Source organism: Phyllobates terribilis, unplaced genomic scaffold, assembly GCF_046119375.1.
Source record: "Phyllobates terribilis strain yellow unplaced genomic scaffold, ASM4611937v1 Scaffold_11__3_contigs__length_659146591, whole genome shotgun sequence".
In the NCBI taxonomy this organism is placed as follows: Eukaryota; Metazoa; Chordata; class Amphibia; order Anura; family Dendrobatidae; genus Phyllobates; species Phyllobates terribilis.
Genome location: NW_027362771.1, coordinates 540527550 through 540807391, shown reverse-complemented (window position 1 = coordinate 540807391; position 279842 = coordinate 540527550). Strand labels below are relative to the sequence as shown.

Below are 279842 nucleotides of genomic sequence, written 5' to 3'. Positions count from 1 at the left end.
ACAGCACTGGCCCAGGGGGCGCGTCAACTTTGGCGTAGTCGGCAGGATAACGTGCCCGCAACAACCGGGTACTGCGTGCCTGAAGAAAAGTTCACCGTTACCTTAAAAAGAAGTCTCCCGCCGGTTCCGGAGGGTCCCCGCCATCGGGCCCTATCACAGGTCGTTTCCCGCCGGTTGTCCGCCATTTGCAGCTTTTTCCCGCCATCAATGGAGTTTCCCGCCACTGGGAGACGATTCCCGCCATTTCCAAAGATTTCCCGCCTTGGAAGAGCGGACGCCATTATGGGCGTGCCAGAGGGTGGCAAGAGGCCACCTCCCATCGTGGGCCAGGTCGAAGAATGGCGCCAAAAGCGGAAACCGCGCCCACCAACAGAGACTGTGATGCTGGAAGTGTCCATCAGCGTGAGAGAACTGCCCCTGGAACTGACAATCACTAAGTTGCCCCGGGACCACCCTCAATGTGGGCGGAGACAGAACAAGAGAACAAAGATGGGTGCAGCCTGGAGGAGTCTGGAGAGAGCGCACCCGGAGACAAGACGTCTGGAAGAGAGTCCAGAGAAAGCCTACCCGGAGATGGAGGGAGAGTCAGGCAGCACCGACCCAGTGGTCAGGAGCCTGTTGCAGGTCGCCACTCCAGAAGGCCTGCTGGAGATCCTAACACAGCTCCCCCGAGACCGGGAGTGTGCACAGACCGCGCTGGAGGGCCTCGCACGGAGGATGGCCCGGGTGCAGCGAGAGACGTTGGCGGAGTGGAGCCGAGAGATGGCCCAGCAGACCGGAACCCGTCAGCGGAGCACGCCGCCCGAGACGAGGAGACAGACCGCCTCTGAGGATGGCGCAGGAGGAATGAAGGCAGGAGACGGCGCCGAGAAGGGAGCTGAACGGACGGAGGCAGGTAAAGGGGACGTCTCTACCCCGAGCCGGGAAACCGCGTGCCTGCCCCAGCTCCCCGTCGCAGAGCCCGAAGTTCCCCCTGCCGTGCCCGTCGCTGCATCGTCACCGCCGCAGACTAGGCCTCAACCGGAAACCGCGGCCGCGACCCCTGTGACGTCACACGCCTCGACCTCGAGCGTGGCCAAGCAGGAAATACCACCGGCCTGGTCGCAAGGCCTAGTACCCCCGGGCGCCGCTATTCCAACAGCGCCCCCTACCTCTGCGGAGCCACCGGCCTGGTCGCAGGGCCGAGTAACTACGGGCGCCGCCGTTCTTACGGTGCCCTTTGCCTTTAGGGTGCCCCAAGCCCGGTCACAAGGCCTGGTCGACCCGGGCGCCACTACCATCAACGCGCCCTCAACATCTAGAGTGCCGCACCTGGGTGAAAATCTATTTGCCCAGCATACGTGCCCGGATGGGCAGCCCTTTATATGGCCACCGGAGTTTCACCATCCCCGACTCCGGAAAGAGAGACCCCTAGACGAGCCCCTGATTCCGGCTCCGAAGCCTGTAAAGAGGACCTCACCCCCGCTGGAGGAGGCACAGTTCGAGTGGGACCCCACCGGAGAAGACCTCATGGGGTTCACTCAGGAGACTCGGGCGGCCGCAGCAGAGCGTGCAGAGTGCTGCCGGCAGCAGCTCGAGGTCTTCGAGAGGGAGCGGAGAGAGAGGCGGGTCCGGGAACAGCAAATGCAGATAAGGAGCGCGGAGCAGAAGAGCCGGACCAGGAGGAAACCCCGTGCAGCTCATGGTCCCCGTGCCACCGGGACTGTGATAAAATTCAACATGCAGCACGGATGGGGCTTTATCAGAGACCATCAGACCCCCGGCGACGTCTTTGTAACTCGCAGAGACGTAGAAAGCCATCTGCTGGAGGGACACAGAGGTCGTGACCTGTATGTAGGGGACGAGGTCACCTTCACCCGGCACAAGTGTGCCAAAGGACCCTACGCCCTCCATGTGCATCGCCTGACGGAGGAGGAGCTGCGGTGTGAGGAGGAGCAAGAGGACCCGGACGGGTCTGAAGAATCTAAAGAAGGAGCAGGAGGACGCCGTCGTTAAAGTACGGTAAAGAGACTGTACATAGTTACCCGTCAGGGTATAAGAACTGTTCTAATTAAAATATAGTCCCCGTTGGGACCAGCCAATTGAACTGAAACCCGTGTGTCCCTATTCCCACTGACCGAGGACTGAGAGCGGTCATTCCTCCCTAATACCTGGCCGAGGACTGAGAGCGGCCATATTCCCCTTGTATATAGTTGCGCTTCCTAAAGCGCCCCCTACCGGTTTTATAGGGAACTGTTTTATTCCAAGAGAGACTGTCGCACTTTACCCGGTCACAAGTTGCACAGTGACCGGAGGAACCAGAAACAAGAATGTTATTTATATGAAAAGTTTATTGCTGATATATATATATATGATGTTTTCTATGTTTATGTTTATGAAAAAAAATTGTATGTTTTGGATGTTTATATTTTACAGCCCGAGGACGTGCTGTGATTTACCAGGGGGGAATGTAGCACCCTGAGGATTCGGCTGCTACAGGGGTATTGCACCTCAACCCAGAGGTGTGATATTCCACTCCCGGGTAAGGATGGAGTGTGGAACTGAGCTAGTAGGCTGCATGCACTACACACATCCCATTTCCGGGGAACAGACCGATGGTACTCCCACTAGAGAAATGTGCAGGTACGACAGTGTCTGTTCCTGGCTGGAGTGGGAGGGGGGTGGAACATCCCAGTAGTGTAGGGGCAGATAGGGGGAGCAGCCTGGGTAAAGTTAGGAGCTCATTGGGTGCTGGTCACCTGAGCTCACACATAGAGGGAGTATTTAAGGTGGGAACCATCTTAGATCAGGGTCAGTCTGTGAGACGTCAGTCAGTCAGTTGTCAGTCTGTGAGACGTCAGTCTGTCAGAGTGTAACCTGAGAAGCAGAGCAGAGGAGAAGAGAGAGAGACCCAGAGGCGCAGAGGGGACCCCAAGAGCCCATAAGAGAGCTAATAGGGTGAAGGGTCGGCAACAGGGTACCGGATCCCAAGCTGGCAGAGGCTACAGCACACCTTAGCCAGGAACCGGAGGTCGTGGGCAGGATCTGCCACGATCACCCACTAAATCCACCCGGAAGGCAGACCAAGAATAGGGTCAGGGAGCCCAGAGGAGGCTTGACCAACAAGAGGCCCGAGGGAGCCGGACTTAGGTGGATCCCTGGTGGGAACGGCCAGAAGAAGGGAGAGACAGAAAGGAGCTCAGGACCACACTCCGGAGTTGCCTGGGAGTTGACCGAGTCCAGGACCTGGTGGACGCAGCACGGCTTGGGTGGTCATTGCTGTACACAGTGACCCGAGCAACACCAGTAAGTAAAACCCTGGAACTGCAGTTTATGTCTCTGAGTCTCCTTGCTGCACCTTCACAACCACCATCCTCCACGGCTGACCCCCTGAGGCTATACCCCTCCCGTTGGGGGTTATACTACCTAAGCTGCACACACATCACCAGCCTCAGTGGACCCTGCTGCAGCGGCGGCCTTTTGACCGCAAATCAACGGGTGGCGTAGTCGACACAAAGAACTCTAATAACATCTGTAGGACTGCCACACACTGAGTTTGACACCCTGGGCACGGACCAGGTCACAGCCACTCGGAGACTACAACCCCCATCTGATCCGGCTCCGGGTATCCCTAACAGCACTGGCCCAGGGGGCGCGTCACATGTAATGTTTAGCATAATCAAATTCCTATGCATCTGATATTAGCCTTTTGGGGACTAAAGTTGATGTCCCTCTTATAGCCTAGATAGGTAGCTAACTGCACAAAGTTTTCTATTTACAGTCAGTAATGACATATCACTAGGCTATTTGGCCTATAATAAGCGCTAAGCAGGGCTGAAGCAGCTGAAGCTGTGGCTTCTACATGTTGCTCAAGCGATCAGTGAGATCAGACCCCTAGTGATATACCATCAATGTCAGAGAGGTCCTGGTTCTAAATGTAATGCACCAATGACCTTCCACGCATTGATTTATTAGTGTGTATAGAGAATTATATACATACAGTAACATATGTTGTTCTTGCTCAGGGGTCCACATCTGTCTGTGTTCATTCCTGAATCATGTAAAATGTATTCTTCTTTGTGCACATTAGATGTCTGTATGGATCTGATTTTTAGATGCTAACATCTTGATTAATAAAGGTTTCTGTATTCTCTTCTACATCATTTATTATTTCTGGCTATTTATACAGCGATAACATATGCAGTACCAGTGTTAGGGTGAACACTTTGGTATGTTCACTAGTTGCCTGCTCCTGGCCTAATGGATATGATCAAGTGCATGCAAGAAAGAATAACATCAGACACACACACAGTCAGATGTAAGCTCTCCTTGATCAGCTATGGCACAGCTCCAAGTGTCTTTATTCAACCCGAACATAGACTTATATAAACTGTATATAGGGGCTCAGTTAGCCCTAGAATGTGAGTAACCAGATGTATTCATTGGTTAGTCCATAGGCAGATCCATGAGGTCATCAGGGAGCATGGTCCATGAGGTCATCAGGGGGCGTGATCCATGAGGTCATCAGGGGGCGTGATCCATGAGGTCATCAGGGGCGTGATCCATGAGGTCATCAGGGGCGTGATCCATGAGGTCATCAGGGGCGTGATCCATGAGGTCATCAGGGGCGTGATCCATGAGGTCATCAGGGGCGTGATCCATGAGGTCATCAGGGGGGCGTTGGTCCATGAGGTCATCAGGGGGCGTTTCTCCAAGCGATGTGTCGCTCTGTGGTTGGTTAGTCCTTCTATAGAATGCAGCTTCCTCCCAGAACAGAGCATGGTGTGATGAAACAGGAAATGACAGCCATCTTTTGATCTAAACAACCTTATGTAAGGTGAAATAATACACTTTATGGGTCTTTTCTCTCAATCTCCTATGTCTTGAGGTTAATTAAGTATTTGATCCTATGGCTCTTCTCAACACCAGGATTATCATCTCTCACAGCAGCCACCACTAGGGAATGATGAATTTATAAAACTGTTATTGAATCCAATGGAAGCTGTAAAAATCTCTATACATTGAGCTCCTTCTAGTAGTTTTTGTAGAAAAAAATATGTAACTATTAGATGAAGCAATAGGAGCTCTGTAGGGCCCGCTCTGACTGTCGGCTCTATACCAGTTGCATGGTCCATGTCTACGTTAGGTACGCTGCTATAATCCAAGTGCTGAACTGTTGTAATACTGCAATGTGCATTTTATAAAAATGTAGCCCCTAAGCTGAAATCTCTGGGACTGTGGCTGCAGGACAGTCTTGTATGTTTTTATTCCTATATGTGTACTGTATATTACACTGACAGCTCACCAATTTTCTAAATAAATATATTTCTAAAGGTACTATTGACATGAAATTCCTCACAAGATGTTGCTAACACCCTATCTAATCCACTCAGGCATAAAAATCAAACCATTGATGTCTATAAATTAAGTCATGTGCAATAATGAGAAATGACACAGGGAAAAAGTATTGAACATATGAAGAAAGAGAGGTGCAAAAAGCCATGGAAAGTCATGACTCCAGATGAAATCTATCAGTACTTAGAAAGCAACCATGCCACTGAGTGGCAAATAATATCAGCTGGTTCAAGTGATGGCTTATAAAAAGGTGTCTCATTACCAAGGTGTCATACAAGAAACATCTCATGATGGGTAAAACCAGTGAGCTGTCTCAAGACCTTCACAATCTTATTGTTGCAAAACATACTGATGGCATTGGTTACATAAGAATTTGTAAACTACTAAAGGTTCCACTTAGCACTGTTGGGGCCATAATCCACAAGTGGAAAGAACATAATTTCACCATAAACCGGCCATGAACAGGTTCTCCCAGCAAGATGTGAGACGGAGGAGTGACAAGAATTATCAGAATAGTTGTCTAAGAGCCAAGGACCCTCTGTGGAGAGCTACAGAAAGACCTGAAATCAGCAGGTACAATTGTTTCAAAGAAAACTACAAGTAATGCACTCAAATTCCATGGCCTGTATGCACGCTCACCACGCAAGACTCCATGCTGAATAAAAAAGCATGTTCAAGTGCGTTTAAAGTTTGCTCACCAACATTTAGAAAAGCCTGTTTTATACTGGGAGAATATAATCTGGTTAGATGAGACCAAAATTTAACTCTTTGGATGCTACGAGGGTCAGTCAATAAGTAATGCCTCCTATTTTTTTTTCTCCTTTTAATTGGAAAGAAATTCAAATGCAATTACATAGGTTGAAAACCACAACATTAACTATTAATTTGTCACTTTTCAATATAATCTCCATCCATCTCCACAGTCTTGGTCCACCGTTTAACAAGGGCATGTATTCCAGCATGGTAAAAAGCATTCTTGGGACCCACCGTGCACAAACGTTTCTGTATTCCAGTTGTCCAATAATTTTCATCACACTGCCTTTACTGAGGCAGATAATGCCACACAATTCATCTGCAGTCACCCGGCGGTCACGACGAATGATGTCAACGACTCGCTGAATGTTGCTTGGAGTCACTGCGGTTACTGGCCTGCCACTCCGCATTTTGTCAGCCAAGGGTGATGGCCCTTCAGCTGTGTTACAGTGACGAACCCATCGTCTAACAGTACTGACATTCACTGTTGCATCACCTTACACATTTTTCAGTCTCTCATGAATTCGAATGGGAGTTTCACCTTCTGCATGCAAGAACTCAATCACAGAACGTTGTCTAATACGAACATCGATGTCAGCCATTTTGCAAATGGATACAGTCCTGCCACCTGTTGGTGCAGGAAGTTGCAATTGCTGTGGATTGGAGAAGAAGGTTTGAGGAATTGTGCTAAATTCGAATATTTAACATAACTACCTTATTTAAGGAGAAAAAAAAATAGGAGGCATTACTTATTGACTGACCCTCGTATAATACACGCCATGTTTGTAGGCCAAAAAGCACTACACATCACCACAGAAACACCATACCAACAGTTAAGTTTGGAGGTGGGAACATCATGGAGTAGGGCTGTTTATCAGCATATGGCACTGGAAAACTGCATATGATTGATTGAAGAATAAATGGACAAATATACCGAAATATTCTTGATAAAAATATGCTGCCATCTACCAGGATGATGAAGATGAAAGGAGGGTGGACATTTCAGCAAGATAATGATCCTAAACCTACAGCTAAGGAAACTCTCAATTGGTTTCAGAGAAACAAAATAAAGTTGCTAGAGTTGCCGAGCCAATCACCTGACCTGAATCCAATAAAAAAGTTATGGAAGGAACTAAAGCTAAGAGTTCATAGGAGCCCACGGGACCTTCAGGATTTGAATAGTGTTTGTGTGGAAGAGTGGGCCAAAATCACACCTGAGCAATGCATGCGACTAGTTTCTCCATACAGGAGGAGTCTTAAAGATGTCAACACCAACAAATACTTTTCTACAAAGTATTAAATAAATTTCAGGAAGGGTGTTCTTTTTTTTCCCTGTCATTTCTCATTATAACACATAACTTAATTTATGGACATTAGAGATGAGCAAGCACTAAAATGATCGGGTGCTCATTGCTCGAACCGAGCAATTCCTAATACTCGAATGGTCATTATGGTTACGAGTATAATGGGAGTCAATGGGAAAGCTGAGCCTTTCCAGCAGACTCTACAAAGAAGTCTACGGGGCAATGAAAATGTTCCAATAGATGGTAAAAGTACTGAACAGAAGGCGAACAGAATGGGGAAGACTCTTTAAAGCATCTCTGACTCCCAGATAGCTGCTGAAAACAATGGTATCACACTTTTACTCCACTTTAAGAAGTGACAATAAAACATTCCAAACCGACAAGAAATTGCATTTTACATGAATAAAAATGTTAAGAATAATTTTTTCTTGTATAATGACTTGCATATAAGACCAAATTTAAAAAGGATTTAAAAAAAGTATAATTTAACCCCATAACGCTTGTTATGCACACGCCCGGACTGACTGGCGTGTGCGGGAGAAGTGGTTCCACTGGACCATGAACCGGAGAGTGCCTGGAGGGGCGTGACTAAGTATCTGGCCGATCCGACCAAGATGGCACGACGGCATACGACGCCAGTGCACCAGGGAGAAACCGGGCAGAGGGACCAGGTGCTACTCCAGGTCAAACTCCGGACACGGGGGTTGACCCACTCAGGGATTACTGGAACAGGCAGGTTAGGCTGGCACAGACTGGTGGATATAAGCGAACACGGCAGGTATGCAGACGGGTGGATACAGGCGAATATGCAGGCAGGGAGGTACTGGCCGAAAGGACGGGCTGGAGCACAGAGAGGGCAAGACACAGTACAGACTGGGTCACAGAAACAGAACCGCAGATGCGGTAGCCAAACACAGCAGAGAGGGAACGCCCGAAGCGGTGGGCAAGAGCAGAGCAGGACGGGACTGCCGGAGCAGCGAGCACAAGCAGAGCAGGACAGGACTGCCGGAGCAGCGAGCAGATGCAGAGCAGGACGGGGCTGCCGGAGCAGCGAGCAGAAGCAGAGCATGACAGGACTGCCGGAGCAGCGAGCAGATGCAGAGCAGAAACCGCAGGAGCGGCAAGCAAGGCAAGAGCAGAGTGGAAACCGCAAGAGCGGTAAACAAGGCAGGAGCAGAGCGAAAACCGCAGAGCGGCTAAGAAGGCCGCAGCAGAGCGGAAACCGCAGAGCGGCAAACAAGGCAGGAGCAGAGCGGAAACCGCAGAGCGGTAAACAAGGCAGGAGCAGAGCGGAAACCGCAGAGCGGTAAACAAGGCAGGAGCAGAGCGGAAACCGCAGAGCGGTAAACAAGGCAGGAGCAGAGCGGAAACCGCAGAGCGGTAAACAAGGCAGGAGCAGAGCGGAAATCGCAGGAGCGGCAAGCAAGGCAAGAGCAGAGCAGAAACCGCAAGAGCGGCAAGCTAAGCAGGAGCAGAGCGGAAACCGCAGAGCGGCTAAGAAGGCAGGAGCAGAGCGGAAACCGCAGAGCGGCAAACAAGGCAGGAGCAGAGCGGAAACCGCAGAGCGGCGAACAAGGCAGGAGCAGAGCAGAAACCGCAGAGCAGCAGACAAGGCAGGAGCAGAGCGGAAACCGCAGAGCGGCAGACAAGGCAGGGGGATAGGACTCTGTTCACAAAGAACAGACGGAGAAGGAAAGGCAGAACCAGAAGCACACACAGTACTTACAAAGAAGTAGCGAGCGTACACTAAATTCACCACAGAGGTACAGAGACGATGAGAAGGAATTTAGGAGCAAGTTCAGACTCTGCAGAAAACAGACAAAGAGGGAAAAGGGAGAAAAGGCAAAAGTAGAAACGAGGCACAGACAACTAGGAACCGAGGAACGGGAACAAATGCAGCAAGGCTGGGACACAAACAGGACTCTGTTCAGACGGGAACAGATACCGCAAGGCACAGACAACTGAAAACAGAGAAACGGGAACAAATACAGCAAGGCTGGGACACAAACAGGACTCTGTTCAGACGGGAACAGATACCGCAAGGCACAGACAACTGGAAACAGAGAACCGGGAACAAATACAGCAAGGCTGGGACACAAACAGGACTCTGTTCAGACGGGAACAGATACCGCAAGGCACAGACAGGCAGATCTAGGAATACAGCCCCTAGAAGGCGAAAGAACAGGCTAGAAGCGTGTTCACAAGAACAGACCACAGTTCAGACACAGAACTGGAGAACAGGCAGGAAAACAGGATAGGACCTGGCACGTCAGAGACAAAAAACCCAATGACAGGACACAATGCTCAGGCGCCATCTTGAGGAAGAAGGTAGTATAAATACCCAAAGATGGACAGCAATAGGCTGAAGGTGCAACAGGGGCGTGTCCGCAGCAGGTACAAGAAACAGGAAGTTCAGCGGGCGTCGCCCTATGCAGCCAAAACAGACAAACAGACAGCAAGGAGGGAAGCCAGAGAGACATTCTGGACTGGAGATCAAGTGCGCGCTCTTGCACAGTGGGAGATGGACCACCATGCAAGGACGCCGCCAGGTATGTTACAACGCTCAATGACGGACACTGCACGGGTGTAAATTACCGCTCCTTGCCATGCAGTGTCCATCATATATTTGAACTGGCACAGAGAGTAAACACGCTGTGCCAGTTCAGTGCCGACAGCTGTCTGTGACAGCTGAGCGGCACAAGAAGGGGTGTGGGGACCCATTCCATCGGTCCCTGCACCCAGATTTGCTGTGATCGGTCAGTCAATCTGAGTGACCGATCACAGTATGATGGAGCAGTAGATGCTGAAATTTCAGCGTCTGCTGCTCTATCAGTGCCGGAGGTCAGCGCTGCTAGTGGCTGAGCTCCGGCACTAAGCAGCCAGGAGCAGTGTCATTGCCGTCCCTGGCTGTTAACTCCCTGAACGCTGCGGTCAAGTGCGATCGCAGCATTCAGGGGCAGGCAGCGGGCTGGGAGCTCCCTCTGTCTTCAGGTCGGCACCCCCATGACATCATCGCGGGGCCCGACCGTTGCCATGGTGACCTGGGGTCATCATGACGACCTCCAGGTCACCAAGCTACGGAAAGCTCCTGAGACCAATGCACAGCATGGTCTCAGGAGCTTTCACTATAGGTATAATGTATTGCAATGCTAGTGCATTGCAATACATTATACCTATGAAAAAGTGAAAAAAGTGAAAGTCCCATAGTGGAACTAAGTTAAAAAGTTTAACAAAAAATAAAAAAAATTACACTAATAAATACGGATTTTTAGGTAAAAAAAAATAAAAATTTGGTATCACCGCATCCGGAACGACCCGATCTATAAACGTGTCACACTAGTTAACCCTTTCAGTGAACAGCGTAAAAAATAAAAAATAAAAAAAAAAAAAAAAGAGAAAATATGACTTTTCTTCATACAGCTGGAAAAAAGTGGAATAAAATGCGATCAAAAAGATGAATGAAAATAAAAATGGTACCACTGAAAATGTCATCTTGTCCCGCAAAAATCAAGCCGCCATACAGCTCCATCAGCCGAAAAATTAAAAAGTTACAGCACTCAGAATAAAGCGATGCAAAGATAATTATTTTTTCTATAAAAGTTTTGTTATGTAACAGCGCAAAAACATAAAAAAATTACATAAAGGTGGTACTGCTGTAAACGTACTGACCCGAATAATAAAGCAGCATAATCAATTTTACCACACAAGTAACAACAACAAAAAATCCTCAATTGTTGGTTTTTGTTCATTCTGCCTTCCAAAAATCAGAATAGAAAGCGATCAAAAAATGTAATTTGCCCGAAAATGGTACCAATAAAAACGTCAACTCGTCCCGCAAAAAACAAGCCATCACATGACTGTCGGCCGAAATATGGAAAAATTATAGCTCGCTAAATATGGAGATGCAAACATTACTTTCTGCAAAAAAAGCGTCTTTTAGTGAGCGACAGCTCTCAATCATAAAAACCCACTATAAATCTGGTATCGCTGTAATCGCACCGACCCGAAGAATAAAGTCATCTAATCACTTTTATACTGCACGAGGAACGGCATAAGAAATAAATAAAACCAATTTTTCACTCGCTGCTGATTTGTTCATTCTGCCTCCCAAAGATCACAGTAAGGCTCGGCGCACAATTATCCTGCGCTCTGCGCTGAACGCTTACACCGGGGTTTCCGTGTAAATCTCTGAAATAAGTGATTCAGACGGAAACCCCTGACAGAAGATTCCCTGTAATGAGGCAGATGGAGGCACTGTGGACGCCGTCTGACCTATGATTCGGCAGTGTCCATCTTTTTAGGTGTAAATAAAAGCGCGGTCAGCCACAGTTTTGTGCACCTCTGAAAAGAAGGATAACGCTGAACTGAGGCCATACGGAATCGAGAGTAACTCTGCAGCCTCGTCTCATTATAGTGAATGGATCCCTCAGGGGTTTCATCTGAATCACATCATTCAGAGATTTAGATGGAAACCCCAAAGTAAGTGCTCATTGTAGAGCGTCGGATAAACGTGATCTAAAATGTTATGTAAAATGTTCCCAATAAAAGCTTCACATAAAAGCCCCACTCAGGTCTGTCCTGTGTTAATGGAAATATAGGGGTCTTCCACGTTACTGGTAGTACAAAGGCTCTGGAAAAGCTAAATGGCTCCTCGCCCCCCAAAAGAAATACAACAAATTCCGCGCTCCCAAATCCAAAGCCCCCCCTCCCTTCTGAGCACCGCAGTGTGTCTAAACCACATTTAGTGTCCACATGTTTGGCAGGGGTATAATTTCCAGAATGGGGTCACTTGAGGGGGGATTCGGATCTTCTAACATTTAGGGGCTCTGTATATGGAGTCCGCAAACTATTCTAGGAAAATCTGCGTTCCAGGAGGCAAATAGCGCTCCGTGTGTCGCGGTATGGCTAAGCAGTACTGTACAGTCACATATGAGGTATTGCCACATTCAGCAGAAATTATGGGACAAATTTTGGTGCCATTTTTATCCATTATCCCAGTGTGAAAATGTAAAATCTGGGGCTAAAACAAACTTTTTGTGGAAAAATGTAATTATTTTTTCCTCACTGCCCAATGGAATAAAGTTCTGTGACAAACCCTTGGTGTCAGTATGATCACTGCACCCTTAGATGAGTTCATTGAGAGGTGTAGTTTGTAAAATGGGGTCATTTATGGGGGAATCTGCTGTTCTGGCACATCAGGGGATCTCCTAGTGGGTCATGGCACCCTCAAACCATAACAGTAAAATCTGTACTATAACATGGTGCTCCTTCCTTGCTGACCTTTGCACTGTGCCTCAAAAGTAGTTGCCAATTATATGTAGGGTATTGGCGTACTCAGGAGAAATTGCACAACAAAATGTGAGGTCAATTTTCTCCTGTTACTCTTGAGAAAATAAAAAAATTGGGGCTAAAAGAAAATTTTTGTGATTTTTTTTATTTTCACGGCTCTATGTTATAAACTTGGGGGTTCAAAGTGCTTACCACACATCTAGATAAGTTCAATGAGGGGTCTAGTTTCCAAAATGGGGTCACTTGTGGGTTGTTTCCACTGTTTAGGCACAACACTGGCTCTCTAAATGCGACATGGCGTTCGCTGATTATTCCAGCAAATTTTGAATTCCCTTCCGAACCCTGCCGTGCGGCAAAACAGTGGTTTTCCGCCACATATAAGGTATCGTCTTGCTCAGGAGAAATTTCACAACAACTTTTGGGGTCCATTTTCTCTTGTTACCCTTGTGAAAATAAAAAATTTGGGGCGAAAAAGATTTTTTGCTGATTTTTTTTTCCACGTCTCTGTTATAAACTTTTGTGAAGCACCTGGGGGTTCAAACTGCTCATAACATATCTAGATAAGTTCATTGAGGGGTCTAGTTTCAAAAATGGGGTCGCTTCTGGGGGGTTTCTGCTGTTTAGGCACATCAGAGGCTTCCCAAACGCAACATGGCATCCGCTAATTATTCCAGGAAATTTTGAATTCAAAAAGTCAAATGGCGCTCCTTCCCTTCCGAACCCTGCCGTGCACCCAAACAGTGGTTTTCTGCCACATACAGTACAGACCAAAAGTTTGGACACACCTTCTCATTTAAAGATTTTTCTGTATTTTCATGACTATGAAAATTGTACATTCACACTGAAGGCATCAAAACTATGAATTAACACATGTGGAATTATATACTTTACAAAAAAAGTGTGAAACAACTTAAAATATGTCTTATATTCTAGGTTCTTCAAAGTAGCCACCTTTTGCTTTGATGACTGCTTTGTACACTCTTGGCATTCTCTTGATGAGCTTCAAGAGGTAGTCACCGGAAATGGTTTTCACTTCACAGGTGTGCCCTGTCAGGTTTAATAAGTGGGATTTCTTGCCTTATAAATGGGTTTGGGACCATCAGTTGCGTTGTGCAGAAGTCAGGTGGATACACAGCTGATAGTCCTACTGAATAGACTGTTAGAATTTGTATTATGGCAAGAAAAAAGCAGCTAAGTAAAGAAAAACGAGTGGCCATCATTACTTTAAGAAATGAAGGTCAGTCAGTCCGAAAAATTGGGAAAACTTTGAAAGTGTCTCCAAGTGCAGTTGCAAAAACCATCAAGCGCTACAAAAAACTGGCTCACATGAGGACCGCCCCAGCAAAGGAAGACCAAGATTCACCTCTGCTTCTGAGGATAAGTTTATCCGAGTCACCAGCCTCAGAAATCACAGGTTAACAGCAGCTCAGATTAGAGACCAGGTCAATGCCACACAGAGCTCTAGCAGCAGACACATCTCTTCAACAACTGTTAAGAGGAGACTTTGTGCAGCAGGCCTTCATGGTAAAATAGCTGCTAGGAAACCACTGCTAAGGACAGGCAACCTGCAGAAGAGACTTGTTTGGGCTAAAGAACACAAGGAATGGACATTAGACAAGTGGAAATCTGTGCTTTGGTCTGATGAGTCCAAATTTGAGATCTTTGGTTCCAACCACTGTGTCTTTGTGCGATGCAGAAAAGGTGAACGGATGGACTCTACATGCCTGGTTCCCACCATGAAGCATGGAGGAGGAGGTGTGATGGTGCTTTGCTGGTGACACTGTTGGGGATTTATTCAAAATTGAAGGCATACTGAACCAGCATGTCTACCACAGCATCTTGCAGCGGCATGCTATTCCATCCGGTGTGCGTTTAGTTGGACCATCATTTTTTTTTTAACAGGACAATGACCCCAAACACACCTCCAGGCTGTGTAAGGGCTATTTGACCAAGAAGGAGAGTGATGAGGTGCTATGCCAGATGACCTGGCCTCCACAGTCACCAGATCTGAACCCAATCGAGATGGTTTGGGGTGAGCTGGACCGCAGAGTGAAGGCAAAAGGGCCAACAAGTGCTAAGCATCTCTGGGATCTCCTTTAAGATTGTTGGAAGACCATTTCCGATGACTACCTCTTGAAGCTCATCAAGAGAATGCCAAGAGTGTGCAAAACAGTCATCAAAGCAAAAGGTGGCTACTTTGAAGAACCTAGAATATAAGACATATTTTCAGTTGTTTCATACTTTTTTGTTAAGTATATAATTCCACATGTGTTAGTTCATAGTTTTGATGCCTTCAGTGTGAATGTACAATTTTCAAAGTCATGAAAATACAGAAAAATCTTTAAATGAGAAGGTGTGTCCAAACTTTTGGTCTGTACTGTATAGGGTATCGGCGTGCTCCAGAGAAATTACACAACAACTGTTGGGGTCAATTTTCTCCTGTTACCCTTGTGAAAATAAAAAATTTGGGGCTAAAAATAATTTTTGTGGTTTTTTTCACATCTTTATGTTATAAACTTCTGTGAAGCATCTGGTGGTTCAAAGTGCTCATCACACATCTAGATATGTTCATTGAGGGGTCTAGTTTCCAAAATGGGGTCACTTGTGGGGGGTTTCTGCTGTTTAGGTACATCAGGGGCTCCCCAAACGCAACATGGCATCCGCTAATTATTTCAGGAAATTTTGAATTCAATTAGTCAAATGGCGCTCCTTCCCTTCAGAACCCTGTCATGCGCCCAAACAGTGGTTTTCCGCCACATATTTGGTATAAGCATGCTCATGAGAAATTGCACAATACATTTTGGAGTCCATTTTTATCTGTTACCCTTGTGAAAATAAAAAAAAATTGATCTAAATTTAATTTTTTTTGAAAAAAAGTTAAATGTAATTTTTATACTTCCTCATTGCTTCAGTTCCTGTGAAGAACCTGAAGGGTTCTAAGCTCCTTGAGGGGTGAAATCTTTGGAATGGTGTCACTTTTGGGTATTTTCTGTCATATAGACACAAAAAAGTCACTTCAAATGTGATGTGGTTTTGTAAATTTTATGGAAAAATGAGAAATCGCGGGTCAACTTTTAACCCTTATAACTTCCTAACAAAAAAAAAATTTGGTTCCAAAATTGTGCTGATGTAAAGTAGACATGTGGGAAATGTTATTTATTAACTATTTTGTGTGACATATCTCTCTGATTTAAGGGCATAATAATTCAAAGTTTGAAAATTGCAAAATTTTAAACATTTTAGCCAAATTTCTGTTTATTTTACAAATAAATGCAAGTCATATCAAATAAATTTTACCACTATCATGAAGTACAATATGTCATGAAAATAAAGGCTCAGAATCAGTGGGATCCATTGATGCGTTCCAGAGGTATTACCTCATAAAGTGACACTGGTCAGAATTGAAAAAATTGGCCCGGTCATTAACCTACAAAGTGGCTCGGTCCTTAAGGGGTTAAGTAAACCAAAATTGTTTTTTATTAAAAAATAGGAAATTTCAGTTTCATTTATGAAGAAAGCAAAAAGTGCCAAAAATTAGGGACTCAGATACACCCTGTATTAAACGTAAAAGAGGCCCTCATACACATTCTGTTCAAATTATCATGTAGTAGTAATCCTAGACTCATAAAGGCTATGCACCTTTGAGGGTTATATACCAACGAAATATACTCCAGACCATGGAATATTTTATGGATGAGCAATATAATACCGATTGATTTTGAACAAGGTTTTTGAGGCTTATATAGCAACAAAATCTACCCAAGGAGATTTAATACCCTATGGATGAGCAATATAATACCGATAAATTTTGAACAAGTTTTTTGAGGGTTATATAGCAAGGAAATGTACTTCAGACCACGGAATAGTCCATTGGTGAACAATATAATACCGATAACATTTTTACAAATTTTTTGGTGCTTATATACCACCGAAATCTACCCAAGAATATGTAAAAGTCCATGGATGAGCAATGTAATACCGATAAATTTTTTAACATGTTTTCTGAAGCTTATATACCACCGAAATGTAGCCAAGAAGATGTAATACCCTATGGATAAGCAATACCGATAAATTTTGGACAAATTTTTTGAGGCGTATATAGCAACGAAATCTACCCAAGAAGATGTAATACCCTATGGGTGAGCAATATAATACTGATAAATTTTGAACAAGTTTTTTGTGTGTTACATACCACAAAAATGTAATCCAGATCACGGAATAGTCTATAAATGAGCAATATAATAAGTATAAAGTTTTCAACAAATTTATTGAGGGTTAGATACCACCGAAATGTACTCCAGACAACGGAATAGTCTATACGTGAGCAATATAATAAGGATAAAGTTTAGAACATTTTTCTTAGGGTTATATACTACCAAAATGTACTCCAGACCATGGAATAGTCTATTCATTAGCAAAATAATAACAATATTATTTTGGCCAAGTTTTTTGAGGGTTATATACCAACTAAATGTATTCCAGACAATGGAATAGTCTATACATGAGCAATTCAATAAGGATAAAGTTTTCAGCAAGATTTTTTAGGGTTATATAGCACCGAAATGTACTCCAGACTAGTCTATACACGAGCAATATAAAAAGGGTAAAGTTTTCAACAAGTTTTTTGAGGGTTGTACACCAACAAAATGTACCAAAAAACATGTTAAATTGTACGGCTGAGAAATGCAACCCAAAAAAATTAGTAAATAGTTTTTTGTAGTATTATATTTCAAAAATTTTTACCCCTGAACACAGAATAATGTTTGGTTGAGAAATGTAAAGAAACAAAATTTTTAAACGCTTTTGGCGAGTGCACGTAATATGGATGAGCGATCTAATCCAGAAATATTTTTCAAAACTTTTTGTAATGCAGAATGTAATGCAGAAAAAAAACATTAAACCGCATGACTAAGTGATTGAATCCATAAAAAAATTTGCAACATTAATATTTTGAAAGTGTATTTTATCTACATATACACTCAAAAAGGATTTGCAGAAAGTGCAAAGCCAGTTAAAAATGATAAGGAAGGTCATTTATAGACCCCTCAAAAACAACAACTGTCAGGCCTCATTGCAATATTTTTAACGTTTACTTGCTGTACTCCTACACTCATAAAGGCTTTGACAAAGTACAAAGCCAGTCAAAAATTGTAAGGGTAAGGAGGGTAATATAGTAATCCTCTTCAGGTGTCCGCTTCTTCTCCTTCCTCCTGAGGCTGGGGTGACTGCCTCCACCTGCTTCCTGGAGCCAGATTCCCAGGTGCCTGGGCTGTAAGCTACTTCGATTGAGGTAGTGCCGGAGCCCTCGACATATAGAAATGGGCAACAGCCCCCTGCACCATTGGCTGCTCATGCATAGGAGGTGGGGTACCCCAAAGACAATACAATCTCTCGGGGTTGGTGGTAGTACTGTCTTGAGCCACATCAAGGAACCTCTCCCAGGCACTCCTCATTCCTCAACAATGGTTCATCTTGCTCCTTTCTTCTGGGATCACACCCACTGCATATCAGCGATGTTGCTCCTCCATTTTGAGGAATGTGACCCTGGTTTCAGCCATCAGCTCTTGCAGCCTTCGAGGCAAGTGTTACATCTCTACTGCCTGCTGGTTGAATGAGATGTGATGACGGGCCCCAAACTCTTCAATGGACTCCTTTCTCCGCTGACGGTTATACAGTTAGGTCCATATATATTTGGACAGAGACAACATTTTTCTAATTTTGGTTCTAGACATTACCACAATGAATTTTAAACAAAACAATTCAGATGCAGTTCAAGTTCAGACTTTCAGCTTTCATTTGAGGGTATCCACATTAAAATTGGATGAAGGGTTTAGGAGTTTCAGCTCTTTAACATGTGCCACCCTGTTTTTAAAGGGACCAAAAGTAATTGGACAGATTAAATAATTGTAAATAAAATGATCCAAATGTTAAGGAGCTGAAACTCCTAAACCCTTCATCCAATTTTAATGTGGATACCCTCAAATGAAAGCTGAAAGTCTGAATTTCAACTGCATCTGAATTGTTTTGTTTAAAATTCATTGTGGTAATGTCTAGAACCAACTTAGAAAAATGCCGTCTCTGTCCAAATATATATGGACCTAACTGTAAGTAACTACCACCCCCTGGGATTCCAACTTTCGGTAACTTACAGCTAGTGGGCCCGACAACATTTGTCCAGATCTGGTCCCGGCTCTTCCAATCAGCCTAATACCTGCACTCCTCTCACCAGTTCCTGGATCCTGGTTCACCCATCTGCAGTGCGCAAGAACCCCATCGGTAAAGGATGCGGCCTGGGTTCAGGCCTTGGTGGGTAAGGGATATCGGATGGATCAGGATCACCGTCTCCTGCCACCTCTGCTGTTGCGCCTGCTTCCTCTGGTTGTAAGATTCCTACGCTCATTCCCTCTGGAGTCTCACGTGCTTCTTCCATCTTTGTCACCCACTAAGAATGTAACACTGTGTGGCTGAGAAATGGAACCCTAGAAATGTTTAAACAGCTTTTGATCAGTTTTACAGATCACAGAAATTTTCACAGACCAGGGTACACTGTGTGGCTGAGAAATGGAACCCTAGAAAAATTTGAACAGCTTTTGATCAGTTTTATAGATCACAGAAATTTTCACAGACCAGGGTACACTGTGTGGCTGAGAAATGGAACCCTAGAAAAATTTGAACTGCTTTTGAACAGTTTTATAGATCACAGAAATTTTCACAGAATTCAAGCACCACCCAATGCTCGACGAGTAACAAGCATATCCGAGCACCGTGATACTTGAGTGATAACCGTTTGCTCATCCCTAATGGACAATTATGGTTTGATTTATTTTCTTGTGTGGATTGAATAGGTTGTTACCGATATTTGCTGAGAATTTCATGTTAATAACACCTTTCGAAATGTATTTATTTAGAAAATTGGTGACATGTTCAATATTTATTTCACTCACTCTATATGCAGCATGAAAATATATATAGTTATATGGACAAAAATGTGTAAACAAACACAAATTCTTCAACCATGAGATAAAAGCTAAAGAACTAAAATAAATGACATTATGTAAGCTTAGTGCACGTCTTGTCTTCTGCTAAAATCTGGTTTGAATAATAAACTTTGTTCTCCAAGTTGCAAGTGACCTGAGGATGGTCCAATGCCAGGAAAGAGATTCTTTCCTCCTCAGAAGACCCTGTCTAACTCCTCCCTTTTGGCTTTGAAAGCTTGACCTTGCACTGTTTGTGCTGATCCAGCACATACATAGTCCTCTTCCTGCTGCAACCAATGGACTTACTGACATACACAGAACATAAAGGGAGCCCATTGCACACAGCGGGCAGAATGCGGCACATTTACCAGGCTGGAACTGTACTTTGCATGCACAAGATTTTCGTGTCTGTCCAAGAATTTATCAGGAGAGTGATGGTTATTTTATATTAGTACTTTTATTCTGACTTTATAACTTCTGCGAGTGTGGGACACTTGAGACACCATTGCTATGCATGTCTGTGTGTACCAGTACTCACACGAAGGACATCGTCAGATAGCTTAACTCGACCTTAGAGGCATTTATAAAGGTTTCAGAAGTTTTATTCTCAAGCTGGACTCTTGTATTATGCACAATTGTAGTAGGTAAAAAGACAATTCTGAAGCAGAGATTTACAGATATGAACTTCAGCTGGATGACAAACAATGAAACAGGAGGAAAAAGGGAGGAAATACTTACAACAGAGCTGGGCTACAGTGAGAGAGGCATTAGTGAGGTCCGGTCAAAGACAGCAGGGCACATTTCAGCATAGAACTCTGTTGTGCACTGCTTCTATTGTGCTCCATGCACGAGTACCCCTTTAAAAATCTAATTTTGCTTGTTACTAACGTGATACAGCACGCCACATCTCAGCTTGCCATTTTGTGGCGGTGAAATTCAGCTGTATGCAGAGCTCGTGCAGAGTAAAAAAATCTATTTTTTTCTGTTATAAATGTGATACAGCACGCCATATCTCAGCTTGTCATTTTGTGGTGGTGAAATTCAACTGTATGCAGAGCTCGTACAAAGTAAAAATAATCTATTTTTTTTCTGTTACGAACATGAAACAGCAAGCTATATCTCAGCTTGTCATTTTGTAGCGGTGAAATTCAGCTGTATGCAGAGCTTGTGCAGAGTAAAAAAAATCTATTTTTTTTGTTACTAACGTGATGCAGCACGCCATATCTCAGTTTGTCATTTTGTGGCGGTGAAATTCAGCTGTATGCAGAGCTCGATCAGAGTAAAAAAATCTATTACTCAACACTATTACTAACGTGATGCAGCAGGCCAGATCTCAGTTTGAAATTGTTTGGAGCATATATTCTATATTATAGAGGCCTCATCCACAATAAAAAAAAAATTCTTCTGTTACTAGCGTGACACAGCAGGGGAGATTTCAGTTTGAAATTGTGTGGAGAATATTACTCTATGTTACACAGGCCTCTTACTAACGTCATACAGAAGGCCAGATATCAGTTTGAAATTGTTGGGAGCATATATTCTATTGCATACAGGCCTCACCCACAGTAAAGTAAATTATTTCTTCTATTAGTAACGTCATGCAGCAGGCCAGATGTCAGTTTGAAATTGTTTGGAGCATGTATTCTATTTTGTACAGGCCACGTGCACAGTAAAAAAAATTAGTTCTTTTGTTAGTAAAGTGATACAGCAGCCCAGATGTCAGTCTGAAATTGATTGGAGCATATATTCTATTGTATACAGGCCTCATCCACAGTAAAAAAAAAAGTTATTCTGATAGTAAAGTGATGAAACAGGCCAGGTGTCAAATTGAAATTTTAGGTGCTGATATATGACAAAATCAAAATTGTTTTTCTTTCTATCGTGCTACCTAAAGATGGCTACATTTCATCTTTTAATTCTTTGATGCTGATATTGTTCTCCGTACAGGAGTACACATGATAAAATCAAAATAGGTTTTCTTACTATCGTGCTAGCTAAAGCAGGCTACATTTCATCTTTTAATTCTTTGGTGCTGATATTGTTCTACATACAGGGGTACACATGATAAAATAGAAATTGATTTTCTTACTATCGTGCTACCTAAAGCAAGCTACATTTCATCTTTTAATTCTTTGGTGCTGATATTGTTCTCCATACAGGGGTACACATGATAACACTTAAATTGGTTTTCTTACTATCGTGCTAGCTAAAGCAGGCTACATTTCATCTTTTAATTCTTTGGTGCTGATATTGTTCTCCATATAGGAGTACACATGATAAAATTGAAATTGATTTTCTTACTACCGTGCTACCTATAGCAGGCTACATTTCATTTTTTAATTCTTTGGTGTTGATAATGTTCTCCATACATGGGTACACATGATAAAATCTAACTTTGTTATCTAACTACCTTGATACATAGAGCAGACCACATTTCAGCTTGTAATTTTATGGTGTTGAGATTCTGCTGTATACAGGCCTGGTCCACAGTAAAAAAAAATCTAATTTCTTCTGTTACTAACATGATACAGCAGGCCATATCACCTCTTGTAATTTTTTGGTGATGATATTGTTCTCCATCCAGGGGTTCACATTACTTAATCTCAATATTTGCTTGTACTACAGTGCTACAGTTATATGAAAAAGTTTGGGCACCCCTATTAATCTTAAGCTTAATGTTTTATAAAAATTGGTGTTTTTGCAACAGCTATTTCAGTTTGATATATGTAATAACTGTTGGACACAGTAATGTTTCTGCCTTGAAATGAGGTTTATTGTACTAACAGAAAATGTGCAATCTGCATTCAAACAAAATTTGACAGGTGCATAAGTATGGGCACCTCACCAGAAAAGTGACATTAATATTTAGTAGATCCTCCTTTTGCAAAAATAACAGCCTCTAGTCGCTTCCTGTAGCTTTTAATGATTTCCTGGATCCTGGATGAAAGTATTTTTGACCATTCCTCTTTACAAAACAATTTCAGTTCAGTTAAGTTTGATGGTCGCCGAGCATGGACAGCCCTCTTCAAATGATCCCACAGATGTTCAATGATATTCAGGTCTGGGGACTGGGATGACCATTCCAGAACATTGTAATTGTTCCTCTGCATGAATGCCTGAGTAGATTTGGAGCGGTGTTTTGGATCATTGTCTTGCTGAAAGATCCATCCCCTGCGTAACTTCAACTTTGTCACTGATTCTTGAACATTATTATCAAGAATCTGCTGATACTGAGTGGAATCCATGCGTCCCTCAACTTTAACAAGATTCCCGGTGCCGGCTTTGGCCACACAGCCCCAAAGCATGATGGAACCTCCACCAAATTTTACTGTGGGTAGCAAGTGTTTTTCTTGGAATGCTGTGTTTTTTTTTGCCGCCATGCATAATGCCTTTTTGTATGACCAAACAACTCAATCTTGGTTTCATCAGTTCACAGGACCTTCTTCCAAAAAGAAATTGGCTTCTCCAAATGTGCTTTTGCATACCTCAGCCGACTCTGTTTGTGGCGTGCTTGCAGAAACGGCTTCTTTCGCATCACTCTCCCATACAGCTTCTCCTTGTGCAAAGTGCGTTGTATAGTTGACCGATGCACAGTGACACCATCTGCAGCAAGTTGATGCTGCAGTTCTCTGGAGGTGGTCTGAGGATTGTCCTTGACTGATCTCACCATTCTTCTTCTCTGCCTTTCTGATGTTTTTCTTGGCCTGCCACTTCTGGCCTTAACAAGAACTGTCCCTGTGTTCTTCCATTTCCTTACTATGTTCCTCACAGTGGAAACTGACAGGTTAAATCTCTGAGACAGCTTTTTGTATCCTTCCCCTGAACAACTATGTTGAATAATCTTTGTTTTAGATCATTTGACAGTTGTTTTGAGGAGCCCATGATGCCACTCTTCAGAGGAGATTCAAACAGGAGAACAACTTGCAAGTGGCCACTTTAAGTAGCTTTTCTCATGATTGCATACACCTGGCTATGAAGTTCAAAGCTCAATGAGGTTACAAAACCAAAAAAGGGCTTTAGTAAGTCAGTAAAAAGTAGGTAGGAGTATTTAAAACAAGAAAATGATAAGGGTGCCTATACTTATGCACCTGTCAAATTTTGTTTGAATGCAGATTGCACATTTTCTGTTAGTACAATAAACATCATTTCAAGGCAGAAACATTACTGTGTCCAACAGTTATTACATATATCAAACTGAAATAGCTGTTGCAAAAACACCAATTTTTAGAAAACATTAAGCTTAAGATTAATAGGGGTGCCCAAACTTTTTCATATAACTGTACACAAACTAGGCCACATTTGAGCTTTTAATTCTTTGGTGCTGATATTCTTCTCCATACAGGGGTTGACATGATAAAATATAAATTTGTTCTGTTACTACCGTGCTACAAAAAGTAGAACACATCTGAGGTTGTAATTCTTTTGAGCTGAGATTCTGCTGTATCCAATGCTCATCCACAGTAAAAAATCTATTTTTTTTCTGTTACTACCGTGCTACATAAAGCAGGTCACATTTTATCTTTTAATTATTTTGTGCTATTATAGTGTTCCAGCCAGGAGTCCACATTTCACAATATAAATTCTTAGTGCTAATAGTGTGGTCCTGAAACCATGCCACATTTAAGCATTGGACAGGGCTTGAAGCAATATTTCTTGCTTAAAGTTTGATCAGTAACTAGTGGATGAGTGACAGGTGTAGGCCTGGTGTTCTGAGAGCTCTGCTAAATTTAGGCAACACAAATGAAGGAGACCCAACTTGGAGACCAAACATTTCCAAAAATTATGGGCAGATACCACTAAAGTGGCATAAATTTCTATTTATTTATTTTTTTACTCACTTACATAGCGCCAATAAATCCACAGCACTGTATAGACATTTACAGACATTAGTGGCACTGTCCCTAATGGGTCTCACAATCTAAATTTACTATCACTATGTCTTTGGAGTGTGGGAAGAAAAATGAGTACCAGGAGGAAAGCCTCACAAACACAGGGAGAACATACAAACTCCAGCTGTTTAGTAGTTTAGTTCTTCAACCCCTGTTGTCTATTAGTTTAGTTGTTCATGTTCTGGTGTGTATTTGTTTCGTTCTCCAACCCTAGCTGTTTAGTAGTTTAGTTCTCCAACCCCAGTTGTCTATTAGTTAGTTTCTCCAAGTTATGGTGTGTATTTGTTTCATTCTCCAACCCTAGGTGTTTAGTAGTCTAGTTCTCCAACCCCTGTTGTCTAGTAGTTTAGTTTTCCATTTTCTGGTGGGTAGTGGTTTAGTTCTCCATCCCCAAGCGCCCTGCAAGCCTTGGGTTTCCAAGACTTGTGAAGCAGCCCATTGTCGGCGAGATGTAATGCCCCTGGCCATACTTGCTTGTCCAGGTGTCAGTGGTGAAATGCACCCTGTCAGACATACATTTTTTCAAGGAACGGGTGATGTTGTCTGCGACATGCTGTTGTAGCACAGGCACTAGTGATGGGCGAGAACTAAAATGCTCGGGTGCTCAATGCTTGGGTTGAGCACATTGGAATACTCAGGTGCTCGACCCGAGCAACGAGCCCAGGGTAAGTCTATGGGAAACTCGAGCATTTTTCAGGCGGCTCCCCCTCGGCGGTCTGCAGAGGGCCTAAAAATTGCCCAAATCGATGGGAACAGTGCTCAAATGACATGGGAACAGCATGGGGAAGACCCCTGGAAGCATTTCTAACTCCCAGGTCACTTTTGTCAACATCGTTGTCAGAGGTATTACGCCACTTTTACGGACTCACAATAAAACATACAAAAACAAAACCAAAATGGATTTTCCTGGGAAATATGTTAAGGAACATCCTTTCCAGGTTAATGACTCGTATATAAAGCTAAATAAATAACCAAAATAAAATACTCCTCCACACCTTGGGTTATGTTCAAACTTAAAATTTTTGATGTGTTTTTGCACCTTTGCATTGCTTTCAACCGTGACAGACGCATTCACCAGGAAATGTCATTTTAACATTTTACAACCTTATCTGGCCATGTGGTGTGTTAGATATCATTAGATACATCGTGCTTCATTTATGAAGGAGGTACTCTGAAAGTCACAAAGCCTATTTTTATAGGGCCATCAGGCGGCCTTTACTATTCTTAAAGGGCCAGCAGTTGGCCCTCATTATTCTTAGAGAGCCATCAGCCGGCTATGTTTTATTGTTCCCATTACTAAAGAGTGGGTCTCCTATACTATTATTGCGTATGCAGTGAGTGGCAGGTCTGCCCAAAATTTGGACGCACCCCAATACCCCTTTGAAGAGACGAAGAGGAGGGCCTCCTGAAAACAATGTTCCCATTATTAGGAAGTAGGTCTCCCATTGTGTTTGCCTATGCAGTGAATGCAAGGGTTGCCAAAAATTTGGAGGCACTCCAATGCCCCTTGAAAGAGACATGGAGGTCAGAGGGCCTACTGAAAACATTGTTCCCATTATTAGGAAGTGGGTCTCCCATTACGTTTGCCTATGCAGTGAATGCAAGGGCTACCAAAAATTGGGAGGCACTCCAATGCCCCTTGGAAGAGACGTGGAGGAGGGCCTCCTGAAAAAAATGTTCTCATTACTAGAAAGTGGGTCTCCCATTGTGTTTGCCTATGCAGTGAATGCAAGGGCTACCAAAAATTGGGAGGCACTCCAATGCCCCTTGGAAGAGACGTGGAGGAGGGCCTCATAAAAAATTTTCCCATTAGAAAGGAGCGGGTCTCCTATACTTGTAATGCCCATGCACTAAGTGTATGGGCTGACAAACATTTACCCCTGGGGGGTATACATGAACATACTGTATAATTATTTTTTTTTACAGGCATCATAAATACCCTTTAAAAAAATTATGTGGGTGTTGCATCATGGACCACGGTCACCCTGGTGATATGGTGGTGGAAGATGAGGATGAGGAGGAGGAGGACAAGAGCAAATAGCCAAAATCAGGAAGCGTATACCCATGTGTGGGTGTGAAGAGGTGCATGGGAATACACCTCCCAAAAAAAGACACTGGATTTGAGTTTATGTTACGCTGCTATCATTCGGTGGTGTTGAGAAGTCTGGCCCAGTCCAGCCCTTGTTCATTTTTATAAGAGTCAGCCTGTCAGCATTTTCAGTTGACAGGCGGATGCACTTATCAGTTCTAATTCCACCAACGGCACTAAAAACCCGCTCTGATAAAACACTGGTGGCATGGCAGGCCAGGGCCTCCAAGTCTTAGAGAGACAGTTCATTCCACGTATCCAGCTTGGATACCCAATAATTATTAGGCACAGAGGAATCACGGAGGATGTTGGTACGGTTGGCAAGGTACTCCCCTCAGCATCTTCCCAAACTTTGCACTCCTTGTGAGAGTACCCCGTGTCTCAGGGCCTGAGCGATGGGAGGGGCTGAGAAAATTCTCCCAGAACTTGGACAGTGTTCCCCTGCCTCTGCTGGATTGAAGTTGTGTCTCTCTCGCCTGTACTCCTTGGTTGTCCAACGAACTATGACCTCTGCCGCCAGCGTTTTCAGATGGGAATTTTTTTAATAGTTCCGCAACAAGGGCCTTCTGGTACAGCCCCATTTTTGTAGACCTGTAGGAATAAGAGATATAAAGCTCTCCTTGTAGCGTGGGTCTAGAAGTGTCACCAACCAGTAATGACTGTCACCCAAAATTTTGAGAACGCGAGGATCATGGGAAAGGCAGCGTAACATAAACTCAGCCATGCGTACCAGACTGCTAACAGGCAAGACTTCCGTGTCCTCACCAAGAGGATGACTGACCAAGCTCTCCTTCTCCTCCTCTCTGTCCTCAGGCCATCCACGCTGAACAGACGGTATGACAGTTGTGCAGGTAGTACTGTCTATAGCGCATGAAACTAGCTCCTGTTCTTCCTCCTCCTCCTCCTTTTCCTCATTGTCACCCAATCGACGTTGGGATGAGATGAGGCTGGGCTGTGTGTAATAATCACCCTGTATGGTTCCTTGCTCCATCTCATCGTGCTCCGCATGCAATGCATCCTCTTTGATTGCAAGCAGAGAGCATTTCAGAAGACAGAGAAGCAGGATAGTGACGCTAATTATGGCGTCATCGCCGCTCACCATCTTGGTGGAGTCCTCAATGTTTTGGAGGATGGTACATATGTCTGACATCCATGTCCACTCCTGAGGTCTTATGTGTGGAGTCTGAACTGAATACCGATGGCCTTGTTGATGCTTGTACTCAACAACTGCCCTCTTCTGCTCACAAATCCTTCCCAACATCTGCAGTGTAGCGTTCCAACGCGTGGGGACATCACACACCAGTATGTGAGCCGGAACATGCAAACGCTGCTGAAACACGGAAAGGGCGGCGGAAGCTGTAGGTGACTTTCCAAAATGGGCACACAGGCGGCGTACTTTAACAAGCAGATTCAGCAGCTCCGGGTAGGATTTGAGAAACCGCTGAACCACGAGGTTAAGCACATGGGCCAGGCATGGTACGTGTGTGAGCTCGTCTCACCTCAGAGCCACCACCAAGACCATGCCAGGCTGTAGGTTTAGCGGTGAGAGATAGGCCTGCTCTTTCAGAGCTGTCCACAACTCTTCAGCATTGTGCCGTTTGTCACCTAAGCATATTAGCTTCAGCACAGCCTGTTGCCGCTTGGCCGAGGCAGTGCAGCAGTGCTTCCAGCTTGTGACTGATGTGGTCATTTCGGAGATGGAGGCTGAAGAGGAGGAGGAGGCTGAGGAGAATGAGGAGCAGGAGCTGTAGACTGTGGGGGCAACACTGATTGACCTAGGGCCCGCGATCCTTGGCGTTGGGAAGACGTGTTCTGTCCCAAGGTCCGACTGGGTCCCAGCTTCCACTATATTAACCCAGTGTGCCGTCAGCGAGATGTACAGTCCCTGCCCACAAGCACTTGTCTACATATCCGTGGTTAGGTGGACTTTCCCGGTAACTGCATTGTTGAGGGCACGGCTAATGTTTTGGGACACGTGCTTGCGTAATGCAAATGGAACCGGGAGAAATAGTGGCGACTGGGGACAGAGTACCTAGGGATGGCCTCCGCCATCATGTTGCGGAATGCTTCCGTCTCCATGAGCCTAAAAGGCAACATTTCGAGCGCAAGCAGTCGTGAAATGTGGGAATTTATTAGTGTGGCCTGTGGGGCGTTGGCTGCGTATTTGCGCTTGCGTTTCAAGGACTGGGGTATGGACAACTGAACGCTGCACTGGGACAAGGACGTGCTTCCTGATGCTGCTACTTGAGAGTGTGCAACTTCCTTTGTGTTGGTGTTACGGGGAATGGTTGCCTGCCTTCTGTCTGCGGCCACCACACTGCTTCTTCCTGCCTATTGGGATGCTCTGTCTCCCTCCTCCTGCCAGGTTGGGTCAGTTACTATATCATTCACCACCTCGTCTTCCACTTCCGCACCTTGGTCCACCTCCACCATCGCCTTCATGTGACCGTGGCTGCTCAAATATTTGGGCATTGCTACACGAGATCTCCTCTTGCCCCACTTCAAGTGGATCGGGCGAGTGGCCCAAATCTATAAATGGAAAAGTGAACAGCTCTTCGGAGTGTCCAAGTGTGGGATCAGTTGTCTCCGGGCACTCGGCATGGTGGGAGGAAGGAAGATCAGGGTGAGGAATATGTAGTCCAGACTCACGGCTACTGAGACTTGACCATGTGGAAGACAGGGTGGTGGTGGTGGTGGCAAAGTGACTGGAAGCATTATCCACTATCCAACCAACAACCTTTTGACACTGCTCTGGTTCAATAGTGGTGTGCTGCGGTTCCCTAGGAATTGGGACAGGAAGGTTGGAGAGAAGATGTGGGTGTTTGTTGTGGCACAATTTCAGCTTGCCCACGGCCTCGGCCTCTGCATGCACCATCACCATCACGTCCAGTTCCCCGTCCCTTGCCACGCGCCTTGCCCATTTTAAATGGAGGACAATATCTTCCACGCTCACTACAAATGGCTGAATTTGGAGCAAAGTTATATGTAATCCGTATGATGGAGAAACCACAGTTTTAAATAGCTGGCCTGTAGTTAACTATTTTGAAAAGCAAACTGGTATCAATTGCTTCACTGCCACACTGAAACTAATTTTTAATGGAGGCCAGAAATGGCAGTATTTTCTGAAAAAGTATATGTGATCTGTGTGACGGAGAAAACACAGTTTTCAATACCTGGCCTGTAGGTAACTATTTTGAACAGCAAGCTGGTGTCAATTGCTTCACTGACACACTGAAACAAATTTTTAATGGATGCCAGAAATGTCAGTATTTTCATTATATGTGATCCATGTGATGGACAAACCACAGTTTTAAATAGCTGGACTTTTAGCGCCGTAATATGTAAAGGACCTGGCTGTATTCTGCAGTGCCAACAAATAATGAGGATTAAGATCCAAAAAAAAAATATTCCTGGCCCCTGAGACCTGGGCCTATTTCTAGAAATATCTAAAAGCAGCAGCAGACAAAACTGGAATGGAGCCTCTTGTGCTATGTGCACTGCAGTCTGCTATATACCCTGCCTGCCTATATACACTGCCTGCCTGATATCTCTGCAGATGGATTAGTCCTCAGAAGGACTGTATGTTGAGATGGATATGTGTCTCTAATATAGTTTGGTACACCTACACTAACTAGAAACAAGCAAATCTCTCCCTAGCTCAGCAGCACCTCTCCCTACACTGTGTGATTCCGGAGTGACTGTGACGAGCATGGTGGCGCCAGGTCTGACATAGACCTGATGACGCTGTGCGGCCAGCCATTCACTGTAATGCCACAACCAACATGGCTATGGCATTACAGTGAGTGGCAGGCAATCCTTGCATGTTCATTGGCTCTGTAAAGAGCGCCAAACATGTAGGGAGGAGACCCGAGCTCCCGCCGAGCAACCCCGGAAATACTCGGCGAGCACCAAGCATCTCGAGCAGCGAGATGCTCGGGCGATCACTGAGCAGTAGCGAGCATGCTCGCTTATCACTAACAGGCACATCTTTCTTAGAGAAGTAATGGCGACAGGGTGACAGCCATCAGCTTTTGGAAACCGTCTGTATCCACCAGGCAGAAAAGCAGCATTTCCGTGGCCAACAGATTGAAGATGATGAAGTTCAAGCTCTTTGCTTTGGCATGTGTAGGAGGAATCAATCTTTTACGTGACTACAACTGTGGGATTGAGGACTGGCTGCTGTGCTGAGAGAGGGTGGAGTAGGGTGATCACGACAAGCTGCAGGACTGTGAGAGAGGTGCCGATGGAGATGCTATGGTGGATTGAGAAAAATGGGGTGTGCTCTGTGTCTGAGATCAGTCAAAAACAGCAGGGATGTCCACCAGTGGTTGGCGAGGCATGCTAGTCTCCATTTTAGCACAGTGAGATTCCCAGATTAAAGCATGTTGATCGCGCATGTGCCAGTTCATTAATGTAGTAGTCAAATTATTGCATTTTTTTGACTCTACTCTGTCGTTTTTCACAAAGTTGGCAGATAACGTGATTTGTGTCATTTTTTGCGGTCTCAAAAAAGACCCAGGGTAGGCAACTAAAGTCCCCTAAACACTGCTGGCCACTGCCAGAGTTGGGGCTGAGGATGCAGTGCTTGTCATGATTCCATAACTCAGTTTCTGTGGGGGAAGCCGCAACGTAACCTCCTCATTTTCTCTCTCTTCAACCTCCTCTGCTGAGCTACTCAGCTGCATGCCTCTGGGTTGACAAGAAATGGGATCTACAACCTCATCATCATCCTCTCTTTTCCCCCACTTCTTGCTCTGAGAGTCACCCTCTTCCTCTTCCTGCCCTGAAAGCACAGTACAGTCTGCATGTGCTTTAAGTATCTGAGTCTTATCAGGATCACCGCCACCCCTAGGGGTTAACGTCTGGTGAAGAAGGTTTGGATTGACAATGTAAGGCAGAGCTTTAGCTTAAAGTCCTCACAGCCCCTCTTCATAACTACTCAACTCTCCTCCTCCAAAATCCAGCTTCTCCACCATCACAGAAGATCAACTTTCCTGTTTACTCTCCAAATCACATCTCACCACTAGTGATGAGCGAGCATGCTCGCCACTGCTCGGTACTCGCCCAAGCAGCTCAGTACTCGAGATACTCTGAGCTTGCCGAGTACTTTCGAGATGCTCGGGCAGGAGCTCAGGTCCCCGTCCTGCATGTTTGGCGCTATTTAGAGCACCAATCATACAGGGATTGTCTGCCACTCACTGTAATGTTACAGCCATGGTGGTTGTGGCATTACAGTGATTGCCCAAATCGATGGGACTAGTGCTCACAGTGAAACATGAAAAGCCGGCAATTCAGCAGCAGCATACACCGATACCTGTCACTTTAGAACAGAAAGAATAGAGCATCACACATAGATGAGATAGATATAAACATGTCAGTCACATATATAAGTACAGTGACAGTGTTGGTTACTGTACTTGTTATTTAGTGTTAAAATAAAGGATTTAGTAAAAAAAAAAAAAAATAATAGTGTTTTCATGCATGCGTCTCTTTACAAAAGCCGGCCGGCAATTCTTCAGCGGCATACATCGGTACCGGACAATTTAGAACAGAAAGAATAGAGCATCACACATAAATTAGATAGATAGAAACATGTCAGTCACATATATGAGAAGTGGAGTGACAGTGTTGGTTACTGTACTTGTCATTTGGTGTTAAAATAAAGGATTTATTAAAAAAAAAATTGGCGTAGGGTTCCCGTAATTTTAGTCTCTAGCGGAGGTTAAGCAGATGGCTGGGGCAGATGTTTGAAGCCTGGGAAGGGGGTAATACCCACGGAGCTTCACAGGGTACTAATATCAGCCCCCAGCTGAATATCTAGCCTTTACCAGCTATTAAAATGGGGGACCCCCCCAAAAAATTGACGTGGGGTCCCCCCTATTTTATTAGCTAGCAAAGGCTAGGCAGACAGCTGGGGGCTGATATTAATAGCCCAGGAAGGGTGCCATGAATATTGGCCCCCTCCCAGGCTAGAAACACCAGCCGTCAGCCGCCCCAGAAATGGCGCATCCATAGGATGCGCCAATTCTGGCACTTAGCCTCGCTCTTCCCACTACCCTGTAGCGGTGGCAGTGGGGTAATAGGGCTGGGGTTGATGTCAGCTTATAATGCCAGCTGACATCAAGCCCAGGTTAGTAATGGAGAGGCGTCTTTAAGACACCCCCATTACTAAACCCATAGTCAAAGTTAAAAAAAAACACAAACACCCAGAATAAAGTCCTTTAATTAAAATAAACACACAATTCTTTAATGTTCTAAATTAAACCATACTTACCATCATGCCCATTCCAGCTGAAACCAATGTCTTCTGCAATAAAAGTAAAATAATAAACCAACCTCATCCTTACCTTTCCATGGTTCCCAGGACGGCTCCAGCTCTGCTACATTCACATGACAGGCTGGATAGCAGCCGAAAGCTGCCATCCAGCTTGCCATGCCGCAGACACTGAGAAGCGCAGGCATGCTTGCGCTCCTCAGTGTCTGGCTGTGATGGCATCCAGATGAGCCGAGTTCATGTCCAATGAAATCAGCTCACCTCACGCACGTCACTGACAGCGTGGGAGAATTCTCCTGTGCATGCGGTGAGCGTGAGAGAATTCTCCTGCGCTCAGCCTGTCATGTGAATATAGCAGAGCTGAAGCTGTCCTGGGAACCATGGAAAGGTAAGGATAAGGTTGCTTTATTATTTTACTTTTATTGCAGAAGACATTGGCTTCAGCTCGAATGGGCATGATGGTAAGTATGGTTTAATTTAGAACATTAAAAAATTGTGTGTTTATTTCAATTAAAGAACTTTATTCTGGGTGTTTGTGGTTTTTTTTAACTTTGACTATGGGGTTAGTAATGGGGGTGTCTTATAGACGCCTCTCCATTACTAACCTGGGCTTGATGTCAGCTGGCATTACAAGCGGACATCAACCCCAGCCCTATTACCCCACTGCCACTGCTACAGGGCAGTGGGAAGAGCGTGGCTAAGTGCCAGAATTGGCGCATCCTATGGATGCGCCATTTCTGGGGCGGCTGACGGCTGGTGTTTCTAGCCTGGGAGGGGGCCAATATTCATGGTACCCTTCCTGGGCTATTAATATCAGCCCCCAGCTGTCTGCCTAGCCTTTGCTAGCTATTAAAATAGGGGGGACCCCACGTCATTTTTTTGGGGGGTCTCCCATTTTAATAGCTAGTAAAGGCTAGGTATTCAGCTGGGGGCTGATATTAGTAGCCTGGGAAGCTCCGTGGGTATTACCCCCTTCCCAGGCTTCAAAGATCTGCCCCAGCTGTCTGCTTAACCTCCGCTAGAGACTAAAATTACGGGGAACCCCACGCCAATTTTTTTTTTAATAAATCCTTTATTTTAACACTAAATGACAAGTACAGTAATCAATACTATCACTGTACTTATTATATATGTGACTGACATGTTTCTATCTATCTAATCTATGTGTGATGCTCTATTCTTTCTGTTCTAAATTTGTTTGGTACCGGTGTATGCTACTGATGAATTGCGAGCCGGCTTTTTTAAAGAGACAAAAACACTATTATTTTTTTTTAATAAATCCTGTATTTTAACACTAAATGGCAAGTACAGTAACCAACACTGTCACTCTACTTATTATATATGTGACTGACATCTTTCTATCTATCTAATCTATATGTGATGCTCTAGTCTTTCTGTTCTAAATTGTCGGGTACCGGTGTATGCCGCTGATGAATTGCCGGCCGGCTTTTTTAAAGAGACGGGTGCATGAAAATCGGAGGGCACTAGTGTGTTCCAATAGCCCTGCTATGTTTTTCATGCACCCTCCTATATACTCTGCCTGCCTGTCTGCCTATATATTCTGCCTGCCTGATGTTTAATTGAGCACCGTTCCCATCGATTTGGGCAATTTTTGACTTTCTGCAGACCGCCGGGGGGGACCGCCACAAAAATGCTCGAGTTTCCCATAGACTTACATTGGGCTCGTTGCTCAGGTCGAGCACCCGAGTATTCCAATGTGCTCGACCCAAGCATTTTAGTGCTCGCTCATCACTACTCACCACCTGTGAACTTGACCCAATATAGTCCCATCTCATTCCAAACCTTGCCACAGTCTTCATCCCAAGCTTAACCCACCTCTTCAACCAGTCACTAACAATTAGTGTATTCCCCTTATGATTCAAACATACCTCGATCACACCCATCTTCAAAAAGCCCTCCCTTGACCCATCCTTTGTGTCTAGCTCTTGCCCCATCTCACTTCTCCCCTATGCCTTCAAACTACTGGAACAACACGTCCATTTTGAACTGTCCTCCTACCTCTCCTCCTGCTCCCTCTACAACCACTTACAATCTGGCTTCCGACCGCACCATTCTACTGAAACTGCCCTGACTAAAGTCACCAACGACCTACTAACCGCCAAATACAAGCAACACTAGTTTGCCCTCCTTCTCCTGAACCTGACATCTGCCTTTGACACAGTGGACCATTCCCTTATACTACAAACTTTCTGATCTCTTGGCATTACAGACTTGGCCCTTTGTTTGTTGGATCTCATCATACCTAATAGACCGGCATTCATTGTCTCCTACTCACACACCACAAACTCATCTCGCCCCCCTATTTGTTGGTGTCCCCCAATGTTCAGTTCTAGGACCCCTGCTCTTCTCCATCTACACCTTCGGCCTGGGACAGCTCATAGAGTCTCATGGCTTTCAGTATCACCTCTATGCTGATGACACTCAGATCTACCTCTCTGGACCTGATATCACCTCTTTATTAACCAGAATCCCACAATGTATGCCCGCTATTTCATCTTTCTTGTCTGCTAGATTTCTAAAACTTAACTTGGATAAAACCGAATTCATCATTTTTCCACCAACTCCTTCATCACCCCAACGGACCTATCCATCAAAATCAATGGCTGCTTACTTTCCCCAGTCCCGCAAGCTTGACTCTGATCTCTCTTTCAAATGTCAGAACCAAGCCCTTTCCACTTTCTGCCGACTCCAACACCAAAATATCTTCGAATCCGCAGAGTCCAAGTTGAAGACCCACCTCTTCCAACAAGCGTACAACCTGCAGTAACCCTCACTTTATTATACTGCTGCACGACCAGCTGTACCCTCACCTACTGAATCCTCACCCATCCCTTGTAGATTGTTTGGAAGCCCTCACTGGCATGGTCCTCTCTTCTCCTGACCCCTTTTCACATGTAAAGCACCATGGAATAAATGGTGCTATTATAATAAATAATAATAATAATTATACTACTTATACTGTGGGTCAATTGATGCCACTTTCCTGGTGTATACTCCTAATTTGATCTGTTTTGGCAGCTTTTGTGACCCTATGAAGGTGTTGTGTATGCGCTTGGTGTTGCCTCCCATTGAATCCAATGGGGTTCAGTATGTTCGGCAAATTATTCGGCGAACATCGGCAAATTTGCCGAACTGGAACGAACCGAACATTGAAAGGTTCTCTCATCTATACTAACCAGCACTATTTTATGGAATTGTTACTTTATGTCTTACTTTGTGCTGGCAAAGGCTGTATTTAAAGAGGACCTATCGCCTTAAACATACTAAGGTATAAGTAGACTGTAGCAATAAATAAACATGAAATAAATTACTTTTGGAAGAATAATGACTATTATTATGTGAATTGTGTTATGAGAAGATCAGTTTATGGGAGCCACCATCTTGGAATTGGCAGCTCAGTGTGCTGTGTTCTAATGAGACAGGCCCCCGGATTCCAGGCTGATTGCTAGGCAGCGCCTCTGGTCAGCAGCTGTTTAGCAACCCTAACCGCTCATTTACCAAACTGTACCGTTATAGAAACATGAAAAGTGTATATAAGGCTGTGTGCCCACGATGCGTTTTTTAAGCGTTTCCACAGCGGCAAAAACTCTGCAGAAACGCTTAAAAAATGCATGGTAGAAGGCCTGCCATGTCCCCCAATGATAATCCGCATGTGCTGTGCACACGCTGCGGAAATTTCCGCTGGGGATTATCATTGAGGAAAAAAACGCAGCACTACCAATTATTTTGCGGAAGCGCTGTGTTTTCGCCACAATTGACTTGCAATGGAACGCATGGAATCCGCATCACTGGATCTGTACATGCGGATTACATGCGTTTCAATGTGCGGATGCTACCCGGGTCTGGAGGAGAAGAGACTCTCCTCTGGACCCGGGTACCATAGAACCTGTAAAAAAAAGAATAAAATAAAAAATAAATATTATATTTACCTTCTGATGGCCCCCGGTGCGCTCGTCCTCCCTTGCCGGCAGCTCGCGGTGGACTAAAGGACCTGCGCTGACGGCAGGTCCTTCAGTGCAGTGTACCGCAAGCTGCCGGCAAGCCAGGACGGAGCGAAGCAAGACTGTGGGGGCGATCGGAAGGTAAGTATAGATTTATTTTTTGACATTCTTTACGGTCACACTAGATAAATCCATGCCGTTTGCATGGATTTATATAGTGTGACCAAGTTGTCAAGCACTTTACAAGTGATGCTAAAATCGCATGGAAAGCGCTTGTCAACCCGCATGTGGAAATGCAAGTGAAGAACGCTTCATATCCGCATGTGCCTGTCAGGAAAAACGCATGCAAAATCCGCATGTACAATCCGCATGTACAATCCACATGCGTTTTTTCTGCCAGGGAGATGCAGAAACGCTCAGGAAAAAAATCCGGAGTATTTCTGCATCGTGGGCACATAGCCTAAAGGAGCTTTCTATCTATACTGTATATACTGCACTGTGTGTACATCCATAAAAAAGACTACAGAGTAAACACAGCAAGTGTGACTGTGTGGAAATGATTTCCATTGGAGTGCTGTCTCCATTCTATTTTTTCTATACTTGGAGGCATTTGGCTGGTTGTAGGGGGAAATATTGAATCCATAACTGTAGGGCAGTCTGACCATTAGTTAGATGCCTCTGACTGAGGTGCCCTGCTTAAGAGGTTAATAGTTGTAAATTCTCATGTCCCCTCCTCCTGTTCTTTACTGTCCAATGATCCCCTTTTCCAGTCCTCCCATTCCTGTTCCCTATAAATCTTCCTGCCTGTTATCTTCCGATTTCTCCTCACAGCGTGGGATGCGGAGACTGGTAATAATACTGTGCTGGTATTTTTCCAATATATACAATACATACATATATATATATATATATATATATATATATATTGTGTGTGTGTATGTATATATATCGTCATGTCCCCTTTGCAGAAAACACCCCCAAAGTATAATGTTTCCCCCACTATGCTTCATGGTTGGGACAATGTTCTTAGGGTTGTACTCAGAGACCACTGCAAAATTTTCATTTTCTCTGATTTTTCTCTTTATAGGTATATTTTTGAGTAAAATGCACATTGTTGTTTGTCTATAAACTACTGACAACGTCTCCGAAATTCAAAGCTAAAAATTGCATTTATTTGCAGCAAATGATAAAGCGTCAAAATACTAAAAAAGAAACAGTGCTTTCAGACCTCAAATTATGATTTAACTCAGGAAGAGTTCAGAAATCAATATTTGGTGGACTAACTATGATTTTTAATCACAGCTTTCATGCATCTTAGCATGCTTTCCACCAGTTTTCCCATGCTTTCCAATAGAAAACTGTTCAGTGGTCTCTGAATTTTTGCCAGAGCTGTATCTACACAAATATATACATACATATATACACACACACATATATGTATATATATATATATATAAATACACACACACATATATTATATACAAGTGCATCTCACTAAATTAGAATATCACCAAAAAGTTAATTGATGATTAACAATGATTTTTGTGTTTTCATTGGCTGTAAGCCATAATCATCAACATTAACAGAAATAAACACTTGAAATAGATCACTCTGTAATGACTCTATATAATATGAGTTTCACTTTCTGTATTGAAGAACTGAAATAAATTAACTTTTTGATGGTATTATAATTTTGTGAGAAGCACCTGTATATACACACATTGCGTTTACATACAGTTCTCACACACACTATACACTCATGCATGCACTCTCCACATATATGCAAACATTTGAGACATGTTTATACACACAATTACACATACACTGGTTATATACAGAAACTGGAAATAAATAAACCCCCTCTTGTCTGGCACAGGCTTCTTTCAGTGGGTAGTTTGTTTCCCACATTTCTCCCCTCTCAGCCCTGCTTGCTGTCACACAGTGGGGGAGGGGCACAATCACTACCTTGGAGGCTGCAGGAATCTTCAGAAGATCTGAACTTCAGTGCTGGACAATGTGTGGGGGGAATAGGCAGCCCACAGCAAGAACATCACGCAAGGCTTTACCACAGAAAAGGGAGGCGAAAGGAGGAAACTAAGGGCAGCGCTCCAGCTCACTGCCTGGTGAATTATGGAGGGAATTACAGGACCTGGGCAGACACACAGCTGATTGTGCTGCCCCAGCAGATACAGAGCAGGATCGCTGGGGTACTGGTGACTCACTAGCAGGATAGTTACCAATGTATATAGCAGCACAGCGATCCTGCTCTGCATCTTACCCATAGCTGAGCAGCTCTAGTATTAGTTATGTAAAGGACATATTGATACTCATGCTAGAGCAACTCCATTTTGTCTGCTCTGCTTGCTTTAAAATCATGTTATTATCACTCCTTGCATAACATACATTCTTTCCTTCTTTTCTTCTGTTCACATGCATCTTTCCCACAAACTTTTTTCACAAGAACATTTTGTATTTTGTCAGACACTCCGCTCCTGTTATCTAACTAGTTTAGGCCAGGATTGACCTTGTAAAATTTCCATAGTGCTTCGAACTAACAATGATAATATGACCATATATGTGTTTCCGTAATAATTGTACTAACATTGGTTCAAGCCTGTAGTACGGCAGTAGATGATTGGACATTAATAAACTCAAAACAATATAAAATGCTAAGCAAAATAAACGGGATCAGAGATTCTTTGAATCCTCCCAATACAGAACATTGTTTCCATTTGGTTTTCTGTGGATTGCAATCAACATAATAATTTGACACTCACTTGGTCAACCGTGAAGGGTTATTGCACTCCCTTAACAGTTACAGTGCGTAGACTAGACGGTCGACTGCTGCTCAAATTCCCTTGGTTTTATGCATCATGAGAGAGTGACATCAGCAGAGCAGAGGAACTTGGGGATTCCCCTGGAGCTGACTTCGAAGTCAGCTCAGTTAAAGGGAAACCTGTCACGTCCTTTATTAAACTGCCCCCAGTGTCTTGTTAATGATGCACAATGCATCACTAACTTACTTGTCTTAAGCAAAATGTCAGAGTATTTAGCGCACAAATCACTTTTTGCACTTTGATGAGTGCCTCACATACCTCTGGATTAAGTCACAGGGGTGGGCAGCTCTAACTTTTCAGTCATGGTGTTTTGAAATTCTCCCCGCCCATCTCATTAGCATTCCCTCCAGTCAGCTCCCTACGTCACCACAATAGCCCAGGAGATCTCGCGCTTGTGCAATGAAGCTCAGCTTTCCGGGCATGCGTACTGAATCTGCATGCACATCCCAGCTTCATATCCTATGGGCGCATGCTCCGGAGCCGCTGAACGTCAGCGTGGTGAGCGGGAAGACAGGCGCGCATCGCGTGCGCGCTCACAAAATGTCATGTGGCCACTGACTCTCAGCCTTTCCGGAGCATGTGCACATAGAATATGAAGCTAGGACGTACACTCAGATTCAGTGCGCATGCCCGGAAAGCTGAGCGTCATTGCGCAAGCGCTGATTCTCCCAGGCTATTGCGGTGACGTAGGGAACAGTGACTGGAAGGAATGCTAATGGGATGGGTGGGGAGAATTTCAAAACCGTGACTAAAAACTTAGATCTGCCCTCCCCTATGACTGAATCCTGAGTTATGTGGGGCACTCATCAAAGTGTAAAAAGTGATTTGTGCACTAAATACTCTGACATTTTGCTTGAGACAAACATGCATTGTGCATTATTAACATGACACTGGGAGCAGTTTAATAGCCATAAAGGACGTGACAGGTTCCCTTTAAATGAAAGGCTCATTTTCTTCCACTTGGTATATACCTTGTTTATAATTTTTTGTCAAATTATTGATATTTTTACTTGTGCTTTTAAATTAAATACTAAAAAAGTTAGAGATAGGTTCACTTGAATTTTTTCTGGTGATGTGGTTTATGAGGATTGCACTAAACCAGCCGGACTTTAAATAGAAACGGTTCCTGTGTCTACCTCTTTACGAAGCCGAGTGAGTCGACCTACCACATCGGGTAGAGTTCAAGACTAGGTAAACTCTAAAAGAGGAAGTTAGGTATCAAGCAGAACTTGGTGGAAAGAAGAAGTGTATTTTCTATGTAAGAAAAAGATAAACTGCTGATGTAAAGGCCACTCTGAAGCTAAACTTAGTTTTTTCAGAAATGACATAACTACTTATAGTAAATTGAAAAGAAAGTAATTATATACAGACCAAAGTGGCTTACAGATTTATGGACATATTTTTTAGTAATCCCTATCCTACTCCTGGTGGTCTAGAGTGGTTTAGCGGGCAGTACCTAGTGTCACTGGCGAACTAGGAAGATAGAGTGGTTTATTATGACGGCCATTATTCATGGTGGCTATGGGTTAATATCCTTGGAGCACAATATTTGCCATTATAGAATTATATAGTATATTATTACATTGGGAAGCAAAGAGACTATTTACTATACCGATGATGTAAAATTAGTTTTACAAATAAATTATTTCCTCAGGTCTATTGTACAGTTTTTGAAATTAATAAATCAATTCTGTCTGCGATGTGATCTGTGACTAAAACTAAGTGACTGCAGAAGACCGTATCATAATTGGAACACACTCGGATCGCAAAACATCAGATTTCACAAGGACCAAAGTTATTCTATGGAGCCGTGCACATGTCCGATTTTTTCCCTTGGACAGTATCTATCCGAGGAAAAAATCGCAGCACGCCTAAGTTTGATCCAATATTCGGATTGCACTCTGGCATGCAAGTCAATGAGTCTGTGGATAACCATCAGACTGCACTCGGATGACATCTGAGTACAGTCTGATTTCCATGGACTGACACATTAGAGAAGATGGAGAAATTATTTTCTCCATCTTTTCCTCATCCGAGAGAATCGGATCACATTATGCTGACATTCTGATCAAACTCCGATTTTGATGAATTGGGCCCCATGTTGTAAACTTCAACATGTAAACTTTAAATTGTGTAATACTTGGTATGAAGGGAGCACAATTAAAATAATTGAGAAATGAACTGCTGCACATCTGGCTAAAATTGGTAAAAATAATAAATCCTATTCAGGAAAAGCCAAGAACTTTGTAGAAGTGGTGGGGACATGAAAAACTAAATTTTTTTTGTGGTGAAAAGAGATAACTAAACATTTAAAGGGAACCTGACAGGTCCCCCATCCTCTCCAACCCTCCAGGATTAGACTATTTGTTGTTAAACACCCAACCTAACAAGCCCTCTATAGTGTTTGACATTTAGACCCATGTTCAAAAAAAGGGTTTATAAACTGTCTATTTCATATGCTAATTAGGCCTTTGACTAATGGATGGGGCGTTGTTTCCTCCAGACTAGTCATCCCTCTCGGCATGTTATCACACCCCTGTGATAAATCTCTGAAATATCTGATTCAGAGAGAACCCCTGGTGGAAGATTCCCTATAATGAGGCAGATGGAGACATTGTGAATGACATCTAGCCTATGAGCCAGTGGTGTGTGTCTTTTTAGGTGTGCATAAAAGCGTGGTCAACCAGTTTTGTGCACCTCTGAAAAGAAGGACACCTCAAAATGTTATGTAAAATGTTCCCAATAAAGGCTTCAACTCAAGCCACAAAAAAAGCAAGTCCCCACTCAGGTCCATCATCTGTCAATGGAAATACAGGGGGCTTCCAAATTACTGATAGTACAAATGCTCTGGAAGAGCGCTATGGCTCCTCGCCCCTCAAAAGAAATCCAGTGAAATCTGCACTCCCAAATCCAAATGCCCCCCTCTCTTCTGAACCCCACAGTGTGTCTAAACCACAATAAGCATTCACATGTTTGGCATTCCTGTAGCGATGAGAGCACAAGTTGGGCATAATTTACTGGCCACTACAATGTACTGGGCACTACACCTGGCAGATTTGCAATTTTCACTGTGCAATTTCCACTGCTGCTTATTTCATCCATGGAGTCAAAATTACCACTACACCTGTACTTAAATTCCCAGAGGGGTATAATTTCCAAAATGGGGTCACTTGAGGGGGATTCTGCTCTTCTGGAACTTAAAGGCTCTGTATATGGAGTCTGCAAACTATTCTACGATAATTTGTTCTCCAAGAGTCAAATAGCGCTCCATCCCTCTCAGGTCTGACCATGAGGCTAAGCAGTACTGTACAGCCACATATGCGGTACTATTGCCAGGTTCAGCAGAAATTGTGTAACAAATTTTGGTGTCCTTTTTTACCCATTTCACTGTGTGAAAATGTAAAATTTTGGGCTAATACAAGATTTTTGTGGTAAAAATGTAATTATTTTTCTTCTCTACCCAATTGTATAAAATTCTGTGACACACTTGCGGTGTCAATATGATCACCGCACCCTTAAATTAATTAATTGAGAGGTGTAGTTTGTAAAATGGGGTAACTTATGGGGGGGGAGTCTGCTGTTCTGGCACCTCAGGGGCTCTTCCAGTGGGTCATAACACCAGCAAACCACAACAGTAAACAGTTTTTAATATGTGAGTTTTTAATTATTATTATTCTCATTCTTTCCTTTTTTCTCCTTTTTTCCTTCATCAGTTTTGAAGTGGGACAATACTTAACGTTTGGGGTCATTCACACCATCGGATGAACTGGATGGACCATGCCTATTTTAAACTATGCCACATGTTTATTTATGACATCGTATCTCTATCTTTCATATATTGCTGTTAAACATTACCATATTGTATTGTTATGTATATTGTCCTGCCTTCCCCTTCTCCCTCCCCTCTATCTCTTTTTTCTTGCCACTGTGCTGCCTTGCGACCTATGATGCGGTGTGCATGCGCGTTGGGTTGCGTGGTTTCTGGTCCGTGCTTAGCTGTCTTTATTCCCGGCCGCGCACTTCCGGGTTGCGCGATTCCATGGTTCCGGATATGCGCCGCCGGGTGACGGCTGTTGCCCGCACTATGAGATCTCGGGACCCGGCGCATGCGCCGTAGAGCACCAGTCGCTCGGCAACCTCCCGATCACGTGACTGACATTCCGGTCACGTGATCGTTAGGGGAGGCATTTAAAAAGGTCCTTTTACTCAATCAATCCCATGCCTTTTGAGAAAGCCTGCAGCTTCAGCGGCGAAACGTGCATCGGGGCTCCCTCCTGGCCAGGTGACGATCCAATTTTCACCCCTCTACGTTTCCCTGTGATATTAGCCAGTAAGCGGAACCTCTGGTGATCTCTATGATGTGGTAATTACACACACTAGTGAGTAATATAAATACCAGCGGTCCACCGGTCGTGCTAAATATCTACTAGGGTCCATACTTTGTGTTTGTTTCTAGGGGTGTGATGGCCTGTTTGCACGTTATATTTCACTCTGTATTGTGATAGATAATATATACTATATGACTTTGTTGACTAGATTTTAATCATGTATTAAATAAAAATTTGTTTTATGCCATTTATACTCTATGTCTCTCCTGTCATAAATATATAGCTGAGTAGGCATGTGGGTGACAGGCACGATGTATTGATGGGTTGCCTGTCAACCTGTTCTGAAAGATGAAGGCCGTTCTTTGTTTGCTAACAGTAAAATCTGCACTATAATATAGCGCGTCTTTCCTTCTGAGCTTTCCACTGTGCCTGGAAAGTATTTCCAGATTAAATAGGGTATTGGTGCAGTCAGGAGAAATTGAACAGCAAACTGTGAGGTCAATTTTTTCCTATTAACAGTTATAAAAGTTAAAAACTTGGGACTAAAACAACATTTTAGTGTTAAAAATGAAATAATTTTTTCTTTACCGCCCAATGGTATAAAATTCTGTGAGGCACATGAGGTGTCAAAAAGCTCACTGCACCCCTAGATGAATTCATTGGGGGTGTAGTTTGTAAAGTGGGGTCACTTATGGGGGTTCTGCTTTTCTGACACCTCAGGGGCTCTGCCAATGTGACATGGCACCCACAAAACATTCCAGCAAAATTTGAACTCTAATATGGTGCTCCTTCCCTTCTGAGCTTTGCACTGTGCCTCAAAAGTAGTTTTAGACCACATATGGAGTATTGACGTATTCAGGAGAAATTGCGTAACAAATTTTACTGTTCATTTTCTCCTATTATATTAAAAATTTGGGGCCAAAGCAGTAGTTTTCTACCACATATTGGGTATCGACATACTCAGGAGAAATTGCATAATATATTTTATGGTACATTTTATTTTGTTACCCTTGTGAAAATTAAACATTTGGGGCACAACCAACATTTTTGTGGGAAAAATGTTTTTTCCTTCGTTTTTACAGCTCAACATTATAAAATTCTGTGGAGCACCTGTGGGTTCAAGGTGCTCACTACATCTTTAGATAAGTTCCTTGAGGGGTGTAGTTTCCAAAATGGAGTCATTTGTGGGGGTTTGCAATCATAACATGTTGCCAATTTTACACTCCAAAAGTCGAATGGTGCTCCTTTCCTTCCGAACCCTGCCGTATGCTCAAACAGTAGTTTTCCACCATATATGGGGTATCAGTGTACTCAGGAGAAATTGCACAACAAATTGTATGGTCCATTTCTTCCTGTTATCCTTGTGACAATTAAAACATTTTTGTGGGTAAAATTAAAATGTTGATTTTTTCCTTCCACATTGCTTTAATTCCTGTGAAGCACTTAAAGGATTAAAACATTTCTTGAATGTAGTTTTGAAAACATCAAGGGGTGCAGTTTTTAAAATAATGTCACTTTTGGGTATTTTCTGTAACATAGGCCCTCAAACTCACTTGAAATATGCTGCGCTCCCTAAAAAAGTTGGTTTTGGAATTTTTTTTGGGGGGGGATGAGAAATTACTGATAAACTTTTAACCCTTCTACCATCCTAACAAAAAAAAATGATATTTCAAATATGATGCTGGTGTAAAACAGACATGTGGTAAATGTCATTCATTATCTATTTTGTATGATATTCATCTGGTTTAAAAGCATAAAAACTTTAAGTTTGAAAATTGCAAAATTTCACATTTTCTGTGAAATTTTCAATATTTTCATAAATAAACGCAAGTCATGTTGACTAAAATTTACCACTAATATGAAGTACAACATGTCATGAAGAAACAGTCTCAGAATTACTGGGATATGCATTTGAGAGTTAATATCTCATAAAGTGCCACTGGTCAGAATTGTTAAATTTGGCCTGGTCAGGAAGGAGAAAATAGACTTGGGGGGTGAAAGGATTAAAGTTTTTACACCACTTTTGTGGCTTCAAAGCTTTGTTGAATCGGCCCCTATAATTCTGTATATTAGATGTGAAATGGGACTTTTATCTATTGTAGGGATAACACTTTTTGGCAGCTCTTGATGTAGGAATATGCCGCAGGTTCTCAGTCAACTAAGAAGATTTATTTACGTTCATAAAGCTTCAACGAAAACAATCGGCATTTCTCCCGCAAAACAATATAACATAAAGTAAACAGGTACATTTCTCGATATCGCTGGCCCCCTCAGTGGCACATATCTCCCATCCAGGACTTGTCCTGCTGCAACCTTACACTATATTATAAAGAAAACTCCAGTGGTCACATCAACGTGATTCCCAGTAACCTCTCTTTTTTACCACCATTATTAGTACATGGCTTCAGTGATTAAATGGCCTTGATTGGAGAAATCATAGACTGAGCACGAGTTCTATACCCACACTATTACTATGATCACTCTGTGGGCACTGATCAGTCACTGATTTTTAACTTTTGACTAGTATATATTTAAAATGTATCTGAGAGCTTCTAAATCCCAATGCAAAATTTTAGATCTCTGACAAGGGGACCCCTCTACCATGAGTCATGCGTAATTCTCATGCACCAAAAATGCTTATAGGCTCCCCTGAAGCAGCAGGGCCTGGATGCGACTGCTACTTCTGTACCTCTTAAAATGTTGCGCGATCTTCTGGTTAATTGTAGCAAAAACTAAACTACAACAGTTCTACTTTTCAAGTTAATTCTATATAATGTAATTTCAAATTTTAAAGCTTTGTTAATTCTATGTAATAATTTTAGGAAGTTTGATAAGTGTTAGAAGGCAGCAGACCACTGATAGAAACTCCCTTCCTTTTTCTTTGTGGTCTCCCATCATATTAGGTAATAAATATGTATATATATATATATAACATGCTGAGGTTCCTAGTGACACTTAGTACTGACCAGAACGGAGAATAACACAGCAGAGAACTACATATCTTATAATTTAGCTCTGAAAAGAACTGAAATGAAAAAAGTTCAGGATCAAACAAGAACCAAAGGTAAATTATACTGAGCTTGCACTAATATTATATATGAAAATGTCCTAAATTTAGTAGAAGTGTTCACTATAGGAAATAGAACTCTCATTTATGTGAAAACCTCATTAACCTATCTATACCCAATAAGCAAACTTAATTTTTGCTTTCCATGATTTCAAGTTGTGTAAATGTCTTTACTCTGACTTAAATCTGTTATCATCACTTCACTGCTTATGTATTTATGTATAAAGGGTGTATTCTGTTTTGTATTGTATTTCAGAGCAGCATTCGTAATTCTGCTAGTTGGAAACAATAGATAATATTGTATAATACAGGTTATCACACATGATCAGTACAAGCAATATATTTTATGTACAGAATAAAGTTACTCAAGTTCAAAGATTCTACAGTATATGTAAACCGTTTAATGATTTACATAGGTGACAGAAGGCTTCTTTTCTAAAATCGTATTTTTTTTAATCTTGCTCGTCTGAAGATAAGATCTGAAATGGTTTTCAGAGTTTCTGAATTGGGATAAAATAATAACAGATCCCCCTGTAAATGCCAGTTTTATTTGAGTTATTCCTGGATACAATCTCTTCAAACACTTTCACTTTTTTATTCTAAATGTACTAATCTATGATTCCCTGACTCGGCTTTTGATTTCTTTTTAAATACATATTAACATAGTGGATAAATTACTAGGTACTAGACAATGCACACCTGAGACTCCCTACAAAACACATTACCTATTTGTCAGGCCAAAATCTGACATTGGGATTAGAGATGAGCAGATCTTTTGAAATTCGAGGATTTTTTTCCCCAAAATTTCGATTTGTGATTAATAAATTTGCACAAATCTCGAAACTAGATTGCTCGGATAATACACATGGGGAGATGAAAGAGAGAGAGAGAACCACGCTGATCATAAGAGCTTGCATTCTACAGAAGAGAGAGAGAGGACACCGCTGACCATAGAGTTTACACTCTATAGGACGGAGAGAGGAGCCTGTTGAGCATAAGATCTTACACTCTACAGAAGAGAGGACCCCACTGACCATAAGATCTTATACTCTACAGGCGAGAGGGAGGACCTCACTGACCATAAGAGCTTATACTCTAGAGGAGAAAGAGAGGACCCCGCTGACCATAAGAGCTTACACTCTACAGAAGAGAGAGGACCCAAATGTCCATATGAGTTTACATTCTATGGGAGAGAGATAGGATTCTGCTGACCATAAGACCTTACACTCTACAGAAGAGAGGAACCCACTGACCTTAAGAGCGTACACTCTACAGGAGAGAGGAATCCACTGACCATAAGAACGTACACTCTACAAGAGAGAGGAATCCACTGACCATAAGATCGTACACTCTACAGGGGAGAGGAATCCAGTGATCATAAGAGCTTACACTCTACAGGAGAGAAGGAGGACCACACTGACCATAAGAGCTTACACTCTATAGAAGAGAGAGAGGGGATCCCACTGTCCGTATGAGTTTACATTCTATAGGAGATATGACCCTGCTGACAATAAGACCTTACACTCTACAGGAGAGAGAGGAACCCACTGACCATAAGAGTGTACACTCTACAGGAGAGAGACTTACTAGTGATTCTGGAGATGGAAAACGACTCTGCCGTACCAGCTGAGATCCACTGTGTACTGCTGATCTGTGATGGCCCAGGTACTGACCACCACTGTACAAGGTATGATAATCCATAAGATGTCATAGCTACAGGGCATTATGGGGAGACTCACGCAGTCACATAAAATGAAATTAGCTTGCTACCTGATGTTTCAGCAGTGTGGGAAATGGTGCTGGGCAGATTTTTTTGCGAACCACAAATTGAATGTCAGTGTTCAAATTTGTGTGAGACCGCAAATTTCAGGAAATTTGACTCAAACTCAATCCCCTGCAGATCGATCCGCTCATCTCTAATTGGTTTACAGCCCATATACCTGGCATGATGACCAACAGAGCCATGTAAGTATAATGAATAGTGGAAATAAATATAAATGTATTATTTATTTATTAGCTCTAAAGTGATCTCAAATAGTATCCAATAAAGAACAGGTGCAAAACACAGGTGCAGATAACAATATAAAACTAATGTGGTATCAAAAGAAGTCAGCAGTAATACTGTGCAGTAAAGTGCCATGTGCATTGTCACCTGGGTTAATGAGCTCATAGAGAAAACATTGCGTCGGAAAAAGTTTCGCCACAGGAGGTGGCTTCCTCAAGGGTCATTTCACACCCATTCGAACACTGTTCCCAATTCCTTGCAACCTCTCCTTTTGCCTCATTGTAGTTGTTCACTTGCCCTCATTAGATTTCTTGATTTGTCTGATTATAAAACATGCTAGCGTAGGTTGGCAATAAAAACAAGTGTATTAAAATCATTTTCATTATAAATATTATTAAATATAAATGTAAAATAATATTGATTAAAGTATTAACCCCCAAAAATGAGAATTATTTTTTCGTTTTACCTAGAAAGGCGCTTTTGCCCTGTTTACGATAATCAGTGCATACAGCATGGCAAAGGAAACGAAACTGCATATCAGGACCATTTTACTTGTCTTGCAATTTTTTATTATATTTCGGACAGAAAAGGGGAATTCAGCAGATGTATTACCTAATTACAGTAAAAAAAGAGGAATTGAATTGAAAATGTAATAATGCCCATGCTGACTTCACAACATATTACACTACAGTCCCGGAAATAAGTTTTGAGACGCACAAATTTTGGTTCTCACCATTTTGCTCCTTCAGTGTTTTTAGATCTTTTAGTTGGATGTTTCTATGTTTACTGACGTACAATTATCAGCATTTCATAAGTTTTACCCTTTTATTGACAATAGCATCAAGTTTATATAAAGACTCAATATTTAAAGAGCTGATCCTTATATCACTAGACTTCTGCCCTTCGCCCCGGCAGCTGGATATCAGCTTAGAGGCCAAATCCTGACTGATGATCCATTCTAGTCTAATCAGTCCTTAAAAGTTATCACAATTTCTGTGTTTTTATTTGTCCATCTGCTTACTGAAGATTTATCACAGGCAGGGGCTTACATAAAAATCATGGAGCCCCATAGCAAAAGTTCTAATTGGGCCCCCCAACCACCTAAAAAAAAATAATATTCAGCAGGGTCACAGATGAGCATATCTAACAATTTTGTGTCCCTTTTTCTCTTACAAAGTAAGTTTCCTCCTATGAAGCCCCTAGATTCTCCTTTCATTGCCCCCATAAAGTATGATGCCAACAAAAGTGTACCCTCGACACAGTATGATACCCCTACAGTGAATTCCTCCACAGTACCTTCCAAACATATAGTATGATGACCCTATGGTACCCTCTTAAATCTCTCAGCAAAGTATGATGCCCTAACTGTGACCCCACACGGCACTCCATACAGTAAAATGGCCCCCACACACCTGCACACAGTTTGATGGCCCCTACACAACCCTCAACACTGTATTATGGCCCCCACAAGCCCTCCAAACAGTATAATGGCCCCCACACAGCTCTCCAGAAAAATAACCTATAACACACTAGTCACATTGTCTTCTTCAGGGGGTCAGGACTCCTTGTCCACCCTCTTAGATGACAGCCAAATATTTCACATTTTGACTTATTAATTGAGGTGAGTGTATTGTTCTGTAGAGGATTGAATTACAGTTGAATTTCCTGAAATCCACAGTTTTATGCACATTCAAACAATCTGCAATTAGATTTGTGAGAGTAGGCAAAAATAAGCACCTCATGCCATTTTACACATGCTGCACACTCAGTGAGTGGGATAATGGTGTTTAGCGTGCCAGCATGGGCTTCCCCATAATTCCCTGCAGCAATCCAATCACATAGTGTAGCACTGCCAATCAATGGGGCTATCACAGGTAATATAAAACATAGGGACAGGCCAATTAATGCCATTTTATGTCTGTAGGAGTGCTCAGTGCACACAGGAAATGGAAAGAAAAAGGCCTTGTGTTTGTGGTGTACTACTTTAGTGCTGACGTACCAGATTGAAAATGGGAAATAGAAATCCAATATTCAAGAGATTTACAGTGAGTTGATGTAGTAGCAATCAATGTGTGACTCTGAATTATACATCTACATAGCTCCCAACATCCTGGATTGAGTTTTCTCCGACGTTGTCATCGCTCTGTAGCTCCTCCTCCTCGGGGGTGGGGCCAGAATCTCTCTGCACCAATCACGTTGTAATATAGTGTGAATGAGATTATGCTTCATTTATATAATATTGTGATATGGTAATGTATAATGTATAGAGTGCGATAAGTACTGTTAATATAATGTACATAGTGTGCAGCATTATAGTGTAAGAAAAGTGATATAATGCATAGGTTAAGTCTTAGGGCCTAAGATAGTGACTGTGGGGTAGGACAGACTTTGGTAAAAATTATAAGTAGAATGTGTTTCGACAGGAAGTAAATGTAACGCATAGTGTGTAGTATAAGGAGATCTGTCAGCTACAGACTGTAGGGACAGACATAGTTAAAGTTTGAGACTAGCCCACTGTGGGAGTGGGTAGCACCAGTAAAAAGGGACAGTTTCCTAGTAGATAGTTGGATAGGGAAGTAACCAAGGTAAAATTCAAGTGTAGTGGCCTTCTAGTATCAGCAAGAATCTATCGTTCGAGGCAGTGGGAGGCCTTGCTGGAATCCCTTGCTGACATTCCTGCAATGTCCGAAGCTCAAAGCACGATACAGGTACTACTAAGAGTGCCTTATCCTCTGGCGCACAGGGAATGGTGGATGCGGAACCATATGAAGGGAAGGTAACGAATCCTGGGTGTATTGTGAAACTGGATGAGAATTCCCTGGGGCTGACAGAAACAGTAAATGTAGGGATAGTTCAGAAAACGGAACGGAAAGTGATTCTGAAAACGTACTGTATTATAGAAACAAGAAATAAGAAGTGTTGCACCCAATACTGTGTGTTACAATCTGATGAACTTGAACTGCCCAGTAAACTTTTGTTTGTTAAAACAAAATGAGTATCCCTTGATCTATGTGCAGCGGCTCCTGAAGATGGAGGCCTTTGGCCTACAAGCAGAGTGTGATAAACCCCTTACCTGAAAGCACATTAGGCTGGGTCACAATTTTCCTGTAAAATGCCAGGGTGTTATGTAGCAGCAGTTTGCCCATTTCTACCGCCCTTAGTCACGTTACACACTTATACAAATTAACTAAACCATTCCCTTCTTATCTGGTCTCCAAGAGACTCAAACTCAAAACCCCCATGCTCACAGGCATCAGCTTAATCTATGAGCAGCAGCCCACAATGGTAAACATAGGAAAATTTGGTAATCATGAGCTGTATTGCAGGCAATGAACCCAGAAGCAGATTATACAGGTGCATAGAGATACATCTGCACATAGAAGTGTATCTCTATGTACCTGTATTCTAGAGGAGAAGAAAAAGTCAGATTTTTTTTGCCTATAAAACTATTAAAAATAATGAAAAACAATTACAAAAATGTAATTTTCTCTTTTTTTGTAAGTCTCCCCATGACTCAAACCCACTATCTACAACAAAGCAGGCAGAAGCTAAAGCCCTGAGCCACAGGCTCCACTGACATCAGTTGGAGAATTTTGTGTCCTTGATTTGTTTTGCAGGCTGTGAACACAGAAGCAGATGATACTGGTACATAGAGATACATCTGTGTATCAGTGTATTTCAATGTCCCTGTATTCTAGAGGAATAAAAGAGTTTTTTTTCTTCCTATAAAATTACTAAAGAATAGTGAAAAACAATTACAAAATTTAAATTTTTACTATGCTTTTCAAAAAAATAATAAACATCACAAATAACACACATATTAGGTGTCCATGTAATTATAGCGACTGGCACAACACAACGATCATATTATTTATGGTGATAGGAAAATGGCATAAAAAATGGCGTGATTGATAATTTTTCTCTATTAAACCCATAAAAAATGTAATGCAGAGGCCGTGTTCACACGTAATATAAATGCTGCGTTTATTTCTGCACATTCTTTTCAGCTGTCTGCACCACACGACGCAATAATAATTTTCTTTTTTTATTGCATGTTTGCTGTGTTTCTTTTATGCGTTTTCCTCCATATTTGTTGTGTTTTTGGTGCATATGTGAATCCGTGTTTTTAATACTACTGAAAAGCATTGATCCTGGGCTTAAAAATGCAACAACATTTTTTTTCCTAGCATTTTTTTCAGGCTCCACATAGAAGCCTATAGAGGAAAAAAAGCACCAAAACTGCACAGTTCGGCAGCATCTTTAGATGCACCAAGGACAGAGTTTTCATAAAATCACATCTACTGAACTGTCCAATCAAAGTGGATGTGATTTCATGAAAGCTGCTCCCCCTGTGCATCTAAAGACGCTGCTGAACTGCGCAGTTTTGGTGCTTTTTTTCTCTATATACTTCTATGTGGAGCCTAAAAAATGCAAGCAAAAAACTGCAGTTACTTTTTTAAGTGTAGAATCAAAGCCTTTCTGTACTACACTGTGTGCAGAATTATTAGGCAAATGAGTATTTTGATCACATGATACTTTTTATACATGTTGTCCTACTCCAAGCTGCATAGGCTTGAGAGCCAACTACCAATTAAGTAAATCTGGTGATGTGCTTCTCTGTAATGAGGAGGGGTGTTGACTAATGACATCAACACCCTATATAAGGTGTGCTTAATTATTAGGCAACTTCCTTTCCTTTGGCAAAATGGGTCAGAAGAGAGATTTGACGGGCTCTGAAAAGTCCAAAATTGTGAGATGTCTTGCAGAGTGATGCAGCAGTCTTGAAATTTCCAAACTTTTGAAGCGTGATCACCGAACAATCAAGCGTTTCATGGCAAATAACCAACAGGGTCGCAAGAAGCATGTTGGCCAAAAAAGGCGCAAAATAACTGCCCATGAATTGAGGAAAATCAAGCGTGAAGCTGCCAAGATGCCATTCGCCACCAGTTTTGCCATATTTCACAGCTGCAACGTTACTGGAGTATCAAAAAGCACAAGGTGTGCGATACTCAGGGACATGGCCAAGGTAAGGAAGGCTGAAAAACTACCACCTTTGAACAAGAAACATAAGATAAAACATCAAGAATGGGCCAAGAAATATCTTAAGACTGATTTTTCAAAGGTTTTATGGACTGATGAAATGAGAGTGACTCTTGATGGGCCAGATGGATGGGCCAGAGGCGGGATCAGTAAAGGGCAGAGAGCTCCACTCCGACTCAGACGCCAGTAAGGTGGAGGTGGGGCACTGGTAGGGGCTGGTATCATCAAAGATGAACTTGTGGGACCTTTTCGGGTTGAGGATGGAGTGAAGCTCAACTCCCAGACCTACTGCCAGTTTCTGGAAGACAACTTCTTCAAGCAGTGATACAGGAAGAAGTCGGTATCGTTCAAGAAAAACATGATTTTCATGCAGGACAATGCTCCATCACATGCATCCAACTACTCCACAGCATGGCTGGCCAGTAAAGGTCTAAAAGAAGAAAAAATAATGACATGGCCGCCTTGTTCACCTGATCTGAACCCCATAGAGAACCTGTGGTCCATCATAAAATGTGAGATATACAGGGAGGGAAAACAGTACACCTCTTGGAACAGTGTCTGGGAGGGTGTGGTGGCTGCTGCACGCAATGTTGATCGAAAACAGATCAAGCAACTGACAGAATCTATGGATGGAAGGCTGTTGAGTGTCATCATAAAGGAAGGTAGCTATACTGATCACTAATTTTTTTGTTTTTTGTTTTTGCATGTCAGAAATGTTTATTTCTAAATTTTGTGCACTGATATTGGTTTACCTGGTGAAAATAAACAAGTGAGATGGGATTATATTTGTTTTTTATTAAGTTGCCTAATAATTCTGCACAGTAATAGTTACCTGCACAAACAGATATCCTCCTAAGATAGCCAAATCGAAAAAAAAAACCACTCCAACTTCCAAAAATATTAATCTTGGATATTTGTGAGTCTTTTGGGTTGGGTTTTGGGTTGATTGAGAACATAGTTGTTGATCAATAATAAAAATAATCCTCTAAAATACAACTTGCCTAATAATTCTGCACACAGTGTATAAAAACCACATTAAAAATGCTGCTGCACATCTGCACTAAAAACCACATCAAATAAGGGGTAAAGGCATAAAAAATGCAACAAGAATGCAATAATCAGAGAAGATTGTTTTTGCATAGTTTGGTGCAGACACCTGCAAAAAACAAAAGACACAGTATTTACGCTATGTGTGAATAAGGCCTTACAGTCACAAAAATGCCAGATGTCATATAGTGAAGCTACATAAAAATGAGAAAGTTATGGTGGCTACGACTGTGAATGAATGAACAAAAAATAAATCCATAGGTCCTAACTAAAGATGAGCATGACGCCCAGATGGCGTTGCGCCAGCCATAGCTAATCAAAAGCTACACCGGGGATGCTGAAAGATAAGAGATTCATGGGCATACCACCGAGCCGTTAGGTAGAACTGATCTGGACACTGCAACAGAGTCCTGTAAATCAATCCGCTCATCTTTATTCCCAACTGTTCCTAATACAGCGTACAGTCCCATCTTTGGATCTATGCCCTGAAGTCAGGCGTCTGCTGAATTTCCCTTACTGCCACTGCCCCACTGACATCTCCTCCTACCAGGGTAGAAAGAAATGGTAAATAGGTGTGGATTGAGGTGTGGCCAGAGCTGTGGCCAAATTTGCACACTACTCGGGCCGCTGATTTGTCCCTCTTTCCGTTCTTCAAAAGTTGGAAGTTATGCATCTGTGATATAACAACAGCACTTTAATAATGACAACAGTCAGTATTAAACCTCTCATTGCAGATTATGCAACTAAATCCAAATTCTGAATTCAAGGCTTGTTTTTGTTTGCAAATGAAAGTGTGATCCCTGTGTAATGGGATGCTCCATTTTTTGAAAGATAAATCACCATAATTCTGAAAATTAAACACAAGTGTGCATATTGATTAAAATATTTTTTTAGGTCCTCTTCATTGCTTCAATATTCTAATTATCACCATTTACAGCACTCTCATGCTGAATTTCCCTCTAAATTTAGTCCATCCACCATGTTATAGAATTATTTACTAACATCTGTTTTTATCCTGTCTCTCCTTATGGTATATTTCAACCTCACCAATGAAGTCCTTTTAACTTAAAAGTATTGTTTCATTGTCACCCTTATGGTTCTCATCACATCTTCTGCTCCCTGCTGCTTGAACTAAAATTCCTTGGTTTCTCACGCTGAGCTGGGAATTATGACTCTGATGAAGCCCAGGAGGTTTCTGCGCAGACTTGCGAAAGGTCACTGTGTCATAAAGTCATGATGTCCGTCATGACCTTGCATGTGTGTAAGGGGGTAGAAGAAGAAATCGCTGAGTCTAGGAAAGGTAATGTGAGGAGTAATGAGTATTAATGTTTTCTTATGGTTGTGTTTTATATAAAGATTTAGAATTTATCCATATGGCCGGTTTGTGTCTCGGTTCTCCTGGAGGTTTTACCTCAAGGTCGACACAAACCGGCCATAAGGATAAATTGCAGATCATTATATAAAACACAAACTTAAGAAAACATTAATACTCATGACTGCTCACTGTAACATTCCATGACTCGGCATCTTCTTCTACCCCCTTACATGTGCATTAAATGTTCCGGCTTAGTGTGAAAGGCCCAGGCATTTCAGTGCTACCGGCGGGGATCAGAAGATGCAACCAGGACCAGATCGGGTGATGATGAGGAGTGGAATGACCAGAGAGGTGAGTGATAAGGTAAGTATAAGGATTTTTTTTAACTTATTGATGGCCCTCTATGGTTTAGAAAAATGGCAGCCAGCAGCCACCATTTTGCTGAATCCATGTGGAAGCAAATTACTAAATATTCGACATTCTGGGTGTTAGGTGTTGGCCGTTTGCAGGATCTGAAATGGGTTCAGAACCATCAGTGGATTTTGTGTTATCCCATTCCGGTCCAGTCAGGGCTGATGCTGCTCAGCATCGTCATCGGTCCCAACGCCTAGCTGGTGCACAAGATGTACAGGCTGTCTCTTGGGTCTTTGTTCCTAGCAACATGAAGCGTAGGTTGCGGAGGGAAACAGGGCTGCTACAGCCTAAGTCCAGGATTCACTGCACTGAGCATGCCCGTGACATGGCGGACCGTGATTGGTGGTGTGGGAGTCAGCTGATCTGGTGACCTGGCACCCCCTGATTGGTCGCGGGTGACGTCACCAATAATGCAGCGGTGGGCAGGGCTTAATCTTTAAATAGCCCGCCCACAAACATGGCGGCGCGCTCTGATCATTGAGCTATGTTGGTGTTATTGTGTGGACGCTTGGTCGTTTGGGCTCCACGTGTGCTTTAGCTTCTGTCAGGCAGGTTTAGCGGGGGATAGGCAGCCTTAGATGGAGGGAGGCAGGTAGCTTCATCTGGCAGTCTGGCTCCGACAAAGAGGTTGCCATACACCCCGAGCAGTCTGCAGATGCCGTATTCCCGGCACCGGCTGTAAGCCACGTGGAGTGATACTCCTCAGTCCGGTAGCACGCAGGCTGGGAGCACGTACACGCCGGCGTGAATCACACACGCATCCTAGCGCTTGCTGCGTAGTCCCTGTGCAGTAAACAGGGCTATGGATACATTATTTGTCGCACATCTCTCGTGCAGTTAACGGAGCTAGTGCAAATCCCTATTCCCGTTCTGGTGTGCAGTAACACGGAAGGGATTGTTATTTCTGTTGGTTTTACCTTCTTACCCGGAAGGTGTTCGGCCGCAGTCCTCCAGGCTGCATCGTGGACCCCGGGTTCGGTTGCTTTCCATTATTTAAAAAAGTTGTTTGCAACCATCCCCTTAACACTGGGAATGTGGATTTTTGAAAAAATTTAGTGGAATTCAATTCCACTCAAATTTATTCGCTCATCCCTAATTGTCACCAGTCTATGGTTTAGAAATGTCATATTAAGAGAGGTGGATTTGGAATACCAAACTTACATAGCTATTACACAACCAACATCATAAAATCAAGCAAGATATTAATTTTCAATGGAGATAATGCTAGTTGGATAGCAATTGAAAAAGCTTTTAACAATAATAAACCTTTTTATTCACTTGTACTGGCACATTTAATTGGTTCTTCATTTTCTCTACCAAAACCTTTTGTTCTCAAACTCATAATAACAAAGTAGAAACAACTCCTTATAGTAGCTAGGAAAAATCAAACTCTTTCTATTTTATGTAATATACTGTCATGGGTGTGTGAGAGGTGACAGACAGTCATCCTGCAGTGGTTTGCAGGAGATCTCCACGTTTGGCAATGCAGACAGCTGCCTAGATAGGAGGCTGCCTTTAGGACCCAGCAACTACCTCCCTCTGGCCTGGATGTATATATACCTGATCTCTCCAGGTGGACGTCGCCGGTTATACTCATTTCTACTTTTGGGGGGTCTGCAATACCAAGACAGGTTATTACACTTGGGGTTATTTACTGTGGAAAAAAGAAGACTTAGGGGTGATCTTATTACTATGTACAAGTATATGAGGGGACAGTAAAGACCTTTCTACTGATCTTTTTACTCTGAGGCCTGAGACGGGGACAAGGGGGCATCTTCTACGTCTGGAGGAAAGAAGGTTTAATCATAATCAGAGACGGGGATTCTTTACTGTAAGAGCAGTGAGACTATGGAACTCTCTGCCGCATGATGTTGTAATGAGTGATTCACTATTAAAATTTAAGAAGGGCATAGATGCCTTTCTTGAAAAGTATAATATTACAGGTTATAAATACTAGATTCCTTGATAGGGCGTTGATCCAGGGAACTAGTCTGATTGTCGTATGGAGTCGGGAAGGAATTTTTTTCCCCAATGTGGAGCTTAGTGTTTGCCACATGGGGTATTTTTGCCTTCCTCTGGATCAACAAGTTAGGCTATGGGTTGAACTAGATGGACTTAGTCTTCCTTCAACCTTAAAAACTATGTTACTATGTTACTTGGAACTTGGCTGAAGCAGCATCACGTCCCTGCTGGAGTCTTGAGGCCATGTGCCCTGTTGGAGTATCTTCTAAAGCTAAGTTGTTATTCCCCTGTGTTGTCCTCCCCTTTTGTCTTTAGAGTGCTAGCGGAGGTTGACTAGTGCTCATCTCCTTCCACCCCCAGATATAGCCTTACGCCAGGGATAGTGGGGCGAGGAACGTGATCGGCAACAGCTGCGGAGGCTGTATAGGGACATTAGGGGGAGACAGGGTGACGCTAGTCCAGATTAGGAGGTAACCTCTTCCACCTTTCCCTAGTGTCTGGGCTCCCTTTCCCTTTCCGCTCTGTGTTGCACTCACACCTGGCGTGACTCTCTATGTTGCACTCACACCTGGCGTGACATATACCCTTGGATGTATTGACATTCATTCTTCCAAGAACAAACATATCAAATATGAAGAAATATGGTATTATCAACCTTATGGATATTCCTAAATAAATCTTTGTTATCTTTTCAACAGTTCCAAATTAAGTACAATTTACCATCTAGAGAACTCGATACCTAGTTAAACACTAATCATTATTTCTCAACTAAGAAAGATTTTCTATTAAAACTACTATTGAATATTGTAAAATTATAAATAACCCATCTAATGCTTTGATTTCAAAAACAAATAATATTTATTTAACTTTCAATGAAGATATCCATATTAATAAAGGATCCAACATCTCCTCTTGGGAATGGAAATTACAAATTAAAAGAGACAACCAATTAAAGGCCCTAAGCAGGCCTGGACAAGCCCACAGGAGAATAGGAGAATCCTCCGGTGGGCCACTCCCTCTTATATGAGCAGTACTTGCCACAATATACTTGAATCACTATGTACAGACAAAGGAAGCATCTTATTCATTTACCAATCTACCCAGTTCATTATTATATAAATTTGTAATTGTGAATAATGTCATGTTTGCATGTAGTTGAAAAGGGGGGCCCTGGAGTCGGTTACTGGTGGGCCCTTGGCACCCCACTCCGACACTGGCCCTAAGTATCACTTATTCAAACTCCTCCTGTGCTACACTCCAAGAAGAATTTTACAAAGTTCTTTCTAGATGGTACTTTACGCCCCAAAGACTGAATAAAGCTTTTCCCTCCCAAACCCCATTTTGTTGGAGAAACATATTCATGCGGGAATATTGGCAGTACTGGCAATATTTTTGAGAGTTGCCCTCAACTGAAAAACCTTTGTATATATGATCAAAATCTCCTCTCCAAAATTACCAACCAAAATTTTTCCCTCACTTCACAATTAATCCTACTTTCATTAGGATTGGAAAACTTGCCAAACAAATGTATATACAGTATATTATTTGTCACACATTATTGACTACTAAACATTTATTGGCAATAAAGTGGAAACAGCCAACAGTTCCTGCAATCCAAAAAATAGAAATAATATTACCGCACAACTTTTGTAATACACTTTTGTTCTGAGAGAATTTTTTTAACCCCTTCATGACCTTACAATTTTCCGTTTATTCTCCCCTTCTTCATAGAGACATAACTTTTTTATTTTTCCATCAAGAGGGCTTGTTTTTGCAGGACAAGTTGTATTTTTGAATGACACCATTCATTCTACCATGTAATGTACTGGAAAGTGGAAAAAAAATTCCAAGTGTGAATATGCAAAAAAAAGTACAATTCCACAATTGAGTTTTTTATTTTTTATTTATTATGTTCAATATATAGTAAAACTGGCTGGGAAGTATGATTCTCCAAGTCAAAATGAATATGTATATACCAAATATGTATAGCTTTATTTTTATTTAAGTGATGAAAAAAATGTGGAAATTTATAATAAAAATATTTTGCTTGTGTCGCCATTTTTTGAGACCAGTAACATTTTCATCTTTTGTGGGGCTGTTTAAGGGTTTTATTTTCTTCACTCTGAGCTGATGTTTTTACTGATACCAATTTGGGGTAGATACGATGTTTTCATTGCCTCTTATTGCATTTTATTGCAATGTTGCGGCGGCCAAAAAAAATCTGCAATTCTGGTGTTTTGATCTTTTTTCTTTTTACAACGTTTATCAGTTGGATTAATTTATTATATATTTTGATAGATCGGACTTTCATGAAGGCAGCCAGCGATACCAAATATGTTAATTTTTTTTTTTGTTTTATTTTCAATGGGGCAAAAAAGGGGGTGATTTGAACTTCTGTATATTTTTTGTTCATATTTTTCCAAACTTTTTACTGTATTTAATAGTCACCTTAGGGACAGCAATGTATAGAGAAAATCACGATCTCCAATGAACGCTAGCCGGCATTCACAGGAGGATCATAATGATAGGCACGAGGGTCATTAGCAGACCCACGGCTGTCATAAAAACCTATTGGCGCCAATGGGAGTAGGGAATTATGTGCACCCCTGCCGGCATGTGTTAAAGGCCTCTGTCATAGCACCCCTCCACCCTCGGCTATTAAAGACAATTGATGGCTGATTAAATCAGTCATCATGTGCGGGGAAAGATGCGGGCTCGCCATGCGAGCCTGCATTGAAGGCAGAAATACGAGTTTTGAAGTAGAAGTATGTCAAAAGTCATGAAATGGGGAAAAATTACTGCTTAAATGGTGGTCTTTATGTATGTATGTTTATAATGTGCATTCAAACACACCTTATGTTATAACTCTTTTATTCATAACCATCTTGATCCAATTTAAATACAACTGCTACCCCTTAATCCTTTTCCCCTTTTTCTTTTTTGTTTCCGGGTTTCCCCTAATTTTTCCTTATTCTTTACGGTTAAACCATAATAAATTTCAAATAAAAAAATTCTACCGACCAAGGTAAATATATATAAATCAGCAGGGTAGAGATCCTAAAACATAACTTTTAATAAGAAATTCTAAAAAGCTTCCTGGCTAATTGACATCAACACCAAAACATCAACTCTGCTGATTTATATTTCCTGTTTTACCCTCTTAGTATAGATATTGTTTAAAATGTTGATAAAAACAATTTAAACAAGAAATGTGACATTACAGTCTTTCTTATTATTATTAGCTATAGTGAGAGAAAAAAACAGGAAGCTGGGACCACAAAGAAAGTTTTATCTGGTTATGTAGCAATGTTTGAAGGGAGGTGATGTGTGAGCAATATATTTTAAGATTCTGAGCTAGAAGACAACTTATTTCTCACTGCTGCACAACCTACCATTTCTCATGCCCATGTAAAGAAAAATAGAGTGGTATTGATATATGTAATCCCACCAGCAGAAAAAGTTCACCCTACATGTATAGAGAACATGTACGCGTACACTTTGAATTTCATCATAACCTTTGTAGTCATCATTTTACATGTGATAAGTGATGATCAAGCACTAAAATGCTCAAGTGCTTGGTACTCGAATCGAGCAGGTCTTATGTTCGGACAGGCTCGACTCGAGTAACGAATCTAATGGAAGCCAATGGGAAACTCGAGCATTTTTCTGGCAAACTCTAACAGGGGGGCTGGAGACATGAAAATTGCAGAAATGGATGGAAACAGTGCTCAGATGGAAAGGGTACAGTATGGGGAAGACACCTGGACTAGTGATGAGCGAGCACTAAAATGCTCGAGTACTCGTTGCTCGGGTCGAGCAAATTGGAATACTCAGGTGCTCGACCCGAGCAACGAGCCCAATGTAAGTCTATGGGAAACTCGAGCATTTTGTAGGCTGCTCCCTCCGGTGGTCTGCAGAGGGCCAAAAAATTGCCCAACTTGATGGGAACAGTGCTCAAATGACATGAGAACAGCATGGGGAAGACCCCTGGAAGTATTTCTGACTCCCAGGTCACTGCTGTCAACAACATTGTCAGAGTATTAAGCCACTTTTACGAACTCACAATTAAACATACAAAAATGAAACCAAAATGGATTTTCCTGGGAAATATGTTAAGGAACATCCTTTCCAGGGTAATGACTTGTATATAAGGTAAAATAAATAACCAAAAACAAAAATACTCCTCCACACCTTGGGCTATGTTCACACGTAGCGTTTTTGCACTTTTTCATTGCTTTCAACCAAGACAAACACATTCACTGGGAAATGTCATTTAACATTTTACAATCTTATTTGGCCATGTGGTGTGTGACAAATCATCAGACACATGCATACAGTGCTGAAAAGACATGAAACAGCATGGGGAAGACCTCTGGAAGCATCTCTGACTCCCAGGTCACTGCCTAAAAGTGTGCCCATCACAAGTGATTCTTGGCGCATGCGAAGATGCCTCCCGCCATGCACCTCTCGTTGCAGACTTGCAACAATCACCGTCCACGTCCTAGTCCCAATGCAGCGTTCAGTTGTCCCTACCCCATTCTTTGGAATGCAAACGCCAGTATGCACCCAAAAACCCACCCACCCACAGGCTGCAATATTATACGCCAAATTTTTGACAGCTGCTTGCACTAGAAATGTGGCCTTTTAGGCTTGCGGAGGCGGAAGCTGTCCACAATCTTATGGCGGGGGTGACAGGGTATTCATACTCCGCCCCCAGCCGCCACTATTTGTCCCGGTGTCGTCTCCGCGTTCCAAAAGCACGGGTCCCACAACATTACCCGTGCCCTCCCCAGTGAACTTACTGAGAAGGACCACCTACCTACAAACACGTGGACAAGTGAATGTGGCCAGGGATGGTATGGAGCCAGTCCACAGCTTTTTTTGCTGAGAGTTGTATTTCACCACAGCCATATTCTTTAGCTTGGTGAAAGGACTTGGGAAACCATATCTACTCCAGCTCTCATTTCTTCCAGGAAGTCCTCTAAAGCTGCTTTCGCTTGAAATATGGCCTTTTAGGCTCATGGAGGCAGAAGCTTTTCATAATCTCATGCCGGCGGCGGCCGGGTGTCCATACTCGGTCCCCAGCCGCCACTATTTCTCCTGGTATCGTCTCCGCCTTCCACAACATTACCCGTGCCCTCCCCAGTGCACTTACTGGGAAGGACCGCCTAACCACAAACACGTGGTCACGTGAATGTGGCCAGGGACGGTACGGAGCCAGTCCACAGCTTTTTTTGCTGAGTTGTATTTCACCACAACCATATTCTTTAGCTTGGTGAAAGGACTTGGGAAACCATATCTACTCCATCTGTCATTTCTCCCAGGAAGTCCTCTAAAGCAGCTTTCACTTGAAATGTGGCCTTTTAGTCTCGTGGAGGTGAAAGCTTTTCACAACTTCATGCCGACGGTGGCAGGGTGTCCATACTCAATCCCCAGCCGCCACTATTTCTCCCGGTATTGTCTCTGCCTTCCACAAGCACGGGTCCCACAACATTACCCGAGCCCTCCCCAGTGCACTTACTGGGAAGGGCCGCCTAACCACAGACACGTGGACAGGTGAATGTGGCCAGGGACAGTACGGAGCCAGTCCACAGATTTTTTTGCTGAGTTGTATTTCACCACCGCCATAATCTGTAGCTTGGTGAAAGGCCTTGGGAAATCATATCTACCCAGCTGTCCTTTCTCCCAGGAAGTCCTCTAAAGCTGCTTTTACTTGTGGCCTTTTAGGTTTGTGGAGGGGGAAGCTTTTCACAACTTCATGCCTCGTGTTCATACACAGTCCCCACTATTTCTCCCGGTGTTGTCTCCGCCTTCTACAAGCGCGAGTCCGTGAACATTACTGCTGGTACTTTTCTGTGGGAATCTGCTTGCCTCCTACCAGCCTGGAATATTTCCAGTAAACTATGCTACGACGCCATGGTATTAGCACTGCCCCCAGTACCAGTAGCGAAGCCATCCCCAATTTCCTTCTCAGGAATTTTATTTGGTAGACTGAATGGCTGCCCAAATACATTAGTTTCTCACAAAGGAGCTGAAGATAGAGTGGCAGTGGGTGCAAGTTTCTCCAGCCTGTTAGATATCAGAGAACGGCAGCACATTGGATCAGTGGTTAGCACTGAAGCCTTGCAGAGCTGGGATCCTGGGTTCAAATCCCAGCAAGGATAACATCTGCAAGGTTTTTGTATGTTCTCCCTGTGTTTGCGTGGGTTTCCACCTCAGTAAAAAAAAAGCAGCCATAAAGTGTACGGGAACCTTCCTACACACTTTTCTTGGCAGGAATGCTTCTCAGCAGGGTTGGACGGTCCCACCAGAGAATCCTCTGGTGTGCCCTGGGTTCTACATCAGGAGAGTTCATGATAACGAGTGGGTCTCCTATACTGTTATTGCGTATGCAGTGACTGCAAGGGCAGCCAAAAATTCAGACGCAACCCAATACCCCTTTGAAGAGACATAGAGGAGTGACTCAGTAAAAATAATGTTCCCATTATAAAGGAGCGGGTCTCCTATAGTGGTAATGCCCATGCTGTGACTGCAAGGGCTACCAAAATTTGGGAAAAACCCCACTAAGAATTTAAAGACACATAGAACAGGGCCACAGTAACGAGTACGACATGTTCCCATTAGAAAGGAGAGAGTCTGCTATACAGTTATAGGGTATGCAGTGAGTCCAACAGCTGACCAAATTTAGGAAAAACCCCACTAAGAATTTAAAGACACATAGAGCAGGCCCACAGTAATAAGTACGGCATGATTCCATTAGAAAGGAGCGGGCGTGATATACAGTTATAGGGTATGCAGTGAGTCCAACGGCTGACCAAATTTAGGAAAAACCCCACTAATTTAAAGACACATAGAGCAGGGCCACAGTAATGAGTACGACATGTTCCCATTAGAAAGGAGCGTGTGTGCTATACAGTTATAGGGTATGCAGTGAGTCCAACGGCTGACCAAATTTAGGAAAAACCCCACTAAGAATTTAAAGACACATAGAGCAGGGTCACAGTAACGAGTGCGACATGTTCCCATTAGAAAGGAGAGAGTGTGCTATATAGTTATAGGGTATGCAGTGAGTCCAACGGCTGACCAAATTTAAGAAAAACCCCACTAAGAATTTAAAGACACATAGAGCAGGGCCACAGTAATGACAAATTCTCACTAGAAAGGAGAGGGTCTCCCATAGTGTTGGCCTATGCAGTGAATGAAAGGGCTGCCAAAAATTGGGAGGCACTCCAATGCCCCATGGAAGAGACGTACAGGGCCTCATGAAAAAATGTTCCTATTATTAGAAAGTGGGTCACCCATAGTGTTGGCCTATGCAGTGAATGCAAGGGCTGCCAAAAATTGGGAGGCACTGCAATGTCCCTTGGAAGAGACTTAGAGGGCCTCATAAAAAAATGTTCCCATTAGAAAGGAGCAGGTCTCCTATACTTGTAATGCCTATTCACTAAGTGTATGGGCTGACAAACATTTACCCCTGGGGGGTATACATGAACATACTGTATAAAATAATTTTTTACGGGCATCATAAACATCCATTAAAAAAATTATGTGGGTGTTGCATCACGGACCACGGTCACCCTGGTGATATGGTGGTGGAGGATGAAGATGAGGAGAAGGAGGAGGACAAGAGCAAATAGCCAAAATCAAGAAGCGTATACCCATGTGTGGGTGTGAAAAGGTGCATGGGAATACACCTCCCACGAGACACGAGATTTGAGTTTATGTTACGCTGCTATCATTCGATGGTGTTGAGAAGTCTGGCACAATCCAGCCCTTGTTCATTTTTATAAGAGTCAGCCTGTCAGCATTTTCAGTTGACAAGCGGATGCGCTTATCCGTTAGAATTCCACCAGCGGCACTAAAAACCCGCTCTAATAAAACGCTGGTGGCAGGGCAGGCCAGGACCTCCAAGGCATAGAGAGTCAGTTCATTCCATGTATCCACCTTGGATACCCAATAATTATAAGGCACAGAGGAATCACGGAGGATGTTGGTACGGTCGGCAAGGTACTCCCTCAGCATCTTCTCAAACTTTGCACTCCTTGTGAGAGTACCCCACGCCTCAGGGCTTGTGCGATGGGAGGGGCTGAGAAAATTCTCCCAGAATTTTGACAATGTTCCCCTGCCTCTGCTGGATTGGAGTTGTGTCTCTCTCGCCTGTAGTCCTTGGTTGTCCAACGAACTATGACCTCTGCCGCCAGCTTTTTCAGATGGGAATTTTTTTAATAGTTCCGCAACAAGGGCCTTCTGGTACTGCCCCATTTTTGTAGACCTGTCCGCCTCAGGAATAAGAGATATAAAGTTCTCCTTGTAGCGTGGGTCTAGAAGTGTCACCAACCAGTAATGACTGTCACCCAAAATTTTGAGAACGCGAGGGTCATGGGAAAGGCAGCGTAACTCAGCCATGCGTGCCAGACTGCTAACAGGCAAGACTTCTGTGTCCTCACCAAGAGCACAAGTGACCATGCTCTCCTCCTCCTCCTCTCTGTCCTCAGGCCATCCACGCTGAACAGATGGTATGACAGTTGTGCAGGTAGTACCGTCTATAGCGCATGAAACTAGATCCTGTTCTTCCTCCTCCTCCTCTTCCTCATTGTCACCGAATCCACGTTGGGATAAGATGAGGCTGGGCTGTGTGTTATCACCCTGTATGGTTCCTTGCTCCATCTCATCATGCTCTGCCTGCAATGCATCCTCTTTGATCGTGAGCAGAGAGCGTTTCAGAAGACAGAGAAGCGGGAAGGTGACGCTAATTATGGTGTCATCGCAGGTCACCATGTTGATGGAGTCCTCAAAGTTTTGGAGAATGGTACATATGTCTGACATCCATGTCCACTCCTGAAGTCTTATGTGTGGAGTCTGAACTGAATAACGACGGCCTTGTGATGCTGGTACTCAGCAACTGCCCTCTTCTGCTCACAAATCCTTCCCAACATCTGCAGTGTAGAGTTCCAACGCGTGGGGACATCACACACCAGTCTGTGAGCCGGAAGCTGCAAACGCTGCTGAAGAACAACCAGGGCGCGTGGAAGCTGTAGCTGACTTTCTAAAATGGGCACACAGGCGGCGTACTTTGACAAGCAAATCTGGCAGCTCCAAGTAGGATTTGAGAAATCGCTGAACCACGAGGTTAAGCACATTAGCCAGGCATGGTATGTGTGTGAGCTGGCCTCGCCTCAGAGTCACCACCAGGTTCCGGCCATTGTCACACACGACCATGCCGGGCTGTAGGCTCAGCAGTGTGAGCCACAGATCTGCCTGCTCTTTCAGAGCTGTCCACAACTCTTCCGCTTTGTGCAGTTTGTCACCTTAGCATATTAGCTTCAACACAGCCTGTTGCCGCTTGCCTGAGGCAGTGCTGCAGTGCTTCCAGCTTATGACTTGATGTGGTCATTTCAGAGATGGAGGAAGTGGCTGAGGAGGATGAGGTGCAGGAGCTGTAGACCATGGGGAAAACCCTGATTGACCTAGGGCCTGCGATCCTTGGTATTGGGAGCACGTGTTCCGTCCCAAGGTCCAACTGGGTCCCGGCTTCCACTATGTTAACCCTGTGTGCTGTCAGCGAGATGTACCATCCCTGCCCATAAGCACTTGACCACGTGTCCGTGGTTAGGTGGGCACGGCTAATCTTTTGGGACACGTGCTTGTGTAATGCGGGGATGGCACATCGGGAGAAATAGTGACCGCTGGGGACCGAGTACCAATGAACGGTCGCCGCCATCAGGTTGCGGAATGCTTCCGTCTCCACGAGCCTAAAAGGCAACATTTCTAGTGCGGGAATTTAGTAATGTGGCCTGTGGGGCGTTGGCTGCGTATTTGCGCTTGCATTCCAAGGACTGGGGTATGGACAACTGAACTGTAACATACCTGGTGGCAGGCTTGCATGGTGCACCATCTCTCACTATGCAAGATCGCAAACTTGATCTTCAGTCCAGTCTGCTAGCCTGGCTTCTATTCATGCTGTCTGTTTGTCTCTGTTCTGACAGCTTAGGGCGGCGGCCCGGTTACTTCCTGTTTTTTTGTAGCTGCTGTGGGCACACCCCTAATGCGTCCTCAGCCTATTGCTGTCTGTCACTGGATATTTAAACCAGCTCCACCTTGAAGCTGGTGCCTGAGCAACTCTTACCTTCAGAGGGCTCCTTGCCTCTGATGTGCCAGGTCCCGTCCCGTTCTTGCCTGTCCGCCAACCTGGGGGCTGTATTACCAGGCCTGTCTGAACTATCTCCTAGCCTGTTTGTCCGCCTCTCTGGGGGCCGTATACCCAGACTCGTTCCTGTATCTTGTTGCAGTGTCAGTTCCTGTCTGAACACTCTCCTAGCCTGTTTGTCCGCCTCTCTGGGGGCCGTATACCCAGACTCGCGCCTGTATCTTGTTGCAGTGTCAGTTCCTGTCTGAACACTATCCTAGCCTGTTTGTCTCTGTGTCCATACCTTCCCTTTTCCTGCAGTCTCTGAACCTGCACCTAGCTCCTACTCGTTGTCTCTGTACTTCTGTTGTGAGTTTAGAGTCCACTCGCTACTTCACTGTAAGTACCTTGTGTGTATCCGGTTCTGCTTTTCCCTTCCAGTCTGTTCAGTGTGAACAGAGCCCTGTCCTCTCTGCTTTGCCTTGTTCACCGCTCCGGCGGATCCTTCCTGCTCTACCTTGCTCACCGCTCCGGTGGTTCCTGCCTGCTCTGCCTTGCTCACCGCTCCGGCGGTTCCTGCCTGCTCTGCCTTGCTCACAGCTCTGGCAGTTCCTGCCTGCTCTGCCTTGCTCACTGCTCCAGCGGTTCCTGCCTGCTCTGCCTTGCTCACCGCTCTGGCGGTTCCTGCCTGCTCTGCCTTGCTCACCGCTCTGGCGTTTCCTGCCTACTCTGCCTTGCTCACCGCTCTGGCGGTTCCTGCCTGCTCTGCCTTGCTCACCGCTCCGGCGGTTCCTGCCTGCTCTGCCTTGTTCACTGCTCCGGCGGTTCCTGCCTGCTCTGCCTTGCTCACCGCTCCGGCAGTTCCTGCCTGCTCTGCCTTGCTCACCACTCCGGCGGTTCCTCTCTGCTGGACCCTATCCAGCCTGTGCTCCAACCTGCTAGTACCTCCCCGTCTGCTCACCAGCCATGCCTGCCAGTATCCCCTCCTGTCTGCACTCCAGCCGTGCCTGCCTATACCCACCTGTCTGTGTGCCAGCCTAACCTGCCTGTTCCTGTATTCCCCGGTGTGGGTCAACAGCCGTGTCCGGGGTCTGACCTGGAGTAGCACCTGGTCCCTCTGCTCTGTTCCTCCCTGGTGCGCGGCGTCGTTAGCCGTCGTTCGACCTTGGTCGGATCGGGTTGATACTTAGTTACGCCCCTCCAGGCACTCTCCGGTTCATGGCACAGTGGAATCACTAAATCACGCACACACCAGTCAGCCCGGGCATGTGCATAACATGAACGTTGTGCTGGGACAAGGACGTGAACGTGCTTCCTGATGCTGCTACTTGAGAGTGTGCAATGACACGTGCAGGGCAGGAGGCATCTTCGCATGCACCATGGACAGGGGATTGGCTTGCATGCACAACAGCGGAAGAAGCAGTGGTGCCACCCGCAGACACTGTTCCTGGACCCTCGGGTTTGACCCACAAAGTCGGGTGCTTTGCTGCCATGAGCCTGATCATGCTGATGGTGGTCAGGCTGGTAGTTTTGCCACCTCTGCTGATGCTGGCCTGGCAGGTGGTGCAAATGGCCTTTTTGGGGTTATAGGCAGAGTCTTTAAAGAACAACCAGACTCGAGAAGACCCAACAGTTGTACTGGCAACTTCCTTCATGTTGGTGTTACGGGGAACGGTTGCCTCCCTTCTTTCTGCGGCCACCACACTGCTTCTTCCTGCCTGTTGATGTGCTCTGCCTCCCTCCCCCTGTGTGCTGCTCTCCTCGCTCTGCATGTCTTCCTGCCAGGTTGGGTCAGTTACTATATCATCCACCACCTCGTCTTCCACTTCTGCACTCTGCTCCTCCTCTGGAAGCATGACTGGACTGGAAGCATTATCTGCTAACCAACCAATAACCTTTTCACACTGCTCTGTGTTCAATAGTGGTGTTCTGCGGTCCTCTATTAATTGGGACAGGAAGGTCGGGCTAGAAGATGTGGGTGTTTGTTGTGGCACAATTTCAGCTTGCCCACGGCCTTGGCCTCTGCATGCACCATCACCATCACGTCCAGTTCCCCGTCCTTTGCCACATGCCTTGCCCATTTTAAATGGAGGACAATATCTTCCACGCTCACTACAAATAACTGAATTTGGAGCAAACTTATATGTGATCCGTGTGACGGAGAAACCACAGTTTTAAATACCTGGCCTGTAGGTAACTATTTTGCACAGCAAACTGGTGTCAATTGTTTCACTGACACACTGAAAATTTTATTTAATGGAGCCAGAAATGGCAGTATTTTCTGAAAATGTATATGTGATCCGTGTGACGGAGAAAACACAGTTTTAAATAGCTGGCCTCTAGATAACTATTTTGAACAGCAAACTGGTGTCAATTCCTTCACTAACACACTGAAATTTTTTTTTAATGGAGGCGAGAAATGGCAGTATTTTCTGAAAACGTATATGTGATCCGTGTGACTGAGAAAGCACAGTTTTAAATAGCTGGCCTGCAGGTAACTATTTTGAAAAGCAAACTGGTGTCAATTGCTTTACTGACACACTGAAACTAATTTTTAATGGAGGCCAGAAATGGCAGTTTTTACAGCGCAATTAAATGTGATCCATGTGACGCACAAACCACAGTTTTAAATACCTGGATTTTTAGCGCTGTAATATGGAAAGGACCTGGCTGTATTCTGAATTGCTAACAAGCAAATGGCGCAAAACAACGGTGTTCTCTGGATTGCTTTTTAAGCAAATAATGAGGATTAAGATCCAAAAAAAATTATTCCTGGCCCCTGAGACCTGAGCCTGTTTCTAGAATTATCTAACAGCAGCAGACAAAACAGGAATGGAGCCTCTTGTGCTATGTGCACTGCAGTCTACTATATACTCTGCCTGCTTGCCTGCCTATATACACTGCCTGCCTGATATCTCTGCAGATGGATTAGTCCTCAGAAGGACTGTTTGTTGAGATGGATATGTGTCTCTAATATAGTTTGGAACACTAACTAGAAACAAGCAAATCTCTCCCTAGCTCAGCAGCACCTCTCCCTGCACTGTGTGATTCCGCAGTGACTGTGACGAGCGCGGCAGCGCCCGGTCTGATATAGACCTAATGATGCTGTGTGGCCAGCCAATTACTGTAATGCCACAACCAACATGGCTATGGCATTACAGTGTGTGGCAGGCAATCCCGGCATGTTCATTGGCTCTGTAAAGAGCGCCAAACATGCAGGGAGGAGACCCGAGCTCCCTCCGAGCAACCCAGAAATACTCGCCGAGCAGTGAGATGCTCGGGCGAGCACCGATCAGTAGCGAGCATGCTCACTCATCACTAGCCTGGACGCATCTCTGACTCCCAGGTCGTTGCTGTGAACATTGTTGTCAGAGTATTACTCCACTTTTACGGACTGACAATAAAGCATACAAAAACGAAGAAAAAATGGATTTTGCAGGAAAAAATGTTAGTAAACATTCTTCCCTGTATAATGACTTGTATACAATGCAAAAAAAAGAGAAAAAAAAGTTTCTGCCACCTTTTAATAGCCAGGCCATCTCTCTCACCGTATTTTGCCGTCGCCTATGACATAGCAGAAGGAGAAATAAAACTACAGCCTCCAGTAGTCACTGGTAAATGTAATTTTAACATTTTACTACCTTATCTGGGCATGTGGTGTGTGTGACATAGTCAGACACATCCTGTTTAGTTTATGAAGGAGGGACTGTGAAACTCACAAACCCTATGCAGATGTGTCACCCTGGCCTGGATGCCACAAGTGTAATTAAAGCTGTGTCTGAGAGCAAGGGGGAGGTTCTCTAGTCAGGGGAACATTAGCATGCAATGCCTCCTGTCTCAGGCCAGTAGGGGGAGCTGGCTGCCCCTATAAAAGCTGGTACTGAGGGCAGGGTTAGAGAAAACTTGATGGCCTGTCTCAGCACTGAGACTTGTCCCAGAGCAGAGCAGGGACAGACAGTTGCACTGCACCTAAGAGGAAGTGTGGCAGGAGGCGAGCCACAAGCCAGAGACAAGAGGCGAAGAGAGCCTGTCTTGGCAGATCACGGACTTAATTTACCAGACTTTGGTGTCTGAGGCTGGAAGGATTCCACATCCCCCAGCAGATAACCAGTCCGCAGGGGACTGTATATTCCTTGGCCTAAAAAGCCTGGAGGCCCTGCCACAACAGAAGGGACCAGCAGAGCCGTACAAGGCTGGGAGCAGAAAGGAACCCACGTCGCAGGCCATACAGGCGAGAATACACGGAAAGCTCGGAAACGTGGGCTGTTACCCTATAACGAGGAGATAGCCAGAAGGAGCACAGAAAGCACGGTAGGCCTACACCCTCACCCTGACCAGGGCCAATTTCCCCGTTGCTCTCAGACATCCAGGTCCCCTCCTAGCTGGGACTGTTTATGGGTCAGTTTACCTGTTTCAGTAAAGACCCTGGACTGCAACCTATTGTCTGTGTGCTCCTTCGCGCCTCCAGCACTAGCGGTACTGGGACTCTCACCACCATCACTCCCACCATCCACTACACTGCCCTGGGGCCGCACTCTTCCCGTGGGGAGTCACACCATCCCAGCTGCACACATCATCAGCCCCAGCGGTCTGCCTTGCAACGGCGGTTCCTAATGACCGCAAATCCACGGGTGGCGTAGTCGGACATAATCAACAACACATAACGGACTACCACTGGCCTGACCACCCTGAGCCACGGAACCGGGTTGCCACTACTACTCCCATCGTTCCCCTACTGCCCGGATCCGAGCGCCCCACGGCCCAGGGGGCGAGTCACAGACAATGCAAGAACTGCCAAAAATTAGAAGGAAGAAGACCTCCGATACATTCTGTATTAGACATAAAGGAGGGCCTCATACACATTCTGTTAAAATTGTTAGATAGTGGGACTCTTAGACTCATAAAGCCTATACACTGAGTGCAAGGGCTGACAAAAATTAGAAGGAGAGACTATGTGAGTGCTGACTGATGACCTTCTAAAGTCTTTGAGTGAGGGCCGGCTGATAACTCTTGTAGTGTTTGGTACTCACTCAGCCTCGTTAGAGATAGACACAGGATACTGATTCTTTAAAAACGTCCAAGACAGGTTTATTATGCTTGCATAAACTGCACTTTTAGAAGTAAACAAAAGACAGCCTTGTCTGGCACAGTGTAACAAAACAGAAAATAAACAGTTCATGCAATATGGCAGGCTCGCCCGCTCACAGTCAGTGCCTTTTAGCACAAACACTCTGGAGGTCTCCACACCTCCAGCCACAGACACTGAATGAGACACTCGGTCTCCATTTTATACACATGCCTGAGGTGAGGATATGTGAGAATCCAATCCCACCCGTCTCTTATGACTGCTCATAAAAACCGTCGCTGATAGGCCTAATTAACCCTCTCAGCACTATGTGTGCTGGAGCATGCTTTCCCAGCTTTACATCACTGAAGCTGCCAAACACAGCGATACATATCTCCCCTCAAGGACATGTCCGGCAGCCATCTTACACCCTTTAAAGAAAATGAGTTAGGGCTGGCTGATGACCCTCTAAAGATTTTGCGTGAGGACCGCCTGATGACCTCCTAAAGATTTTGAATGAGGGTTGGCTGATGACCCACAAAAGATTTTGCGTGAGGACCAGCTGATGACCCTGTTCATATGGTGGAGGAGGAAGACAAGAAAAAGAAGAAACCATGAACCATATACCCTTTTTTGGGTGGGAAGGGGTACATGGGAATACACGAGAAAAAAAATTAACATTTGAATTGGCTTAATGTTCCGCTGCCATCAACCGGTGGGGTTGAGAAGTCTGGGCCAATCCAGGCCTTGTTTATTTGATAAGAGACAGCCTGTCAGCATTTTCAGTTGACAGGCGCATAATCAGTTATTATGCCACCGGCAGCACTAAAAACCCGCTCTGACAAAATGCTAGCGGCAGGGCAGGCCAGTACCTCCAAGGCATAGAGGGACAGTTAGTGCCATGTATCCAGCTTGGATACCCAATAGTTGTATGGCACAGAATAATCATGCAGGATGCTGTTATGGTCGGCTCGGTACTCTTCACCATCTTCTAAAACTTTTTCCCCCTTGCCAGACTAGCCCGCGCATCAGGGCCTTGGCGCTGGGAGGGTCGAATGAAACTGTCCCAGACATTTGATAGTGTTCCCCTGCCTCTGTTGGACCTGGATTGTGTCTCCCTCCTCTCTCCTCCTTGGTTGCACAATGAACTACTAGCCCTCTCCACCACAGGAAGAAGAGATGGAAAGTTCTCCTTGTAGCGTGGGTCGAGGAGGATGAACAACCAGTAATCACTGTTTGCTAAAAGCCGTACAACACGAGGGTCACGGGAAAGGCAGCAGAAAATAAAATCAGCCATGTGTACCAGACTCCCAACAGGCAAGATTTCCCTCTCCCCACCAGGAGGATGACTCTACATCTCCTCCTCCTTCCTCTCCTCCTCCTCCACTTCAGCCCATCCATGCTGAACAGGCAATCATGGCACAGGAGCTTAAGTGATAGCTGAGCTCCTGCTGTCACAGTCAGGGGCAGACTATTTAACCCCCAAAATGCCACAGTCAATAGTGATCACAGCATTTAGGAGGCTAAGAGAGTGAGAGGGTTCCCTCGCAATGTAATCGTGGGCTGCCGATGGTAGGCATTGCAACCCGAGGTCAAATGACAACCTCCAGGTATGCCATCAACGGAGTCCTGTTAGACCATGCATGGTCAAAAAGACGTTCTGTCTGTGTAATGCATTGCAGTGCTGGTACATTGCAATGCATTAAGTTAAAGTCCCATAGAGGGACTAAGCAAAGAAGTTAAAAAAAATTATAAAAAATTGTAAAAATATAAAAAAAAATCACAAAATAATGAACAAGAAAATTTAAAAAATATTATACCAATAAATATGTATTGTAAGATGGCCGCAGGTCCTTGAGGGGAGATATGTATCATCGAGGTTGGTGGCTTTGGAGATGTAAACCCACATATAGTGCTGAGAGGGTTAATATGGCGTACCAGGGCCAGGTTTTACTAGCAGTCATAAGAGATGGGAGGGAATGGTTGCGTGCACATTCCCGACCCCAGGGGCGTTGCTTTGTAAATAAAATGGAGACCAAGTGTCACATCAGGGTCTGTGGCTGGAGGTGTGGAGACCTCCTGTGTGTTTTGCTGAAGGACACTAACCTGAGCGGGCGAACCCACCATATTGTATGAACTGTTTATTTTCTGTTTTCACTCTTTGCCGGAAAAGGCTGTGTTTTTGTTTGCTTATGCTGAACGGTTTATGACGTCTGAATGAATCATAAATCCCCAATGGCAGAGAGAACAGAGGACAGAGCATCCAACAATATGGAGCCAAAGTCAGGTCCTGCCCTAAGTAGTAGTTTGATAGAAATTACCAAGTTTATTTCCTTTTTCTTTTAATACAGTCCTGCTCATCGTTATTTGCACCCTTGAAGTTTAAGTACATAATGTGGAATATCTCCTGAAAAAAATCAATCAAGTGAAACAGTTTTTTTGTATAGAGCACTCATATTAAATACAAAAGAGCAAATGATAAACAATAATTAAAAGAAAAAACAATGGAAGGAAAAAATATAAAAACCTAAAGCTTGCTGTGACACTGGTATTGGCACCCTTTACATTAATTTAGTATGGAAACACATTTTGACTCGCCTGTGGTAAATCACAAGAGATTCACCTGTGAGTAATTGTCGGTGCCCATTTTACATGAATTACCCAATGAATGATGACTTCAGTGTTTTAAAAAGCCACATGGTAGGACCTTTTCCTTTTTCATAATGATGAAGACAAAGGAGCTGTCTGAGGACACCAGAACTGCTATTATTAGCAAACACAAGACTTCCAAAGAGTATAACGCCATCTCCAAAGACTTTGGTATCCCAGTTTCAACATTGTGCAATGTTATTAAGAAGTTTGCCAAACATGGAACAGTCAAGACGGGAGAAAGAGGAAAGTTGACAAGAAATTTTTTCGAAGGTTGGTGTGAATGATGGAAAAAACACCATGTCAAACATCCAAAGACCTGAAGGCCAACATGGAACAGTTTGGGCTCATGGTTTCAACAAGTGCCTTACGCCGCACACTAAACTAAGCAGAGCTTTATGGGCAAAGGCCAAGGAAGAAACCACTGCTGAAGAAAAGACATAAAAAGGAATGACTGATCTTTGCCAAAGAGTACCTCGACAAACCACAATTGTTCTGGAAAAATGTACTGTGCACAGATGAAACAATGCAAAGCAACAGTTTGTTTCCAGACAGAGCAATGAAGCTCATAAGTAAAAGAACACCTTACCAACAGTTAGGCGTGGTGGAGGATCCATAATGCTGTGGGGTTGCTATGCTGTGTCTGGTACAGGAGGCCTTGACTGTATTACAGGAATCATGAAATCAGAGAATTTTCAAGACATTTTAGAGCGAAATGCCTTAGCCAGTGTAATAAAACTGGGTTTAAGATTAAGGGTCTTCCAGCAAGACAATGACCCAAAGCACACATTCAAAAGTATGCAAGAATCTTTAAAAATGAAAATATGGACTATTTTAAAATGGCCAGCAATGAATCCTGATCTCAATCCCATTGAAAATCTTTGATGTGAGCTGAAATCTGCCTTTAGGAAAAAGAACCCCGCAAACATTCAAGAGCTTGAACAAACTGCAAAGGAAGAGTGGGAGAAAATTCCAGCTGAGAAGTGCAAGAAGCTTATAGATGGCTACAAGAAGCATTTGGAGGCTGTCAGCAATGCCAAAGGGTGTGCAACCAAGTGTTAATTAGCAGTGCCTTTATTGCTGCAAATGCTGTTTATACTGTTTTTTCTTTAAAATTCTTTGAAAAAATAAGTCCTCACTCAAGTTCATCATCTCTCAACGGAAACCTATGGGACTTTCACATTACTGGTAGAACTAGGGCTCTGGAAAAGCGCTATAGCTTTTTGTCCCTCAAAAAGAAATTCAGCAAAATTTGCACTCCCAAATCCAAATGCCCCACAGTGTGTCTAAACCACATTTAGCATCCACATGTTTGCCATTTCTGTAATGATGAGAGCTCACTTCATTTACAGGGTGTGTGTCTCCAAAAACACAAGCTGGACACAATGTACTGTGTATTTGCAATTTTCAGTCAGCAACATACATTGCTACTTGTTTCTGGAAAACACACATGGAGTCAAAATCATCACTACACCTGTAGATAAATTCCCAGAGAAGTGTAATTTCCAAAATGGGGACCCTTGAGGGGGGATTCTGCTCTTCTGGCACTTAGGTGCTCTGTATATCGATGCCACAAACTATTCTACAAAAAAATTGTTCTCCAAGAGTCAAATAACACTCTATCCGTCCAAAGTCTCGCTGTATGGCTAATCAGTACTGTATAGCCACATATGGGGTAAGGTCACGTTCAGCTGAAATTGTTTGACAAATTTTGGTGCAATTTTTACCCATTTTTCTATGTGAAAAATTAAAATCTGGGGCTAAAATAAAATTTTAGTTCTAAAAATGTAATTATTTTTCTTCACTGCCCAATGGTATAAAATTCTGCTGTGACACACCTGTGGTGTCAATGTGATCACCGTACCCTAATTTAATTCATTGAGAGGTGTAGTTTGTAAAATAGGGTTACTTATAAGGGGGTCTGCTGTTCTGGCATCTCAGGGGCTCTACCAATGTGACATGGCACCTGCAAACCACAACAGCAAAATCTGCATTATAATATGTTGCTACTTCCCTTTGGAGCTTTCCACTGTGCCTGAAAAGCAGTTTCCAATTACATGTAGTATCTTGGCGCATCCAGGAAATTGCACAGCAATCCATTTTTTTCTATTAGCCCTTACAAAAAATTAAAAACTTGGGGCTAAAACAACATTTTAGTGGTAAAAATGTATTTATTTTTTCACCACCTAATGGTATAAAATTCTTTGAGTCACATGTGGTTGTGGTGTCAACATACTCACTGCACACCTAGATGAATTCATTGAGGGGTGTAGTTTGTAAAGTGGGGTCTGCTTTTCTAGCCTGAGAGGGGCTCTGTCAATGTGACATGGCATCCTCAAACCATTCCAGCAAAATTGGCAGTCCAATATGGCTCTCCTTCCCTTCTGAGCTTTGCACTGTACCTCAAAATGAGTTTTCGATCACATATGAGGTTTTGGCATACTCAGGAGGAATCACGTAACAAACTAGACTTTTCATTTTCTACTATTACCCTTTTGAAAATAAAATCTTGGGGTCAAAGCAATCTTTTTTGTGGAAAAAATTGTAATTTTGCATTTACTCAGAAATGTTATACAATTCTGTGAATCACCTGAGCGTTAAAAATGCTCACTGCATCCCTAGATGTATTCCTTGAGAGGTTTAGTTTCTAAAATGGGCTAACGTGAGGGTTTCTACTGTTTTGACATGTTAGGGCTAGTGTTGAGTGAATTTGTTCGGCATTTCAAATTCGGGTTCGTGTTCGGGGTTCCGGCTTGTTTGCGCAAAAAAATCGTCTCTGCTCACGAACATCCCTGATTTTCCATGCTCTTACGTGATAACATCTGCGTGACATGAACTCGAATTTGAAATGCCGAACAAATTCGCTCAACACTAGTTAGGGGCTCTTCAAATGTAACATGGCGAGCCATGTCGTTTGCACACGCAGTAGTTTTCTACCACATCTGAGGTATTGGTGTACCAGGGAGAAACTGCACATCAAATTGTATGGTCCAGTTTCTCCTGTTACCCCTGTGAAAATGAAAAATTGGGGGCTCAAACAACATTTTTTGTGGGAAAAATTTATTTCTTTCATTTTCACGACTCAATGTTATAAAATGCTGTGAAGCACCTGTGGGTTCTCACCAAATCTATAGATAAGTTTGTTGAGGGGTTTAGTTTCCAAAATGGGGTCACTTGTGGGGGGTTTCCACTGTTTAGGCACATCAGGAGCTCTGCAAATACGACATGGTGTCCGCAATCTATTCCAGGCAATTCTGCGATCCAAAATTAAAATGGTGCTCCTTCCCTTCCGAGCTCTGCCATGTACCCAAACAGTAGTTTTCCACCACTCATATAGGGTATCGGCGTACTCAGGAGAAATTGCACAATAAATTGTATGGTCCATTTTCTCCTGTCACCCTTGTGAAAATGAAAAACTTGAAGCTAAAGCAACATTTTTAAGGAAAAAAATAAAATTTTAATTTTTTCCTTCCACAGTGGTTTAATTTTAGTAAAGCTCCTAAAGGGTTAAAATAAACTTATTGAATGTGGTTTTGAGCACTTTGAGGGGTGTAGATGTTAAAATACTGTAACTTTTGGATATTTTCTGTCACATAGGTCCCTCAAAGTCACTTCAAATGTGATGTGGTCCCTACAAAAATTGGTTTTGTAAATTTGGTTGAAAAAATGAGAAATTGCTGATCAACCTTTAACCCTTCTAACTTCCTATAAAAAAATATGTTTCAAAAATGATGCTGACATGATGTATACATGTAGTAAATGTTATTTATTAACTATTTCATGTGGTATAACTACCTGGTGTAAGGGCATAAAAATTCAAAGTTTGAAAGTTGTAAAATGTTCAATATTTTCATAAATAAACGCAAATCATGTCAACCTAAATTTACCACTAACATGAAGTACAAAGTGTCATGAAAGAACAGTCTCAGAATCACTGGGATATATAGAAGTTTTCCAGCGTTATTAACTCATAAAGTGACACTGGTCAGAATTGTAAAATTTGGCCTGGTCAGGAAGATGAAAACAGGCTGGGGGTGAAGGGGTTAATGGTTGGTTATTGTTTTGTTTTTGTTTTTTTTTAATTGAAATAATGATTCCAGATATTTGTGTATTACTATAAATTTTTCTTGTGGATAGAAGATTTTGCCTCTCATGAACATTAGATTTGAGTGTGAGCAAGACAAAAGCAAAGCATAAAAAATACTTAAGGTGCTTTCCCATTGCATTTAGGCCACCTTCGGGGCATATGTCCGAATCTCCCTCAAAATGGAGTTTGGACTTATGCATCGATGGGGCCATAGACTGTAATGGTGCCAGCAGAGCGAAGGTCCGCTCTGACGTTCATCATAATCAGGAGTGTAGGTGTTAGGAGGGCGGTTGCAGACAACTTAATTTTAATGGAACGCAACCGACCCCGGGGTCCGTGATGCAGCCTGGAGGACTGCTGCCGAACACTTTCCGGGTGGAAAGGTAAGCGGCAACTTAGATGTTAAACCCTTCCGTGCTTCTTCACACAGGAACGGGTAAAGCAGTATGCTCTATCTCCGTTAACTGCACGGAGGGAGAGCGACCGGCGATGCACCTATCAACAATCTTAGCCCTTCGTGTTAATGCACACGGAAAGGGTAAGACGGTTCGCACAATCTCCAAGAACCGCAGGGAGACGTGCGACCGTGGGAGAAGCAGTAGCCCTGTCTTTGATACAGGCGCTACGCTATGGGGAATGGCGCTAAAGCGGTTCACACAATCTCCAAGAACCGCAGGGAGACGTGTGACCGGACTAGGAGCAGTAGCCCTGTCTGCAATACAGGCGCTACGCTAAGGAGAAGATGCTAGTGTGCGGGAGTGATTTCCGCCAGGTACTCGAGCACTCAGCCGGCGTGCTACCGGACTGAGCCGACCCGCTCAATATGGCTCTTAGAGGAGCTCTGGAGATATGAGTGCACAACCAAACAACTAGCTCAAATGATCTGAGCGCGTCGCCATCTTTGTGGGCGGGCCTTTTAAAGACTAAGCCCTACCCACTGACGCGCCATTGGTGACGTTACCCGTGGATTAATCAGGTGGTGCCAGGTCACCGAGTCAGGTGGGTGCCAACCCACCAATCATGATCCGCCAGGTCACGGATATGCTCAGTGTGGCAAATCCTGGACTTAGATTCCACAAGCCCTGTCTCCCTCTGCAACCCAGGCTTAACATTGCTAGGCACAACTACCTGGGAGACAAACAGTGCTCGTGGACCAGCTAGGCATTGGGGCTGACGGCAATGCTGAGCAGCATCAGCCCCAGCTGGACTGAAATGGGAGACCACATAAGGTCCTGGACCCATTTCAAATCCAGCACCAGACCGACGCCTAACAGTAGGCCTATTGGAGGCAGACGTAGTAGACTTGTGTGCACCTCCAGTAGGCGTACACTTCCGAAAATGATGCACTTTAGAATGCATGTTCGCTCTTCCGCCAACATTACAGTCTATGCTCCGGTCGGCGCATATTTCCGTACTCCGTTTTGCGGGGGTTCAGACATATGCCCCAACAGGACCACCGAGCGTGTCCCTAAACTGTAATGGTGCCGGCAGAGTGAAGGTCCACTCTGACGTGCATCATAATCAGGAGTGTATGCCTAATGGATGCAGAAAGCTACTGTATATGTAGTAGATTTTGTTTGAGTTTTCACCTCCTCTAGGTGTACACTCCCAAAAATGATGCACATCAGGGCATAAGTTCGCTCTGCCGCCACCATACGTCCGTATTCTCCCCCAAACGGGATTCAGACTTATGCGACGACGGAGCCATAGACTATAAGTCTATGGCTCCGTCGTCGCAAAAGTCTGAATCCCGTTTGGGGGGGAATATGGACGTATACCCAGATGGGGCCACCAAGCGTGTCCCTAAATGCAATGTGAAAGCACCCATTTATGCATTAAGACATACCCCAAAGAGGAACAGAGCAATGTTCAATGTCGTTATCTCACTGTCTGCAGAGAAACAAAAGACACAAATATAAGCAGACAGTAGCAATGGGCTTTCTGTCTTGCAAAAACATTACCCTAGGTGAATAGCCCTTTAGGGCTTTTTTTTCTTTTTATCTTTGATGTTAACTTTCTTTCTCTTTCTCCACTTCCATGAAATTGCTTAGCAAATGATTATGAGGACAATGTGTACGGGAATGTGGATGAAGCAAATCTGGCAAGACCCATAGAAATGGATGAAACGTCCATGGGTAAAGTATATTTCTTTACATGAATACAACCATTTTGTATTGCTGTGATAAATTTCATATGAAGCAACTAGTGTTGAGCGAGCATGCTCACTACTCGGGATGTTCGGCGAGCACCGAGCATTTCCGGGTTACTCGAGCGGGAGATCGGGTCTCCGCCCTGCATGTTTGGCGCTCTTTACAGAGCCAATGAACATGCAGGGATTGCCAGCCAGTCACTGTAATGCTGCAGCCATGTTGTTTGTGGGCATTACAGTGATTGGCTGGCCGCACAGTGGCACCTCGAGTATTTAAAACCGGGCGCCGCCATCTTGGACACCGTCGCTCCGGATCAGACGGTGTAGGGAGAGTGCTGCTGAGCTAGGGAGAGATTTAAACTGCGAAATAGGTAGTGTAGGGTCTCTAAAGCCTGCAAAATCAAACAAACAGTCCTTCTCAGGACTAATATCCATCCCAGATATCAGGCAGGCAGGCTGTATAGGAGATGCAGTGGTTATACCAACAAACACTGCATTACAGTCCTGTGTGCTGCTTTTCAAAATGCTAGACTTAGCCCCAGGTCTCAGGAGGTAGGAAAAATCCTTTTTTGTTCATCTAAATCCTCTTTTTTTTTTTCCTCAGTCAGACTGTAAAAATACCTGTCTTATTAACCTTTTGGTATTTCCCCCCCAAAAAAAAAATTGAGTGTGTCTGTGAGTGTTCAGAAACAAATATATCTGTTTAAAAGAGTCTGGTTTCGGCCAGATAACTAGAACTGTGGTTTTGCAGTTCCACGGTTCAAATCTGGGTGTAATCCACCTTTTTGCATAAAAAAAAACAGTTTGAGTATCTCGCTGACTGTTCAGACAGAAATATATTTGTTTAAAAGATTCTGGTGTAGGCCAGAGAAATAGAATTGTGGTTTTCCTCTTCCACGGTTCAAATTTGGGTGTAATCCACCTTTTTGCATAAAAAAAAACAGTTTGAGTGTCTCGCTGACTGTTCAGACACAAATATATCTGTTTAAAAGATTCTGGTGTAGGCCAGAGAACTAGAACTGTGGTTTTCCTCTTCCACGGTTCAAATCTTGGTGTAATCCACCATTTTGCATAAAAAAAACATTTTGAGTGTCTCGCTGACTGTTCACACACAAATATATCTGTTTAAAAGATTCTGGTGTAGGCCAGGTAAATAGAACTGTGGTTTTCCTCTTCCACAATTCAAATCTGGGTGTAATCCACCTTTTTGCATAAAAAAAACAGTTTGAGTGTCTTACTGACTGTTCAGACACAAATATATCTGTTTATAAGATTCTGGTGTAGGCCAGAGAACTAGAACTGTGGTTTTCCTCTTCCACGGTTCAAATCTCCTTTTTATTACCCTTTTGCCATTGATAGTGCGAGTGTAAGCTATTTTACTTCATTTACAATGGGCAAGGCGCGTGGCAAGGGACGTGGAACTGGACGTTCTGGTAATGGTGCGTGCAGAGGACGGGGCCATGGCCAAGGTGAAAATGTGCCACAACCAACAGTCACATCTTCTTGCCCCCAGTTCTTGACCGAATTATTAGGGAAGCACACAACAACAGCACTATTGCGAACTGATCAGTGTGAACAGGTTATTAATTGGATAGCAGATAACACTTCCAGTCACCAGGGCACCACCACCTCCGGTCTGTCTTCCACGCGGTCAAGTGTTAGTAGCCGTGAGTCTCGACCGCATACTCCTCCTCACCCTGATGCTCCTTCCTCCCACCATGCCGAGTGTCGTCAGACAGCAACTGATCCCACAGTTGGACACTCTGAAGAGCTGTTCACTGGTCCATTACAATATTTGTGCCCATCGCCTGCTCCGCTTGAAGTGGTAGAAGAGGAGATCCCATGCGGCGATGGCCAAATATTTGAACAGCCACGGTCACAGGAAGGTGACGCTGGCAATTTGTCACAAGAGGTGGACGATGACCAGACACAATTGCCACAAAGTGAAGAGGAGGACCGTGGTGCAGAAGTGCAAGAGGAGGAGGTGGTGGATGATCTAGTAACTGACCCAACGTGGCAGGAGGACACGCAGAGAGAGGCTAGCAGCACACAGGGTGAGGGAGGCAGAGAACCCCAACAGGCAGGAAGAAGCAGTGTGGTGGCCGCAGACAGAAGGCGGGCAACCGTTCCCCGTAACATCAACACGAGGGACACTGCCAGTACAACTGGAAGGTCTTCCAGAGTCTGGAATTTTTTTAAAGACTCTGCTGATAACCCCAAAAAGGCCATTTGTACCACCTGCCAGGCCAGCATCAGCAGGGGTGACAAAACTTCCAGCTTGACCACCACTCGCATGATCAGGCACATGTCAGCAAAGCACCCGACTTTGTGGGGCGAACCCCAGGGTCCACGACCAGTGTCAGCGGGTGTCACCACTGCTTCTTCCGCTGTTGTGCGTGTAAGAGAACCCCCTGTTGTGCGTGCAAGGCAATCCCCTGTCCATACTGCATGCAAAGATGCCCCCTCCTCTCAGTCTTCACTTGTTATGGCAGTTTCTCAAGAAACAGCATCAACGTCCACGTCCACGTCCACGTCCCACCGCAGCGTTCAATTGTCCATATCCCAGACCTTTGAACGAAAGCGCAAATTCACAGCCAACGCCCCACAGGCCACAGTCCTAAATTCGTACATTTCACGACTGCTTGCGTTGGAAATGCTGCCTTTAAGGCTGGTGGACACAGAATCCTTCCGCAACTTTATGGCGGTGGACGTCCCTCGGTACTTGGTCCCCAGCCGACACTATTTTGCCCGGTGTGCCACCCCCGCACTACACAAGCACGTGTCCCAAAACATCTACCGTGCCCTCAACAACGCAGTTACTGGGAGAGTCCACCTGACAACGGACACGTGGACAAGTGATTGTGGCCAGGGACGGTACATCTCCCTGACGTCACACTGGGTAAACATAGTGGAAGCCGGGACTCAGTCGGACCTTGGGACAGAACACATCCTCCCCACACCGAGGATTTCGGGCCCTATTTCAGTCAGAGTTGCCCCCACAGTGTACAGCTCCTGCGCATCATCCTCCTCCTCCTGTTCAGCCTCCATCTCAGATATCACCACATCAGTTACAAGCTGGAAGCACTGCAGTACTGCCTCAGCCAAGCGGCAACAGGCTGTGCTGAAACTCATAAGCTTAGGTGATAAACCTCACACTGCTTGTGAGTTGTGGACAGATGTGAAAGAGCAGGCAGATCTGTGGCTGAGACCGCTGAACCTACATCCTGGCATGGTCGTGTGTGACAATGGCCGTAACCTGGTGGCGGCTCTAAGGCGAGGCGAGATCACACACGTACCATGCCTGGCTCATGTGCTTAACCTCGTGGTTCAGCGGTTTCTTAAATCGTACCCCGAGTTGCCAGATCTGCTCGTCAAAGTATGCCGCCTGTCAGCTAATTTTCAGAAGTCGGCTACAGCTTCCGCCGCCCTTGCTGTGTTGCAGCAGCGTTTGCAGCTTCCAGCACAACGACTGGTGTGTGATGTCCCCACACGTTGGAACTCTACCGTCCACATATTGCAAAGGATTTGTGAGCGGAAGAGAGCAGTTATGTAATACCAGCTGCAACAAGGCCATCGATATTCAGGTTAGACTCCACACATAAGACCTCAGGAGTGGACCTGGATGTCTGACATATGTACCATCCTGACAAACTTTGAGGAGTCCACCATGATGGTGAGTGGCGATGACGCCATCATTAGCGTCAGCATCCCACTTGTCTGTCTTTTGCAACGCTGGTATCATGCGCTGTATACGGTAGTACCTGTTCAACTGTCATATCATCGGTTCAGCGTAGGTGGCCTGAGGACAGGGGGGGGGGGGGAGGAGAGCATGGTCAGTTGTCATCTTGGTGAGGACACGGAAGTCTTGCCCGTTACCAGTCTGGCACGCATGGCTAACTTTATTTTACGCTGCCTTAACCGTGACCCTCGCGTTGTCAAAATGTTGAGTGACAGTCGTTACTGGTTGGTGACACTTTTAGACCCCCGCTACAAGGAGAACTTTCACTCTCTTATTCCTGAGGTGGAGAGGTCTACAAAAATGGGGCAGTACCAGAAGGCCCTCGCTGCAGAACTGTTTAAAAAATTCCCATCTGAACACGCTAGCGGCAGAGGTCACAGTTCATTGACCAACCAAGGTGTACAGGTGAGAGAGATGCAACTCCAATCCAGCAGAGACAGGGGAACACTGTCAAGGTTCTGGGACAGTTTTCTGAGACCCGCCCAGCTTACAGGCCCTGAGGCGCAGGGTACTCTCACAAGGAGTGGAAAGTTTCAAAACATGGTGAGAGAGTACCTTGCCGACCGTACAAGCGTCCTCCATGATTCCTCTGTGCCTTTTAATTATTGGGTATCCAAGCTGGACACTTGGAATGAACTCGCTCTGTACGCCTTGGAGGTCCTGGCCTGCCCTGCCGCTACCGTGTTATCGGAGCGTGTTTTTAGTGCCGCTGGGGGAATTATAACTGATAAGCTCACTCGCCTGTCGACTGACAATACTGACAAGCTGACCCTTATCAAAATGAACAAGGGCTGGATTGGGCCAGACTTCTCATCACCACCAAATGACAGCAGAGTAACATAAAGTCAAATCCACTGAGTTATTTCAGGAGGTGTATTCACATGCACCGCTACACATGGGTATATGCTTCCTCATTTTGGCTGTTTTTTGCTCTTCTCCTTATCCTCAGCCTCCACCACCACTACACCACCAGGGTGACCGTGGTCTGTGTTGCCAACATTGCAAGTTCCTCCGTCCTAACTTTTGGCAGCTTTTGCTTGGAAGGCATAGGCAAAGACTATGGGAGACCCACTCCCCAATAATGGGAATAATGTTTTAATATGCTGTACTGAATGGCTCTTGTAAGGGGCATTGCAAGTTCCTCCGTCCTAATTTTTGGCAGCTTTAGCTTGGAAGGCATAAGCAAAGACTATGGGAGACCCACTCCCCAATAATGGGAATAATGTTTTCAATATGCTGTACTGCATGGCTCTTGTAAGGGGCATTAAAATCGTCTTGTAAAGCTACTGTGACCTCCTCGTCTCTTCCAAGGGTCATTGATATTCTCTTTTTATTCCATTGCGACCTCCACCACTTTTCCAAGGGGCATTGATATTGTCTTTTTATTCCACTGGGACCTCCACATCTCTTCCAAGGGGCATTAAAACCGTCTTGTTAAACCACTCTGAACTCCACGTCTCTTCCAAGGGACATTAAAACCGTCTTGTTAAGCTACTGTGACATCCACGTCTCTTCCAAGGGGCATTAAAACCGTTTTGTTAAACCACTCTGAACTCCATGTCTCTTCCAAGGGGCATTAAAACCATCTTGTTAAGCTACTGTGACCTCCACGTCTCTTCCAAGGGGCATTAAAACTGTCTTGTTAAGCTGCTGTGACCTACACGTCTCTTCCAAGGGGCATTAAAACCGTCTTGTTAAAACACTCTGAACTCCACGTCTCTTCCAAGGGGCATTAAAAGCGTCTTGCTAAGCTACTGTGATCTCCACGTCTCTTCCAAGGGGCATTGATATTGTCTTTTTATTCCACTGGGACCTCCATGTCTCTTCCAAGGGGCATTAAAACCGTCTTGTTAAACCACTCTGAATTCAACGTCTCTTCCAAGGGGCATTAAAACCGTTTTGTTAAGCTACTGTGACCTTCACGTCTCTTCCAAGGGGCATTACAACCATCTTGTTAAATCACTCTGAATTCCATGTCTCTTCCAAGGGGCATTAAAATCGTCTTGTTAAGCTACTGTGACCTTCACGTCTCTTCCAAGGGGCATTGATATTGTCTTTTTACTCCACTGTGACCTCCACCACTCTTCCAAGGGGCATTGATATTGTCTTTTTATTCCGCTGCGACCTCCACCACTCTTCCAAGGGGCATTGATATTGTCTTTTTATTCCACTGCAACCTCCACCAATCTTCCAAGGTTCATTGATATTGTCTTTTTATTCCACTGGGACCTCCACGTCTTTTCCAAGGGGCATTAAAACCATCTTGTTAAGCTACTGTGACCTCCACGTCTCTTCCAAGGGTCATTGATATTGTCTTTTTATTCCACTGGGACCTCCACCACTCTTCCAAGGGGCATTGATATTGTCTTTTTATTCCACTTGGACCTCCACGTCTCTTCCAAGGGGCATTAAAACCGTCTTGTCAAACCACTCTGAACTCCACGTCTCTTCCAAGGGGCATTAAAATCGTCTTGTCAAACCACTCTGAACTCCACGTCTCTTCCAAGGGGCATTAAAATCGTCTTGTTAAGCTACTGTGACCTCCACGTCTCTTCCAATGGTCATTGATATTCTCTTTTTATTCCACTGTAACCTCCACCACATTTCCAAGGGGCATTGATATTGTCTTTTTATTCCACTGGGACCTCCACCACTCTTCCAAGGGTCATTGATAGTCTTTATATTCCACTGGGACCTCCAAGTCTCTTCCAAGGGACATTAAAACTGTCTTGTTAAACCACTCTGAACTCCACGTCTCTTCCAAGGGGCATTAAAACCGTCTTATTAAGCTACTGTGACCTCCACATCTCTTCCAGGGGGCATTAAAACCATCTTATTAAACCACTCTGAACTCCACAGCTCTTCCAAGGGGCATTGAAATGTTGTTTTTAATTACCTCTAACCTCCACGACTCTTTCAACGGGCATTGCATTTCCTCCTAATTTTAGTCAGCTTTTGCTTTTCAATGCATAGGCGGACATTAAGGGAGACCTACTCCCCAATAATGGGTAAAAGGTTTTTAGTACACTGTAATCCACGTCTGTTTCAAGGGGCATTGCAGTTCCTCATAATTTTTGGAAAGCCTTCCATTCACTGCTTAGGCCAACAGTGTACAGGAGATCCAGTTGCTATAAATGGAAAAAATGGTTTAGTTAAGGCCCTCTGACCTCCATGTCACTTCCAAGGGGCATTGGAGTGCCTCGAAATTTTTGGTAGGCATTGCACTCACTGTATGCCCTATAACTGTGTAGCCAAACAGCTCCTTTTGGTACAGAAACATATCCTACAAGACATGTGTGGTTGACTGGCCTGATATTGATGTGAATGGTCCCTGTTCCTCCTGCTCTTTCTCCTTTGCCACCACCTCATCCATCATTCATCACCTGAAGCTTTGTTTTAACGGGAGTCATAGAACTGGGATAGTATCAGGAAAACATCCAGCAATCCTCGGAGGAGGTAAGATATGCACCAAAGGCCTAGCCGCTACTACATACATGGGCTTGCATTCCAAGGAACAGAAAGCTAAGGAGATGGATGGCCTCATGATCATGAATAATTTACTCGCTGTGTTGGAGGCCGATTACTGCTGCTGTCTACCTTCTGAACTTTGTGTTGAAGCCTGATTGACCCAGGCCCCGCAATCCTCTATGTCTGGAGGACGTGTTGCATCCCAGTGTCCAACTGTGTCCAACTGTGTCCCGGCTTCCACAATATTAACCTAGTGTGAAGGCATCAGTGAGATGGACCATCCCTGGCCACATTCACTTGTCCACGTGTTTGTGGTTAGGCTGTCCTTCCCAGTAAATGCACTGGGGAGGGCACAGGTAATGTTTTGGTATGCGCGCTTGTGTATAAGGTGCACCGGGGACCGTTTATGGACACCCGGCCGCCCGTAGGCGGCTGGGGACCGTGTGTGGGCACCCGGCCGAGGGGCGGCTGGGGACCGATTATGGACACCCGGCCGCCCCCTGGAGGCTGGAGACCAAGCGTGGACACCCGGCCGCCGGGCGGCTGGGGACTGAGTATGGATACCAGGCAGCCGACGCAGCCATGACGTGGTGGCCAGATTCTGCCTCCACATGCCTAAAAGGTCCAATTTCAAGTGCAAGCAAGCTATCAGTATGGTATTGCAGCCTGGGGGTGGGTGGTTGACTGCATATTTGCGCTTGCATTGCAAGGAATGGGGGAGGTACAATTGAACACTGCCCTGGGACAAGGACTTGCACGGGGATAGTTGCAAGTCTGCATCTTCTGATGCGGCAAGGACCACTTCTGATGGGCACACTTTTAGGCAGTAACCTGGGTGTCAGAGATGCTTCCAGGGGTCTTCCCCATGCTGTTCCCATGTCTTTTCAGCACTGTATGCATGTGTCACACAGCACATGGCCAGATAAGGTTGTACGATGTTAAAATGACATTTCCCGGTGAATGCATTTGTCACGGTTGAAAGCAATACAAAAGTGCAAAAATGCATAAAAAATGCTACTTGTGAACATAATCCAAGGTGTGGAGGAGTATTTTTGTTTTTTTATTATTTATTTTACCTTATACACAAGTCTTTATCCTGGAAAGGAAGTTCCTTAACATATTTCACAGGAAAACCGTTTGTTTCGTTTTTGAACGTTTTATTGTGAGCCAGTAAAAGTGGCTTAATACCTCTGACCACGTTGTTGACAGCAGTGACCTGGGGGTCAGAAAGGCTTCCTGGGGCGATGCCCATGCTGTCCCCATGTCATTTGAGCACTGTCACTATCGTTTTGGGCACTTTTAGGCTTTCTACAGACTGCCGGGGGTGCCGCGCCAAAAATGCTCGGGTCTCCCATAGACTAACATTGGGCTCGTTGCTCAGGTCGAGCACCCGAGTATCACGGTGAGCTCAGCCTGAGCTTCGAGCACCCGAGCATTTTAGTGCTTGATCAACACTAGAAGCGACTAATAATAAAAAATCTCCTATTGTTTTGTGCATGCAGACTGATGTATTACTATGTTTACAAACTACAAACCTTGAGTTGTCTGATTCTAAAGTCAAGATATATCTTCTTTGTAACTTAGAGGAGGAGTAATCCTGCACATGATCTCTTACCTGAACTCTTGTACTTTACCTCCTATGGAGTGAATGACCAAATACTTTGCATTAGTGTTCAAACTTCTGTTTTAAAATGAATTCCAACAATTCTAGACTCATACTGGTGGCTACCGTGGTGACTGTCAGGTTTCCGTTCACAACCCGATATTTTAACCGCAAGAATATCACAAGTAATTTTTCTCTTGACCATGTTTAGAGATTCTCACCTCGTTCACTATAGCAATACTGCAAGATTTTCATTTACATTAACAAGATTAAAAAACACGTAACATCAGAAAATAACCTATTGTTTAAAAGGAACCTGTAAGATAAGCTTACAAGTAAGCAAAGCAGCAGCACTCGACGTCAATCAGCAGTTGCAAAAGCAGAGTAGTTCTCATTTACATGTGTAACTGTGTAGTCAATACTGGCACATACTTTATTCCTTTGAAGCACCAACATTCTTTACAGTTCGAGCAGTCAGACTGTGGAAGGTCCTACCGCAAGGGTAGCAATGGCAGATACTATGACAGCATTTAAAAAAGAATTAAAAAATTACACTAGGCACTTCCACTAGGAAAATATTTAAGAAATGTAAAAAAAAAGGCTTGTGAATCGCCCTCTATCACTCCATTTTGTTGAAAACCATAAAGGAGATATAGGGGGGAAAAAAACTTCTTTGGTTTGAAACTAATACTGCACTATTGACGGAGAGGAAATTGTATTAAAAAGATGTCTAGAGTGGAAAGTAAGTGGATTTTAAAAACTTACTATGCCCCACAGGTCTCAACCAAGAAATAGAATGATTTGCTTTTTAAACATGAAATATCCAATATTCTATATAAATAAAAATGTAAATATTCGTTTGTTCAAAATCTTAAATCTCCAAAAGTTCTTCACCGATTGCTTTGAAATATTGACACAACGTTGCATTCGAATACACGCATGTTTTTATATACCTACTATGTTTTTATGTACCAGCTGTTGGACGTAAAAGCTACAGCGAGAGGGGGGTGTTACGAGATCAGTCCCAGGCTGACTCTCCCCGGCCGCCCGGCATTCTCCACCCCTTAGTGACATCTCACTCATAAACCCTACTCTCTCTCCTTCATTCGCCCCAGCCGCTGCCTGTGCTCTGCTCCTTTGTGTCCCCTGTGGGGGTTGGGGGGGGGGAATGACGAGACCGTCTGTTTGAGGCCGAAAGATGCTGCTGCTTATCACCACGGCCGCCTCTGCTCTCTGGCACCGCTGCTGCGGCTTCTTCTTCTCCAGCAGGTCAGTATTATGTCCACTGCGCAACAACAAGCAGGGGAGGGAGGGAAGGAGAGAGGGAGGCTGCATGGAGAGGTGCAGGCCGCTGCCTCCGCTGTGGGCGCTGAGCTGGGCCTGAGCCTCGCAGAAGTGGGCGGATAGCGAGCGACTGCAAATCCCATTGCACCACCGGCGGAAGCGGTGCTGTGATCCGGCCGGTATTAGCCCGGGACATGTCAAGCAGATCATCCCCTCCTCCTGCCACCTGCCTTCATCTCTGCGTCCCCTTCTGTCACATTCCCTCTGTACTAGGGAATTGCATAACTAGCAATCCCTGACATGACCGGCTCCATTGTGACACCTGACAGCAAGTACCAACCTCTTTAGTGACCTGTGCAAAGTACAGACCTGCAGGGGTCACAGGGTACAGGCTGCCACCATGCCTGCCTGATGGGCACAACTATCAACAGTGCCAGCATTGCCCTATCTGATATATATATCTATATAATGCAATTCCCAATTCGATTGGTGTTTGCAATCACCATCAACAAAGCTGAGGGCCAATCTTTTGAATTGTGCGGTTTAAATCTAGACATGGATTGATTCTCACATGGACAATTATACTCGTATGTTGCGTATTCTACAGTCAGCAAACCAGACAATATCTATATCTACACAGACAATGGAACAACAAAAAATATTGTAGACCCACAGGCATTGTGAAATTAAATATTTTAGAAAGGTGCGCTTTCTCTTTTTTTTTTTTTCCATTTAACCAGACTGAGCCACAGCAACGCATGGCCAGGTATAGCTAGTATTCAATAATATTCACCTAAAAGGATTAAGCATTCATTATCACTTATTATTATTATTATTATTATTATTATTATTATTATTATTCCCTAATAGTAAAAGTATGAGGGATTCATACAGTATGTAATATAATGGGGAGCAGTGTATTCAGAATTATTGATCTACTGATATGTTTTTTTATTACTAGATTGATATATAACTGCATTAACTTAAAGGGGTTTTCCCACTAACAAAGTGCACTTTAATCAATAGATCTTGGAATAATAATAATTTCCACAATTGTATGTGTTTAAATAAAATGTTCCTGTGCTGAGATAATCTTATAAATGTGCCCCTGCTGTGTACTGTGTAATGGCTGTGTCTGACCGTGCAGGAACATGGTCTGGTCATACCACATCTCCTGGGCAGGGGAGGAAGCAAAAGAGTATACAGACAGGACAGCAGGGGATCACAGCTGATTCTTTCTGTGAGGTAAAACATTTCCCTGCCTGTTTAAAAACTTGTTTTACATAACAATAAGAATCATTTGTGATCCCCTGCTGTCCTGTCTGTATACTCTTTTGCATCCTCCTCTGCCCAGGAGCTGTGGTATGATCAGACCATGTTCCTGCACGGTCAGACACATCCACTACACAGTACACAGCAGGGGCACATTTCTGAGTTTATCTTGGGAGAGAAACATCTTTATTTAATGTATTCAATTGTGGAAGTTATTTTTATTCTAAGATCTATTGATTAAAATGTACTTTATTCTTGGGACAACCCCTTTAATTTTTAGTCTTAAACCAAGGATTTTAAATTAAATTATTAATAAAGTATTTTAACTGGAAATGGAAAACATTATCGTCCATCAAATGCACAGTGCAGACATCACAATGTCCGTGTGAGTAATGAAGAGCATAAGAGCATCTGCGCATGTGCAGGGACGAATATTTAGAGTAAAAACTATTCATGTTTTGTATCCGCGTAATCGTACTGACCTGGAGAATCATATTGCCAGGTCAATTTTACCATATAGTGAATATAGTAAATGAAAAAACTAAAAAACAATTGTGGAATTGCACCTTTTTTGCAGTTTCAACGCACTTGAAATTTCTTTCCAGCTTTTCAGTTCATCACTTGATAAAATGAATGGTGTCAATCAAAAGTGCAACTCATCCCGCAAAAAAGCAATCCCTCATACGGCTATATAGACAGGAAAAATAAAAAAAGTTATGGCTCTTGGAAGAAGGGGAGGAAAAAGCGAAACTTGCAAAAACAGAAAATAACCCTGTCATGAAGGCGTTAAAGCAGCAGTTGTCCACTCTCCATCTCCCATAATATTGACTAGTGTTTATATTATAGTTGATTGTATTGTATTTTAGGCATGGATTTTGAGTACCTATAGCATTTAAATAAGGGCTAGATGCTTATCTCACAACAAATGGCATTGTGGGTTGTAAATAATCTAGCGATAGAGAATACATAGTTGGTGGAGAAAGGTTGAACTTGATGCTTTTTTTCAACTTATGGCACTACAGCATGTAACTAGATTCATGCTACCAAAACAACTGAATGGCTGCATGACTGACACATTCAGTGCGGCCCCTGTCCTGCTTCCCTCCGTTCCAGTTGATTGACAGGTTTCTCCCTATGTACAGTACAGACCAAAAGTTTGGACACCTTCTCATTTAAAGATTTTTCTGTATTTTCAACACTATGAAAATTGTACATTCACACTGAAGGCATCAAAACTATGAATTAACACATGTGGAATTATATACTTAACAAAAAAGTGTGAAACAACTGAAAATATGTCTTATATTCTAGGTTCTTCAAAGTAGCCACCTTTTGCTTTGATGACTGCTTTGCACACTCTTGGCATTCTCTTGATGAGCTTCAAGAGGTAGTCACCGGAAATGGTTTTCACTTCACAGGTGTGCCCTGTCAGGTTTAATAAGTGGGATTTCTTGCCTTATAAATGGGGTTGGGACCATCAGTTGTGTTGTGCAGAAGTCAGGTGGATACACAGCTGATAGTCCTACTGAATAGACTGTTAGAATTTGTATTATGGCAAGAAAAAAGCAGCTAAGTAAAGAAAAACGAGTGGCCATCATTACTTTAAGAAATGAAGGTCAGTTAGTCCGAAATATTGGGAAAACTTTGAAAGTGTCCCCAAGTGCAGTTGCAAAAACCATCAAGCGCTACAAAGAAACTGGCTCACATGAGGACCGCCCCAGGAAAGGAAGACCAAGAGTCACCTCTGCTTCTGAGGATAAGTTTATTCGAGTCACCAGCCTCAGAAATTGCAGGTTAACAGCAGCTTAGATTAGAGACCAGGTCAATGCCACACAGAGTTCTAGCAGCAGACACATCTCTAAAACAACTGTTAAGAGGAGACTTTGTGCAGCAGGCCTTCATGGTAAAATAGCTGCTAGGAAACCACTGCTAAGGACAGGCAACTAGTAGAAGAGACTTGTTTGGGCTAAAGAACACAAGGAATGGACATTAGACCAGTGGAAATCTGTGCTTTGGTCTGATGAGTCCAAATTTGAGATCTTTGGTTCCAACCACCGTGTCTTTGTGCGACGCAGAAAAGGTGAACGGATGGACTCTACATGCCAGGTTCCCTCCGTGAAGCATGGAGGAGGAGGTGTGATGGTGTGGGGATGCTTTGCTGGTGACACTATTGGGGATTTATTCAAAATTGAAGGCATACTGAACCAGCATGGCTACCACAGCATCTTGCAGCGGCATGCTATTCCATCCGGTTTGCGTTTAGTTGGCCCATCATTTATTTTTCAACAGGACAATGACCCCAAACACACCTAAAGGCTGTGTAAGGGCTATTTGACCAAGAAGGAGAATGATGGGGTGCTACGCCAGATGACCTGGCCTCCACAGTCACCAGACCTGAACCCAATCGAGATGGTTTGGGGTGAGCTGGACCGCAGAGTGAAGGCAAAAGGGCCAACAAGTGCTAAGCATCTCTGGGAACTCCTTCAAGATTGTTGGAAGACCATTTCCGGTGACTACCTCTTGAAGCTCATCAAGAGAATGCCAAGAGTGTGCAAAGCAATCATCAAAGCAAAAGGTGGCTACTTTGAAGAACCTAGAATATAAGACATATTTTCAGTTGTTTCACACTTTTTTAAGTATATAATTCCACATGTGTTAATTCATAGTTTTGATGCCTTCAGTGTGAATGTACAATTTTCATAGTTATGAAAATACAGAAAAATCTTTAAATGAGAAGGTGTGTCCAAACTTTTGGTCTGTACTGTACACACAAGGGAGAGATCCGCCAATCAACTGTAGCAGAGCAGGGAGAAGCCGGCCAGGGAATGCATCGGACTAGTCTGGTCTCTCTATTGTCCTTGGCTTTTCAAACTATGTTTTCTCTGGAGTGCGGCCGTAGTCTGATTCAGCCTGCCCATAGTTCAGGCAGCATATTTTTAGATTTTTTATTTTGTGCATGGAGGTTTGCATTGGGACTGAGTACTCAAAGCGGCAAAAAAGTTATTTCAATAAAGTCTGTTAAACTTTCATTTTGATTCTTTTTTCTGGATCTGTAAAAAGTGATATTTCACTAATAAATGAATGTCTTTAATTTCTAGACAACTGTAACATAGATGATGTGTACATGAATGTGAGTGAACTTAAAACGGAAGCAAAATCACATAAATCTGTGGCGATGAATAAAACACCAAAAAACAAAAGTAAGTTCTATTAAATGTTTCTTATGAATCAGGAAGAAACTTTGTGTGTCTGGACAGCAAAGCCGCATGCAAAAATTCTGAAAAAAGCAAGTATAAAACCCACTTGCCACTCCCGTCTTTCTCCCAAAGGTGCTCAATGAAATACTCAGATGTAGACCAGGCATATAGCTAGGTAAAGATTAGTAGTGCTTTGTCATTATACAAAAAGTCACTGAAAATTTCAAATAGTAAATTTTTAGACTTTTGTCATTTTCACATCGGTCCCAACAACATATGCCAAAGAGGGCAAAGCATGAGCAGGACAGACATGGCGAAACCCGTCTGACGAATTCTTCAAAAGTTACGCCACCCTAGTGACATAACATGCCAGAAAAGTGTGCCTGTCCCCGACTGGGGTAACATTTCAAGTATGGCACATGGGGGCATAGGGCTCAGAGATAAGATGAGCCTAAATTATTAAGTGCAGCTCTCAATAAATTAGACAATCCTACTCCTGCACGCATCTTCTTTAAGACTTGCTCACATGAACTGGACCCTTAGTGTCTTTATGATAGCACAGAGCTCTCTGATGGGCAGAAGCATAGTAAAAAATAATATATTGGCTGCTTCTAGTCCAGTAGGCAGAGCTTACTACACACTGTTTTAGTCTAAGCTCCCCCTATTGGTGGCTGTATACATCCAGCATGTCATATTTTCACTAAACTACTGTCATAGCTCGGTTTGGGGATTCAGTCTGGTGACCTGTTGCTGCGTGGTTGTTTCCTCTGTCTGCTGAGCTATGGCCCTTTCTTCCCTGTCCAAATGCTGATGCTTTCTATTGTCTTTATTTTCCTTTCTTGGTTTCCTCATCTCCAGATGTTTCTCATTTACCCGTTCATGGTTTGCCCTATAATATTCTGGGTGGAGTTATATATGTTCACCATTCACCACACTTCCTTGCTGGCTATACTTCTTGGTGGGTGTGTGTTCAGGAGTTCCAGCCCTTCAGCAAAGGGGTTTACTTTGCTTGATGTGCTCCAGTTGCCGCTTGCAGTGAGTCTGTTTGCTTTTCCTCCCACCACCTTTTCACTTTTACCACTGCTAGGTTTCTTGGAGGTTATACTTGCTCCTTTTATTTTTGGTTCTCCTTAACTTTCCCTCTCTAACCTATGTGAATGTGTCTTAGTTTCTCACCCTGGGTTTTCGTATCTCACTTCACACTTTCCTTTCCCCTTTTTGGCAGTGTGTTGCAGCCAGTGGTGTACTGCTATGGGGCCCGTGAGATAGGGGGGCCAGATGCAACAGCCAGCACTGCCCTTGCCATTACACTTTCAACTGTATCGGCATTGTGGATGCTGACATAGTTGAAAGCAATGATGGGGGAGAGAAATTGCCTGCTCCCTCCCCCATCATTCTCCCTTGGTGTCCGAGATCTGACATCTCAGTGCAACGGGCGCGATGACGTCACTACATAGCGCCCATTGTGCAGATATGTGTAGCCCTTCAGACCACACGCTGAAGAAACCGGAGCAGCAGAGGGCCGAGGGGAGGTTAGAAATCATTATTAATTTTTTAAACAATGAGTACATTGCGTGGCGCATTAAACTATATGGAGGTGTATTGTACTATATAAAGTGAAATGGGGGCGCATTATAACATATGAAGTGCAATGGGGGCGCATTATACTATATGGAGACGCACTATACTGTATGAATTGCAATGGGGCGCATTATACTATATGAAGGCAATGGGGGTGCATTATACTATATGAAGTGCAATGGGAGCACATTATACTATATGGAGGACTATGGGGGTGCATTATACTATATGGTGAGCATTGGGGGCGCATTATACTATATGGAGGCACATTATACTATATGGAGGACTCTGGCGGGTGCTTGATTCTATATAGGGGGCAATGGGGGCACATTAAACTATATGAACGGTGTGGTAAAGCAACTTGCTCAGCTCTCACAGAGGAAGACACAGGAAACACGTCTCAGGTTAACTTCCTGCAGGTTTATTAAATGGCATAAACCCAGTCAGGGTTCCACAAAAATAAACAAGTCCTCTCCGGGATAATGGGAAAACAAAAAAGGAAAGTATAGCACAGTTCATAGGTGAGCGGGTTTCGCCCGCTCTCGATATAACAAACAGTCCAGCAAAGTCCTTCTTTGGAGCTCTCTGGCTTCCACTCACAGACTTCCTCCTCCAGACCAGACCAGAGAAAAAAAAGTGACTGAGTATTTAACTTCTCCCAGCGACACCCTTCAGGTGGAGATATGGTGAGTAGGCGTCCCGTCCGTCTCTCACCTACTCACAAAAAAACAGCCCCAAGATGGCTGTTTAACCTCTTCAGCACCTAACATGCTAAGGAAACTTCTAGATTTAAGTCACTGAGGCTCGTAGCCATAGTGAAACATATTTCCCCTCACTTACTTCACCAGTGACTCTGTCACACAACTGCAATGGGGCGCATTATACTATATGGAGAACTATGGCGGGTGCATTATTCTATATGGAGGGTAATGGGGGTACATAATACTATATGGAGGGCAATGGGGTGCATTATACTACATGGTGGGCAATGGCGGCACATTTTACAATATGAAGGGAAATGGGAGCGCATTATACTATATGGAGGACTATGGGGGGTGCATTATACTACACGGAGGACAATGTGAGGGCCATTATAATATTTTGTGGGCTACGTGGGGGCCATTAAACTATATGGAGAATAGGGGCGGGCTTGGCTGCATGGCAGAGGGGCAAATGCCCCCCAGGCCGGTCCTTCAGCAAAGGTTTTGGGCCGCCCGGCCATCAGCCACCGCCTTAATACTGCCGCGGCCACTCTCATCTGCACGCACCCTCCTCTGCACGCGGGGCCATGTATACAGTACGGAGCACCATGCGGGCCATGTATACAGTACGGAGCACTATGCGGGGCCATGGAGAATGGAGTTTTGGAGAATCATACTGTAATGCGGTCACCATACTTTGTTGGGGGGATTGAGGGAGAGGGGTACAGTAGGGTCATCATACTGTGAATGTGGAGGAATTCAATGTGGAGGTATTATACTGTGTTTAGGGTGCTTTTGTTTGCATCATACATTATTATCTGTTTCATTCAAGGATTTTTATCCTCTGTTAAATTACATATTTAAATTAGGCCATTGGGCCATGTGCTTTTTACTGCTTTTACATAACATCTATAATATGCTTACCTTGTAATGTCTTCACATTCTGTTCCATCCAGATATGTCCAGATCCCAGAATTCCAAGCGGCGGAAGTTCGTCGACCGCCATATTGGGACACCCAAGTGATGGGTGTCTCAATATGGAAACCGCTGGTGGTACCAGCCTCTTGCGTGGTACCACCAGCGGAACACCGTCGCGAACACGCTGTACACGCCGCACACGCCGCCGGGATCAGCCGAATGATTCACTGACCGCCGCCATCTCTGTACAGGAGGAGCACATGCACAGTTTTAATGTGACCGCCGCTATCGGCCTGCACAAAGTTGGCGGCAGTCTGATCTACTGCACGGGGAGACAGCTCAAATGAGAGAACACATGAGGGAAGAAGACAGCACAGGGGTGGAGAGAGAGAGCGGACAAGGGGGAGACCACATGGGGTACACAGGTCAAAGAAGAGATCACATGAGAGGAGAAGACAGCAGATGGGGGAGAAAGAAAGCGCACAGGGGGGAGAGAGACAGAGCAAAGGGGGGAGACAGCTGAAACGGGACAGCACATGAGGGGAGAACACAGCACAGGAAGGAGAGAGACAGCAGACAAGGGGGATAGCACATAGGGTAGACAGGTCAAAAAAGAGAGCACAGACGGGAGAAGTCAGCACAAGGGAGAAAGAGAGAGTGGATAGGTGGGTGAGCACATGGGGGGGAGAGATTCTCAACCCTGCAAAACCTGCCCCCATTGTGACATTACCGCCCTCCTGATACAATAGCATCGGGCCTCCATCTAGTATTATGTTATTCTACTATAATTTTTAAATTATTTGTTATATTTGATAAAGAAAAACTTCCTCAATTGTAGACATATTTTTTAATAAATATCAAGGTTGGCCCGCGACTTTGTCCAAGCTTTGAACTTTGACCCTCTGTGTATTTGAATTTGACATCCTTGGCTTTAAAGGGAACATGGCATGTACTATCTACACTACTCCCATTGCTTTTTTAGTGATGCAATGTGCTTAGTGCTTAGTGTTGCAATGTGCATCACTAACAAGCTTTTTTTATTAAAATTGGTGGTAGTATAATGATTTTATAACATTATATATACTTTTTCCTACCAGCTCGTATTCAGTCATAGGGGTGTGATCCTGCTATTCAGTCAGGGGCGTACGCAACATACAGTCACTGCTGGCGTCGCCCAAGTATTCGAGTATTGCTCCCGGCAAGCGCTATTATTGCATGCGCATTTCTACATGTCCGGCGCTGGTCCCACGTGTGCGCAGTGAGGCTGTGCCGCTGCTCATGAGCCACTGCTGTATGCTTGCCCCCTAGGCCAAAATTTGCCAGCCAGCCCTTGATGGAAAACTATATAGGGGGGCCATTATACTATTTGAAGGGCTATGTGGGGCCCATTATACTATGTGAGGGCCATTATAATATTTCAAGGACTTTGTGGAGGCCATCATACTATTAGGAGGGCTATGTGGGGGCCATTATACTGTTCGCAGGGCTTTTTTGGGGGCCATTATACTGTTTGGAGGGCTAGTGGGACCATTATACTGTATGTAAACAATTATACAGTGTGAAGGTTTGTGTATCATACTGTGTGGATGGCTGTGTGGGGGCCATTATGCTGTTTGGAGGGTTGTGTGGGGGCAATTATGCCATTTGCAGGGATGTGTGGGGAAAATTTTGCCATTTGGAGAGTTGTGTGGTGGTCATTATGCTGTTTGGAGGGCTATGTGGGGGCCATTATACTGTTTGCAGGGCTAGTGGGACCATCATACAGTGTGGGAGGTTGTGTTGGGGCCGTAATACTGTGTGAAGGGTTGTGTTGGGACCATTATGCAGTATAGAGGGCTGTGTTGGGGGTCACAGTTGGGCATCATACTGTGTTGGTATCACCATACGTTGCAGGGGTTACAGTAGGGTCATCATACTGTGTGTGAAGGGTACTGTTTAGGAATTCATTGTGGGGGTACCATACTGTGTTTGGGGGGCACTTTTGTTGGCATCATAATTTATGGGGGCACTTAGAGGGGCTTCAGTAGTAGGAAAATTACTTTGTGAGATATGCACTTCTGTGACCCCGACGAATATTAATTTTTTTACGGGGGCCCAATTAGAACTATTGTTATAGAGTCCCATGATTTGTATGTATACCCCACGTTGCAGCTTCCACTCTGGTACCCCGTGTCCCCAACTGTGCCTGCATTTCTTCCAACTACAGGCATTGGCCCATTTTTTGTCTACCACTTCCTCATAAGTGGTAACACTAAACAGAAGTTGTAGTGGGAAGTCACAGGATCACCATAGGCAATGCATTGTTAAGGAACCTAAAGTAGAAGTAAAGGATGAAAAACTTATGGAGCATTACGTGGGTCAGGGAGACACATTTAGGCTAAATGCACACAATGCAGAAATGCTCCGGATTTTTTCTGCATCTCCCTGGCAGGAAAAACTCATGCGGATTTTACATGTGTTTTTCCTGCCAGGTAGAAGCGTTTGTCAAGCGTTTTTGCGTGCATTTCCGCATGCGGGTTATTAAGCGCTTTTCCAAGCGATTTTAGCATCACTTGGAAAAGTGTTTGATAACTTGGTCACACTATATAAATCCATGCTACCGGCATGGATTTATATAGTGTGACTAAGTTATGATGCTGCAAATGCAGCATCCCTAGTAAAAAAAAGAATAAAATGGTGAAAAATAAAAAAAATTATACTCACCTTCTGATGGCCCTCGGTCTCCTTATCCGGTGCCTTCGGCGGCTCGCGGTGGTGTAAAAGGACCTTCCATGGCGTCATTTAGTCATATGACAGGTCACGCGACCGCTGACGTCGGCGGTCGCGTGACCTGTCATATGACTAAATGACGCCATGGAAGGTCCTTTTACACCACCACGAGCCGCCGAAGACACCGGACGCACCGTACAGGAGATCGGGCGCCATCGGAAGGTGAGTATAATTTTTTTAAATTTTAATTCTTTTTTAACTACAGGTACTATGGTACCTGGGTCTGCAGGAGAGTCTCCTCTTCTCCAGACCCGGGTACCATCCGCGCATTGAATCGCTTAATATCCGCATGTGCACATGTAGTCATGCGGATATTATGCGATTCAATGCAAGTCAATGGCGGCAATTACGCCGCGTTTCCGCAAAATGAATGGACATGCTGCGGATTTTTCCGCAATGATAATCCGCAGAAGAAAATTTCCGCAGCATGTGCACAGCACATGCGGGTTATCATTGGGGACCATGGGACACGTATTACCAAGCGTTTTTTAAGTGTTTTTGCTGGGGAAATTCCGCGGCAAAAACGCTTGAAAAATGCATAGTGGGCACACAGCCTTAGGTTTTTACTATGAAACTAAATCTTCTGTAGCAGTTACTAAAAAAAGGAAAAAAAATTATTTTCAAGTTAAATCTTCTCGTTAGTAAAAAACGGGAAAAAAAATGTCTTGTCTCTGACTCTTGCCCTCGATGTTTCTCCCTCAAGTTTTACATTGCAGATCATCTTTCTCAGACTGGCTGCTGACTGTAAGCGCAAGCCCATCACTGGCTCAGCAGGAAGTCAATGCAGCATAGGATGATTTTTAAACTACAAGAAACTAAATAAAGAGTTATCATCAGTACGAGCTGTGCCTAAGGGCTCATTCAGGCTTCAGTGATTTTTCACGTATGCAAAAACACAGTCTGTGTTTTTTATCTGAGTTTTATCAGTTTTGGTCAGTGTGTCAGTCTTTACCATCAGAGTTTCAACAGTTTTTCCCGGATGAGAGAAAAATTGTATGGAGGTTTTCCAACCTTTTCCTACCAAACAGTACGTGAAACTTCGGTAATAAAAGTCTATGGGCCCGCGATTTTTTCACGGACCCATAGACTTGTATTGCTGATTTTGTTCTGACACTCAGATCAAAATTGGACATGTCTCTGTGATTTTGTGAGGACCACTCAGTCCGCAAAAAAACAAGGACATATGAACAGCTCAATAGACTATATTATGTACGAGCTCGATCTCTGAAATCTACACATAGAACTCGCATGTGAAAAACTGATGTCTGAATGAGCACTTAGGAAAAGCCCAACTGTACTACGTTTCTACATAATGATTGTATAGCTTTGAGTGTATTATTTTTTATTATTAACTTACTATTGTGCTGATGCTCTTTTGTTCCTTTTTCAGCAGTATCAACAAGCAACACAAAATTACGCGTCATTCTAACAGCGCTGATCATTCTTATTATCATGTTCCTGATACTGAGTGTCATCACAGGTCTTCTCATAAAATACTGTAAGTATCGATAATACAACTTTAATGCAGTTTTAGTTCAACAGTAAGCCATTATCTAGTTCTGCTTGGGGGATATTAAACCCTGCCTACAGGGATCCGCTTCAAATCAAGAATTTAAAAATCATGGCTCTGTGCTGCTTATTAGCTTCATTAACCACAGTCCTTTACTCTCTCCCTGCTGAAGTCAGGCTAAAGGCAGGTGCAGTTGGTAATTATAGGATTATGTACTATTTGTTGGTACCCCCAAAATCAAACTAAATTTGGTTATTTTGAATTTGGGTTTAAACTTCCAGTTTTTCTAATAGATTGCGGACGACCAAAAATCCTCTCATCCAAGAGATTTGGGCCGATTATACTAATCAAACTCTGATCAGTTTGATCATAGTGTGATCTGATTCTTTTGGATGAGGAGAAGATGGAGAACATTTTTTTTCTCCATTCTGTGAGGCCAAGGAAATCAGACTGCACTCAGATGTCATCATAGAGCAGTCCAATGTTCCCTATGGACTCATTGACTTGCATGGCTGAGTGCGATCTGAATATTAGATCAAACTCGGGCATGCAGCAATTTTTTTCCTCAGACAGACTCTGGCTGAGTAAAAAGTTGGATATGCGCACGGCCCCATAGAATAACATTGGTGCTAGTACGATCTGATGTTTTATGGTATCAAACTACCTAGCCTAAGGGTTTGTGCACATGAACAATTTTCTTGTACGAGTGCTAATCATGATTTTCACGGATATCACTTATACCTATGATATTCTATGGGGCTTTTGTAGGGGATGCTTAGGTGCCATAGTAGAAAGAATATGTTCCAGATAATAAGATTTACACTGCAATGCATAGCTAAAATCCATAAGGAGTTTGTGCATATGTAGGCTCTTCATGAAGGGAATTAGACTATTAATGGTAATTTGCAGGTTTAGAAACAACTTAAGATGGAATACATTTGTCTTTCTAAGCATTCACTCTATCAATAAAAAGGATTGACTTAGACTAACATTTTTTTTTACTTTTTGATGGCAAATGCTCCTCTCTGAAGACTCTCAAAAATTTAGGGCTGGTTTCACACCTTTAAATTTCACGATTCATTTATGGAATGCAATTTCCAGATTGGCCTCTGATCTCCTTGCCTGAACTAGCATAACATATATGTTTGGGTCAGGAGACCTGTTGTTAATCTGGGCATTCCCATCAATCCTCTGAGCATGAAACATGGAAGTGTAGAAGCAGCTACCATCAAAAAGTTGACATAAATGTGGATCTTTTAAAAATTATACATAGGTAGTTGAGTTACAACCAGTATGTAACTCATCTGTCCCAGCTCCAGCGTCAGGGTTTGCTCCCTTCTCCTATGGCCAGCTCCCTATGCACGAATCCACACTGGGTTTCTCTTGTAACCCTGAAAACACCTCTGACATCACCACCAAAGGCCTTCTAAAGCTGTCTCAAGCACATGCCAGCTGTTTGAGTATTGAGTAAGCTTAGTTCTCTGTTACTATGTGTTTGTCAAGAGCTAACTTTTCTTCCAATTGGCTCAGATTCAGCCAAGTGTCTAATTATCTCCTTGTTACTCTTGACTTCTATACAACGTCCAATGTTTACTTCCAAGCTCAGTCCAGCATCTACAGGTGTTGTTCACACTTATAAATTGTTATCAAGGCACCACATCTATACTGCAAGGTCCTATTTGTACAAAAACCTTTTTGCAATTAATAGCTTTAACTTACAAACTTGTCTTTGTACACACCCACAATTCTGTCACAAAAATGTACCTGATAATGAACTCATCTCCCTCCATTCTTGTGCTGTTCACACCTATTACACTGTTATTCCTGAGATTAACTGTATCCATGCTGTAAGATACCAGATTGCATGTACAGCTACTGTTCCTATGTGTTTGCCATTTTGTATACCCTGCTGTCCTGTTACTGGCGGATCCAAATACCATTTGACCAGACCCACTCCGCTGCGCCATCAGATCACCCTGACCTACAACTTAGGGAATCAACCTCACCAGGTGAGCCCCTAACCGAATACTCAGACCATGGATTTCAAGGGTGTTGCGGCATCAACTCTGTTGCCACTGGATACAGAGGACTTATCTGGACAGGTTATGCAACTTGTTGTGAACCACTGGGAGGTTGACCAGGCTGTATGTAAACTCTCAGCTTGTATGGATACACTGCATCAAATTCCTACAGTTACACCTTTGGCTCCTCAACACCACAGTCAACCTGTTATCCTTGATATTCTACTTGGGGAACATGTCCACATTTGCCGATTCCCACCCATTTTGATAAACCAACCAAATAGTTGCCTGGGCTTTGTGAATCAATGCACCATACATTTTAAACTTTGCATCCGAAAACATTTTTCTGATCAGAAGAAAGTGGCATATATTTTTCTTTGCTGTCTGTAGGTGCCTTGGCCTTTACCGCACCATTATGGGAATGAGACGATCCTATGATGTATTCTCTACCTTCCTTCTGTCTGCCTTCCGTAGAATGTTTGAAGAACTAAGTTGTGTCCATTCAGTCGCCAACACTATTCTCTGGGTTAGGCAAGGAACTAACTCTATGGGACGTTGTACCATCCAGTTCCGAACCCTGTCATCTGAATTGGCCTGGAAAAATGATGTTCTCCATGCAATTTTCTGCTAGTCTCTCTAGCATGATAAAGATGAACTTCTATGTAAAGCTTTGCCATTTTACCTTGTCTATCTTGTTTTTCTTACCATCTGAGTGGACTTACATTTTAAAGAGAGGTCAAGGCAAGCTCAAGATTCGAAAGTCTTGCACTTTTTGTCATCGGAATGATCTTAGTCCCTGACAATGGGGATTTGTCTATGTTGTGGTGAAAAGGATTATTACTCAATTAATTGTTTTAAATGCAAGACCACATACAAGGAAACGTCAAACCCTAGAGGGAGAATGGATCGTCGTGGGGTTAACAATATCCTTGACTAAACATAAACTTGTTGCACCCATGTCTATTAATTCAGTTCCTCAATTTTTTTGACCTCTCATTACCTAGAAGACTGAACATTCCTTTCATTCTGTTGCGGATGCCTCTGTAACTGATCTCGGCGATCAGCTCCACAATTCCTGGTGGTTGTATCCAATTTTTTTTTAGTTTTGTTACTTTTTATTGTATCAGTGCTATTAGGACTTCTTTGACTAAGGCTACATGCTCCATTTATTGACTGGTCATTTGACCAGATTGCCCAGTGGTTATCAGCTTGTTTTCAAAAATGCCTCAAGGCTCTTCCTCAACCACGTTCTCTAAAGCTCTACTGTGCCTCCATTTTCTCCAACTTCGCTGCTCCTTACCAGGAGTATGCAGGCATATTTTTCAAGCAGAAGTTTTAAATACTACCTCCACATCAGCCATTTGACTGCGCCATACTTCTTCTTCCGGGTACTGAACCACCTATTGGGAGAGTGAAACTAAGTCTAAAACTGAAGCGATGTCCAATTATACTGTTCTACAGCCAAATTAGTTCAGAGAAGAAACAGTTGAACTCAACTAATTTTGTGGTGCTGAAAACAAATATGATGCTTCAATTTGCTAATTGTCTCTAGTTTTCAAGATCCAGAGGATTTCTTATCTTAGGGTCTTAGCATATTGGCATGTTTCTATATGTTTTTCAGAAATACCTCATTCTTGCAATTTTTAAAGCAGATAGTTTTTGCTACATGAGGAGAAGTCACTTTTGCGTCAAAAAGTTGAAACTTGACTACCATGATAAGGAAAGTCTACAACCTGTTTTTTGGCTGCAAATTAGGAGATCAGGACAAGACTTGGGCTTTACACATATGCTGCAATAGATGTGCATCACATTTTACCCAGTGGTTGCATGGGAAGAGGCAATCTATGCCTTTTGCAGTCCCAATGATCTGAAGGGAGCCAACCGATCACACTACCAATTGCTATTTCTGCTTCGTGCCCCCCATTAGGAAAGAAATTTCAAGGACAAAGAAGTGGACTTTACAGTATCCAAACATTCCATCTGCAATACGCACAGTACCACATACAGAAGAACTGCTGGTACGAAGAGCACCAGAATAATTTTCAGTTGAGTCAACAGAGGAAGAATAGGGCGCTTGGTGTCATGAAGCATCTTCCTCTCACGACCCAGGCTCTGTCAACAACCTCAACTGAACCACACCTTATAACACAAAATGATCTGAATGATCTTGTTAGAGATTTGGATTGCCCAAGAGTGAGGCTGAACTTTTAGGTTCCAGACTACAGCATTGAAATCTCCTAGAGAGCGATGTTCGGATTTCTTTGTTCTGCAACTGTGAAAACGATCTTGTCCAATACTACTTCATGGACAGTGATCTTGTGACATGCAACAACATCAAGAATTTAATGGAAGGTTTGAATATAAGTCATAATCCAGAGGAATGGATTCGTAAACTTCTTCAAGATGAGGAGTTTCTTCTCCATTTGTTGCAGGGCAAGGAAAAGGCTGCATGAGTAGCGATTTTTTGGGAAACTCAAGAGTAGATAACTTTGAAGAGTTGGTGGAAAATCTCCTCAAAACATATAAGGATCTCGGCTGTAGCATGTCCTTAAAGATTTATTTCTTACATTCACATCTAGACTTTTTTCACTAAATTGTCAAGACAGATCCTTCATCTTCAATCTAATTGTGGACAATAAGAAAGTTTTATTGAATCTTTTCTACTTGATAATCTGGCAGGGATATGGGCTCAAAGAGTTGCTGGGTTCCCAAAAAGAAAAATATTTATGCTCCAATCCTACTCAATAGATTTCATGGCAAGCATCGTTTTTCCTTCTTTTAACCCAGCGCCGGCACCAGAGAATCCTGGTGCTAGAAGACGTGTGCGCATTTTTCTGGAGTTTTCTAAAGCTAAGCGATTTTCCCTTGTTTGTCCCACCTTGTTGTCTGTAGTGGTCAGTGGGGATCGACTAGCGCTCATCTCCTCCCTTCCCTAGCCAGGGCCCAATGCCAGGGAAAGACAGGGCAACGTTCGCGTGCGGCAATTGGTGAAGAACCAATATAGGGACTTTAGTGGAGACAGGGTGAGATTAGATCTACCTATGAGATCTCCACTCTCCCCTTTCCCTAAAGTCTGGGCTCCCTTTCCCTCTTCCCTTTGTGTTGCACTAAGTCTTTCCCACACCTTGCGTGACAAAAGAAAGACGAGAGGGCAATATTGAGGCACACACATATATGACACAAATGTAAATAATCTTTATTTAAAATCATCACAAAAAATATAACATTAAAAACATTTTAAAACACCTGAAAAATGGCACCCGTATTAAAAAATGGAGCCACCCCCTCTTTCACATGAAATAAAAAAGCAATAAATACTATTGATGAGTGAGTATGTTCTGTTAACCCTTTCGGCGAGTATGCTCAGTGTGCGCATGATTTGCGACTGTTTGACAGTTTTAATACATGTGAGGAATGCCTAAGAAACATACATTCCTCACATGTATTAAAGCTGTCAAACAGTCGCAAATCATGTGCATGTAGTGACTGAAACATAACACCCGAGCATGCTGAAGATACTCGGAAAATACCTGAGCATGCTTGTAAATCTCGAGTAACGAGCATGCGAACTCATCACTAATAAATACATTATAGATCATTAGATCAAAATGATTCAAAGGCAAATAATATGTTGTATTCAGCTGAAATAATAAATAGAGTCAACCACAAAAGCTAGAAAAGAGTTGTTCAATACAATATAATATTAAGTAAGCCTTCTGCTGTAATATGATACATATAGAATGATGATTCAACGATGAAACTAGGAAAAGCAATGGTAGCTCCTCCAAATATCAAAACTTCAGGGATATATACAGTATAATAATGAGAGACTGTTGGTTTGACAAAACGGTCAAGAAGATGAAAAGCCACATATAAAATGAAGCTAGAACCTGATAAAGTTTTGATTCACCCTAGGACAGTGGGCCTGATTCCCGCATAGAGATCCTGAGGTAGCTGCGGTGTTGAGCAGCAATACGCGTGGGGTTCATAATTCTTCTCTTATGCCGCAGCATTTACTTTAAAAAGCATGCCAGGGATGATGTGACTAGGAAGACTAGTCTGAGGTAGGTCTACAATGGCTTATTCCCACCCCACACCCTTTGATTGAAAGTTCTCTCCTTATGGACAGATAGAGAAAGACCTGTCAGTCTAATGAAAAGGAGTGGAGAGAAGCTGCTTGACACTGTCCTCTTGACTAGTCACGAGGGTCATATTGTCCCCAGGTTCTAAAAGCTTGTTTTCTCTGAAACGCCATAGCAGTTCAAAGAAAAACAATCACGGCTGTGATAACGCAACCAGACTGATTCATGAATCAGATTAATCAAATATTCCCTTTAACTAGCAATACTTTACTACATTCAGTCTTAGATTTCAAGAATGATATGGAGAAGCAGAATAATTTGATGACTAATGTGGCTGATCTCAACAATACCATGGGTAAGTGTACCTCTATGATTTATTCTATTAAAAAGTATTCATACCCCATGAACATTTCCTCATTTTTTCACATTACACCAACAAACTTAAATGTATTTTATTGGGATTTTATGTGATACTCCAATATAAGATAACAAGTATTTATGAAGTGTAAAGGAAATTATACAAGGTTTTCAAATTATTCTAAACATATAAATCTGAAAATTATGATGTGCATTTGTATTCAGCCCCCTGCAGTCTTATATGTCTAAATAAAATCCTGAATGACCAATTGCCTCCAGAAGTCACATAATTAGTAAAATGATTCCACCTGTGTGTAATTTATTCTGAGGATAACTAAAGCTGTTCCATGAAAGCCTCAGAGGTTTATTAGAGAACTTTAGGGATCAAACAGCATCATGAAAAGCAAGGAACACACCAGACAGGTTAGGGATAAATTGTGAAGAAGAGTAAAGAAGGGTTAGGTTATAAAAAATAGCCCAAGCTCTGAACATCTCACGGAACACTGTTCAGTTCATCATCCAAAAATGGAAAGAGTATGGCACAACTGCAAGTCTATCAAGACATGGCCATCCACCTGAACTGACTACCCAAGCAAGGAGAGCATAAATTAGAGAACAAGCCAAGAGGTCCATGGTAACTCTGGAGGAGCAGCACAGATGCACTGCTCAGGTGGGAGAATTTGTTCACTGGATAACTATAAGACCACGGCGCCACTATCAGCATTTGGTCAGTATTTTTTCTCAGGAGTGGGAGCCAAAACCAGGTGAGGAACAATCAGAGAAAAGTTGTAATAGAAACAATTGCACCAATTCTGCATTTATCACCCGCTCCTGGTTTTGTCTCCCACTGCTGAAAAAAAATACTGACCAAATACTGATAGTGGGGCCATGGCCTTAGTCATATACTCCACAAATCTGGCCTATGTTGAAGAGAGGCAAGAAGAAAGCCATTTTTGAGCAAGCCATGAGAAGCAAGCAATAAGAACTCCGATTTGCAGTTTGCAAAAAGCCATGTAGGGGACACAGGAATAAGGTGCTTTAATCAGATGAGACCAAAGTAGAACTTTTTGGGCTAACTGCCAAATGCTATGTGTGGTGGAAAACTACCACTGCACATCAGCCTGAAAACACCATCCCCACCGTGAAACATGGTGATGGCAGTATCATGCTGTGGGGAGGCTTTTCTTCAGCATTTACAGGGAAGCTGGTCAGAGTTGATGGGAAGATGAATGCAGCTAAATACAGAGCATTCCTGGAAGAAAACCTGTTGGAGGCTGCACAAGACTTGAGACTGGGGCATAGGTTCACCTCCCATCAGGAAACCGACCACAAACATACTGACTGAGCTACAATGGAATGGTTAATACCAAAGCATATTCATGTGTGTGAATGGCCCAGTCACAGTCCAGACCTAAATCCCATTGAGAATCTGTGGCAAGACTTGAAAATTTCTGTTCACAGAAGCCTCCATCCAATTTCATTGAGCTAGGGCTAAGTTGCAAAGAAAAATGGGCAACAATGTCACCTCTAGAAGTGCAAAACTGGTAGAGATAGACCCCAAAAGACTAGCAGCAGTAATTGCAGTGAAAGGTGGTCCTACAATTTTCAGATTTATATTTTTTAAATAATTAGACAACATATATCATTTCCTTTACACTTCACAAATAGTTGCTACTTTGTGCTGATATATCACATCAAATCACAATAAAACACATTTAAGCTTGTGGGCATAACGTGAAAAAAGGTATAAATACTATTTCAAGGCTCCGTATAGGCAAAGTAAGTACCCAGAGTTTAAACATTATTTTGCATTTTTGTTTAATTCTACAATTCAAAATTCTGCCCTGAGTAACAATTTAACTTCCTTACATAGCGCCATCATATTCCACAGCGCTTTATAAACATTATTATTGTCCCCATTGAGGCTCACAATCAAAATTCCCTATCAGTATGTCTTCAGAGTGTGGGAGGAAACCGGGAGACCGGAGTACCTGGAGGAAACCAACCACAAACATACAAACACCATGCAGATGTTAACGTCTTCATAAAAAACATGGAATAATAATAAAGGATTGGTTTGTGTTGCCATGTTCTAAGCCCTATAACTTTTCTATTTTTCTGTCAATGGATTTGTAACAATAAAAAGAAAATGCTGAACACTAAAAAGGTACCGTATATGAAAAATATAAGCAGAAAATTTTGATCTTAAAAGAACTTAAAGGGAATCTGTCACCACATTTGACCTATCGAAACTATTAATATGGGCATACAGATTATAGAATGCTAAAAATAGTCCAACTTGTATGTTTCATATCAGATGCCTTGATGCTGATAAATTATCTTTAAACACTTTATGTAAATGATCTCTTCCAGACTATGGAGAGGAGGCTGGAATGCAAAAGTTTGGGCACCCCTAGTCAAAATTACTGTTATTGTGAACAGTTAAACAAGTTGAAGATTAAAGGATCTCTATTTTTTACATTTTAAAAATTACAAAAAAGAAAATGGGCCGATGCAAAAGTTTGGGCACCCCGCATGGTTAGTTCCTAGCAGCACTCCCTTTTGAAAGTATCACAGCTTCTAAACGCTTTTTGTAGCCAGACAAGAGTCTTTCAATTCTTGTTTGAGGTGTGGTAGAACGACTCGCTCGGCCACTTCCGGAAGTAGACTCAGGAACCCGGGTTTTCTTTCCAGGCTTTATTTATAGCATAAAGCTCTGCGCTCAAGCAAATCAACACATCCTTATTTGACAAAACAACAAAACAAAAAGATAAATTTGTAGTGCAGTCCATATATGTGTGTGCGGGTCGCCCACACAGGTTATAGTCCAGCCTTCAGCTCCCTCCTGAGCTATAGCTGTCCAGTCTGGAGACCTCGCCTCTCCAAACACAACACACAGAAAAAAAACAGGGCTGAACATTTAAACGTTGCTCAGACACACCCGGAGGTGGAGGTATGGGGAATAAAGTCCCTCCTATCACTGTCATTCCCCTAAAACCACGCCATTTAAGTGAGTTAACCCTCCAGCATATAACATGCTGACAGAAAGTCCATTGGTTTCAGTTCACACAGGCTAAATTCTTCCAGTTCTGTGAGATTCCAGGGTCGTGTTGTATTGACTGCTATTTTGAGATCTAGCCATAGATTTTCAATGATGTTCAGGTCAGGGGACTGTGAGGGCCATTTTAAAACCTTCAGCTTGCATCTTTTGTGGTACTCTATTGTGGATTTTGACGTGTGTTTAGGATCATTATCCATTTGTAGAAGCTATCCTCTTTTCAACTTAAGCTTTTTTACAGAAGGTGTTATGTTTGCATCAAGAATTTGTTGAAATTTCATTGAATCCATTCTTCCCTCTACCTGTGAAATGTTCTCCGTGACATTGGCTGCAACACAACCCCAAAGCTTGATTGATTCACCCCCATAGTTCATGGTTGGCGAGATGTTCTTTTCCTGAAATTCTGTGCTTTTTTCTCCACATATACTTTTGATCATTGTGGCCAAAGAGTTCTATTTTAACCTCATCAGTCCACAGGACTTGTTTCCAAAATGCACCAGGCTTGTTTGCATGTTCTTTTGCATACTTCTGATGCTGAATTTTATGGTGAGGATGCAGGAGAGGTTTTCTTCTGCCGACTCTTCCATGAAGGCCATATTTGTGTAGGTGTCGCTAAAAAATGTACCACAAGTCCAGAGTCTGCTAAATCTTTCTGAAGGTCTTTTGCAGTCAAGCAGGGGGTACTGATTTGCCTCTCTAGCAATCCTACGAGCAGCACTCACTGAAATTTTTCTTGGTCTTCCAGACCTCATCTTGACTTCCACTGTTCCTGTTATCTGTCATTCTTAATTACATTTCGAACTGAGGAAAGGGCAACTTGAAAACGCTTTGCTATCATCTTATAGCCTTCTCCTGCCCTGTGGGCCTCAGCCATTTTCATTTTCAGAGTGCTGTGCAGCTGCTTAGAAGAACCCATGGCTGCTGTTTTTGACATAAGGTTAGAGGAGGCTGGGTTTTTATACAGCTGGGACATTTGCATTACCTGGCCTTTATCAACGATGATAGTGAACAAGCCATAACCCTAAAAGGCTAATTAAGGTCTGAAAACTTGATCAAAGCTATCTGAGTACACAAATCTCCAAGGGTGCCAAAACTTCTGCATCGGCCCATTTTCCTTTTTTGTTTTTGTCAGTTTTAAAATGTAAAAAATGACTATATATACAGTACAGACCAAAAGTTTGGATACACCTTCTCATTTAAAGATTTTTCTGTATTTTCATGACTTTGAAAATTGTACATTCACACTGAAGGCATCAAAACTATGAATTAACACATGTGGAATTATATACTTAACAAAAAAGTGTGAAACAACTGAAAATATGTCTTATATTCTTGGTTTTTCAAAGTAGCCACCTTTTGCTTTGATGACTGCTTTGCACACTCTTGGCATTCTGTTGATGAGCTTCAAGAGGTAGTCACCGGAAATGGTTTTCACTTCACAGGTGTGCCCTGTCAGGTTTAATAAGTGGGATTTCTTGCCTTATAAATGGGGTTCGGACCATCAGTTGTGTTGTGCAGAAGAGAAGTCTGGTGGATACACAGCTGATAGTCCTACTGAATAGACTGTTAGAATTTGTATTATGGCAAGAAAAAAGCAGCTAAGTAAAGAAAAACGAGTGGCCATCATTACTTTAAGAAATGAAGGTCAGTCAGTCCGAAAAATTGGGCAAACTTTGAAAGTGTCCCCAAGTGCAGTTGCAAAAACCATCAAGCGCTACAAAGAAACTGGCTCACATGAGGACCGCCCCAGGAAAGGAAGACCAAGAGTCACCTCTGCTTCTGAGGATAAGTTTATCCGAGTCACCAGCCTCAGAAATCACAGGTTAACAGCAGCTCAGATTTGAGACCAGGTCAATGTCACACAGAGTTCTAGCAGCAGACACATCTCTACAACAACTGTTAAAAGGAGACTTTGTGCAGCAGGCCTTCATGGTAAAATAGCTGCTAGGAAACCACTGCTAAGGACAGGCAACAAGCAGAAGAGACTTGTTTGGGCTAAAGAACACAAGGAATGGACATTAGACCAGTGGAAATCTGTGCTTTGGTCTGATGAGTCCAAAGTTGAGATCTTTGGTTCTAACCACCATGTTTTTGTGCGTCGCAGAAAAGGTGAACGGATGGACTCTACATGCCTGGTTCCCACCGTGAAGCATGGAGGAGGAGGTGTGATGGTGTGGGGGTGCTTTTCTGGTGACACTGTTGGGGATTTATTCAAAATTGAAGGCATACTGAACCAGCATGGCTACCACAGCATCTTGCAGCGGCATGCTATTCCATCCGGTTTGCGTTTAGTTGGACCATCATTTATTTTTCAACAGGACAATGACCCCAAACACACCTCCAGGCTGTGTAAGGGCTATTTGACCAAGAAGGTGATTGATGGGGTGCTACCTGGCCTCCACAGTCACCAGACCTGAACTCAATCGAGATGGTTTAGGGTGAGCTGGACCGCAGAGTGAGGGCAAAAGGGCCAACAAGTGCTAAGCATCTCTGGGAACTCCTTCAAGATTGTTGGAAGACCATTTCCGGTGACTACCTCTTGAAGCTCATCAAGAGAATGCCAAGAGTGTGCAAAGCAGTCATCAAAGCAAAAGGTGGCTACTTTGAAGAACCTAGAATATAAGACATATTTTCAGTTGTTACACACTTTTTTGTTAAGTATATAATTCCACATGTGTTAATTCATAGTTTTGATGCCTTCAGTGTGAATGTACAATTTTCAAAGTCATGAAAATACAGAAAAATCTTTAAATGAGAAGGTGTGTCCAAACCTTTGGTCTGTCATGTATATATATATATATATATATATACAGGACAGAAATGTGTCATAGAAGGGGATTCTTTACGGTCAGAGCCGTGAGACTCTGGAACTCTCTGGGAGAGGAAGTGGTGATGTCCAACTCACTTAATGAGTTCAAGAGAGGCCTGGACGCCTTTCTTGAGAACAATAAAATTACATCTTATGCTTAGTTAATTAATCCAGGGATTTAATCTGACTGCCAGATTGGTGTCGGGAAGTGAATTTTTCCTCAATGATGTAAATTGGCCTATACCGCATGTTTTTTTGTTTTTTTTGCCTTCCCCTGGATCAACGCTGCGGAATAGCTGCAGTGCACAAGAAATAGGCTGAACTGGATGGACGCTTGTCTTTTTTCGGCCTTATAAACTATGTAACTATGTAACTATGTAACTATCTTTAACTTTAGCCCTTTTAGACATCACTTGATCTGCAACTTGCTTAACTTTTACAATAACAATAATTTTGACCAGGGGTGCCCAAACTTTTACATGCCACTGTAGGGAGCGTTACCAGTGTGATGGCTACCAGTCTGATGTGCAATGGCCGCTCTCTGCTCTCCTGATCTCACTGCAGAGCTGTGTGTGATCATACCTGACACATCTGTAGTTTCCTCTCAGCTTCCGCTTCAATCTCACAGGCAGACAGGGCTGTAATATTGTTGCAGTACAGCACAGCTGAGAGAGAAGCAAAACATGTGTTTGCAAGATGACAAATTTAATTTCCCCTGTTCTGTGTTAGTTACTTGCCTCACACTGATAACTCCCTCTTCATGTAAATTAATTTCTGGAGGCAGTGTTATCTTTCAGGCAGTGTCCTCCCCACAGCCTGGAAAATATCATTTACATAAAGTAATAAACGATGATTTATCCACAACAAGGCATCTGATATGAGGCATAAAGGTATGACTTTTTTTCAGCAGTCTATAACCTGTATGCCCATATTAATAGTTTAGGTCAAATGTGGTGACAAATTCCCTTTAAAGAGATGGTCTGAAACTAATGTAGATTTTAATACTAAATCTCTATCTATTTAGTGTAATAATCTATTCGCTTTTCCACTATATGTTAATTGAAAAGTCCCTCCCGTTCCCTCTCTGCACTATATAACTGCTTTATTAACTTTTTTTTTTTACTTCTGGTTTGATGACATTTCATTTAAGAATCCCTAGCACATGCTGGGATACTTAAATAGGACATCATCTGGGGGCAGAGGCTGTGGTCACTGCTACAGCCTCTCTTACCCTGAAACGAAGCGTCACCAATAATGTCTGTTTTTGGGGTGGGTTTGGTCTTTGCTTTCCTTGTTGGCCGCATTCTCTTTTCCACAATGTGTACTGACAGTGCGCTCTCTTGCCAGCTGGTCACTTCTCATCAGAGCTGGAGATGGAGTGCACTGTCACTGTGTATTGAAAATAAATATTGCATATTGAGCAGGGATCTAAAAAAAAAGTGATTTGATTATTACATTAATGTTGATTTTAATCCTATATGTCTATATTTTTAGCTTCAGACCACCCCTTTAAGGAAAACTTGTAGAGAATCACTTTAACCACTTTAGGATATTTTGAGCATTTAGGACATAGGGTAGCAGTGTTTAGTATATGTTAGTTTAACAGCTATGACTTGTTTCATTTATATGGGCCAATTATATGATGCTTGCTCACATCCAAAACTGATGCATTGATCTAATATGACTAAGCAAAAATGAAAAAAAAAATGAACACGAGGTTCTTAGTTAACATTATGTTCATAATATACACCAACAGAGGGAGTGACCCAGGCGCCCCACAGCACCCGTGCTGCAAGGAAAATCCCCTATAGCCCCAGATCGCATCACCCAAAGGGTACAGCACCACAACAACAATGGCTGCCAAACAGTACTAACACTAAGTGAAAGGGACTAAGAAACTCAACATCCACATGGTCTCAAACAAAAAACTGAAAATATGCAGAACCCCTCTTGGTGTCTCCTGCTAATGTAAATAAAACTAAGCCAAATAGGAGGAGTGCTAGTACTAAGTTCCACAAAAACAATGAGGGGACTGGCTACACGATGCAACATAGCCGCAGAAAAAAACAAAAAACCCATATGAGAAATATAAATTGACTAAAGGATTAATAAAACTACTTACGTCAACCTTGGAGTGTTGGACCAATCATCATCTGAAGCAGCAACGCGGCCATCTACAAATGCCTGTCCTCTATGCCAAGAATGGAATGGCAGCAAAATTTCAGAAACGGTAAAAAGCAAAAGCGCTTATCTTTACAAGCACCGACAATATTCATCCATGAAAATGGGAATAACCTTTTAAGGAAAAGGTTAAGCTTAACGAAAACTAAGCTAGATATGTCAATTGGTTGACTATTTTGATTACTCCAAATTATATAACCATATAAATAAGTGCAAACTGGAGCTGAAGCTGTGTACTCATTCTGTTTTATGTTGCAGTGGAATTACAAGACTTATTCAAGGCCAACGTAAGCCTCATTAACAAGACGCTGGGTAAGTTGCACACTAAGACTTCATTCACACATCCGTGCTTTACATACATGTTCTACCCATTTATTTTTCATGAATAGAACACATATAGTCTATCAATTATAGTCTTTGGGGCTACAGTTATATGAAAAAGTTTGGGCACCCCTATTAATCTTAAGCTTAATGTTTTATAAAAATTGGTGTTTTTGCAACAGCTATTTAAGTTTGATATATGTAATAACTGTTGGACACAGTAATGTTTCTGCCTTGAAATGAGGTTTATTGTACTAACAGAACATGTGCAATCTGCATTCAAACAAAATTTGACAGGTGCATAAGTATGGGTACCCTTAACATTTTCTTGTTTTAAATACTCCTACCTACTTTTTACAGACTTACTAAAGCACTTTTTTTGGTTTTGTAACCTCATTGAGCTTTGAACTTCATAGCCAGGTGTATGCAATCATGAGAAAAGCTACTTAAAGTGGCCACTTGCAAGTTGTTCTCCTGTTTGAATCTCCTCTGAAGAGTGGCATCATGGGCTCCTCAAAACAACTGTCAAATGATCTGAAAACAAAGATTATTCAACATAGTTGTTCAGGGAAAGGATACAAAAAGCTGTCTCAGCGATTTAACCTGTCAGTTTCCACTGTGAGGAACATAGTAAGGAAATGGAAGAACACAGGAACAGTTCTTGTTAAGGCCAGAAGTGGCAGGCCAAGAAAAACATCAGAAAGGCAGAGAAGAAGAATGGTGAGATCAGTCAAGGACAATCCTCAGACCACCTCCAGAGAGCTGCAGCATCAACTTGCTGCAGATGGTGTCACTGTGCATCGGTCAACTATACAACGCACTTTACACAAGGAGAAGCTGTATGGGAGAGTGATGCGAAAGAAGCCGTTTCTGCAAGCACGTCACAAATAGAGTCGGCTGAGGTATGCAAAAGCACATTTGGAGAAGCCAATTTCTTTTTGGAAGAAGGTCCTGTGGACTGATGAAACCAAGATTGAGTTGTTTGGTCATACAAAAAGGCATTATGCATGGCGGCAAAAAAACACAGCATTCCAAGAAAAACACTTGCTACCCACAGTAAAATTTGGTGGAGGTTCCATCATGCTTTGGGGCTGTGTGGCCAATGCCGGCACCGGGAATCTTGTTAAAGTTGAGGGATGCATGGATTCCACTCAGTGTCAGCACTTGAAATGTGGCCTTTTGGGCTCGTGGAGGCAGCAGCTGTCCACAATCTTATGGCTGTGGCTAGCAGGTATCCATACTCGGTCTCCAGCCGCCACTATTTGTCCTGGTGTTGTCTCCGTCTTCCACAAGAACGGGTCCTAAAACATTACCCGTGCCCTCCCCAGTGAACTTACTTGGAAGGACCGCCTAACCACAAACACGTGGACAGGTGAATGTGGCCAGGGACAGTAGGGAGCCAGTCCACAGCTTTTTTTGCTGAGAGTTGTATTTCACCACAGCCATATTCTTTAGCTTGGTGAAAAGACTTGGGAAACCATATCTACTCCAGCTGTCATTTTTCCCAGGAAGTCCTCTAAAGCTGCTTACACCTGAAATGTGGCCTTTTAGGCTCCTGGAGGCAGAAGCTTTTCTCAACCTAATGCCGGCGGAGGCTGGGTGTCCATGCTCTGTCCCCAGCCTCCACTGTTTCTCCCGGTATCGTCTCCGCCTTCCACAAGCACGGGTCCCACAACATTACCCGTGCCCTCCCCAGTGCACTCGCTGGGAAGGATCGCCTAACCACAAACACGTGGACAGGTGAATGTGGCCATGGACGGTACGGAGCCAGTACACAGCTTTTTTTGATGAGAGTTGTATTTCACCACAGCCATATTCTTTAGCTTGGTGAAAGGACTTGGTATTATGATATGCTACAAGCACTAAGGAAAGACAGGAGATCTGTCCCTACAATAGAACTAAGCTAGATCCCTATGATGTAACGGGGAACCTGATCCTGCGATCAGACCCGCTAAAGTCCTCAGCTAGTCTGAACGAAGACCTATAGATGGGAGGGAGGGATCCCTACAAGAACTAGGGACTGGGAGAAAGATGGACACCTCCTAGCAGAAATTGTAGCAGTAAAAAGACAAACACACAACAAAGAACATAAAGGTCAAAAGACCTAGCTAAACTGTCTGAGAAAGGTTACAAAGCACCTGGCTAGCTTAAGAGTAGAAATTACAATGAAGTCCAGCATGGCCAGAAGGGCGGAGCAGGATTAAATAGGCAAAAAGGTCATGTGACCAGCAAAATAGAAAAAACCTAACAGGAGAGTTCTAACAGTACCCCCTCTTCTAAGAGGATCCTCCGGATCCCTTAGGCCCAAGCTTATCAGGAAACCTCCTGTGAAACGCTCTGACAAGTCTGGAAGCAGAAACATCATCCGTCCTCACCCATGAGTTATCCTTGGGAACGAAACCCTTCCAAGCGACGAGATACTGCAAACTCCCCCTATACCGTCTAGAATTAAGGATGCAGGAAATTTCATATTCCCCATCCTCCACCACCGGAGGAACAGTGGCAGTGGCGTCTCTATCTGATACATCAGCTTTTTTCAATAGAGAAACATGAAACACCGGATTAATCTTCCAGGAGGTAGGAACCTCCAACCTAACAGCAGATTGGTTAACTACCTGAAGCACCTTAAAGGGCCCTACAAACTTGGGACCCAATTTTTTAGAAGGAATCCTCAACCGCAGATTCTTAGAGGACAACCAAACCATGTCACCAACCGTAAACAAAACCTCTTGACGTTTCCTGTCAAAGTACCTCTTAGATTTTTTGTTAGCCTCCTTAAGATTACCACGCACATCCGTCCAAACTCTCTCCAAATCACCGGAAAAACTCTCCTCCTCAGGCACAGCTGATACCAATTTGGAGAATGACCCAAAAGACGGATGTCTCCCAGAACAACAAAAAAAGGCGAACACCCAGCAGAAGAGGATGTATGGTTGTTAAGAGCAAATTCAGCAAGCGGCAGAAACTCAGACCACCCCTCTTGATTGTCTGCCACAAAACAACGCAAGAACTGCTCAACATCCTGATTCTTCCTTTCTGTCTGGCCATTAGACTCAGGATGATATCCAGATGAAAACGACAAATGAACTCCCAACCTGTCACAAAAGGCACGCCAAAAACGAGCCACGAACTGAGGTCCCCTATCTGAAGCAATGTCAGTAGAAACACCATGGAGTCTGACAATTTCCTTGACAAAGGCCTTAGCGAGTGTCTTAGCGCAGGGCAGTTTGATGAAGGGATCCAAGTGACACATCTTGCTAAAACGGTCCACGACCACCCAGATGACCGTGAAACCCTCAGAGGAGGGAAGGTCAGTAATAAAGTCCATAGCCAGATGTGTCCAAGGTGCACTAGGAACCGCCAGAGGGCAAAGCAACCCCGCAGCAGGAGTATGAGAAGACTTAAATCTAGCACACACAGTACATTGACGCACCCACTTAATGACTTCCTTCTGCCATCCAGGCCACCAAAAACTGCGACCCACAAGTCTCTTGGTCTCAGAAATTCCTGGATGACCTGCCAACCGAGACTCATGACACTCAACAAACAAATCTCTCCTAAAGGTCCTAGGCACAAACAACCTCCCATGGGGAGTGTTAGATGGGGCATTCTCCTGTGCTTTTAGAATCTCATCTTCCAAAACGGAGTCCAATGCAGCAATCACAACACCTTCTTGTAAAATGCTCTCCTCCTCCTCAGCACCGACCATGGGAGAAAAGCTGCGAGACAACGCATCAGCTTTAACATTCTTGGTACCCGGGATGTAAGTAAAATTAAACCGCGAAAAAAAAAAGTGCCCACCTAGCCTGACGGGCATTCAAGCGCTTGGCAGCATCAAGATAGATCAGATTTTTATGATCAGTGAAAACCTGAATGGGAAATTCAGCACCTTCCAAGAGATGACGCCAGTGTTCAAATGCGAGTTTAATAGCCAGCAATTCCCGATTACCAATATCGTAATTAAGTTCAGTTTCAGAAAATTTTTTTGAAAAAAAGGCACAGGGATGTACTCCATCCTTGTTTTCCTGAGACAACACCGCACCGACCCCCACAGAAGAAGCATCAACCTCAACCAAAAATGGCTTAGTCACATCAGGCTGCATAAGGATGGGGGCAGAGCTGAACCTCTCCTTTAGAAACACAAACGCTTCAATGGCCTCAGTAGTCCACTGAACTGTATTAGCACCTTTCCTGGTGAGATCGGTCAGTGGTTTAACAATAATAGAAAATTTTTTAATGAATTTTCTGTAATAATTGGCGAAACCCAAAAACCTCTGTATTGATTTCAAACCAATAGGCCAAGGCCATTCCTGCACAGCTTGAACTTTCACCGGGTCCATCTCAAAGCCCTCGCTGGAGATAATGTAGCCCAAAAAACTAATTCTCTGTACAGCGAACTCACATTTCTCTAGCTTAGCAAAAAGCGAATTGTCAATTAATAACTGTAATACCTCACGTACGCTCCGCCAATGAGACTCCAGATCAGGAGAATAAATCAAAATGTCATCCAAATACACAACCACATTTTTGCCGATCAAAGGTCTAAGGATGTCATTAATAAGATTCTGAAAAAATGCTGGTGCATTGGTAAGACCAAAAGGCATAACCAGATTCTCAAAATGACCCACAGGAGTGTTAAAAGCAGTCTTCCATTCATCACCCTCCTTCATGCGCAACAAATTGTATGCCCCCCAGAGATCAATTTTAGAGAACCACTTGGCCCCCACTAACTGGTTAAACAAATCAGGAATCAATGGCAGTGGGTAGGGATTACGTACAGTAATTTTATTAGTCTTGCGAAATTCCAGACAAGGACGTAAACCGCCGTCCTTTTTTTTTACAAAAAAAAAATCCAGCAGCCACAGGTGACTTAGAGGGTCTGATTTGACCGGCGGCCAAACTCATCTGTATGTATTCCTCCAAAGCCTTTCTCTCAGGAATAGTAAGATTAAATAAACGACTTTTAGGAAGAGTCGCTCCAGGGACAAATTCAATGGTACAATCATAGTCTCTATTGGGAGGCAAAATTTGCGACTCCTCCTCAGAAAAAACTTTCCAAAAATCCTGAATAGGTACAGGTAATTCCCCTTTATCCACAGCAGCAATGCGCCCGTTACAACACTTGTCATAACACTTAGGGCTCCATGACTTAATTTCATTAGTAGACCAATCCAGTACAGGATTGTGCAATTTTAACCAGGGTAACCCCAAAATTACTGGAGAAGGCAAATTATTTAATACTACCAAATCCAAATTTTGTTGGTGAATACCATTAATAGTGAGGGGAAATTCATAAACCTTTTGAGTAACACATTTCAAGGGAGAGCCATCGACAGAAACCACGGCAATAGGGGATGACAAAGGTTTGGGTTTTAATTTAAGTTTTTCCAAGAATCCCCCATCAATCACATTCAGAGTAGAACCACAATCCACAAATACCCGAAATTCAATTAATTCTTCCTGAGCAGCAGTAGTAGCAGAAATAAATACTCCCTTAGTGTTTAAACAGGCTATATGGGCGTAACTGACCTTTTTTTTTTTTTTTCTTTGTTCATACGAAGCACACAGTTCTTAATGAAATGGTCAGATTTTCCGCAATAAAAGCACAAACCTTCAGAAAACCTGCGGTCTTTTTCCTGAGAGCAGGGTGACATCGACCCAATCTCCATCGGCTCTCCAATGTCAGTACAGACCCTCTCAAGACTAGGAGCTGACATGGCACAGGATTTACTCTCATTAACCCTTGCACGCAGTCTCCTGTCCACCCGTATAGCTAATTGCATTGCCTCCTGCAAGTTTCCAGGTGTAGGATAAGCAATAAGCAGATCCTTAACCCTTTCACCTAGCCCAGCAAGAAACAAACTTTTCAGAGCTGAATCGTTCCACCCCACCTGAGCAGACCACCGACGGAAGTGAGTACAATAATTTTCCACATTACCTGATCCCTGTCTCAAAAGTCTCTATTCCGTCTCAGCTGATGAGACACGATCAGGATCATCATACAACAACCCCAAAGCAGAAAAAAAACTATCCACTGATCTAAAGCACGGATCACTAGGTTGGAGAGAAAAGGCCCATCCCTGAGGTTCTTTGCGCAAAAGTGACATTATGAACCCTATGCGCTGTGATTCATCACCAGAGGATCTGGGTCTCAAACGAAAATACAATAAACAAGAATTTTTAAAGGAAAAAAAATCTTGTTGTTCACCAAAAAATAAATCAAGCAATCGAACCTTTGGCTCCACAAAATGCGCTCCAGAACAGCTACTCACGTGTTGTTGGAGCTCGGCCACCTCCAGAGAGAGTCCCTGCAGGCGTTGAGCCAAATCCTGAACCGACACCATGATGGAAACTGGAGGTCTTTCCTTAGAGATATTTTTGGGCTGGACTTACTGTTATGATAGGCTACAAGCACTAAGGAAAGACAGGAGATCTGTCCCTACAATAGAACTAAGCTAGATCCCTACGATGTAATGGGGAACCTGATCCTGCGATCAGACCCGCTAAAGTCCTCAGCTAGTCTGAACGAAGACCTATAGATGTGAAGGAGGGATCCCTACAAGAACTAGGGACTGGGAGAAAGATGGACACCTCCTAGCAGAAATTGTAGCAGTAAAAAGACAAACACACAACAAAGAACATAAAGGTCAAAAGATCTAGCTAAACTGACTGAGAAAGGTTACAAAGCACCTGGCTAGCTTAAGAGTAGAAATTACAATGAAGTCCAGCATGGCCAGAAGGGCGGAGCAGGATTAAATAGGTAAAAAGGTCATGTGACCAGCAAAATAGAAAAAACCTAACAGGAGAGTTCTAACACTTGGGAAACCATATCTACTCCAGCTGTCATTTTTCCCAGGAAGTCCTCTAAAGCTGCTTACACCTGAAATGTGGCCTTTTAGGCTCGTGGAGGCGGAAGCTTTTCTCAACCTAATGCCGGCGGAGGCTGGGTGTCCATACTTTGTCCCCAGCCTCCACTATTTCTCCCGGTATCGTCTCCGCCTTCCACAAGCACGGGTCCCACAAAATTACCCGTGCCCTCCCCAGTGCACTCGCTGGGAAGGATCGCCTAACCACAAACACGTGGACAGGTGAATGTGGCCAGGGACGGTACGGAGCCAGTACACAGTTTTTTTTGCTGAGAGTTGTATTTCACCACAGATATATTCTTTAGCTTGGTGAAAGGACTTGGGAAATCATATCTACTCCAGCTGTCAATTCTCCCAGGAAGTCCTCTAAATCTGCTTTCACTTGAAATGTGGCCTTTTAGGCTCGTGGAGGCGGAAGCTTTTCGCAACCTCATGCCGACGGCGGACGGGTGTCTATACTCGGTCCCCAGCTGCCACTATTTCTCCAGGTATCGTCTCCGCCTTTCACAAGCATGGGTCTCACAACATTACCCGTGCCCTCCCCAGTGCACTTACTGGGAAGGACTGCCTACCACAAACACATGGACAGGTGAATGTGGCCAGGGACGGTACGGAGCCAGTCCACAGCTTTTTTTGCTGAGAGTTGTATTTCAGCACAGCCATATTCTTTAGCTCGGTGAAAGGACAGGCATAGAGGGAAACCGTATCTACTCTATGTGTCATTTCTCCCAGGAAGTCCTCTAATGCAGCTTGTTGCAGAAGCAATGGCAGCCCGTCCAACATCAGCTCGCACTTGTCGGTAGTGCTTCGACACACAAACATCTTTCTTTGCGCCTTTAATTTCATGACTACAGAGTTGGGCAATGGCCTGATCTGCAATGCGGTTTGAGAAATAACATGCATAAGCACGTCCAATGCACTTTAAAAAAGCAGCCATAGAGTGCCCGGGAACCTTCCCACACACTTTTCTTAGCCAGGGCTGCTTCTCGGCAGGGTTGGACGGGCCCACCAGAGAACCGGAGACTCCTCCGGTGGGCCCTGGCTTCTCCTTCAGGAGAGTTCATAGTGCCGAGGTGAGGCCATGATGATGATAGAGGCCACCATCTGCTTAGTTTTCTGTTACTTGGAATGCAAGAGCAAGTATGCAGCCAGCCACCCACCGACAGGCCGCAATACTAAACTGCCAGATTTCTGGGCAGCAGCTTGCACTTGAAATGTGGCTTTTCAGGCTCATGGAGGCGGAAGCTTTTCACAACCTCATGCCGGCAGTGGCCGGGTGTCCATACTCGGTTCCCAGCCGCCACTATTTCTCCCGGTATCGTCTCCGCCTTCTACAAGCGCAGGTCTCTGAACATTACTGCTAGTACTTTTCTGTGGCAATCTGCTTGCCTCCTACCAGCCTGGATTATTTCCAGTAAACTATGGTACGGCGCCACAGTATTAGCACTGCCCTCAGTACCAGTAGCGAAGCCATCCCCAATTTCCTTCTCAGGAATTTTATTTGGTAGACTGAGTGGCTGCCCAAATACATTAGTTTCTCACAAAGGAGCTGAAGATAGAGTGGCAGTAGATGCAAGTTTCTCCAGCCTGTTAGATATCAGAGGGTGAACGGCAGCACATTGGATCTGTGGTTACTGAAGCCTTGCAGCGCTGGGATCCTGGGTTCAAATCCCAGCAAGGACAACATCTGCAAGGATTTTGTATGTTCTCCTCGTGTTTGCGTGGGTTTCCACCTCAGTAAAAAAGCAGCCATAGAGTGTCAGGGAACCTTCCCACACACTTTTCTTATCCAGGACTGCTTCTCGCTCTCGCCAGGGTTGGAAGGTCCCACCAGAGAATCCTGTGGTGTGCCCTGGCTTCTACTTCAGGAAAGTTCATGATAGAGCTAACTTTGCAGCTGCTATGGGGCTCTTGAGAGGAGGAGAAAGGTGAGCCCTCAGAATCAAATCCTCTGGCGGGCCCAATGTTTTTCAATCTGAAACAGCTTCTCAGTGGGAGTTGTATTTCACCACAGCCATATTCTTTAGCTTGGTGAAAGGATTGGCATAGAGGGAAACCGTATCTACTCCGTCTGTCATTTCTCCATCACCAGGTTCCGCCCATTGTCACACACGACCATGCCTGGCTGTATGTTCAGCGGTGAGAGCCACAGATCAGGCTGCTGTGTTACAGCTTTCAACAACTCTGCAGCGCTGTGCAGTTTGTCAATTAAGCATGTTATCTTCAGCACAGCCTGTTGCCGTTTTGCCAAGGCAGTGCTGCAGTGCTTTCAGCTTGTGACTGATGTGGTCATTTCAGAGATGGAGGAGGAGGTGCAGGCAGGAGCTGAACAATGTGATTACATTGAGGTTACATTGGCGACTCTGTTTTTTATACTAAAGAAAAACCCTATTTTTTTTTTTACGTTATTTTTTAAGATAAATGCATTCAACGGGAAATGTAATTTTGAAGCCAGCATTCGGCCCTCGCTATTGTTAGAGAGCCATCAGCCCGCTATGCATTGTTGTTCCCATTATTAACGAGTGGGTCTCCTATACTGTTATTGTGTATGCAGTGACTGCAAGGGCTGCCAAAAATTCGGATGCAACCCAATACCCCTTTGAAGAGACACAGAGGAGGGTCTTAGTAAAAAAAATGTTCCCATTAGAAAGGAGCGGTAATGGTAATGCCCATGCTGTGACTGCAAGGGCTGCCAAAATTTGGAAAAAACCCCACTAACAATTTAAAGACACATAGAGCAGAGCCACAGTAATGAGTACGAGATGTTTCCATTAGAAAGGAGCAGGTGTGCTATACAGTTATAGGGTACGCAGTGAGTCCAATGGCTGACCAAATTTAGGAAAAACCCCACTAAGAATTTAAAGACACATAGAGCATGGCCACAGTAACGACAAATTCCCATTAGAAAGAAGAGGGTCTCCCATAGTGTTGGCCTATGCAGTGAATGCAAGGGCTGCCAAAAATTGGGAGGCACTCCAATGCCCCTTGGAAGAGACGTAGAGGGCCTCATGAAAATTTTTTACCAAAACTAGGAAGTGGGTCTCCCACAGTGTTGGCCTATGCAGTGAATGCAAGGGCTGCCAAAAATTGGGAGGCACTCTAATTCCCCTTGAAAGAGACTTAGAGGGCCTCATAAAAAATGTTCTCATTAGAAAAATTTTTTTTACGGGCATCATAAACACCCTTTAAAAAATTATGTGGGTGTTGCATCACGGACCACGGTCACCCTAGTGATATGGTGGTGGAGGATAAGGATGAGGAGAAGAACGAGGACAATAGCAAATAGCCAAAATCAGGAAGCATATACCCATGTTTCGGTGTGTAAAGGTGCATGTCAATACACCTCCCAAAAAAGACACTAGATTTGAGTCTATGTTACGTTGCTGTCATTCGGTGGTGTTGAGAAGTCTGGCTCAATCCAGCCCTTGATCATTTTTATAAGAGTCAGCCTGTCAGCATTTTCAGTTGACATGCGGATGCGCTTATCAGTTATAATTCCACCAGCGGCACTAAAAACCCTTTTTGATAAAACGCTAGCGGCAGGGTAGGTCAGGACCTCCAAGGCATAGAGAGCCAGTTCATTCCACGTATCCACCTTGGATACCCAATAATTATGAGGCACAGAGGAATCCCGGAGTACGTTGGTACAGTTGGCAAGGAACTCCCTCAGCATCTTCCCAAACTTTGCACTCCTTGTGAGAGTACCCCGCGCCTCAGGGCCTGTGCGATGTGAGTGGCTGAGAAAATTCTCCCAGAATTTTGACAGTGTTCCCCTGCCTCTACTGGATTGGCGTTGTCTCTCTCGTCTGTACTCCATGGTTGTCCAACGAATTGTGACCTCTGCTGCCAGCGTTTTCAGATGGGAATTTTTTAATAGTTCCGCAACAAGGGCCTTCTGGTTCTGCCCCATTTTTGTAGACCTGTCCACCTCAGGAATAAGAGATATAAAGTTCTCCTTGTAGTGTGGGTCTAGAAGTGTCATCAACCAGTAATGACTGTCACCCAAAATTTTGAGAACGCGAGGGTCATGGGAAAGGCAGCGTAACATAAACTCAGCCATGTGTGCCAGAGTACTAGCAGGCAAGACTTCCGTGTCCTCACCAAAGGATGACTGACCATTCTCTCCTCCTCCTCTCTGTCCTCAGGCCATCCACACTGAACAGACGGTATGACAGTTGTGCAGGTAGTACCGCCTATAGCTCCTGTTCTTCCTCCTCCTCTTCCTCATTGTCACCCAATCCACGTTGTGATGAGATGAGGCTGGGTTGTGTGTAATTACCCTATATGGTTCCTTGCTCCATCTCATCGTGCTCTGCCTGCAATGCATCCTCTTTAATTGTGAACAGAGAGCGTTTCAGAAGACAGAGAAGTGGGATGGTGACGCTACTTATGGCATCATCTCCGCTTACCAACTTGGTGGAGTCCTCAAAGTTTTGGAGGATGGTTCATATGTCTGACATCCATGTCCACTCCTGAGGTCTTATGTGTGGAGTCTGAACTGAATACCGATGGCATTATTGATGCTGGTACTCAACAACAGCCTTCTTCTGTGTAACATACCTGGCGGCGTCCTTGCATAGTGGTCCATCTCCCACTGTGCAAGAGCGCGCACTTGATCTCCAGTCCAGTCTGCTAGCCTGGCTTCAATCCATGCTGTCTGCTTGCCTCTGTTTCTGCTGCTTAAGGGCAGCGCCCGATCACTTCCTGCTTCTTGTAGCTGCTGCTGGCACACCCCTTGTGTGTCCTTAGCCTATTGCTGTCTGTCACCTGGTATTTAACCCAGCTCCTTCCTGGAATCCTTGCCTGAGCATTGTGTTCTGTCAGTTGGCATCTAGTCACTGATGTGCCAGGTCCTGTCTATGTTTCCTGCCTTGCGGTATCAGTTCCCATGTCTGAACTGTGTCCTGTCTGAACTATCTTCTAACCTGTTGTCTTCTGCCTATCCTGGAGGCTGTATTTCCAGGCCAGTGTGTACACGCTCCTAGCCTGTTCTTTCCGCCTTCTAGGGGCCGCATACCTAGAACCGCTCCTGTATCTTGCTGCTGTGTCTGTTCTTGTCTGAATACTCTCCTAGCCTGTTACCTGTTTTTCTCTATGCCCGTACCATCCCTTTTCCTGCAGAATCTGATCCTGTACCTAACTCCTACTCGTTGTCCCTGTACTCCCGTTTGTGAGTTTAGAGTCCACTCGCTACTTCATTGCAAGTATCTTGTGTGTACCTGGTTCTGCCTCTCCCTTCCAGTCTGTTCCGTGTGAACAGAGCCCTGTCCCCTCTGCTCTGCCTTGCTCACCGCTCCGGCGGTTCTTGCCTGCTCTGCCTTGCTCACCGCTCCTGTGGTTTCCGCTCTGCCTTGCTCACCGCTCCTGCGGTTTCCGCTCTGCTCTGCCTTCCTCGCTGCTCCGGCAGTCTCGCTCTGCTCTGACCCTTTGCTTGCTGCTCCGGCAGTCTCGCTCTGCTCTGACCCTTTGCTCGCTGCTCCAGCAGTCTTGCTCTGCTCTGACCCTTTGCTCGCTGCTCCGGCAGTCTTGCTCTGCTCTGACCCTTTGCTCGCTGCTCCGGCAGTCTCGCTCTGCTCTGACCCTTTGCTCGCTGCTCCGGCAGTCTTGCTCTGTTCTGACCCTTTGCTCGCTGCTTCGGCAGTCTCGTCCTGCTCCTCTCGCTCACCGCTCCAGGCGGCCTTGTCCTGCTCTTCTCTCGCTCACCGCTCCAGGCGGTCTCGTCTTGTTCTGCTCTTGCTCGCCGCTCTGGGTGGCCTCACTCTGCTGTTTGTCCACCGCATCTGCGGTTCTGTTCCTGAGTCCCAGTCTGTACTGGGTCCTATCCACTCGGTGCTCCAACCTGTCGTACCTGCCAGTACCTTCCTGCCTGCATACCAGTCGTGCTTACCAGCATCCGCCAGTCTGCATACCAGCCGTGTCTGCCTATACCCAGCAGTCTGTGTGCCAGCCTAACCTGCCTGTTCCTGTATTCCCCTGTGTGGGTCAACAGCCGTGTCCGGAGTCTGTCCTGGAGTAGCACCTGGTCCCTCTGCTCGGTTCCTCCTTGGTGCATTGGCGTCGTATGCCATCGTGCGACCCTGGTCGGATCGGGTGGATACTTAGTTACGCCCCTCCAGGCATTCACTCTCCGGCACGGTCCAGTGGAATCACTACATATACACGCACACGCCACTCAGCCCGGGCGTGTGCATTACATTCTGCTCACAAATCCTTCGCAACATCTGCAGTGTAGAGTTCCAACGCGTGGGGATATCACACACCAGTCTGTGAGCCGGAAGCTGCAAACGCTGCTGAAACATGGCAAGGGCAGCAGAAGCTGTAGGTGACTTTTTAAAATGGGCACACAGGCGGCGTACTTTAATAAGCAAATCTGGCAGCTTTGGGTAGGATTTGAGAAACCACTGAACCACAAGGTTAAGCACATGGGCCAGGAATGTTATGTGTGTGAGCTCGCCTCGCCTCAGAGCCGCCACCTTGTTTCGGCCATTGTCACACATGACCATGCCTTGCTGTAGGTTCAGCGGTGTGAGCCACAGATCTGCCTGCTCTTTCAGAGCTGTCCACAACTCTTCAGCATTGTGGGGTTTGTCACCTAAGCATATTAGCTTCAGCACAGCCTGTTGCAGCTTGGTCGAGGCAGTGCTTCAGTGCTTCCAGCTTGTGACTGATGTGGTCATTTTGGAGATGGAGGCTGAAGAGGAGGAGGAGGCTGAGGAGGATGAGGTGCAGGAGCTGTACACTGTAGGGGCAACCATGATTGACCTAGGGCCCGCAATCCTTGGCATCGGGAGGATGTGTTCCATCCCAAAGTAAGACTGGATCCTGGCTTCCACTATGCTAACCCAGTGTGCCGTCAGCGAGATGTACCATCCCTGCCCACAAGCACTTGTCCATGTGTCCGTGGTTAGGTGGACTTTCCCGGTAACTGCGTTGTTGAGGGCACGGCTAATGTTTTGGGACACGTGCTTGTGTAATGCGGGGATGGCACACCAGGAGAAATAGTGACTGCTGGGGACTGAGTACCGATGGACGGCCGCCGATATCAGGTTGCGGAATGCTTCCGTCTCCATGAGCCTAAAAGGCAACATTTCAAGCGCAAGCCGTTGCGAAATGTAAGAATTTAGTAGTGTGGCCTGTGGGGTGTTGGCTGCGTATTTGCGTTTGCGTTCCAAGGACTGGGGTATGGACAACTGAACGCTGCACTGGGACAAGGATGTGCTTCCTGATGCAGCTCCTTGAGAGTGTGCAACAACAGGTGCAGGGCAGGAGGCATCTTCGCATGCACCATGGACAGGGGATTAGCTTGGATGCACAACAGTGGAAAAAGCAGTGGTGCCACCCGCAGACACTGTTCCTGGACCCTCGAGTTCAGCCCACAAAGTCGGATGCTTTGCTGCCATGTGTCTGATCATGCTGGTGGTGGTCAGGCTGGTAGTTTTGCCACCCCTGCTGATGCTGGCCTAGCAGATGGTGCAAATAGCCTTTTTGGGGTTATCGGCAGAGTCTTTAAAAAACAACCAGACTCGGAAAGACCTAACAGTTGTACTGGAAACTTACTTCGTGTTGGTGTTACGGGGAATAGTTGCCTGCCTTCTGTCTGAGGCCACCACACTGCTTCTTCCTGCCTGTTGGGGTGCTCTGCTTCCCTCCCCCTTTGTGCTGCTGTCCTCGCTCTGCATGTCCTCCTGCCAGGTTGGGTCAGTTACTATATCATCCACCACCACGTCTTCCACTTCCGCACCCTGGTCCTCCTCCTGACTTTCTGGCAATTGTGTCTCATCATCGTCCACCTCTTGTGACACTTTCCCACCATCGCCTTCGTGTGACCGTGGCTGCTCAAATATTTGGGCATGGCTACATGCGCTCTCCTCTTGTCCAGCTTCAAGTGGACGAGACGAGAGGCCCGAATTTATAAATGGAAAAATGAACAGCTCTTCGGAGTGTCCAAGTGTGGGATCAGTTGTCTCCGGGCACTCTGCATGGTGAGAGGAAGGAGGATCAGGGTGAGGAATATGTGTTCCAGACTCACGGCTACTGAGACTTGACTGTGTGGAAGACAGGGTGGTGGTGGCAAAGTGACTGGAAGCATTATCCGCTATCCAACCAACAACCTTTTCACGCTGCTCTGTGTTCAATAGTGGTGTTCTGCGGTCCCTTATTAATTGGGACAGGAAGGTCGGCCTAGAAGATGTGGGTGTTTGTTGTGGCACAATTTCAGTTTGCCTACAGCCTCGGCCTCTGCATGCACCATCACCATCACATCACCATCAAGTCCAGTTCCCTGTCCTTTGCCACGTGCCTTGCACATTTTAAACGGAGGACAATATCTTCCACACTCACTACAAATGGCTGAATTTGGAGCGAAGTTATATGTGTTCCGTGTGACGGAGAAACCACAGTTTTAAATACCTGGCCTGTAGGTACCTATTTTGAACAGCAAACCGGTGTCAAAAACTTCGCTGACACACTGAAAATTTTTTTAATGGAGGCCAGAAATGGCAGTATTTTCTGAAAACGTATATGTGATCCGTGTGACGGAGAAACCACAGTTTTAAATACTTGGCCTGTAGGTAACTATTTTGAACAGCAAACCGGTGTCAAAAACTTTGCTGACACACTGAAATTTTTTTTTAATAGAGGCCAGAAATGGCAGTATTTTCTTAAAACGTATATGTGATCCGTGTGACGAAGAAACCACAGTTTTAAATACCTGGCCTGTAGGTAACTATTTTGAACATCAAACTGTGTCAAAAACTTTGCTGACACACCGAATAAAATTTTTAATGGAGGCCAGAAATGGCCGTATTTTCTGAAAACGTATATGTGATTCGTGTGATGGACAAACCACAGTTTTAAATAGCTGGATTTTTATCGCTGTAATATGGAAAGGATCTGGCTGTATTCAGCACTGCCAACAAGCAAATGGCGCAGAAAAACGGTGTTCTCTGGATTGTTTTTTAAGCAAATAATGAGGAATAAGATCCAAAAGAAAATTATTCCTGGTCCCTGAGACCTGGGCCTATGTTTAGAAATGTCTAACAGCAGCTGCAGACAGAATTGGAATGGAGACTCTTGTGCTATATGCACTGCAGTCTGCTATATACACTGCATCCCTGCCTATATGCACTGGCTGCCTGATATCTCTGCAGATGGATTAGTCCTCAGAAGGACTGTTTGTTGAGATGGATATGTGTAATATGCTTCTGTTCTACCTACACTACGTAATAAATAAGCATATCTCTCCCTAGCTCAGCAGCACCTCTCCCTACACTGTCTGACTGCAAAGTACACTGACGAGCACAGCGCGCCAGGTCTGATATAGACCTGCTGACGCTGTGCGACCAGTCAATCACTGTAATGCCACAACCAACATGGTTGCGGCATTACAGTGAGTGGCAGGCAATCCCTGCATGTTTATTGGCTCTGTAAAGAGCGCCAAACATGCAGGGAGGGGACCCGAGCATGCGCCTGAGCATCTCGCAAGTACTTGGCGAGTACCGAGTACTTGCGAGTATGCTCGTTCAGCACTAGTCATCAGTGACGCCTGTTTTGGGGGTGGGGCTCATCTTTGCTTTCCTTGCTGGCTGCATTTTCTTCTCTCCAATGTGCACTGAGAGTGCGCTCTCTTGCCAGCTGGTCACTTCTCATCAGAGCCGGAGATGGAGTGCACTGTCACTGTGAATTGAAAAGAAATATCGCACATTGAGCAGCGATCTTGTACTGAGCATACGTCAGAATTGACAACCAAAGCATGCTCAGTAAAGCAGGGACTAGCCCAGCCCCTGAAATGGACGTCATCGATAACGCTTCATTTCAGGGTGGTGAAGCAGCTGTGGCAGGGACTGCAGTCTTTTCTCCCTGATGACGTCTCGTTTGAGTATCCCAGCATGCACTGGGGATTCTCAAGTCAAACATCATCTAAAGGGTAGTTAAAAAAAATAAATGAAAATGCAGTTAGAGAAAGTAGAGAGGGAACTGTAGGGACTTTTTAAGTAAAGTATATAAAAAAAAGTGATTTTATTATTACATTAATGTTGATTTTAATCCTATATGTCTATCTTTTTAGTTTCAGACCACCCCTTTAAGGAAAACCAGTGGAGAATCACTTTAACCACTTTAGGATATTTTGTGCATTAAGGACATAGGGTAGCAGTGTTTAGTGTATGTTAGTTTAACAGCTATGACTTTTTTCATTTATATGGGCCAATTATATGATACTTGCTCACATCAAAAAACTGATGCATTGATCTAATACAGCTAAGAAAAAAATGAAAAAAAATGAACATGAGGTTCTTAGTTAACATTATGTTCATAATATATGAAGCCCACTGCAACATCACAGCGAGCCTCTTAGTGGGTCCCTAACTTTAGAGGTGAAGTGCTGAGTGGCAACCACTGCTGAATTGATGCTGCACCAACATAGGGAGTGACCCAGGCGCCCCACAGCACCCATGCTGCAAGGAAAATCTCCTATGGCCCCAGGTAACATCACCCAAAGGGTACAGCACCACAACAACAATGGCCGCCACACAGTACCAACTCTAAGTGAAAGGGACTAAGAAACTTACCTTCCACATGGTCTTGAACAAAAAACTGAAAATATGCAGAACCCCTCTTGGTGTCTCCTGCTAATCTAAAAACATCTAAGCCAAATTATAGGAGTGCTAGTACCAAGTAACACAAAAACATTGAGGGGACTGGCTACGCGTTGCAACATAGAAAAAAACAAAAAAAAACATATGAGAAATATAAATTGACCAAAGGATTAATAAAACTACTTACGTCAACCTTGGAGTGTTGGACCAATCATCTTATGCAGCAACGCGGTCATCTCCAAATGCCTGTCCTCTATGCCAAGAATGAATGGCAGCAAAATTTCATAAACAGTAAAAAGCAAAAGCGCTTATCTTTACAAGCACTGTCCGACAATATTCATCCATAAAAATAGGAATAACCCTTTAAGGAAAAAGGAAAAGGAGCGCCCACCGGTTAAGCGTAGCGAAAACTAAGCTAGATATGTCAATTGGTTGACTATTTTGATTACTCCAAATTATATAACCATATAAATAAGTGCAAACTGGAGCTGAAGCTCTGTACTCACTCTGCTTTATGTTGCAGTGGAATTGCAAGACTTATTCAAGGCCAACGTAATGCTGATTAACAAGACGCATGGTAAGTTGCACCCTAAGGCCTCATTCACACGTCCGTCACATACAGTACAGATCAAAAGTTTGGACACACCTTCTCATTTAAAGATTTTTCTGTATTTTCATGACTTTGAAAATTGTACATTCACACTGAAGGCATCAAAACTATGAATTAACACATGTGGAATTATATACTTAGCAAAAAAGTGTGAAATAGCTGAAAATATGTCTTATATTCTAGGTTCTTCAAAGTAGCCACCTTTTGCTTTGATGACTGCTTTGCACACTCTTGGCATTCTCTTGATGAGCTTCAAGAGGTAGTCACCGGAAATGGTCTTCACTTCACAGGTGTGCCCTGTCAGGTTTAATAAGTAGGATTTCTTGCCTTATAAATGGGGTTGGGACCATCAGTTGTGTTGTGCAGAAGTCTGGTGGATACACAGCTGATAGTCCTACTGAATAGACTGTTAGAATTTGTATTATGGCAAGAAAAAAGCAGCTAAGTAAAGAAAAACGAGTGGCCATCATTACTTTAAGAAATGAAGGTCAGTCAGTCCGAAAAATGGGGCAAACTTTGAATGTGTCCCCAAGTGCAGTTGCAAAAACCATCAAGCGCTACAAAGAAACTGGCTCACATGAGGATCGCCCCAGGAAAGGAAGACCAAGAGTCACCTCTGCTTCTGAGGATAAGTTTATCTGAGTCACCAGCCTCAGAAATCGCAGGTTAACAGCAGCTCAGATTAGAGACCAGGTCAATGCCACACAGAGTTCTAGCAGCAGACACATCTCTACAACAACTGTTAAGAGGAGACTTTGTGCAGCAGGCCTTCATGGTAAAATAGCTGCTAGGAAACCACTGCTAAGGGACAGGCAACAAGCAGAAAAGACTTGTTTGGGCTAAAGAACACAAGGAATGGACATTAGACCAGTGGAAATCTGTGTTTTGGTCTGATGAGTCCAAATTTGAGATCTTTGGTTCCAACCACCGTGTCTTTGTGCGACGCAGAAGAGGTGAACGGATGGATTCTACATGCCTGGTTCCCACCGTGAAGCATAGAGGTGGAGGTGTGATGGTGGGGGGCGCTTTGCTGGTGACACTGTTGGGGATTTATTCAAAATTGAAGGCATACTGAACCAGCATGGCTACCACAGCATCTTGCAGCGACATGCTATTCCATCCGGTTTGCTTTTAGTTGCACCATCATTTATTTTTCAACAGGACAATGACCCCAAACACACCTCCAGGCTGTGTAAGGGCTATTTGACCAAGAAGGAGAGTGATGGGGTGCTACGCCAGATGACCTGGCCTCCACAGTCACCAGACCTGAACCCAATCGAGATGGTTTGGGGTGAGCTGGACCGCAGAGTGAAGGCAAAAAGGCCAACAAGTGCTAAACATCTCTGGGAGCTCCTTCAAGATTGTTGGAAGACCATTTCCGGTGACTACCTCTTGAAGCTCATCAAGAGAATGCCAAGAGTGTGCAAAGCAGTCATCAAAGCAAAAGGTGGCTACTTTGAAGAACCTAGAATATAAGACATATTTTCAGTTGTTTCACACTTTTTTGTTAAGTATATAATTCCACATGTGTTAATTCATAGTTTTGATGCCTTCAGTGTGAATGTACAATTTTCATAGTCATGAAAATACAGAAAAATCTTTAAATGAGAAGGTGTGTCCAAACTTTTGGTCTGTACTGTACATGTTCTACCCGTTTATTTTTCATGAATAGAACATATATTATAGTCTATGGGGCTATCTTCACATGTCCGTGTTTTTTTTTTCATAGACCGTGTGTTCATTTTTCTCTTTTAGCACGGATGACAAGGGCCAATATAAGTCTAAGGGTCCGACAAACTATCTGTGTGCCATCCATGTGCTGTTCATTTTTAACAATGCAAGGTGTAGGAGAAGCTTTTTAATTTATTTCTTTATCCATCTGTGAAAAACCCTGATGACACACTGATGGTAAAAACGGACTCACTGATGACACACTGATGGAAAACACTGACAACACTCTGAAAGAGTTTGCGCCCAGTGTCATCTGAGTGTGAACCAATTGTCTTGCATAAGAGAATCACAGCAAAGGTGTGAAGAAGATGGAGAGCATAAATTCTCCATCTTCTCCATTGTCTCTGTGAGTGTACATCAGACTGCACTCGGATGTCATCTCATTGCACTCCAAAGTTTCACGCGCACCCATAGACTTGTACGGGTGCGCAAGATCTAAATATCAGAACTACTCACAGAATCCTGTGATTATTTTTTCATGTCAAATCTGCATGAGAAAATAATCACTGATCATAACTGCCCCATAGTATAACATTGTTCCATGCCATGTTATACGCCAGTGTGGGCAAGCCCTAACAATGTCTATTGCTGGCTACAGAATGAGGTAACGAGGTCGAAAACATTATCTTCATTTTATCAGATAGGTCGGAGACATGATTTTGTGGCACCTACTATTTTATAGATATGACAGGTTCTTATCCTGCTCTTGTTAGTGTAGCTAGGGTCGGACTGGGGTGTCAGGGGTCTACAGGAAGAATTGACTCTAGGGGCCCACACTGCAACTATATGGAAATAGGTGTTTTTTTAGTTATAGTAAAGGATCAACTGTAAAATACAGGCGGCTCCTGCTCATTTACTGTGCACACACTATGACTGTAATGTACTATTAGTAGTTTGCATTAAAGGGATTCTTTGGGGAAAACAAGTTTTCATAAATTTTTGGGATCCTCAGGATTGGAGAAATCTTATTGATCAGTGGAGTCCTACCATGGGAACGACACCGATCGAAAGAGTGGGGAACTTTTATCACTCACAGGGCACTTTTGTCCCTATTTTAAAATGGAGCAGCAGGTTGGATGTCTGACTGCCACTCCATTCATCTCCTCTAGGGCAGCCACAAAAAAGTCAAGTGCACTTATTGGGTTGACAGCCAGTAAATGGATCAGTGGTCGAGTCTAACATGCCGCTCCAGTCTACTAGGGATAAAAGTTCCCCATTTTTTCGATCTGTGCGGGTCCCAATCACATGCCCAGATAAGGTAAAAATGTTAAAATTGCATTTACCGGTATCTACCAGTGGGTGGTGTAGCTCTATCCCCCTTCTACTATGTCATCTACTGTAGTCATAGGCGACGGCGAAATACGGTGTGAGATGACCCAACTATTAAGGCTATGTGCGCATGTTCAGGATTTGATTTCAGAAATTTCTGCAACGTTTCTGCATCTCTTAGCAGGAAAAATGCTGCAGAACAAAATCACATTTTGCCATGTTTTTTGATGCGTTTTTTAATGTGATTTTGTACATCAATCAATGCTTTTTGGAGCTAAATATAGATTTGTAAAAAATAAACGTGTGACATCGCTTTAACATTTGGATTACTGTCAGACCTGTGGTGAGTATATTGGTTAATTTAAATGATTAAAGAATGTGTCTGTTGCATTTCAAATAAAGTGTTTTACTCTGTGTGTGTGATTCTTTAACTATTTACTTTAATTAGGCTTGGTAATGAAAGGGTCTGATTGACACCTTGTCATCACTAAACAAAAGGGCTAAGTGTCAACTAAACCAATCTCATTAGCATTCCCACTCATGTAATTTCTGGGGCAGCTGAGAGCTGCAATTTTTAGCCTAGGAAGGTGCCATTAGGCAAACATGTTCCCTAACTATTAATAACAGCTCACGGCTGTTTGTTTAGCCGCTACATCCCCACGATCAGCAACCAGCAGCGCTTTGGATGTAGCATATTTTAGCTGCATCCAAAACGCTGTGTTCTAATGCCGCACTTTTCTTGTCAATACATACAGATCTGACGCGCCCCCTGGGCCATATTCTTTAGGGGGAATATCCGGAGCCGGATCAGATGGGAGTTGTAGTCTTCCGAGTGGCTGTGACCCGGTCCGTGCCCAGGGTGTCAAACTCAGTTGTATGTGGCAGTCCTACAGATGTTAATAAGTTCTTAATGTCGACTTCGCCACCCGTTGTATTGCGGTCACTACGGCCGCCGCTGCAGCAAGGTCCGCTGAGGCTGATGGTGTAGGTGCAGCTTTGGTGATATAACCCCCAACGGGTGGGGTATAGCCTCAGGGGGATCAGGTGCAGAGGATGGGGGTTGTGGTGATGCAGTGTAGACGGCAATCAGAGACAGAGTCGGGTTATGCAGTTTAGGATGTTTACTCACTGCTGATGTTCCGGTCACTCCAGCTTCGAGTGACTTCCCGAGCCGTGCTGCGTCCACCAGGTTCTGGATCCAGCCAACCCCCAAATAAGTCCGGAGCGTGACCCTGAGCTCTCCTTCTGTCCTTTCTCTGGCCGTCCCCACTATTGATCCACCCAGGTCCAGCTCCCTCGGGCCTTCTGTTGGGAGACCCTTGGCCTTGGGTTCCCTGACCCTCCTCGTGGTATGCCTTCGTGGTGGATGTGGTGGGTGGCCGTGGCAGACGCTGCCCACGGCCTCCGGTCTCTGGCTGGGGTGTGTTTTTGCCCCCACCAGCTTGGGTTCCGGTACCCTGATGCCGACTCTTCACCCGGGGATTTAATTTGGGTTCTTAGAGTCCTCTCTTCTGTTTCCCCCTCTGGGTCTCTCTTTCTCCTCTCTCACTCTGGGTCTCTCTTCTCCTCTGCTCGCTGACTTTCTCTCTGCAACTGACCCTGTTCTTAGTTGGTGCCCACCTTATATATCCCTCTATGTGTGAGCTCAGGTGACCAGCACCCAATGAGCTCCTATCTTTACCCAGGCTGCTCCCCCTATCTGCCCCTACACTACTTGGGATGTACCACCCCCCTCCCACTCCAGCCAGGAACAGACTCGGTCGTACCTGCACATTTCTAAGTGGGAGTACCGTCGGTCTGCTCCTCGGAAATGGGATGTGTGTAGTGCATGCAGCCTACCGAGCTCAGTTCCACACTCCATCCTTACCCGGGAGTGGAATATCACACCTCTGGGTTGAGGTGCAATACCCCTGTAGCAGCCGAATCCTCAGGGTGCTACATTCCCCCCTGGTAAATCACAGCACGTCCTCGGGCTGTAAGACATAACACCAAAAACATACAAATTTTTGCATAAACATATAAAACATATAAAAACATTATATATATATAAAACATTATAAAACATTCTCGTCGCCTCTGGCTCCTCCTCCGGTCACTGTGCAACGTGTGACCGGGTAAAGTGCGACAGTCTCTCTGGAAAACTGGTTTTCCTATAAAACCGGTAGGGGGCGCTTTAGAACGCGCAACTATATACAGGGATTATGGCCGCTCTCAGTCCTCGGCCAGGTATTAGGGAAGGAATGACCGTTCTCAGTCCTTGGTCAGTGGGATTAAGGGAAAACGGGTGAACAGTTCACATCAGCTGGTCCCAACGGGGACTATATTAGCAACAACAGTTTCAGTTTCAGTTTACTGTGCCCCGACGGGCAACTATATACAGCTTCTGCTTCGCTGTCCTTAACGACGTCTTCCTCCTGCTCTTTCTTTGGGGATCTTAGCTTCAGACCCGTCCGGGTCCTCTTGCTCTTCCTCCTCACATCGCAGCTCCTCCTCTGTCAGGCGATGCACATGGAGGGCGTAAGGACCTTTGGCACACTTGTGCCGGGTGAAGGTGACCTCGTCCCCGATGTAAAGGTCACGACCTCTGTGTCCCTCCGGTAGGTGGGACTCAACGTCTCTCCTGGTCACAAAGACGTCGCCTAGGGTGTGGTGGTCTCGGATGAAGCCCCACCCATGCTGCAGGTTAAACTTTATCACAGTCCCGGTGGTGCGGGGACTATGCGCTGCACGGGGGTCTCTCCTGGCCCGGCTCTTCTGCTCCGCGCTCCTTACTTGAGCTTGCTGTTCCCGGACCCGCCTCTCTCTCCGCTCCCTCTCGAAGTCCTCGAGCTGTTGGCGGCAGCACTCAGCACGCTCCGCTGCAGCTGCCCGAGTCTCTTGAGTGAATCCCATAAGATCTTCTCCGGTGGGGTCCCACTCAAACTGCGCTTCCGCTAGCGGGGGCGAGATCCTTATCACGGGCTTCGGAGCCGGAATCAGGGGTGCACACATGACCCCAACCCTCCTCTGGTGCTCCAGTCCATAATATTCCTGGGGCCAGATGAAAGGCTGCCCGTCCGGCCACGTGTGCTGGGCAAACAAGTCCTCTCCCAGACGCGGCACTCTTGGTCTTATGGGCGCGGTGGTGGTGGCGCCCGGGTTGCCCGGGCCTTGCGGCCAGGCCTGGGGTATCTGGAAGGTAAAGGGCACCGTAAGGACGGCGGCGCCCTGGGCTACTTGGCCCTGCGACCAGGCCGGGGGCTCCGCGGAGGTAGGGGGCGCTGTTGGTATTGCGGCGCCCGGGGGTACTAGGCCTTGCGACCAGGCTGGTGGTACTTCCTGCTTGGTCACGCTCGGGGTCGAGGCGTGTGACGTCACAGGGGTCGCGGCTCCCGTTTGAGGCCTAGTCTGCGGCGGTGACGTTGCAGCGACGGGCACGGCAGGATAGACTTCGGGCTCTGCGACGGGGAGCTGGGGCAGGTACGCGGTTTCCCGGTCTGGGGTATAGACGTCCCCTTTACCTGCCTCCACTCGTTCGGCTCCCTTCTCGGCGCCGTCTCCGGCCTTCAGTCCTCCCGCGCCATCCTCAGAGGCGGTCTGTCTCCTCGTCTTGGGTGGCGTGCTCCGCTGACAGGTCTCGGTCTGCTGGGCCATCTCACGGCTCCACTCCGCCAACGTCTCTCGCTGTACCCGGGCCATCCTCCGTGCGAGGCCCTCCAGGGCAGTCTGTGCACACTCCCGGTCTCGGGGGAGCTGTGCAAGGACCTCCACTAGGCCTAGTGGGGTCGTGGTTTCCAGCAGGCTCCTGACCAACGGGTCGGTGCTGCTCTGCTCTTCTTCCAGCAGGCTCCTGGCCAGCGGGCCGGTGCTGCTCTGCTTTCTCGCCATCTCCGGGCAAGCTCCTCCGATACTCTTCTCCAGGCTTCTTGCCTCCGGGTGCGCTCGCTCCAGACTGCTCCAGGCGGCACCCATCTTTTTTCTCTCCTTTCGTCTCCTCCCCCTTCGAGGGCGGTCCCGGGGCCACTTGGTGACTGTCAGCTCCAGGGGCAGTTCTTTCACGCTGACAGACACCTCTAGCATCACAGTCTCTGTTGGTGGGGGCGGTTTCCACTTTTGGCGCCATTTTCGGTCCTGGCCCACGATGGGAGGTGGCCTCTCGCCACCCTCTGGCACGCCCATAATGGCGTCCGCTCTTCCAAGGCGGGAAACCTTTGGACATGGCGGGAATCGCTTCCCAGTGGCGGGAAACTCTGCAGATGGCGGGAAAAAGCTGTTAATGGCGGACAACCGGCTGGAATCGACTGGTGATGGGGTCCGATGGCGGGGACCCTCCGGAACCGGCAGGAGACTTCGTTCTGAGGTAAACTTGCACTTTTCTTCAGGCACGCAGTACCCGGGTGTTGCGGGCACGTAATCCTGCCGACTACGCCAAAGTTGACGTGCCCCCTGGGCCATATTCTTTAGGGGGAATATCCGGAGCCGGATCAGATGGGAGTTGTAGTCTTCCGAGTGGCTGTGACCCGGTCCGTGCCCAGGGTGTCAAACTCAGTTGTATGTGGCAGTCCTACAGATGTTAATAAGTTCTTAATGTCGACTACGCCACCCGTTGTATTGCGGTCACTACGGCCGCCGCTGCAGCAGGGTCCGCTGAGGCTGATGGTGTAGGTGCAGCTTTGGTGATATAACCCCCAACGGGTGGGGTATAGCCTCAGGGGGATCAGGTGCAGAGGATGGGGGTTGTGGTGATGCAGTGTAGACGGCAATCAGAGACAGAGTCGGGTTATGCAGTTTAGGATGTTTACTCACTGCTGATGTTCCGGTCACTCCAGCTTCGAGTGACCTCCCGAGCCGTGCTGCGTCCACCAGGTTCTGGATCCAGCCAACCCCCAAATAAGTCCGGAGCGTGACCCTGAGCTCTCCTTCTGTCCTTTCTCTGGCCGTCCCCACTATTGATCCACCCAGGTCCAGCTCCCTCGGGCCTTCTGTTGGGAGACCCTTGGCCTTGGGTTCCCTGACCCTCCTCGTGGTATGCCTTCGTGGTGGATGTGGTGGGTGGCCGTGGCAGACGCTGCCCACGGCCTCCGGTCTCTGGCTGGGGTGTGTTTTTGCCCCCACCAGCTTGGGTTCCGGTACCCTGATGCCGACTCTTCACCCGGGGATTTAATTTGGGTTCTTAGAGTCCTCTCTTCTGTTTCCCCCTCTGGGTCTCTCTTTCTCCTCTCTCACTCTGGGTCTCTCTTCTCCTCTGCTCGCTGACTTTCTCTCTGCAACTGACCCTGTTCTTAGTTGGTGCCCACCTTATATATCCCTCTATGTGTGAGCTCAGGTGACCAGCACCCAATGAGCTCCTATCTTTACCCAGGCTGCTCCCCCTATCTGCCCCTACACTACTTGGGATGTACCACCCCCCTCCCACTCCAGCCAGGAACAGACTCGGTCGTACCTGCACATTTCTAAGTGGGAGTACCGTCGGTCTGCTCCTCGGAAATGGGATGTGTGTAGTGCATGCAGCCTACCGAGCTCAGTTCCACACTCCATCCTTACCCGGGAGTGGAATATCACACCTCTGGGTTGAGGTGCAATACCCCTGTAGCAGCCGAATCCTCAGGGTGCTACAGATCCACCACATATAATGACACTTCAATCGGTCAAAATCTGTTGCAGACTGGCATCTGCACTACAGAAATTGACATGCTGCGGGTGAGTTTGGGTACATGCCCACAATCAGGAGCCACTGTAGGTTTGAAGCTGCGTGTTTATACAATGTTGAACCCACGGCAATCAGGGTCACTTCTACAGCAGCCACATCAATCACTGATGTGACTGCTGTAGAAAATAGCACAGTATAATCACTCCTGTCAGTGTACATTGCTGTGCTGGCTGAGTTCACTCGAGTTCATCAGCTGGAGATCAGCTGATCAGCCCAGGTGACCTCATTTACTGTATCAGTGTTGGTGGGAAAATTTTTGAGAATATTCCCACGCAGCACCGATGCCGTAAAGTGAGGACCCGGAGCTCCCAGCTGATTTTCAGCTGATGAACGCATGTGACCTCATCCAGCAGTGCAGCAATGTACACTGCCGGGAGTGAGCGCGCTCCCGTCAGTGTGCCACCAGAAGCCAGGTGATCGCTCTCGCTGTTACCATGTTATGAAGGGAGAAGTAGTCTTTTTCCTCCGGCCCGGGTACCATTCTTAGGCTAGGTGCTCACGATGCAGAAATGCTCAGGATTTCTCTTGAGCGTTTCTGGATCTCCCTGGCAGAAAAAACGCATGCGGATTGTACATGCGGATTGTACATGCTTATTGTACATGCGTTTTTCCTGCCAGGGACAAGCGGAAGTGAAGCGTTCTTCACATGCATTTCCGCATGTGGGTTGACAAGCACTTTCCAAGCGATTTTAGCATCACTTGGAAAGTGCTTGACAACTTGGTCACACTATATAAATCCATGCAACCGGCATGGATTTATATACTGTGACCTTAAAGAATGGTAAAAAATAAAAAAATAAATCTATACTTACCTTCTGATGGCCCCCCAGTCTTGCTTCGCTCCGTCCTGGCTTGCCAGCAGCTCGCGGTACACTGAAGGTCCTGCCGTCACATGACTAAATGACGTCAGCGCAGGTCCTTCAGTCCACCGCGAGCTGCCGGCAAGCGAAGACAAGGAGACCGGGGGCCATCAGAAGGTAAATATAATATTTATTTTTTATTTTATTCTTTTTTTTACAGGCTCTATGGTACCCTGGTCCGGAGGAGAGTCTCCTGTCCTCCACACCTGGGTACCATCCGCACATTGAAACGCTTGGATTTCGCATGTACAGATTCAGTGATGTGGATTCCATGCGTTCCAATGCAAGTCAATGGCGGCGAAAACGCAGCGCTTCCGCAAAATAATTGTTAGTGCTGCGTTTTTTTCCGCAATGATAACTCGCAGCGGAAATTTCCACAGCATGTGCACAGCACATGCGGATTATCATTGGGGAATATGGCAGGCCTTCTACCATGCATTTTTTAAGCGTTTCTGCAGCGCTTTTGCTGCTGCGGAAACGCTTAAAAAACGCATCGTGGGCACATAGCCTTAGTGCGTTTTTGCGCTACAGATATGCTACAGAGAATGGACATGCTGCAGATTTTTTTGGTGCATTTCTGCGCGGAAAAAACACTTTGAAAACGCATGAAAAACGCATAGTGTGCACATAGCTTAAGGCTATGTTCACATGTTGCGTTTTTGCTGCATTGTTTTGCAGAATTTTTTCATGAGTTTTATGCAAATTAAAAGCTACTTTTTACAGTACGAGCAAAAGCTATGAGATTTCAGAAATCTCATGCACACTATTGCTTTTTTTTCCCTGACTGAAATGGAAAACTGCTGCGTTTTTTAAAGAAGCAGCATGTCAATTCTTTCAGGTTTTTTTGCAGCGTGTTTTCACTACGGAAAACAATGAGAAAGTGCAAAAACGCTGCAGCGACGTGGGAATCAGAGATGAGTTTAGGTCTCTTCGACCATTGCTGTTCCCATTCCATTTGAGTGCTGTTTCCATTGATTTGAACAATTTTACTGCCCCCGTGCTCATGTTAGGGTCTGCTGGAAAAATGCTTGAGTTTCCCATTGACTACCTTTATACTCAATACTCAAATTGAACCTGTCCAACCAGCTCAATTCGAGTACTGAGCACTCAAGCATTTTAGTGTTAGCTCATCACTAATAAATACCACCACTCCGTGACCAGACCACATATTACCACCACATACTGACCGAATAATAGAACATACATGGGTCAAATACCACCATATCATGACCAGACCATATATTACACCCACATAGTGAATGAATAACACCACATACAAGGAACAAATACCACCACATCATGACCAGACCACATATTACAACCACATAGTGACCGAATAATATCACATACAAGGAACAAATACCGCTACACCATGACTGGATCACATATTTCCACTACATAGTGACTGAATAATACAATACTTATATTTAATAAAAAACACAATACTAAATAGACTAATATTACCACTGGTGACATTATGCACAGGAGCTCTCTAAATAGTATACAGTGTAAGTGTACAGGTAATACAGTGACTTACCAGTGATATCTCTAGTTGAAATAATTCAGCTTTGTATATACAGTTTAGCTTAATATTTGTTGAAAAATCTACTTTTTATTATTCAAATGAGGACACCTTGGTGTGGCCAATTCTTTGGTTCACCCCTAAGCCCTTTTATATATTTGCATATGAAAGCCAGTCCCTTGAATTGATTGATAGCGCTCACTTAGTTAGAGCAGTGGCTGTCTAAAACCACTTTGTGTTCTGCGCTTACAATAAGAATTGACATTGGAGGAGCACAGCAGAACACTCCAAATGTCAGCGCAGGTGTGCATAATGTTGCTGTTGGTGCAGGGGCGGACACAGACTGTAGTGGGACTGTAGTGGGCCCCTGTGCAAGAATTTTTTAGGGCCCCCCCCTCCCCCCCCCCCCCCCGTGCATCTCTCATCCCCCCGTGCATCTCTGATTCCCCCCACTCCTAGTTAATTAATTGTATTTTAAAAAAATAAAACTTGTTATATACTGTACTTATCCCCAGGGCCGGCTCCAGGTTTTTGTGGGCCCTGGGCGACAGAGTTTCAGTGGGCCCCTTTAACACATACCATGATTCATGATGCACAGATACCACAGAGAAATATATATATAGTACAAGGCCAAGGATTTCACTTCTTACATTACATGAGCAATATCTATTGTAAATTTTACAATAGCTCAGAAACCGGCGAATCCTCACAGCGCACAGTGCAGACCGGACAGTATAGTCCTCCATACAGTATTATGGGCACCATATAATGCTCCATACAGGATACTGACCCCCTTATAATGCTCCATACAGAATACTGGTCCCCATATAATGCTCCATACAGGATACTGGTCCCCATATAATGCCCAATACAGGATACTGGTCCCCATATAACGCTCCATACAGGATACTGGTCCCCATATAACACTGCATGCAGAATACTGGCCCCCATATAAAGCTCCATACAGAATACTGTCCCCCATATAACGCTCCATACAGAATACTGACCCCCATATAACGCTTCATACAGAATATTGGCCCCCATATAACGCTCCATGCAGGCTGTTCCCCCCTTATAATGCCCCATTACACGAGCGATATCTATTGTAAATTTTACAATAGCTCAGAAACCGGCGAATCCTCACAGCGCACAGTGCAGACCGGACAGTATAGTCCTCCATACAGTATTATGGGCACCATATAATGCTCCATACAGGATACTGACCCCCTTATAATGCTCCATACAGGATACTGGTCCCCATATAATGCTCCATACAGGATACTGGTCCCCATATAATGCCCAATACAGGATACTGGTCCCCATATAACGCTCCATACAGGATACTGGTCCCCATATAACACTGCATGCAGAATACTGGCCCCCATATAAAGCTCCATACAGAATACTGTCCCCCATATAACGCTCCATACAGAATACTGACCCCCATATAACGCTTCATACAGAATATTGGCCCCCATATAACGCTCCATGCAGGCTGTTCCCCCCTTATAATGCCCCATTACACGAGCGATATCTATTGTAAATTTTACAATAGCTCAGAAACCGGCGAATCCTCACAGCGCACAGTGCAGACCGGACAGTATAGTCCTCCATACAGTATTATGGGCACCATATAATGCTCCATACAGGATACTGACCCCCTTATAATGCTCCATACAGGATACTGGTCCCCATATAATGCTCCATACAGGATACTGGTCCCCATATAATGCCCAATACAGGATACTGGTCCCCATATAACGCTCCATACAGGATACTGGTCCCCATATAACACTGCATGCAGAATACTGGCCCCCATATAAAGCTCCATACAGAATACTGTCCCCCATATAACGCTCCATACAGAATACTGACCCCCATATAACGCTTCATACAGAATATTGGCCCCCATATAACGCTCCATGCAGGCTGTTCCCCCCTTATAATGCCCCATTACACGAGCGATATCTATTGTAAATTCTACAATAGCTCAGAAACCGGCAAATCCTCACAGCCCACAGTGCAGACCGGACAGTATAGTCCTCCATACAGTATTATGGGCACCATATAATGCTCCATACAGGAAACTGACCCCCTTATAATGCTCCATACAGGATACTGGTCCCCATATAATGCTCCATACAGGATACTGGTCCCCATATAATGCTCCATACAGGATACTGTCCCCCATATAACGCTCCAAACAGAATACTGACCCCCATATAACACTCCATACAGAATATTCCCCCCCATGTAACGCTCCATGCAGGCTGTTTCCCCCTTATAATGCCCCATGCAGGATGACACCCCCCTTTTAATGCCCTATGCAGGATGTCACCTCTACCCCCCATAAAATGCCCCATGCAGGATGTCACCTCTCCCCTGCATACAATGCCCCTTGCAGGATGTCTCTTCCCCCCTTTTCAATGCCCCATGCAGTATGTCAGACCACCCCCCCCCTTATAATGCCCCATGCAAGAGGTCACCCCCCCTCCTTATAATGCCCCATGCAGTATGTCACACACTCACCCTCCTTATAATGCCCCATGCAGGATGTCAATTCCCTGCTCCCTTATAATGCCCCATGCAGGATGTCACGCCCCCCTCCCTTATAATGCCCCATGCAGGATGTCACTTCCCCCCTTCCCCTCTTATAATGCCCCATGCAGGATGTCACTTCCCCCCTTCCCCTCTTATAATGCCCCATGCAGGATGTCACCCCCCACCCCCATATAATGCCCTCATGCAGGATGTCAATTCCCCCCTCCCCCATATAATGCCCCATGCAGGATGTCAATTCCCCCCTCCCCCTCTTATAATGCCCCATGCAGGATGCCACACCCCCTCCCTTATAATGCCCCATGCAGAACGTCACTTCCCCCTTTCCCCTCTTATAATACCCCATGCAGGATGTCACACCCCCTCCCTTATAATGCCCCATGCAGTATGTCACACACCCCCATATAATGCCCCATGCAGGATGTCACGCCCCCCTCCCTTATAATGCCCCATGCAGGATGTCACGCCCCCCTCCCTTATAATGCCCCATGCAGGATGTCACACACACCCCATATAATGCCCCATGCAGAACGTCACTTCTCCCTTTCCCCTCTTATAATGCCCCATGCAGGATGTCACCTCCCCTCCCTTATAATGCCCCATGCAGGATGTCACGCCCCCCTCCCTTATAATGCCCCATGCAGGATGTCATGCCCCCTCCCTTATAATGCCCCATGCAGGATGTCACCTCTCCCCCCATATAATGCCCCATGCAGGTGTCACCCCCCCCATATAATGCCCCATGCAGGATGTCACACCCCCCCCATATAATGCCCCATGCAGGATGTCACACCCACTGTCCCCCCACCATATAATGCCCCATGCCCCCATACATAAAAAAAAAAATTCAAATACTCACCTCACTTCTCACCTGATGCTGATCCGGACTCCAGCATCGCCCGCGTCTTCGCGCTGTGACAGCTCAGGAGAGATCGCGCGCGGTGTAAACATATCACCGCGCCCTCTGACATGAGACGTCACAGTCAGAGGACGCGGAAGACGCTGCGGAGGCACGGGGAGGGGTAAGTATTGTACCGGCGCCGTCACATGACCGGAGATGTCCCTGCGCTCAGCATGGGGCCGCGGGCCCATGCTGAGGGCAGGGACATCTCCGGTCATGTGACGACGGGGGGTCATGTGACGGCGGGAGGTCCTGTGGGGGGGCCCCATGAGGAGACGCACAAGAGGGGGGCCCCAACTGGGCTCCGAGGGGGCCCCCGACCGGCCGGGCCCCATGCTGGAGTCAGGGCAGTCATGCCCTGATGGCGGCCCTGCTGGAGGCGGGAGGGGCCCCCTCTCCCTCGGGGGCCCCAGTTCAATGAACCAGCTGCATTGGCGGTAGGTCCGCCCCTGTGTTGGTGCATACTGACAGTGAATTCCTGAATGCCTGTAGCCACCACTTGAAGTGCTGGAAGAGTAGCAAGCAAATTGCTTCAGTGAGGAGGAGATTGGCTTGTGATGTGCGCATGCTCTCTGCTCATTCAACACCCCTCCTATTCACTGAAGCTATTCAAGCGGCAGCCAAAACCAGACAAGAACCAGTGGTCAGAACTAGTCTGCCCCATTGTGTGCAACCACACTTTTCAGTTGGAGCACTCTGCGCTCTCAACCATTGTCATGATGGAAGAGCAGACTTGCCAGCTGATTTTAGACAGCACTCCCTTTTACCAACGGAGTGCTCTCTATAAATATAAAAAATGGCTTTAATGTGCAAATAGGAGGGCGTAACGGTGTGCCAAAGCACAGGCCATGCCAAGTGTGCACCGAAGTGCCCTCATTTTCACATTAAATAAAAGGATTTTTTTTTGCAAAAAGAAGCACTCCGGTTATTTTTTCCCCTTAAACCTGTGTAAATGTTAGTGTAGTGTAATGTCTGTGTGATAATATACTCACCAATCACCGTCTTCTCCTGCACCCAGCGCCGCTCCACACCTCTTGAGTTATCAGGTGGTGGCGTTTCAGACTCTCAGGATCACACTGCACTGTATGTGTGACCTAGAAGTGTATTTTACAATGTAAGTCAGTAGAGAGTCAGAACGAGACTCCATTTGCGCACATTTTAAAAGAGACTTTTGACTCACACATAGAGTGCAGCGTGACCCTGAGAGTCTGAAACGCCATCAGGTGACCCAGAAGAGGAGCAGCGCTGGATACATGAGAAGATAGCGATCAGTGAGTATATTACTACACTAACACTCCACTAAAATATAAACAGGATTAGTGAAAAAAGTTATGGAAGTGCTTCTGTAAGTTAACGGTTGTTCTGTCCACATGAAAGTGAGGCCACATCCTGTCTAAACAGGTTATTGTGTGACTGCCCATCAGCTTCATATAGCAGATCAGTGATCATTTAAAAGTTGTAACTAGCCAATGTAAAAAGTACCTTAGATCTAAGTACCTGACTCCATGATGACTGCACATTCACAGCTTGTCTCTGCAGACTTCCATCTTCTTTTGTCTTCTGCCCCGTATTCTGACATGGTTCCCTTAAAAAACATTGTCATTATAATGTCCCTGAATAAAAATAACCACTTATGCTGTGCCTTATATAAGCCCTATGCTGTGCCCCTGAAAAAAAGAATTGCTCCTCACTGTGTTCCCTACAAAAAATATTACCCACACTGTTTCTCTTACGGTACATGGCCTCCTCCACACAGTTCTCTACTATAAAATATTCCAAACACACTGACCCGCTTACATACTATGTCCACCACACTGTCCGCCCTTGTGTACTGTGACTACCACACTGCCCTTGTACCTGTACTGTGACCGTCACACCGTCCCCTTATAAATTAAAAAGTCACACTGTCCTCCCCTGTAAATTATACAAACCACCCTTTTCTCAATTATGTACTATGATCTCCACACTCCACACTGTCCCCACAACAAGCTGTCCCCTCTTTACAATGTCCCACTCATGCTGCCGTCACTCCATACTGGGCCCTCCAAACTGTGTCGTTCCATACTGTGACCTCACACTACCCTCTCTATACTGAACCCCTTCCAAACTGAGTCCCTCATGCTACCCCTTCTCCATAATGAGCTCCCCACGCTGCCTCCTTTTCATAATGAGGCCCCCATGCTGCCCCACTTTTCACACTGAGACCACCATGATGCCCCACTCTTCATATTGAGACCATCACACTGCCTCACTCCTAATGCTGAGACCTCCCCACTGTTCCACTGTTCATATTGAGTCCCCTCTGCTGCCCGTCCATACTGAGCCCCTGAATGCTGCACTCTCTCCATACTGAGCCTCCCACATTGTCCTCCCACCATACTAAGTCCTTACACTGTCCCCCCTCTATTTTGTCCCTTGTACTTACCCTCACCCTGTAAGCCACCTTGACCCCTCAGCAATACCCCCTCTAATACCCAGTTTACAGTAATAGCCCCCTTATTCCCAGTTTATAATAACAGGCTCCCTAAACCCCAGTTTATAGTAACAGCACTCCCTAACCCCCAGTCTATAGTAACAGGCCCCTAACACCCAGTCTATAGTAATAGCCCCCCTTGAATCTACTCTATAGTAATAGCACCGTAACACCCAGTGTACAGTAATAGGCTCCCTAATCTCCAGTCTATAGTAATAGCCCCCTAAAAAACAGTCTATATGTAATTGCCCCCTAACCCCCAGTTGACAGTAATAGCCATCCTAATTCCAAGTCTATAGTAATAGCACCCCTGAAAACCAACCTATAGTAATAGCCCCACCACCCTTCCTAACCCCCTGTCTATAGTAATAGGGCCCCTAACTCCCAGTCTATAGTATTAGCCCCCCTGAATCTTCGGATCTATGAGCGCTTACCTGCTGCCGGCTCGTGTATCTGTCCTCATCCCAGCTTCAGTGTCTGTCATCCTCTGAGATGCACAGCTGACGCCTGTGTGGCGCCTGTGTCTATAGTTCCACAAAATGCCTGCATGTGTAATAGAATTATCTGTATTGTCAGTTATGGTGATGGTAAGTTCTCTGCAGTTATCATTGCATCCACACATTGTTACCCGATCCCTTACTGGAGGATTGTGCACTTCTGCCTAAATCAGGAAGTTGTGCAGAATCCCTCATAAAGGGGAGGAGGTGCTTCAGTAGTTGTAGTGTGAGGAAGATGTAGCATCATGGAGTGCCCTGTGAAAGGGAGAGGAGTGTGCTCTCTGCAAGGGCAAGCTGCACAAGGACGGGTTTCAGTCCCGAGCGCACAGAGACTTCAAGAGTCCGTGCTAAACGGAAAGACTGCACAGTCTTTATGACTGGCAGAAAAGTGCATTTTGCTAGGGGCTCAGCAGTGCATAGAATCAGGAACTCTGCTGCAAGAGAAAGTAGGTGTTTTCCACAGGATTCAAGCTGCCTGCTCACTGGAAGGGATCACGGATCCAGTAACTGTTTACCTTGGACCCCTGGGGATCCAAGGAATCATTTACCAGAGGTATGATTAGCACCCTCACAGCAGAGAATCTGAACCCTCACCATGCAGGTCTGACCAAAACCCTGTATGTGAATGGTATGGAAGCTTCTGGAACTGTTTGCAAAACTTCAGCAAAAGGTACAAACTAGTCATTACCGTGTTGAAAGTTGATTATTTTCCGCTGCACCATTCCTGCTCCAACTACCCTGGGAGCCAGCCCTGGTTGGGAAAGGGTAATCATCTGACACTGCTCATCACAACCTAACTCCCAGAGGCCCTCATCAGTGACCAGCCATACCAGGCAGAACATCCCAACTGGTGTCACAAAGCTTTTTATTATTTTATTCTTAACCCCCACAATTGACAAAGAATGTTGCGCGTCCCTGGTCGGACCAGACCAGCACTCGGACCACCATGCACCAGTACCGTGACTGCAGCGGCTCGGCCGGGGCGGCACACCTGCGGTGTGGTGAGACGACCTCTTCGCGGTGCAGGTATGTCAGCAGCATTTGGACGCCGCAGCATATTGGATTGGCTCTCTTCTAACTCTGGAAGTGTTGGAGTTAGTGACGCGCCCCCTGGGCCGAGTGTGCACGTGTGGGCAGAGGGGCTGCTGGTATGGATTCTTCTGCCTCCTGGGCCGGCTGCTCTTCTGACACTACCTGTTCTTCTGTAGGCCCTTGAGGGGCTGGCTGGAGAAAGGTGAGGACGGGTACCACGACTGCGTTGTTGATTTGAGTCCAGGACTGGGGAAAGTCTCCGAGTACGGTACTGATCATTTCTTCCCTTTCCTCTGCGGGTTGAGGGCTCTCTTGATCTTCGTCAGGGCTTTGCAGCTGCTCGGGACACTTTTTCAGGTGGTCTCTGGAGACAATGGCTGTGGTCTCTCCTCCATCCTTACTGATTACACAGACTTTTGGGTTATCATGACTTGAAGGCAGTACTGTGTACGGGTCCTTCTCCCACTGGTCGTCCAACTTGTGGAGCTGCCTCTTTCTCTTCAAGACCTGCTCTCCAGGTACCAGGGGAACAGCGGGAGCATACTGGTTATAAGTCTTCTCTTGTCTTTCTCTTGCTTGAGACAGACTTCGCTCGACGCTCTCCTGTACTTTCCGATACTGCTGCTGCCGTTCTGTATCCCAGTCTGCCTCTGGCGAGGTGTCCTCAGGTGTCAGGACTCCCATATCCAGGTCAATAGGCAGCTTACCAGGTCTTGCTCTCATTAGGTAAGCCGGGGTACAGTTGGTGGAACCTACAGGGATGTGATTATATAAGTCCACCAGATCAGGCAGTTTTTCAGGCCAGAGACTGCGTTCTTCCAGGTGCAACGTTTTTAGCAAGTCTATCACCACCTGGTTCATTTTCTCACATAGTCCGTTGGTCTGAGGGTGATAGGGTGTTGTTCTTATCTTCCTGCAGCCATACAGATTGCAGAACTCTTGGAAGACCTCCGCTTCGAAGGCTGGCCCTTGGTCAGTCAACACTTGCTCCGGATACCCGTGTGGACGGCAGAAGTGCTGCTGGAAGGCTCTAGCTGCTGTTTGAGCCATTAAGTCCTTGACAGGGACCACCACCAGGAACCAGGAGTAGTGATCTACGATTGTGAGGGCGTAGATGTACCCAGATTTGCTTGGAGCCAGGCTGTCTGGTGATGATGGGCTGCAGGGGAGTCTTCTGGCTGGCGCGGTCCTTCATTCTTAGGTTGCACGGGCCACAGTCTCTACACCACCTCTCGATGGCTCCTCTCATGCCTACCCAGTAGAACCATCCACGCAACAGGAACTCCAGCTTCTTCCATCCGAAGTGTCCCGCTCCGTCATGGTATGCCTCCAGAACCATAGCCGCGTCTCGTCTTGGGACCACTACCTGCCAGGTCAGCTCATGTGTTCTAGAGTTGACCATTCTCCGGCACAGCTTCTCCTTGTAAAGAAACAGTCTACTTTTCTCCTTCCACAGTTGCTTGGTCTCCTCCGGAGCATCTGGGTCAAGACGGCCATCAGCCTGTGTCAGCATTTCCTTCACCAGACGGACTGCGGGATCACTGTCTTGTGTCTCCGCCCAGCTGTAGTGGGGTAAGGGATTGAACGTGGCAGAGTGCCTGTCCCTTACACGGTGGGAATACAGGGTAATCCCATGACGGTGGAACGCAGGGAGTTCGACCTCTTCCAGTTCTTCTGGATCTTCCCCTACGTCCGGTAAGTTTGGCATTCTGGACAGGGCATCCTCATTGGCATTTGAGCGTCCCGCCCGGTATTTGATGGTGAATTCATAGTTGGACAGGTGGGCCATCCATCTCTGCTCCAGGGCGCCAAGCCTTGCAGTGTTCAGGTGTGTCAACGGGTTGTTATCCGTGTACACGGTGAACTTGGAAGAGGCAAGGTAATGCTTGAAACGTTCGGTCACTGCCCACACCACTGCCAGGAACTCTAGCTTGAATGAGCTATAATTCTCAGGGTTTCTCTCTGTGGGCCGTAGTTTTCGGCTGGCGTAAGCGATTACCCGTTCTTTCCCCTGCTGGATCTGGGACAGTACGGCTCCTAGCCCGATGTTGCTCGCGTCCGTGTGGAGGATAAAGGGCTGGCCGTAGTCAGGGTACGCCAGGATTTCATCCCCCGTGAGGGCCATCTTCAGCTGGCGGAAGGACTCTTCTTCCAGCTTTTCCCACCTGAAGGGCAGCTTCTGGTTTTGGCCTTCCTGGATTGACCTATCAGGAGGTCCTGCATAGGAGCTGCCATTTTGGTGAAACCGGGAATGAATCTTCGGTAGTAGCCTACCAACCCGAGAAACTGCCGCACTTCCTTTATGCTGGAGGGTCTTGGCCAGTCTTTAATCCCGGTGATCTTATCGGGGTCAGGAGCCACTCTGTCAGCACTCACCACGTGTCCCAGATACTGCACCTTTGGTTTCAGCAGGTGACACTTGGAGGGTTTCACCTTTAGGCCGTAGCTTGCCAGGGCGTCAAACACTTCTGCCAGGTGTTTCAAATGGTCCTCGTAGGTTTTGGAATAAACGATGACATCGTCCAGGTATAACAGGACCATCTCGAAATTCCGGTGTCCCAGACAGCATTCCATCAACCGTTGGAAGGTTCCTGGTGCATTGCAGAGCCCGAACGGCATACAGTTGAATTCACTGAGACCCATCGGGGTGGTGAATGCAGTCTTCTCCTTGTCTGCCTCTGCTACAGGAACCTGCCAGTACCCGCTAGTAAGATCCAAAGTGGAGAAGAAGTTAGCAGATTTTAATGCAGCTAAAGATTCTTCTATTCTAGGTAACGGGTACGCATCTTTGTGTGTGATACGGTTGACCTTTCAGTAGTCTACACACATTCTCATGGTGCTGTCCTTCTTTTTCACTAGAACTAGTGGAGCAGCCCAGGGGCTACACCTGTCCCTGATTACCCCAGCCTCCTTCATGTCCCGCAACATCCCCTTTGCGCCGCCTCTTGATGATAGGTAATAGCAGGGCGCCGGTGGGTTACAGCGCTACCCGGTGCCGGTTCTCGGAGCACCCGGATGGCCCTGTCCTTGAACTTTGCAAAGTCTAAACCAGGGTTCTGCAAGGCCATTACACGCAACTGGGTTCGGTGGGCGTTGGATAGTAGACCCTCAATGAATTGCTCAGTTAACAGTTCATCTGCATTCCGCACACTGTCAGGGTCTGCCTGTTTAATGGCTCCCAGGGCCTCTTGCAAACTCAAAGCATAGTCTCTTATACTGTCTTGGGTCCGCTGCTTGCACCCATAAAATCTCATTTTGATCTCGGCTGAGGTGCGGGTATCAAAAGTGTCCTTCAGACGGGCCAAGATCTCCTTTACGGTCTCCTTTTCCCGGACTGACCAGGACTTTACTTCACGCTGGGCTGCGCCGGTTAGCTGGCCTATCAATATGCTCACTTTCTGGCCCTCCGTCAGGGGGTATACCTTAAATAGGCTGTACAGTCTCTCTTTAAAGTCGCTTAGGGTATGCGACTCCCCTGAGTATTGGGGCAGCCAGGCCGCTCCGGGGATGTAAGGCATTGTAAATGGCATTACTGCGGCAGTGGCCGCGCTGGTGGTAGAGGGTCCCTCCGTGTCCGTCATCTTCCTCCCCCCTAGTTAAGTGTGGCCTACCTTCTGGCGATCCCCTTCTGTAGGCCGCGGCTCCGCTGGTGCTGCTCCGGACGAGGACCTTGCGTCACGTCCTGGTGACGTCAGCGTCGCTCTCTCTCCCTTCCAGGACCTTGCGCAGCGTCGGTGCGTGGGGCGGAGCTTCGGGTCTCACGCGCTTTCGGCGTCCACGCCCCTCTTCTTCCCGCGCGGCGTCCCGAAGATGGCGTCCGATGGCGGGAAAACGACTGCGGATGGCGGGAAAACAGCTGCGGATGGCGGGAAACTTCTGAAGATGGCGGGAAACGGCTCCGGATGGTGGGAATCTTCACCACGGCAGGTATGACAGTCTTTTGAAGGCACACAGAACCCGGTGGTTGCGGGCACAAAATCCTTCCGACTACGCCAAAGTTTACACGCCCCCTGGGCCGAGTGTACACGTGTGTGGGTTACCCGGAGCCGGGTCTCTTGGGGTTGTAGTCTCCGTGGCGGAGACCCGGTCCCGTGGCTCAGGGTGGTCAAACCAGTGGCAGTCTTTATAGGGTTTTTGTGGTTTAATGTCCGACTACGCCACCCGTGGATTGCGGTCAGGGTGTACCGCCGCTGCGAGGCAGTCCGCTGAGGCTGGTGTGGTGTGCGCAGCTAAAGATGGAATAACTCCCCATGGGAAGAGTATGGCCTCGGGGCAGGGAATGTGGATGATGGGAGTGATGGTGCACGGGCGTCCCAGTACTAGTAGTGCTGTATGCGGTGAGAAAGCAGGAACGACTCAGAGTCTTTGCAGTGCAGTTCAGGGTCTTTACTGATGATATTAAGGCAGACCCTCCCGGGAGTACTGGCTAGCATAAGGGACCTGGTCAGTCTGCGAGCAAGCAGGAGTTCCCCTGGCCAGGTGGAGTTGTAGGCCTCCCCGTCTATCTGCACTCTTCCTGGCTACCTTGCTGTAAGCGAGTGGAAGTAGCCCACGTCCCTGAGTATACCGTGTGGTGCTCACCCGTATGGCTGGTGACTTGGGGCCTTCTGATAGCCTCCGCTCCTCGATGGCGGTGCTGGTCCCTTCCTTGTGACTGAGCCTCCGGGCTTCTAAGGCCAGAGGACCTGGAATCCCCTGCCGGCTGGTTTCTGCTGCTGGACTTAGAGGTTCCCACAGCCTCGGACTCCGTTGTCCGGTAGTAGTCTCTTCAGCCAGGACGAGCAATATATCTGCTTCCAGTCCCTGGCACTCAGCTCCTGCTCCTACAGAGCTCCTGCTGTTTCTTGCCCTGTGTCTGGAACTTCACTCCAGGCTCTGTCTGACTAACCCCACCCCAGACCCAGTTTATAAGGGCAGATTCCCCCCCTCCCAGGTCTGGGCAGAAGGTGTTGCATGCTTAAGGGACCAGGAAACCTCCCACTTGCTCTCAGATGTAATATTTCTATTACTGTGGTAACCAGACCCCTGGGGTGCCACACTAGTACTTACGGGGTTAATCAGCTCTGTGTCCAAGGTTTATTTTTATTCACGTCTTAAAGACACAAATGAAATTGAAAGTAGGTGTATGGTCCTCCCTCCTCTGGGAAGACAACATATTTATTACTTTGTCTAATGGATGAGGGATAAAAAAAATTCCTCCCTCTTTTTTGAGCCACCCCCCCCCCCCCTTCACCGTAGCCTGCCACCACTACGCACCGGACCTAGTGGCAAATACGGGCCTGGCTATAAAAGTGTCATTTTTATTATTAACTAGAAAGGTGTGAATATTTTTATAATTATTTATATTATTATTTATATAATATTATTACTTCCTAACTGTTTGTATCTAACTCCTCTATATTCCCATCCCATAGAGAATATCTGCAAGTCTTGCCCTCTTGGCTGGTATACGATTAGTTCTGCTTGTTATTATGTCTCTGGACATCAAGTATCCTGGGATTTGGCTCGTGAAGAATGCGACAAAATGTCCTCTGTCCTTCTAATGATAAAGGACAAGACTGAATCGGTAAGAGCTAGATACAGGCAAAGGCGGATTATAATGAGGCCCTCATTATAATATGTGCGGCGCCGCGGCACATACCGGCAGTCAGAGGCGGGGGGCCCCCGGACCGCTCCCCTAGCAGCGGCGCGCGGTCGCTGCTTCTTCTTCGGCCGGGCCAGCACTGCACCTGTTAACTTCCCTGTGTGCTGGCCCGGCCGCGTCACAGCTAGGAGACACGGCCCTGTGCACGGCTGTGTCTGCTAGTGTGACGTCACGCAGTGCGCGCCCTGCACTGCTACTTATCACCGGAGAGGAGGTGGACGACGGGAGTCGGGGGATGGTGAGTGAGTGAGTGTGTGTGTGAGTGTGTGTGTGCAGATATCATTGTGTGATGTCTGTTTATATGTATTTTGTGTTTCAAATGTGTTTATGCACAGTACAGACCAAAAGTTTGGACACACCTTCTCATTTAAAGATTTTTCTGTATTTTCATGACTATGAAAATTGTACATTCACACTGAAGGCACCAAAACTATGAATTAACACATGTGGAATTATATACTTAACAAAAAAGTGTGAAACAACTGAAAGTATGTCTTATATTCTAGGTTCTTCAAAGTAGCCACCTTTTGCTTTGATGACTGCTTTGCACACTCTTGGCATTCTCTTGATGAGCTTCAAGAGGTAGTCACCGGATATGGTTTTCACTTCACAGGTGTGCCCTGTCAGGTTTAATAAGTGGGATTTCTTGCCTTATAAATGGGGTTTGGACCATCAGTTGTGTTGTGCAGAAGTCAGGTGGATACACAGCTGATAGTCCTACTGAATAGACTGTTAGAATTTGTATTATGGCAAGAAAAAAAGCAGCTAAGTAAAGAAAAACGAGTGGCCATCATTACTTTAAGAAATGAAGGTCAGTCAGTCCAAAAAATTGGGCAAACTTTGAAAGTGTCCCCAAGTGCAGTTGCAAAAACCATCAAGCGCTACAAAGAAACTGGCTCACATGAGGACCGCTCCAGGAAAGGGAAGACCAAGAGTCACCTCTGCTTCTGAGGATAAGTTTATCCGAGTCACCAGCCTCAGAAATCGCAGGTTAACAGCAGCTCAGATTAGAGACCAGGTCAATGCCACACAGAGTTCTAGCAGCAGACACATCTCTTCAACAACTGTTAAGAGGAGACTTTGTGCAGCAGGCTAGGAAACCACTGCTAAGGACAGGCAACAAGCAGAAGAGACTTGTTTGGGCTAAAGAACACAAGGAATGGACATTAGACCAGTGGAATTCTGTGCTTTGGTCTGATGAGTCCAAATTTGAGATCTTTGGTTCTAACCACTGTGTCTTTGTGCGACGCAGAAAAGGTGAACGGATGGACTCTACATGCCTGGTTCCCACCTTGAAGCATGGAGGAGGAGGTGTGATGGTGTGGGGGTGCTTTGCTGGTGACACTGTTGGGGATTTATTCAAAATTGAAGGCATACTGAACCAGCATGGCTACCACAGCATCTTGCAGCGGCATGCTATTCCACCCGGTTTGCGTTTAGTTGGACCATCATTTATTTTTCAACAGCACAATGACCCCAAACACACCTCCAGGCTGTGTAAGGGCTATTTGACCAAGAAGGAGAGTGATGGGGTGCTACGCCAGATGACCTGGCCTCCACAGTCACCAGACCTAAACCCAATCGAGATGGTTTGGGGTGAGCTGGACCGCAGAGTGAAGGCTAAAGGGTCAACAAGTGCTAAGCATCTCTGGGAACTCCTTCAAGATTGTTGGAAGACTATTTCCGGTGACTACCTCTTGAAGCTAATCAAGAGAATGCCAAGAGTGTGCAAAGCAGTCATCAAACCAAAAGGTGGCTACTTTGAAGAACCTAGAATATAAGACATATTTTCAGTTGCTTTGTAAGGTGCCCCAACGAGGTAGTCGTGGGCGAGCTGTAGCCCCCTCTCGCTATGGCACCCTACAGACAATACGTGTCCTCCCTCTGAAGTGTGGCTGTGTATGTAGTGCTCTTCACTTACTTCAAGCCATCCGATCGCGGCTGTCTCCAGGCAATTTTCTTCTGGGACCAGGGCAGCAATAATTTCAGAGGACACGAGGTTCTTAACCAGAACTTGGACTTTACTTGGGGAAGAGGAATATATACAATATTTACAGTCAGATATAATGGATAAGGCCCGACAGGCAATCATCTCTCTCACAGGCGCTGTTAACTGCTTCAGCCCTGGTTCCCTCTTTAAGCGGAGCATCTCTGTGGCTATAATCCCTGGCCCAAGAGACTCCTCTGTATTGACAGTGACCTGGATCCGATATCTCTCCCCACGTCTTAGCCTGGAGTCCTATTTAGCTTCCTCTGCTTCCTGCAGACTAGAAGTGCCCCGTGTCCTCACTACGCTTTCATGAGTTTCTCCGGCGGGCTGACAGGACTCGTGCTTTTGTGTGGGGAGACTTGCACACTGGGATCCCACTGTCTGAGGGTACGGAGCTCCCGTCTACCCTAGCAGCCACTATAATCAGGCTGTCTGAACAACTTGCGGTCTCAACTCGTACTGAAGAATCACTTCCTGATTCTGGAAACTAAACAGAGACTTTCCTAATATGCCCACCCTCAGTGAGCTGTCATCACAAAACTTTAACAAATCACTGTCTATAACTTTGCTGGCAGACTCAACCTGACATCTGCACCCAGAACAGTGGCATCTTGCGGCTGTTTTCAGGTACTACAGCCCAGAAGGAATTATACCAGGAACAAGCTTTATATCTCTCTAGGCTTGATAAGGGCACTAAGTTCCTCCTCTACTCTACTAACTGGACCACTAAAGCTAACCCCCTTAGCTTGGTCTACCACAGAGAGGGAGGTCTGACCTCAGGGACACTTCCTTTAACTATCTCAGTACCAAGGGAAGGCTACGCCCTTCCCCACTATTACAGCTTCACACTTTTTTTGTTAAGTATATAATTCCACATGTGTCAATTCATAGTTTTGATGCCTTCAGTGTGAATGTACAATTTTCATAGTCATGAAAATACAGAAAAATCTTTAAATGAGAAGGTGTGTCCAAACTTTTGGTCTGTACTGTACAGTATGTATATGTTTGTGTGTGTGTGCGTGACTGCGTGCGGCCTCCTGCTGTCTCTGGGGGGGCGCCGTGCGGCCTCCCGCTGTATCTGGGGGGTGCCGTGCGGCCTCCCTCTGTGTATAGATGGCGCCATGCGGCCCCCTGCTGTGTATAGATGGCGCCGTGCTGCCTCCTGCTGTGTATAGATGGCTACGTGCGGCCTCCTGCTGTGTATAGAAGGCTACGTGCGGCCTCCCGCTGTGTATAGATGGCATTGTGCAGCCTCCTGCTGTGTATAGATGGCTACGTGCGCCCCCCTGCTTTGTATAGATGGCACCGTACGGCCTCCTGCTGTGTATACATAGCTACGTGCGGCCTCCCGCTGTGTATAGATGGCACCGTGCGGCCTCCCGCTGTGTATAGATGGCGCCGTGCGGCCTCCTGCTGTGTATAGATGGCACCGTGCGGCCCCCTGCTCTGTATAGATGGCCTACTGCGGCCTACCGATGTGTATAGATGACTACGTCGGGCCTCCCGCTGTGTATAGATGGCTACGTGCGGCCTCCTGCTGTGTATAGATGGCTACGTGTGGCCTCCTGCTGTGTATAGATGGCACTGTGCGGCCTCCTGCTGTGTATAGATGGCTATGTGTGGCCTCCCGCTGTGTATAGATGGCTACATGCAGCCTCCTGCTGTGTATGGGAGAATTGTGGCAGCTCACATTGTGTGTAGGGTCTCATACTGTATATAGGGGATGTCAGCATACTTAATTGTGCTCAATATTAAGTCATACAATTAATGTAAAAAAATGATTATAATTAATATATTAATATTGAGCCAAATTAATTTCACGTGAACTATCACATGATCTATAACAGGGGATCATGTGACATGTCACGTGATACATCAGGTGTGTGTGTGTGGGAGGGGGCCCACGCCTTCTAAACTGCCCAGGGCCCTTGCTACTCTTAATCCACCCCTGGATATAGGTAATGGATCTGTCTATCTTTCTATCTATCTATTTTTCTATCTATCTACAGTTAGGTCCAGAAATATTTGGACAGTGACTGAATTTCTGTGATTTGCGCTCTGCAGGCCACGATTTTGGATTTGAAATTAAACAACTGAAATGCATTTGTAGTGTAGATGACGCGCCCCCTGGGCCTGTGCTGTGCAGGGGGATACCCGGAGCCGGATCGCTGGGGGTGGTAGTCCTCCGTGGCGGTGACCCGGTCCGTGCCCAGGGTGGTCAAACCAGTGGCAGTCTGAGTGTAGTAACAATATCCGACTACGCCACCCGTGGATTGCGGTCAGTGGGGACCGCCGCTGCGCTGCCGACCGCTGAGGCTGATGTTGTTTGCGCAGCCGAGTATGGGATAACTCCCCACGGGAGAAGTATTGCCTCAGGGCATCTAAGGTGGATGATGGGAGTGATGGTGTGAGCGTACCAGTAGTAATGGTGCTGGTGCGGCAAGGAATCACAGAGACGTGTGGTGCAGTTCAGGGTTTTTACTGATGGTATAAAGCAGACCCTCCCGGGAGTACTGGTTATCAGTAGGGGCCTGGTCAGTCTGTGAGAAAGCAGGATCTCCCCTGGCCAGGTGGAGTTGTAGGCCTCCCCAACTATCTGCACTCTTTCCTGGCTACCTTGCTCTATGCGGGTAGAAGTAGCCCACGTCCCTGAGTATACCGTGTGGTGCTCACCTGTATGGCCGGTGACTTGGGGCCTTCTGTTAGCCTTCGCTTCACGATGGCGGTGCTGGTCCCTTGCTTGTGACCGTGCCTTCGGGTTTCTAAGGCCAGAGGACATGGAATCCCCTGCCGGTTGGATTCTGCTGCTGGACCTGGATGTCCCCACAGCCTCGGACTTCGTGTCCGGGTTAGTGTCTTCAGTCAAGGCGAGCTTTCTAGCTTCCAGCCTCTGGCACTCGCTCCTGCTCCTACAGAGCTCCTAGTTCTTCCTTTCCCTGTGTCTGGAACTACACTCCAGGCTCTGACTAACTTAATCCCGCCCCAGACCCAGTTTATAAGGGCAGATTCCTCCCCTCCCAGGTCTGGGTGGGCTGTGTTGCATGCTTAGGGCTCCTGACCAGAGAAACCTCCCACTTGCTCTCAGACATAATATCTCTATTACTGTGGCAACCAGACCCCTGGGGTGTCACATCCCCCCCTAGTAAATTTTAGTACTCCGGGACTAAACACATTTTTTTTTTTTTTTTTAAAGAAACATAAATGCAGGGTATAACAATAATACAATAGAATATTTACAAGAAGCTTTAGTTCTTTAAAGGTCACGGCGTGTCCGCAACCGGGTGTCCATATCACCCAAGGTGAAGCTTTAAGCGAAGTAGGGGACCTGTCCAAAGCAAACCCCTTGCATTGTCCTTGGGCGTGGCTGCAAGGCTGGAGCTAGCTACTTTGGGCCGCAAGTAGGCCACGCCAGACAGGTTTTCTCTTCCGCGGCCGTCTTCACAAGAGGCACCAAGGTGCAACTATCTACAAGAATGTTCCGGTTATCCAGTGTACATAACCTGTTAGTCCATAAAAATCTTCAGGGTAACTGAGAAACATAATTAGTAACAGGCAACAAACATAAACCATAAACATTTAAACAGATAAATTCACAGTGCATTAGTTTAGATTTTCCAGCGAGCGGGCATCTGACCTCTAGTGACTCTAGTGGACCTACGGAGCTCACTAACTGGTCCTGCACTACAGGGTGTAGGAGGTGTTATGGGCAAGCTGGGCAGCTGTCTGCGCACTCTTTGGCTCACTAGGGGCACGGCAGGCTCACTACTAGCAGAGGGTTGATCCTCCTGTGCTGATGGTGTGGACTCTTCTGCCTCCTGGGCCGGCTGCTCTTCCAGCTCTACCTGGTCTTCTGTAGGCACTTGAGGGGCTGGCTGGAGAAAGGTGAGGACGGGCACCACGATAGCGTTGTTTACTTGTGTCCAGGACCGGGGAAAGTCTCCGAGTACGGTGGTGATCATTTCCTCCTTTTCCTCTACGAGTTGAGGGTCTTCCTGATCTTCATCCGTGCTTTGCAACTTCTCGGGGCACTTTTTCAGGTGGTCTGTGGAGACAGTGGTTGTGGTCTCTCCTCCATCCTTGCTGATGATGTACACCTTTGGATTATTGTGGCTTGAGGGCAGTATGGTGCACGGGTCCTTTTCCCACTGGTCGTCCAACTTATGGAGCCGCCTTTTTCTTTTCAAGACCTGCTCTCCAGGTACCAAGGGAACAGCGGGAGCATGTTGGTTATAAGTCCTCTCCTGCCTTTCTCTTGATTGACAGAGACTTCGCTCGACGCTCTCCTGTACTTTCCGGTACTGCTGCTGCCATTCTGTATCCCAGTCTGTCTCTGGTGAGGTGTCCTCAGGTATCAGGACTCCCATATCCAGGTCAACAGGCAGCTTGCCAGGTCTTGCTCGCATTAGGTAAGCCGGGGTACAGTTGGTGGAACCTACCGGGATGTGGTTATACAGGTCCACCAGATCGGGCAGTTTCTCAGGCAACAGACTACGTTCTTCCAGGGGCAATGTTTTTAGCAGATGTATCACCACCTGGTTCATCTTCTCGCAGAGTCCATTGGTTTGGGGGTGATAGGGCGTTGTTCTTATCTTCTTGCAGCCATACAGGTTGCAGAACTCCTGGAAGACCTCTGCTTCGAAGGCTGGTCCATCAGCACTTGGTCCGGGTACCCGTGCGGGCGGCAGAAGTGCAGCTGGAAGGCTCTGGCTGCTGTCTGAGTCGTCAGGTCTTTGACAGGGACCACCACCAGGAACCGGGAGTAGTGATCCACGATGGTTAGGGCGTAGACATACCCGCTTCTGCTTGGAGCCAGTTTAACATGGTCCAGAGCGACCAGTTCCACCGGCTGCCTGGTGATGATGGGCTGCAGGGGAGTCCTCTGGCTGGCACGGTCCCTTCTTCTTAGATTGCACGGGCCACAGTCTCTACACCACCTCTCAATGGCTCCTCTCATGCCTATCCAGTAGAACCGTTCACGCAGCAGGAACTCCAGCTTCTTCCATTCGAAGTGCCCTGCCCCATTGTGGTAGGCCTCCAGCACCATAGCCGCGTCCCGTCTCGGTACCACCACCTGCCAGATCAGTTCATGTGTCCGGGAATTGACCATTCTGTGGCACAACTTCTCCTTGTAGAGGAACAGTCTGCTCTTCTCCGTCCACAGTTGCTTGGTCTCTTCCGGAGCGTCTGGGTCCAGGCGGGCGTCAGCCTGGGTCAGCATCTCCTTCACCAGACGGACTGCGGGGTCACTGTCTTGCGTCTCCGCCCAGTTGGGTAAGGGGTTGAACGTAGCGAATCGCTGGCCCCTTACACGGTGGGAATACTGGGTAATCCCATGACGGTGAAATGCAGGGAGTTCGATCTCTTCCAATTCTTCTGGATCCTCACCTTCGTCCGGTAGGTTTGGCATCCTGGACAGGGCGCCCACATTGGTATTGGAGCGTCCTACCCGGTATTTGATCGTGAACTCAAAATTGGACAGGCGGGCCATCCATCTCTGCTCCAGGGCACCCAGTCTTGCAGTGTCAAGGTGTGTCAACGGGTTGTTGTCCGTGTACACGGTGAACCTGGAAGAGGCAAGGTAATGCTTAAAACGTTCGGCTACTGCCCACACCACTGCCAGGAACTCGAGCTTGAACGAGCTGTAATTCTCAGGGTTTCTTTCCGTGGGTCGCAGTTTTCGGCTGGCGTAAGCAATTACCCGTTCTCTCCCCTGCTGGATCTGGGACAGTACGGCTCCTAGCCCGATGTTGCTTGCGTCCGTGTAGAGGATAAAGGGCTGGCTGTAATCAGGGTACGCCAGGATTTCATCCCCCGTGAGGGCCATCTTCAGCTGGCGGAAGGACTCCTCTTCCAGCTTTTCCCATTTGAAGGGTGGCTTCTGGTTTTTGGCCTTCCTGGACTGGCCTATCAGGAGGTCCTGCATAGGAGCTGCCTTCTTGGTAAAACCGGGAATGAATCTTCGGTAGTAGCCTACCAACCCGAGGAACTGCCGCACTTCCTTTATGCTGGATGGTCTTGGCCAGTCCTTAATCACGGTGATCTTGTCAGGGTCGGGGGCTACTCCGTCAGCACTCACCACGTGTCCCAGGTACTGTACCTTTGGCTTCAGTAGATGACACTTTGAGGGTTTTACCTTTAGGCCATAGTTCGCCAGGGCTTCAAACACTTCTGCCAGGTGTTCCAGATGGTCCTCATAGGTCTTGGAATAGACTGTCTCGAAGTTCCGGTGTCCCAGACAGCATTCCATCAACCGTTGGAAGGTTCCTGGTGCGTTGCAGAGCCCGAACGGCATACAGTTAAATTCGCTGAGTCCCATCGGGGTGGTGAATGCGGTTTTCTCCCGGTCCGCCTCTGCTACAGGAACCTGCCAGTACCCGCTAGTGAGATCCAAAGTAGAGAAGAAGTTAGCAGATTTTAATGCAGCTAAGTACTCTTCTATCCTTGGTAACGGGTACGCATCTTTGTGTGTGATACGGTTGACCTTCCTGTAGTCTACACACATTCTCATGGTGTTGTCTTTCTTTTTAACTAAGACTAGTGGAGCTGCCCAGGGGCTACAGCTGTCCCTTATTACCCCAGCCTCCTTCATGTCTTTTAGCATCCCCTTGGCGTGTTGATAGTGTGCAGGGGGTACGGGTCGGTATCTCTCCTTTATGGGGGGATGGTCTCCCGTGGGGATGTGATGTTCTACCCCCTTAACTCGCCCAAAGTCTAGCGGGTGTTTACTAAACACTCTCTCGTACTCTTGAACCACCCGATAGACTCCCTGTTTTTGGTGTGAGGGAGTGGAGTCAGTACCCAAATGCAGTTGCTGACACCAGTCCTCCATTGGTTTCTTAGAGCCGTTACCTTCCTCTGGTTGAGATGGAGGCAAGGGTTCCACGGCCTGTACAGAATTCTGGTTTATGGTGAACAATTTGGCTAGCGTGGCATACCGGGGCAGGTATACTTCTCTCTCCCCGATATTGATGATGCGGACGGGCACCCTCCCATGGCGTACATCGACCACCCCCCGTGCTGTCAAAATGGTGGGCCTACTGTCTGAGTAGACGGGTTCTACCATTGCTTGGTAGTCTCTACCTCTTAGACCAATAGCTGCCCGGCACGAAATCATCATCTCACTTTTTGGGGGCAAGGCAATAGGGAACGGGTCACACATTCTCACGCTACCTATCTCACCACCAGATAGTTCCACTTGTTGCCGCTTCAACAGTGCCCGGATCTCTTTTTGGAGCACACGTTGCTGGCTGGAACTGGTGTTCTTGGCAACCTGCTGCAAAATAAGAATCACCTCTGCAAGACAGTTTTCAATTACGTTAGTACCTAGGGTGATTTTTGGGTGACTCTCGCGACGGTCAATGTCCACAATGATAAGTCCTTGTGCCGTCAGTTCAACTTTACCGACCTTGATGGTCATTTCCTTAAATCCTATCTGTGGCACGGGCTGACCATTGCTGGCGATAATGCTCAGGTCGTCATCTGGGTAGCGGGTTATGTCCGAGTCATTCCAGTACCGCTTGAAGAGCACGTACGGGATGGTGGTGACCTGTGACCCGGTGTCTAGTGTCAGTTTGATGGGCCTGATGATCTTATGCCTGGGGGTTGGCCCTCTACCCCAGGTTGTGCCCGTTTAAATGACAGTACCTTGCCATATGTCCGGGTTGATTGCAGTGGCGGCAGATGGGTCGTCCGTCCTCGTTGTATCTGTTGCTGGGTCTTCCTCTGGCCGGTGGGGTCCTCCTCAGTCGGCGCCACGGGGCGTTCTCCGGTCCAGATGCCAGCTGGATCTTTTCTGGAGAAGAGACCTGTAAAGACTACACAGTTCTTGTTAGCGCGGCAACACTCTTAGTCAGGTCTTGGACCTGGTGGTGCAGGTCTGTTGCCGGGTCATTGTTCAAAGCCTGCGCATCAGCTCCCACAGGACCTGCAGACAAGGGCGCCGTCTCCTGGTGGTAAGTGATAGCAGGGCGCCTGTGGGTCACAGCGCCACCTGGTGCCAGTTCTCGGAGCACCCGGATGGCTCTGTCCTTGAACTGTGCAAAGTCCAGGTCAGGGTCCTGTAAGGCCATTGCCCTCAACTGGGTTCAGTGGGCATTGCACAGTAGACCCTCAATAAATTGTTCAGTCAACAGCTTGTCTTCATTTCCCACGCTGTCAGGGTCTGCCTGCTTAATGGCTCTCAGGGCCTCTTGTAGGTTTAGGGCATAGTCTCTTATACTTTCATGTGCCCGTTGTTTGCACCCATAAAATCTTAGTTTTATCTCGGCTGAGGTGCGGGTGTCAAACGTGTCTTTCAGCCGGGCTAGTATCTCTCTGACAGTCCTCTTCTTCCCAGGTGACCAGGACTTTACCTCCCTTTGGGCTGCCCCGATTAACTGGGCCACCAGAATGCTCACTTTTTGCTCTTCTGTGAGGGGGTATACCTGGAAGAGGCTATCAAGTCTTTCCCTAAAGTCACTCAGGGTATGTGACTCTCCTGAGTACTGGGGTAGCCAGGTTGCCCCCGGGATATAGGGCATGGTGAATGGCATGACCGCAGCAGCGGTTGCGCTGGCGGTGGCTGTGGCAGTGGAGCTCCCCTCGGTGTCCGACATCCTCCTTCCCCCCTAGTGGACCGTGGCCTACCTTGCGATGCTCTTCTTCCGTAGGCCGCGGCTCCGCAGTCGATCGTCGGGGTTGAGGACCTGGCGTCGCGCTCCGATGACGTCAGCGTCGCTCTTCCTCCCTTCCAGGACCTTACGCAGCGTCGGAGCGTGGGGCAGAGCGTGGGGCGGAGTTTCGGATCTCGCGCGCTTTCGGCGTCCACGCCCCTCTTCTTCCCGCGCGGCGTCCCGAAGATGGCGTCCGAAGGCAGGAAGCTGCTGCGGATGGCAGGAAGATGGCAGAAGACGGCGGGAAACGGTCCAAGATGGCGTCCGATGGCGGGAAACGACTCCAGACGGCGGGAAACTTCACCACAGGTAAGTATAAAAGTCTTTTTCAGGCACGCAGTACCCGGTGGTTGCGGGCACGAAATCCTGCCGACTACGCCAAAGTTGACGCGCCCCCTGGGCCTGTGCTGTGCAGGGGGATACCCGGAGCCGTATCGCTGTGGGTGGTAGTCCTCCATGGCGGTGACCCGGTCCGTGCCCAGGGTGGTCAAACCAGTGGCAGTCTGAGTGTGGTAACAATGTCCGACTACGCCACCCGTGGATTGCGGTCAGTGGGGACCGCCGCTGCGCTGCCGACCGCTGAGGCTGATGTTGTTTGCGCAGCCGAGTATGGGATAACTCCCCACGGGAGAAGTATTGCCTCAGGGCAGCTAAGGTGGATGATGGGAGTGATGGTGTGAGCGTACCAGTAGTAATGGTGCTGGTGCGGCAAGGAATCACAGAGACGTGTGGTGCAGTTCAGGGTCTTTACTGATGGTATAAAGCAGACCCTCCCAGGAGTACTGGTTAGCAGTAGGGGCCTGGTCAGTCTGTGAGCAAGCAGGATCTCCCCTGGCCAGGTGGAGTTGTAGGCCTCCCCGACTATCTGCACTCTTTCCTGGCTACCTTGCTCTATGCGGGTAGAAGTAGCCCACGTCCCTGAGTATACCGTGTGGTGCTCACCTGTATGGCCGGTGACTTGGGGCCTTCCGTTAGCCTTCGCTTCACGATGGCGGTGCTGGTCCCTTGCTTGTGACCGTGCCTTCGGGTTTCTAAGGCCAGAGGACATGGAATCCCCTGCCGGTTGGATTCTGCTGCTGGACCTGGATGTCCCCACAGCCTCGGACTCCGTGTCCGGGTTAGTGTCTTCAGCCAAGGCGAGCTTTCTAGCTTCCAGCCTCTGGCACTCGCTCCTGCTCCTACAGAGCTCCTAGTTCTTCCTTTCCCTGTGTCTGGAAAGACACTCCAGGCTCTGACTAACTTAATCCCGCCCCAGACACAGTTTATAAGGGCAGATTCCTCCCCTCCCAGGTCTGGGTGGGCCGTGTTGCATGCTTAGGGCTCCTGACCAGAGAAACCTCCCACTTGCTCTCAGACATAATATCTCTATTACTGTGGCAACCAGACCCCTGGGGTTTCACATAGACTTTCAGGTTTAATTAAAGGGGTTAAACCAAAATATTGTGTGAAATATTTAGGAATTGCAACTATTTTTCTACAAAGCCTCCTCATGTCAGGGGCTCAAAAGTAATTGGGCAAATTAATTTTACCATATATAAAATTTTCTTTTTTAATATTTTGTAGGGAATTGACGCGCCCCTAGGGCAGTGGGGTACTCGGTGTCCGGGCCTATGGATGCTGGGGGGGAATATGTCACAGTGGCTGGTCCGGTCCGTGGCCCAGGGCGGTCAACAAAAAGGGGATAGTTTATATGGGATTTGTAGTTTGATCGTGACGCCACCTGTGGTTTCTAGTAATTTGTACCAGCGCTGCTGCAGACCTCTGAGGCAGTTGATAGGCAGCTAGGATGGAACAGCTCCCCACAGGTGGAGCGGGCCTCAGGGCAGTGTAGAGTTTGACGGTGGGTGGTGATGCTGGGGCTTGTAGTGCAGTCGGGATGGCGCAGCAGGAGTAACTGACAGAGACAGGGGATTCGCTTAAATACCTTTACTGGTGCGGATGTCAGGTACGGTCCAGGGTACTCGGTAGGAAGGGTGCACTTCAGGACTTCTCCCCAGTGAGCGGGTATAGGGCCTCCTGGTCCGTGTCTTCCTCTCTCTAAGCTCCTGGCCAGCCTGCAACTGGGCCGTGCTTCTGTGTCGTGTTGCTCTCTTCACCTGTCGCTTGGTAATAGGACCTTCCGCTGGCAACCACTATCCCTGGGTGCCGGGGCCTTCAAGGTTCCTGGTCCTGTAATGGGTTTAGCTTCAGGTCGGCCAGGGACTTGTAGTCCTCCTGGTATGCCGGTGATCCCTACTGGGTATAAAGGGACCCTGTAGACGCGGACCCAGTGTCCGGTTTGTATACTCGGGGGTGAGCCTATGATGCTCCTCTGCCCCCTCAACTCCTCTCTCCTCTCCTCTTTTCCTTTGGCCACACTCGGGGCCCTCAGAACACAGCAGCAGACGTGCTGCGTCTTCGCTGCTCTCAGCGTCAGCACGCTCTCCTCAGGCTAACTTCTGACTGACTGACTGAACTGCCTGGCTCCACCCTCCATATATATCTCCCTAACGGGCTCCCTCTGGTGGTATGAGGTGGAAGGGTGGAGGTGTTTGTATGTAATGAGGGCCTCTTGTGGAGAAGTCCGTCCATGCACCCTTTTGGGTCCTGTGGTACCTGTGAACAGCAGGGTCCACATTCCCCCTAGTACAATTCAGTACTCCTGGACTGAAGCATTTTATAACAGGTTACAAATATAACAATAATTATAATAATAATAATAAAGTTACTGTAAATCCCGTAACCCGGTGTCCATTTCACCGAAGAAAGTGTAACAAGGGTAACTTGAGGGACCCGCCTGAAAACCCTCAACGTAGGCCCTGGCCGTGGCTACAGGGCATAAGTGATCCAGGTGCTGGACCACATCTTCGGCCACGCCAAACAGGTTTTTGTTCTGTGGTCAAACAAGGGGGCACTTTTGATGAGTGCAACTATTTACAGGGACAGTTTTTTTTTGGGCTGCTCACAGTCCTCAGCCTACAAGTCTCTGTACCCTGACGGGTAACTACAGGCACACATTAATTTCAGTTTATACAATAAACAATAGGCAATACCCAACTGGGTAACTATTTATACTTTAGGCATTTTGTATTTTAATCCCTAAACCTGGCAGGGATTTGGCCTTGTGTGCTGCCGAGTGGACCTTCGTAGCACTGGGGTGTTACTAGTGTCTGTGCATGCACTTTCTGTTAATCTAGCAGGTGTACGTGCTGGTAGATTATAAAACTGCCTTAATCTCTCTATGGGACTGGCAAGTGCTCTGTCCACTGGGCCTTCAGGCTCTGCTTCAACGGGTGATCCTCCTCTGACTGGGGAGCGCTCACAGGTTCTTCTTGTGGCTGATAGGAGTGTATTACGGGTATAATAACTGCCCCATCAAGTTGAGGCCAGTCCGCAGGGAAATCTCCTAGAACTGTGTGAAGCACATCTTCCTTGGGTTCTTCCGGTGCTATAGGAGGTACTTCTTCCTCCGTTGTCTTCAGTAGACCTGGGCACACTTTCAAATGGTCTCTTGAGACTGTTGCGGTCGTTTTACCTCCATCTTTATTGATCAGACAGGTTTTAATGTTGTCAAATCTGGAGTTTAGCACAGTGTAGGGCTCTCTTTCCCACTGGTCATCGAGCTTGTGACCTCTTCTTTTCCGCTTTAGCACTATCTCTCCAGGTGCCAAGGGTTCTGCTGGTGCATGTTTATTGTACTGTTCTTCTTGTTTTTCCCTTACTCTTTTTAGACTGTCTTCGACACAGGCCTGTACTCTCCTGTACTGCTCTTGCCGATTTGTATCCCAGTCTTCAGTGGACATATCTGCTGCAGGTTGTACCACTCCGAGTTCCAGGTCCATGGGCAACTTTCCGGGTCTTGCTCTCATGAGGTACGCTGGGGTACAATTAGTAGAACTCACAGGTATGTGATTGTAAGGATCTACAAGGTCAGGTAGTTTGTCTGGCCACTGGTTCCTGTCTTCCAAGGGTAAGGTTTTCAGCAGGTCTATGACGATGTTGTTCATTTTCTCACACAAACCATTGGTCTGAGGGTGATACAGCGTAGTCCGGATCTTCTTGCACCCATACAGATGACAGAATTCTTTAAACAGCTCGGCTTCAAAGGCAGGGCCTTGATCCACCAGCACTTTGTCCGGGTATCCATGGGGCCTGCAGAAGTTTGCTTGGAATGTTCTTGCTGCAGTTTCTGCTGTCAGATCCTTGACAGGGGCTACCACCAGGAACCGGGAATAATGATCCACCATGGTCAGGGCATAGGAGTAGCCTGATCTGCTGGGTGACAGTTTGACATGATCCAGAGCGACAATCTCCAGGGGTTGGGTTGTTTTGATGGACTGCAAGGGTGCTTTCTGGCTGCCGTAGTCTTTCCTTCTGAGGCTACAGGGCCCACAATTCCGGCATCACCTCTCTATGGAACTCTGCATTCCAACCCAATAGAACCGGTCCTTCAGCAGGGTTTCCAGCTTCTTCCAGCCAAAGTGACCTGCTTGATCGTGGTAGGCCTCTAACACCATCTGGATATCTGTCCTGGGTACGACAATCTGCCACACAATTTCATGAGTCTTGGGGTTGACATACCTTCTGCACAGCTTCTCTCTGTAGATGAACAGCCAGCTTCTCTCATTCCACAAGTGCTTGGCTTGTGGGGGAGCATCCTTCTCCAGGTGAGAACCTTCTTGGGTTATCAGTCTTTTGATGAGGCTGACAACCGGGTCACTGTCCTGGGTCTCCTTCCAGCTGTGATGAGGTAGGGGGTTCAGCGTCCTTCCATGATGTCTTCTGGTGGCGTGTTGCTCGTGGACCACTCCGCTTCGGTGGAAAGCAGGTAATTCAACTTCCTCTAAATCATCCACTTCATCCTCGGTGTCTGACTGGTGGGGCATCCTTGACAGGGCATCGGCATTGGTGTTCTTGTGACCTGCCCGATATTTGATGGTGAACTGATAATTCGACAGTCTGGCCACCCAACGCTGTTCCATGGCTCCCAACCTGGCTGTCTCCAGGTGTGTCAAGGGATTATTGTCAGTAAAGGCTGTGAATTTCGTTGAGGCTAGGTAATGCTTGAACCTTTCAGTGATAGCCCAGACCAAGGCCAGGAACTCCAGCTTGAAGGAACTGTAATTCTCCGGGTTCCTCTCAGTAGGGCGAAGCTTCCTACTGGCATACGCAATTACCTTTTCTCTGCCATTTTGCTTCTGGGACAACAAAGCTCCCAGTCCCTCGTTGCTGGCATCGGTGTACAGCAGAAAAGGATGGCTGTAGTCAGGGTAAGCCAGGATTTCTTCACCGGTTAGGACTTCCTTCATTGATGAAAAGGACTCAGTCTGCTCTTTGCCCCACTGGAATGGGGACTCTTTCCTCTTTTGGACTGTCCTACCAGGAGGTCTTGTAGAGGTGCTACCTTTTTGGTATAGTCCTTTATGAATCTCCTTTAGTACCCGACCAGTCCCAGGAATTGCCATACTTCTTTGATGCTTCTCGGTTCAGGCCACTTCTGGATGGCAGTGACCTTCTCCGGGTCTGGCGCTACTCCCTCTGAGCTGACTACGTGTCCCAGGTACTGAACCTTCTGCTTGAGCAAGTGGCATTTAGAAGGTTTTAGTTTCATCCCATACCGGGACAATGCTTCAAATACCTCCGCCAGGTGCTTCAGATGGTCTTCATACGTCCTCGAGTACACAATAACGTCATCCAGGTACAGCAGCACTGTCTCAAAGTTCCAGTGTCCCATGCAACACTCCATCAGCCTCTGGAATGTTCCGGGTGCGTTGCAGAGTCCAAACGGCATGCTGTTGAATTCGCACAGTCCCATCGGGGTGGTGAAGGCTGTCTTCTCCCGGTCATCCTCAGCAACAGAGACTTGCCAGTACCCGCTAGTGAGATCCAATGTAGAGAAGTAATTGACAGATTTTAATGCAGCCAGGGATTCCTCTATACGGGGCAAAGGGTATGCATCTTTATGTGTTATTCGATTAATTTGTCTATAATCTACACACATACTCACGCTACCGTCCTTTTTCCTGACCAGGACCAGGGGAGCTGCCCAGGGGCTACAGCTATCCCTTATTACCCCTGCCTTTTTCATGTAATGCAATATTTCCTTGGCTTTTTGGTAATGTGCTGGTGGTATGGGTCTGTAATTCTCTTTAATGGGTGGATGGTTACCGGTGGGTATGTGGTGTTGTACCCCATTAACCCTTCCAAAATCAAGTGGGTGTTTACTAAACACTTGTTCATATTCCTGAACCACTCTGTAGATACCGTGTTTTTGATGGACAGCAGTGGCGTCAGTTCCAACATGGAGCTGTTGACACCAATCCTCCAGCTGAGCTTCAGAGTCATTGTCCTCCACTGTATCTGGTGGGGTCAAGGATTCCACTGTGTGTATGGCATCATTATCCACAGTATACAATCTGGCAACAGTGGCGTATCTTGGCAATTTAACTTCCTCCTCCCCACAATTTAGGAGACGTATGGGTACCCTCCCATTGCGTACATCAACTACCCCCCTAGCAGTTAAGAGTGTAGGTCTGTGCTCTGAGCTAATGGGCTCCACTACCGCCTGGTAGTTCTGTCCCTTGAGACCTATTGCTGCCCTACACCAAATCACCCGTACATTACCAATCTCACAACCTGTTAGCTTTACCTGTTGCTGGTACAGGAGGGCTCGAATCTCTCTGGAGCACCTTCCTCTGCCCTGGTTTGGCAGTGTCAGCAATCTGTTGGAGTAAAAACAACACTTCTCCCAAACAGTTACCAACAATATTTGTACCAAGTATCATATACGGATTGGTATCACCAGGGTTAGATTCTATAACAATTAGTCCTTGGTCCTTTAGTTCCACTCTCCCCACCTTCACTGTCACGTCCTTAACCCCTACTAGGTTAAGAGGAAGGCCGTTAGAGGCATACACAGAGAGGTTCGGGGCTAGCGGGTGGAGTTCATCTATTGACCAGTACCTTTTGTAGAGGACATCAGGTAGGATGGTTACCTGTGAGCCGGTGTCCAGTAACGCAGGTGTTGCTATGCCGTCCAGCACGATGGACAGGAAAGGCCTTCCTCCTACGAACCGGTCGTACCAGCTTGATGGGCCTGGTTGAGTTAATCCTGGGTGTCGGCCCTCGGCCCCAGGGTTTGCCCGTTTAAAAGACAGTTCCGCGCGGTGTGGCCTGCCTTGTGGCAACGGTAGCAGATGAAATCTCCTGGAGGACGACGTTGGTCGTTGGTCCTCCCACGGGGTGGCGTTGTCCTCCTATGGGATGGCGTTGTCCTCCTTCTTCTCCTCATCCAGGGGACATCCTCAGGACTGTCGGCGAGTAGGATCCTTCCTTCCGGCTCGGGCTCCGTCTGTAGCTGCAGGGTGCTCAGGACAGTAGCCAGGGTTTTACTTAGCTGAAGCACTTCAGAGCACAGGCTGTCCAGCTCGCTAGGGGGCACTGTTTGCATCTTTGTTTCAGCCGTTAATGAAGGAGCAGTGGGTGCTGCGGGCACTGGGGTGGCCCCACCCTGGTAACGCTGGATAGAGGTATCTGATGGTTCCAGGGGCTGCAGACCCTTAATAGCCATGTCCTTCAGGGTGTCAAAGGTGGCATTTGGATGATCTAAGGCCCACCACCGTACGGTTCTGCTCTCCTCCTGGGACCTCAACCCCCCGAAATGAATTGTTCTGTCAGCATTTTATTCTCATCTTGTGTGCTGGCTGGACTAACCTGTTTCAGGGCCCACAGGGCTTCATGTAAGCGCCAGGCATAGTCCCGGATAATGTCCTCAGGTTTCTGGGTACAGTCGTAGAACCTCATCCGGAGATCTGTCTCAGTGCGGTTTTCAAAGACAGTTTGCAGTCTCTTAAAGATAATGGATACTGATTCCTGGTCTGCGGCTGGCCAGGTTTCAACTTCCCGCTCTGCGGCACCAGTCAATTGTCCCAGCACAACAGCGGCTCTCTGCTTACCAGTCATTGAATATATGTCCAGTACACCACATATCTTTCTCTTGAATCCAGACAGGGTGTCTGGTTTGCCATCATACTGGGGAAGCCATTTTGCTCCAGGGATATACGGCAGGGCCATGGGTATTAACGGAGTCACGACCCCTGCTGGTGGGGCGGCCGCTCCGGCCTGAGCAGCGCCGGGTGCAAGTTGAGCATCTGGAGCGTTATGCGGTGCTCCGGCGTCTCGCTGGTCGTCGGCCATGGTTGTGCCCCCATAGTGTACCGTAGCCTACCTCCTTTACTTTTGATTGGGTAGGCTGCAGCTCCGCAGACGACGGTCTCCTTCCAGGACCTGATGCTTCCTGGTGCTGCGTCAGAGCGCGAGGCGGGGCTTGAGCTTCGCGCGCTTCCAGCAGTCACGCCTCTCCGATTCCCGCGGTTACGCCCCTCTTCTTCCCGTGCGGCGACGCGGTAATGGCGGCGATGTTCACCACAGTTCAAATACGGCACACAGTACCCGGTGGCAACGGTCACGAAATCCTGTTCGTGACACCAGAGATGACGCGCCCCCAGGGCAGTGGGGTACTCGGTGTCCAGGCCTATGGATGCTGGGGGGGGGGATATGTCACAGTGGCTGGCCCGGTCCGTGGCCCAGGGCGGTCAACAAAAAGGGGATAGTTTATATGGGATTTGTAGTTTGATCGTGACGCCACCAGTGGTTTCTGATAATTTCTACCAGCGCTGCTGCAGACCTCTGAGGCAGTTGATAGGCAGCTAGGGTGGAACAACAGCTCCCCACAGGTGGAGCGGGCCTCAGGGCAGTGTAGAGTTTGACGGTGGGTGGTGATGCTGGGGCTTGTAGTGCAGTCGGGATGGCGCAGCAGGAGTAACTGACAGAGACAGGGGATTCGCTTCAATACCTTTACTGGTGCGGATGTCAGGTACGATCCAGGGTACTCGGTATGAAGGGTGCACTTCAGGACTTCTCCCCAGTGAGCGGGTATAGGGCCTCCTGGTCCGTGTCTCCCTCTCTCTAAGCTCCTGGCCAGCCTGCAACTGGGCCGTGCTTCTGTGTCGTGTTGCTCTCTTCACCTGTCGCTTGGTAATAGGACCTTCCGCTGGCAACCACTATCCCTGGGCGCCGGGGCCTTTGTGGTTCCTGGTCCTGTAATGGATTTAGCTTCAGGTCGGCCAGGGACTTGTAGTCCTCCTGGTATGCCTGTGATCCCTACTGGGTATAAAGGGACCTTGTAGGCGCGTACCCGGTGTCCGGTTTGTATACTCGGGGGTGAGCCTATGATGCTCCTCTGCCCCCTCAACTCCTCTCTCCTCTCCTCTTTTCTTTCGGCCACACTCGGGGCCCTCAGAACACAGCAGCAGACGTGCTGCATCTTCGCTGCTCTCAGCGTCAGCACGCTCTCCTCAGACTAACTTCTGACTGACTGACTGAACTGCCTGGCTCCACCCTCCATATATATCTCCCTAACGGGCTCCCTCTGGTGGTATGAGGTGGAAGGGTGGAGGTGTTTGTATGTAATGAGGGCCTCTTGTGGAGAAGTCCGTCCATGCACCCTTTTGGGTCCTGTGGTACCTGTGAACAGCAGGGTGCCACAGAATCCTTTGCAGGCAATGACTGCCTGAAGTTTGGAAGCCATGAACATCACCAAATGCAGGGTTTCCTCCTTTGTGAGGCTTTGCCAGGCCTTTACTGCAGCTGACTTAGTTACTGATTGTTTGTGGGTCTTTCTGCCTTAAGTTTCGTCTTAAGCATGTGAAATGCATGCGTGTTGGGGCTGAGACATGGTGATTGACTCGACCATTGCAGAATATTCCAGTTCTATGCCTTAAAACACTCCTGGGTTGATTTTGCAGTATGTTTTGGGTCATTGGCCTTCTGTACTGTGAAGTGTCATCAAATCAACCTTTCTGCATTTGTTTGAATCTGAGCAGAAAGTGTCACCATGTACACTTCAGAAGTCATCAGGGTGCTTCTGTCTTCAGTCACATCATCAATAAACACTAGTGACCCAGTGCCATTGGAAGCTATGCATGCCCATGCCATCACAATGCTTCCAAGATGTCTTAAAGTGGATGTGGTGTGCTTCGGATCATGAGTCTTCTCCATACTTTTTTCTCCCCATCATTCTAGTACAAGTTGATCTTGGTTTCATCTGTCCAAAGAATACTTCTCCAGAGCTAGGCTGGCTTCTCTAGATGTTTTTTTTGGCAAAGTCTAATCTGGCCTTTCTATTTTTAAGGCAAAGTTGATTGATGGTTTGCACCTTGTGGCGAATCCTTTGTATTTGCCCTCATGAAGTCTTCTCTTATGGTGAGCCTTACATGCTGAAACACCTACCTCCTAGAGAGTGTTCTTCACTTTATTGGATGTTGTGAAGAAGTTTTTCTTCACCATAGGAAGTTGTCTTCTGTGGACGTCCAGACCTTTTTGAGTTCCAAAGCTCACCAGTTCACTCTTTATTTTGCTGAGTGTACCAAACTGTTGATTTGGCCACGCCTAACATTTCTACTATCCCTCTGTTGGATTTTGTCTTTTTTTCAGCCTAATGATCCTCTGTTCTCTTCCATTGAGAGCTAATTTGACTGCATGCTGTGGGTTCACAGCAACAACTTTCAAATGCAAATGCCGCACCTGGAATCAGCTCCAGACTTTTTAATTGCTTTATTCATGATGGATTAATGAGGGAAAAGCCCATGCAGTCAATTAAAGAGCTTTTGAGATAATTGTCCAATTACTTTTGGTACCTTGAAAAACAGTCAGCTACATATTAAAGAGCTGCTATTCCTAAACCCTTACTCCAATTAGGATGTGAATAACCTCAAATTAAAGCCGAGAGTCTTCATTTTAAGCCCATATTGTTTATATAACTGAATCTTGAATATGTTTTGGTAAATAGCTAAAATGCTAATACTTATGTCACTGTCCAAATTTTTCTGGACCAAACTGTATCTATCTATCTATCTATCTATATATATATATCTTACATCTATCTATCTATCTATCTATCTATCTATCTCTGTTTATCTGTCGGACTGTCTGACTTGAAACTACAGTAGTGCTCAAAATAATAGCAGTCCAATATGACTAACCAGATTAATCACTGTTTTTGGTATAAATTATATTACCACATATCAAACAATTTACCAGTTAGTTCAGTAGATTCTAAGAAAACCAAGAGACTCCACATTCATGATCTGCAGGTTTTTGAGTCTGTGTATTTGAATAATTAATTGAAAGGGGTGTGTTCAAAATAATAGCAGTGTGGAGTTCAATTAGTGAGGTTAATCGTTCTGTGAAGAAACAGGTGTGAATCAGGTGGCCCTTATTTAAGGTTGAAGCCAGCACATGTTGTACATGCATTTCTCCTTGAAAGCCTGAGAAATATGGGTCGTTCGAGAAATTGTTCAGAAGTACAGCGTACTTTGATTAAAAAGTTGATTGGAGAGTGTAAAACTTAGAAAGAATTGGAGACAATGACAGGCTGTTCAGCTAAAAAGATCTCCAATGCTTTAAAATGGAAAGTAAAAAGGTAGACTACAATTCGAATGGATCAAAGAATAGCCAGAATGGCAAAGGCTCAGCCAATGATCAGCTCCAGGATGATTAAAGTCTCAAGTTACCTGTGAGTACTGTGACAGTTAGAAGACACCTGTGTGAAGATAATCTCGTAGCAAGAAGTCCCCGCAAAGTCCCACTGTTAAAAAAAGACATGTACTGAAGTGGATACAATTTGCCAAAGAACACATCAACTGGCCTAAAGAGAAATGGAGAAACATTTTGTGGACTGATAAAAGTAAAATTGTTTTTTTTTTGGGTCCTAGGGCCGTAGACAGTTTATCAGATGACCCCCAAACTCTGCATTTAACCCACAGTACACTGAAGACAGTGAAGCATAGTGGTGCAAGCATTATGAAATGGACCTGTTTCTCTTACTATGATGCCGGACCTATTTATTGCATTCCAGGGATCATGGACCAGTTTGCATATATTAAAATACTTGAAGAGGTCATGTTGCCTTACACTGAAGAGGATATGCCCTTGAAATGGGTGTTTCAACAAGACAACAACTCTAAACACACCATTAAACAAGCAAAATTTTGGTTCCAGTCCAACAAAATTGAGGTTATGGAGTGGCCAGCCCAATCCCCGGACCTTAATCCGATAGAACACTTGTGGGGTGAGGTGACATCAAAAATGCCATTATTGAGGCAAAGCCAACAAATGCCAAAAAATTGTGGGATGTAGACAAAGCTTCCTTGGCTGAAATAACAGTTGACAGGTGCCAAACGTTGATTGACTCTATGCAACATAGATGTAAAGCAGTTCTAAAAAACTGTGGGTATACAACTAAATACTAGGTTAGTGATTCACAGGAATGCTAAATCCTCCAAAAAAAGAGTACATATTGTGAGTTTGTAAAGACAAATGCAGACACTGCTATTTTTTAGAACAGCCCAATGTTCTTTTTTTGTTATTTTCTGTAAAGTAGTTAAAAATTATATACATTTCTCTTCATATTTTGAATTAGAAAACAGTGAGCAATGTTCCCAATTCATGGAAATAAAAACTAGCATCAAGATTTTGTGCTTAACTCATGTTTTTAAATACACTGCTATTATTTTGAACACTACTGTAATGTTCAGAAATAGTGTTATTCTTGGTGTACACACACATGACAGCTTTTGTCTGAAAAGATACAAGAAGGAATACTTAACCCCTTCATGCCACGGCCAATTTACGTTTTTTCATTTTTGTTTTTCCTCCCCTTCTTCCAAGACCCATAACTTTTTAATTTTTCTATCCACATAACCATATAAGTGCTTGTTTTTTGCAGGATAAATTGTACTTTTCAATAACATCATTCATTTTATCATCTAATGCACTGGAAAGCAGAGAAAAAATCCCAAGTACATCAAAATTGCCAAAAAAATGCCATTCTACAATTGCTTTTTGGGTTTTTTAGTTACCATGTTCTCTATGCAATTATACTGACCTGACAAAATGATTCCCCAAGTCAATATAATTATGCAGATACCAAACATGATTTTTGTTTTATCTAAGTGGTGAAAACTGTTTTTGAAATTTGTAAAAAAAAAAGATGTATCTTGTGTTGCCATTTTCCGAGACCCGTAAAGTTTTACATTTTCGGGAAGTGTGTGAATCTTTTTGCTGCTGCTGTTGAGCTGATGTTTTTACTGATAGCATTTTGGGCTAGATGTGATCTTTCGATTGCCTCTTATTGCAATTTGTTGCAATGTTGCAGCTGCCAGAAAAACGTAATTCTGGAGTTTCCATTTTTTCTCTCGTTACACTGTTTACCGATCGTATCAATTTATTTTAGACTTTGGTATATCAGACTTTTACAAACACAGAGATACCAAATATGTGTTTTTTTTATTTTTTATTTAATTGCTTTATTTTTAATGGGGCAAAAGTGGGATGATTTGAACTTTTTTATATATTTTTTAAAAAATGCTTTCATATTTTTTTTCACTTTGTTAGGGGACTGTATTTTACTGTATTAGTTAGGCGATTAAAACCTCCGATCATCAGCACAAATCAGTCTCCTATGAACGCCAGCTAGAGGCTGGCTTTTACAGGAGTACTGTAATCACAGGCACAGGCAGCGTTGGACTGGAGTGTCTGGGGCCCACAGGAGGAATTCATTCTAGGGGTCCACCCTACAGCTATATGCCAATACCTGTTAGCCGTTAGGTCTGTTATAGTGGAACATCCAGGGTAAAATGCAGGCGGCTCCTGCACATCTACTATGCACCACTATAACTGGGATGTACAATTATGGTAGTTTGCATTAAAGGGCTTTTTTGGTTAAAGCACATCGATCCATGGGCTCCACAGGATAGGTGATAATTTATTGATCGTTTGAGTCCGACCATTGGAAATCAAATCGATCAGAAGAACAGGGAAGTTTTATCCCCGTTTTAAAATGGAGCTGCAGGTGGAATGTCTGACTACAGCTCCATTCATTCTCTTTGGGGCTTCCACAAAAAACAAGTGCAGCCACTGAGGGAATGAATGGATAAGTGGTTAAGTCGCACATGAAAACCAGTCTAATGGGGATAAAAGCTCCACATTCTGCCAATTGGTGTGGGTCCCAGCAGTCAGACGTCCACCAATCAATAACTTATCACTAGAGATGAGCATTGTTCTACTCGAACTGTTCGCCAATCTCAAATTCGAGCTGTTTTGGGCGGTGTTCGAGCCGTTCAGCGAACACGAACAATTTGAGAAAAATTCGGCTGTTCGAGGTTATGTTCGATAACTGTTCGTGCACCAAAATCATAACTGGATTTTTTCTCAGTAATGATGAAAATTAATGTTAATACGCAGTTTGAGTGTACAGCGGGGTGGGGGGAGGGGCAGGGGATGGATCTCTGCAGGAACAATGAAGATCTCCATTTTTTTTCCTCTTTCCCGCATTTACAGTGGGGAGGTGCAATCTGTCAGCCTATCAGCAGCGCACACACGGAGCGAAGTGCTTTTCTTCACACAAGCAAGGGCATGTGTCATTGGCAGTGTATGTCACATGTCCTTGCCCTATAAGACCAAGCCATTTTCCCCGTCGCCACCATTTTCTCACTGCTGCAGCTGCGTGTTAGACGGCACCGCTGTTGCTGTGTGCGCTATACCTTGTTAATTTCAAGCCAATTTTCGCACAAATCTACAGATAGCTTGGGAGTAGGGAATAGTTGTGATTGCAGTCCTTTTAAGGACTAGGTTACAGCATTTCCTACGACTTTTATCAGGCAGGTCTGTGCTCTTAAATAGATAGATTGTGGGAGTAAAGACTAATTGTAATTGGAGTCCTTTTCAGGACTAGGTTACATCAGTTCCTATCAGTTTTTGCCAGGCAGGTCTGTGCCAGTGCTGTGCAAGTTTTTTTCACAGCATTTGGCTGAATCTAGCAAAGCTAATCCTTTTTGGCCTATTGCAGAGTGTGTTAGTCAGTGGAGTAGCCTATCTGTGTTGCAAGATATACCACCTGTGTATAGAATACCAATTTTTTTACTGCACCTAGTGAAGTAAAATCTTTTGGGCATAGCATCATTCTATTAGTCCATCTATACTGACCTCCATCAGGTTGCAAATTGAATAGAATTTTTTTCTGCATCTAGCTCTGAAAAAATATTGGGCTTCTAGCTGTGTGTGGGACTTGTTCTATTAATCCATCTATACAGACCTCCATCAGGTTGCAAACTGAATATATTTTTTTCTGCATCTACCTCTGAAAAAATATTGGGCTTCTAGCTGTGTGTGGGACTTGTTCTATTAATCCATCTATACAGACCTCCATCAGGTTGCAAACTGAATATATTTTTTTCTGCATCTACCTCTGAAAAAATATTGGGCTTCTAGCTGTGTGTGGGACTTGTTGTATTAGTCCATCTATACTGACCTCCATCAGGTTGCAAACTGAATATATTTTTTTCTGCATCTACCTCTGAAAAAATATTGGGCTTCTAGCTGTGTGTGGGACTTGTTCTATTAATCCATCTATACAGACCTCCATCAGGTTGCAAACTGAATATATTTTTTTCTGCATCTACCTCTGAAAAAATATTGGTCTTCTAGCTGTGTGTGGGACTTGTTCTATTAATCCATCTATACAGACCTCCATCAGGTTGCAAGCTGAATATATTTTTTTCTGCATCTACCTCTGAAAAAATATTGGGCTTCTAGCTGTGTGTGGGACTTGTTCTATTAATCCATCTATACAGACCTCCATCAGGTTGCAAACTGAATATATTTTTTTCTGCAGCTACCTCTGAAAAAATATTGGGCTTCTAGCTGTGTGTGGGACTTGTTGTATTAGTCCATCTATACTGACCTCTATTAGGTTGCAAACTGAATATATTTTTTTCTGCATCTACCTCTGAAAAAATATTGGGCTTCTAGCTGTGTGTGGGACTTGTTCTATTAATCCATCTATACAGACCTCCATCAGGTTGCAAACTGAATATATTTTTTTCTGCATCTAGCTCTGAAAAAATATTTGGCCTTCTAGCAGTGTGTGGGACTTTCTCTATTAGTCCATCTATACTGACCTCCATCAGGTTGCAAATTGAATATAATTTTTTTCTGCATCTAACCCAGCCAATAGTTTTGGCCTAATACCACAGTTTGGCCACTCAGCTCTGCTCGGTTCCCATCCATTGTTTTTTTGTGCAAACAACTCCAGAGTTGTTAATTAGTTAACCACCAAAATGAGTGGAAAAAGGCCTGCTGCTGGTGGAAAGGGGAATAGGCGTGTTGGGAAGGGGAAAAAAGGTTGTGTCCGTGGGGTAGGTGTTAAAGCAACAGTAACATCTGCAGAAGAAAGACCATCTTCCAGCCAAACTAAAATGTCTACTTCTTTTAGCGGACAATGTGATAAGATCCCTTTCTTACGGCCACGCCAATCGCTACAAATTCCAGATGAGGCACAAAAACAGCAGGTGCTTCAACGGATATCAAGTGCTCCTTTAAGTGGGCTCTCCTCCACATCAACTTCAACATCACAAATACTCCAGTCCTCAAAGGTGTCACCCCAATCGCACTTGCTTCCTCACAGCTCCCAAATCTCCAGCTGCCCGTCTGAGTATGAGGTAGAACAGATGGTTGAGTCTGCAGAGCTGTTTACTCATACTATAGCCTGGGAATCAGAGGTCAACTCCAGCGCTTCTGTGAATCCAGACGAGGAAATGATCTGCACTGATGCCCAGAATCTTTATGAGTTGGATCCAGGACCAGACGCAGAAGGTTCTGACCATAATGTAGACCCTCATTCCCAAACTGTAACTCCTGTTGGTGGAGACAATGAGGAAGACGATGATAAGACTCAAATACCTGATTGGAGCGACAACTTTAGTTTTTTGTCAGGGCAGGAACAGGTTGGCTCTGAGGACGACGGGTGTGATAACGCACAGGGTGATGATGATGAGGTTGGAGATCCCACTTACTGTCAACCCACAGTCAGCCAAGAGATGAGGTCAGCAGAGGAGGTGGAGGAAGATGCTAGTGACGACGAGGTCAGGTTGCGCCTTCCTGGACAGAGACGTAGTACTGGAAGCACGTCAACAACTGCATCCTCAAACACAACTCTGCCTCTCACCACAAGTCGTGGTGGCTCTTCAGGTCGCATGAGTGCTAAGCCTTGCATAGCCTGGGCATTTTTTCAGATCGATAAAGATGACCCAACTCGTGTTATCTGTAACATTTGTCAGCAAAAGCTAAGTAGAGGCCAAAAAATACATAGTTTGAGTACTTCATGCATGAACCGGCACATGGACATGAAGCATAAGTTGCAGTGGGAAGCTCAGTGTGCTACAATGCGGCCTAGCCGGCCGGGCCAACCACCGTCTGCCATATCTTGTGCATCCGCGGCCTCTTCATCCTCTGTGACTGGGGGGACAGCAGTCACACCTGTTTTGGGGCGCAGACCTGCCACCTCTTTACCCGCAACAGCCAGCGTGATTGGCAGGTCATCATTTTCTTTGGAGGTGGTAACACCAGCTGGTGTTGAGCGCTGTCCGACATCGATAGCACCACCTTTGGATCAAGGCAACCTAACATGTCCGCCTGCATCTTCCTCACAGACCGGCAGTTTGCCGGGGACACCCTTATCAACCCCGTCTAAGCACAATAGCCAGCCCTCGGTCCCTCAGATGTGGACAAGTAAAAGACCATTTCCTCCTAGCCATGAGAAAGCTAAGAGGTTGAATTTCACCATCTGCAAGTTCTTGGCTACAGAAATGCTGCCTTTCCGCCTGGTGGACACAGAGGATTTTCGAGACCTTATGTCCGTCGCAGTGCCCCAGTACCAGATGCCCAGTCGGCACTACTTCTCAAAGAAAGGTGTGCCTGCGCTCCACCAGCATGTCGCACACAACATCACCGCTTCTTTGAGAAACTCTGTGTGTGACAGGGTGCATTTCACCACAGACACTTGGACGAGTAGGCATGGACAGGGGCGTTACATGTCGCTGACTGGGCACTGGGTAACTATGGTGACAGCAGGACAAGGGGCTGCTGTCCAAGTCTTGCCGTCCCCACGAGTTGTGCGTCAATCCTCTTTATGTCAAAGTTCCTCCACTGCTTCTGCCTCCTCAACCTCCTCTCGGTCTTCCACCTGCACCCAAAGCCTGTCTGGTCATGCCACAAGCTTTCTAACTGCGCAGAAGGGATCCTGCACACCTCCTTACTATGCTGGCAGTAGGGCTCAACGTCATCAGGCGGTTTTTACATTGAAATGTCTGGGAAATGTGAGTCACACAGCTGAGGAGTTGTGGTCAGCTCTGGAGAACCAATTTCATGAATGGTTGTCTCCACTGGACCTGAAACCAGGGAAGGCCGTGTGCGACAATGCTGCAAACCTGGGTGCGGCCCTTCGCCAGGGCAATGTCACACACGTGCCTTGTATGGCTCACGTGTTGAACCTGGTTGTCCAGCAATTTTTAGCCCACTATCCCAGACTAGATGGCCTTCTGCAGAGGGCACGGTCGCTGTGTGCTCACTTTCGCCGTTCGCATCCCGCAGCTCAGCGACTTACATCTCTACAGAAGTCGTTGGGCCTGCCACTTCACCGGCTAAAATGCGATGTGCCTACCCGGTGGAATTCAACTCTGCACATGTTGCAGCGACTGTGGCAGCACCGAAAAGCCCTGGTGCAATACGTTCTGACGTATAGCCTGGGCCAACGAGATCCAGAGGTGGGGCAAATCACGCTGGAGGAGTGGTCTCAGATCAGGGACCTATGCACCCTTCTGCACAGTTTTGAAATGGCGACGAAGATGTTTAGTGCTGACGATGCCATTATCAGCATGACTATTCCGGTGATTTACATGCTGGAGCACATGTTAAACAGAATTCGGAGTCAGGTGGTGGCACAAGAGGAGGTGGAGGAAGTAGAGGAGGAGGAGTTGTATGCGGAAGGGCTAACATCTGCAAGGTCCAGACGGTCGGCAGCACCAAGGCGGCAGGCATGTGAGGGTAAGGGAGATGGTTTTACCAGGGCGCATGGTAGCAGCCAAACTAGTGAGGAAGGTGCAGGAGCCCAGGAAGAAGTGGAGGACGAACTGATGGAAGACTCATCAGATGAGGGAGACCTTGATCACATTTCTGTTGTGCGAGGTTTGGGGGGAGAGGACAGAGGAAGGAAGCATGATTGTTACCTCGCCACCAACACAACAGGGACTTGGTGCTCCTGGATGCGCAACACACATGAGTGCCTTCTTGCTGCACTACCTGCAACATGACCCTCGAATTGTGAGAATTAGAAATAATCCTGACTACTGGGTTGCCACACTGTTAGATCCCCGGTACAAAAGTAAATTTGCAGAAATTATTCCTGCCATAGAAAGGGATGCACGCATGCAGGAGTATCAGCAGAGACTGTTGCAGAATCTTACATGTGCTTTTCCACAAAATACCAGTGGTGCACGTAGTGAATCTCACAGTTCCAACTTGCCAACCGTGGGACCGTCAAGTGTTCAGCACTCAAACCGTAACAGAACCACAGTATCTGCCGGTAACATCAATTTTGCGGAATCATTTCACCACTTTTTTAGCCCATCCTTTGCAAGGCCACAGGAGACAAGAAGTCTGACACATAGTCAACGCCTAGAGACGATGGTACAGGAGTATCTCCAAGTAAACATTGAAGCCACGACTGTGTCACTGGACCCTTGCTCTTTTTGGGCTTCCAATCTGGATAAATGGCCGGAGCTAGCCACTTACGCCTTGGAGATCTTGTCATGCCCCGCAGCCAGCGTTCTGTCTGAACGTGTGTTCAGCGCTGCTGGTGGTGTGCTGACAGATAAGCGCACGCGGCTCTCCACTGATAATGTAGACAGACTCACGTTCATAAAGATGAACAAATCATGGATCCGAAACGACTTTTCTACCCCTGTGTCATCCTGGGGAGAGTAAAAGCTTGATGATTGGTTAAAATCACCCTACCAACCGTTTTAAGCTTTCAAATTACTAATCATGTTTATCTGTATCTTGGCTGGAAAATAATTTGGGCTTTGTAGCAGTGTGCAGCACTGATTCTATTAGGCCATCTATAATAAGCTCCACCAGATTTAAAATTACTAATCATGTTTATCTGTATCTTGACTGGAAAATAATTTGGGCTTTGTAGCAGTGTGCAGCACTGATCCTATTAGGCCATCTATACTAAAGCTTCACCAGATTTAAAATTAATAATAATTTTTAGCTGCATCTAGCCCAGGAAATACTTTGTGCCTAGTAGCAGTGTCTGCTAGTCAGCGGATTATCCCGGCTGTTAAGCAAGCTACACCACCTGTAGTTTGGACACTTCATTTTTTCAAAGGAAATGCTTCGGGACCACGGGATACTCAGTGAAGAGCATCAGGAGGCACCCCAAGGCATAGGGGCTCGGACTGGCAGTAGGATGCCTTGCGGTGGACAGCCGAGCTCGATCCTTATAAAAGCTTTTTAACTGCAGCAGCTTTAGTGGACGCTACTGGAGCTGGAATTACGCGGCTGCTGGCATGAGACTTGCCCTCCAATAGATCCTTGTAAATGGATTTAAAGTGTATTTATTCAAATTAGAGAGACAATTTAAATTAAAAAGCTTAGAGCTGCCTCCACCACAGGGGGGCTCGCTCGACCCACCAGCGGACAGGCACCAGTATTGGGAGAGGGGGGCTGGCCATCAGGGTTCACCGCGGCTCTGGCACAAACCCGGCGACACGGAGGTGGCACGGGCAGGAGCGGACTGAACGTGTCGGCTTCTCACTTTTTGGATTTTAGAAGGGCATGACATGCCTATATCTGTGTCTCCCCCTCCTTTTACTCCTCCACCTCTTTTCTTTTCGCATGACTATATGTACTTGTCACTTTTCCATGTGTTAGTTGTGTCTTCTGAGCAGTTTGTCAGCTTTTGGACACCTTTGAAGGTGTTTTCTATGTGTTTCTATGTGTTTTTGTTTGCCTGCCATTGGTTTTAACGGTGTTCGAAGGTGTTCGACGAACAGTTCGACGAACAGTTCGGCGAACACACGGGTGTTCGACGAACCGAACCGAACTCGAACACTACGGGGGTGGCTCAACACTACTTATCACTTATCCTGTGGAGAGGTGATTACTTGTTTTCACCAGATAACCCCTGAAAGTGCATCTTGTTCCAAGTATTTAATCACTAATGAAAATAAAGAATCGTCTCCTAATTAATATCAGAGAAAACAATTGACCGCAATACACAACATAATTAACTGTATCAAGACCAATAATACCAAATACAAGGGAGAAATACTGCCACACCTTGACCAGACCACATATTACCAGTAGTGTTGAGCCACCCCCGTAGTGTTCGAGTTCGGTTCGGTTCGTCGAACACCCGTGTGTTCGCCGAACTGTTCGTCGAACTGTTCGTCGAACACCTTCGAACACCGTTAAAACCAATGGCAGGCAAACAAAAACACATAGAAACACATAGAAAACACCTTCAAAGGTGTCCAAAAGCTGACAAACTGCTCAGAAGACACAACTAACACATGGAAAAGTGACAAGTACATATAGTCATGCGAAAAGAAAAGAGGTGGAGGAGTAAAAGGAGGGGGAGACACAGATATAGGCATGTCATGCCCTTCTAAAATCCAAAAAGTGTGAAGCCGAGACGGCCAGTCCGCTCCTGCCCGTGCCACCTCCGTGTCGCCGGGTTTGTGCCAGAGCCGCGGTGAACCCTGACGGCCAGTCCCCCTCTCCCAATACTGGTGCCTGTCCGCTGGTGGGTCGAGAGAGCCCCCCTGTGGTGGAGGCAGCTCTAAGCTTTTTAATTTAAATTGTCCCTCTAATTTGAATGAATACACTTTAAATCCATTTACAAGGATCTATTGGAGGGCAAGTCTCATGCCAGCAGCCGCGTAATTCCAGCTCCAGTAGCGTCCACTAAAGCTGCTGCAGTTAAAAAGCTTTTATAAGGATCGAGCTCGGCTGTCCACCGCAAGGCATCCTAGTGCCAGTCCCAGCCCCTATGCCTTGGGGTGCCTCCTGATGCTCTTCACTAAGTATCCCGTGGTCCCGAAGCATTTCCTTTGAAAAAATTAAGTGTCCAAACTACAGGTGGTGTACCTTGCTTAACAGCCGGGATAATCCGCTGACTAGCAGACACTGCTACTAGGCACAAAGTATTTCCTGGGCTAGATGCAGTTAAAAATTTGTAAGTAGATACTCTCGTTGGATGCTGAGAAAGCATTCCATAGAGTCTCCTGGCACGCCATATATGATTCTCTTAAAAAGCTTGGGGTAGGGGTCTAGGGGACCCTTTTATAGCCAAAATCACAGCCCTGTATCACAATACGTCACCTAGGCTGAAGATAAATGGAACTGTAGCACCGAGGGCTCGGTTGCTACAGACGTATTGCACCTCACCCAGAGGTGTGATATCTCACTCTCAGATAAGGATGGAGTGTGGATCAGGACCCGACACCTGCATGCATTACACCACATTGCCGTGGGGCAGGGCGACCAATATGCCCCTGAGATGGGCACGACAGTCCCTGTCCCTGGCTGGAGTGGGGGGAGGGAACACTGAGGAAGGGGAACCCTGCAGTGCAGGAGCAGGGAGGAAGCAGTTCCTGGGTGCATTGAGAAGGGAGTATAAAAGGTGGGCACCATCTTAGTTCAGTGCAGAGAAGTCTGAGCAGAAGTGGCAGGGAGCAGGGGCTCTGCATGAGCTCTGCTCCGGAGGCGGGCTTAGTAACAGAGGCCCAGGCCTGGAAGAGGGAGAAGGAAGGAAGAGGAGCGGAGAAGGCTCCAGGAACGAGGAATGAAGGGATCCCAGGGGTGCGGACGGGCGAGTCGCCACCGCACGCCCGAATCCACCTGCGTGGAGGGGTCAGGCCAAAGGGGGAGACCGGTCCCCGAACTAGTGGAGGCAGGAAACGACCCTCAGCTAGAAACCGGAGGCTCTGACATTTTATGTGGCGCAGCCCCTTGCTCCACCCGCTAGGAAGGCACCACATAGGGTCAGGGAAACTGGCGCCAAGTTTACCAAGAGGAGGCCCGAGGCAGCCGGACAGAAGTGTTGGTAAGAAAGGCCAGACAAAGGACACACAAAGGGGGTCCTGTGAAGTGCTCCAAAGTTATCTGGGAGTTGTCTGAGCCCCTCACCTGGTGAGCACAGTACGACGTGGGCAGCCGTTACCTGCAGACGTGGTCTGGATAATAAGAACTGTGAGTAAAGGCCCTGAACTGCATCACTGACTCCGTGTCGTTACTGCTGCTGCCCTGCACCATCACCCCCATCCTCCGCATACACTGCCCTGAGGCTATACTCCTCCCGTGGGGAGTTATGCTACGCTCTGCTGCACCCACAACACCAGCCTTAGCGGTCTGCCCTGTAGCGGCGGTTCACTCTGACCGCAATCCACGGGTGGCGTAGTCGGACATTTAAACATCAAAACCACATAAATAGTTCCGCCACTGGTTTGACCGCCCTGAGCCACGGAACCGGATCGCCGCCACGAAGACTACAACCACCAGCATCCACCAAAAAGGGTCCGGCTCCGGGTGTCCCAAGGCCCAGGGGGTGCGTCAGAACATTTTCATCACCTTTCACAATCACCAATGGGACAAGGCAGGGATGTCCTCTGTCCCCTCTCTTATACATCCTAGTGACGGAGCACCTGCTCTCATCAATTCGCCATAACCCCAATATTAGGTGGATTGAGGTGGGAGGCACCGAGTACAAGTGCTCTCTATTTGCTGATGATGTCCTAGTATATATCACTCAATCACATATATCCATCCCTGCTGTTATGGCTGAAATAGATCACTTTGTTACATGGTAAAATTTTAAAATCAATGCAGCGAAGTCTGAGGCCCTCGATGTCTCCCTCCCTAAATCCATATAGGATTCCATCCAGTCCAACTTTCCCTTTGCCTGGCCCTCACAGGGTATCAAATACTTAGGAATTCCTATTCATAGAGACCTCTCCCATCTATGTTATCTTAATTTTGGGCCTTTTATTGAACAATTCCATACAGACCACGGTTGGCAAGTTAGAACTGTAAGATTCACTACGTGAACCACTGGTGTTTTGTGGAAAAGCACATGTACACCGCGTTCCAAATTATTATGCAAAAAGTGTTTAGGAGTGATAAGGGAAGAATTTGTTTGTTTGTCAGTTAAACTCATTGATGGTGATGTGTGTCAGGGCTCTTTATATCACTGTAAGCAATTGCAGACACCTGTGCTAATTAGTTTGGCAGGTGTGTCCAATGAAAGGCAAGACTACTTAAGAAGGCTCTCTCACATTATTAAGCAGCCTACATTTTCTGCCAAAATGGGAAAGAAAAAGGATGTGTCGGCTGCTGAGAAGCAACAAATTGTGGAGTGTTTAGGTCAAGGCATGACTACAATCAACATTGTGCGATGATCAGGATGAAGTGTCTTGGCAATCAAGAAGTATGTAGCTGATTCACAGTACACACGTGTGCGTGCTGATAAGGGCAAATTGAGGACTCTTTCCTACAGGCAATTACGTCAGGTTGAAACAGCAGCGGCAAAAAAGCCTTGTCATAGCAGCAGACAAGTTTTTGAAGCTGCTTGTGCCTCCAACGTCCCCCGAACAACAAGATGCAGGGTCCTTCAGAGGTTTGCAGCTGTGCATATGCCATCCTGTCGACCTCCTCTATCCACTTCACACAAGCAGAAACGGCTCCAGTGGGCCAAACATTACATGAAGACTGATTTCAAAACTGTTTTGTTCACGGATGAGTGCCGTGCAGCGCTCGATGGTCCAGATGAATGGAGTGGAGGATGGCTGGTTGATGGACACCCCACGCAAACACGGCTACAGCGCCAACAAGGAGGAGGTGGAGTAATGTTTTGGGCTGGAATCATGGGGAGAGAGATTGTCGGCCCCTTTAGGATCCCTGAAGGTGCTAAAGATGAACTCCATAATGTATGTGGATTTTCTCAAACAGCACTTCCTGCCATGGTTCAAGAAGAAGAACCGTGTATTTCACAGCAAGATCATTTTTCTGCATGATAATGCACCATCTCATGCTGCACATAAAACATCTGCATCTCTGGCTGATATGAGCATAAAAGGGGACAAACTTATGGTGTGACCCCCATGCTCCCCTGACCTCTACCCCATTCAGAACCTTTGGAGCATCATTAAAAGGAGTGTCTATGATGGCGGGAGGCAGTTCACATCTAAGCAACAGCTCTGGGAGGGTATTCTGTCCTCATGCAAAACAATTGAAGCAGAAACCATCCAAAACCTGACAAATTCAATGGACGAGAGAGTTCAGAAGCTCCTTTCGAACAAGGGGTCCTATGTGAAAATGTAACATCACCTAGAATAAAGTTTTGAGTTGAAAACTGTTTGATTTCAGTTTCTAACAACCTGCTAATGCTTATAATTTCAAAAATGACCATTTTTTTGGTCTTTATTAAAATGAAAAGGTTGATCGAAAAGTTTGGGGGATCTAAGAGTGTGGCAACCCAGTAGTCATGATTACTTCGAATTCTGACAATATGAGGGTCATGCTGCAGGTAGTGCAGCAAGAAGGCACTTATGTGTCTTGCGCATCTCGGAGCCCCAAAATTATTTTCCGGGCTAGATGCAGCTAAAAATTATTTTTAATTTTAAATCTGGTGAAGCTTATTATAGATGGCCTAATAGGATCAGTGCTGCACACTGCTACAAAGCCCAAATTATTTTCCAGTCAAGATACAGATAAACATGATTAGTAATTTGAAAGCTTAAAACGGTTGGTAGGGTGATTTTAACCAATCATCAAGCTTTTACTCTCCCCAGGATGACACAGGGATAGAAAAGTCGTTTCGGATCCATGATTTGTTCATCTTTATGAACGTGAGTCTGTCTACATTATCAGTGGAGAGCCGCGTGCGCTTATCTGTCAGCACACCACCAGCAGCGCTGAACACACGTTCAGACAGAACGCTGGCTGCGGGGCATGACAAGATCTCCAAGGCGTAAGTGGCTAGCTCCGGCCATTTATCCAGATTGGAAGCCCAAAAAGAGCAAGGGTCCAGTGACACAGTCGTGGCTTCAATGTTTACTTGGAGATACTCCTGTACCATCGTCTCTAGGCGTTGACTATGTGTCAGACTTCTTGTCTCCTGTGGCCTTGCAAAGGATGGGCTAAAAAAGTGGTGAAATGATTCCGCAAAATTGATGTTACCAGCAGATACTGTGGTTCTGTTACGGTTTGAGTGCTGAACACTTGACGGTCCCACGGTTGGCAAGTTGGAACTGTGAGATTCACTACGTGCACCACTGGTATTTTGTGGAAAAGCACATGTAAGATTCTGCAACAGTCTCTGCTGATACTCCTGCATGCGTGCATCCCTTTCTATGGCAGGAATAATTTCTGCAAATTTACTTTTGTACCGGGGATCTAACAGTGTGGCAACCCAGTAGTCAGGATTATTTCTAATTCTCACAATTCGAGGGTCATGTTGCAGGTAGTGCAGCAAGAAGGCACTCATGTGTGTTGCGCATCCAGGAGCACCAAGTCCCTGTTGTGTTGGTGGCGAGGTAGCAATCATTCTTCCTTCCTCTGTCCTCTCCCCCCAACCTCGCACAACAGAAATGTGATCAAGGTCTCCCTCATCTGATGAGTCTTCCATCAGTTCGTCCTCCACTTCTTCCTGGGCTCCTGCACCTTCCTCACTAGTTTGGCTGCTACCATGCACCCTGGTAAAATCATCTCCCCCACCCTCACATGCCTGCCGCCTTGGTGCTGCCGACCGTCTGGACCTTGCAGATGTTAGCCCTTCCGCATACAACTCCTCCTCCTCTACTTCCTCCACCTCCTCTTGTGCCACCACCTGACTCCGAATTCTGTTTAACATGTGCTCCAGCATGTAAATCACTGGAATAGTCATGCTGATAATGGCATCGTCAGCACTAAACATCTTCGTCGCCATTTCAAAACTGTGCAGAAGGGTGCATAGGTCCCTGATCTGAGACCACTCCTCCAGCGTGATTTGCCCCACCTCTGAATCTCGTTGGCCCAGGCTATACGTCAGAACGTATTGCACCAGGGCTTGTCGGTGCTGCCACAGTCGCTGCAACATGTGCAGAGTTGAATTCCACCGGGTAGGCACATCGCATTTTAGCCGGTGAAGTGGCAGGCCCAACGACTTCTGTAGAGATGTAAGTCGCTGAGCTGCGGGATGCGAACGGCGGAAGTGAGCACACAGCGACCGTGCCCTCTGCAGAAGGCCATCTAGTCTGGGATAGTGGGCTAAAAATTGCTGGACAACCAGGTTCAACACGTGAGCCATACAAGGCACGTGTGTGACATTGCCCCGGCGAAGGGCCGCACCCAGGTTTGCAGCATTGTCGCACACGGCCTTCCCTGGTTTCAGGTCCAGTGGAGACAACCATTCATGAAATTGGTTCTCCAGAGCTGACCACAACTCCTCAGCTGTGTGACTCACATTTCCCAGACATTTCAATGTAAAAACCGCCTGATGACGTTGAGCCCTACTGCCAGCATAGTAAGGAGGTGTGCAGGATCCCTTCTGCGCAGTTAGAAAGCTTGTGGCATGACCAGACAGGCTTTGGGTGCAGGTGGAAGACCGAGAGGAGGTTGAGGAGGCAGAAGCAGTGGAGGAAAAATGACATAAAGAGGATTGACGCACAACTCGTGGGGACGGCAAGACTTGGACAGCAGCCCCTTGTCCTGCTGTCACCATAGTTACCCAGTGCCCAGTCAGCGACATGTAACGCCCCTGTCCATGCCTACTCGTCCAAGTGTCTGTGGTGAAATGCACCCTGTCACACACAGAGTTTCTCAAAGAAGCGGTGATGTTGTGTGCGACATGCTGGTGGAGCGCAGGCACACCTTTCTTTGAGAAGTAGTGCCGACTGGGCATCTGGTACTGGGGCACTGCGACGGACATAAGGTCTCGAAAATCCTCTGTGTCCACCAGGCGGAAAGGCAGCATTTCTGTAGCCAAGAGCTTGCAGATGGTGAAATTCAACCTCTTAGCTTTCTCATGGCTAGGAGGAAATGGTCTTTTACTTGTCCACATCTGAGGGACCGAGGGCTGGCTATTGTGCTTAGACGGGGTTGATAAGGGTGTCCCTGGCAAACTGCCGGTCTGTGAGGAAGATGCAGGCGGACATGTTAGGTTGCCTTGATCCAAAGGTGGTGCTATCGATGTCGGACAGCGCTCAAGACCAGCTGGTGTTACCACCTCCAAAGAAAATGATGACCTGCCAATCACGCTGGCTGTTGCGGGTAAAGAGGTGGCAGGTCTGCGCCCCAAAACAGGTGTGACTGCTGTCCCCTCAGTCACAGAGGATGAAGAGGCCGCGGATGCACAAGATATGGCAGACGGTGGTTGGCCCGGCCGGCTAGACCGCATTGTAGCACACTGAGCTTCCCACTGCAACTTATGCTTCATGTCCATGTGCCGGTTCATGCATGAAGTACTCAAACTATGTATTTTTTGGCCTCTACTTAGCTTTTGCTGACAAATGTTACAGATAACACGAGTTGGGTCATCTTTATCGATCTGAAAAAATGCCCAGGCTATGCAAGGCTTAGCACCCATGCGACCTGAAGAGCCACCACGACTTGTGGTGAGAGGCAGAGTTGTGTTTGAGGATGCAGTTGTTGACGTGCTTCCAGTACTACGTCTCTGTCCAGGAAGGCGCAACCTGACCTCGTCGTCACTAGCATCTTCCTCCACCTCCTCTGCTGACCTCATCTCTTGGCTGACTGTGGGTTGACAGTAAGTGGGATCTCCGACCTCATCATCATCACCCTGTGCGTTATCACACCCGTCGTCCTCAGAGCCAACCTGTTCCTGCCCTGACAAAAAACTAAAGTTGTCGCTCCAATCAGGTATTTGAGTCTTATCATCGTCTTCCTCATTGTCTCCACCAACAGGAGTTACAGTTTGGGAATGAGGGTCTACATTATGGTCAGAACCTTCTGCGTCTGGTCCTGGATCCGACTCATAAAGATTCTGGGCATCAGTGCAGATCATTTCCTCGTCTGGATTCACAGAAGCGCTGGAGTCGACCTCTGATTCCCAGGCTATAGTATGAGTAAACAGCTCTGCAGACTCAACCATCTGTTCTACCTCATACTCAGACGGGCAGCTGGAGATTTGGGAGCTGTGAGGAAGCAAGTGCGATTTGGGTGACACCTTTGAGGACTGGAGTATTTGTGATGTTGAAGTTGATGTGGAGGAGAGCCCACTTAAAGGAGCACTTGATATCCGTTGAAGCACCTGCTGTTTTTGTGCCTCATCTGGAATTTGTAGCGATTGGCGTGGCCGTAAGAAAGGGATCTTATCACATTGTCCGCTAAAAGAAGTAGACATTTTAGTTTGGCTGGAAGATGGTCTTTCTTCTGCACCTACCCCACGGACACAACCTTTTTTCCCCTTCCCAACACGCCTATTCCCCTTTCCACCAGCAGCAGGCCTTTTTCCACTCATTTTGGTGGTTAACTAATTCACAACTCTGGAGTTGTTTGCACAAAAAAACAATGGATGGTAACCGAGCAGAGCTGAGTGGCCAAACTGTGGTATTAGGCCAAAACTATTGGCTGGGTTAGATGCAGAAAAAAATTATTTTTAATTTGCAACCTGATGGAGGTCAGTATAGATGGACTAATAGACCAAGTCCCACACACCGCTAGAAGCCCAAATATTTTTTCAGAGCTAGATGCAGAAAATTTTTTTATTCAATTTGCAACCTGATGGAGGTCAGTATAGATGGACTAATAGACCAAGTCCCACACACTGCTAGAAGCCCAAATATTTTTTCAGAGCTAGATGCAGAAAAAAATTATTTTTAATTTGCAACCTGATGGAGGTCAGTATAGATGGACTAATAGACCAAGTCCCACACACTGCTAGAAGCCCAAATATTTTTTCAGAGCTAGATGCAGAAAAAAATTATTTTTAATTTGCAACCTGATGGAGGTCAGTATAGATGGACTAATAGACCAAGTCCCACACACCGCTAGAAGCCCAAATATTTTTTCAGAGCTAGATGCAGAAATTTTTTTTATTCAATTTGCAACCTGATGGAGGTCAGTATAGATGGACTAATAGACCAAGTCCCACACACTGCTAGAAGCCCAAATATTTTTTCAGAGCTAGATGCAGAAAAAAATTATTTTTAATTTGCAACCTGATGGAGGTCAGTATAGATGGACTAATAGAACAAGTCCCACACGCTGCTAGAAGCCCAAATATTTTTTCAGAGATAAATGAAGAAAAAAATTATTTTTAATTTGCAACCTGATGGAGGTCAGTATAGATGGACTAATAGACCAAGTCCCACACACTGCTAGAAGCCCAAATATTTTTTCAGAGCTAGATGCAGAAAAAAATTATTTTTAATTTGCAACCTGATGGAGGTCAGTATAGATGGACTAATAGACGAAGTCCCACACACCGCTAGAAGCCCAAATATTTTTTCAGTGCTAGATGCAGAAAAAAATTATATTCAATTTGCAACCTGCTGGAGGTCAGTATAGAAGGACTAATAGAACAAGTCCCACACACTGCTAGAAGCCCAAATATTTTTTCAGAGCTAAATGAAGAAAAAAATTATTTTTAATTTGCAACCTGATGGAGGTCAGTATAGATGGACTAATAGACCAAGTCCCACACACTGCTAGAAGCCCAAATATTTTTTCAGAGCTAGATGCAGAAAAAAATTATATTCAGTTTGCAACCTGATGGAGGTCAGTATAGATGGACTAATAGAATGATGCTATGCCCAAAAGATTTTACTTCACTAGGTGCAGTAAAAAAATTGGTATTCTATACACAGATGGTATATCTTGCAACACAGATAGGCTACTCCACTGACTAACACACTCTGCAATAGGCCAAAAAGGATTAGCTTTGCTAGATTCAGCCAAATGCTGTGAAAAAAACTTGCACAGCACTGGCACAGACCTGCCTGGCAAAAACTGATAGGAACTGATGTAACCTAGTCCTGAAAAGGACTCCAATTACAATTAGTCTTTACTCCCACAATCTATCTATTTAAGAGCACAGACCTGCCTGATAAAAGTCGTAGGAAATGCTGTAACCTAGTCCTTAAAAGGACTGCAATCACAACTATTCCCTACTCCCAAGCTATCTGTATATTTCTGCGAAAATTGGCTTGAAATTAACAAGGTATAGCGCACACAGCAACAGCGGTGCCGTCTAACACGCAGCTGCAGCAGTGAGAAAATGGTGGCGACGTGGAAAATGGCTTGGTCTTATAGGGCAAGGACATGTAACATACACTGCCAATCACACATGCCCTTGCTTGTGTGAAAAAAAGCACTTCGCTCCGTGTGTGCGCTGCTGATAGGCTGACAGATTGCACCTCCCCACTGCAAATGCGGGAAAGAGAAAAAAAAATGGAGATCTTCATTGTTCCTGCAGAGATCCATCCCCTGCCCCTCCCCCCGCCCCGCTGTACACTCAAACTGCGTATTAACATTAATTTTCATCATTACTGAGAAAAAATCAAGTTATGATTTTGGTGCACGAACAGTTATCGAACATAACCTCGAACAGCCGAATTTTTCTCAAATTGTTCGTGTTCGCCGACCGGCTCGAACACCGCCCAAAACAGCTCGAATTTGAGATTGGCGAACAGTTCGAGTAGAACAACGCTCATCTCTAATTACCAGCATATAGAGAGAAAAAAATTCCACATACAAGGGAGAAATACCATCACACCTTGACCAGACCACATATTGCCACCACATAGTGACAGAATAATATCACATAGTGTACAAGGCAGAAATACAGCCACACTATGACCAGACCAGTTATTACCAGCATATAACGACCATATAATTCCACAAACAAGGGAAAAATACCATCAGACCATGACCAGACCATATATTACCACCACATAGTGACCGAATAATACCACATACAAGGGACAAACACCGCCACACTGTGACCAGATCACATAGTGACCAAATAATAGCACACACAGAGATAAATACCGCCACACCATGACCGGACCACATATTACAACTAGAGATGAGCGTTGTTCTACTCGAACTGTTCGCCAATCTCAAATTCGAGCTGTTTTGGGCGGTGTTCGAGCCGTTCGGCGAACACGAACAATTTGAGAAAAATTCGGCTGTTCGAGGTTATGTTCGATAACTGTTCGTGCACCAAAATCATAACTGGATTTTTTCTCAGTAATGATGAAAATTAATGTTAATACGCAGTTTGAGTGTACAGCGGGGTGGGGGGAGGGGCAGGGGATGGATCTCTGCAGGAACAATGAAGATCTCCATTTTTTTTCCTCTTTCCCGCATTTACAGTGGGGAGGTGCAATCTGTCAGCCTATCAGCAGCGCACACACGGAGCGAAGTGCTTTTTTTCACACAAGCAAGGGCATGTGTCATTGGCAGTGTATGTCACATGTCCTTGCCCTATAAGACCAAGCCATTTTCCCCGTCGCCACCATTTTCTCACTGCTGCAGCTGCGTGTTAGACGGCACCGCTGTTGCTGTGTGCGCTATACCTTGTTAATTTCAAGCCAATTTTCGCACAAATCTACAGATAGCTTGGGAGTAGGGAATAGTTGTGATTGCAGTCCTTTTAAGGACTAGGTTACAGCATTTCCTACGACTTTTATCAGGCAGGTCTGTGCTCTTAAATAGATAGATTGTGGGAGTAAAGACTAATTGTAATTGGAGTCCTTTTCAGGACTAGGTTACATCAGTTCCTATCAGTTTTTGCCAGGCAGGTCTGTGCCAGTGCTGTGCAAGTTTTTTTCACAGCATTTGGCTGAATCTAGCAAAGCTAATCCTTTTTGGCCTATTGCAGAGTGTGTTAGTCAGTGGAGTAGCCTATCTGTGTTGCAAGATATACCACCTGTGTATAGAATACCAATTTTTTTACTGCACCTAGTGAAGTAAAATCTTTTGGGCATAGCATCATTCTATTAGTCCATCTATACTGACCTCCATCAGGTTGCAAATTGAATAGAATTTTTTTCTGCATCTAGCTCTGAAAAAATATTGGGCTTCTAGCTGTGTGTGGGACTTGTTCTATTAATCCATCTATACAGACCTCCATCAGGTTGCAAACTGAATATATTTTTTTCTGCATCTAGCTCTGAAAAAATATTGGGCTTCTAGCTGTGTGTGGGACTTGTTGTATTAGTCCATCTATACTGACCTCCATCAGGTTGCAAACTGAATATATTTTTTTCTGCATCTAGCTCTGAAAAAATATTGGGCTTCTAGCTGTGTGTGGGACTTGTTCTATTAATCCATCTATACAGACCTCCATCAGGTTGCAAACTGAATATATTTTTTTCTGCATCTACCTCTGAAAAAATATTGGGCTTCTAGCTGTGTGTGGGACTTGTTCTATTAATCCATCTATACAGACCTCCATCAGGTTGCAAACTGAATATATTTTTTTCTGCATCTACCTCTGAAAAAATATTGTGCTTCTAGCTGTGTGTGGGACTTGTTCTATTAATCCATCTATACAGACCTCCATCAGGTTGCAAACTGAATATATTTTTTTCTGCATCTACCTCTGAAAAAATATTGGGCTTCTAGCTGTGTGTGGGACTTGTTGTATTAGTCCATCTATACTGACCTCCATCAGGTTGCAAACTGAATATATTTTTTTCTGCATCTACCTCTGAAAAAATATTGGGCTTCTAGCTGTGTGTGGGACTTGTTCTATTAATCCATCTATACAGACCTCCATCAGGTTGCAAACTGAATATATTTTTTTCTGCATCTACCTCTGAAAAAATATTGGGCTTCTAGCTGTGTGTGGGACTTGTTGTATTAGTCCATCTATACTGAACTCCATCAGGTTGCAAACTGAATATATTTTTTTCTGCATCTACCTCTGAAAAAATATCGGGCTTCTAGCTGTGTGTGGGACTTGTTCTATTAATCCATCTATACAGACCTCCATCAGGTTGCAAACTGAATATATTTTTTTCTGCATCTAGCTCTGAAAAAATATTTGGCCTTCTAGCAGTGTGTGGGACTTTCTCTATTAGTCCATCTATACTGACCTCCATCAGGTTGCAAATTGAATATAATTTTTTTCTGCATCTAACCCAGCCAATAGTTTTGGCCTAATACCACAGTTTTGGCCACTCAGCTCTGCTCGGTTCCCATCCATTGTTTTTTTGTGCAAACAACTCCAGAGTTGTTAATTAGTTAACCACCAAAATGAGTGGAAAAAGGCCTGCTGCTGGTGGAAAGGGGAATAGGCGTGTTGGGAAGGGGAAAAAAGGTTGTGTCCGTGGGGTAGGTGTTAAAGCAACAGTAACATCTGCAGAAGAAAGACCATCTTCCAGCCAAACTAAAATGTCTACTTCTTTTAGCGGACAATGTGATAAGATCCCTTTCTTACGGCCACGCCAATCGCTACAAATTCCAGATGAGGCACAAAAACAGCAGGTGCTTCAATGGATATCAAGTGCTCCTTTAAGTGTGCTCTCCTCCACATCAACTTCAACATCACAAATACTCCAGTCCTCAAAGGTGTCACCCCAATCGCACTTGCTTCCTCACAGCTCCCAAATCTCCAGCTGCCCGTCTGAGTATGAGGTAGAACAGATGGTTGAGTCTGCAGAGCTGTTTACTCATACTATAGCCTGGGAATCAGAGGTCGACTCCAGCGCTTCTGTGAATCCAGACGAGGAAATGATCTGCACTGATGCCCAGAATCTTTATGAGTCGGATCCAGGACCAGACGCAGAAGGTTCTGACCATAATGTAGACCCTCATTCCCAAACTGTAACTCCTGTTGGTGGAGACAATGAGGAAGACGATGATAAGACTCAAATACCTGATTGGAGCGACAACTTTAGTTTTTTGTCAGGGCAGGAACAGGTTGGCTCTGAGGACGACGGGTGTGATAACGCACAGGGTGATGATGATGAGGTTGGAGATCCCACTTACTGTCAACCCACAGTCAGCCAAGAGATGAGGTCAGCAGAGGAGGTGGAGGAAGATGCTAGTGACGACGAGGTCAGGTTGCGCCTTCCTGGACAGAGACGTAGTACTGGAAGCACGTCAACAACTGCATCCTCAAACACAACTCTGCCTCTCACCACAAGTCGTGGTGGCTCTTCAGGTCGCATGGGTGCTAAGCCTTGCATAGCCTGGGCATTTTTTCAGATCGATAAAGATGACCCAACTCGTGTTATCTGTAACATTTGTCAGCAAAAGCTAAGTAGAGGCCAAAAAATACATAGTTTGAGTACTTCATGCATGAACCGGCACATGGACATGAAGCATAAGTTGCAGTGGGAAGCTCAGTGTGCTACAATGCGGCCTAGCCGGCCGGGCCAACCACCGTCTGCCATATCTTGTGCATCCGCGGCCTCTTCATCCTCTGTGACTGGGGGGACAGCAGTCACACCTGTTTTGGGGCGCAGACCTGCCACCTCTTTACCCGCAACAGCCAGCGTGATTGGCAGGTCATCATTTTCTTTGGAGGTGGTAACACCAGCTGGTGTTGAGCGCTGTCCGACATCGATAGCACCACCTTTGGATCAAGGCAACCTAACATGTCCGCCTGCATCTTCCTCACAGACCGGCAGTTTGCCGGGGACACCCTTATCAACCCCGTCTAAGCACAATAGCCAGCCCTCGGTCCCTCAGATGTGGACAAGTAAAAGACCATTTCCTCCTAGCCATGAGAAAGCTAAGAGGTTGAATTTCACCATCTGCAAGTTCTTGGCTACAGAAATGCTGCCTTTCCACCTGGTGGACACAGAGGATTTACGAGACCTTATGTCCGTCGCAGTGCCCCAGTACCAGATGCCCAGTCGGCACTACTTCTCAAAGAAAGGTGTGCCTGCGCTCCACCAGCATGTCGCACACAACATCACCGCTTCTTTGAGAAACTCTGTGTGTGACAGGGTGCATTTCACCACAGACACTTGGACGAGTAGGCATGGACAGGGGCGTTACATGTCGCTGACTGGGCACTGGGTAACTATGGTGACAGCAGGACAAGGGGCTGCTGTCCAAGTCTTGCCGTCCCCACGAGTTGTGCGTCAATCCTCTTTATGTCATTTTTCCTCCACTGCTTCTGCCTCCTCAACCTCCTCTCGGTCTTCCACCTGCACCCAAAGCCTGTCTGGTCATGCCACAAGCTTTCTAACTGCGCAGAAGGGATCCTGCACACCTCCTTACTATGCTGGCAGTAGGGCTCAACGTCATCAGGCGGTTTTTACATTGAAATGTCTGGGAAATGTGAGTCACACAGCTGAGGAGTTGTGGTCAGCTCTGGAGAACCAATTTCATGAATGGTTGTCTCCACTGGACCTGAAACCAGGGAAGGCCGTGTGCGACAATGCTGCAAACCTGGGTGCAGCCCTTCGCCGGGGCAATGTCACACACGTGCCTTGTATGGCTCACGTGTTGAACCTGGTTGTCCAGCAATTTTTAGCCCACTATCCCAGACTAGATGGCCTTCTGCAGAGGGCACGGTCGCTGTGTGCTCACTTTCGCCGTTCGCATCCCGCAGCTCAGCGACTTACATCTCTACAGAAGTCGTTGGGCCTGCCACTTCACCGGCTAAAATGCGATGTGCCTACCCGGTGGAATTCAACTCTGCACATGTTGCAGCGACTGTGGCAGCACCGACAAGCCCTGGTGCAATACGTTCTGACGTATAGCCTGGGCCAACGAGATCCAGAGGTGGGGCAAATCACGCTGGAGGAGTGGTCTCAGATCAGGGACCTATGCACCCTTCTGCACAGTTTTGAAATGGCGACGAAGATGTTTAGTGCTGACGATGCCATTATCAGCATGACTATTCCGGTGATTTACATGCTGGAGCACATGTTAAACAGAATTCGGAGTCAGGTGGTGGCACAAGAGGAGGTGGAGGAAGTAGAGGAGGAGGAGTTGTATGCGGAAGGGCTAACATCTGCAAGGTCCAGACGGTCGGCAGCACCAAGGCGGCAGGCATGTGAGGGTGGGGGAGATGGTTTTACCAGGGCGCATGGTAGCAGCCAAACTAGTGAGGAAGGTGCAGGAGCCCAGGAAGAAGTGGAGGACGAACTGATGGAAGACTCATCAGATGAGGGAGACCTTGATCACATTTCTGTTGTGCGAGGTTGGGGGGAGAGGACAGAGGAAGGAAGCATGATTGTTACCTCGCCACCAACACAACAGGGACTTGGTGCTCCTGGATGCGCAACACACATGAGTGCCTTCTTGCTGCGCTACCTGCAACATGACCCTCGAATTGTGAGAATTAGAAATAATCCTGACTACTGGGTTGCCACACTGTTAGATCCCCGGTACAAAAGTAAATTTGCAGAAATTATTCCTGCCATAGAAAGGGATGCACGCATGCAGGAGTATCAGCAGAGACTGTTGCAGAATCTTACATGTGCTTTTCCACAAAATACCAGTGGTGCACGTAGTGAATCTCACAGTTCCAACTTGCCAACCGTGGGACCGTCAAGTGTTCAGCACTCAAACCGTAACAGAACCACAGTGTCTGCTGGTAACATCAATTTTGCGGAATCATTTCACCACTTTTTTAGCCCATCCTTTGCAAGGCCACAGGAGACAAGAAGTCTGACACATAGTCAACGCCTAGAGACGATGGTACAGGAGTATCTCCAAGTAAACATTGAAGCCACGACTGTGTCACTGGACCCTTGCTCTTTTTGGGCTTCCAATCTGGATAAATGGCCGGAGCTAGCCACTTACGCCTTGGAGATCTTGTCATGCCCCGCAGCCAGCGTTCTGTCTGAACGTGTGTTCAGCGCTGCTGGTGGTGTGCTGACAGATAAGCGCACGCGGCTCTCCACTGATAATGTAGACAGACTCACGTTCATAAAGATGAACAAATCATGGATCCGAAACGACTTTTCTACCCCTGTGTCATCCTGGGGAGAGTAAAAGCTTGATGATTGGTTAAAATCACCCTACCAACCGTTTTAAGCTTTCAAATTACTAATCATGTTTATCTGTATCTTGGCTGGAAAATAATTTGGGCTTTGTAGCAGTGTGCAGCACTGATTCTATTAGGCCATCTATAATAAGCTCCACCAGATTTAAAATTACTAATCATGTTTATCTGTATCTTGACTGGAAAATAATTTGGGCTTTGTAGCAGTGTGCAGCACTGATCCTATTAGGCCATCTATACTAAAGCTTCACCAGATTTAAAATTAATAATAATTTTTAGCTGCATCTAGCCCAGGAAATACTTTGTGCCTAGTAGCAGTGTCTGCTAGTCAGCGGATTATCCCGGCTGTTAAGCAAGCTACACCACCTGTAGTTTGGACACTTCATTTTTTGAAAGGAAATGCTTCGGGACCACGGGATACTCAGTGAAGAGCATCAGGAGGCACCCCAAGGCATAGGGGCTCGGACTGGCAGTAGGATGCCTTGCGGTGGACAGCCGAGCTCGATCCTTATAAAAGCTTTTTAACTGCAGCAGCTTTAGTGGACGCTACTGGAGCTGGAATTACGCGGCTGCTGGCATGAGACTTGCCCTCCAATAGATCCTTGTAAATGGATTTAAAGTGTATTTATTCAAATTAGAGAGACAATTTAAATTAAAAAGCTTAGAGCTGCCTCCACCACAGGGGGGCTCGCTCGACCCACCAGCGGACAGGCACCAGTATTGGGAGAGGGGGGCTGGCCGTCAGGGTTCACCGCGGCTCTGGCACAAACCCGGCGACACGGAAGTGGCACGGGCAGGAGCGGACTGAACGTGTCGGCTTCTCACTTTTTGGATTTTAGAAGGGCATGACATGCCTATATCTGTGTCTCCCCCTCCTTTTACTCCTCCACCTCTTTTCTTTTCGCATGACTATATGTACTTGTCACTTTTCCATGTGTTAGTTGTGTCTTCTGAGCAGTTTGTCAGCTTTTGGACACCTTTGAAGGTGTTTTCTATGTGTTTCTATGTGTTTTTGTTTGCCTGCCATTGGTTTTAACGGTGTTCGAAGGTGTTCGACGAACAGTTCGACGAACAGTTCGGCGAACACACGGGTGTTCGACGAACCGAACCGAACTCGAACACTACGGGGGTGGCTCAACACTAATTACAACATAGTGACTGAATATTACAATAATGATCATTAATAAAAACCACAATAGGAACAACATCGTTATTACCACCAGTTACATTATACACAGGAGCTCTGTATATAGTTTAAGTGTACAGGTACCACAGTGATCACCGGTGACATTATACACAGGAGCCCTGTATATAGTGTCTATATAGTGTACAGGTAATACAGTGATCACGATTGACATACACAGGAGCTCTGTTTATAGTGTACAGATAATACAGTGATCACCAGTGACATTATACACAGGAGCTCTGTATATAGTGTCAGTGTACAATTAATACAGTTGTCACTAGTGACATTATACATAGGAGCTCTGTATATAGTATACAGTGTAAAGCGTCAGTGTACAGGTAACACACTGACTCCCCAGTGACATCTCTATGTTAAGTCCTTCATCTTCGCTTTTCTTCTTCATCTGGCACAGACTGCCATCACTTCTTCCAGCTTGGACTCGTTTGCAGAAAATAACACACAGTTATCAATAGCTGATCGCTTATAGAGGACATTCCCCGACACATACGCTATGCAAGATGAAGAAAAAAAGCAACATAGTGCTGCCCTGCATAGTAACAGGATCTCCCTTTTGTTCCCTCACATGAAAAACAGTATATTATATTACAGAAATAATAATGTCCCTAATTGGCCCCTACAGTAATTATGTCCCACCCCATAAACTAATGTATATTCCTCATTTTGGACTCCATATAGTAATAAAGTCCCTCAACCTGGCCCCTTTAATTAATAATGTCCCCCACCCTGGGAACCTATGTTGCTCCATCTTGAGCCCCTATGTTCCCCGTCCTGGCCCCTATGTCCACCATCCAGGGACTCCTGGTTCCCCCATCTCGTGTTTATGTCCTTTGTTCTGGCAAATATGTCCTGTGCCCCCTATACCCCTTGTCCTGGACCCCCTATTCCCTTGCCCTGGGCCCCCTACGCCCCTTCTCCTGGGCCCCATATTCCCCTTCTCCTGGGACCACATTATGCCGCATCCACTGAAGAAGGAAGAAAAAAAAAAGATTCTTTTTACCTGCCTGCACTCCAGGCATCACACGGTGTCCTCTTCCTTCAGATCCGGCGCAGTCGTGGTGAAATGGCAGACAGATGACTTCAGTAAATCTGTCGCAGGCGGCGCATGACAATAAGGTCATACGCCGGTGACGTCCCTGTCTTGTGCAGCTTGCAACTGGCGCTCTAAAGTCATCTACTGGCTTTCTGCACCGCAATACATTTCAATCGAATGTGCGTCCTTGGATGCACATTCAGTTGAAACTAGCGGCCCTCCTCTACATCCTGCTCGGGGGCCCTCTGAGGACCCAGGGCCCACTGGAGAATCCTCCGGTGTCCTGGTGCCCCAGTCAACCCTGGCCACAGAGGTCATTGGCAGACCCTGGCTGTCATAGCAACCCATCGGCGCTCCGCAATTACAACCTGTTAAATGCCGCTATCAATCCTTGGCAGTGTGCATTAATTGCCACTGTCAGAGATTGACAGCGACAATTAACAGATTTAACAGCTCTGCTACACCTGCGGCTGTTAGGGGTAGATGATGGCTGAATAATTCAGTCATCATCTGTCGGCAAAGATACAGGCTCGCATCAAAGTTAGGGAGGCAACATATGATGTAAGAGATTAAAGGCGTGCTCCACGGAGATAAAAAAGCAATGGATATACCTCCATAAACTATAAAGCTAACATCTATGTTTCAAATCCTGACAGTACCTACTTTTTAATGTTATGGTGGACTTCTCAGTGCTCCTCCTTCTTTCTGGGACATTATGTAAAAGGTCAGGGGCATGGCCTGCTCCTGTCCTCTAGTAACAGCCAGCCCCCTGATTACATCTCTTTTCATGCACTCCAAGATCAGGGGCTGTGGTCAGCTCCTGCCAAGCTGTAGTTATTCTATCTGTGCTCTGCCTCCTTTTCCCCTCTCCACTCGGGATCCATGCCTGCTAGTTTCACAGATTCTTTATTACAGTGATAGCTCCCGCCACAATTTTGGTCTTGTCATAAAGATGCTGCAAATACAGTCTGCGATCAACTGTAGATCAAGTCATGGCAGTGTTGGTATATGCAACAGTTGTGGACTTCTTTGTTTGTGTGAAGGAGGACTTTATGCTGATCTGACAGTAGATGGTGATGTTGTGTAAAGTTTCCTTGTTTACTGTATTGTAAAAAGAAAAAAAGCCTCTCTTGTATTTTCTGTTTGCACTTACTTCCTGGTGTAGTACTGTGTGACTGTGCGTTTTTTCCTTTACCTGATGTTCTGAGAAGTAAAAGCTTGTTATACCATGTAATCTGCTCTGTGAAGTTTCTACTGCAACTGTGGGTATCCAGAAGCTGTGCAACAGGTTATGGGCCCAGGCACCGAGGACCCCAGAAACCCAGGACACCGGAACTCTCAGCAAGACCCTGCTGAATGCAGAAGAATTCTTCAGTACAATTCTCTCCAAACAAGTAAGACAAGTTAAAGATGACAAGTAGCACAGAGCTAAAACTCACAGTAGCTAAGCTGAATAATGAGAATTATCAGTTATGGAAGTTAAAAGTAGAAATGTTATTTTCTAAAGATGATTTATGGGAAGTAATCACTACAGATAGACCTGATGAGGATAATCAGACATGGGATAAGAAAAATAGACAAGCAAGAGCTACCATCAGCCTATTAGTGAATTATGCTCAATTAATCCACATAAGGAATGAGGATACAGCAAAGGGAATGTGGGAAGCACTAAGAAAGCTACATGAAAGGCCCAGCTTAAATCACAAGTTATTTCTGCTAAGAAATCTTTACAGTATGAGACTAAGTGCAGAAAATGACACGCAGAAGCATATATTCTCTATTATGGAAGTGATATCACAGCTGAGATCAATTGGTGAAGATATTAAGGAAAGCCATGTAGCAGCAATATTATTGTGCAGTTTACCGGATTCATATACTGCTTTGATAAATGCACTAGAGAAAAGACCTCAAACAGACATTACATTAGAGTTTGTGATGACCAGACTCATAGATGAATATCAAAGAAGGAAAGAACAAACAAATGATTCTTCTACTAAAAAAGATAATGGAAATGCTCTTAAAGCTACAGAATCAAAAAGACCCTATAATAAAGAGACAAGAGAATGTTTCAGATGTAAGAAAAAAGGACATTTAAAGAAAGACTGTACTATATGTAAAGCAGAACAACAGAAATTGCATCATAAAGAGAATACACAGAAGGTGAAAAACACAATTTCTGATTCATGTGAAAATAATTGGAATGGCACATTTAAAGTGACTGATAAGAAATCATCATTGGGTTGGTTTATTGACTCAGGAGCAACAAGTCACATGACAAGTAATACATTTTTTTTTACTGAACTTAATTTAAATAAGAAGGAAGCCATTTATCTTGCAGATAGAAGCAAAATAGCTGCAGAAGGTATTGGACAAGGAATGCTAAACTGTTCTAACAAGTTTGGACATGATTCAAAAATACTTGTACAGGATGTGTTATATGTTCCAGGATTAGAAGGAGGATTGTTATCTGTAAAACATCTAACAGCTAAAGGACTTACTGAAAAATTCAAAGATGATGAGTGTACAATCCTAGCAGGAAACAAGGTAATAACCAATGTCAAGGCAGATGAACAATTCTATCATCTAGACACATTAAAGGAACAGATGAAGTTGTGTACACATGATCACAAGAATTGTATTCACATGTGGCATAGACGTCTAGGACACAGACATCCTGAAAGTATAATGGAGCTACAAAGGAAAGAATTGACAAAGGATTTATTGATATCTGATTGCTCAATTACCGTAAGATGTGAATGTTGTATAAAATCAAAAGCCACAAGGATATCTATTCCTAAAGAAAGTGAAATGAAAAGCACAAGACCACTTGATTTGGTGCATACTGATGTATGTGGACCCATGAAAGTGACTACATCAGGAGGCAATAGATATATGGTGACTTTTATAGATGACTACTCAAGATACACAGTCACATACTTGATCAAGAACAAAAGCAAAGTTTTCAATAAACTAGTAGACTACGTGACAAAGTCGAATAACAAGCTGCAGAGGAAGCCAATTGTCATTAGAAGTGGTAATGGAGGTGAATTCACAGGATAACAAATAGAAAACTACTTAAGAAAAAATGGTATAGAGCATCAAAAGACTGTTCCTGACACACCTGAGCAAAATGGAGTAGCAGAAAGGAAAAACAGAAATGATAAGATGTATGCTGACAGATTCCAAACTCTCAGAGAAATATTGGGTTAAAGCAGCAATGACAGCCACATATCTACAGAACCGACTTTTTTCTAGAAAACTGTAAAAAAACCATTTGAACTGTGGCAAGGTATGAAACCAAGTGTAAATCATTTAAGAGTTTTTGTTTGTAAAGTTTTTGTATTCATTCCAACAGAAAAACGTTCCAAACTTCAAAATAGGTCCATGGAAGGAATATTTGTTGGATATAGTGAAAATTGCAAAGGATATAGAATCCTAGATCCCAAAACAAACAGAGCTATGGTGAGTAACAGTTTGACATTCATTGAGGATCTAAATGAAGACACTATGATTTCACTAGAAACAAAAAATGAGAAAAACAGCAATGATATAGCTGAAGGAATACCTGATGAAAAAGAAGTTGAAATTAATAAAAAACAGAATACTGAAAGTGAAGAGATACAACTACAAACAGACACAGAACCAAGACGTTCAATAAGAGAAAACAAAGGAAAACCACCAATACGCCTTTCATACAAGGCAAGTACAAGTAAAATTTATGAGCCTACCTCTTGCGAAGACATATCTCGACTTCCTGAAGAAGAAGCCAATAAATGGATAGAGGCAACAGAAATAAAAATAAAATCCATGCATGACTCAAAAACGTGGACACTAACAGAATTACCAGAAGGAACAAAAGCTATAGGATGTAAATGGGTTTTAAAAGTAAAGTACCGAACAGATGGCACAGCTGAACGATACCGAGCAAGACTCGTAGCTAAAGGTTATTCTCAAAAATATGGAGAAGACTATGATGAAACATTTGCTCCAGTTGTTAAACATACTACAATAAGAACTTTGTTTGCAGTAGCAGCAATGAAACAAATGGAACTGAAACATCTGGATATAAAGACAGCATTTTTGAATGGAAGTTTAACAGAAGATATTTACATGGAACTACCTCCAGGATTCAAAGATGAAAGTAACCCAAACATGGTTTGCAAATTACAGAAAAGTACAGTTATATGAAAAAGTTTGGGCACCCCTATTATTCTTAAGCTTAATGTTTGATAAAAATCGGTGTTTTTGCAATAGCTATTTCAGTTTGATATATGTAATAACTGTTGGACACAGTAAAGTTTCTGCCTTGAAATGAGGTTTATTGTACTAACAGAAAATGTGCAATCTGCATTCAAACAAAATTTGACAGGTGCATAAGTATGGGCACCCTTATCATTTTCTTGTTTTCAATACGCCTACCTACTTTTTACTGACTTACTAAAGCACTTCTTTTGGTTTTGTAACCTCATTGAGCTTTGAACTTCATAGCTAGGTGTATGCAATCATGAGAAAAGCTACTTAAAGTGGCCACTTGCAAGTTGTTCTCCTGTTTGAATCTCCTCTGAAGAGTGGCATCATGGGCTCCTCAAAACAACTGTCAAATGATCTGAAAACAAAGATTATTCAACATAGTTTTTCAGGAGAAGGATACAAAAAGCTGTCTCAGAGATTTAACCTGTCAGTTTCCACTGTGAGGAACATAGTAAGGAAATGGAAGAACACAGGGACAGGTCTTGCTAAGGCCAGAAGTGGCAGGCCAAGAAAAACATCAGAAAGGCAGAGAAGAAGAATGGTGAGATCAGTCAAGGACAATCCTCAGACCACCTCCAGAGAACTGCAGCATCAACTTGCTGCAGATGGTGTCACTGTGCATCGGTCAACTATACAACGCACTTTGCACAAGGAGAAGCTGTATGGGAGAGTGATGCGAAAGAAGCCGTTTCTGCAAGCACGCCACAAACAGAGTCGGCTGAGGTATGCAAAAGCACATTTGGAGAAGCCAATTTATTATTGGAAGAAGGTCCTGTGGACTGATGAAACCAAGATTGAGTTGTTTGGTCATACAAAAAGGCGTTATGCATGGCGGCAAAAAAACACAGCATTCCAAGAAAAACACTTGCTACCCACAGTAAAATTTGGTGGAGGTTCCATCATGCTTTGGGGCTGTGTGGCCAATTAAAGTTGGGGGACGCATGGATTCCACTCAGTATCAGCAGATTCTTGACAATAATGTTCAAGAATCAGTGATGAAGTTGAAGTTACGCAGGGGATGGATCTTTCAGCAAGACAATGATCCAAAACACCACTCCAAATCTACTCAGGCATTCATGCAGAGGAACAATTACAATGTTCTGGAATGGCCATCCCAGTCCCCAGACCTGAATATCATTGAACATCTGTGGGATCATTTGAAGAGGGCTATCCATGCTCGGCGACCATCAAATTTAACTGAACTGGAATGGTTTTGTAAAGAGGAATGGTCAAAAATGCCTTCATACAGGATCTAGGAACTCATTAAAAGCTACAGGAAGCGACTAGAGGCTGTTATTTTTGCAAAAGGAGGATCTACTAAATATTAATGTCACTTTTCTGGTGAGGTGCCCATACTTATGCACCTGTCAAATTTTGTTTGAATGCAGATTGCACATTTTCTGTTAGTACAATAAACCTCATTTCAAGGCAGAAACATTACTGTATCCAACAGTTATTACATATATCAAACTGAAATAGCTGTTGCAAAAACACCAATTTTTATAAAACATTAAGCTTAAGATTAATAGGGGTGCCCAAACTTTTTCATATAACTGTATATACGGTTTAAAACAAGCTGCTAAAGTGTGGAATGATAAAATCACGGAGGTGCTCACAAATGAAAAATTTAAAAGAAGCAAAGCTGATCCTTGCCTGTGCACAAAAAGACTAATGGACAGTTGGATCTATGTACTCATATATGTTGATGACATTTTAGTTTGTTTTGAAAAAGAAAGGGATAACGAGGACATACTAAAAATTCTGAATCAACATTTTGAGATCAAAGACTTCGGAAATGTGAAACAGTACTTAGGAATACAGATAGAAAGAGAAGAAGATGGAAGTTTCCTACTTAATTAAAATCATATGATTCAAGACATAACAGAAACATTTGGATTGAAGGATGCAAAACCAGCAAAGCCTCCAATGGAAACTAATTATCTTAAAGAGATGAGTAGTGAGAAAAATGTGTTACCAAATAATGAAGAGTATAGAATGGCGATAGGAAAATTACTGTATCTAGCGACTGTTACAAGGCCAGACATTGCAGCAGCAGTAGGAATTCTGAGTAGAAAAGTGTCCAAGTCAAATAAAGCGGATTGGAATGCTGTGAAGAGAGTTATACGTTATTTGAAAGGAACCAGCAATGTTAAACTGAAACTGCCTACAAGTGATAAATGCATTTTAACTGGATACGTTGATGCAGATTGGGCTGGAGATCCAATTGACAGAAAATCTACCAGTGGCTATCTTTTCTTTCCCTCAGGTGGACCAATTAGTTGGACTAGTAAAAAACAATCAATAGTAACGCTGTCGTCAACAGAAGCAGAAGCATTTTTGCAGCGGCACCCCTGGCAGTCTGCAGAAAGCCTAAAAAGTGCCCAAAACGATAGTGACAGTGCTCAAAAGACATGGGGACAGCATGGGGATCGCCCCAGGAAGCATTTCTGACCCCCAGGTCACTGCTGACAACAACGTGGTCAGAGGTATTAAGCCACTTTAACGGGCTCACAATAAAACGTTCAAAAATGAAACTGAAACGGTTTTCCTGTGAAATATGTTAAGGAACTTCCTTTCCAGGGTAAAGACTTGTGTATAAGGTAAAATAAATAACCAAAAACAAAAATACTCCTCCACACCTTGGGCTATGTTCACAAGTAGCATTTTTGATGCGTTTTTGCACTTTTGCATTGCTTTCAACCATGACAAATGCATTCACCGGGAAATGTCATTTTAACATTTTACAATCTTATCTGGCCATGTGCTGTGTGACACATGCATACAGTGCTGAAAAGACATGGGAACAGCATGGGGAAGACGCCTGAAAGCATCTCTGACACCCAGGTCACTGCCTAAAAGTGTGCCCATCACAAGATGCAGACTTGCAACTATCCCCGTGCAAGTCCTTGTCACAGGGCAGTGTTCAATTGTACCTCCCCCATTCCTTGCAATGCAAGCGCAAGTATGCAGACTGCCACCCACCCACCCCCAGGCTGCAATACCATACTGCTAGCTTGCTTGCACTTGAAATGGGGCCTTTTAGTTTGGAGGAGGCCGAAGCTGGCCACTACCTCATGGCTGCTTCGGCAACGAGGTATCCATACTCAGTCCCCCAGTGATGATAGAAGTTAGCATCTGCTTTGTTTTCTTGGAATGCAAGCGCATGTATGTAGTAGCGGCTAGGCCTGAGGTGGTCAGCGTTTTGGCGCATATCCTACCTCCTCCGAGGATTGCTGGATGTTTTCCTGCTACTATCCCAGTTCTATGACTCCCGTTAAAACAAAGCTTCAGGTGATGAATAATGGATGAGGTGGTGGCAAAGGAGAAAGAGCAGGAGGAACAGGGACCATTCACATCAATATCAGGCCAGTCAACCACACGTCTTGTAGGATATGTTTCTGTACCAAAAGGAGCGGTGTGGCTACACAGTTAAAGGGCATGCAGTGAGTGCAGTGCCTAACAAAAATTTTGAGGCACTCAAATGCCCCTTGGAAGTGACATGGAGGTCAGAGGACCTTAACTCAACTGTTTTTTCCATTTATAGCAACTGGGTCTCCTGTGCACTGTTGGCCTAAGAAGTGAATGGAAGGCTTTCCAAAAATTATGAGGAACTGCAATGCCCCTTGAAACAGACGTGGATTACAGCATACTAAAAACCTTCTACCCATTATTGGGGAGTGGGTCTCCCTTAGTGTTCGCCTATGCATTGAAAAGCAAAAGCTGACTAAAATTAGGAGGAAATGCAATGCCCGTTGGAAGAATGGTGGAGGTCGCAGTGGAATAAGAAGACAATATCAATGCCCCTTGGAAAAGTGGTGGAGGTCGCAGTAGCTTAACAAGATGGTTTTAATGCCCCTGGGGTAAGTGGTGGTGGTCGCAGTAGCTTAACAAGACGGTTTTAATGCCCCTTGGAAGAGACGTGGAGGTTGCAGTAGCTTAACAAGATGGTTTTAATGCCCCTTGGAAGAGACGTGGAGGTTGCAGTAGCTTAACAAGACGGTTTTAATGCCCCTTGGAAGAGACGTGGAGGTCGCAGTGGAATAAAAAGACAATATCAATGCCCCTGGGAAAAGTGGTGGAGGTCGCAGTAGCTTAACAAGACGGTTTTAATGCCCCTTGGAAGAGACATGGAGGTTGCAGTAGCTTAACAAGACGGTTTAAATGCCCCTTGGAAGACCCATGCAGTACAGCATCTTAAAAACATTCGCATTATTGGGGAGTGGGTCTTCCATAGTCTTTGCCTATGCCTTCCAAGCAAAAGCTGCCAAAAATTAGGACGGAGGAACTTGCAATGCTGGCAACACGGACCAAGGTCACCCTGGTGGTATAGTGGTGGTGGAGGCTGAGGATAAGGAGAAGAGCAAAATACAGCCGAAATGAGGAAGCGTATACCCATGTGTGGGTGTGAAGCGGTGCATAGGAATACATATCCCGAAATAACACAGTGGATTTGACTTTATGTTACTCTGCTGTCATTTGGTGGTGATAAGAAGTCTGGCCCAATCCAGCCCTTGTTCATTTTGATTAGGGTCAGCTTGTCAGCATTGTCAGTTGACAGGCGAGTGCGCTTATCTGTTATAATTCCCCCAGCGGCACTAAAAACACGCTCCGATAACACGCTAGCGGCAGGGCAAGCCAGGACCTCCAAGGCGTACAGAGCGAGTTCATTCCAAGTGTCCAGCTTGGATACCCAATAATTAAAAGGCACAGAGGAATCACGGAGGACGCTGGTACGGTCGGCAAGGTAATCCCTCACCATCTTTTGAAACTTTCCACTCCTTGTGAGAGTACCCCACGCCTCAGGGCCTGTAAGCTGGGCAGGTCTCAGAAAACTGTCCCAGAACGTTGACAGTATTCCCCTGCCTCTGCTGGATTGGAGTTGCGTCTCTCTCGCCTGTACGCCTTGGTTGGGCAACGAACTGTGACCACTGCCGCTAACGTGTTCAGATGGGAATTTTTTTAACAGTTCTGCAGCAAGGGCCTTCTGGTACTGCCCCATTTTTGTAGACCTCTACACCTCAGGAATAAGAGAGTGAAAGTTCTCCTTGTAGCGGGGGTCTAAAAGTGTCACCAACCAGTATTGACTGTCACCCAACATTTTGACAACGCGAGGGTCATGGTTAAGGCAGCGTAACATAAAGTCAGCCATGCGTGCCAGACTGGTAACGGGCAAGACTTCCATGTCCTCACCAAGATGATGACTGACCATGCCCTCCTCCTCCTCCTCCCCCCTGTCCTCAGGCCACCCACGCTGAACCGACGGTATGACAGTTGTACAGGTACTACTGTCTACAGCGCATGATACCAGCTCCTGTTCTTCCTCCTCCTCCTCCTCTCCCTCATTGTCCCCCAATGCACATTGGGATGAGATGAGGCTGGGCTGTGTGTAATCGCCCACTACGGCTTCTTGATCCATCTCATCATACTCTGGCTGCAATGCCTCCTCTTTAATTCTCTGCAGAGAGCGTTGCAAAAGACAGACAAGTGGGATGCTGACGCTAATGAAGGCATCATCACCACTCACCATCTTGGTGGACTCCTCAAAGTTTGTCAGGATGGTACATATGTCAGACATCCAGGTCCACTCCTGAGGTCTTATGTGTGGAGTCTGACCTGAATATCGACGGCCTTGTTGCAGCTGGTACTCCACAACTGCTCTCTTCTGCTCACAAATCCTTTGCAACATGTGGAGGGTAGAGTTCCAACGTGTGGGGACATCACACAACAGTCTTTGAGCCGGAAGCTGCAAATGCTGCTGAAGTACAAGCAGGGCGGCGGAAGCTGTAGCCGACTTGCGAAATTGAGCTGACAGGCGGCGTACTTTGACGAGAAGATCTGGCAACTTGGGGTACGATTTAAGAAACCGCTGAACCACGAGGTTAAGCACATGAGCCAGGCATGGTACGTGTGTGATCTCGCCTCACCTAAGAGCCGCCACCAGGTTACGGCCATTGTCACACACGACCATGCCTGGATGTAGGTTCAGCAGTCTCAGCCACAGATCTGCCTGCTCTTTCACAGCTGTCCACAACTCACAAGCAGTGTGAGGTTTATCACCTAAGCTTATGAGTTTCAGCACAGCCTGTTGCCGCTTGGCTGAGGCAGTACTGCAGTGCTTCCAGCTTGTAACTGATGTGGTGATATTTGAGATGGAGGCTGAACATGAGGAGGAGGAGGTGGATGATGCGCAGGAGCTGTACACTGTGGGGGCAACTCTGACTGACATAGGGCCCGCAATCCTCGGTGTGGGGAGGATTTGTTCCGTCCCAAGGTCCGACTGGGTCCCGGCTTCCACTATGTTTACCCAGTGTGCCGTCAGGGAGATGTACCGTCCCTGGCCACAAGCACTTGTCCACGTGTCTGTTGTCAGGTGGACTCTCCCAGTAACTGCGTTGTTGAGGGCATGGCAGATGTTTTGGGACACGTGCTTGTGTAGTGCGGGGATGGCACATCGGGCAAAATAGTGTCGGCTGGGGACCGAGTACCGAGGGACGGCCACCGCCATAAGGTTGCGGAAGGATTCCGTCTCCACCAGCCTAAAAGGTAGCATTTCCAACGCAAGCAGTCATGAAATGTGCGAATTTAGGACTGTGGCCTGTGGGGCGTTGGCTGCAAATTTGCTCTTTTATTTAAAGCTCTGGGATATGGACAATTGAACGCTGTGGTGGGACGTAGACGTTGATGCTGTTTCTTGAGAAACTGCCATAACAAGTGAAGACTGAGAGGAGGGGGCATCTTTGCATGCAGTATGGACAGGGGATTGCCTTGCACGCACAACAGGGGGTTCTATCACACGCACAACAGCAGAAGAAGCAGTAGAGACACCCGCTGACACTGGTCGTGGACCCTGGGGTTCGCCCCACAAAGTCGGGTGCTTTGCTGCCATGTGCCTGATCATGCTTGTGGTGGTCAGGCTGGTAGTTTTGTCACCCCTGCTGATGCTGGCATGGCAGGTGGTACAAATGGCCTTTTTGGGGTTATCAGCAGAGTCTTTAAAAAAATTCCAGACTCTGGAAGACCTACCGGTTGTACTTGCAACGTCCCTCATGTTGGTGTTACGGGGAACTGTTGCCTGCCTTCTGTGTGCGGCCACCACACTGCTTCTTCCTGCCTGTTGGGGTACCCTGCCTCCCTCCCCCTGTGTGCTGCTGACCTCGCTCTGCGTGTCCTCCTGCCACATTGGGTCAGTTACTAGATCATTCACCACCTCCTCCTCTTCCACTTCCGCACCACGGTCCTCCTCCTCACTTCGTGGCAATTATGTCTCGTCATCGTCCACCTCTTGTGACAAATTGCCAGCGTCGACTTCCTGTGGCCGTGGCTGTTCAAATATTTGGGCAACGCTACATGGGATCTCCTCTTCCACCACTTCAAAAGGAGCAGGCGAGGGGCACAAATATGGAAATGGACCAGTGAACAGCTCTTCAGAGTGTCCAACTGTGTGATCAGTTGCTGTCTGACGACACTCGGCATGGTGGGAGGAAGGAGCATCAGGGGGAGGAGGCGTATGCGGTCGAGACTCACGGCTACTAAAACTTGACCGTGTGAAAGACAGACCGGAGGTGGTGGTGCCCAGGTAACTGGAAGTATTATCTGCTATCCAATTAATAACCTGTTCACACTGATCAGTTCGCAATACTGGTGTTGTAGTGTGCTTCCCTAGTAATTCGGTCAAGAAGTGGGAGCGAGAAGATGTGGCTGTTGGTTGTGGCACATTTTCACCTTGGCCACGGCCCCTTCCTCTGCACGCACTATTACCAGAACGTCCAGTTCCTCGTCCCTTGCCACGCGCCTTGCCCATTGTAAATGAAGTAAAATAGCTTACACTCGCACTATCAATGGAAAAAGGGTAATAAAAAGGAGATTAGAACCACGGAAGAGGAAAACCACAGTTCTATTTGTCTGGCCTACACCAGAATCTTTTAAACAGATATATTTGTGTCTGAACAGTCAGGGAGACACTATTACAGGTTTTTTTTACGGCAAAAAATGCCAAAAGCAGAATAATACAGAGATTTGACCTGTGGAACTGCAAAATCACAGTTATAGTTATGTGGCGTAAACCAGACTCTTTTAAACAGATATATTGGTGTCTGACCAGTCAGGGAGACACTATTACAGTTTTTTTTTATGGCAAAAAATGCTAAAAGCAGGATAATACAGAGATTTGACCCGTGGAACTGCAAAACCACAGTTATAGTTATGTGGCGTACACCAGACTCTTTTAAACAGATATATTGGTGTCTGAACAGTCAGGGAGACACTATTACAGTTTTTTTTTATGGCAAAAAATGCCAAAAACAGGATAATACAGAGATTTGACCCGTGGAACTGCAAAACCACAGTAATAGTTATGTGGCGTACACCAGACTCTTTTAAACAGATATATTGGTATCTGACCAGTCTGGGAGACACTATTACAGTTTTTTTTTTCCGGCAAAAAATGCCAAACACAGGATAATACAGAGATTTGACCCGTGGAACTGCAAAATGTAACATACCTGGCGGCGTCCTTGCATAGTGGTCCATCTCCCACTGTGCAAGAGCGCGCACTTGATTTCCAGTCCAGACTATCACTCTGGCTTTCCTCCATGTTGTCTGCTTGCCTCTGTTTCTTCTGCTTAAGGGCGGTGCCCGATCACTTCCTGCTTCTTGTAGCTGCTGAGGGCACACCCCTTGTGCGTCCTCAGCCTATTGCTGTCTGTCACCTGGTATTTAACCCAGCTCTTTCCTGGAATCCTTGCCTGAGCATCTTGTTCAGTCAGTTGGCGTCTTGTCACTGATGTGCCAGGTCCTGTCTATGTTTCCTGCCTTGCGGTATCAGTTCCCGTGTCTGAACTGAGTCCTGTCTGTGTACTCTAGCCAGCTGCCTTTCCTGGAGGCTGTATTTCCAGGCCCGTGTGAACACGCTCTAAGCCTGTTCCTTCTGCCCTCTAGGGGCCGCATACCTAGATCTGTTGTCTGTGTCCTTTCCCAGTGTCTGTTCCTGCCCTAACCATCTTCCAGCCTGTTTCCCGTTTCTCTCTACGCCCATATCTTCCCTTTTTCTGCAGAGTCTGAACTCATACCTAACTCCTGCTCGTTGTCACTGTACTTCCGTTTGTGAGTTTGTGGTCCACTCGCTACTTCACTGCAAGTACCCTGTGGGTATCTGGTTCTGCCTTTCCCTTCCTGTCTGCTCAGTGTGAACAGAGCCCTGTCCCCTCTGCTCTGCCTTGCTCGCTGCTCCGGCGGTTCTTGCCTGCTCTGCCTTGCTCACCGCTCCGGCGGTTCTTGCCTGCTCTGCCTTTGCTCACCACTCCTGCCGGTCTCGCTCTGCTCTGACCCTTTGCTCACTGCTCCGGCAGTCTCGCTCTGCTCTGACCCTTTGCTCGCTGCTCCGGCAGTCTCGCTCTGCTCTGACCCTTTGCTCGCTGCTCCAGCAGTCTCGCTCTGCTCTGACCCTTTGCTCGCTGCTCTGGCAGTCTCACTTTGCTCTGACCCTTTGCTCGCTGCTCCGGCAGTCTCGCTCTGCTCTGACCCTTTGCTCGCTGCTCCGGCAGTCTCGCTCTGCTCTGACCCTTTGCTCGCTGCTCCGGCAGTCTCGCTTTGCTCTGACCCTTTGCTCTCCGCTCCAGGTGGCCTCGTCCTGCTTTACTCTTGCTCACCGCTCCAGGCGGTCTCGTCTTGCTCTGCTCTTGCTCGTCGCTCCGGGCGGCCTCACTCTGCTGTGTTTGTCCACCGCATCTGCGGTTTTGTTCCTGAGTCCCAGTCTGTACTGGGTCCTATCCACTCTGTGCTCCAACCTGTCGTACCTGCCAGTACCTCCCTGCCTGCATACCGGCCATACCTGCCAGTACCTCCCTGTTTGCATACCAGTCGTGCTTGCCAGCATCCACCCGTCTGCATACCTGCCGCATCTGCCTGTACCCACCAGTCTGTGTGCCAGCCTATCCTGCCTGTTCCTGTATTCCCCGGTGTGGGTCAACAGCCGTGTCCGGGGTCTGACCTGGAGTAGCACCTGGTCCCTCTGCTCGGTCCCTCCTTGGTGCACTGGTGTCGTATGCCGTCGTGCGATCTTGGTCGGATCGGGTGGATACTTAGTTACGCCCCTCCAGGCATTCACTCTCCGGTATGGTCCAGTGGAATCACTACATATACACGGACACGCCAGTCAGTCCGGGCATGTGCATTACACAAAACCACAGTTGTAGTTATGTGGCGTACACCAGACTCTTTTAAACAGATATTTTGGTGTCTGAACAGTCAGGGACACACTATTACATTTTTTTTTTTTTACGGCAAAAAATGCCAAAAGCAGGATAATACAGAGATTTGACCCGTGGAACTGCAAAACCACAGTTATAGTTATGTGGCGCACACCAGACTCTTTTAAACAGATATATTGGTGTCTGACCAGTCAGGGAGACACTATTACTGTTTTTTTTTACGGCAAAAAATGCCAAAAGCAGGATAATACTGAGATTTGACCGGTGGAACTGCAAAACCACAGTTCTATTTTTCTGGCCTACACCAGACTCTTTTAAACAGATATATTTGTGTCTGAACAGTCACAGACACACTTTTAATTTTTTTTTGGGGGGGGGGTAGAAATACTAAAAGGTTTATAAGACGCGTATTTGGACAGTCTGACTGAGTAAAAAAAAAATACAGGATTTAGATGGAAAAAAAATTTTTTTTCCTGGCCCCTGAGACCGGGGTGATAAGTCTAGCAATTTGACCAACAGGAGCACACTGGACTGTAATGCAGCATTTGCTGGTATAACCACTGTGTCTCCTATACAGCCTGCCTGCCTGCCTGATATCTGGGATGGATATTAGTCCTGAGAAGGACTGTTTGTTTGATTTGGCAGGCTTTAGAGATGCTACACTACCTATTTTGCACTATATATCTCTCTCTAACTTAGCAGCACTGACCCTACACTGGCTGATCTGGAGCAACTGTGTCCGAGATGGCGGCGCCCAGTTTTAAATACTCGAGGTGACGCTGTGCGGCCAGTCAATCACTGTAATACCCACAAACAACATGGCTGCGGCATTACAGTGACTGGCTGGCAATCCCTGCATGTTCATTGGCTCTGTAAAGAGCGTCAAACGTGCAGGGCGGAGACCCGAGATCCCGCCCGAGTAACCCGGAAATGCTCAGTGTTCGCTGAACATCCCGAGCAGTGTGATGCTCGGGCGAGTAACAAGCAGTGTCGAGCATGCTCGCTCAACACTAGTCCTTACTGTTGAGAAAGGGTGTTGGTATATGCAACAGTTGTGGACTTCTTTGTTTGTGTGAAGGAGGACTTTATGCTGATCTGACAGTAGATGGCGATGTTGTGTAAAGTTTCCTTGTTTACTGTGTTGTAAAAAGAAAAAATGTCTCTCTTGTATTTTCTGTTTTGCACTTACTTCCTGGTGCAGTACTGTGTGATTGTGCGTTTTTTCCTTTACCTCATGTTCTCAGAAGTAAAAGCTTGTTATCCCTTGTAATCTGCTCTGTGAAGTTTCTACTGCAACTGTGAGTATCCAGAAGCTGTTCAACAGGTAGCACATAATGTGTATTGTCATGTGTTAGACAGGGAGCAGAGGCAGAGCGGGGATCCACACATCAGTAGATAATGCACTGCCATGGCTTATGTGTTGATTAGTGCTCTTGCTTTGCTCCTTGCCTGACATATGACAGTACACATTATACACTGTCATGGCTTGTTCTGCAGTTCATCGCAGCCTGTGTTTGCTTTGTAATGTCGTAACTTTACGTGCATTTGCACAGATTCAGCACTCGTGGTGCTGATAAGAAGATGCTACAAGGACCAGACAAATGGCGGTGAGTAACAGAGGGTCCGGAGAGGTGAGCGGTAGGCGAGTATGAGTATTTGTTTATTAGTTTGGACATCTATCATTTATTATGCTTTGCAATCTGGAGATGCCGCTGGTCGACAGGTGTAAATCCAGCCTTATTCTATATATAGCGAAAACTGGAAATAAAATAGTTAGAATTAAAGGAATTAACACTGTTCTCCTCACTGACTCCTACTCAATATTCTGATAAGCCAGAAAACATCTCAACTTGCTTTGAAGGTATCAGATATTTCTAGTTAAACCTGATTGTATGAGAAAGATGTCCTGGCGACAGCATTATTTAAAGGATAATATTTTCTAGGAGTCTTTGAAGAAATTATTTGCAGCGGACCAGAGATACTGGATCGGACTGAGACGAGATGCTAAAGAAGTTCAAATCTGGAAGTGGCTCGATGGGACACAAGTTACGTTTACGTAAGTACTAGGGTTAGGTGTATTTCTAAGAGGTCCTACGGGAAGACATGACCGTAGGGTTTAAAGTGCAAAAAGTTTTTCATTTACTCATGAGAAAGCATGAAACTTGGTGGTTCCCACACAACTGAAGAACAGTATTCTAACAGAACAACAATAAACCAAATAATCATGGTTCATAACTTTTTCCCCCAGACAAAGTTTGGGAGTAGTCAATTGCTCTGTTAGAGGATTAGGTACAGGTACTATGGTATAGGTGCCACTGGCATAGGCTAGGCTTCAGTTTCCCTCTTTTTGTGCTTTACCTACTACAACATTTTTTGAGCTTGGTTCCTAGGCCACACATAGCTCCAGTTTCTCAAAGTGGGTAAACTGTCTTTAACAGACTGATTGAAAATTCTCAACTGTAGAGTATGTCCCACATGCCTAGGGTCACTGTTACATAAATCACTAATTACACGCTCTCCTCCCTAGGAACATAATCTTACAAGTAGACAATGGTCAGTAATTATTTACATATTTGATAATAATTTAAACATTTCTACTGTATGTATGAACCAAAATAACACAAAAAGAGAATAAAATAAGGCCCCCTTTCAGTGCTGGATGAAACCATCACATCTTTCCACCTAATTTTATTTGGTACTTGCTTGCCTATCTTCTCTTGAGCCATTATCTTCAGCTTGACTCTCAGCATCATTGTTTGTGGAAAATGTACAGATTTTAATCACCCATTAAATTAAGCTATGTGGTCAACCTGAGCCAATTATACACTGCTCAAAAAAATAAAGGGAACACTCAAATAACACATCCTAGATCTGAATGAATGAAATATTCTCATTGAATACTTTGTTCTGTACAAAGTTGAATGTGCTGACAACAAAATCACACAAAAATCATCAATGGAAATCAAATTTATTAACTAATGGAGGCCCGGATTTGGAGTCACCCCCAAAATTAAAGTGGAAAAACACACTACAGGCTGATCCAACTTTGATGTAATGTCCTTAAAACAAGTCAAAATGAGGCTCAGTATTGTGTGTGGCCTCCACGTGCCTGTATGACCTCCCTACAATGCCTGGGCATGCTCCTGATGAGGTTGCAGATGGTCTCCTGTGGGATCTCCTCCCAGACCTGGACTAAAGCATCCGCCAACTCCTGGACAATCTGTGGTGCAAGTGACGTTGGTGGATGGAGAGAGACATGATGTCCCAGATGTGCTCAATCGGATTCAGGTCTGGGGAACGCGCGGCCCAGTCCATAGCTTCAATGCCTTCATCTTGCAGGAACTGCTGACACACTCCAGCCACATGAGGTCTGGCATTGTCCTGCACTAGGAGGAACCCAGGGCCAACTGCACCAGCATATGGTCTCACAAGGGGTCTGAGGATCTCATCTCGGTACCTAATGGCAGTCAGGCTACCTCTGGCGAGCACATGGAGGGCTGTGCGGCCCTCCAAAGAAATGCCACCCCACACCATTACTGACCCACTGCGAAACCGGTCATGCTGAAGGATGTTGCAGGCAGCAGATTGCTCTCCACGGCGTCTCCAGACTCTGTCACGTCTGTCACATGTGCTCAGTGTGAACCTGCTTTCATCTGTGAAGAGCATAGGGTGCCAGTGGTGACTTTGCCCATCCTGGTGTTCTGTGGTAAATGCCAAGCGTCCTGCACGGTGTTGGGCTGTGAGCACAACCCCCATCTGTGGACGTGTGGCCCTCATACCACCCTCATGGAGTCGGTTTCTAACCATTTGTGCAGACACATTCACATTTGTGGCCCGCTGGAGGTCATTTTGCAGGGCTCTGGCAGTGCTCCTCCTGTTCATTCTTGCACAAAGGAGGAGGTAGCGGTCCTGCTGCTGGGTTGTTGCCCTCTTACGGCCCCCTCCATGTCTCCTGATTCACTGGCCTGTCTCTTGGTAGCACCTCCAGCCTCTGGACACTACGCTGACAGACACAGCAAACCTTCCTGCCACAGCTCGCATTGATGTACCATCCTGGATGAACTGCACCACCTGGGCAACTTCTGTGGGTTGTAGAGTCCGTCTCATGCTACCACGAGTGTGAAAGCACAACCAACATTCAAAAGCGACCAAAACATCAGCCAGAAAGCATTGGTACTGAGATGTGGTCTGTGGTCCCCACCTGCAGAACCCCTCCTTTATTGAGGGTGTCTTGATAATTGTCAATAATTTCCATCTATTGTCTATTCCATTTGCACAACAGCATGTGAAATTGATTGTCAATCAGTGTTGCTTCCTAAGTGGACAGTTTGATTTCACAGAAGTTTGATTCACTTGGAGTTATATTCTGCTGTTTAAGTGTTCCCTTTATTTTTTTGAGCAGTGTATGTACCCTGTTGTACCAATAAGTGACTGCCTCCATGTTACACATGTCAGAGATGAGACAAAAGATACAAAATATCCAGGTCAGGCGTCCAGTTTGGTCCTCAGCGCTGGCTGGACCAGGAAAATGTTCACTTCGACACCGGCAATCCTCTGTTTGACATCCTGGAAATTTCTGCTATTTACTAGGCCTCCGAGACATACAGGGCCGTAACTACAACCGGGGCAGCCGGGGCACTGCCCCGGGGCCCCAACCACCCAAGGGGCCCCAAACTGATGGTAAAAAATTGTATTTTAATACTTTAATTTCTCATAAAATACCCAACTCCTATATTCCTGTCAGACAATGTCACCCGGAGGACAGGAGAGACTATCATTTCAATAATTTCCAGGAGCTCTGCCAGCTGTCAATGAATGGAAACCTGCACTGGCCTGGAGAGTCTCATAGCACAAGATTTGTAACAATATGTTAGTCTGGAGATCACAGAGAGTTGGCAAGGCCGGCACAGTGCCCACTGACTGTAACAAACTCTCATCATCATTGAGAGGAGACAGTCTCAGCAGACACAAAGATCTCTGTGACAAACTGTGAGAAGCCCTGCTATAGGTCTATACTGCTGCGAGGGGGAGGGCGGGCAGGAGGGAAGTCTCCATATTCACTGAATATTTAACTTCTAAAACTTGCATCATAAACAACAAAATCTATTAAAGGTCTTGCGGAACGTGGTGAAGCCTGTGTGTTGTATACAACAATGCGTAGCAGCTTCACCACGTTCCGCACAACCTCTAGTGATTGAAATGTTGAGCGGCCCCACTATGAAGTTTTGCCCCGGGGCCCCGAAGTTTATAGTTACGGCACTGGCGGTATAATTCCAAAGGGGACCAAAATAATTTTAATCTTTTCTCATCTCTGATGCATGTCCTTTGCATTAATACATGTGTAAACATTTTTTAGGATATAGATAAAACAATAAAGATACAACTTGACAAAAGAGAAATAGAAACCCATATGAAGTAGCAGGAGAGACATCAACTCCTCTTGTCATCCAAGTTCTATCATCTTAAACATAATGTTTGAGGAAAGTGTAAGGTTATAACATCACATATAAGGACCACTCTATGCTATAAAGGTCAAATGAACTCGTTATGGATAGTTTTGTAGGTCAGTGTTAGTAGTTTGAACTGGATATGCTGGGCAATTGGGAGCCAGTGAAGGGATTTACAATGGGGGGTAGCAGAGGAGTAGCGAGGCGAGAGATGAACTAGTCGCGCAGCAGAGTTAACCCTCCGTCACATACAATATCGGTTCTAACGAGTTCACATACAATGTGACTGTCAGGCGCAAGCTAGAAAAATACCTATAATATCTAATGTTTGCAATTTCAGTGCTCTAAAAGTGATCAGTGACCTTCATAGGGATGTAATAAAAGAGACTACACATAATCAGGTGCAAAAAAAAACCATTTGCTTAACATAAAACTAATAACTCTGAAATACAAACATTTCAAAACTCCCGCCAAATAGTCCCCAGTTCGACTCTGTCAAAAAACTCTACAAAGAAAATTTATGGAAACAAACTTAATTTTAAGGTACCTTAAGTACTATTAAACACATATTCAATCAGAATTAGATCCTGAAGTTTCCCCAGAAAAATTACACTTGCAGAGCAAAGAGCAAGAATTACACATCATTTTTGCATGTGTCAGGCAGATTGCATTATGACATTTGTGACATTCATAATTAGAAAGCCTTCTGATTCCGCTTTCCGTGGTGCAGGTGGTGCATCTCCTTCTTTTGGGAGGTGGTGCAAGTGGTTAATTTTCACTATCATCTTCTGGGCGGAATCTTTTGAGCTGAACTTGAAGGCGAGAGGGGATACCGATTGTTTTCATACTTCTCCTGCGTAGCTCTCCAAGCACTAGTTCATGGGCCAATTTTTTCAGATAGAATCGTCTACGGAGTGGTTCAAGCTTGTTTTCAAGGTAAATGACTTGTGAATTTATACCACCCAAATTCAGCAAAAAATATGACCATTGGCCAGCGTTTGGTGTTTCTGCTGACGTTGAAAGTTGAGCACATCTGATCAGCTGTATCAACACCCCCTTTGGTTGCATTATAAAATGTAATTATCTCCGGGGGTTTTGTGCCTCAGTCCCAGGATCGATGGCATCATCATCATGAAGTGTTGATAGAAGAAGTACAATTTTTTTTGCTTGTGGTACATAGGAAACCAAAACCTTTCCATTATGGAATGCAAACATACTGCTGTACAGTCATGGCCAAAAGTATTGAGAATGAGACAAATAGTAATTTTTCCAAAGTTTACTGCTTCATTTTTTGTAATGGCAATTTGCATATACTCCTGAATGTCAAAGAGTGATCAGCTTAACAGCAATTACTGTACTTGCAAAGTCAATATTTGCCCAGAAAATGAACTTTAACCCCCAAAACACATTTCAACATCATTGCAGTCCTGCCTTAAAAGGAGCAGCTAACATAGTTTTAGTAATTGATCCATTAACACAGGTGTGGGTGTTGATGAGGACAGGGCTGGCGATCAATCAGTCATGATTAAGTAAGAATGACATCACTGGACACTTTAAAAGGAGGCTGGTTCTTGGTATCATTGTTTCTCTTCAGTTAACCATGGTTATCTCTAAAGAAACACGTGCAGCCATCATTGCACTGCACAAAAATGGCCTAACAGGGAAGAGTATCGCAGCTACAAAGATTGCACCTCAGTCAACAATCTATCGCATCATCAAGAACTTCAAGGAGAGAGCTTCCATTGTTGTCAAAAAGGCTCCAGGGCACCCAAGAAAGACCAGCAAGCGCCAGGACCGTATCTTAAAACTGTTTCAGCTGCGGGATCGGACTACCAGCACTGCCGAGCTTGCTCAGGAACGGCAGCAGGCTGGTGTGAGTGCTTCTGCACGCACTGTGAGGCGGAGACTCTTTGAGCAAGGGCTGGTTTCAAGGAGGGCAGCAAAGAAGCCACTTCTCTCCAGAAAAAACATCAGGGACCGACTGATATTCTGCAAAAGGTACAGGGAGTGGACTGCTGAGGACTTGGGCAAAGTCATTTTCTCTGATGAATCCCCTTTTCGATTGTTTGGGACATCTGGAAAACAGCTTATTCGGAGAAGAAGAGGTGAGCGCTACCACCAGTCTTGTCTCATGCCAACTGTAAAGCATCCTGAAACCATTCATGTGTGGGGTTGCTTCTCAGCCAAGGGAATCGGCTCACTCACAGTCTTGCCTAAAAACACAGCCATGAATAAAGAATGGTACCAGAATGTCCTCCAAGAGCAACTTCTCCCAACCGTCCAAGAGCAGTTTGGCGCCCAACAATGCCTTTTCCAGCATGATGGAGCACCTTGCCATAAAGCAAAGGTGATAACTAAATGGCTCATGGAACAAAACATAGAGATTTTGGGTCCATGGCCTGGAAACTCCCCAGATCTTAATCCCATTGAGAACTTGTGGTCAATCATCAAGAGACGGGTGGACAAACAAAAACCAACAAATTCTGGCAAAATGCAAGCATTGATTATGCAAGAATGGACTGCTATCAGTCAGGATTTGGTCCAAAAGTTGATTGAGAGCATGCCAGGGAGAATTACAGAGGTCTTGAAGAAGAAGGGGCAACACTGCAAATATTGACTTGCTGCATTAACTCATTCTAACTGTCAATATAACCTATTGGTACTCATAATATGATTGCAATTATATTTCTGTATGTGATATAAACATCAGACAAAAACTAATAAAAACCAGAGGCCAGCAGATCATGTGAAAATATAATTTTGGTGTCATTCTCAAAACTTTTGGCAATGACTGTACTGTTGTCTCCCTTTCACACTTACAAACTGTGTAGGCAATTCTTTTTCATTTTTTCTTACAGTTCCGACATATGAAAGCTTCTGCATTTTCAGATAATCAATCAGATCACAATTTGAAAACCAATTGTCAGCTGTTATATTGCGACCCGATCCAAATAAGGGCTCAGCCAGTCTTTTTACAACATCACTGGGTTTGTTGCTGACACAGTAAGGACCTTCTGGTTGTTTTCCTGCATAAACTTCCAGGTTGTAAGTGTAGGTCTTACTGGCATCAACAAGGGCATACATTTTTATTCCATATTTATTAGGCTTTGATGGAATATATTGACGAAAGGCACATTTACCACGAAAACCAGGGAGCTTTTCGTCAATAGTGAGATTCTCCCCAGGGCAATAGCTTTTTTTACAGTTTTCAACAAATTTTTGGAATATATCACGAATTGGAGCAAGTCGGTCATGTGTTTTACGTTCGGTTCGGGTAGTTCTGTCGTCAAACTGAAGGCAACGAATTAGAAGCTTGAATCTGTTTATGGACATAACAAGGCCAAATTTTTCAACTCCATCCCCATCTTTACTCCAAAGTTCCTCCAAACTTTGTCTATTTGCCCTATAAGCTCCTGCAAGGTATAATAATCCAAAAAAAGCACGCAGTTCTATTTCATCTGTGGCCTTGATGGTTCTGTTGCAGATGAACTTGTCCTTTATAATGTCTATATATTGGTTGGTATATGTGACAATAGAGTCCAGAATGTCATCTGTGAATAAACTATTCCAGCATTCAACTGCAGTTTTTGCATTACTTGCAGTTCCTATAACTGCAGGAAGGTGAGTAATAATGTTTTGAGGTTCCCTACGTTTTTTCTGGAGTGGCTTCTTGTTCCATTGGGTTTTTTTATCTTTTCCCATATAATAAGATTCTACATCTTCATCCTCATCACTGTCACCATCTTGCTCTGTTTCAGAATCCACTTCACATACTTCCACCTCATCGCGAGAATCAATCTCACTTTCCTCTCCTAAATCCTCATTCAGTGTGGGGTCTGCATCATCTAACAGCATGTTTGTTACTTCCTCAACATCAAGGTTTTTTGATAAATTGTACATTTTCCTCTCCATTTCAGCAGATAATCTGAAGCAAGAGAAGGAATATGTGTTAGGGAACTACTGTATATGCCTGAGCAGCACACTTTCTTTTTTAATCTGCCTTATTTCTATGAAATATCCTCACACTTTGTGCTATACATTCATAAAACAAGCTAAATAAACAATTGTGATGAATAAAAACATAAAATACCAACCTTATTGAGTGTGACGTGTTCACATACAATGAGCCTGAGAGATTAGCGCAGTTATATCTGTCCTCTTGAAGCTCTGCAATCCAACTGTGGTATGAGGTTTCACAGAGCTGCTAGAGACAGGAGACTACCTGGAGGGAGGGGATTTCCTCACAATCTGGTGAGGAAGGAGAAATGAAAGTAAAAGAGATGTGCCTGTCAGGCCTATTGTATGGGACGGAGGGTTAAGGATCGACTGGAGGGGTGAGAGAGTGTTAGCAGGTAGGCCACAGAGGAGGATGTTGTAGTAGTCGAGACGGGAGATGATGAGGGCATGCACAAGCAGTTGAGTAGATTGATGGTTGAGGAAAGCACGGATTCACAATATTTTTGAGCTGGAGGCGACAGGAGGTGGCGAGAGCTTGGATGTGAGGTTTGAAGGACAGGGCAGAGTCAAGGGTTACTCCGAGGCAGCGGATTGCCGGTACAGGGGAAAGTGTTATGTCATTTATTGTGATAGATCAGGTGGGGAAGATATGCGAGATGGGGGAAAGATGATGAGTTCAGTTTTGTCCACATTGAGCTTGAGGAAGCGGGAGAAGGAGGATATGGCTGCTAGACATGCTGGGATTCTGAGACAGCAGAAAGGTAACATCTGGGTCAGAGAGGTAGATCTGGGTGTCATCAGCGTACTGATGGTACTGGAAGCCATGGGATTTTATAAGCTGTCCCAGCCTAAAGGTATAGATTGAGAAGAGTAGAGGTCCTAGGACAGAGCCTTGAGGGACTCCAACAGAGAGGGGGCGAGATGAGGAGGTAGGGTCGGAGTGGGAGACGCTAAAAGTGCTGTTGGAAAGGTATGAGGAGATCCAGGATAGGACAAGGTTTTTGACGCCAAATGAAGAAAGGATCTGTAGTAGGAGGCAGTGGTCAACTCTGAGTACAGAGAATTGTCTTTTAGCTTTGGCTGTAAGTCATTGGTGATTTTGGTAAGGGCAGTTTCAGTGGAATGGTGGGGGCGGAAGCCGGATTGTCGGTTGTCAAAGAGAGAGTAAGATGAGAAATGAGAGGAAAGTTTGTAAACGTGTTGCTCGAGGAGTTTGGAGCCAAATGGGAGCAGTCTCCTCTCCTCCAGACCCGGGTACCATCCGCACATTGAAATGCATGGAATGCGCATGTACAGATCCAGTGATGCGGATTCCATGCGTTCCAATGCAAGTCAATGGTGGCGAAAACACAGCGCTTCCGCAAAATAATTGGTAGCGCTGCGTTTTTTTCCGCAATGATAATCCGCAGCGGAAATTTCCACAGCATGTGCACAGCACATGCGGATTATCATTGAGGAACATGGCAGACCTTCTACCAAGTGTTTTTTAAGCGTTTCTGCAGCGGAATTGCCGCTGTGGAAACGCTTAAGAAACGCATCGTGGGCACACAGCCTAAATGGTTTCAGGAAATAGACGGATGGGGATGGAGTGTATATTGGGATTAAAGGATTGAGGTGATAAGGTTGCAGATGGGATCAAACATACCCAGGATAGATAGAATGAAATTAGCAGGGATCAGTGGATACAGCAGGGATTGGATGTAGGAGCATACCTGTGGATAAGCACTTGTGGATCATTCTTGTGATCATTGAGGGTCCCAGTGGTTAGACCCCCAGTGACCATACTTTATGGGACACCCTCTTTAAGTAACTTAGCAATGGACCAGATCAGAAGCATCTTGGATTGAATTTTTGGAATTTTACCACGGACTGGCTTATATTGCAATTACTAAATTCTGTTAAAATTAAAAGTTTGTTTTCTTTCACTTATTTACAGCAACTGGGATAAGAATGAGCCCAACAATTATGGAAGCCGTGAGCACTGTGGAGAAACCAAATCAGGACCTTGGAATGATCGAAACTGTATAGATAACTTGTTTTATATTTGTAAAAGGATAAAAACGTGCTGAGATGAATTATATGCACAGGAGAGGCATTACATGAAGCTACTGGCCCTAATACAAAACCTGTACAAGGCTTCCCCCTATCGAATATATGCCATTTACACTGCTGGTGTCTTCTTATGTGTCAGAAGGGCCTGAGTTTTACTGTTATCTTTATACTCCATATATCTTCACCGCTCAATACAATACTATACAAACCAAATAATCAGGTAATAAACCTGAAAAATATGGCAAAACTTCTGGAATCTGCCATATCATAGTGCACCTAGTGTAATTGCTGCACACTTTTCTGCATAGAAAACTTTAGTTTAGCACAATCTAAACTCTGTTCCAATTTCTCTTCCAAAAAATGCTACAATTTTCAAGGTGTCCTTAAAACTAGCTGAATTAAAGGGGTTCTCTCATCAATATAAATGGGTAAAATTGCAAAGTGCTTTTAAAAACAAGCTACTTTGCAATTTATCTTATTAAAAATCCAATCTGTTCTCAAGAACGGAAGATTTTTAATTCTATAGTTTACTGCTCCTTGCCTAAGACACACCATAAGATTAGTGGTGGTGTGTTTCCCAGGCAAAGAGCACAATGCTTACAGGCTCTTTGCCATAAAGCTTGCAAGCGCTGCTGTTAAGCTGGCCAGATCATTGGCTTCCACCAGTTTTAGTGCCCTTGACCTTCTTGGATGCTGCAGAGGTAAAGCTGCGTTTGCTAGTAGCATGGGAAAGTGTACAATTTGGGCAAGATGCACAACAATGCCGACGGTCTAAACTATCAATCATTGGGAAGTGCTCTGCCTTAGGGGAGGCAGTGGCGCGGTGCGCTATGGAATACATGTCATGGAAATAATCCTTCAATATACAGTATATGATGCTCAGCATTTTAAATGCACTAGAGTCAGAATACTAACCTAATTCATTGATAAGAATGGATCAATTTCTCTACTACAGAAACATAATAGGTCTGTTGGAAAAAAAATCAATTTCCAAACATTTATTGCCTGTAATATCCTGATTAGTGATGAGCAAGTATGCTTGTTTAACCCTTTAACCAAGCACTCTTGGGTGCTCTCCGAGTAGTTTCGGCGTGCTTGCAAATTATGTTCAAGTCCCTGCTTCTGCATGATTTATGGTTGTTAGACAGCTTCAACACGTGAGGATTCCCTAACCAACAAGCAATCCCTGCATGTGTTAAAGCTGTCTAACTGCCATAAATCATGCAGACGAACTGATTCGAACATAGTATAAGAGCACGCCAAAGATACTGGGAAAGTACACGAGCATGCTCGGTGAAAGGGTTAAGCGAGCACGCTCACTCATCACTAATCCTGATCAATAGTGATCTAATATCTCTATAAAGGAGGGGTTACCTTTGCACCCTGATCAAGCCTGACATTTTTAAAGAAAGGAAAAATTTAATATCCAGTTGTGAAAACCATAGACTTAAAAATACATTATTCATCAGGTTACACAATTCATCATATACATCATCTTCACATTTTCAAGTGCCAATGGTTAGCTAGTGTCTTGCGTGTGAAGATAGTGATATATATGATGAAGTTTTAATCCAGATGAATAAAGTTGGATTTTTGAGTTCACGGTCTTCCTTGTCCATGGAATCATTGACAGGAAATTGGTTATGAAGATGATTTTGGGCCAGAATTTATTGCCCAAAGCTGTGTCTTGTAAAATCCTATCAAGGTATGACAATATTAATAATTCATAATTTTTATTTATATAGCGCCAACATATTCCGCAGCACTTTACAATTCATTATTCTGCCATAAATATGGATGCTAGTATATTGTATCTGAAAATAAATGTAGAAAGAAAATCTTTTTATAGGACTAGCAAAAGAAATAAAAAAATAATTACTATATTTTTTGGCCCATAGGACCAAACTGAGATTTTTCATATTGGTATCTCGTGGTCTTAGTTTGATGTAGTTGTTCCTACATGTATTGTAGTGCCTTAATTATCTGGATTATGCTCCACTTGGAATTGACAATAGCTCTTCATAGGTTTTCCTTTATGTGCTTTGATTAGGTATTTTATGGAGGTTAGTATATTGCGATTTCTGTGTGCCACTCATACTTTATACTGATTAAATTGAAATGTTTTGAAAATGTTGTTTCCATGTTCTTCATCATTTGTATATTAGTAATATTTCTATCCATCCTGTGATTTCCATAATGCCACGACTTTTCCTTCTACAGTTCAATGTTTAGGAGTGGAGATTTGTAAGTACTCTCTCTCTCATATCTATCAATCTATCAAACTCCCTATTAATTTATTATCTATCTACAATTAAAAGGCAGCAGCACTCCAAGCTTCAAAAGCCAAGAGAAAGTGCTTTATCTACACATCTTTGTTAGCAACATGTCAGTAATCAAGGCTGCCACCAGGAATTTCAGGGCCACATACTGTCAAAATTTTCCGGCCCCCTTGAGACTCTGCCCGGACTCCACCCGAGCTCTGCCTCCACTCCTCGAACCTTTCACAGTCCCACCTCCCATTCTTGGAAAAACTCTACTTCTGCACCACATCCTCACCAATCACACATTAACAGTTCCCATTGAACACCAGATCACATACATAGCTAGCAGTTTTTGTTTTGGCCAAAAGATTTTTTAAACCGCCACCAAGACAAGGTAGACTCTTCTTGCCCACCTTATGTCTCCATCCTGTCCCCCCATATGCCTCCACATATTGTGGATTTCAGTAGCAAAAAAAGTTTCTCCTTACCTGCCAGTGGTCTAGTGGTGTCCTCTTCATCAACCATTTGAGGCGCAGAGGCACCAGTGCATGACAGTGATGCATGACGTGCGCGCCGATGTCAGCTGCCGTCCTCTGACTGGCTGGCGACTCCTATTGCAGTGCAGGAAGCGGGTCCTGCATGGCAATAGATTTCAACTGAAAGTGCATCCGAGGAACCTCTATGAAAGAGTCACTGATACGTTCCCATTGGAGATTGGTAAATAAAGGGCTCTCACTTTTCCTTTCGAACCTCAAAGTGCTGCATTTCATTTGTTTATATAAGGAAGCTAGTCAGGGTCCTGGGAATTGCACTCACCGCTGCTACAGTGCCGCTTCTACCTTCTGAGGATTGATCATGTAGTATAGTTGAGTATGTCCTGACCATCACTGTAAAAAACAAAAAAAACAATAAAAATAAAACATATACCCTACGGGGTTTTTTTTTTCTTTTTTCTTTGCTTTGAATATAGTGGCAGACTTGGCTTTAGGAAAAAACGCACCGAAAGCTCATCGTGGTAATGTAACCTTAAGCAGGGTTTACTAAGGAGGGCTGAAACAGCTTCCTGTCATTAGACCACCCACAGGACACTTATAATACAGAGAACAAATGTCCTTTTAGTACAGACCTCTATATAAGCAATGGCAGATAGGTTACTCGCTATCCTCTCCTCTTTTGTCTTACTAGCTGCATGTACTTTATTTAATCTAGGAAGGAAGAGGCATTGGACGACTTTTAGGTAGTGTATTGACTGTACCTTGACATGAAGAGGAAAAAAAATGGACCAAAATAATACATGATGAACCAGATAATGTTTATTATATATAAAGATAAAAGATTGCACAAAATACAAATATTACATATACCAGAAAAATGTAAAAACAATGTATGAAGCAGTAAACATGGAGGCATACACCACACAGTAAAAAACTTGCAAAATGGAAAAATGGGTTGCTAATAGAGATAAGTGAACATGTTCGGAAAACATATGTTTTTTTCAAATTCGGCATGAACATTTCACATTCGGATTCGTGATTGGACACCCGAGCGCTTTGCCGATTTGGGCCGATTTTCAGTAAAAACTGCGGGAAATCATTGCGTTTCCACTACCGTATTTATTTGGACTTTGGCTAGGGTAGTGGTGCTGTATGATGAGCAGGGGGGACGTGTTTGGTGAGAGGAGGGGGTGGGAGAGTTCAAAGTAGTGGCGTGCCTTTAATCTTTTTTTTCCTTTCTTAACTTAATATGTGCAGATTCCGGCAAGCCAATCAGGGTGCAGGAACCATCCACAACGTCCAGACACAAGGACTTCTGTCATTGGCTGCTGAAGTCACATGTCCCTCTCCAAATAAAGAGCGGACATGTTGCTTAAGCACCATTTTGCCAGTGTAACAGTGCAGAGATGCTGCTCCTGACGCTGCTCCTGGATACTGAGAGATTTGAAATAGTTAGCTAGGCGATTTCTTCTAAGTCAAATAGTTTTGATAGATGGGATCTTGTGTGGCTGGGAAATCGACCTTACAGCAGATCAATCGTTTTTGCTATTAGTGTGGTCCTGACAGAGACAGCTGGCCACATTTCAGCATAGAACTCTGTTGTCCACTGCTGATATTGTGCTGCATGCAGGAGTACACCTTTGAAACTCCAATTTTTTTATGTTACTACCATGCTACATACAGCAGGTCACATCTCAGTAAAAACAAATCTAATTTCTTCTATTTCTAACGTGATACAGCAGGTCACATCACAGCTTGTAGTTTTTTGGAAATTCAAGGCGCAAAGAAAGATCTTTGTGTGTCGAAGCACCACCGACAAGTGCGAGCTGATGTTGGACGGGCTGCCATAGCTGCATTAGAGGACTTCCTGGGAGAAATGACAGCTGGAGTAGATACGGATTCCCAAGTCCTTTCACCAAGCTAAAAAATATGGCAACTCTCACCGACAAGCTGTGGACTGGCTCCGTACTGTCCCTAGCTACATTCACTTGTCCACGTATTTGTGGTTAGGCGGTCCTTCCCAGTAAGTGCACTGGGGAGGGCACTGGTAATGATCTGGGACCCGCGCTTGTGGAAGGCGGAGATGGTACCGGGAGAAATAGTGGCAGCTGGAGACCGAGTATGGACACCTAGCCGCCGCCATAAGGTTGTGGACAGCTTCCGCCTCCACGAGTCTAACAGGCCACATTTCAAGTGCAAGCAGCTGTCAAAAATTTGGCAGTATAGTATTGCAGCCTGTGGGTTGGTGGGTGGCTGGCTGCATACTTGCGTTTGCATTCAAGGAATGGGGTAGGAACAACTGAATGCAGCGCTGGGACAAGGACGTGGACGGTGATTGTTGCAAGTCTGCAACGACAGAGGCATCTTCGCATGCGCCAAGGATCACTTATGATAGGCACACTTTTAGGCAGTGACCTGGGAGTCAGCGATGCTTCTAGGGGTCTTCCCCATGCTGTTCCTATGTCTTTTCAGCACTGTATGTGTGGCGCCCCTGCAGGTTCAGTCACCACAGAGGTACTTCATCTCACCCAGAGGTGTGGTATCCCACTCTCAGGTAAGGATGGAGTACTGCCCGGGACCCACACACTTGCATCCATTACACTCCACTTCAGAGGGAAGGGCGAGGTTGCTCCTAAGGGAGAGCACAGTCCCTGGTCCCTAGCTGGAGGGTGGAACCATGTAGTGGGTGTGGGTGGAGGAAGTAGTTCAGGCGAGCACTTCAGTAGGAGTATAAGAAAGCAAGGAACCATCTAGAAGCAGTTCAGTGAGAGCCAGTCCTGCTCAGGAGAGCAGTGGAGGAGGTCCAGGCTCCTGGCTCCAGTGCTTGGAGCAGGAGTTGAGAGGAGTGGGGCCTAGTAAGAGAGGCCCAGGAGAGAGAGGACAGGGGCAGAGGAAGGCTCCAAGAGGAACAGAAGGGATCCTTGGGGCACGGGAAGTGCGGATGCCACCCGTGCACACGAATCTGCAGGAACGTGGAGGGATCAGGCCGCAGAGGGGACCGGCCCCTAAACTAGTGGAGAAGTACAAGGCTCAGCTAGAAAACCGGAGGCTGCTGTACTTGCAAGGTGCAGCTGCCAACCACCACAATTAAGGTGGCCACAGAGGGTCCAGGGGACTGCAGGTCGCCCGACAAGATCCGAGGCTACCGGCTTGGGACACTGATTGTGAGGCGCAGGGCAGGAGGGTGAAAGTCAGTGCAGGAAGACGACCGAGGAAGGCACATAGAACGGGGTCCCGTTTAAATACTACTGAGTTACTTGAGAGATTGCTGAACCCCTTCCTTGGTGAACGCAGGACGACGTGGGAGGTTACTCTAGTACTGGTAACCTGGAGTTCAACAACTGTGAGTAAACCTTGAAGACTGCACCCCACTGTGTCCTAGAATTATTATCTGCGCCATCCCCTGCACTACACTGCACAGCAACATCTACCTCATCATTTACCATCACAGCACTGCTCTGGAGCTTAGCTCTACCTGTGGAGAGCTGAATCAACTCTGCTGCATCACCATCAGCTCCAGAGAATCGGCACCGCAGCGGCGGCTCCATATAGCCGCATACCATAGGTGGCGTCACGAACATTAAACTATAAAAACTATAAATCGCCTTTTTATTGACCGCCCTGGGTCACGGACTGGGTCACTGCCACTGTGATATCCCCTGTGTAACGGGTCTGGGAGGCGGAACCTCTGAGCTACTATACAAGGGGGCAGTCCTTGTAAGGGAGCGGGTGGCAACCAGGGAAGACGGGCAGGAGGTCACAGCAGGTGACCGGGACAGTCTCTGAGTGAACGGGCTGGAGGTCACGGCAAGTGACCGGGGCAGTCTCTGGATGAACGGGCTGATGGTCACGGCAAGTGACCGGGGCAGTCTCTGAATGAACGGGCAGATGGTCACGGCAAGTGACCGGGGCAGTCTCTGGATGAACGGGCAGATGGTCACGGCAAGTGACCGGGGCAGTCTCTGAATGAACGGGCAGATGGTCACGGCAAGTGACCGGGGCAGTCTCTGGATGAACGGGCAGATGGTCACGGCAAGTGACCGGGGCAGTCTCTGGATGAACGGGCAGATGGTCACGGCAAGTGACCGGGGCAGTCTCTAGGTAAAGGGTTGGTACGACCTGTGGCGGCTGATGATAGACGTGAGCTCCCAGGTGAGCAAGCGAGAGTCTCTGGATGAACGGGTGGTCACAGCATGTGACGGCGGAGCCTCCAGGAAGACCAACAGACAGGCGGCAGATGAGCGCTCCCAGGTGAGCGGGCAGAAGTCTCTGGACAGGCGGGTGGTCACAGCACGTGACGGCAGAGCCTCCAGGTAGGCTAGCAGACAGGCAGCAGATGAGCGCTCCCAGGTGAGCGAGCAGGAGTCACTGGACAGGCAGGTGGTCACAGCACGTGACGGCGGAGCCTCCAGGTAGACTAGCAGGCAGGTAGCAGGCGTGTGCTCCCAGGTGAGCGGGCAAGCTGGTCCATAGACAGACTGACAGGAGTTGGAAGGCAGACCGTCGGACCTCAGGCAAGCAGGCAGGTGGCTGATGTGCGCTCCCAGGTGAGCGGGCAGGCTGGTCCTTAGACAGACTGACAGGAGTAGTAAGGCAGACCGTCGGACCTCAGACTAGCAGGCAGGTAGCAGATAATCAGGCAGGAATCTGGCAGGTAACTGGCAGGTAACTGGCAGGTAACTGGCAACGGGACCTGAGGGCTGAAGCAGAGTAGTGAACAGTGCAACAACATTGCTCGGGCACCTCCATTTTGGAGGAGGTGCCTTATATATGGTGAAGTCCTCCGGCCATTGGCCGGGGACTCCTTAGGACGGCGCGCGCGGCCCCTTTAAGAGGGAGGGAGAGCGCGCGCGCGCGCCCTAAGCACAGTGGCCGGGAAGGAGCGCGCGCTGCCAGCAGAGCGGGAGGAGGACGCCGGGCACGGAGCAGGGAGGTGAGGGGAACAGCGTCCCTGCCTAGCAGAGGGCAGGGACGCCGGCGCTACAGTACCCCCCCCTTTAGGCCCCCCCTTTTTTAGGCCAGACAGAAATTTAGCTAGGATAAGAGGGGCATGGATGTTCTCCCGGGGCTCCCACGTTCTCTCCTCAGGACCAAACCCCCTCCAATCTACTAGAAAAAAGGTCTTTCCTCTTACCCTTTTGGTGGCAAGAATGTTCTCTACCTCAAACTCGTCCTCAGCAGAAACCGGAGCAGGAGGCGTACCTGTAGACTTGGAAAAAGAGTTAAGTACCACAGGTTTGAGGAGAGATACATGGAAGGAGTTAGGGATCCGTAAGTTGGCCGGGAGTTTTAATTTATAGGCCACCGGGTTGATCTGACTGATGACCTCCAGAGGACCGATGAACCGAGGCCCTAACTTGTAAGAAGGTATCTTGAGTCGGACATATTTAGATGAGAGCCAGACTTTATCTCCAGGACGAAATTGTGGAGGATCCAGGCGTTTTTTGTCAGCGTGTCTTTTCATCCGTTCGGACGACTGAAGGAGTGCGGATCGGGTACTCTCCCAAATGGAGGAAAATTTGCTAACGAGAGATTCCGCAGCCGGGTTGTCCACAGAGGTGGAGACAGGAAAAGGAATCCGAGGATGCTGACCGAAGACTACAAAAAACGGGGATTTGGAGGAGGATTTGCTCTCGTGATTGTTATAGGAGAACTCGGCCCATGGTAGGAGATCCACCCAGTCAGAATGATGGGCATTAACGAAGTGCCGGAGGTAACTGGTCAGGTTCTGATTGATCCGCTCCACTTGACCATTGGACTGTGGGTGGTAAGCGGAAGAGAAGTCCAGGGTGACGTCTAGCAGTTTACAAGTGGCTCTCCAGAAATGTGAGGTGAACTGTACCCCACGATCCGACACGATGTGGAGGGGCAGGCCATGAAGACGGAAGATGTGGCGGATAAAGTCTTTAGCCAGCTCGGGTGCAGACGGGAGGCCAGGCAGGGGAATAAAGTGAGCCATCTTGGAAAAGCGGTCAGCGACCACCCAAATGACCGTACAACCGGCAGAGACGGGGAGATCAGTTATGAAGTCCATAGCAATATGCTGCCAGGGGGCAGCAGGCACAGGAAGCGGAAGAAGGCGACCGGCTGGCAGGTGTCTCGGGACTTTGTTGCGGGCGCAGGACACACAGGCAGAAACAAAGTCTATTACGTCCTTGTGCAGGGTAGGCCACCAGTAGTGCCGGGCAATAAGCTGGAGGGTCTTTTTCTGACCGGCGTGGCCAGCTAGTTTAGACGAGTGACCCCAGTGTAGGATCCTCTCCCGATCAGGTACTGATACGAACGTCTTACCGGGAGGGAGACTATTTAGGCTCACGGGAGCCACCTGCATTACTCTGGCGGGATCGATGATATGTTTAGGTTCCTCCTCGAGATCGGACACCAGAAAGGATCGGGACAAGGCATCTGCTTTGACGTTTTTGTCAGCCGGGCGAAAATGAAGAACAAAATCAAAGCGAGCAAAAAACAAGGACCACCGGGCTTGGCGCGGGTTAAGTCTCTGGGCATGCTGGAGGTAAGCCAAGTTCTTGTGGTCAGTGTAAATTATTACCGGGTGAAGAGCCCCTTCGAGTAGGTAACGCCACTCCTCCAATGCCAGTTTGATGGCCAATAACTCTCGGTCTCCTATGGAATAGTTGCGCTCAGAAGAGGAGAAGAGTTTGGAGAAGAAGCCACAAGTTACCATTCTCCCGGAAGATGATTTTTGAGTAAGTACCGCTCCGGCTCCAGAGGAGGAGGCGTCAACTTCCAGGAAGAACTGCTTGTTGCCGTCCGGGCGATGCAGCACCGGGGCGGAAGAGAAGGCCTGTTTTAGGGAAAGAAAGGCCTCCTCTGCTTCGGGCGGCCACTCTTTGGGATTAGTACCCTTACGGGTGAGCGCGGAAATTGGGGCAGTCCGGGAAGAGAAGTGTGGTATGAAGAGGCGGTAGTAGTTGGCGAAGCCCAGGAATCGCTGAATGGCCTTCAACCCCTCCGGTCGAGGCCATTTCTCGATGGCAGACAGTTTCTCTGGATCCATTCGTAGGCCGGTCTGAGAAATAATGTAGCCCAAAAACGGAAGCGAGGTCTGCTCAAAGAGGCACTTCTCGTATTTAGCGAAGAGGTGATTCTGCCTGAGCCTGAGCAGGACCTGACGAACGTCCCTCCGGTGAGTCTGGAGATCCGGAGAGAAGACCAAGATGTCGTCCAGGTACACCACTACGCAGGAGTAGAGAAGGTCCCGGAAGATGTCATTGACCAACTCTTGAAAGACGGCAGGAGCGTTACAGAGACCAAAGGGCATTACCAGATATTCATAGTGGCCGTCCCGGGTGTTGAATGCCGTCTTCCATTCATCCCCCTGACGGATACGAACCAGGTTGTACGCCCCACGGAGGTCCAGTTTGGTGAAGATTCTAGCCCCCCTCAGACGATCAAATAACTCCGGAATGAGCGGAAGGGGGTACTTATTCTTCACCGTGATCTGGTTAAGGCCTCTATAGTCTATACAGGGACGGAGAGAGCCGTCCTTCTTTTTGACGAAAAAGAAGCCTGCTCCCGCCGGGGAGGTAGATTTCCAGATGAATCCCCTGGCCAGATTCTCCTCAATATATTCGGACATCGACCGGGTCTCAGCAGCGGATAAAGGATAAATACGCCCACGGGGAGGAGTAGTACCAGGTAACAGGTCGATAGGGCAGTCGTATGGTCTATGAGGAGGTAGTGTCTCTGCTTCCTTTTTATTAAAGACATCAGCATAAGACCAATAAGGAATCGGAAGTCCAGGTAGATAAGCTGGGGTAGGAGAAGGACGGACGGGATGGACGGGAACCAGACAGGTCTTATGGCAGTCCTGTCCCCAGCGAAGGACCTCTCCGGTCTGCCAGTCAAGCACGGGTGCATGTCTCTGGAGCCAAGGTAGGCCTAGCAAGAGGGCGTGAGAGAGTCCAGGCAGAACATGAAAGGAGATACTCTCAGAATGCAGCATTCCCACCTGCAGAGTAATGGATTCGGTGATGAGTTGGATGGGGCGTGGTAAGAGGCCCCCATCCACGGCAGCAACAGACAAGGGTACAGCCAGAGGTTTGGTGGGGATGCGGTATTTCTCTACCAGGGACTGTGAAATAAGATTCCCGGCTGCTCCAGAGTCAAGTTGGGCAAGTTCGAAATAACGGTTCTCCCCGCAGACGATTGAGACTGACAGCAGCAGAGATGGAGAGGATTTATTCTTGTCTAGGTCGACCTCTCTGAGCGAACCTAGACACAGGCGTTTCCCGACCTCTCCGGGCAGGCACGGATCCGGTGCTCCTTACTGCCACAGTAGAAGCAGCTCCCCTCGGCACGGCGTAAGTCCTGACGGGTTTTGACCATCTTGGTCTGGTCGACCTGCATAGACTCAGGAGAGTGTACCTGGGTAGAGACGGAGGGAGTGACGGGTTTCTGAAAAGTAGGAGCTAGACGTGGTAACCTCCTCTCACGGGTGACCTCTTTGGCACGCTCCTGGAACCGTAGGTCAATCCGGGTGGCAAGAGTTATTAGGTCATCGAGAGTGGTAGGAATGTCCCGACCGGCAAGTTCATCTTTAATACGGCCGGACAGACCCTCCCAGAAGATGGATACCAGAGCGTCGTTATCCCAGGCCAGCTCCGAGGCAAGGGTACGGAACCGTATGGCATATTGGCCCACGGTGAGACTTCCCTGACGGAGGCGTAGCAGTGATGATGCGGATGAGGTCTTCCGTCCGGGTTCGTCGAAGACTTTCCGGAAAGCCGTGAGAAAAGCAGGCAAGTTGGACACCAGGGGGTCTCCTCTCTCCCATAGAGGATTTAGCCAGGCCAGGGCCTCCCCGGTGAGATGGGACATGATGAATGCAATTTTGGCCCGGTCGGAGTTAAACTGGTGGGACAATAGTTCAAAGTGCAGGGTGCACTGATTTATGAAGCCCCGAGCCTGGGCGGAGTCGCCTCCGAAGCGAGGAGGTGCAGAAAGCCGGGGTCCGGGGTAGGATACCATGGTATTAGTGGGCAGCGGGGCTGCCGGATTGCGAGACATGGCACTGGCGGAGGTTGCTGGTGGAGCAGTCAGAGTGTCCAGGCGAGTATTGACATTCCGCAGGTGACCCAGGATGGACTCCTGTTGGGACCTTTGACAGGACAGTTCATGACACAGGTCCGAGAGCGAGGGAGCTTGGGTGCCACCGGGTTCCGGTGCCCGAGCAAACTGTAACGGGTCTGGGAGGCGGAACCTCTGAGCTACTATACAAGGGGGCAGTCCTTGTAAGGGAGCGGGTGGCAACCAGGGAAGACGGGCAGGAGGTCACAGCAGGTGACCGGGACAGTCTCTGAGTGAACGGGCTGGAGGTCACGGCAAGTGACCGGGGCAGTCTCTGAATGAACGGGCAGATGGTCACGGCAAGTGACCGGGGCAGTCTCTGGATGAACGGGCAGATGGTCACGGCAAGTGACCGGGGCAGTCTCTGAATGAACGGGCAGATGGTCACGGCAAGTGACCGGGGCAGTCTCTGGATGAACGGGCAGATGGTCACGGCAAGTGACCGGGGCAGTCTCTGGATGAACGGGCAGATGGTCATGGCAAGTGACCGGGGCAGTCTCTAGGTAAAGGGTTGGTACGACCTGTGGCGGCTGATGATAGACGTGAGCTCCCAGGTGAGCAAGCGAGAGTCTCTGGATGAACGGGTGGTCACAGCATGTGACGGCGGAGCCTCCAGGAAGACCAACAGACAGGCGGCAAATGAGCGCTCCCAGGTGAGCGGGCAGAAGTCTCTGGACAGGCGGGTGGTCACAGCACGTGACGGCAGAGCCTCCAGGTAGGCTAGCAGACAGGCAGCAGATGAGCGAGCAGGAGTCACTGGACAGGCAGGTGGTCACAGCACGTGACGGCGGAGCCTCCAGGTAGACTAGCAGGCAGGTAGCAGGTGTGTGCTCCCAGGTGAGCGGGCAAGCTGGTCCATAGACAGACTGACAGGAGTTGGAAGGCAGACCGTCGGACCTCAGGCAAGCAGGCAGGTGGCTGATGTGCGCTCCCAGGTGAGCGGGCAGGCTGGTCCTTAGACAGACTGACAGGAGTAGTAAGGCAGACCGTCGGACCTCAGACTAGCAGGCAGGTAGCAGATAATCAGGCAGGAATCTGGCAGGTAACTGGCAGGTAACTGGCAGGTAACTGGCAACGGGACCTGAGGGCTGAAGCAGAGTAGTGAACAGTGCAACAACATTGCTCGGGCACCTCCATTTTGGAGGAGGTGCCTTATATATGGTGAAGTCCTCCGGCCATTGGCAGGGGACTCCTTAGGACGGCGCGCGCGGCCCCTTTAAGAGGGAGAGCGCGCGCGCGCGCCCTAAGCACAGTGGCCGGGAAGGAGCGCGCGCTGCCAGCAGTGCGGAAGGAGGACGCCGGGCACGGAGCAGGGAGGTGAGGGGAACAGCGTCCCTGCCTAGCAGAGGGCAGGGACGCCGTTGCTACACCCTGCACCGACCGGCCCGGCACCGAGTACCCCACGGCCCAGGGGGCGCGTCATATTCATGTGTTTGATGATGTGTCACATACTACATGGCCAGATAAGGTTGTAAAATATTACAATTACATTTCCCAGTGAATGCATTTGTCTTGGTTGAAAGCAATGCAAAAGATCAAAAAGTTACATGTGAACATGGCCCAAGGTGTGGAGGAGCATTTTTGTTTTTGGCTATTTATTTTGCCTTATATGCAAGTCATTACCCTGGAAAGGATGTTCCTTAACATTTTTCCCAGGAAAATCCATTTTGGTTTCGTTTTCGTATGTTTTATTGTGAGTCCATAAAAGTGGCGTAATACCTCTAAAACATTGTTGACAGCAGTGTCCTGGGCATCTGAAATGCTTCCAGGGGTCTTCCCCATGCTGATCCCATGTCATTTGACCACTGTTGCCATCGATTTGGGTAATTTTTAGGCCCTCTGCAGACCGCCGGGGGGAGCCGCAGGAAAAATGCTCGAGTTTCCCATAGACTTACATTGGGCTCGTTACTCGGACCGAGCATTCGAGCCATCCAATTTACTCGACTCGAACAATGAGTACCCAAGCATTTTAGTGCTTGCTCATCATTAGTATACAGGCCTCATCCACAGTAAAAAAAATTCTTCTAATTTCTTCTGTTTCTAACATGATACAGCAGGCCACATCACAGATTGTAGTTTTTTGGTGCATATATTCTGCTGTATACAGACCTCGTCCACAGTAAAAAATCTAATTTCTTCTGTCACTGTCACAGGTGTGTCAGGTTTGACAGACAGTCATACGGGGTCTGGATGTAGACGGTCCCATTCATTGTTATGGGGTTAATTGGTATGCACTATTTACAGCACTTTATTAACTAATTGTTGATCTGTAACTTATTGTTGATCTGTATAAACTACCTTGATACTGCTATTCTGCCACTAGGAGGCACTGGTGCACTTGTTTATACTTCTAATCTTAGAATATTTACTTTAATCGTAAATGTAATCTAAGAGAGATGAAGATTTAACCTATGTTTGGGTACATGTGATGGTTGCTTCTACTTGCCCTATACCATTGGATCTTCTCATGTAGCCTGGGAGATTTGAAATACTATTTGGATATGTAAACTAAAGATACCACCAACTATTTCTTGTGCATATATTTCCCTTTTTAACATGTGTGCTATGTTTTTAAATGATGTATAAATAAAGAAAAATTCTTTTAATATACTGTATATACTGGGTAGTTTGTTCATTCTTTTTGGGGGTTTTCTTAGATCTATGGAACTCACACCTTATACAGGGCTTTGTCCATCCTTTTAAGATTAATCTGGAATTCTAGTAGTTGGCTAGAATTTTCTTGGAGTTCCTTGTGTATTGTTGCCGTGTGCTCTCAGGTTTCATCTTGAAGCTAAGTGTATTCCCTTGTTCATTTCCCTTGTGTGTACTTTAGTTTGCAGTGGGGCTGACTAGTGCTCACTCCTCCCCCTCTCTACCTAGGGCCTAGCTTTAGGGTTAGCTAGGGCCAGGATTTCTGTTCGGTGATAGGTGCAGAACCTATATAGGATTCATAGGGAAGACAGGGTTTGTCGTTTGAGCAATTTAGGGGTCTCCACTTCCCCTTTCCATACTTGTAGGGCACCCTTCCCTTTTCCTAACGTTATTTACCAGGTTCTCCCCATAGCCAGCGTGACATTATCACCAGCCGTATATAGAAGAAAAAAAAAAGAAACTGACTTTTGTGGGGTTTTTTGTGTTTTTTTTTTCTGTATTGTTATGGATCCCATTTCGGTGCTGGCAGAGCAGCTTCTGAGTTTATCACTAGAGGTAACTGACCTTCGATCAGCTGTTCAGCAGCAACTGCAGCGGCCGCAGACTCCTAATGTTGGGGTCTCTGTGAGTAGGCCGGTCCAGCTTGAGCCCAAAATTGCCCTCCCGGACAGGTTTTCAGGAGGTAGAGACAAGTTTTTGGTGTTTAAAGAAGCTTGTAAATTATACTTTAAACTTCGACCCTACTCCACTGGAGAGGAGGAGCAGCGAGTGGGGATTGTGATCTCACTGTTACAAGGAGATCCTCAATCCTGGGCTTTCTTTTTGCCACAGGGATCTGCTTGCCTCCGATCGGTTGAAGAATTTTTCGGGGCTCTGGCCATCATCTATGATGATACTGACCACATCTACTTGGCTGAGTCCAAGCTGCGTCGCCTTCAGAAGGGGAATTGGTCAGTGGAGACTTATAGTTCCGAATTACCTATATGGGCAACAGATACCAAGTGGAATGACTCAGTTCTTAGAAGCCAATTTTGTCAGGGTCTTTCATAAAGGTTGAAGGATGCCTTGGCAGTTTATGAGACTCCTGGGTCCTTGGAGGCTGCCAGGTGATTAGCTATATGCATAGACAAACGCCTTCAGGATAGATGAGTGAGACCACCTTCTCCGAAGCCCCCTTTTCAGGGCAACGTCCCATTGTTGGGGGGGCGATCTGGGGGTGAACCTGTACTTATGGATTTGGAGGAATCTATGCAGTTAGGGGGAGCTATTGCGTCGCATATTCCCCTGAAATCCACAAGAGAAAGGGGGTATGTTTTTTTTGTGGTAAAAAGGGACATTGTATTGGGGTTTGTCCCTCGGTTCCTAAGCAAAAAGGAACATTTGGAACTCAATTGATCCTTGGTAGTGTGGGGTTTGATAATCAGGCATTGTGTGTCTTCTACATGCAGTTCTCGGTTTGTCTGACGGCAGAGTTGGTGCTAGAGAGCAGGACTGAGAAAATTTCTGTGTTTTTGGACAGTGGAGCATATTGATGCTGAGTTTGTGAGAACTCATGGGCTTACTTGCAGTACGTTAACTAAGCCTATCCCTATTCATGCCATCGACTTAGTGCCACTTGCACAGAGATGTCTGACACAGATTGTACATGATATAAAACTTAGGGTGGGACCTTTTCATTATGAAGTAATTCCTTGTTATGTCCTGGAGTGCCTTCCCATTCTAGCGGTACTGGGTCTACCCTGGTGGGTGAAACATAATCATGTAGTGGATTGGCAATCCAGGGAAATTGTGGAATGGGGAGATTACTGTCATGAAAACTGCTTAAACACTTCTCTTCCTGCGGTCTCTACAGAGACCTTACCTGCATTTTTGTCTGGTTTTGAGGACGTATTTTCTGAGAAGGGGTGTCAGGATTTGCCTCCTCATCGTGCGTATGACTGTCCTATTAACCTGATTCCCGGAGCTAAACTACTCAAATTCAGACTGTATAATCTTTCTGGCCCTGAGAGACAAGCCATGTAGGATTTCATTGCTGAGAGTATGAAGAAGGGACATATCAAACCCTCATCTTCGCCCATGGCTGCAGGGTTCTTCTTTGTTAAGAAGAAACATTGGGGCCTCCGTCCCTGTTTAGATTTCCGGGAATTGAATCAAATTACCGTTCGAGATCCTTATCCACTTCCTCTGATTCCAGATTTATTCAACCAGGTTGTGAGAGCTAAAGTGTTCTCCGAGTTGGATTTAAGGGGAGCCTATAATTTGGTTAGAATCAGAGAGGGGGATGAATGGAAAACGGTTTTCAATACCCCTGAGGGGCATTTCGAGAGTCTGGTTATGCCTTTTGGTCTCACCAATGCACCTGCTGTTTTACATCATTTCATAAACAATATTTTCCACCATTTAGTGGGCAGGTTTGTGGTGTTCTATCTGGATGATATTTTGGTTTACTCACATGATTTAGAGACACGTCACGGTCATGTTATACAGGTACTACAGATTTTAAGAGATAAACTATATGCCAAACTAGAGAAATGTGTTTTCGCTGTCCATGAGGTGCAATTTGTTAGGGTATCTGTTGTCATCATCGGGCTTTCGGATGAATCCGGAGAAGATCCGTGCTGTACTTGATTGGGATCGTCCCGAGAAAGAATTACAGCGCTTTCTGGGGTTTACTAATTTTTACCGGAAATGTATCCAAAATTATTCGGGTAATTGTGAAACTCCTCACTGACATGACAAGAAAGGGGTCAGATTTCTATAAATGGTTGAATGCCGCCCAACAGGCTTTCTCCTTTTTAAAGCGATGTTTTGCCACAGCACCTATACTCAGTCAACCCGATGTTTCTCAACCTTTCATCATACAAGTTGATGCGTTGGAGGTGGGGGTTGGGGCTGTGTTGTCTCAGGGTCTGTAAATGGTGTCCATGCGCTTTCTTTTCCAAAAAGTTGTCTTCAGCTGAGAGAAATTATGACGTGGCTAATAGGGACCTTTTGGCGATTAAATTGGCTTTCGAGGAATGGAAACGTCTCAACTCTAGGCAGGCTAGGTGGTCTCTATTTTTTTACTAGGATCAATATTGCTGTCACTTACCGTCCTGGAGTTAAAAACATTAAGGCTGACGCTTTATCCCGGAGCTTCCCTGGTGGTAGTGACCAAGAGAACTCTGCCCCTATTTTGCAGAAGGGGGTAGTCATTTCTGTCTTGTGCCCTGACCTGGAGGGGAGGTATTGGAGGCTTAGGGGGAAGCCTCTGTCTCTTGCCCTTAGGGGAGGATATTTGTACCATCTAATCTGCGCCATAAAGTAATTAGGGAACATCACAAATCTGTGCTTGCTGGTCATCCAGGTAGAAGGCAACTGCGGACCTCTTTTCCCATCGTTTTTGGTGGCCGGGGTTACATCAGGATGTGGTTGAATATGTGTCTGCTTGCAGTATTTGCTCGCGTTTTAAAGTATCACATACCCGTCCGTCTGGTTCTCTTCTGCCGCTGTCTATTCCTAGTAGACCATGGACACACTTGTCCATGGATTTTATTACTGACCTACCGGTATCTGCAGGCAAGACTGTGGTTCTGGTGGCTGTAGATAGGTTCAGTAAGATGGTACATTTCATCGCATTTCCGGCACTTCCAAATGCCAAGACTCTTGCTCAGTTTTTCATTAATGAGATCATGAAGCTTTATGGGGTTCCTTCCAATGTGGTGTCAGATCAGGGGACCCAGTTCATTTCTAATTCTAGAAAGCTTTCTGTACTAAACTGTGGGTACAGTTGTCTTTTTCTTCTGCCTTCCATCCTCAGTCGAATGGACAGACCGAGCGCATAAATCAAAATTTTGAAAATTACCTCAAGTGTTTTGCATCCAAGAACTAGGAATATTGTGCGTCTTACTTACTTTTGGCCGAATTTGCTATAAACAATCATCGACAAGAGTCTACTGGCATACGGTTTTCATCCAAAGTTTGGTACCTTTAGTGGTGGAGGGGCTTTGGGAGTTCCCGAGGAGGAGCGTTTTGCTTCGTCGCTCTCTTCTGTGTGGGAGGGGGTTCAGAGTAATTTGAAAATTATCGGAGACAGATAAATATATGGCTGACAGGAAACGCTCGCCAGGTCCGGACCTAAGTGTGAATGATTGTATGTGGTTGTCTACCAGGAATATCAAGTTAAGGTTCCTTCCTGGAAGTTGGGACCTAGATTTATTGGTCCCTATAAAATAACCGCCGTCATTAACCCAACAGCATTTCGTCTGGAGTTACCTCAGGCTCTTAGGATCCACAATGTGTTTCACAGGTCTCTGCTCAAGAAGTATGTGGTACCTCGAGTCCTCCGCCTTGCCGCCGCCCCAAATCATGGTTGATGGCAATTTAGAGTTCCAAATTTCGAAGATTGGATTCTCGCTAGTGCAACACAAAGGGAAGAGGGAAAAGGAGCCCAGACTCCAGGGAAAGGGGGGAAGTCGAGATGTCCTAGTTTGATCTACCGTCACCCTGTCTCCCCTAAAGTCCCTGTATTGGCTCTTCACCAATCGCCGAACGCGTGCCTCGCCCTGTCTTTCTCTTGCATATGACTAAGGCTAGGGAAGGGAGGAGATGAGCACTAGTCGATCTCCACTAAACACTATAGACAACAGGGGTGAACAAATAGGGGGAAATTGCTTAGCTTTAGACGAACTCCAGACTAATGCGCACACGTCTTCAAGCTCCATAGAGGACAAAGTACTGCTCTTGCTAAAGCTTTCAGAAATAGTAATGAATATCGCCGGCACCTCCCTCTGAAACACAGCAAGTATTTATACACCCAGGCAGGGTGGTAATTAGCCAGAGGGAGGTAGCCGCTGGGTCCTAGAGAAAGCCTCTAAGAAGATGTCTGTAATGTCAAATGTTGTTCATTTTCATAGATTTTTAATTTATTATTACTTTTGTCAGATTCAAGTTATTTCTGTGACCATTGTGGGTTTTTCTTTCATTAAACGAGAGGTACCAACATTTTTGACCACATGTGTACCAGAGGGAGGTAGCCGCTAGGTCCTAGAGACAGCCTCTCATCTAAGAGGATGTCTGTAAAGCCAAACGTAGAGAACTCCTGCAACCTACTGCAGGGCAACTGTCTGCCACCTCTGACACACCCGTGACTGTACCCCCCCTCTACGACACTCAGGACCGGGTTTCTCAGGTTAAGAGGAGTGGAATGAGCGAACCAACCTGGGAGCATTCACCTCTGACGCTGAAACCCACATCCTCTCCTCTGGACCATAGCCTTTTCAGCGCACTAAGTATTGTAGAGAATGACGTTGGAGACGAGAATCTACAATCCTCGAAATCTGAAACTCCAGATTACCATCACTTATTACTGGGGGTGGTGGTAGAGGAGAGGGCTCAAGAGGTTCCACATACTTTTTGAGTAAGGACCTGTGGAACACATTGTGAACCTTAAGGGCATGAGGAAGTTCAAGACTAAATGCTGCTGGGTTAATGACGGCGGTTATTTTATAGGGACCAATAAACCTAGGTCCCACCTTCCAAAAAGGAACTTTCAATCTTATATTCCTGGTAGACAACAACAGAAAGTCATTCACATTCAGGTCGGGACCTGGCAAGCGTTTTCTGTCAGCCGTACATTTATAACTGTCTCCCATGATCCCATGATCTTTAAATTACTCAGAACACAGGAACTCCTGAAGCTCCTCCCCCACTAAAGGTACCAAACTGTGAGTGATAACCATATGCACCGAAGAACGGTGACCTGCCAGGGATTCTTGACGATTATTATTAATGGCAAATTCTGCCAGCGGTAAGTAGGATACCCAATCCTCCTGATTGACACGCTCAGTCTGACCATTCGACTAAAGGTGGAAGGCAGAGGAAAAGAACAGCTGCACCACCAGTTGAGAATAGAATGCCTTCCAGAACTTGGAAACAAGCTGGGTCCCTGAATCTGACACCACATCGGAGGGAACCCCGTGAAGCTTCACAATCTCATTTATGAACACCTAAGCAAGTGTCCTGGCATTTGGAAGTACAAGCAATGCGACGAAGTGAACCCTTTTACTGAACCTATCTACTACCACCAAAACCACCATTTTGCCTGCAGAAACCGGTAGGTCAGTAATAAAATCCATGGACAAGTGTATCTGTGGCACCCCTGCGGGTTCAGTCGCCACAGGGGTACTGCATCTCATCCAGAGGTGTGGTATCCCACTCTCAGGTAAGGAGGGAGTACTGCCCGGGACCCACACACTTGCATCCATTACACTCCATTTCAGAGGGAAGGATGAGATTGCTCCAAAGGGAGAGCACAGTCCCTGGTCCCTAGCTGGAGGGTGGAACCATGTAGTGGGTGTGGGTGGAGGAAGGAGTTTAGGGGAGCACTTCAGTAGGAGTATAAGAAGGGATGGAACCATCTAGAAGGTGTTCAGTCAGAGGAGGACAGTGAGAGGAGCAGGAGCTCTGCAGGAGCTCTGCTAAGGAGGAGCGAGCCTGAGTTGAGAGGCCCAGGAGGGAAGGCTGAAGAGGAAGGGAGCAGGAAAGGCTCCAAGAGGAACAGAGAGGATCCTAGGGGCATGGGAAGTGCGGATGCCACCCGTACGTTCGAATCTGCAGGAACATGGAGGGATCAGGCCGCAGAGGGGACCGGCCCCTAAACTAGTGGAGAACTACAAAGCTCAGCTAGAAATCGGAGGCTGCTGTACTCGCAAGGTGCAGCTGCCAATCACCACAATTACATTGCCGACCAGTTGCCCACAGAGGGTCCAGGGGACTGCAGGTCGCACGACATGATCCGAGTCTACCGGCTTGGGACACTGATTGTGAGGCACAGGGCAGGAGGGTGAGAGCCAGCGGAGGAAGATGACCAAGGAAGGCACATAGAACGGGGTCCCGTTTAAGTACTCCTGAGTTACTTGAGAGATTGCTGAACCCCTTCCTTGGTGAACGCAGAACGACGTGGGAGGTTACTCTGGTACTGGTAACCTGGAGTTCAACAACTGTGAGTAAACCTTGAAGACTGCACCCCACTGTGTCCTGAAATTATTATCTGCGCCATCCCCTGCACTACACTGCACAGCAACATCTACCTCATTAACCATCACTGCACTGCCCTGGAGCTTAGCTCTACCTGTGGAGAGCTGAACCAACTCTGCTGCGTCACCATCAGCTCCAGGGAATCTGCATCGCAGCGGCGGCTCCATATAGCCGCATACCACAGGTGGCGTCACGAACATTAAACTATAAAAACCTTTATTCCCCTTTCACTATAATCCCCTTTTATTGACCGCTCTGGGTCACACACCAGGTCACTGCCACTGTGACATCCCCCTGCACCGACCGGCCCGGCACCGAGTACCCCACGGCCCAGGGGGCACGTCATATCCATGGCCTACTAGGTATAGGTAGCAGAAGAAGAGTACCAGATGGACGGGTATGTGAAAGCTTAGAACGCGTGCAAATACTACAAGCAGATACATGTTCAATCACATCCCGATGCAACCCTGGCCACCAAAAACGACGAGAGAGGAGGTCTGTGGTTTCCTTACCACCTCGATGACCAGCAAGAACAGAGTTATGATGTTTCTTAATTACTTTGCGGCGCAGATTAGATGGTACAAATAACCTTCCTGATGGGCAGGAGGCAGGAGCATCCCCCTGAGCCTCCAACACCTCACCCTCCAGTTCAGGATATAATGCCGAAATGTCTACCCCCTTCTGTAATATCTGGGCAGGGTACTCATGGTCACCGCCACCAGGGAAGCTCCGGGACAAAGCATCAGCCTTGACATTTATGAACCTTGGACGAAAAGTGACAACAAAATTGAACCTCGTAAAAAACATGAACCATCTGGCTTGCCTAAGGTTGAGACGTTTAGCTGACTAGAGATATGACAGGTTCTTATTTATTAATAATTGTAATAGGATGGACAGCCCCCTCCAACCAATGTCGCCATTCTTCGAACGCCAATTTGATCCCTCTCAGCCGAAGACAATTTTTTAGAAAAGAAGGCGTGTAGACGCCATTTACCAGGGGATGGACCCTGAGACAACACAGCCCCAACACCCACATCTGACGCATCAACTTTCACAATAAGGGGTTGAGAAATATCGGGTTGACTGAGTATAGGAGCAGTGGAAAAATAATTCTTTAAGGAAGAAAAAGCCTGGAGGGAGGCATCCGACCATTTTGAAAAATCAGACCCCTTCTTAGTCATGTCAGTAAGGGATTTCACAATTACTGAGTAATTTTGGATGAATTTCCGAAAAAATTAGTAAAGCCCAGAAAACGTTGTAGATAGTGTTGAGCGAGCACTAAAATGCTCGGGTGCTCGAAGCTTGGGCCGAGCTCACCGTGATACTCGGGTGCTCGACCCGAGCAACGAGCCCAATGTTAGTCTATGGGAGACCCGAGCATTTTTGCGGCGGCCCTCCCGGCAGTCTGTAGAAAGCCTAAAAAGTGCCCAAAACAATAGTGACAGTGCTCAAATGACATGGGGAGAGCATGGGGATCGCCCCAGGAAGCATTTATGACCCCCAGCTCACTGCTGTCAACAACGTGGTCAGAGGTATTAAGCCACTTTTACGGGCTCACAATAAAACGTTCAAAAACGAAACTGAAACTGTTTTCCTGTGAAATATGTTAAGGAACATCCTTTCCATGGTAAAGACTTGAGTATAAGGTAAAATAAATAACCAAAAACAAAAATACTCCTCCACACCTTGGGCTATGTTCACAAGTAGCATTTTTTTTGCGTTTTTGCACTTTTGTATTGCTTTCAACCGTGATAAATGCATTCACCGGGAAATGTAATTTTAACATTTTACAACCTTATCTGACCATGTGCTGTGTGACACATGCATACAGTGCTGAAAAGACATGGGAACAGCATGGGGAAGACCCCTGGAAGCATCTCTGACACCCAGGTCACTGCCTAAAAGTGTGCCCATCAGAAGTCATCCTTACCGCATCAGAAGATGCAGACTTGCAACTATCCCCGTGCAAGTCCTTGTCCCAGGGCAGTGTTCAATTGTACCTCCCCCATTCCTTGCAATGCAAGTCAAATATGCAGCAAACCACCCACCCACCAACAGGCTGCAATGCTATACTCCTAGCTTGCACTTGAAATGGCTGCGTCGGCGGCGAGGTCTCCATACTCCCCACACTTTTCTTAGCCTGGCCTGCTTTAGGTCAGCATTGGACGAGCCCACCAGACAACCAGAGACTCCTTCGGTGGGCCCTGGTTTCTCCATCAGGTGAGTTGAGAGTGCCAAGGTGAGGAGCATGATGATGATGATAGAAGTTAGCATCTGCTTTGTTTTCCTGGAATGCAAGCGTAAGTGTCCAGCCTGCCACCCACCCACCCCCAGGGCTGCAATACCATACTGCTAGCTTGCTTGCACTTGAAATGAGTCCATTTAGGCTTGTAGAGGCAGATGCCGGCCACCATGTCATGGCTGCGTCGGCGGCCTGGTATCCATACTCAGTCCCCAGCCACCCCTATTTGTCCCGCTGCGCCTTATACACAAGCGCGCATACCAAAACATTACCTGTGCCCTCCCCAGTGCATTTAGTGGGAAGGACAGCCTATTCTGCTGTAGTGTGTGCACGTCAACCCCCTGTTCATGGCACATGCGAAGATGCCTCCTGCCCTGCACCTGTCGTTGCAGTCCGTTCAAGTCCTTGTCCCAGGGCAGTGTTCAATTGTACTTCACCCATTCCTTGCAATGCACGCGCAAGTATGCAGCCTGCCACCCACCCACCCCCAGGCTGCAATACCATACTGCTTGCTTGCACTTGAAATTGGACGTTTTAGGCATGTGGAGGTGCAATATGGCCACCACGTCATGGCTGCCTCGGCGGCCTGGTATCCATACTCAGTCCCCAGCCGCCCGGCGGCCGGGTGTCCACGCTTGGTCCCCAGCCGCCTGGGGGTGGCCGGGTGTCCATAAACGGTCCCCAGCCGCCCCTATTTGTCCCGGTGCGCCTTATATACAACTGCGCATACCAACACATTACCTTTGCCCACCCCAGTGCATTTAGTGGGAAGGACAGCCTAACCACAAACACGTGGACAAGTGAATGTGGCCAGGGATGGTCCATCTCACTGACGCCTTCACACTAGGTTAATATTGTGGAAACCGGGACACAGTTGGACACTGGGATGCAACACGTCCTCCAGACATAGAGGATTGCGGGTCCTGGGTCAATCAGGCTTCAACACAAAGTTCAGAAGGTAGACAGCAGCAGTGGTCGGCCTCCTACACGAGTAAATTATTCATGATCATGAGGCCATCCATATCCTTAGCTTTCTGTTCCTTGGAATGCAAGCGCATGTATGTAGCAGCGGCTAGGCCTGAGGTGGTCAGCGTTTTGGTGCACATCCTACCTTCTCCGAGGATTGCTGGATGTTTTCCTGCTACTATCCCAGTTCTATGACTCCCGTTAAAACAAAGCTTCAGGTGATGAATGATGGATGAGGTGGTGGCAAAGGAGAAAGAGCAGGAGGAACAGGGACCATTCACATCAATATCAGGCCAGTCAAACACACATGTCTTGGCTACACAGTTATAGGGCATACAGTGAGTGCAATGCCTACCAAAAATTTCGAGGCACTCCAATGCCCCTTGGAAGTGACATGGAGGTCAGAGGGCCTTGGCTAAACCGTTTTTTCCATTTATAGCAACTGGGTCTCCTGTACACTGTTGGCCTAAGCAGTGAATGGAAGGCTTTCCAAAAATTATGAGGAACTGCAATGCCCCTTGAAACAGACATGGATTACTGCGTACTAAAAACCTTCTACCCATTATTGGGGAGTCGGTCTCCCTTAGTGTTCGCCTTTGCATTGAAAAGCAAAAGCGGACTAAAATTAGGAGGAAATGCAATGCCCGTTGGAAGAGTCGTGGAGGTTAGAGGTAATTAAAAACAACATTTCAATGCCCCTTGGAAGAGCTGTGCAGTTCAGAGTGGTTTAACAAGACGGTTTTAATGCCCCCTGAAAGAGATGTGGAGGTCCCAGTGGAAAAAAAAGACAATATCAATGCTACTTGTAAGAGTGGTGGAGGTCCCAGTGTAATAAAAAGACAATATCAATGCCCCTTGGAAGAGTGGTGGAGGTTACAGTGGAATAAAAAGACAATATCAATGCCCCTTCGAAGAGTGGTGGAGGTCGCAGTGGAATAAAAAGACAATATCAATGCCCCTTGGAAGAGTGGTGGAGGTCGCAGTGGAATAAAAAGACAATATCAATGCCCCTTGGAAGAGTGGTGGAGGTCACAGTAGCTTAACAAGACGATTTTAATGCCCCTTGGAAGAGACCTGGAGTTTAGCGTAGTTTAACAAGACGCTTTTAATTCCCCTTGGAAAAGACATGGAGGTCACAGTAGCTTAACAAAACGGTTTTAATGCCCCTTGGAAGAGACGTGGAGGTCACAGCAGAATAAAAAGACAATATCAATGCCCCTTGGAAGAGACGTGGAGGTCCCAGTGGAATAAAAAGACAATATCAATGACCCTTGGAAGAGACGTGGAGGTCACAGTAGCTTAACAAGACGATTTTAATGCCCCTTACAAGAGCCATACAGTACAGCATCTTAAAAACATTATTCCCATTATTGGGGAGAGGGTCTCCCATAGTCTTTGCCTATGCCTTCGAAGCAAAAGCTGCCAAAGATTAGGACGGAGGAACTTGCAATGCCCCTTACAAGAGCCATGCAGTACAGCATATTAAAAACATTATTCCCATTATTGGGGAGTGGGTCTCCCATAGTCTTTGCCTATGTCTTCCAAGCAAAAGCTGCCAAAAATTAGAACGGAGGAACTTGCAATGCTGGCAACACGGACCACGGTCACCCTGGTGGTATAGTGGTGGTGGAGGCTGAGGTTAAGGATAAGAGCAAAAAACAGCTGAAATGAGGAAGCGTATACCCATGCGTGGGTGTGAAGCGGTGCATGGGAATACACCTCCCGAAATAACACAGTGGATTTGACTTTATGTTACTCTGCTGTCATTTGGTGGTGATGAGAAGTCTGGCCCAATCCAGCCCTTGTTCATTTTGATAAGGGTCAGCTTGTCAGCATTGTCAGTTGACAGGCGAGTGCGCTTATTAGTTATAATTCCCCCAGCGGCACTAAAAACACGCTCCGATAACACACTAGCGGCAGGGCAGGCCAGGACCTCCAACGCGTACAGAGCAAGCTCATTCCAAGTGTCCAGCTTGGATACCCAATAATTAAAAGGCACAGAGGAATCACGGAAGACGCTGGTACGGTCGGCAAGGTACTCCCTCACCATCTTTTGAAACTTTCCACTCCTTGTGAGATTACCCCGCGCCTCAGGGCCTGTAAGCTGGGCGGGTCTCAGAAAACTGTCCCAGAACGTTGACAGTGTTCCACTGCTTCTGCTGGATTGGAGTTGCATCTCTCTCGCCTGTACGCCTTGGTTGGGCAACGAACCGTGACCTCTGCCGCTAGCGTGTTCAGATGGGAATTTTTTTAACAGTTCTGCAGCAAGGGCCTTCTGGTACTGCCCCATTTTTGTAGACCTCTCCACCTCAGGAATAAGAGAGTGAAAGTTGTCCTTGTTGCGGGGGTCTAAACGTGTCACCAACCAGTAATGACTGTCACCCAACATTTTGACAACGTGAGGGTCACAGTTAAGGCAGCATAACATAAAGTCAGCCATGCGTGCCAGACTGGTAACGGGCAAAACTTCCGTGTCCTCACCAAGATGATGACTGACCATGTTCTCCTCCTCCTCCTCTCCCCTGTCCCCAGGCCACCCATGCTGAACCGACGGTATGACAGTTGTACAGGTACTACCGTCTACAGCGCATGATACCAGCTCCTGTTCTTCCGCCTCCTCCTCCTCTCGCTCATTGTCCCCCAATGCATGTTGGGATGAGATGAGACTGGGCTGTGTGTAATCACCCGCTACGGCTTCTAGATCCATCTCATCATACTCTGGCTGCAATGCCTCCTCTTTAATTCTCTGCAGAGAGCGTTGCAAAAGACAGACAAGTGGGATGCTGACACTAATGATGGCGTCATCGCCACTCACCATCTTGGTGGACGCCTCAAAGTTTGTCAGGATGGTACATATGTCAGACATCCAGGTTCACTCCTGAGGTCTTATGTGTGGAGACTGACCAGAATATCAACGGCCTTGTTGCAGCTGGTACTCCATAACTGCTCTCTTCTGCTCATAAATCCTTTCCAACGTGTGGGGACATCACACACCAGTCGGTGTGCCGGAAGCTGCAAACGCTGCTGCAACACAGCAAGGGCAGCGGAAGGTGTAGCCGACTTGCAAAAATGAGCTGACAGGTGACATACTTTGACGAGCAGATCTGGCAACTTGGGGTACGATTTAAGAAACCGCTGAACCACAAGGTTAAGCACATGAGCCAGGCATGGTACGTGTGTGATCTCGCCTCACCTCAGAACCGCCACCAGGTTACGGCCATTGTCACACATGACCATGCCTGGATGTAGGTTCAGGGTCTCAGCCACAGATCTGCCTGCTCTTTCACAGCTGTCCACAATTCACAAGCAGTGTGATGTTTATCACCTAAGCTTATGAGTTTCAGCACAGCCTGTTGCCGCTTGGCTGAGGCAGTACTGCAGTGCTTCCAGCTTGTAACTGATGTGGTGATATCTGAGATGGAGGCTGAACATGAGGAGGAGGAGGAGGATGATGCGCAGGAGCTGTACACTGTGGGGGCAACTCTGACTAACATAGGGCCTGCAATCCTTGGTGTGGGGAGGATGTGTTCCGTCCCAAGGTCCGACTGGGTCCCGGCTTCCACTATGTTTACCCAGTGTGCCGTCAGGGAGATGTACCGTCCCTGGCCACAAGCACTTGTACACGTGTCCATTGTCAGGTGGACTCTCCCAGTAACTGCGTTGCTGAGGGCACGGCAGATGTTTTGGGACACGTGCTTGTGTAGTGCGGGGATGGCACACCGGGCAAAATAGTGTAGGCTGGGGACCGAGTACCGAGGGACGGCCACCGCCATAAGGTTGCGGAAGGATTCCGTCTCCACCAGCCTAAAAGGCAGCATTTCCAACGCAAGCAGTCGTGAAATGTGTGAATTTAAGACTGTGGCCTGTGGGGCGTTGGCTGCGAATTTGCGCTTTCGGTCAAAGGTCTGGGATATGGACAATTGAACGCTGCGGTGGGACGTGGACATTGATGCTGTTTCTTGAGAAACTGCCATAACAAGTGAAGACTGAGAGGAGGGGGCATCTTTACATGCAGTATGGACAGGGGATTGCCTTGCACGCACAACAGGGGGTTCTCTTACACGCACAAAAGCGGAAGAAGCAGTGGTGACACCCGCTGACACTGATCGTGGAACCTGAGGTTCGCCCCACAAAGTCGGGAGCTTTGCTGACATGTGCCTGATCATGCTGGTGGTGGTCAGGCTAGTAGCTTTGTCACCCCTGCTGATTAGTGTTGAGCGAGCATGCTCGACACTGCTCGGTACTCGCCCGAGCATCACGCTACTCGGGATGTTCGGCGAACACCGAGCATTTCCGGGTTACTCGGGCGGGAGCTCGGGTCTCCGCCCTACATGTTTGGCGCTCTTTACAGAGCCAATGAACATGCAGGGATTGCCAGCCAGTCACTGTAATGCCGCAGCCATGTTGTTTGTGGGCATTACAGTGATTGGCTGGCTGCACAGCGTCACCTCGAGTATTTAAAACTGGGCGCCGCCATCTTGGACACAAACGCTCCGGATCAGACAGTGTAGGGACAGCGCTGCTGAGCTAGGGAGAGATTTTTCCTGCGAAATAGTTAGTGTAGAGTCTGTGAACACTGCCAGAACAAACAAACAGTCCTTCTCAGGACTAATATCCATCCCAGATATTAGGCAGGCAGGCTGTATAGGAGACGCAGTGGTTATACCAGCAAACGCTGCATTACAGTCCTGTGTGCTCCTGTTTCTGAAATTGCTGGACTTAGCTGCAGGTCTCGGGGGCCAGTAAAAATCCTTTTTTTTCATCTAAATCTTCTTTTTTTTTCCTCCTACACACTGTACAAATACCCATCTTATTAACCTATTGGTGTCCCCCTCCCCCCCGAAATAAAAAAAAAAGGGTGTCTCTGATTTTTCAGACACAAATATATCTGTTGAAAATAGTCTGGTGTACGCCTGACAAATCCCAGTGTGGTTTTGCAGTTCTACGGGTAAAATCTCTGTAGTATCCAGTTTTGGGCCTTTGGTATCTAAAAAAAAAACAGTTTCAGTGTCGCTCACTGTTCAGCCGCAAATCTATATTTTTAAAAAAGTCTGGTATATACACCAGTAAATTAAAACTGTGGTTTTGCTGTTCCACGGTAAAAAATCTCTATTATCATGCTTTTCGCATTTTTTGCAGTAAAAAAAACAGTAGTGTCTCCTGAGTGTTCTGACACAAAAATATATCTGACGTAATATTAAACCAAAAACCTGGCACTCAAATAGACTTGAAGATTTCTTAGAAGATTTTTATAAAAAATAATTGTTTAATGATAATGTAGTACAATAAGCAGACGTTTCGGTCCCACGGACCTTCATCGGTGTACTATGACAGAAAATAATACAAAATATAAATGTCACATAGACAATTGTAAACATGCAACATTCTGCATAAATAACATAAGCATGGTGAAAAAAAATCAAATCAAAGAAAATCAAAATAAATGGTCATGGATACATAGCTTGGGATTAACAATAAGGGGAAACGGATGGGAGAGAGGGAGAGGATGGGGCTGGACATAAGAGGAAATTGAAATGTAATGGAACCTACCAGAAGAAGTCTAGAAGAGATGAGCTGAGGAGAAAAAAGAGAAAAAATACAGAGAAAAAAAAGAGTGTAAGCCCCTGTGGAAATCACGTGGGAAGGAAAAGGAAGGGAGAGAGAGAAACTATTACCTGTGGGGTATGGTGATCAAGGGTGGCTGTAATGGAGGGAGAACGCGGTGTCCACCGCTTGTTCTAGGCTATAGGTATATGGGGAGATAGGGGGGTATATATATGGCAAGGGGGAGGATGTTAAGGGGCCAAGAACCAATCATTGGTGACAGTGGAGTGAATGAAAGCGTTAGGAGTCGCGCCGCAGGACCTGAAGACCGGAAATGACGTCAGTCAGGTCCTGAAGCCTGTTTGCCGGTCACGTGACCGGAAATGACGCGTAGTTGCGTTCCACTATGCGGTTCAAGGTGTTCAGGGAAAGATGCAGTGAGGAGATCCAGCGAGAGGATGCAGGATGGGTGGGAGAAGGAATAGGAACGTCATAGGGATGGTATCTGGGGAAACAAATACAAGTTTAAGTATATAGTAAAGTTTGGTATAACAATGTATACATTAGAATAGGAACCATTGAATCTCCAGACATGGAATTACAAAAGACATGTAACATTATAACATTATAAATCTTGGCAAAATACATGTAAGGGTGGTCAGAAAATGACCAGCCTGTATATAATGACACAGTGAAAAGAGGAGAGTGTAGTCAAATAAATATTTGGCTATTGAATCAGCAAAAATTATATATATAATATATAATATATGAACGGTGCAAGTACAAACTCGGGGTATTCAAATGAATGAACAGAGATCATATTCTCTGTTAAAACCTTTCGGGGATAGGGACTGTAGCTCATGTATCCAGTATGCTTCTCTGAATTTCAATAAGCGAACACGATCCCCTCCGCGTCTTGGGGGGTTAACTTGTTCTATGACCTGGAATTTGAGCTGCGATATTGAGTGTCCTGCTGATGTAAAATGTGCCGGGATGGGTAGGAGTAGATTTTTACAGCGTATAGTAGACTTATGTTTCGAGATTCTATCTTTGATGGATTGGGTCGTTTCGCCAACGTATATAAGGCCACAGGGACATTTAATAACGTAAATAACATAAGAAGAGTTGCAGGTGAAGTAATCCTTGATCCTGTATTGTTTCCCTGATTGTGGATGATGGAAAGTGCTGCCCCTGATGATGTTATTACATTGGTAACACTGGAGACATGGAAAAGTCCCCATTCTTGGTGTGGACAAGAATCTTTGTCGAGGTCTGGTGTTTGTGGTGCCAATATCGGCATGTACCAGTCGATCCCGGATGTTGGGTGCCCTTTTATAGCAAGGTAAGAAGGGGACTGTAAAACCGGGGACAGAGGGGTATGCAGTTTGGAGTATGTTCCAGTGTTGTCTGATTTTCCTGTGTAGTATGAAAGTCATGGGGTGGTAGGTATGTACAAATGGGATGCGGTTATTGGAGGGGTAGCGGGGCGGAGTGGTTCCCTCCAATGCTTTAGATAGAGTGTCTATCGGGTATCCTCTATCCACGAATTTATTCTGCATCTCATGTAGTCTCTGGCTTTGAATGGCAGGGTTGCTAACTATACGCTGAACACGACGGAATTGTGACTTGGGAACTGAAGAGAATATGGATCTAGGGTGTGAGCTATAGAAATGTAGAAGACCATTTCTATCAGTGGGTTTGACGTAAAGGTCAGATGAGAGAAAGCCAGACTCATCTTTGATGATGGTCGTGTCTAGGAAGTTGATGGATTCTTTATTGGACGTGATGGTAAATCGAAGGGTCTCCCAGGCAGAATTAAGAGATTCAAAGAATTCTGTAAGGGTTTCAGGGGGCCCCCTCCATATGCAAAAAATGTCGTCAATGTAGCGTTTCCAGTCTACGGAATGGATCTGGAAGAGAGGATGGGTGTATATCACCTCCTCCTCGAATGCAGCCATGTAGCAATTTGCATATGGGGGGGCCACATTAGATCCCATAGCGGTACCCTGTTTTTGTAAAAAGAAAGTGTCCTGGAAGAGGAAATAGTTCCTTGTTAACACCAAGTTTAGGAGATCAAGACTAAGGTGGCTGACTTCAGCCGGTGTCTCTGAATCCGCTAATAATTTCTTAACACATTGAATCCCTTTTACATGTGGTATAGACGTATATAAGTTATTAACGTCCAGTGTGACCAGTAAGGAATCAGGATTTGTATGTTTAATGTCTCGAATGGTAGTGAGAAAAGCACTAGTGTCCAGAATGAAGGATTTCGTTTTTTTGACTAACGGAGTCAGGATTTTTTCCAGAAAAATGGATAAAGGAGACAAAATCGATTCTGTGGAGGCCACGATGGGCCGGCCTGGGGGATTTTCCAGGTTCTTATGAATTTTGGGCAATGTATAAAAGACCGGGATGATAGGGAATTTTTTTGTTAGAAATTCACAGGTCTTGGAATCAATCGTCCCTTTAAGGGAATGAAATTTCAGGATCTGTGAAATGGAGTCCCTAGTTGTGGATGTAGGATCTTGTGTCAGTTTTTCATAAACTGAACTATCCTCCAGTTGTCTTAAAATCTCATTGAGATAGGAGGTTTTGTCCATAACGACAATTGCTCTGCCTTTATCTGCCGGTTTAATAATGATGGAGGGATCAGATTCAAGACCTTTTAATGCCTGTCTATCCAAAGGAGACAGGTTGTGGTGGTAATGTATTCGACCCAAATTAATGTCAGACTGTAATTTTTGAAACGTTTGGTCAATGAATTGAATGAAAGTCTCGGCTGCATGATAGTATTGTGGTGGTCGGTAAGTACTTTTATTTTTTAATCCGAGACTAGCCGCCGTGATTTTGGCTGGGTCTGTGATAAGGGTAGTGGTGTTGACAATATTCTCCTGAGAGAAATGTGCCTTTAATCTAATGGATCAGTAAAACCTCTGTAAATCCATGTCAAGTCCAAACGTGTTACATTTATTAGACGGGCAAAAAGATAGACCTTTCTGTAACACTGATAGTTCAGCTATGCTGAGTGACCGAGAGGAGATGTTGACTACCAATGGGGTCCTACCTGGGAGCGTGTCACCCTGATAAAGTTCCTGTCGTTTCCGGTTGGAGCCGCCTCTCCTCGTCCTCCTCGTCTTTTGTTGTACTTCTGGCGAAAACCTAAAAAACGAGCAGAGGTTGTAGGTTGGTCTCGTCTGTCCATCTCTGAGCCAGAGGAGGACAGGTCGGTAGAGGAGTGGCCGGGATAGATGGGTCCACATCTGGTTGTGGAAGAATCGCGCCATTTGTAAACACGATCTTTTTGGTAGTCTTCTGTGTCGCGGATAAATTTTAATCTTTTTCTATTCTCGGTGTCACGTCGATGTTGTTCGATGTTTTGGTTGATCTTGGTCTTTAAAGAGCTGAGTTCTTCTGTAGAAAAAGTAGAAGCCAATTGAGATTCAATGCTGGAGATCTGTTCCTTGGAAGAGGTAATTTCTTTCTGTAGAGATTCAATGGTAAGAGTCATTAAATCGAATGAACATTTATTCAATATGCGTTCGAATTTAGTACAATATTCTTCTTGGTCGCTAAAAAGCGTAGGGCGTAGAGGGACCCTGAGTCCACGTGGGATACGTTGGACTCTGATATATTCGGTAAGTGTAGCGCAATGTAGTTCAATATTGGTAAGGTAACGTAATTCCTTCTCCCAATCCCTACCCCTCGTCTCCTTGGGTGGTACCTTCAAGAAGTCACACGGTAGGTGTGCTTTTCTCACTACCATTCGAGACATTAAACATACAAATCCTGATTCCTTACTGGTAACACTGGACGTTAATAACTTATATACGTCTATACCACATGTAAAAGGGATTCAATGTGTTAAGAAATTATTAGCGGATTCAGAGACACCGGCTGAAGTCAGCCACCTTAGTCTTGATCTCCTAAACTTGGTGTTAACAAGGAACTATTTCCTCTTCCAGGACACTTTCTTTTTACAAAAACAGGGTACCGCTATGGGATCTAATGTGGCCCCCCCATATGCAAATTGCTACATGGCTGCATTCGAGGAGGAGGTGATATACACCCATCCTCTCTTCCAGATCCATTCCGTAGCCTGGAAACGCTACATTGACGACATTTTTTGCATATGGAGGGGGCCCCCTGAAACCCTTACAGAATTCTTTGAATCTCTTAATTCTGCCTGGGAGGGCCTTCGATTTACCATCACGTCCAATAAAGAATCCATCAACTTCCTAGACACGACCATCATCAAAGATGAGTCTGGCTTTCTCTCATCTGACCTTTACGTCAAACCCACTGATAGAAATGGTCTTCTACATTTCTCTAGCTCACACCCTAGATCCATATTCTCTTCAGTTCCCAAGTCACAATTCCGTCGTGTTCAGCGTATAGTTAGCAACCCTGCCATTCAAAGCCAGAGACTACATGAGATGCAGAATAAATTCGTGGATAGAGGATACCCGATAGACACTCTATCTAAAGCATTGGAGGGAACCACTCCGCCCCGCTACCCCTCCAATAACCGCATCCCATTTGTACATACCTACCACCCCATGACTTTCATACTACACAGGAAAATCAGACAACACTGGAACATACTCCAAACTGCATACCCCTCTGTCCCCGGTTTTACAGTCCCCTTCTTACCTTGCTATAAAAGGGCACCCAACATCCGGGATCGACTGGTACATGCCGATATTGGCACCACAAACACCAGACCTTGACAAAGATTCTTGTCCACACCAAGAATGGGGACTTTTCCATGTCTCCAGTGTTACCAATGTAATAACATCATCAGGGGCAGCACTTTCCATCATCCACAATCAGGGAAACAATACAGGATCAAGGATTACTTCACCTGCAACTCTTCTTATGTTATTTACGTTATTAAATGTCCCTGTGGCCTTATATACGTTGGCGAAACGACCCAATTCATCAAAGATAGAATCTCGAAACATAAGTCTACTATACGCTGTAAAAATCTACTCCTACCCATCCTGGCACATTTTACATCAGCAGGACACTCAATATCGCAGCTCAAATTCCAGGTCATAGAACAAGTTAACCCCCCAAGACGCGGAGGGGATCGTGTTCGCTTATTGAAATTCAGAGAAGCATACTGGATACATGAGCTACAGTCCCTATCCCCGAAAGGTCTTAACAGAGAATATGATCTCTGTTCATTCATTTGAATACCCCGAGTTTGTACTTGTACCGTTCATATATTATATATTATATATATAATTTTTGCTGATTCAATAGCCAAATGTTTATTTGACTACACTCTCCTCTTTTCACTGTGTCATTATATACAGGCTGGTCATTTTCTGACCACCCTTACATGTATTTTGCCAAGATTTATAATGTTATAATGTTACATGTCTTTTGTAATTCCATGTCTGGAGATTCAATGGTTCCTATTCTAATGTATACATTGTTATACCAAACTTTACTATATACTTAAACTTGTTTTTGTTTCCCCAGATACCATCCCTATGACGTTCCTATTCCTTCTCCCACCCCTCCTGCATCCTCTCGCTGGATCTCCTCACTGCATCTTTCCCTGAACACCTTGAACCGCATAGTGGAACGCAACTACGCGTCATTTCCGGTCACGTGACCGGCAAACAGGCTTCAGGACCTGACTGACGTCATTTCCGGTCTTCAGGTCCTGCGGCGCGACTCCTAACGCTTTCATTCACTCCACTGTCACCAATGATTGGTTCTTGGCCCCTTAACATCCTCCCCCTTGCCATATATATACCCCCCTATCTCCCCATATACCTATAGCCTAGAACAAGCGGTGGACACCGTGTTCTCCCTCCATTACAGCCACCCTTGATCACCATACCCTACAGGTAATAGTTTCTCTCTCTCCCTTCCTTTTCCTTCCCACGTGATTTCCACAGGGGCTTACACTCTTTTTTTTCTCTGTATTTTTTCTCTTTTTTCTCCTCAGCTCATCTCTTCTAGACTTCTTCTGGTAGGTTCCATTACATTTAAATTTCCTCTTATGTCCAGCCCCATCCTCTCCCTCTCTCCCATCCGTTTCCCCTTGTTGTTAATCCCAAGCTATGTATCCATGACCATTTATTTTGATTTTCTTTGATTTGATTTTTTTTCACCATGCTTATGTTATTTATGCAGAATGTTGCATGTTTACAATTTTCTATGTGACATTTATATTTTGTATTATTTTCTGTCATAGTACACCGATGAAGGTCTGTGGGACCGAAACGTCTGCTTATTGTACTACATTATCATTAAACAATTATTTTTTATAAACATCTTCTAAGAAATCTTCAAGTCTGAGTGCCAGGTTTTTGGTTTAATATTACGTCGGGCTTGCAACCCTACCTGAGCACCTCACTACTCCAGGAGTGCGGTAGTTTCTCTATTTTGCATCTGGTTTCTATATACCAGCACCCTGGGGTGTCATGACCACCAATACATTCTCGTACAACTCCGAGGAAACCTCCAACATCATCTCCAAATCAAACCTACCGTGTGACTTCTTGAAGGTACCACCCAAGGAGACGAGGGGTAGGGATTGGGAGAAGGAATTACGTCACCTTACCAATATTGAACTACATTGCGCTACACTTACCGAATATATCAGAGTCCAACGTATCCCACGTGGACTCAGGGTCCCTCTACGCCCTACGCTTTTTAGCGACCAAGAAGAATATTGTACTAAATTCGAACGCATATTGAATAAATGTTCATTCGATTTAATGACTCTTACCATTGAATCTCTACAGAAAGAAATTACCTCTTCCAAGGAACAGATCTCCAGCATTGAATCTCAATTGGCTTCTACTTTTTCTACAGAAGAACTCAGCTCTTTAAAGACCAAGATCAACCAAAACATCGAACAACATCGACGTGACACCGAGAATTGAAAAAGATTAAAATTTATCCGCGACACAGAAGACTACCAAAAAGATCGTGTTTACAAATGGCGTGATTCTTCCACAACCAGACGTGGACCCATCTATCCCGGCCACTCCTCTACCGACCTGTCCTCCTCTGGCTCAGAGATGGACAGACGAGACCAACCTACAACCTCTGCTCGTTTTTTAGGTTTTCGCCAGAAGTACAACAAAAGACGAGGAGGACGAGGAGAGGCGGCTCCAACCGGAAACGACAGGAACTTTATCAGGGTGACACGCTCCCAGGTAGGACCCCATTGGTAGTCAACATCTCCTCTCGGTCACTCAGCATAGCTGAACTATCAGTGTTACAGAAAGGTCTATCTTTTTGCCCGTCTAATAAATGTAACACGTTTGGACTTGACATGGATTTACAGAGGTTTTACCGATCCATTAGATTAAAGGCACATTTCTCTCAGGAGAATATTGCTAACACCACTACCCTTATCACAGACCCAGCCAAAATCACGGCGGCTAGTCTCGGATTAAAAAATAAAAGTACTTACCGACCACCACAATACTATCATGCAGCCGAGACTTTCATTCAATTCATTGACCAAACGTTTCAAAAATTACGGTCTGACATTAATTTGGGTCGAATACATTACCACCACAACCTGTCTCCTTTGGATAGACAGGCATTAAAAGGTCTTGAATCTGATCCCTCCATCATTATTAAACCGGCAGATAAAGGCGGAGCAATTGTCGTTATGGACAAAACCTCCTATCTCAATGAGATTTTAAGACAACTGGAGGATAGTTCAGTTTATGAAAAACTGACACAAGATCCTACATCCACAACTAGGGACTCCATTTCACAGATCCTGAAATTTCATTCCCTTAAAGGGACGATTGATTCCAAGACCTGTGAATTTCTAACAAAAAAATTCCCTATCATCCCGGTCTTTTATACATTGCCCAAAATTCATAAGAACCTGGAAAATCCCCCAGGCCAGCCCATCGTGGCCTCCACAGAATCGATTTTGTCTCCTTTATCCATTTTTCTGGAAAAAATCCTGACTCCGTTAGTCAAAAAAACGAAATCCTTCATTCTGGACACTAGTGCTTTTCTCACTACCATTCGAGACATTAAACATACAAATCCTGATTCCTTACTGGTAACACTGGACGTTAATAACTTATATACGTCTATACCACATGTAAAAGGGATTCAATGTGTTAAGAAATTATTAGCGGATTCAGAGACACCGGCTGAAGTCAGCCACCTTAGTCTTGATCTCCTAAACTTGGTGTTAACAAGGAACTATTTCCTCTTCCAGGACACTTTCTTTTTGCAAAAACAGGGTACCGCTATGGGATCTAATGTGGCCCCCCATATGCAAATTGCTACATGGCTGCATTCGAGGAGGAGGTGATATACACCCATCCTCTCTTCCAGATCCATTCCGTAGCCTGGAAACGCTACATTGACGACATTTTTTGCATATGGAGGGGGCCCCATGAAACCCTTACAGAATTCTTTGAATCTCTTAATTCTGCCTGGGAGGGCCTTCGATTTACCATCACGTCCAATAAAGAATCCATCAACTTCCTAGACACGACCATCATCAAAGATGAGTCTGGCTTTCTCTCATCTGACCTTTACGTCAAACCCACTGATAGAAATGGTCTTCTACATTTCTCTAGCTCACACCCTAGATCCATATTCTCTTCAGTTCCCAAGTCACAATTCCATCGTGTTCAGCGTATAGTTAGCAACCCTGCCATTCAAAGCCAGAGACTACATGAGATGCAGAATAAATTCGTGGATAGAGGATACCCGATAGACACTCTATCTAAAGCATTGGAGGGAACCACTCCGCCCCGCTACCCCTCCAATAACCGCATCCCATTTGTACATACCTACCACCCCATGACTTTCATACTACACAGGAAAATCAGACAACACTGGAACATACTCCAAACTGCATACCCCTCTGTCCCCGGTTTTACAGTCCCCTTCTTACCTTGCTATAAAAGGGCACCCAACATCCGGGATCGACTGGTACATGCCGATATTGGCACCACAAATACCAGACCTTGACAAAGATTCTTGTCCACACCAAGAATGGGGACTTTTCCATGTCTCCAGTGTTACCAATGTAATAACATCATCAGGGGCAGCACTTTCCATCATCCACAATCAGGGAAACAATACAGGATCAAGGATTACTTCACCTGCAACTCTTCTTATGTTATTTACGTTATTAAATGTCCCTGTGGCCTTATATACGTTGGCGAAACGACCCAATCCATCAAAGATAGAATCTCGAAACATAAGTCTACTATACGCTGTAAAAATCTACTCCTACCCATCCCGGCACATTTTACATCAGCAGGACACTCAATATCGCAGCTCAAATTCCAGGTCATAGAACAAGTTAACCCCCCAAGACGCGGAGGGGATCGTGTTCGCTTATTGAAATTCAGAGAAGCATACTGGATACATGAGCTACAGTCCCTATCCCCGAAAGGTCTTAACAGAGAATATGATCTCTGTTCATTCATTTGAATACCCCGAGTTTGTACTTGTACCGTTCATATATTATATATATAATTTTTGCTGATTCAATAGCCAAATGTTTATTTGACTACACTCTCCTCTTTTCACTGTGTCATTATATACAGGCTGGTCATTTTCTGACCACCCTTACATGTATTTTGCCAAGATTTATAATGTTATAATGTTACATGTCTTTTGTAATTCCATGTCTGGAGATTCAATGGTTCCTATTCTAATGTATACATTGTTATACCAAACTTTACTATATACTTAAACTTGTTTTTGTTTCCCCAGATACCATCCCTATGACGTTCCTATTCCTTCTCCCACCCCTCCTGCATCCTCTCGCTGGATCTCCTCACTGCATCTTTCCCTGAACACCTTGAACCGCATAGTGGAACGCAACTACGCGTCATTTCCGGTCACGTGACCGGCAAACAGGCTTCAGGACCTGACTGACATCATTTCCGGTCTTCAGGTCCTGCGGCGCGACTCCTAACGCTTTCATTCACTCCACTGTCACCAATGATTGGTTCTTGGCCCCTTAACATCCTCCCCCTTGCCATATATATACCCCCCTATCTCCCCATATACCTATAGCCTAGAACAAGCGGTGGACACCGCGTTCTCCCTCCATTACAGCCACCCTTGATCACCATACCCCACAGGTAATAGTTTCTCTCTCTCCCTTCCTTTTCCTTCCCACGTGATTTCCACAGGGGCTTACACTCTTTTTTTTCTCTGTATTTCTTCTCTTTTTTCTCCTCAGCTCATCTCTTCTAGACTTCTTCTGGTAGGTTCCATTACATTTCAATTTCCTCTTATGTCCAGTCCCATCCTCTCCCTCTCTCCCATCCGTTTCCCCTTGTTGTTAATCCCAAGCTATGTATCCATGACCATTTATTTTGATTTTCTTTGATTTGATTTTTTTTCACCATGCTTATGTTATTTATGCAGAATGTTGCATGTTTACAATTGTCTATGTGACATTTATATTTTGTATTATTTTCTGTCATAGTACACCGATGAAGGTCCGTGGGACCGAAACGTCTGCTTATTGTACTACATTATCATTAAACAATTATTTTTTATAAAAATCTTCTAAGAAATCTTCAAGTCTATTTGAGTGCCAGGTTTTTGGTTTAATATTACGTCGGGCTTGCAACCCTACCTGAGCACCTCACTACTCCAGGAGTGCGGTAGTTTCTCTATTTTACAAAAATATATCTGTTGAAAATAGTCTGGTGTACGCCTGACAAATCCCAGTGTGGTTTTGCAGTTCTACGGGTAAAATCTCTGTAGTATCCAGTTTTGGGCCTTTGGTATGTAAAAAAAAAATAGTTTGAGTGTGTCGCTCACTGTTCAGCCGCAAATCTATATTTTTAAAAAAGTCTGGTATATACAGCACT

The 279842-nt window shown here is 45.7% G+C and overlaps 1 protein-coding gene across 5 annotated transcripts; it reads left to right on the top strand.

Moving 5' to 3' along the window:
- Positions 1 to 46964: 46964 nt before the first annotated feature.
- On the top strand, positions 46965 to 239874 carry LOC141165302 (uncharacterized). Of its 5 annotated transcripts, XM_073650898.1 has the most exons (11): positions 46975 to 47100; positions 48635 to 48790; positions 82865 to 82948; positions 97427 to 97528; positions 104885 to 104992; positions 111388 to 111462; positions 119771 to 119824; positions 137818 to 137871; positions 161852 to 162003; positions 229217 to 229329; positions 238614 to 239874. In XM_073650898.1, the coding sequence occupies exons 2-11, from the start codon at positions 48760 to 48762 to the stop codon at positions 238744 to 238746; spliced, it is 906 nt and encodes a 301-aa protein (XP_073506999.1). In that variant the 5' UTR covers positions 46975 to 47100; positions 48635 to 48759; the 3' UTR covers positions 238747 to 239874. The 5 variants fall into 5 exon arrangements, with proteins under 5 accessions (XP_073506998.1, XP_073506997.1, XP_073507002.1 ...); XM_073650897.1 differs by lacking the exon at positions 48635 to 48790 and having other exon boundaries at positions 46965 to 47100; positions 104888 to 104992; positions 238614 to 239866; XM_073650896.1 differs by lacking the exon at positions 48635 to 48790 and having other exon boundaries at positions 46965 to 47100; positions 238614 to 239866.
- Positions 239875 to 279842: the final 39968 nt, after the last annotated feature.

What these genes read in the sequence shown, in the direction of transcription:
- LOC141165302 (XM_073650896.1), top strand. Translation starts at nt 47,067, where the DNA reads ATGAAAAAAGTTCAGGATCAAACAAGAACCAAAG. An exon ending in AATGGATGAAACGTCCATGG is followed by an intron (nt 82,949 to 97,426) that starts GTAAAGTATATT and finishes TTTAATTTCTAG; the next exon opens with ACAACTGTAACATAGATGAT. An exon ending in CCTCATTAACAAGACGCTGG is followed by an intron (nt 119,825 to 137,817) that starts GTAAGTTGCACA and finishes TTTATGTTGCAG; the next exon opens with TGGAATTGCAAGACTTATTC.